Source organism: Vidua chalybeata, chromosome 2, assembly GCF_026979565.1.
Source record: "Vidua chalybeata isolate OUT-0048 chromosome 2, bVidCha1 merged haplotype, whole genome shotgun sequence".
Classification (NCBI taxonomy): Eukaryota; Metazoa; Chordata; class Aves; order Passeriformes; family Viduidae; genus Vidua; species Vidua chalybeata.
Window position 1 is genome coordinate 88,650,785 of NC_071531.1, and position 239,924 is coordinate 88,890,708.

The following is a 239,924-nucleotide window of genomic DNA, read 5'->3' on the forward strand; positions in this document are numbered from 1 at the left end:
ATGAAGTCAGCAAAATCCTATGACTTGTGGTATGAAGAGGTTCAACTAAAGGATGGCCCCATCTGGCCTTAATTTACACATTGTTGATATCAGAACATGTGCCTGGCTAAACCGGAACAGCCTGTGTGGATTCTCAGGCAGCAACACAGAAAAGGGAAAAACAGTTTGTATCTGTTTGAATTTTGGTTCTGCCTTCAGAGGTAAGATTAAGCAACTGAGAATCTATCTGCTCTGGCTGCCAGGTTTGCTGCATTGACATTAGTTCCAGCAAGCAAAGGTGTGGTGGATCCATCAGCTTCATGCATTGGCACAGAGTCCCTGCTGTTCACTGGGCTCTCTGAGAGGGCAGAGACACTTTCACAGAGAAACAGGTTGGATCAGACAGGAGAAATTACTAGCAATTACTAGAACAGGCTGTCCAGGGAAGCTGTGGATGCCCCATCCCTGGAAGTGTTCAATGCCAGGTTGGATGGGGCCCTGAGCAACCTGATCTAGTGAGAGCTGTGTCTGCCCATGGCAGGGGGGTGAAACTAGATGATCTTTAAGGTCCCTGCCAACCCAAACCATCCTATGATTCTATGAATGTTAGTTTTATCTTTCTTTCATTTGCAATACAACTATGGGACTGGCTTGCAATTTTGAAGTTATAAAATGTATAATGCAGATAAATACATGCATTTTTACATAAACAGAGCATTAAGGGAGCATGAACAAAGTCAGTGTCAAAAGGGCACATCCTCACTTATGAAGCAGGTAATGATATTAACTGAGAGGATTCTCAGAAAGGCATGAAGAGAAATGACTTGTACTTGAATAAAGGAATCATAGAGGAACAAAGCTGATTTGAAAGACAGACCACATTAAATTTACCCTTGTGTCCAAAATTATGCAAAATCTATTCTTTCTTTAAGTTTATTTGAACCCAAAATGGGATATAAGAAATGCTAAGACCAGTGCTAAAATTAACTCAAAATATATCCTTGCTTAATTTAAAAAAATTCTCAGAAGTATTTCCTCTTGCAGCAGGTGGCATGTTACTGTGAAAAAGAAAAGACGTGTAATCTCCTGGTGGCAGAACACACCTTGAGCTGAATTATATGTGCCTGAAAACCCTGTCATTGCAGTGAGAGCTGTAATGAAACAAAGCACAGGTTTTTGACTCCTGAAGAGAAATTAAATATCTCTTAAAGCTGAAGGGAAGAACAGTTTCATGAGTATTGTCTGATGTTCAGAAGGGGGGCCTATCCTTCCTTTGTCTTTATGAATCCATATTGGCAGTGGAATTATTCCAAGTGTGAAGTAGCGGTGGAAAGCAGTGAGATCCACGTGTGAGAAGACAGAATTAGCCTGTTTTAATCATGAATTAGCCTGAAGTAATCATGTACAAGACAAGTGAAAGATGAGAAAAAGAATTAATAACAATTATTATCTCCAAGGCACTGTGCTAACACTGACGTCTGTTCTTACAGCTAGAGGTTATGTTTCATGGCTTCTCCTGTAGTAAGGGAATTCCATCTCTAATTTGGTTTTTATTTGCTTCACAGACTTAATGGGAGCAGGCAATATTAACTACAAATAAATAATTAGATTTCATTTCTTCTGCCTGTCTGTTTTAGGTTGTTACTGAGCCTTAGCCTGGAGAAAAACCTCAAAATAAAATCTTCCTCTGAAGAGTATTCTGTTACTGAACTAAAACCAATGTGGGCAAATACTTTAAAATTCTTATGCCTAGGTTTAGGTAAAATACCCTGAGATTAACATAACAACCATAGAATAATGCTTGCACACCATTTTTCTGCTGTATTTATAGTGGATGAGTTGCTAAAACTCACAGAATAGCTGAGGATGGAAAAGACACGTGTAGATCACTTAGTTCATGCCCCTGCTCAGAGCAGGGTCACCTACAGCAGGTTGCTCAGGTCCATGGCCAGTCTGAGTTGCCTGCCAAGTTGCTTTCCAGCCAGCTGGCCACCGAGTTCATTCTTTGTCTGCTGTTAATAGAGAAACACAGTTCCACTCACCTGACTGGCACCTACAGCGCTTTAGAGTTTGGCTACATTTTTAATTTAGAGAGGATACATAATCATCTCTAGGTGTTGTAAATATTGCTCATGCAAATGCACATCTACTGCAGGAAAAGCAAGACTAGATTAAGTATTCAGACATCATCAATGCTGATCAGACAAAAAGGATAGATTTTCTTTAATGAAGAAATAATGTGTTGAAGTAGACTGAAGTTTATTTTAAATGAATACTTCATTAAGTGTGAAATGGAGATGTATTTATCAGCCTGCATAACAAATGATACAATGTAGAAGCAGACTGGCTTATTAAATGCATATTATTACTGGTTTTACAGTGAAGGAGATCACCAGAGAGAAGGATCAACAAAACAGAGGCAATGTTACTCATCCAGTCACACAGCCACAAAACTGGAAGCTCAATCCAAATCTCCCAAATTCCAACCTACTCATGTCTTTGAAGCTAGGCATTAAAAAAAAAAAAAAAAAAAAAAAAAAAAAAAAAAAAACAAAAAAACAACCCCAAGGATGGCTGGATTTCTGTTCTCTTCCAAGTTAGATACCTATTTAAATTTGCCACAGTTCATTTGTCTTGCTCCAAAGGCAGCAAGGATTTAGGATCCTAAAAAACTGGGGTCCATGACCCTAACAGAGCATTTTGAGATAGGAGCTCTTCTGAGACCACTGACCTGATACCTCTTCTGAAGCCATTACCTTCTGTGGAAAACTAAAGGAAAAATGAGAGCAGGTAAAATCACAGACCTCCCTTAAAATGGGAGGATTCATGTCTTGGAGGACCCTACCTCTCTCCAAAACAGGGGACAAGGAAGCCTTGATGACTTGCTTAAACCATATCACACCTTTTGAATGGCTAGATGGTAGCAGAGATGTATCCAACAGGATCTGTCCAATACAGAAGTCTATTCTCCTCATGATTGCCAGCCATTAATGTAATTCTGAACTGGATTTTCAGGCTCATATCTGCTGGAAAACAGTGTACAAAAGCTCTTAAAATGACAGATTTAAAAAATTAAGGTGTATTTAAAAAATTAAGGAGGAGGAATGGACATAGATGGTTTCTCATATCAATTTAAAGCAATAAAAGGAATGCCTTGATCACTCCTCTTTCAGACAAACTATTCTCCTATTTTGGAGAGTTTTTTTACTGGATCATAGAGATGACAGGAAAAATACCTTGAATGAATGCAATATAAACTTATTAGGAGCAGTAAATAAAGTATGATGTTTCACTAAAGTTTAATAAGTTACTGTAATTACAGATTACTCTATTTTAATAGCACTTTGCTCATATACAGCATGAAAGTCTGATCTTGAAGAAACAAATTAAATACCAGTTCCCAGAAGCCCCACCTCTGTATGCTACTCTTCTGAAAGCCTTTTTCTGTCATAGTCTCTGCATATCATCAGAAGAAACCATATAGGTCATCAAAACTTCATTAAAAATTCCTGCCTGCCATATTATAGCCTTGGTAAATATTGTTGAATTTAGTAAATTTTAATATGTGTGATTTGAACAACACAAGCACTGGTGTAAAGCTTGAAATATCTACCAGTTAAAACCATTTAAAACCTTATTAACTGACCAATATTATTGCCTTCTATGATTATTTGACTATGGGTCTTCTGTGATCTTCATGTTTGTCCAAAGGTGAGGTACTGCCATCTGCCAGTTCTTAAACAGCAAAAAATAAGCTAAGCATAAACCAAAAAAGTATTGCTCACAGCAAAACATCCATTGAGTCATGTTCCCTTATAGTTGTGATGAAGATACTTTTCAAAAGTATCAGTCAAATGTAACATATACCCTTGACCACCTTGGAAAACCTCAAGAGCGTGGATCTGCATCTTCTTCTATTACTAATGTTTTAACTCAGCTTTCAGCCCAAAGTGAAAAGAAGTTAACAGTGAATATCCTCAAAAAATCAAAGGCAGAATAGTTCACTGTTGTAAACAGAACAAAAATAAGCACATCTGTGCCAGCATGTATGCAAGCCAATGTCAGCTGGGGTTTGGTAGGATAAGAGCTAGGGCATGTGGAACAGTCTGGTGGGGAGATGGGAAAAGCGAACTGAGAAATGTACAGGGTCAGACAGCACAGCCTGAGCTCTGCTGCTGCAAACCCTGCCCGTGCCCTCTGAATGCCACAGGGCACTAGGAGGGACCAGAAAGAAGCAGTCATTCTGCCTGGCAAGGCAGAGCACAAAGAAAGGTCAGGATGAGTGGAGCTGGAGCTGGGCTCACCAGTGAGGCTGCAGCACCTGATCTCCAGCTGTTCTCCTGCGACACGGCACATCCCTGAGCCAAAACACTGAAACACATCTTGGAGGGACTAGGTCATGGGGAAAATCCTGGGCACTGCTTGACATTGTTAAGGAGGCCTGTATTAAGAGAATCATGAGAGGGTGGAAGAGACTAAAAGGTGAAAATAATTTATTTTAAATTGTGAAGTTGATTTTGAAATGCATAATTTGCTGTGCATAGTCTTTATCTGTCACATGAACATGTATATTGACACAATGAAACAAATCAGTCCAATTTAATTAATTACTTGATGCTTCATAGAAAACAGAATGATGAAATAGTCTTCTTATGCCCTGTCACTGGCCTATGCATTGAAGCATAAAGATTACTAGCTATTTTTTTTACTCATTCAGTTTGCTTGTGGTTGGCCTCATTTTCCGTATTATTCTTGATCTCTTGTTCCCTCTTGGCTCTTAAAAATTTCAAAGAAATAAACAAAATTCACTCTGTTTCAAAATCTAATCCATGTTTTGCCTTTCACTTCATTTCAAAACCATTGCTTATTGTTTGCCCTCCTTGGTGACTGAGAAAACTCAGCAAAGGGATGCTAGATTATCAGTGAGAGCTACTCATGTCTTTCTCTGCAAATTACAGATAACTACTTTATCTTTCTGATGACTGCAATCCAGCATCAGAAAAAATCCCCTGTTAATCGTCAAATGATATATAAAATGTTTCCAAAATGTGTGGCATCCCATAAGCATGCTTTTCCAGATATTTTAAGAGTTGGTTTAAATGAACACAATTAATGCCTCATTTCAGAGATATCTGATGTTGCCTCCTTTTCAGAAAGCAATGACCTCTTCCCTCTATAAACTAGGTGCTGTCTAAATTCAAAAGACAGACTTAAGATTACTGAGAACTTTAAAATAAAAATAAATTTTAAAAAACCCACACAACAAAATTTACCACTATAATTCTAATGTACTGAAGCAAATAATTTCTCTCCAGTGTTTCCTGGGTGTCACTTACTAACAGATCTGCTTGTAGGAGATCTGAAAAATACTCCTTAAAACAAGTAGTGTCATATGCTTTAGCACAAAGCAGCACCCAGCATCCTCTGGAAATTATTCTTCCCAGGAAAGCCTGCTGCTGTGCTGGGCTCTTCTGAAACAGCTTATCTATTTGCTGAGACCACCTAAGAATATGGATGGGGAATTGAAAATTTGATTCATAGCCTATTCAAATAAATAGCAATTCCAACTTATTCCTACAGGCTCTGCCTCAGGACATTTAGCAAACAGCTTTTAGTTATTAGCTTGGCTTGTAGCTAAATCATTTACTTGACAAAATTCCTACACACTGAATCTGTCTGCAGCCTGCACCTCACCTTGCAGGCCTTGGTCTTGCTGGGCATCACTTGTATATAACAGGAATGGAAATAATTTTCAGAGTACTTTGAATAAATTAACCTGCCACCAGAAATCTGGCTTTTCCTTTGCTCTTGTCAGTCTTTTTGATCCCATCTTAAAAGATCAGCTGTTGATACCATTGACAGCTTTATTATTACTAAGTGACAGCATGTGTCAGAAAATCAAAAGAAAGCACAGCAAGAATATGAAAAGGTTAAAAGCAATAGAGACAACATTACTGTTGCCATGGTACAGACCAGCATCTAGCAAAGCCACCAGGGCAGTAGCAGTGACAGCCAGTGCTCAGGCAGTTTCCTTGTCTCAGATAATTCCAATAAAGTGTCTGGAAAGAGGCAGTGATCATCCTGCAGAGTCCTAGTCTCAGTGAGGTCTCAGTGAGAACCACACCAACAGCTTATTCTGAAAAGTCAAAGCTGATGAGAAAGAAATGCCCCAATCCTCCCAAGGCTGCAGGGACAGACACTTAGTTATTTACCTCAAGGGCTGCCAGTCATATGTTTTGGCAGTGGCTCTGATAAGCCACCGAATAACATTTTATCACTTGCCAATTCTTGACCAGTTCATGGAGCACATTGAAATAATGAGCCATTAATCACATCAAAAGAAACAAACACACTTGGTATTTGCAACTCTGAAGCCCATGAAGTCCATGGGGGAAAAGCAAGTCAAAAGCAGTTTGTTTTCCTCTTTTGAGCTTCCCAACATTCTTTGTTTTGATTATTCTAAACATTTTGCCAGCTTTAAGCCATAAATATGGTAGAAAGCAAAAGAACTAGCTGATTTAATGTTGGTTGGTGGGAAATTAAACCTGGATAAAATGTTGTATTGTGTTATTCCCTATAAATACTTTTATTTCCTATTATTTTCACCTTTTGTCTATTTTTGGATACCCTCTCTTAGAAGTATTTCTTGCAATGGAGGGACATAGCAGAGTTACACATCTGCAATGACCTCAACAACTAAACAAGGAAGAAGGATTATAGGAAGAGGCAAATCTTTTTATGCTCATGACTGAGCCTCCCTGTACCCAAGACCATGGCAGAACACCAACCTTCCTGCAAACAAATCTGTACTCAGACTGACTCTCTTTGAAGAACTTCGAATACAGCTTCAACCAAAGCATTTGGCTCTAACACAGTAACAGTCTTTAAACTCATTCCTTTGGGAACAACACATATCAATGTTTTATGTACTCCAAGTGTAAGTTTTTTTTAAAAGCTTTTACCAGAACAAACACATCAGCTCACTGGCAGAAGCAGTCTAAGCAACTTCCCAATACTTTTGAAGGCACAAAGAGCAAACCCAGTCAGGTTCACAGCAGCTGTGTTCATTTAGACCCATTGCACGGGACCAGAAACACTGTTAGAGAAGAGGACCCTTGTATTTCTTCCTCCTCATCTTTGACCTCACCTATCTTTTCCTGCTATTCCTACCACACTGGTGTGTCATGAGGAGTCGCAACATTGAAGCAGATCAGTCAGAAAACCGACCTGCTGGGCAAGACATGGTCTCCAGTTTTAGAAATGCAGAAGTCAGAACAGCCCAATCCACCTGAAGACCATCTCCAGCCTCTGCCTGCCAAGGTGATGAAACACTGCTGGCAAGGCCAAAGAACATTAAACCCTCACAGAGCGCCCCACATTCTCAGCGTGGGGCAAGGGGTAACAGGACTTTTTAGCTTCCCACCTCAGTGCTGGGGGCAGTGTGTAGGACAGCCTTGTACATCTGCACATCACATGGCAGGGTGTACCAAATCTCTTCCATCAGCCTGCAGTTTGGTAGTGCACAGGTGTTCAGCCACTGCTGCCCTTTACTCTGTCATTCTCATATCTTCTCTTAATATTTTCCTAACACTTCAAATATTGGGCCAAAACAAATTCTATTTTGTAGGGAATGCGACTTCTATGATATAAAATGAAGTTATACATGGCAAAATGATGCAGAAATCAATAATTTGTCTGTAGTCTGTCCCCATATAAAATTTTCTCCCCACATTATTTATTTTTTTAATTTTATTTCTAATATTTTTGAAGAGTAAAAATCCCATGTAATGCAACTCAGAGAAGGTCCTAAAAAAGTACACATCCTTCATGTCTTCTTTGCAAATCCTGTCCCAGCTCCCACTGCTCTGCAATACTATCAGGAACACAAATGAGACTCTTGGTATCTACATTATTGCAAAGTCATTAATCTGCTTAGGGACCACATAAGTTCTGATTCCCACAGAGAAGGAAGGAAACTTTTGTAACAGGAGAAATTTAGAATCATCACATTTACAGAAGCATCACATGGAAATACACACAGAGCAGCTTTGACAGACAGCTCAGTGTGTTTCTTCCATATTCTCTTTAGTATTTTTCATAGGGTTTGCAATCAAATGAATGGAGAACTTATTTCTATTATGTTCTTAAATTGCTTCCACAGAGGAAGAGCCAGTTTTTAGAACCCAGGCCAAACTAAGAGAGTTATTTGGATTCAAATCCTTCCCCTCACAAGGATTTCTTAATCTTCAACTCAGGAAAGATTTTTCAACCTGCTTGCCATGATGCTACTATCAAAACTTCCCAACTTTGAAAATATCCCTTGGGGTTAGTCAGTTGGAGGCATCATGTGCTGAACGTTTCTCAGAATCTGTGAAATATGACCCCAGTGTTTGACTGAGTATTAGCAACCTACAGAAGGATGAAATGTTCTTTTCAATCTGAAGTGCAAACAAAACATATAAACATGTCGTTTTTCAAACAGTGGACAGTGGCTGCCCAGGAAGGTGAACTCCGTATTCCCGAAGATGTTCAAGTTGTCATCGTGGTGATCGGTCAAAGGTTAAATTCAATGATCCTGGAGGTCTTTTCCAACCTAAATGGTTCTGTGATTCTGTGAAATACAACTTGTAATATATCAAAAAGTTTGGTGAAACTTTGATTAGAGCACCAGGTCCAGGTTTGGGCACTGTACATGAAGAAATAGTCATCACTGGGAATCTAGGCAAGAGCAGGCTGGAATAAACTCCATACTTATGGGCACAGTGAGGCACTGGAAGAAGACAGCTGAGGAGACTGTGCAGTCTACAATCAGAGCTTTTAAGAAAATGTTGAATAATCAGAAAGCATCAATTATATAGACACAAATTAAGCCTGGCTGAGTGAGGAAAGACAAGCTAAACAGACTCTCAGGGTTGTTTGGGTTTGTTTTTTTTTTGGTTGCTCTAAATGCTTTGTTTTTATGACAATCCACATTCAGGTTAAGAGAAGTATTATATATATCTGAGAAGTATTATAATATATCTGCAGCATTTTACTTAGACAGGTTGCATAATGTAGGAAGGAAAAGCTATTTAAATCACCTTGCTTTTCTGTGCAAAGAAGCCAAGAAAATGGTAGATCTAACATTGCCAGGTCCTAATCCAAAGCAGTTTGTAATCGGTATCTTTAAGGGGTGTGTAAGAAAATTGTCTCCACAGCCAGCCTCACTTAGCTCCTTCTCTAATCCAGGTATTTCTGTTGAGAAGTAGGATGAAGGGGGTCATCTTCATCTTCTATCTTAACAATGTCTCTTTAAAGCTTTTTTACCATTTCATCTAAAGTAAGACTAATTCAGACAGCTCAGTGGTGGGTCTTCAGTTTCTTCCAGCTTCCTTTATGCATATGGACACAAATGCCACACTCTGTTCACAGAATAATTTCCATCTTCCTCATCAAATAAAAGCTATCTTTCTTTTCACTCTTAATTCTTTAATTAATAGATTTCTAAAAAAATTTAATTAATTAATAGATTTCTAAATATCAGTATCTAACTCCTCTGTACTAGACACACCATTACTACACCAGCTGACTTCTGTCTCAGGGGATTAAGGCACTCCTGCAAGCAGGAGACAAAGGGAAGCAATTGACTGGCCTAGGAGCACACATACTTCAAGCCACTAAGGGAAAAAGGTTGTTAGAAATTACAGACATTCATCTGCCCTGAGACAAATCAAGGATTAAATTTCCTAGAAGCTGTTCTCCCAGAAACGCTCTCAGAATCTGACCCAGCAATCAATTAAGCTAAAGAGCAAGCAAGCCAGCAACATGCAGCTGAGCCATCTCTCAGACTCAGTAATGACTCAATTCAAAATTATTTATGCCAAATACAAATAACATCAGCATATCCTCAGGAAAATCAAATCCCCATTAATCTGGGGAAAAGGATTCCAAGCAGGGTTTTTTTAATGACAAAGGTTTGCTAATACCAGAGAGAAAAATTTACAAACATTGCTCAAGATATTGTTTCTACTAGTGTGTAACAGAGGTCTTCTAAAATAAGTGGATCAAGCATTGATCTCACAGATTACAGGACTTAAACACCTACAGGAAAATGTCTTTTTGATGTCCAGAAATCCATCTTTACTGATCCTATTAATTTCGGATAGCATGCTTGGGTTTATTCTTTGCAATATGAGCAACAACTTCACCCATCCTGGGGAGCTACATGGCACCAATCTTTGACTGTTCAGAACCTTCCCAAGACCTTCTCCTAGGAAAGAGTCCACAATGGAAAATTCTATCTAGTCTTTTAGGCTGCTCACCTTATAAATCTCTTGCTTGGCAAAAATGGCAGCTCTGACTTCAACCTTGACTAGTGGGAAAGTTGGCAGGATGTTGCAGGTTTTTGGAGGTAGGGATGATGCCTCCTGCAGGCTGGATCCAGCCTCTAACTTCCTGGGGACCTCTGCTTCCTCTTGAACCCCTTCCTCACTGGGTGCCTCTGGGCCATCAATCCTTCCTCTGCAATGGTGTTCAGTGTGACTTCCCAGGGAAAGTGCCTTTTCCCTTGCAGTCCCTGACTTTACCCTGAGCATTGAGAAACTGCCCTGCAAATGCACTGCTGCCTCACAGCATCACCTCTTGTCACACCAACAAAAGACTTGAGCCTAACAGTTTAGCTAAACCATAACATTAAAAGTATCTCCATGTACTGACATTTTATGTCCTTCCCTAACTGATGTCAAAACTGATGGAATAGCCAATACTAAAATTAGAGTCAAACTAAGAAAAAAAAAAGTTGCAAATGTCAGACCAAATAAATTGTCTCAAAATAAAATAAAAAAAATTAAATAAAATTAAGCTACCTTCACCAGAAAACAGTCTCCATATTTCTGTTCTAGGCATTTCCAACAGAACTGAACTGAGAACTTATGATAGAGTTAAGCCATGCTTGGGTAACAGGAGATATAATAAATAACAGACATAGTAGCAGAAGCAATAATGTTTTTATACTGCCGTCTGGAAAAGCTTATTAGTATTTTTTCCATTTTGCAATTTTTCCCATAGCAGTGTTAAAGAATGACACATACTCTACCTGTAGGGTTTATGAGAAAGGAACTGCATGCTTTCTACATGAGAAGATATTCACAGTCTTTGCACCATCAAATCAGCAGTTTCCTAACTCCATATAACTTGTTGACCCAGCAAGTACGTGTTCTGGACAGCATACTTGCCAAATGCTGGTCACCGGGCTGTTAGTGCCCATTGTTTCCTGCCAAACAAAACTGAAGTATGTGCCTTTTTAATGAAATTTCATAGAAAGACATGTTAGAGCTTTCTAATAAAAAAAAAAAAAAAAAAAAAAGAGACTTTAGATGAAATCACAGCTCTTTATTCAAGCAGTATCACAATCAACTTGATAATGTTTCAGTTTTTCTATTACTAACAGCTGTGGATGCAGAGCAAACCCAAGCTTCATGCAATATGGTCTCTTTTGTCTAACATTTTATATGTAAATGGAGTCCAAAAGGCTTTACAGAAGTAAAAACTCAGCTACAGGGGGAAATAGCAGAGTCTGAGAGAAGTGAAAAAGAAGAGCACAGAACTGGAGACTGAAGAGGCAAATAGATACAGGTGTTCTTGGAGGCAGTCACTGCAGAGGACGACAGTCAGAAAGGCAAGGCTAGGGAAGAGCCTGTGCATAGAAGTGAAGGAAAAGGTTCATGGAAGTGTAGCAGGAACCCTAAATCTGACCTTACATCATAGCAATCACTTCTTGAAGGTATTTCACTGGGAATGAGGGCTGGCCTGAAGCTCTCAGCAGATCAAGCTAGCAGGACATCCTTGAGGACAAGGTTTCATATGAAGCAGACCAAAATTTAAGGGAAATAAAGCAATCAATCTAACATAAACGAATAGAGGCAGATAAACCATACACACATTTTTTCAGCAACAAAGAAATTAATTTTGAGTCTAGTACTAACTGCGGGTTCTGTTCTCTGCCATATGCTTAAACTAATTAGATGAGATACTAAGAGAAAAAAACAGTTTAAATTTACTATTGCTGCCATTAGAAACGCCTGACAAACTGCTAGTAAACAGGTATTTCAAAAACAGCAGAGCAACACTAAATAGCTATATTCAGCTATTGTGCAGTGTTACGTGTATTTTAAGCATAAAAGGATAATTCCTTAGCTAATCTTTATGATTTTGGTGCATTATGCAAAATATTGGCTATTATTAACTGCTGCACATTTATATAAAAGTTGTTCCTATCTTCCTTTTAACATGAAAGAAATTAGAGGAGTTTAGCATAGATGTTTGAATGTACCTGTGTTTAAAATCTCAAAAGAAGAAAGGAAAATTCTTATTTCAGAAAAGAGATTCCTTTAATTTATTGATACATTGTAAAGATACCTGCTTCCACTGCAAAGCAAATGTTCTAGGAAAAGCTCTTCCCATCTTCCCATATCTAATCCATAAAATTACTTGAATTGCAGCAACAATACAGATGCTACAGGGCTTTGGCCTTACATACATTTAGATTTCTGGATCTTAAAATTAATGCCTTCTGAGTATTCATAATGCAATTACTTAAACCAGATTACTTGATTAGAATGGCTTGTTAATATAAGAATCTTGCCGTTTAGATTTTGCTCTTAACTATCTCCCCTTTTTCCCTGGGTAATCATCATCACAGTAATGGCAACAATAAAGCCCCATATGTTTCTTTGTCTTACACGCTGCTGATTGAGGGAGCATGGTGTAAGTTAATGCAAAATGAGCTTCACAGCTCACTGTGCCAGATAAAGATGCCTACACAGAATTACATCAGAGCAGCCGTGGCCCCAAGAAGCCGAGCATCCTGGAAGGCTGACTGCAGAGATGGGGGCACAGTTCAGTGGGGGTTGAAAAATCAGCAGGGAGAAGGAAAGAACACAACACAGGCTCTGCCATGTGATTGCTTAATCATAACCACAGATACCTACATTTGTTAAGATGAAAGAAGCTAATGCTGTCTGATGGGGTATTAACGTTCAATGTGCAGGAAGCACATGCTGCAGATGTCCCAGCCAGAACAAAAGCCATGTTTTGAAAGCTGGCAGCCCCTCCAGTTGAAGTCATTCGTGTCTGTAACCCACCTCTTGTCTGCAGGCACATTTGCCACTGGTGCAGCTGTGCTGGTGCAGTTCTGTCAGGTGAGCATGGCTCACGTACAGCAGTACGGCAAGCTGGGTCTTCACCAAGACTTTGCACCAGGAAAGTCTGAACCCCAGGCGCAGTTCAGCTGCCAGAGGATGGAAAATCAGTACACATCCCTGACCTGCTGCTGTGGCTGCTGTAGTACAGACCACAATGAAGAGCAGACTGAGAGCAAAGTTTATGAGAAGATCTGGTGCCACATAATAGGAAGATCTTTGTAATAGTTTTTCCGGTCCAGAAAGGTAAGGATCTTTTCATGGCTCTATTTCAGCATTTCTGCAGCTATGCAAACAAAAAGTTATCTTTTTGTTCCACCCACAGACAACAGTGAGCCTTGTCTTATAGGAGCACAAGCTGTTCTCCCAGTTTTGCTTACTTTTTCCCACTTAACCTGAACACTTTTTGCAAGACAGGAGAGCACCTACATCCATCCTCTTGCTGTGCTCCTTGCAATGTAAGAAAACAGAAGGTGGCTGTTTTTTCTTTTAAAGGCTAATTGTGATGTGTCATGCCTTGACGCTGGATGCCCCTTGTGTTGCACACTGTAATTTTCCCCTTAGCAATATCAATTTAATCTAGACAGAAAAATCCTGTGCACGGCTGGCAATGGTCATGTGAGTGTATATACATGCTATGCTGTTCTGGATGCTTAAACAGCTACTCAGTATGTCCCCTGCTAATATGTACAAAGATGCCTTGAAAGCAAAAATACCTTTCTGGCACTGCCTTTGTGTTTAAATTTTTCTCATGAGTAATGATTAAAATTTGTGCCCATGAGAAACAGAGAGAAAATAAAGACGAGAGAAAGGGAGAAAGAATCACTACAATGCTAGATGAACTAAATTGCTACTGCCATTTCAAATACTTTATGAGGTTCAATGTGTATATGGGGAAATCACTGGCAAGCACATTTTCAGACTAAACACTACTTTTCATGAACTTCATTCATGCAAAGAGACAGTCAGTTTAAAATAAATTTGCCTTGGTTTCTTTAGAGGTGCTGAGCATTACTGTTTCACATTGACCTGAGTGTCTGCTATGGATGCTTCAGTTTTCTGAAAACCAGTCCCATACTGGCCATATAACATTTCTATTTGCATACAAATATGTGTGCCTCCATGTGTAGCATGTAATAAAATAGTTTTTTTCCAGTGTTCACAAAAAGAAAGGTAAAGAATGCCCCTGGAGTTCAAAGTATCATTGGTTTGATTCACATCTCAGTTGATTTGGGAGAAACTTTCTCTTCCAAAGAGAAGCTGGCCTCATTAACACTGATGTTAATCCTTGACAGCAGAAAGGAAGGACTGGTTCCTTAATTTAAAGCAGCTCTATTGATTGCATTCATAAAGAAGAAGGAATAGCTGGGATTTCTGCATAACCTTTTTCCTCCCTCTTCATACTAAAAAAAAAAAAATTAACAATTCTGTTGACCCCAGCAATGCAAAATTTGTGGGTTGGGGTAATGACTGTAACCATTCAGCCCATCTTCCTTCTGCAAAATCTACTATTGATTGCTAATGGTATTGATGGATTGATCTTGATTTTCTCCTTCCAAGTGAAACCTTTTATTTTGCCTCAAAAACAGTCCAGCATCTTGTTTAACTGTCCAAGGAATAGCTTTGGGGTGGAGGCTGCATTCCTTGCCAACACCAATTGCCTTGTGGAAAGCTTTCTGGCTTAGGAAGCACTGAATGCTTCAACACCCATCATAGCTTTTCCTCTCCTTTCTTAAAAGACGTTTAATCTGCATTTGGGCAGGTACTTTAAATGGAGTGGGAAGCCTTGCTGGGAAATGGGAGAAGACCTCCTTGTGAAAAATAACCTTAAAGCCCTTAAGAGCCTTTCCTGAAGGCTGCAGACGACAAACCACTAATTTTGGCATGACAGAGGGAAGTCAAGTCCAGCATTAGCAGACTTTTCTAGTACCCATCACAGCTGACCTCTCTCCACGATATATCCTCAAAGCATATTTGATGTTTCTGGAAGAATTATGTCTGACAGAAGAGTTGTGTCTTGAAAATTCAGGGTAGCTATTCATCAGAATAGATGTCAAAAGCTTTAGGCATGACCACTCAGCCAAAGCCTCCTTTCTGACAAAAAGATTTTCTTTATTGATGCAGATAAAGATGACAGGCTTCACTGATCATTGTTCAGTTTCATGCTGTTAATATTTACCTGTGTTTTACAAAATAATCCTGTGTTTGCAGCACTTCATAGTTTTGGAAAATTACAGATATTTGAATTTAAAGACTATTTTTTTCACTATTTCCTCATCTTAAAGGGAATAAAATCTATGATATTTTGAAGTGATTTGGTGAAGACTACAATGTGAACAGAAAACCTGGCACAAGGAAGCATCACTTCATTGTTTTGGCCCTCTATTACTGCTTAAACTTAGAGAGAGAGGATCCAGTATGGTATAAGTCAGATCTGTAGTAAAGCAAGATAGAAGAGAGGGTCACTGAATGGGTCAGATATTCTCATAAAAGTGCTTTAATTTCTAGGGCACCCCTTTGGCTGTCCAAGCCTTGTGACTTTTCTGTAGAAACCACTGATGTGTATGGACATTAGTAGTGCTTTCGTTGTCTTGTTTCTTTGAGCGTAAAACATTTATTTAAGGCAACAGAATACAAAATTTAAGAGTATTTTTTCCATACAAGTACATCACTGAAAAGGATGTCCAAGGTCACTTTGTTCTGCAGTAATATTCCATAAAGACCTTTATGAAGTGAATTTGTTTCACCTCAAAATTTGCTATTTATTTTGGTTCCACTGTTCTTGTTTCAGAGCCTCCTTTCCATGATGGCAAAAAATATTCTTCTCATTTCCCAAGTAACCATATTCTTTCAGCAGGATAAGAAGTAGGCTGGCAACTGAAGAGGTGGGGGGGTGTCTGTTAAACCTTGGTAAGGAGGTGGGCTAAGGCTTTCCATTCTCCTGAAAAGCATGGGAGGAAAACAATGAAAAACTCCCCACAAAGAGAGCCTTCCCCAGCATGCAGAAATTGGTGTTTCCCATCACCTTACCCACATCCAAAGTTTCCCACCAAACTATGACCAACCCTCCCAGCTGACCAACTTAAATTCCCAGAAAGATACTGGCCTATTGTCTGACTGAAAGCTTTCCCTTAAACCTTTTTAGTCCTACCTGCCACAGCCCCACAAGAACTGGCCAGCCCTTCCCAGCCTCTCCCTGATGCACCCACAAAACCCCAGAGCCACCTAGGAAGACTCCTGGTGCCCATCCTTTCCTGCTCTTTTATAGCATCTGCTCTTCCCTTACTGCAAAACTGAATTACTGCCTGAAGGCCCCTATTTCCAGCAAAATAATTTCATCTGTGTGACTGGGAATTTTCAAGACAAGACTTGGTTTTGTGCCAAAATTGTATACTGCTTAAATAATCCTATTTCTTCTCCAGTATTATGTTTCTCTTTCATGTCCTCCTCTTCTTTCTGCCACTTCCAGTTAAATTATGGAAAGCAATAATGTCCACTATCTAAATTCAGTTCAGTAGAAGAAACTAAGTTCTTTTTTATTTCTCTCAAAGAAGATCCCCTCTGTTTCTTCCATCATGCAAACAGCCCTTTTTAAACAGTGTCTACTCCTCTGCAATTAACTCCTCCTTGAGCATTCCCAGCTAAAGCAGAGAGTTACACTCCATGGGCACACTTGTTGGTGAGATTATATCCAGTGGAAATATCTTGCCTTGCTCATTGTTTGAACAAAATTGTCTGTTTCACAGCTGTAATACAGTTGTTCCTCACACTGATCCCCTGGTGGCTACTAATTTCATCCAGCTCTTAACAACAGATCTCTTTCTCTCTAGTTAGGTCTTTCTTAGTGTTGAATTCCTACATTACTGCACAAGATACTTTTCTATTACTTACACTTTGTACTGTTTCCCTTTGGGTTTTTTCCCCTGTTCTGTTACTGCACTTTTAAAGACTGTCCTCTTTTTCTTGTGTGGCATATCAAGGTCTGTTTGAAGCCAGTGCCTACCAGCTTGCCTTTTCGTGGCTTCCAGCCACTCTGACAGCCACCCCTCAGGGTCCTGCAGACCACAGACCTCCAGGTTTTGTGCACGGAGGTTGCTGCAGACTTGGAGGTGAGAGAAATGAGCAGATCTCTCTCTCGCACTTTCTTACTTGGCACTTTCACATTTCTAATTTAAATTCTATCATCTGTTCTCTGCTGAGTGAGAAAGGTGATTGCATTGACACAGACCATCTGTATACTGGAAGGTGTAAGAATGAAAAATGTTCTGCTGCCACTGTACAAAACAGTCCAAGGGAGTTGTGATTTAGGTATTACAGTAAAATATGTCTTTGGATAAGAATAATTTTGGAGTTTCTGTTACCTCACAGAAGCTCCCTTCAATTTTGTCTTAATACTGTGCAGCTACATTTTAAAAAAGGGTTTGGAATAATAGGTCTATTTCTCTCAACCCTAATAATAAACACAATAAAAACACTTTTTCAGCTTACAAATATTTCCCCTCTGAAATTACTGAAAGTCTCTTGCTGACATCAGCTCTGAGGAATTCTTTATGCTTGTTAGTTAGATTTACATCATTCACTATTTAAAGTGGAGAATTTAGCTAGCATTACACCATTATAACAAGCCAAAAACTTATAGGGTAATTATTTGCATGTTCAGTACCATATATTTAATTCCAGGAACTTTGCTCAGTCTGTATTTATTTGCATTCTGATTTACATCTTTACACTTACCTAAAGACTTTAGTTTTGTAAAGATGAACAAATAAAAAGAAAATGGTTGTTGTCAATGTTTTACTCAAATTACCTGAAAAGTTTATTTGAGAATAGGGTAGATGGTTGTGCAAGAGGACTGTAGACCTAGGATGAGGTCTAAGGTGGCATAGAGGTGAGAAATGTTCAAAAGGTGGAATGAACATCACCAGAAATTAAATGGAAAAACACAAAGGCTATAAAGAAAATGAGGCAGATGGAACTGAAATAAACTGGAGAGGACAGGGGAGCTTCTGTTCATCTCCTTCAGACACCTCACTCCAGAGTACAAAGCCCAAAGAGTGTCTCCCCTGCAGATGCCATTGAAGCCAGAAGTAATTAAACACGAGCACCACTGGCCCTGCAAGAGATTTGGGTGGGCACCAGTAACAATGCCTACAGCATGTCTGATTATAAAAAGATTTATTTCATGACACATCCATACAAAGCTTTCCTAACCACAAACTTTTGAAAAGAAGGAATGAAGAATACGCTAGAATGGCATAACATGTACATACACCATGATCCTTGTTTGGCTTCGTAAGGGTGAAGCCTAGAGATAAAAAAGGAAAACCACATGCTGGTAGAAGTTTTCAAAGATGATAAATACTCAAGCACATAGTGATTGAATGAAAGAACAAACCATTATTAAAAAATGTTGAGTGCTTATTGTTAAATGCCATCTTGAAAGGTGTCAGAAAAAAAATTATTTTCAAAATGGAAGAAAGAAGAATTTTTATTACTTGAGCAGCATGCCTGGGAAATTACTTGTTTGACTAAAGTAATGTGATATTACAGTATTTTGAGAAGAAGGACAAGTTCATTTTTGTAGTGAACTCACAATTCTTTCCAAAACTAATTCACTTTAATGTGATACACAACAAGAACTAGAATGACTTTACTATTTAATAAATTACCAGATCCCATATTCCATTGTTTAATATGGAAAGCTCCTGTCTGATAAGGATGGCATAATAGAAACTATATTGCTTTCTGCAATGTCATTTTTGAAAATACAGATGTAAGAGTATTAATGCGTTAAAATATGGTGCAGGATACAGCTAAAGATGAATGAGCCCATTTAGATATGATATTAAAATCCACTGAAAGATAATTTGGGCAAAGAAAAATACTTTTTACTTTGTTTATAGATGATAGAGTTCTGAGACAATATTGACAATTACAAATAATATCCCTATGACACTGTATGAAAAGAGTACCTAAGCTCCACAAACAACAAAATCATGTTTGTCGACTCCATGCCTGAAAATCATTTTATTATATCAAACCCCACATTTTTCCTTAAAAATGGTGAACCAAGTCCGAGATATTTGTGGACTTTTATGCCTATGGAAAAGTAACTGGGCATTCAAGTGGCACTTCACTGCCACACATGAAACAGTTCAGAGTAAAAAAAAAACACTTAAAAACAAAAATTATAAAAAATAACAAGTGACTGAAAATTTTAAAGAAAATATAAAGGAGAAATGTCTTACAAGCACTGAAAATCACTAGTTTAATATACTTCTGGAAAAGGGAGTTCATAGTATTCAGTGTTGTTGGCAAATAAAAGTATGAGACAACTTAGTCGTATGCATGTGTTTATTCAGATTTTGGAAAAGGTAACATGATGGCAAGCCTTCACTGGCCAGAATTATCCTTAACTGTGTTATCAACAGTAACCAATGGGCTTCAAGTGTTCTGCTATTTTTAATCTTGATCTCAAAATATTAAATTATTTCTAGATCATGAAAAAAAATGTGCAAAGTATGCTCGCACTTCAAGAGAAACTGTTTTCAAGGATTACATTTGAAAAGTTAAAATGTTTCTTGCTACTGAAGATGCTTTTATAAGAGAGAATTTTCCCAACAGTGCTGACAGTGATTCTGGAACATGTAGGTACTAAGCAATTTTTTTTCAATTCAATTATTTAATGAGAAGTTTAATCATATTTTTATTTAGAAAAAAAAAAAACCAAACAAACACAAAATGAGAAAAATATTAGAATGATCCAGTTAATGAACCCCAAAAAAACTGAATTTAAAGTATTACGAATACAGAAATGTATCAGTTTGTCTATTTAAAAATGTACAGGTGGAGGAGATGAATTATTAGCTGAGTTAATTTTGTAACAATTTTACAGGATTGATATGGGAGAACAATGAAAAACTGTTCATCATGAAACACCAAGTGGCAACATCAAAAATTAAATCCTAAGAGCCTAGAAGTTGTTAGAAATTTTATCACTGGCAACGTGACATTTTTTTGAATAAATATATTTCTCTGAGGAGCTGCTCTCATTTAATACAAGTAAATATCTTAGAGAGTAATAGTGTGACACCTGTAACTCCCAAAGCAGCCCCACTCAGGTACAGGATTATGTAGGTCCACAGAAGAAGAACATCTTTCATTTTTCATTTGTAGATAATGAAGTCAGTTTCATGGAACTGCTCATCGCTACATTGCAATCTATGGTTCCTTCATATTTATAGAAAGAATTTCTTCTGGTGATCTGAATTTACAGGTTCCTATACCTTCTGTAAAGCTACTCCCAAAATTTAAACAAGCTCTCAAATGAGTTTTGTTAGTTTTGTTTGAACTATTCCTATTATACCTGGTCATGAATCATTCTACAGTCCCAATTTGGATTTTAAAACAACTTTTTTATTCAGTTGCTAAATGAAGTGGGTGAAGCAGATGGCAGATTATATGAGGAAAATACTAAAATAGCAGGATGCAGAAGTGTTCACACTGGGATTGTGGAGGAAATTTGTCTCCAAATCCAGCAACCAAGTCAGAAGGCTCTACCCTATCACTGCCAAAACTTCCCGGTTGGATGGGTGGAACCACAAGCCCTCTTTGCTTTACCCTGTGCTTTGGTGCATACTCAGAGTAGCACAGTCCAAGAGTTCAGTATCTTCCTAAAACCTATTTCAGATGTGATATTAGGCCCCTCATGCTACCATTTCTACTTCAGTATAAACCCTGGTAGACAGAGTTGTAACTGGAAGGTCACAGAGGTGCAACTTTTGCAGGCATGTCAGAGCCCGAAACTGAGACACGCCTTGCCCCAGCTTCCTAGCAAGACTTCAAAATAGGCAAAGCTTTTCATGCAGATGTGAAAACAGGAAAGCATCTGCCTTGGTCCAAAGCTACAGAAAGTCCATGAGAAAGCCCCATAAAGCCCATGGATAGCCACTTGCTAATTTCAGTGAGATTTAGATCAAGTTTTTATTGCATTACTTATAGCTCTGGAATCTACAAGAGTAAAGAAGCCTTGAATACAAATCCTTAGGAAAGGAAATAGAAAGGGAACACCCTGTGATTTCTCATTCCAATTACAAATTTTGAAGCTAAGGCAAATAGTCAAAATAAACAAGTGTTTTCACAGCTGCTCATACTAGCTTAAAATATATAAAGCTGGAGTTATAAGTTATTTTCTTATTTTAGAAATGCATCATAACTTCCACCCCCTCATGTGTTTGCTCAGAGAGCCTGCTAAAAGAATTTGCTGAGAAGTGGAGTGCATTGCCATCTGCTAACAATCGAAAGAGACCCACTTTAAAAAAAAAAAAATCTTGTTTTCATATTGCTATCAATTTATCCTCATCCTCTGTCTTGATGCAACCAGTTTTCAGTTTCTGAACAAATCCTGAGGTCATGAATATCAGGCAAGAATATTTGGATTTGGCAGAGCTAGGTAAATGGTTGGACTAAATGGTTCTATGAAGTCAGGGAGGAAGAACACCAAGTGGACAACAAAATCTGCTTCCTTATAACTACATGATTGCATACACATTTTCTTACTTAAAGTACATTTTATAGCCTGCCAGTTGTCAGTGTTGCAAGTCTCAGTGTTCCTCCTGCTTCTGTTCAGAAGTGATCCTGTAACTTAGCAGCTCTTATTCTTCACGTCAAGTATTTCTTCACATCATGTGAGCATTTAGGATGACCCTTGACATACATGTCTCAGTTATTGCTTACTTCAGGGAAGTTTTGACTATTCTGGCTCTCAGAGGAAGGAAAGCTGTACTGCTCCCTCGTTGCCAAAGTTATTAAGATGCTGAGCTCTGCAGTTGCCTCTGCAGCATTTCTAAACAAGATTCCAGTGTGGAGCTACACTGAAAATGGGGATCTTTCTCATAGTGTGAATCTCACCCATCATGAACAGCATCCCAACTGTTCTGAGTACTCTTGATTGAATGGTTCTTCTGCTTATTGAGGAAAAGCCATGGGACTTCTGCTGCATAAAGAGGTGACTCCAGCAAGTGACACACAACCCAAGGCCACAATGAGTTTCCTTCAGGGAAGGAGATATTCCTGTACTTCTCAACTAAATAAAGGAAATAGGAAAGGTCTCCATTGTGTTTTGTTGAAGAAGAGTCAGAAGAGAAAATGGGAACAAAGCCAGACTCCTGGATATACAGATGAGGTAATGTATCTCCAAAACACCCATGCAAACCAACAAAGATGCCTCTTCTCAAGGCCAAAATTAAATATATCACCTTCTGCATCTTTTACAGGTATGTAATTCAGAAGAACTTAATCAAAGGCAGTATGTCCTATAAGCAGATGGTGTATTAGTAAAATGTGTGGTAATTACTGTTCCTACAAATTTATATTATGATATTACATTTTAATAAAGCCATATGTCAGGTGTCCTCTTCTTACCTCTACCTCAATTGACTTTCCTTCTATGGTGCAAAGGCAGTGAATTTTCCCAAATTAATTTTAACTGGAGGAGAGAGAGGAATACCTTTTTTATTTCTGTTTGTTTTCACTATAGTTCAGACATCAGAACTCCCTGTCACTCATCTGAGACAATCTGTGAAACCAGTCTGCTCAAAACTGACCTGCTTTTACTCCTTGCAAAAAAGGTAAGATTTTGCTTGCTTTGCCTCACAAATTGTAAAATTTGCCAGTGATAGGGCCTGAAAAATTTCATAAACTTAATTTCTGAACCATTTATCCACACATCTTATATTCTCACATTTTCCTCATTAAATGATTTCATCTGTAATCCAGAATATATGGAATAGTGCCAGAGGTCTGAAAGGTGAGGCAGGGAAAGACTCCTCAAATATTTCCATTTTGATATTTTAAGCTTAACATATGATGTTCAACTGCTGGGCTTCCAGTAAAAGCTCATAAGCAAAGAATGGGTGTTTCAGCCTTTCAAACTTGATTAGCCAGCTTAATATCATGTTCATGAATGAGCCTTAGAAAGAGAAAGCCTGAAATGCCAGTTTTGCCTGAAGATATTTCACTATGTACATCATAGTACATCACTATGTACATCACGTGATGTATTGGGATATGTTTGTGTTATTTTCAGTAATATTGTTCTTTACAGTATTCCTCTAGCTGAAAGCAAGAATGACAAGCCCAAAATTTCAAATGCTCCTGCTGATTTTGGACCCTATATTTTGGAAGTCATCTGGATGACCTTAGCAAAAACCAACACACTCAAAACTGAAGAGCAGGTTTTTTCATAAAATTGCAGGTCTAAAACAACAGAACTGATTGGACTGTAGTTGGCACAAGTAATTACTTGGACCAGAGTTTCTCTGCCAAAGGATTCACGGTCCCCTCACTTGGCTTCAGGGGTGATGGGGAGGGGCAAGAAAGCATTTAGATACAAAGTCTTAGAGATGCCAAGTCTTGTAGTGTGTCTTTGAACATGTGTCAGACTTTTGTTATGATCTGAATCAAAAAGGGGATAAAAAAAGAGCATGAAGCTGAAATGTTATGTATAATTATTTCTTTTTCAGAGATTGAGGTACGACAACATCCTGGGGTTGCTAGGCCAACAGATGTGAGATTCTTGTATCTAGAGGTCACAGGAATTTTTTGGCAAATTCAAGGTTTCTAAATCTTCTTTTCCTTTGAAGAGATCACTGAACAACTCTACTGATTTTAGTGTTGTTCTTAGCTTGCCCTGTTGTAAACAAGAAAAGAATGAAAAGCAGACATTTACACAAGCAACAATTCTTGTGATGATAGCTGCAATATTTTGTAGAGTTCGGGTACATAGAGAGAAGAAGTCAAATAACTGGAACTGAAACGTGGCAAGAAACAAAAACATCATAAATTTTCAAACACAATAATAAGAGCAAAAATATATCAGACACTCTGCAGAGACAATAGATGATGAAGCTACAAAAGAAAGACACAGAAGCATAATGAAACCACAGCCAAAAACTAAGTGTATTTTGTAACTGCACATGTTGGGGAAAGGGTGGGGCTGGGGACAGGATATGCTGGCACGCCTCAGAAAACTTTTTTATGGTAAGCATGTGGAAGATGTGTCTCAACCCAAGGTGTCAGTAGCAGTAGTTATGAAGTGAAGAAAAAGAGCAGCAACAACTGGATGGGACAAGACAATAGGAACTTGCAATTGCTAAAAGTACTCTCAAGGTAAAAAAGCCAAACCACTAAATCCTTTAAAGCTGCTTCATGTGCAGAAGAGTGGCAATGGTTTTCTACAAAGGTTTTCAAAAGAGATCTAAGGGACTCTAAGCAAATAACCTCAACATTTCAATGAGGAAATTGGTAGCAACCCTTCCCAGAAATAGAATTAGCAGGTACAAAGTGGGGAAGATCAACACAGTCTTTACAGCAATCAAGCATCAGAAGTCTGCTAGAATTCTCTGATTATACTTTAATAAACATGTGGAGAAAGAAGATGCATTTAATATAATATACTTTCATTTCCAAAACACATTTGGCAGGGCTTATTATGAGACACTTTATAGAAACAAGCTAAAATGGACAAGAGAAAAGGTCTTCGCATGGCTACGTGACTAGAAAACAAAGGGTCAGAATATATACTTTGTTTTTATGACTGGGAAGTTGCTATGAAGCCCTGCCTGGCGCTTCACCGTATCTTTAAAGGGATAGATAATATGCATAAGGGTTGTCAATGTTTGTTAAGAATATGAAGGTGTGCAAAGTAACACAGATGCCAGCTGACTGCAGAAATGCACAAGAGTTTTATCACTAAGTGATCAAGGGAGAAAATGAAAGATCAAGTTCAGTACAGGTAAACCTAAAATTACAGAAAAGAGGGAAATCATAACTGTCTAATTCCTAAGAAATATTTTTCTATGGTTAATGTAGCTCATGTCATTTCCCAGATGTTGTGTCACTGTAATTTCCAGCCGCTGTGTGTGGTGAAAACATCTGTTATAATTATAAACACCAACCCTAAAATGGCAGTCTGAAATCAAGCAAAATTACCTTTTGGATAAATGGAAATGACACTTTTGAAAATAAGACAGAGGCCTGTAGATGAAAATAGAGGAAGAACTTGAATTACTTTAGAAAATAATGAAGTAAGAGCAAGTTGTTTCCAGCATACTATGTACCAGAGCTGCAATCTGATCATTATATCCACTCAGTCCTCTGGAACACAGTATATTCTATGACTTCACAAATAATCAGGTCATGTCATTCTAACCATGTGATTTCTCCAAAATACTCTTTGAATGTTTCATAATGAACTGTATAATTTTCCCTTGTGTCTCTGAAATGGAAACTGAATACATTTTCCCTTTGCTACCAAATAGGCACACAAAAATCTGACTCTATATAGATTTACTGTACAGGCTGCCAGAACCCTGACTAGAGAAGATCCTCCTAACACCAGATCTTGATGAAGGACAGAGAGGACCACTAGAGCACCACAGAGCTGCTGCAGAGGCCAGTGCTTTCAGGTGATGTAACAGCAATTGACTCTCCCAAGGGAGAAAGGAGTTTGCTGATAGAGTGAAGAGAGCTTTCCAGCTTTTGTTTCCCAGGACACCTCAGGAAAATCTTCATATGATATGTGCTGAAGAAGCAGGCGATGCTACATACTGATTAGAAGATATCTGTGAGACATGTTGCTGCATGTAATTTGCACTAGAGAGGGGAAGTGGTTTATTCCCTGACAGTCATGCTAAGGAGGCCAACAGTAAGCATATAAAAAATCTAAATTGACAGCTTTTTTTCTTGATTTCATGATCTATTCCAGCTTTTAAACACATCTGTCTGTCCCCTTGAAAAGGCTGCCTCATGGAGGGAAGGCTGCCATCCTGCATCTCAGACCCTCCAGAATCCTTTGACAGACTTCATAAAGAACAGATATGACCAAAAAGCTGCTTGCCAGAGGCAGTCCCAAAGCCCTCTCAGAACTGCACTAGTGGGAAGATGGCTTTGTAGAAATGGTCTTTGTTTGAGAGGGAATTGGTAATTTTTTTCTTCAATCTGACTAGATGCCCCAAAAACCTTATTAGTTCCTTCTCCTCAAGACCACAATGACAGGAGTAATGTAATTTCCCATCCCTTTAAGGTTTTGACCTGAAGAATGCCCATACTGGGCTTTTTTTCTCACTGCAACACGGAAACCCAAGTGTGAATGTAAATGGACCCAGGATAGGGCATTTAGGGTTCCGTATTGTTACTGATGATGAGAGGAGCTGGACCGACCCTGGGAGTTCTGACTCCCGTGGTGTCCATTCCCAAAAATAACTCCTGGCCATCGAGGGCACACTGTACTTAGACCCCACAACACCTGCTGCCAGACCAAAGGCTAGGACCTCCCATTGGCCTGGGTGGGTGACACCGGGCCGTGCACTGTCCTTGCCTTCAACAGCATCTGGAAATGCAGCTCAGGTAGCAGAAGAAGAGGCAGGAGTGCAGCAATAGGGAAGAATGAGAACACCCTTTGTCCAGAGGAAAATAGCTCCTCTGGCTCCTCTTCCTTGTGTGCTGTCTGCATGTTTGTACATGTTCTTGGAGCAAAGGATGGTGCTGGTGTCTCTTTGCAACTCAGCAGCTGTGGACAACTTTTGCTGTCTGATGAGAAAGGGACAAAAAGACCTAAGCACACACACTGGCTGCAAGTACACACAGTAGAAGCTGAAAGAAGAAACTACTTCATCTAAATATGAACAGCACTGGCAAAGGCTATCCAAACATCCTGGTACTACTCTGGGCTCCAGCATGGCTCAGATATCCCACTGTGATCTCAGAGCAGGGGAGTATGTCATACATACATACATACAGACAGACAGACAGACAGACACACTGGATGAAGGTTGTGTACACAGGCTGAAGGGCAACTCTGGGTGTTTTGGATTTGTTGTTTAAAGTAAACAGCTCATGCTCACAGAATCACAGAATGGGTCAGGCTGGAAGGGACACTGGTAGGGTCATCTGGTCCAAGAAGGGTCTTCCCAGAGCACATGGCATAGGATTATGTCCAGACAGTTCTTTAATGTCTCCACAACCTCTCTGGGCAATCTGTTCCAGAGCTTGCTCACCCACACTTGACAAAGGTGTTGTCAAGTACACTCGGAGAGGAGAGCCAGACTCTATGGGCACTCGAGGAGTGGGACCGTGTGAGCACGTAAGTAATATGGTTTGTTGAAAACAGGCCTCTTGTTCATCACTTTGCTTTTTTTTACTTTTTTACAGCTTTATTTCCAAAAAAATACACATTTACAGTAATCTCAATTCTTAATCTCTCTTATAGGTAATTGAAACATGAAGCTGAAGTAATAGGTATTACTTGGAGAAATTCAGAGAAGACTCCACACCATCTGAAATCCCTTGTGCAGTTCTTTGTTCTTTACTTTGGACCTTTTTATTCTCATTACAGATTGGATTTCAGTCTTTAGAGGGTTGACAGGTAATACGTATTTTTAATATGTGTCCACGGCAACATTTATTTTGTTAAAATACTGTATATACCTCACACATTTGGCAAGAAATTGACAGTATGTAAACTAATTCCAGAAACAATAATTACACCTTTCCACATTGTCAACAGAGATCACTATCGACATCCCCAGCTAATTAGCCTCAGCTAATTACTCAGGCCACTCCTGAACTTAATGCTGGTCTAAAACTAACCTCTTCCAGGAAACATTTGAGTGCATGTAAAGCCTTGTACCACTAAAGAGGCACCACAATAAGTCTGTAGTGAAGTAAAGAATGAAGTGGCTATGAGACCAGAGGACTCTACCAAGGATCTCAGATCCACATTTCAAAAAGAACATCAAATTACTTTTAACAAAAGTAGTGGGCCTGCATTCAGCCTTCTCACATATTTATACAGTTGCAATAAAATCCATTTCAGTGCTTTACAGGTTAATATTTACCTTCTCGGGCTATTTCTATACCAGTTGGATTTGCAATGCCTCTAACAATGGCCTCATTCTCATCTAAATGAAGGATAAATTCCATGTGTTGATCATAGATTGTGTTTCCTTCATTTACTGCCTTCTTTTTTTGATTCTCCTGAATCCTTTCATGGCCTAATTCTCTCCTCCAGGTCAACCCTGCCACAGAAGGATTTTGTGCACAGTACATACAGTACTAATGCACCCCTAATGCCTCTAAGTACTGCTAAACACACGCCGTCTACCACGTTCAAGTATTACCTTTTTCCTAGAGAGCACTGTTCCCAGCAGCAGTGACTTCCTCACCAGGTGAACAGAGTCAATATTCTGCTTCTCGTTAGGAAGACTCAACACAAGGTAGCAGATCATTAGAGATCATTGGCAGAACAGTTCAACAAAAATAAATTAATTAATGTCCTGCTCTAAGTGGACATTGTTGCCAATGTGACTTCTAAATCTGGACAACTCTAGAAAATACTCTGCAATGATAATCCTTCATCTTCACTGGAAACTGGATCTCTTAATACATATATCCTATCTGTGTTAGTCTTCATGTGTGTTAGAATTCACTACCTTTGGTCTCTCAGACATCAGGCCAGGTAGAAAGGTGCTTAGCATCATCCTGAAAAATGTATTAGCCTTCTGGGATATCAGTAACGCTGTAGATATATAATTCCAGCCCATGCCTCCAAGATTAACATGTGTAAAAGAGTTCAGTCATCGAGAAGAGATGATTAAAGATCCTGGCTAATTCTATCTGCCTCACACCCATCACACCAGTCCCATTTCCTACACTTTATTAATGAGTCCACCATTGGAAAATCTGTTATCAATGTTCTTATTATGCAAAGGTCACAGACTGCATTAGCATTTGCAATACACCAGGCTTTTTCTAGAGGCTGTGCAAGTCAGTCACTTGCCAGACAAGCTACCATGTACAGAACCCATCATCTTTCTCACATTCACTCCTGCCCAGACTCAGAGCAGAGTCTATGAGAAATCAAGAAATTCATAACCATCAAGAAGTCAGTATTATCCATATTGTTCACATCCCTTCTGTAACATCAATTTTCTACAAAACATCTGTCTACAGAGATCTTAAAAGTAGCACAGCTGAAAGTATCTAGCTGTCAGCATGTTTCAACAGATTTCTATGTTTGTTTTCAGGATGTGATTTTGTGCCTGCCACCAAGTTCTCAAGCAAATGTCACTGCTGTTCCCAAAGCAGCAGAAACTCTACTCAGAGGACAAATAGGGAAGGAAAACACAACAACTTTTTTTTTTGTAGTTAACAAACTTTACAGAACTCTGAGGTCAAAGGATGATGACATTCAGATCTTGATAATGAATATGACATTTTCACAGTTACATTATCTTCTCTAAATGTCAGAACACTATACTTCAGTCACAATACATCAGTGCACTCACAGAGGATCTGGTCTTCCATTCCTTCACATCAGTTTTGTACCTGTTTGACTTAATTTACATTCACAGAATTGTAAAATTTTAAAAATGTTTAAAAGAGGAATACAGAACAAGGATGGAGCCAATAATGATTTCTGAAATTCTGCATAAGATATCTCAGACTTTGTAACAGTTGTAAAGTTTATTATACTTGAGGAAGAAATCAACTCAGCTGTTCTCTAATATTTCAGACAGTACAATATCTGGGGCTGTTCTCAGATGTAAAACAAAACTGACACTTTCCCTGGTGCCTCCATAAGTGACCCTGAAAATTTGAACTAGACTTGCAGAAGGACAGTTACAAACAGGTAAGCAGAAAATGAAAAGAGCAAACCAAAAAAAGGAATCAACCCCCAAATATTGATTCAGCTCCCTTCAGCGCAATCAATTCAGAAACTTTAGCTTTTTGCTCAAAATGCTTGCTTGAAAATATCAGGCAGCTGTGGGTACATGGACAGTTAGAGGAACTATATTGCTAAGACCATTTGTCATTACACTTCTTGGTACACATGCAAAACCTCTTAGTGAAGCTAACACAATCTCTGGCTCCTTATCTCTGTTTATCTTTGGCACATCACACTTTTAGATTCAGAGCCTGTAGTACAAGAACAAGGAATAAGAAGGGAGCACTTGAATATTAGATCTCTCTTGTTTCCCCCACGTATTGCCATGAAAATCTTCGTACACTCATAATGATATTTTTAAGTACTTTTTGAAAGGTATAACTAACTAAACAGATACATAACTTGGATAAATTGTGTCTGCAAACTTGAGTGGGAAAACAAATTTGTTTAATTTGGCAGATGAAAGCTTCAGAAAGCAGAGAAAATGGCATGAATGTGACAGAGTAACCAACTGAGTATGAGCTGAGAGTGATTTCATTTTAGTTGAGAGCAACTTAATTTTAGCTGAGAGCAAAAAGGCAACCTCACAGTGCATTAACAGACACTACACAGTCGAATTGGTGAAGTGGTAATAATTCAGTACATAGAATTTTTTCTGGTACTCATGTCAGACAAACATTCAGAAAGCTGTTCCAATTACAGTGGCACATCCAGATACAGCTTTGCTATCAAAGAATTAAAAGCAGTTTCTCTAGTGGAAGGCAAACAGAGCATGATCTGTCTCTAGATATCTAAACAGCAGGAGATATTTCTGAAAGTAGATTAATCTTCAAGTTAGCAAAGACATGATGAGATTCAATATCTAGATATGGAAACTAGAGACCTTGGCCTAAAAATAGGTGAAAACTGTTAACAAGGAATTAAAAACCTTTCTTATAAATGTGATTTATTTTCTTTTAAATGTACATTATTAAAAGCAAACCTAAATGCAGTTCTAAAGGTTATTAACACTCATAGCCATTAGCAACTAGCACAAAAGACAGTGAGGACTAGTAAAGAGCTTTTTTTTAAAAAAATAACTTCTATTCAATTCAGCACACTTAAATCATGTCCTACCATAACTGATAACAAAAGTTACAAGTAAAAATTATTGTAAGGACTTTCAAAACTATAGCATTAGAGCTAAATGTGTCGACCTAGAACATATTTGGGACCGCTTACCTTCCAGCTGACTACTCTCCCAAAGCCAGTGGATTCTTACCACTTAAAGAAAATCACACATTGCAAGTGTATTTCCCACATGCCACTGCTCAAACATGTTTTTTCTGTTGATGTTAATCACTAGCAGTAGAATATAAGTAGTCACATTATGTACAGAGAACGAGTAACAAGAAAATGTCTGTTTTCAGATGAGACAAATGGAGCAAAGTAGAAGAGGAAGAAACTCTAACCAAGTTAATCCTGGTCCAGTACAAAACTTTACCCATCCAACAGCTAGACACAGCTCAGCAGGATGCAAGAATATCAGGGTTCAGGCACACTGAGATCTCACTACCAGAACTGTAAAAGCTGGGAGCAGTAACATCTCCTTGCTTCCTTGAATAATGTGCATTTTTCTTGTACAGCGAGTTTTACCTGCTTAATTTAGTTCTGCTTGGAACAAATTGTAGTTCTGATAAATGATGCCTTATGTTAGCATAGAATCAAGATACAAGCATTATCTGTTCTTTATCTTGTAAAATATCATAATCTTTAACCTTCAAGTTCTTTTGTTTATAAATATTAAGTTACTCAGATCTGCAATCCAACAGGGATGGACACAGGAATAAAAATACAAAGACCAGATAAGTACAATATTTATTAAAATGTTTTAATATATATTTTCCAATATAGCTGTTACATCTTAATGGCATTATTTTGAAGTGTTTGGATCACTGCAAGTAAGTACCCTCATACAGTTCTAGCATTTTCTTCAGAAACCCCTTCTTCATCTCTTGTTAGTAAAAAGGAGACAGGAACATAAAATGCCTTCCAAGCACAGCTTTTAAAACATATTAAATTATAAAGTGAACAGCTCTGCATGAAGATTTTCTTTTTCCCATGCATTTTCTATTTCCCACACTTTTCATTTCTCTCATAGTTTTTAAGATATCTGTTCCAGCAGCCTGGGAGGAGCCCTCATTCACACTGACTGGCAAAACTGCAGATCCAGTTTAGTGTCTGACCATCACACAGCTAACAATAAACTCTTGACTATGTATAGTTGTGTATGTATTCAGTAAAACTCACTTGTTAGACTGTCTTCATTGTTGGTGCTGACACTCAACCTGCTGATTACCAAACTTACCACTTTGATCAAAGATTTAGTTTAAATTCTCAAGTGTATGGGGAACACTTTCAAGATGCTACATATTAAGACTGTAGGAGTAGTGAGACCACAGAAGTAGCTCACTGAGAAGGCTGCTATAAGATACCCAACCACAAACACACATCCAGTGCTCTTCACAAGTCTGCTGGGGACAGCTATAGCTAAACTGCTGGAGGCAAATCCCCTGCTGGCTTACAGACTGCAGTTCTGTACCAATAGGACAAGAATCTGCTCCCAATGGATTGTCTGTGCTAGAGGCTTGATCTGACAACATTTTGTGTATCTTTCTGCATTGCTCACATTTCTAAATGGCAGGTTTTAGTTCCTGACTGGCTGGTAGCCTCTGGCAGACTCAATATTTTGGGAACTTTTTCACCTTCATGCAGTAAGAAGTATGCTACTCCATTGGAAATTAATTTCTTTATGCTTCTATGGTTACTACTTAATGTGGCCAGCCTGATATTACAAGGATTTATACTGAATCTTTTATTTATTTACTTTTCTTCCAGAACCTTCTTTCCCATCCTTGTATTCATTTTTCACCATGAACAAAACAGTTTCAGAAGAGTTATGTAAGATGGAAAAAGGTATCAGAGAGATAAAAATATAGGGAATCTCTTAGTAGAACATGATAAAATAATCCAAAACTTTTGGGCAGTAATGGTGATATTCACCTTATCCAGTTCAAATTTGCATGCTTGCAAATGTCAAATTTCAATGTCAAATTAAAGGTAATTTTCATCTTCTTATTTTTTAATGAAAAATCCATGCTAAACATTATATTAGATGTTATTTGATTTTGCTAGCTGCCAAATTTTATGTGTATTTGTAAGTGGGAGAATAAATTTATGAAAATCAATCCACTTCTGTATCGGTTCCCTCTCCTGCAATGAGCTGAGTGCTGGAAGCCTTCTGCCACAGTGTACAGCAACACAACAGAGTTTAAACTGAGAGGAAAGGCTGTCAAAAAACAATCATTTCAAAAGATTCTGACTTTTGTTTCTCCACAGAGATGTAGTGAAATGCCTTTTCTTCACAGTTTTTAAAAATAAAGCTATTCAATAAAAAAAGTGGGTTAATTATCAATATTTGTCCTTACTAACATACTATACCTCCCTGTTTCTTCACAAAGGTCTTCTCCAGGGCCTTGTGCACAGTGATATTCTTGGGGTAGGCAGGGCACTGGTCTGAACTATAAGAGCATTCCCTGTAGCTCCTATGCAAGCCCTAGCAGCTCTGACAGCCAGTGCTAGAGTGTTGTTGGACCTGTGCATTCTCCCCCACCCCTCCAGCACAGCAGGCCAGCTCTCATGCTCAGCTGGGAAGGCTGTCCTGGTGGAGATGCTGAGAGATGCATCTTTTTGACCTTCTCCATATAGACACAGCAGACTCCAGCCCTCCCATATCTCTTAGGCTGAAAATATCCATCTGCTTGGACCCTGTCACACATGGGAAAGCTGTGTCCCTGCACGCTTGTCATCTTGTCATTTACAGATCAGCAGACTCACGGCGGGCCAGGGGAAGCAGAAAGGTGTGTGAAGGTAAGGCTGGTAATGCTCTGTGGCTCTGCAGGATGCTGGGTTATACCACCTCTGTGTCTGGTTTTGGCTGCTGTGCCTGTACCTCACCCCCTTGTCAGTGCAATGCAGGGGAAGATTTTCACAGGAAATATTCCTAATCCCAGTCTCTCTTGTTTTGTAGTTTATCCTAGTTAAACTTCTTTCTCCAAAGCTGTTTCCATGGACACTTTAGTTTCATTGAATGGACTATATTAATGTCGAAGTGCAGTCTTTGAAACACATGCTCCATCACAGGCCCTTGCACGTGAGTTCTCACACACGGGCCCTTCTGCCTTTCTCTCCATTGGCCCCAGTGTGAGCAGAATGAGCAGACCTGGGTGCAACAGGGAAGGCAGTGAACTACATTAGGCAGCACACCTGCAGCCCAGCTTGTGGCACCATAGACAGCCAGCTGTGACAATCATGTGGGGACAGGCAGGGAAACCTACCATTTGATACAGAGCAAAATTGCTTGAATTACATTGGTCCACAAGAGCTGTGGCTATAAAGCCATGCCCAAGCTAAAGGCCAAATGAGTAAATTTCCTTTCCATAGCTTCTTCCACATAATGCATGGAACTTACAAATAATCCAGCCTCTCTAACACAATTTCTCTGTCTTGTTCTATTTCACACTTTTGTTTCTTATTTTTCTAATTTTTTCCTAAAATTCAAGTAATTTTTAAAATTGCTTGAAAAGAGCTGGGATACTTCCTCATACGTTAAGTTAAAAGAAAACAATAATGTTCCAAACTAGAGAAGAGAAATGCAAGAAATTAAAGTCCCTAATGATAGCTAGTTTTAAAAAACAATATGGATTTCATCCAATATTACTCCAGCTAATCCTTAACCAGGTTCTTTCACACAAAAACAATCTTTACTTCAACTGGATCAGGACCAGTTACAAAGCTTTGTTATTTTTGGTAGTGATTGTAGTAACTGTAGCAGAAAAAAAAAACAGCTTTAGTAATTTAAATGGCATTTCAAGCATTTTTAAAAGCAGAGTTTATTTTTTACATTATTGAAAATTCATTAGTTATTCATTTAGTATTGCTTGAGGAAAGCTCTAAGAGTAGTCTTCTAAGACTGCAACTCAATATATGAATTAGATGGTGTTGTCCAAGTATAAACATACTCTAATACTAGACTTTGCACTCTATTCTTTTAAACTCACATGGCTTTACAGAAAGGCTTTCAAACATGTGAGATGGCACAATACATTTAGGTAGCCATAGATAAGTGTATATATAAAGATCTCTAGAAATCCACCTATTAACTTATTTTAGATGTAAGCCTTTATCATGGTTGCAGAGAGGTAAGTTCATCTAACATTATTTTCCCACAGTCCTAACTCCTCCTTTGCTGGACTATCTTCTTTAAAATACATGAAAGTAATCTGGAGTCAAAACTCCATCAAGAAAGTCTTGTTAGTGGTTCAGACAGGGTGGGCACTGAATGAAAATGGCTCCATTAGCAGCTGTGAGTTACACAAATGAGAGAAGCCTTTCAAAGACAGTGAAGGGAAAGAAGGAGCAGAGAGATCAAAGTGAAGAAAACACAGCAGCAGGCTAGATTTTCTCAGTGGTCTGCAACTGTAAACAAAAGGCACTGAATATTATAGCGATGTAAGTGTTCAGTTAGTACAGAGAGTCACACTCTCACTCCCATGCAACCTTCCTACCCGTATCACTGGCTAAGAACTTTGTGCTTTGGGGAATTCACTGGCCTGATTTTATAGTTCTGGCTGCATGAATTATGTTTTGCATCATCAAATTGTGGCATTCATTATCACAACATGCCACAGACATTATATGCATAAATAGATTTAAAATAATTAAACAAATCTATGCAGAAAGGATTTATCAATGACTATTAAACATTACTAATACTTGATCTACTGATTGCAGAAACTAAAAGGACAAACCAGAAAAAGGAGCAATGTGTACCTCTAATATTTCTCCATGCGCCACTATTTACCACTACTTGATAGAGTCCCAGATTCAGTAAGGTGAGAAGGGACTTGTGGAGATAATCTACTCCAACATATCTGCTCCAAGCAGGGTGAAGAAGTAGTTCTCAAGTGGGTTTTGAATATCTTCAAGAAAGGTGACTCTAAAGTCTCTGGGCAATCTTTTCCAGTGTTTGACCACCTTTTACAGATAGAAAGCTTTTTTTTTTTTAATGTTTAAACAGAATTCCCCACTTTTCCACTTGTGCCACTGCCTCTTGTTCTCTCACTGGATACCACTGAGAAAACTCTGGCTCCATCTTCTTTATTCCCTCCCATGAGGTACAAACACTGATTAGGACCCCTGAGTCTTCTCCAGGATAAAGAGTTTTAATTCTCTAAGCCTTTTCTTATAAGGAAGATGCTTCAAGTGCTTAATCATCTACATGGCCCTTTGTGTACTTGTTCTGGTTTGTGCATCATATTCTTACACTCCTCCTCCTTGTCTTCCTAGCTTGCTCTTCCCATGCAGCTATCCCACCATGTTGATCCCACCATGAGATTTAACCCTGCAGTCAGATGTAATGCATCCTTTTGGATGCAAAACTCCTTTTTGCTTCCCATGGAGCATGCAGCCACATAGAGGCACTCCAGAGAGGTATTTGGTCATGCTGATTTAGTGGCTTAGCTCAGTCTTCGGTCCGACCCTGTAAGGATGCTGGTGTGGATTAACCCAGATGCTCTCTCATTCTGCCCTGCAGGTGGAATAGGGGTCAGTTGGAGTCAATTGTCCTGGCTGTGCCCCGTCTCAACTCCTTGCACACCCCCAGCCCACTCACTGGTAGGGTGGGGTGAGGAACAGAAAAGACTTTGCCTCTGTGTAAGCCCTGCTCAGCAATAACAAAAACATCCCTGTGTTAGCAACACTGTGTCCAGCATAAATCACAAAACACAGCCTCATACCAGGTACTGTGAAGAAATTTAACTCTATCCCAGCCAAGATCAGCACAGCTACTCTTATAAACCAGCACTCTGCATTTTTGCCTTTTCCAGGTAAATGTTGCAGGTAGTTACCAAAAAATCATTGCCAATAGGTAGAGAACAAATGTTAAAAGGTCATGGTCCAATGCCTTACTCTCAACTAGGGTCAAATATTGCTCCAGAGAGTCTTTTTTTAATATATTAAGGTGCACAGTAGTTTCAAATATCAATTATCCCACTAAGTGTTTATCTCTCCTTAACATTTGAACTTCTCCATAGTATTTAACATTATTAGTCTTTGCTTCAGCTAAAGTACAAATTCTCACTATTACTCTCATTCCTTTAATTTTCTTTTCATTAGCTGTGCTTTCCTGTCCCCTGACAAGTCTGGCTGCTTTCCCTGGGACTCTATCCAACGAGGCCATCTTTTTCTTCATGTGCTTCCCCAAAAACGGACATAATAGAGCAGCGAGGCCTGCCAAACACAGAAAGTACATTAAGGATCCTTCAGATGTCACTTGCCCTGTTCATAGTAACATACCATTATGTACTCCCATTTACTCTGTGACTTCTAAACTACATGATTGTAAAAATCTTTCATAGAATATTTACAGGCCCAGTTTACATCTTACTTGAAGATGCCCACAATGCAATGTCTGATGGAAGAAAGTTGTACTAATGGTCTTGGAACAGAAAAACATCTCAAAAAGGTGTCACTCAGAAAACAGGTGGATCACACAGGAGATATGGCACAGGCAGGAGAGGACATGTTATTTCTACACAGCAAAACATTTCTCTTTCCCAAAAACCTATTGCACCATGAAGCACTCCACCCCAAAGAATTTCTGCCTTTCTCTGAAGTGAATCTAACAGTATCATCTTGCATGAACATAGTGTACAATACCTGTTTATCTTCTATGCCATTGTTGAAGATAAAGCCCACAAGATCCACCCCATAAATAAAATCTGTATCTCACAAATTAGAGCAAGCAATTTTTCATTATGAATAACCTATGTTTTTTCCGTGACTCGTTACTGACAGAATTTAGAGTTCCTCTGTTTCTTTCAAAGAGAAAATGTGTTCAGTCTACTTTCACTGGCCTGAACTCCCACTAATTCAGGGTAAGAGCAATGTGAAGCAGAGATCCTGTATCACTCATTCAGTAGTAGGCAGTTCCCAAATGGGAGAAGCCAAGGTGACTCTGGTTATATCAAAACAGGTTCACACTAGAAGATGGATGGAAGTTGCTCTCCTGACTCCAAGGGTTTCCAAGCACAAAGGCTGATAAAAGCCAAGGATGCAACAACATTTCCTGAACATTGTTTAAAAGGGTTTTCAAGTTGCGCTTTTTATTAAGTAGATTCAGTTTGTAAGATCAGAAGTCAAGATAAATATTTAAAATTATAGATAAATATATAACTCAATAGGAGTTGCTAAAAACTTCTGTTTCCATATGTATATGGGCATAGGAATTGTTTCATGAGCATGGTAATGCCACTGTCTTCTACCAGTCTTTAGGAAGTGTAATACTTCTGAAAGCCAGACATATCTAAGCTATTTTAAACACAGTAGATTAATTACATTCAATTAGGTCACCTTGTCTTTTAATGATCATTTTCACTTTCTCCTTTGATGCAGCACATAAGTAAAACTTTCCTTCTGAGCAGCAGCTCAGATGGGTATTAGAATTATAGTCAGAGCAAGCCTAAAAGACATAAATAAAGGGGAATAACAGATACATTTAGCTTCTGAAGATAATGATGAATATTACAAAGACATTCTACTATTCAGGCCTTGATTCTGGAACTGAGCAGTTCTGTTCCTTCTGATGACTAGGTAGGTGAGCAAGGTAAGATGTTTACAAATTGAGGTTATCTTGAAGGGAAATCCTTCTATGTAATTAGGTCCTCTGTTCCAATAACAGCTATTACAGATTGCCAAAGCCATGGTATTTATCAGACACCTGCAGATTTCTCTGTCGGGGAGGGGAGGGGAGGGGAGGGGAGGGGAGGGGAGGGGAGGGAAGGGAAGGGAAGGGAAGGGAAGGGAAGGGAAGGGAAGGGAAGGGAAGGGAAGGGAAGGGAAGGGAAGGGAAGGGAAGGGAAGGGAAGGGAAGGGAAGGGAAGGGAAGGGAAGGGAAGGGAAGGGAAGGGAAGGGAAGGGAAGGGAAGGGAAGGGAAGGGAAGGGAAGGGAAGGGAAGGGAAGGGAAGGGAAGGGAAGGGAAGGGAAGGGAAGGGAAGGGAAGGGAAGGGAAGGGAAGGGAAGGGAAGGGATTTTAAAGTATTACAGTTGATACTTTACCCTAGGGAGAGAACAGAAAGTGATACCCATCAGTCTTTAAATCCCCTTGTTTACTGTACCACTAGACTTTATGTAATGTTGTTTTTCTTCCTGAAATGGGTCTGCCAGTGACATGAAATGATCACAATGTAATATACTAAATGTTTTCATTGTGTGTAATTATTTATTTCCATGCCTTTTTGAAATCCTAGGCAGATTGCCGACTTGATGATCATGTTTTCCCCCAGAAAATACTTAACAGACGAGAGACAAAAGCCTTAGAAGGATCAGAAATAGAAATGTTTGCATAACCTGCCACTTGAATCATGAGAAAGCAAATGCTATATCTTATTAGAAAAAACACAAACAAGCTTTTCTTGTGCATGGCTTTTAATTAATTCTTTGCCATAAATCTTTATCAACTAATTAGAATAATAATCACAAAGAGAAAACACAATTACACAAAGAAACAAAGAAAATAAGGAAAAGCCAAGCTGGCTGAATTAATTTTTACTTTATCTTTGATAAACCTGGCAAAAAGTTAACATGTAATTTCAGATAATGTTATTAATTTAATTGAATGATTCTAGAATGGTGTTTCTATTAATCCAATTTACAGGAAATTGCAAATAAATTTACAGTATAGGCTTTTAGACTCAAAGGATAGAAATCAGTAATAGCATCACAATCCCATCTTTTTTTTTTTTTTAATAAAGCTATAATGTGAACATATGAAAAATGTTCTGTAAATTTTCATACCAGAAGGATAATTCTGAAATCTGCCATAAGGGTGGATAAAATTACATGACTTGTGGAGCATAAAGATGGTCTCTTTAATACCACAGCATGAAAAATGGTCTTTTATCTACTCTGCAAGAAGAAAGACACCCTAGAAGTGTGCTCCCTGTGGTCAGATTATTTTACCATTTGGGTTGAATTAATTTGACTTTGAAAAGTCAGTTGTGGATAGGCATAAAATGAAACCTTTGCTTTTCTTCCTGAAATTTCAGGTATGTTCAGCACCTTCTGCATACTCCTTCAAAATTTCTTTTGTAGTAACCAATTGCACTTTGGTTTTTTCTCAGTCATCCTTGAAAGCACCAATAACTTCCAAACCCAGGACATGGCTAATGTGCACAGACAGAATGCAAAAGAACTTGTACAGGTTGGAGAGAAGAGAAAACTCTTCCAGACACATTATTAAGTAGCTAAATCATCTGGGTGGAATTCATGTCAGTGACAGGTTGTAAGGCAGATGTCCCAGTCTCAGCTGGTCTCTCTAAGTTACCTCTGTGAAGTCATACTGACATTTTGCCAATTCATTTCTTCCCAGCCTTACCAAAATATCTATTGTAATGGAGAGCAACCTGTAATGGAGACCATTCTGTATATGCTTTGGAGCTCTTTTTGAAGCTTTTTTGAAGCTATTACCTTTAAGTAATACCACAGGAAGCCTGAAAATCACCATGCTGTTATTACCCTCGGGAACTCTTGCAACTTAGGGGGTTTAATCAGTCCTAGGAAGAGCTTCTATGGCTACATCAGCAAAACACAAAAAACAAGGTAAGCAAAACCGTGTAATATTTTCAGAAGATGATTTTGGGCAGGGATTAATACACTTTTTGTCAAGCTTTCTCTCTTTAAGTTCCTTCTTCCCACCTACACTTTCACAAACACCATATCTCTTTTCTACATTCTCAAGTAATCTCCCTCAAGCCCACATCAAGAAACTTCTGAAACAACCTGTCTTACCTAATGGCATTCCTCGACTGCAAACTCCATGCAGAACCACATCTGAGATGGATGGTTTTCAAAAGCACCTGGAAAAAAAACCCAACAAACCCACACACAAAACTGCACTTTCAAACCAGTGTGAAGGCCCTTTCCTGGACTCATCAGCAACTCCAGGAAAACAACTTGATTTGAATTTCTAAACATGTATCCAGAACTCTTAGACCTATAACCTGCTTGGAAGGACTGAAAACAACTGACCATGGATGAACTGACCAACTTTGCCTGGAATGTAACTGAGCAGTACTTTGTAAATACATGGAAACATACTCTGAAAATTTTCTAGCATTTCTGCTTATATTCTAGTATTTTCCATTTTTTAAATTGAAGTCTGCTTGAAAACTTTGGATTTATTCTTCTCCTCATTCCAGCCACTGCTCTACCACTCCAATCTGGCTGTGTATGTTGTTCGGTTTAGAACAGGTTTCACATTTTCCATTTAGAACTCCAGTGATTCCTGGAACATAGGCGAGTTACAGCGAAGAGCTTCCACGCATTGTTTCAGCCTGACAAGTGTGACTGAAAAAAATTGAGAAAATAGCATAGAAAGAAAATCCAGCAAAGTGTTTCCTTCACAGAAAACAGACACTGGAAAATACTCAAGTTCTTGATTAAGGATATGTCATAAATTTTCTCTGTATATTCTCTAAAATACTACAAACCTGAGACACATTATAAGTATTCACAAAAAAAGATCTTGTCTAAATGAAATAAGGTGCTAGAACAACTACCATAAGAAATGTAATCCTGGGCTTTAACTGCTCTTAATGATTCCCTGCTGCATTCCAACAGCAAGTGGTCAGTCTATATTGAAAGACTTATATCTTCATGTGAATAAACCTTTTTCCCATTCTCAACTCACAGTGTCATTTTTGCTAAAGTCAATGTATTAGCCAATATGTTAATTGGAATGTTTATCCAACCATGGAATACACTAAAGGTAAAAATGTATTTCAGTGATGATAACAAAGAGACGACATAACTACTTTATTACTGCTAATACAAATGTACAAATGCACTTGTTAAAAGTGCATTTAGACCATGTATAAAAAACTAATCACATGCCTGAAATAAGTATATGTGGTTTAAAATTTTATTGTATCTATACTTAATAACCTTATGCTATGACTGAATTTAGTTCTCCTAAATCACAGTACCACTCTGTAGTATTAACTTTTTGTATTAGAGCTTTATTAGATTCTTAGGCTTAGAATTTATTAGCATGGAAATACAAGCAAATTGGTGCATACAAAGAGAAAATTAAAGAAAAGTGGCCTTATCTCTGACTGTGGCCATAAGTGGGTGTTTAGGGCAAACACATAAAAATAGACCATTATGGAATGGTGCTTCCCTTAGTAAACTCTTTTGCTGTGAGCACTGAAGGACTAACAGAATTACAATCTATCATGTGTGCACCATCCTTTCTAACAGTTCTAATTCATGGATCATAAAATTGACTGATCATATCTTAATAAATTTAATGTTTCATTACGGATTGTTTTCAAAAGCAATTTTTGCTTAAGGTCTGTCATTTTATCATTTCATCAGGTGCCTTCTAGTTCTTGCATTATTGAGAAGGAATGAACAACCATGCCTGCCCAAGTTCTTACAGCATACTCTATCTTATACTCCATTCTTCAGCAACAGCTGAGGAGTTATAGCCCATGGAAGCTTTTTTCTACAGAAATCTCTGTGTATTTCTGATCTTCACAGTAATTCTTACCTTTAAATACAAAGGATAAAAGTGAACACTCCTGTGATTTGGAGTAATTTTTCCTCATGTATAATTATCAAGTTAAATTTTATGCTCAGCATCATATGAATGTACTAAAAGATAGCTTTTACATCAATTGAAGTTATTAACCACACACTTCAATTATTATTCCAGAAAAAAAATAACGAAAGATGAAGCAGACAGCTACACCAGCCAAAATAAACAAAAAAGACTTTCTGTTCCTGATAGCTTCTTATACTTTTAAAGGAAGTGAAATTTAAAACACATCTCTTCTTTTTTTTTTTTTTTTTTATTCTACAAAAGCTCTGGGCATATTCTCACATGCTCCATAAACAACAGCAATGCTTTACACTCTTTCAAACAGCAGATGTGGACCCCAAAAAATGAACAATACAAAGATAATTTCCAGGAACACTAGGTACAAGAGGCATCTAATCCTGTTTATCTCGGATCACAAACATATTGTTTCTTGGATTTTTAATATTATGCCTTGTGTAGATTGAAAAGTAAAACACTCACAGTCCTGAGAATGTGTTCCACTTGCTTAGCAGTCATTTTAAATTCAGATTCTCCATTCGTCATTGATTTCATTCCTTTTTTTTTATGCATGAGTAACACAAAAACCTTAAGAGACAGAGTACCTTCTAGTAAAATATTTTCTCTTTCAGAGAATAGCCAGAATTAATTTGATAGAATTAATTACAATGACAGGGATTGGAATGGATGTGCCACAGGGTGGTACATCTGTTCTTTCTAAACAACATCACTTGCATCAGTAAAGCAATAGAATTCAGAACCAATTGTATGTGGTATTTGTCATCTTAACAACCATCCAACTCCTTTGTCTATACTTTTGGAGGCACATCACAAAGAAACCAAAATAAAGGGGAAATGATGATCAACTAACTAACTAACTAACTAACTAACTAACTAACCAGCTCAAGGTGCAGCAAGGAGTTAGTGGTGGAATATGGTATTAAACCATCATTTCAGTGGTTTCAGTAGTCAAGCTCTTAGACCATCAGATAAAGCCTTAACCATAGAAATAATCCCTACTCTTCCCTCATCACTACCCATTTTCAGTGCATTATGAAGAATTCTAACTAGTAAATCCTCTAAAGGCCTTCTCAAGACATCAACAATTTTCTATGTGTTGATTATAAAAGACAAAAAAACTAATGGTTTTGTCTTATGGGGAGTCCAGTAAGGGACACCACACATGAGCAGCTTAGGGGGATGCTGAGAAATTTATACAGATGCATGTGGTAAATATTTGCAACAATCTGCTGTGAAGGGAATATCATTGCATATTTACACCTTGAATATCATTGCATATTTACACCTTGAACTGCTGAAGCCTTGTGTACAGGCACTGAAAAAATATTGCTGATCTTTTCACCTTCATTTTGCATAGGTGATTCCAGAAGATCTTCTAATAAATGTGTTTCTTAACAAGAAAACACAATTTGTTAGAGTACATTTTATCGTAAGACCAGATGGCATTTTTGCTGTGAAACGAAGTTTCTTAAAGATTTTACAAACAATAGAGAAAGTTTGGTTTGCCTAGAGACAGAATTTCATCTTCAATGAGTCTAACAATGGCTGATCTGCAGAAAGATTTGAACATCTTTTATACATACCTCTCCGTACAAACAAATTAAAGACCCCCAAAACAACTTCAGTGCCCACACAGAGGCTTCAGTCAGATCCCACAGGATACAACAATCTCTCTATTTGATATTCATTAGTGCAATGGGACCCAAATTTGTGCCTTGCTACAGACATACTGAGTTTCAGAGATGCAAAGCTGAGGTCAGAAAAAGACTTTTTGCTTGTTTAACAAGTCTTTATTTCCAGATGTCCCTACTTATACTGTGTGGTCAAGGTGCATTGTAGTCTTTTCAATAATAAATCAAAACTGGGAATACACACTCAAACCTCACTGCTGGCTGGACCTACAGAGATGGAGCTTCAACAGCCTCAGTTCTTACAAGCTATGAGACCCAGCAGCTGAGTAGAATGAACCAAGCTAGTTCACTATTCCATGTCTGGCTGCTTGATTCAAGCGCTAATAGTGTGGTAAAAATCACAGTAACATTTTAAATTAAACACTCTTATCCTTTGGAATTTTGTCATATTTTTACTATCAATACTGAAGACAGATTCAGCAGATTTCCTACACTGTGTTTCAGACAGAAAGTAAGATTCTCTAGAGAAAAGAAGCAGTGTGATTTCAGCACCAATGCCACGGAAGTACCTAGGACCAAACTGTCCACCATTACACTTACAGATTGTTAGTTTTAACCAATAGGGTGGATGAGAAGGATGTATCTGGCATACCCTGCAATTAATTTCACTCACAGAAAATTAGATAAAAAATAGCTACTGACCATAACCACCACTACTAAGTGGTTATTGGGTAGTGGTACTACTAAGCCCAAGTAAGAACAGCCACTGACAGCACTGTTAAGTGCAAGGCTCCAAGGCTCTTGAGGGATGAATTATGAGGGAACTAAATGGTTATTCAGCAATGACCAATACAACCAGCTCACTAATCCATCCAGTACGGTGCCAGAAACACTAGTGGTAACACTAGGAAAGGGTGAACACACAAATGGGACACGAAAAATGAAAGACCAACCCTTTTAGCAACAGCACAGGTTTAAATCAACACTAACTGGTCATAAAAAGTAATTTTAGGCACAGTGATAATAGCAATGAAGTAAATGAACATAAGTGAGTCATAATTCTTAAATTTTGAGTGACTGCTACCAGATACTAGAGCTGTAAAAATTAACTATTTGTCATCATATAAACATCACAGGAGAAAATACCAACTGTACTGTTAGAGCAGAAATTTTGCACATTGAGCAGTGGTTGAGGTGCAGCCTCACCAGTGCTGAGTGCAGGGGGACGGTCACTGCCCTGCTCCTGCTGGCCACACCAGTGCTGATCCAGGCCAGGATGCCATCGGCCTTCTTGGCTACCTGAGCATACACTGGATCACGTTCAGCTGCTCTCGACCAACACCCCCAGGTCCTTTTCTGCCGGGCAGCTTTCCAGACAGTCTTCCCCGAGCCTGTAGTGCTATATGGGGTCGTCGTGACCTAATACTTGTTTTCAAAGCGCATTTGACTATAACTTTAGAATATAACTGCAGAGTTAACCCCCAAGCCGTCAGTCTGTTCAGCAGCATCCTTCAATGGCAGCGCACTTCTCACCGCACCGCAGCCGAGGTGCCGCTGCCGCCGGCGGGCGAGCGAGCGCGGCCAGCGTTAGCCCATGCTGCCACCTCGTGGGGACCCACCCGGGACACACCGGCCCTCAACACCACCGCCTAAAACTAAGGAACAGCAATAGTGCCCTCTGTGCACAGGCACAAGGTGTTCCTTCCTGCCAGGAAAATTACCGCTTTTGTAGGAATGATTAACCGAACCGCTCGTTTTGTCTTCAGATTTTCAGAGTGGTGTGAGAGCAAAACTGAAGGGATGATGTGTATGTTCATTTATTCTCTCAGATACAGGCTGATAGAGCTATAAAACCCCACGATATATACATGATACATAACATAACCTGTATGCATGTCTTTATAAATCTCTGTAAGGACATGGAGAGCAGAATGGAAAGCTGTATTTTTTAAATTTTTTACACAATTAATAATAAGAAAACTATTACTTCGGAATGTGTTGCTATTGTTTGCTTAACTAAAATAAAAGCAAGAATGAGCTGTCTTCCCACCACAGAGCTAATTAGGCTTCTTATAGCTAGTTACAATGCTTTTCAGATAATCATGTTCTGCTGGTTTAAAATTGCATTCAGACCTCTAATCAAGGTAAGCCTTCCTATCATTTCCCTTTCTATGCTACATCCACAGCAGGTCTGCCATCACTGATCCTACATTTTACTCCTCAGCTGTTACTCATTATGATCTTAAGAAACTGTTTATGAGCTAGATTTTAAATGGGAATTAACACATAATAAGGAAAATGAAGACAAAATTTTGGGTGTGCAAGCCTGCCCTCACCTTGGAAGCAGAGGAAGCAATTTACAAATCTAAATAAATGTTGAGAAAACACCTGAGATTTTAGCTTCGTGGCACAAAGTGATGGGAGAATCTGAAAGACGTATTCACAGAGCAGGAGAAGAGGGTTTAGTTCTTATACATCACATAGAGAGAGATGATTAATTTCTTCCCATCTAAGGGAAATTATTTACAAGGGAAATCAGTTTGAGGATAACTTCTGGAAAGTTCCACCCCTCGCACACAGATCAGGCACATTCAAGTGTAGATTAAAAAAAAAAAAGAAAAAAGAAAAAAAAAAAAAAACAAAACAGAACAAAACAAAACACACACAAAAAAAATGCAAACTTGTTTGATTTGGGTGTTTTTCCAAAAAGTGGGTGAGGCCCTACTCCACAGAATTGCATAATTTTTGAACTTCACTGCTCCTTTCTTCATGCTTTCTTCCTCATTACTCCTGAAATTCTTCTCCCATCCTTTCAGCACACAGGACGGCAGTCTCTCCACCTTTGGCTCTTTTCCACACAAATACTGTTTGCCTTGGCCACACCAACTGCAGTACACCCTGTTATTAAGAAAACTTTGAGTAATGTTTGCGTTTTAGCATTCCCTGTGTCCATTATCAGTGGTATGTCCTTCTTGATAAGGAGGTAACCTTGATAAGCTTTTGGAAACCTTCCTCTGAGCACATCAAGCCCAAAACCTTAACAGGGCAATTCTAACAAGAAACTTATATTTTTAACACCTGGACATCAGCAGAGGAAAATCAATGTATCTATAATTTTAATACTTAACTGTATTGCACTAGATTAAACAGATAGCTGGAAAGTATCATGCTACATTTGTGACAGCCAAAACATGAGTGGTAAAACACTGCAAAACATCTCTTGCTTCTTCTGCAAGTAAAGGGAATGCATTTAGAATAAGGTAACCCCAAAGCATGAACATAAGGGCTTCTAATCCAGTGTTCTGGTTTTGGCTGGGGTAGTGTTAATTTCCTTAACAGTGACTGGTACGGGGCTGTGTTTCGGATTTGTGCTGAGCAGAACGCTGATAAAGTATAGATGGTTTTGTTATTGATGAGCAGGGCTTGCACAGAGCCAAGGCCTTTTCTGCTTTTGTAGGGTCAGTTTTCGAACTGACGTGCTGGTGAGGAAGCTGTAGGTGCATTAGAGGCTGGGAGGGGACACAGCCAGGACAGGTGACCCTGACTGACCAAAGGGACGTTCCAGACCATCTGACATCATGCTCAGTGCACAAAGAGGGGAAAGAAAGGAAGGCGGGATGTTTGGAATGATGGCTTTTGTCTTCCCAAGTTACCATTGTACGTGACGGGCCCCTGCTCTCCTGAGGATGGCTGAACACTGCCTGCCCATGGGAAGCCGTGAATTAATCCCTTGTTCTGCTTTGCCTACGCGCGTGGCGTGTGCTTTCTCTATTAAACCGCCTTAACGCCACGGGTTTTTTACGTTTCACTCTCCCGATTTTCTCCCCGATCCCGCTGCTGGGGTAGCGAGGGAGCAGCTGGCGGTGTGCAGCCCGGCCCGCAAGGAACACGCTCCCCCCACACCGGGGCCTCCGCCATTCCGCCATGCTGCCCACGGCGGGGGCGCCCGGCCGCGCGCGGCCGCTCCGCCCCCCGCGCCTGCCCGCGATTGGCTGCGGCCGCCTCGAGAGGCGCCCAGAGCCGGCCGCCATCTTGGCGCGCGAGGGGCTGGGTGCGGCGGCGCGGGGAGCGGGCTCCTCTCGGGCGGTGGCCAAAAACAACCAGCGGAGAAAGCGCGCAAGGTGCGGGGGGCGGTAGCAGTCCCCAAGGAGGGGAGTCGGGGTCTGTACGTGGGGTGGATTGCAGACAGGGAGTGAATGCGGAGATAACTGCAGCACGGAGAAATCATCCTTTGGGGATGGGCGCCCCGCGGGAGCGGGGAGAGCAGCAGGGAGCAGCAGTGCATGTTCTCCGTGGGGCTTCCCGGGGTGCCCAGCAGTGGGAGGTGGGTCCGGGCGGAGCAGCTGAGCAGTGCAGGGCGGGCTGCTGCTCTCTTGCATTTAGATTTGCTTTTCAAGGAAGAAGTACGTGTATGCTTCATATGATTTCTGTGTCTTATCACTTCTGTTTTGCTGTTCGCAAAATGGTGTGAACCTGTAGTGTTGACTCAAGTGATGAACTGGACTGTCTTGAAAATAATTTGTTGCTTTTTTTTTTTTTTTTTTTTTTTTTATGTCAGGCACCATGAGTGGAAGGGGCAAGTTCTCCTTGTTGGATGATAGTAATAAAGAGCTTCCCAGAAGTAGCATGAAAGGTGTGAGGTATGTGAATTTTGAGATGGTGGCTTTAATATTTTTAAGCTCTGACAGCGCAATTACCAGGAAATAGAATTGAGAAAATGTTGAAAGTAATGTTTGCGTTTTGCAGTGTTGTGAATCCGTTTTTCTGTATATGTATGTGAATAAAATACTCCGTTTGTGAAAAGTTTCAGTATTTGGAGTAGGCTCATGGAAAGAGACATTTTAAATGCAATTTAATATGTTGTCCGATACTGTAGCATACTGGTATGTATGTATTTTTTCCAAATGAGATCTGTTGATTTATTCAGTACTTTTTAAATAACTAGAATGAATGTGTTTAAAATTGATTACATAACAGTTCATTTGTGCTGGTTCTAGTTACCTGAAATACTGCATGCCTAGCAGCTGTAGTATGACCTTTATGTATGATGAATTCAGTGTCACAGAGCTAAAGTACTTCCCCAGTTAAGAGAAGGTAACAAATTTTTTGTGGTGTGTTTTGTTAACTGCAGCTTCTTCATAAAGTCATTTGGTAAAAGTGACTAAGCTAAGCTTCAGCTTAGCTCTGAAAGAGCTGGAAATCAGAAATAGTTTCTTACTGATGTTCCTGATGAACCTAAATCTTTACTTTTACCTTTGAAGGCAATGTCCTAAGCTACTGAAAGAGCATTTTACAGAGCCACATCAAAGAAATGGTGATTTGTGTCACATGTCAAAAGCTCTCAGTGCGCAAGGTAAGGCTTTGGGATCTTTTTATTTCCAGCAGTTTTATTGTGTGCACTACTCACTGTTAATTTTTATTTTATATGATCTGTTAAGGACAGTAGATGGGCTGCTAGATTTGATTAACACATTGTTTATTTGCTACTAATTGATTGTTAACAAGAACAGTCAATTCCTTTTGATTCTTCTCCAGCTCCTTTTCTTGATGAAGTGATTGTCAAGTTTGTTCTAAAAGAAATCTCGTTTTTCTGCATGAGTAACTTTTTTCCTAGAGTTGAAAAATTGTATGGGATGTGTAGTATTTATGGGACTTTATGAAGCAATTTTTTTTTCCTGTACTTAACTATGCTTTTTGAATGTGTGGGGTTTTTTGCCTTTTTTGCTTTCATATGGTTATGCTGTACTGAACCTAGTAACAATATATATAGCTAATGGTAACAGATGATACCCTAATCAGTACATGCAAATCAGTCTTTGTAATTCTCAGCTTTTATCTTTATCCATCTGGATTTCTATTTCTAGCTCTTAAAATCTCTTATTAAAAAAAAGTCAGGGTTCTAATTGTTGACTTGCTGAATACTATTTAGAAGACTACACCGGTGATGGTGTATTCCTATTGTCTTATGGATTAGGATGCCCTACAGGAGTGGGGTTTTCTGTGCTTGCTTTTACAGTGTTGCATGGTGATGGGAAGGATGAAGACACTGATTCGTTTTGTTTCTCTTCTCCAGACGTAAGTTGATGTAAAGCCTTCAGTTCAGTAGTCACTGTGGTGGTGTGAAGTAGCAATTTTACAGGAGCTTGTGAATTTTCATTGAGAGTGATTAAAGCAGGCTCAGGTCCCCTCTGAGCTCAGGGTCTGTGCTTTATGACCACCAACATCCCCAGCAAGTGCTTGCTAGCATTTGTCATGACAGTGTTGCTGTGTAGTATATTTCAGATGTCCAGAACCTGGGTTTTGGAAGAAGGTGTATTTTTACAATTCTCATTAGTGCCCCTTGTTGCCAGATCTGTTCCACCCTCTTGTGTGCAAACAGTGCGCAAGAAAGCGACTCATTAATATGAGTACTTTTTCTGTACGTAAAGATTTAAAAGATACTAAAAAAAAGCAACTTCACTTTGCCCAGTAGGGTGTAAGTTCTGAGGTTTTCTGTTTCCACATCTCAAAAAAATTCCTTGTGCTTGACTCCTGTGTGTTATGACATGTTAATGCCATTTTTAATCAAAATTTATATTTTGGACAAACATGAAATGCCTTTTTTTCCTCTTATGAAATTCAGATTTAGCATTTATTGCAAAATACAAATGAGTCAGATCTTTGGCATTTAAGACCTATGATTAAGCCTTATTTAAAAGGTACATTGTAGAATCTGGAATCCAGTATGCTAAAAGTTTTGCATAATAATGTGGAAAATACTAAGTGCAAACAGGATTCCTTTTACTAGGAACGCTTTTTATTTATCACAAAGGTGCACTGATGGCTACAGATGTTCTACTTTGGAGCTCTTTCTTAGACCTCCCCTTATTCAACAGCACTTACTTTCAAGCTTGGTCTAATTGAAATGGTGGGCAGGGGTGGATAATGAAGGTGAAAACAGGTTTATAGAATACCTTTTCCTGGGATTTGGCTGTAAGCCTGTGGTTGAACTTGTTTTCCTTTCCCCCTCTGAATTTAGAACAGAACAGACTTTAAATTTGGGCTGTGTGGCAGCAGCTCGGGAAGACAAGCAAGGTAAACCTTTATTAAATCTTTTCATGTCTTTAAATGCCAGCCTGGGGAAAGACTAGACCAAGTAAGTGATTCCAGACGTTTTCCTTGGGCTGATGTTTTTAATGTGTTCTTTAAACTTCACTAATGTGTTGTTGGTATGAGTGTCTGATACTGTGAGAACACATTGAGTACGAGTATCATTTCATTGAGAGGCAGCGAAAAACATTGATTTGGCTTGCAGATGTGTGAAACTGAAAGTTTTAAGTACTGTGGTAGATGGCTGATTAGGGTTCAGAGGAAGAGAGATCTGCTGAAATGCCAGGCTGTGGTAGAAGGACCCTGCCTCTTTCCCTCCAATACCTGCTGATCCCATTGCTCCTTCTGGTTCAATAACTAGTCACGACTATATGAAGATTAGATGCCAGCAATATTCTGTGGTATTGTCAAATCTAAAGTACATTCATTTATTTTCCCAGTCAGTGTGAACCTGAAGGAAGTCTTAAAGTGGGTGTCTTCCCCCCACAGTGTTACTGCTGTGGAGATTGATGTTCATGAAAATAAGGATAGTCCCATAAAACTCTTTCAGGTCTGTTGCATAAGGAACCTGTTCTGAAAGGAAGTTGTAGGAAACTTATCTTCTGAGTTTGGTGCGTCTAACACGCACTGCTAACCTTGCCCACAGTGAAAGATTTTATGTGTGGCTGTCAAGTCTCTGCAGCAGTGTTCTCCAGATGCTCTCACTATTGATCAGATGCAAAAAACTGAGCCCAGGAAGAGCAACGTGAGGTTTCCTGCCTGGAATAAGGCTGCTTTATACAGACTGCTTTTGTGGGAGTCATGTCAGCTGTTGCAGAAGAGCAGCTGGGGGTCATCATACAATAGAATTTAAGAGCTTTCCTAACAGGTTACCAGTAAAAGGTTTTGGTGTCATTGTTCATGTATTCTAAAGACTTTAACAGTAACAAATGAAAAATGAATCCTGGAATGTTCATAGTCATGCATTTACTCTCACTGAGGATAAGAATCATGACCAGCCACTAAGGTTTTGTTCAGCCTTGCCAAAATTGTCAAATGAAAAATAGCTACATTTAAGGGGATTATAGTAAAAAGGAGACTTTTTTTTTTTTTATGGCATATCTGCTATATGTGTGAATTCATCTGTAAGATAAATAGGTGTGTGTATATGTATTTAAATGATAGATTTTTCATGTAAAGTATTTGTAGGCGGTTTCATACTTTATTCAAATTGCATAGGTCTTTTCTTTACAGTTTTTTTGTTTGCAGCCCCTTCAATCACAATACCAAAGAGAAAAATGTTCAGTACCCATTTCCTTCCGATGGTGGGCTGAGTGATGGATCACCTCTAGCTTCATCATCTGACATGGTGTGTTAACGTGGAATTTCCTTATATTTTCACTTGGTTTGGTATATGCATAGTTAATAGTACACTTTGTAAAACAAAAAACCCTGCAGCCTTAACAGTTACGTGCTACTGTTCTGTCTTACCATAGAATGGATGTGCAGCTACAGTGTTCATAAAATAACTTGACAAAATGAGTGCAGCTCAGACCCCTCAAAGAGATCATAGCTGAAGACTGTTAGTTCTATCCAGCTACTGTGAAACAATGTATTTTGAATTTAGCTTTTCTTAAAAGATAACCCAGATTTCACAACATTTGAGTTGTGGAATTCTTTATTTGTTTTTAAATTTGGGGCATCAGCAAGGCTCATGTTCACATCCTTAAAACAGTAATTCAGGGCAATAAGTTTGGTGGACAAATGTACCTCTTTAAATATTCTATTAAATTTCCTAACCTCATCTTTCTGAATAGGTTTGTGAAGTTTTAGATCAGAAAATATAAGTTGAGTATATTTTGAAGTGGCTGTAAAGGAACTGTATATCCAGTGCCAGTCATGTTTTCTTCTATGGAGAAGACAGAGATTTCTCTGTCCTGTACACTGACCTTGCAAATGTCCAATGTGATTTCTTAGGTGGTTTTGTTACAGTGCCTCTTAAAGTATGAAAATGGTTTCCTTGTATCTGCAAACTGCTGGGAGCTAGCTACATTTTGGGGTTTTTTCCCCCAAGTGATATTCCTAAATATTTTACTTTTGTTCTAGGCTGCATTCCATTTTGTTCATGCTGCATTCCTGTTCTTTAATCTTCCATGTTTTCTTTTCTTTGTATTAGTAACTTTATTTTGCCTTTTTAAGGTACTGTTTTAATTTGGTTTTTGTACGTAAGTATGCAGTTAAATTGTTTTAAAAACAAATTTAGAATCTGTTTCAGAAATACTACAATGGAAATGTTCTCAGTGAAATTCAGGTGAGCCAAGTATTTTATGTCTGATGGCCATTATGCAGCTGCTCAGAGTCTTCACATAGCTCATCCACATCAAATGCCCTCTGTCAAAATGGCAAATAGTTGTAGACCATCTTGTCTTTTAGTTGTGCAAGCAACTTTTACGTTTGGCATACTTTTCCTCAGGAGAACAACACTGGGAAAGATATTGATGAAGCTTTGAGCATAGCTGTTAGTAATCTTGGCCTCTTCCATGATGCAAGCAAGGTGGGTGAAATTTAGTTAAATAAATAATGAAATAATCAATCCTCTCCTAGACTGAAGATTTTTGTTGTAGTAGTCACACATTAACACACTATTTAAATTTGCTTTTCTTGTGTTTGTTTTGTTACCTGTTTTGTCTTTCAGCTGTTCATGTTATTTTTGTGAGTACACAGCATTAAAGGCCAGGCTACCACTTGAAAAGTAGTCTGCAGAGGAGTAGACAAGCCTATGCATAATTTAAAGTTAATAGGTTAATTCATACATTTAACAGAAGCATATGCAAGCCAGTCTTCAAGTACTACGTTTGTATTTACTTGGATCAGGATAAAATTCAGCTTTTGTTTTTACTCTAGCAGCTACTCTAACTTTTTTATTCTAGTGTGCCTCTTTCTGTATTTAAAGGTGGAAAAGATGTTATGAGGGCAGCAGAAGTAAAAAATGCAACAGAATGTGCAGAAAAATGTAAATCAAGTAATATATTTATATGCACAGTATAAAACATAGGAAGAATCCTAAAATACCAGCTAATGCTGTTAATCGGTTTTATTAATTAACTTTTTAACTTTATCAATGATAATTAATTTATTTAAACTTTAGCTCTTCTTAAATGTGCTGTAGAAAAGCTTGCAGTTCTGTCTTCGCCATCTCTTTGCATTTTACTTGTAAGATACACAGTATAGAAGTATTTAATATTTTAAAAACTTAGTTCTGTTAAATGTGGGGGGAAGTGTCAGTGAGTCCTGTTCTTCATTCCCTTTCTAATGGCCAATCTTTCTGTTAAGCAAAACTATGTTGAATTCCTAATTCATACACTAATAGCATAGTGTAAAAACTACCCATTTCATCAGCTATAATGTAATAACCCATGGGTATTATATTATAATACCAAGACTGTGGTCTTGCAACAGGTTTTCAGAAAGACTGAAAATTGCCAAAGCAGTATTGCACTATTGAGATTTCTTTCCCTGTAGTCTCTTCATCGAATGTAACTGTAGTGACAAAACTGATGTTTAGCCAGAGGAAGAATTTTTTTTTTTTTAATTTTCCCTTTATGCTCATAAAGAGTTTTAAAAAACAGTGGAAATCTCAGCATGCTGTTATCTATGTATGGTGCAATGTTTGAATGTCGGGTAAGGAAAGTGAGATGTTGGGCCTAAGATCTGTCTGTTTCTTCATAGACCTAAAAGGTTCATTTGAGGATTCAAACAGTGCCAACTGATTCCAAGTTAGAGAAAACAGAGGGTTGTAATGAGCTATAAGTGGTTTAATGTAACTCTCTCTACTGGGGTATCCATCACTCTCTTACTCTCATTGCTCTTACACTGTCTGCTTCTGTTCTGAATTTTAAAAGTAGTATAGTATTGTGTGAATAATAAAATAATAATGAAATAATGCATGTTTATTCGTGCTGAACAAAATAGGTGCTGGAATACTTGGAGTTGAAAGTAAAGCATAAAAAAGACAAAGTTACAGAAGCGGCAGATAGAACACTTGATGAACTTATTACTCTTCTGTCAAGGTAGTAATCTAGTTTTGTAGTATGGCACGGGTGAGTTACTTTTACCACAAACCTCTTCCTAATTCAGGTGAAAGACTAAAAACGTGTTTAGAATTTTCTCATAGCACTATTTCATAGTACCTGTCTTTTATTTTTATCCTTTCATTGTGGCATCTTGGAGCTGGTTTGCATGGTTGGAAGACACTAACTTACGCTGCCTCTGCTCTTAGAAAAATAAAAACGACTACTCATGTTAATTTTCTGAAAAAGCTCAATTTTGAGGTTTTGTAATACTGTTATTAGTGGATGATAAATTCTAACAGCAGGGGTAGCAGGGTTTTTAAAATTTACTTCCTGCACATTTTCAAGCTGAGAGAAGCACAGGGACACTTCATTTCTGGATTTTCACAAATATTTATGTCTTCAGATTGAGGGGAGAGAGGTGTTACAGGTCAGGTTTCCATAAGAGCCTCTGAGGGGGGATGGTCTTCAATCTTACCTTAGTGGAATGAATTGTAAGATCCAACTGCTTATTTTTCAGTTGGATGTGTTTGGAAATATCAGGAGGCTGAAATGGAAGAGTACTCCTAATATTTAATAAGTGTCTTTTCAGTGTGTACTCTTTAACTTTCGTGGTTCCCCCAGTTTCAGCGTGCATTTCCCATGCCTCTACTTCGCACTGTTTGGGGAAGATGATCCTTGTGTGTGAGATGTGTGCACTTCGTATTGTGTGACTGGCAGCAGCTGCGTGTTACAGTTCAGATTTGAGTCTGTGCAGCTGAGTGCATATTCTGAAAAGTAATGTTTTTAACACAGGAAAAGGAAATCATTTGCAGAATTGAAGGAGAACATCAACAACTACTGTTCTAGTATTGCAAAAACTAAGGAAGTCATCGAAGAGAAGAAGAAGCAGTTGATTGGTGCCATTACGACAGCAAAGGAATTAAAATTTTCACATTCTCTAAGAAACTGTTGCGATCTTGCTCAGGTAGTAACATTCTTGCACTGTGAAATAATTTACTTTTAAGGAATATATTCAAATTTAGAATGAAAGTTTGTGGTCCCAGTTTGCTGACTTCAATACTGACATTTTTGGGGTATTATATTCTTACTCTGCCTCTTCACAGACACAGAATTTGTATTTGGTCTTAGTCACAAGTTACAGTCTGGTGACTGATGTGAAGCAAAAAAAGGTGGTTCTTTCCTTGAAGATTTTGGCAGGAAGTGGAGAGGGAGGATGAAACAGGAAATAGGGAGGATAGGAAAACTGGCACAGTGCTGATCAGTGAAAAGGTGATGTTTGCATCAGTTCGGTTTCTCAAATCTTTTCCATTCCAGAGCTCTCCAGTCTTCTCACTGAACTACTCCAGAATTCATAGCCACAGTCACTTGATTCTCTTGGTCCCAGGCCTTTACTTCTGTTCTTTCTGCCCATCATACCTGCTGTTCATAGAAACCCATGCTACCTCCCATGCTGTATCAGAGCAGAGGCCCATCCTGTGAAGTCTCCTGTCTCTGGCAACAGAGAGGAAAGATGCTTGGAGGAAGCATCCAAGAAACTGGGGAAGTTGAAGGTTAAGGATTTTAGTATCAATAGGATACATCAGACTCATTACACTGAATAAACATTACCTTATTCTGTCATAAGATTGTGGAACATCTTCTTTAATGTCATTGTAAAGCTTGTGGCAATGTGCATGGTTGTGTACATATGTGCATTATATGTACATGGGCATAGTTTGTGTCAGTGAGTTCCACCTTTTACTATTTAAAATGAGGTTTATATAAAATAGCTTCCTCTGTTATTTCAAAATTTGTCATTCAGTTATTTAATTTGGAGCCTTTGTAGTCCTTGTGTTGAGAAAAGGAATAAATAATTGATCTTGTCATTCTTTGAAGAAATGTGCTTTTCAGAATCATCTACCCTACCTCCATTTGTCACTTTCCAGCTGAAGAAATTGGGGCTTCTGACGCAGAAAAGAAGTCTAATACTTCCTTTTTTTCTGTCATTTACTTCCATCTTACCACTGTGATTTTTTGGGAACTGGCAGCCACCACTCTCCTCTCATAGGCCTGCCTTTTTACTTAGAGATCACTTTCTCATTAGATGTTGAAACAAAAGGAGTATCTGAGTCTTGCTTCTGTTTATATGCTTAGATTACAGATCCCAACCATTAAGTCTTAACGAGGCAAGAAGACCTATTTGACAATTGGCTGTTGGCTGAACTCTTGGGGTTTTTACAATAAAATTTAAGGTGTCATGCTATAGATAATAGATGTTTGTATAACTTCATGTTTAATGGAAGCTAAGATTGTACTTCTTAATTTCAGATTATTTATGACTTGAAGTTGCCAGTGCAGGCTGAGCTCTCAAGAGTGAAGAATTTAAAGGACAAAATACTTTCAAGGTAAATGACTGGAGTGGGAGATATACAGGGAGGTAAAAAGAGGCACGGGTTATCTTAATTACAAAAACTGTTCATGAGACAGTTAAACAGCAGAAGTTGAGCTTCTTCACTTGCAGTACAGAACAAAGGTGGTGGTGCTACTTTGGAGCATCTTGGGGCCCCTGTTATATTTCAGGATGTGGAACCACTCTGGGAATAGAGTGGTAAGGAATGTGATTCTGACTGGCACAGAGAAAATAAGCTTAGCAAGTTGATTATTTACATGCTAAATGCAAACAATTTTTGTAAGATCACAGAATCATTTAGGTTGGAAAAGACTATTAGGATCACTGAGTCCAACTATTAACTTAAAACTACCAACTCCACCTTTACCATGTGTTAAGTGTAGTGTCTGCATGTCTTAAATCACAAAGTCATAGAATGGTTTGGTTTGAGAGAGACCTTCAAAGGTTGTGTAGTCCAAGTGTCTTCCCGTGAGCAAAGGGATCCTCAGCTAGATCAGGTTGCTCAGAGCCCCATCCAGTCTGATCTTAAACCTTTCCAGGGATGGGGCACTTACCACTTCTCCAGGCCACTTGTTCTGCTGTTTCACCACTCCTACTGTAAGAAATTCCTTTTATCTACTCTGAATCAACATTCCCTTAGGTCATGGGGTAATATTTTTAAACTGTTGCAGGAGGTTCTAGCAGAAAATTTGTGCCTGTCTTTCTGGAATATGCTTTAAGGTCTCCCTGGTGCCTTGCCTTCTCCAGGCAGAACAGCCCCAGCTCTGTTAGCCATGCCTCCAGGGATGGTGACTCAGCCAATCCCTGGGTGCGTTGTTCCAACACTAGACAAAAGTTAGGACCCCTCCTGTCATGTTAATTGAGTTTTTGAGTTAAAATAGGAATAAAGCAATCTATAAAATCCTCTTTTTGAAAACTTAGGCCCTACCTGTCAAGTCACTATTTTGAATATACTGTCAGTGATGAATGGCAATTTCAGAGAAGCTTGTTTAAATGCACAGTGGTAAACTCTCCCAGCTTAAAACAAAGCTGAAACATAACAAAATCCTTTTTTTTTTTTTTGCATTGGAAAACTTTTTAAGAACTTCAGCTGAACAGAGGAGAAAGGAGACATGATGAAGGATAAATATAAAGGCGTGCATACCTTGTGCCACTCCAAAATTACACCCAAGGTGAAAAAATCACAAGTAGGAGGTGCATAGAAGTTGAGGCACATGCTGTAGATGTAAAATGTTGTAGAAGAGTGGATACGTTCCTGAAGGGGCAGTGGGAGAGAAGCCCAGACAGTTGTTCAATACTACTTACATTTCATTTTTTCATTAATTAGAACTGGATAGAAAAGCTAAGGCATTTAGTTAAGTGATATTCACAGTTCCATTAGTCTAAATGTAAAAGTGCTTAAAAGATTTTGCTGGTTTTCATTGGCAAAGAAAATAGTTAATAGTGTAACAATAAACAGAAGCATATATTTTGGACTTGAGTTACTGTTTTGTTCTTTACAAAGAAAAGAAAATTCTTTGTGCAGAATAATATATTGAACTAAACTGAGCACAGATGTGAAAACTGAGTGAATGTTGCAGTACTCTGTGCATGAGGGAGAAAGCATAGGACAAGAGCTTTTAAGTATGAACATGAAGATAAATGAGCAGCCAAATCTGGTTTCTGTAGGAAGAAATAAATTGGAGTAGGTAATTAATCACTTACTTTGCCCCTCCATGAATATTGTGCTGAAAAACACTGTAGTGCTCAAAGTGTCAAAGTGATTTAGGTATTTTTGTCACCTTCTATAATATCTGTTCTCTTCTCTTGAGATTGTTCCTAAACACTTATGAGATTACATCTTCATTAGAAAATTTGGGCGAGATTAAATGGGGAATGACAAGGAAGTAAGTATTTTTTAGTGAAAGAGAATAGGTACAGTAATTGACCTGCTCTAGTGGTAAAGTATTTATTGGAGATCAAATTAAAAAAACTGTAGGTGCTTATGGAATTCTAAGGGTTTATTGAAGCAAAGCAAGTCTTTACATGCTGGTATTTCAATCAGCTTTCTGGTCAGTCCAGTTTGTTTTTCAGTTCTGACATTTTGGTTTTACTTGTGTTTTGCCCTAGTATATTTTGGTGAATCACTTAAGTTATCCAGATTTTATTTACTCTGTGTACTTTTCACCTTCAGTTGGCACTTAATGATTTCACCATGGAACCAGTTAGGCTGGAAAAGGTCATTGAAGTCCCAACTGTACACCTAACACTACCAAGGCAACCATTAAACCATGTCCCTGGGTTCTGTGTGTGCTATGTTTGTAGTACCTGTAATAGAGCTGTTAATCATTTCAGCACATGAAAGTGCATGTAAGTGTAAATAGTTCTCTAATGAACAGCAAGTACTGAAATTGGTGGTATTTCCAGTTCACAGTCTAAATACTAATTGTGTCAAATGCCAAAAGAAATTTCTTAAGATTAACAAAGAAAACCCTTTTGTTTTTAAAATTATAATTGCTTTTATTTTATTAGAGGTTTTTGTTTGTTTGTTGTTTTTTCTTATTGGTTTGTTTATTTCTGTGGTCTTTAAGTAATACTTGAAAAAATTGAATGGAGTTGCTGTTAGGGCTGTTGTAGTTAACACTGAATATGCTAAAAAAAGCTTATTGCATACTGTAATATTAGAAAATCCTACATGAGAGACTGAGTAGTATCTGTTAGTACAAAAGCATCTGATATGCCTTTTGTTTTTGACACGAGCTATCTCATCACATTATGAACGTTTTTTTCCAATGGTTTGTATTGTGATCTCTGATCATCTAGGTGTGGGGCAGCTCTTGCACTAAACTGTGCCCAGGCATGTGTACAGTGTCTGTGACAATTCTTTCTAGGATTCAGAGTTATAGTAATGGTTTTTTGTTGTCTTGGTATTAAAAAATGTAATACAGTTTATTTCTAGCAGGTCTTATGAGGCGTTTTTTTAACATAGTGATGCATTCTTAATAAAAGCTCTGCTTTGACTCATGCTTTTCTGGAAACAGACTGAATTATGTTAAGTTGCTTCCAAGTAAAATTTTTCCCAAATACAGTGAAGATTATGGACAAGACACTCTTATCCTTGATGGCCAGGAAGAAATGCCTGATGTCGTAATAGAAGAAATACTTGAAGATGGCTTGGAAGGCAAGTCTTAATACTTCTTGCTTTCAATGTTCCATTGTTGAGTGTGATCCTATTTTTGAGTCTTGTATTATGCTATGTGTTTTCTTTAATGGTGTCTGTTTCAATTATTTTGGTGTTTTGTTGTTTGTTTGTTTTTTTGTTTTGTTTTGGTTTTTTGTTTTTTGTGTGTGTTTTTTTTGTTGTTGTTCTCCTGTTTAATTTATTGAAAACTTTATCACAAGTTCTCTCAAAGAGGGTCAGAAGCACTATCTGCTATATGATGGTTTGCTTTGACTTGTGGTTATTGCAGTCCCCTTGGAGTTTCTGTCATTGGCTCCTGGACAGTTACCTTAGCTTCTTGAATCTTCTCCCAGGCCATTGTCCTATGATATTTGGCAGGAACAATTAGGTTCCTCAGCTTGCCAGGTTTTCCCTGGATTGTACTAGTAAGAGTGTAGCTGACAAGTCCATGAAGGGATCCTTCCCCTCTGTTAGAAGACTGAATCTGGAGTACTGCGTTCAGCATTGGACCCTGCAATACTGAAAGTCACTGTCACACAGGAAGGAGCCCAGCAGAACCTGCCAGGCTGGTGTGCAGGAGGTGCTCAGGGTCTTAGAGATCTTTTCTGGCCTTAATAATTCCATGATTTTGTATGTAAGACAAGATAGCTGACTCATCACTCTTTGGAGATGGTGACCAGGGGTGATCCAAAAGAGGCTATGTTCCTATAGGGGAAATATTTCAAGTTGTTCAGACTTTTTGTTCAGATGCTATCTCTTACACTGGAAATGGCCAAGAGAAATCTTGCATCTGTTCTGGGTGCAGCATTTCCTAAACTTGGAAGCACGGTCCTGAATACCTGTTCAGATTGTTTCAGATGCCAGATCCTGTGTAGTCTTTCACCCATGATGTGTTGCAGTCCAGAGGTGGCAGTGCTCCAGGATGTTGCAAGTCTGTCTGGTTGGTGTGCCCTGATCAGTCATGCAGGTGATATTCAGTCTAGATGACGTTGTCCACCCTTTGCAAGAACCTTTTGTGGTATAAAATACTCTTGTAAGAATTGGTTTGTGGGGCTTCTAAAACCCTCTGACCCAGTAACAACCTTGACTTTTGTGTCCCTGATGGAGGGAGGTACCTGCAGTACAAAGGATTTGGATGCTTAGTCACAAGTCCTGTCTTACATAGGATCATCTCTTGGCTAGTTCCTTGATCTTCATGCACTAACACTGAGTAACTATAGCAAAGTGCTTAGCATACCTTTTCTTAAAGGTAGGGGTCTTAATATCTGATTTGCTTTCTATGTCTTTGTTAGAGGGAATAAAAACTCTGAATTACCCACTTAAATTCAGGCTACCACTTTGTGAGACAGCCTTTTGTTTTGGAGGATAGCATAAGGGAGGTAGTTCAAAAGAACAACTTCATCAGGAAACAAACATGGTAATAGTTCGAAACAAGTATGAACAGACTTGTCAGATTAAAATGTGTTTCTGGTAATATCATGATTAATGCAACATAAACTCAATCATATGCCTGATAATATCTGTTGGAGTCACTTGGAGGGTGTTTGATAATTTGTTCTGTCTTACTCAGGTTTGACAGAATTGGTGTTGGTAAGCCATGTTATAAATCCATGCCATTTCTATATTCGGAGATACTCACAGAAGAAAGAAGCATTTGCTTTGCAGACGAAATTGGAAAACTTCTGCTGTAGTAAGAGTTCCTATCTCTTGCCTTCAGACATTTTGGAACTAGGTAAATGGTTGATTTCTAAAGGTCAACACAGCTTAAAATACGACCTTGCAATATACCTTCCTTAGTATCGTACTCTTTCTTTTTTCTCTCCTCCCCCCCACTCCTTTGTGTAGTAAAGCAGTCCTTACAAAGTTCACTGACTGAATAGAAACCATTTTAGAAATCAAAATTAAAGACAATACATTCGTAAATCATTAAAATTATTTCCTAACCCACATGTTGATAATGTTACCCACTTCCATAATGTGTTCAGAAAACTGATGAAAAGTATATAATAACTTTATATGTCTGTGGGGGTTTTGCCATTTTACTCAGAACTATAGAAAGTTTACCAGAAATTACTTCTTGATACAAACTAAACACCTGCCAGCCTTAAAGACACTGTATAAATGAATGTGAGGGGCACTTCTGGTGGCTATGGAGACAAGATTTACTGTCTTTGTGTCTTTATTGTAGTAGTAGCACTTTTATTACCTGTGTGGAGGATGGGAAGAAGGGAGCATTATGCAGAACTGTAATAATAGTTTCATTGTGAAAGACTTTAAAATACTGAATTTAGTCCTTTTTTTGCTGTCCTGTATTTGCTTCCATGTAGGTGCTAGAACTTTCATTAAGAGTAAGGAAACTGGAATGTGGTGCCGTGGAACTATCACTGAACTAATTCCTGTAGCAAGTAAAAGTCGGAGTAAGAAGCCTTGTGGTGCAATAAGATACAAAGTGTGTGATGTTGCATTACTGAAAGTATTCCTGATTGATTTTGGAAGCTCTGTAGTTCTGATTTTCTCAGGGTATGTTTATGGAGAGAGGGGTTTTTGTCTGCAGTTGTTGTCTTTACTGTTGTTATTCAAGGTCTTTTCTGAGAAACAAGTCCTTCCCCACCTTCACGCAGGGAGATAACCAGATACCCAAATGGCTCTGGTATTCTCTTCATACATATTCCCCTCAGAAAAATGGCACTCTATTTAAGTGCACAGGTGGACAAGCCTGCATACATTGAAATATTTAACTGACACATGAATTGCAAAAGACAGCATGTAAGTACTAAATGCTTTAAACAAATGCATTTCACTGAGAATTTAAAATTCTGGTTTATTGACGTGACATTATGCCAATTACTGCAATAATAACTTACAATAAGAGTTTGGGATTTGGTTTTGAGGGGTTTTAGGCATAGGGTTTGGGGTTTTTTGCTTTTAAACTAGTGCTGCATTTATTCCCATTGGCATTAGATGTGATCCCACTGAAAGGCCTGATCCTGCTACTCTGCAAACTATTGAAACCCATGACATTTGTCTGTTTGTGAGGAAGCCTGATGAGCACATTGAGGCAGAGCTTGCAGCCATTCCTCCTTTAGCAGTACGGTGTTCACTGAAGGATGTTGTTCCCAAAAATGAAGTAAGTACAAACTGCTTGAAGTATTTCAGGGACTTCTTCATAAGATTTCTGTTCAAGAATTTAAATATGGTATTTTAAATTATCTTATTCCAGTATAAACAGAAGGAAACTCAAGAGTACATAGTGTATTTTTTTTAAGTTAAATTGTTTTGTAAAAAGACGTGTTGCATTGCTTTCATTGGAAAAGAAAGAAAAGCTTATTAGCAGTCTGTCTTAAAAAGCCTGTGAGACTACAAATGCGTATTTCAGGCTTAAATCTCACTGCTCATACTTTAGACATGTTCTTTTGTGAAGTTTAAAAAGTAATTACAAAATTGATCCTCTTATTTTGTGTCTGTCTGATAACTATGCAAGTAGTAACTTCCATCCAAACAAAAAATAAATGACTTCTTAAAAAATTATAAGAGAATCTCTTCAGGGATTGTACTTGTTACTTAATTTTTTTTTCCACTATTGTAAAGTGTTATTTATTCTCTTTCAGTAGAACCACAAATAAAGTGCTGTCAACCTTTATTCCATTACAAAAAAGGCATATCTATTGCAGTATTATTTTGTTCAGTATTGACTTTTTATTAGGCTTTATTTATTCTTGCTACATTCACATGGAAATTAACTAAGTGCAATGCAGCTGTGCATTTCTGACAGTATTAACGATTGGTCCATTTTGAGGGGTTTTTACCAGTCTGATGTTGACTGAAATAACTTTAAATAGGAAAGTTCTGGAACCATTTTCACAAGTGTAGATAAAACGCCTTCCTTATATGTGCTTTCAGTTTTTTTCTGTGCCTAAAAGGCACAGATTTGCAGTATCAAATGAGAAATGCATTAACTTGATCCCAGAGAAATAAATTCAGACAGGCTTTTTCAAGGTAGGTAAAATGTTACACAGGATGCTGTGGAGAGCAGCAGTGTGTAAATTGATCAAATCATATTGTACATTTGTGTAAAGACAAGAAGACAAACTTTCATTTCTGCTCTCTCAATTCATGGGAAAGTCATGAAATGAAACAGGTAAGATGATTCTGGTTAATGTATCAAAACAATCTGAGGGGATCTTCAAAACAAACATGATAGAAACTGCAATCCTTTGACCTGACTCAGTTTTATACAGTTTAATACACATACTAATCCATAATAAAAGAATTCCATTCAGTGCTGTCCTGGCTATGGGCTAGACAAGTTGGACCATGTTCAGTATTTAATCTGTTCAGATGTATCTGTGTTTTCTTCCTTGCATTTACTTTATCTTACTTTTAATTCCAGTTTGTATTTTTTGTTTTAATGTTCTCTGACATCCTCAGTTACTTTTTCTTTCTAATACAGGATGAAGGTTGGGGAAAGGAGGCAAAGACAAAATTTTTAGAAATGGTACATAATAAAGTTGTTTCAATGATGGTGTTTAGAGAAGAGGATGGTGTTCTCATTGTGGATCTGAGAAAACCTCCATTTAATGAAGTAAGCAGTAATACACCACTGTCTCTCAAGGATGCATTGGTTTTCTTAGATTTAGCAAGGTATGTGTCTTCCTTTGGTTCCTGCTCCTCTATGCCATAACTGATAATAATGGTTACCCAGTGAAGTTGACTAAGCTGGTTGCTTTTGCAATGTTCCATATATTAACGTGTGATGTATTAACCTTCAGCAGTCTGCTCATTTCCTTTTTGTCCTTCGCCAGTGAGTACCATGCTATACTCATTTGCACTAGTCAGGCTTCATTTAGATAGGGAACTTAATTTTAGAAAATGGCAAAATACATATTTTTGTACAAATTTTAAATAACAGGGGAGGCTCTCTAAATGAGAAGCCCTTGGTGTCTATCACAGACAGAAAACCACATAGAAATGAGCCTGTTTGATTTGGCTGGTAGGCAGTGGGAGAAGCATTACAGATAATTGGCTGCACCACCTGCAAGAAGGAGGTTTAAGTTACAAGTAATTTTTATAAGATCATTTTGTGTTTTTTTTTTTTAATGGGAAATTTGACGTTTGAATATAAAAGGGTCTGTTTGCAGTTCGTTTTGACTGACTTTATTCAGAATTTCACTTTGTTTACCTTAGGTTTAAATTACAACTTCCTAGTCAGTTGGAAAATTGCATGGTCTCGCAGTACAGTCCACCAAATATTCCACAGGAAGGAGAAGAGGTCTTTGTTGTGGTTTGTCACATTAATAGTCCAAGTGATTTCTATCTTCGCTTGGTAAGCTTAAAAATAAGGCCTGTTTAGATGAAACTATGAATAAACATTTTAATGTTGAGCTATTTGTACTCCACATGAAATAAGCTACAACTTCTATTAAGTTCTGTCACTTGTTACCAGTGGTAGGATTCCTAGAATTAGTAGGTGAGATTAATTCCAACAGTCATTGATTCAGCCTAGTTAAAATTCAGGAATTCTTAAAATCCCAAGAATTTTTATCAGTTATGTATCACGATTAATTCCTTTGTGGGTGTGCAGTATTTTACTGGTTAGAATTGATTGAACAGCTCTCTAATTCACTTTATGTATTCATGACCACTTTGATTTTGGAGGGAAGACTGGAAAGTACAGTACTAGGAAAAAAAAATATCCCTTAAAAGAGAAAAAATGCCATTAAAAAAAGAACATCAGCTCTGTATGGTTTGTTTTTATTTCAGAGAGAGAGTGTGGAATCTTTAGCTCTTCCAGAGAAAATTCAGGAGATATATAAACAAGAGAATGGTAAAAACTTTGAAATTTTCTGCCCAGTTGAAGGCCAAGCATGCATTGCAAAGCAGGAGGATGGGAATTGGTATAGAGCACAGATTATAGGTGAAGTATTGATTCTTTTGCTCTAATGCTAGGTTGCAAAATCAGATATGTTGGTAGGTCAGAGTCACATGCTGGATACGAGCAGTAACATCCAGCCAGTATTTTTACTGGGAATTATGGTGCTACCAGATAGCTTCATAAAGTCAGTAGTACTAATTAATATTATTTTGCTATTAATAGACTGGTTTATACACCTGTTCTTTCTAAACAGAGATGCAACATATTCCATTCTCTAGAGATTATTGAAATTCTATTATGTAATTATTTCAAGTAGTATTTGTCTTGCTTTTATGGTGAGAACCACAGCTTTGGCTGTTCCAGCCAGCCTGTGAGTGTATCTGGTGTTGGTTCATAATTCTCCATAGTAATTCCAAAGGGAGTGGGGGGTTGTGCTTGTGCCGAGTTTGTGTTGCCTCTGTGTGGGCAGTGTAGCATGTCTGCTTACATATTTACTTGGCATGTGTTCAGTGTGCCAGTGTCTCACAAAGTGGCCCAAAATGCCAGAGCTGTCATTTCAGGGACCTGAAAGAGCTGGTTCCTAAAGAATACTCTTATTGATTGGGGTATAAAAATTCAAAACAATTTATACTAGGTCATCATATGGCATGAATGTGGGGTCTGCTCTGAAATTCTGGTGCTTTAACCTGTATGAGATACTAATTTTTTGTTAAAATATCTTGGGTTGTTTTCCTTGGAGGGCTGCCAAGTTGTCAGGAAGTTCTGGTAAAATATGTTGACTACGGCAACATTGCTAACCTAACTCATAAAGACATACGCAGAGTGAAACAGGAGTTCCTGAGCTTTCCAGAAAAGGTAAATGCCTGGATTAAACACTCAAAATTAACAATATTTTGGTGAGCAGAAAGAGATAATTGTTCACCTTCTGAAATGCATTAAATAAAAAAAATGTTAAGGAACTTTGTTTTTGCCCACCATTATGAAGTGTCTCACTTAATGTTTTGGGTGCATAATGAAAACTCTTAAATTTGTTTGTCTTTCAGTTGTAAGTTAAATCTAATGTTGCCCTGCAGTATACATACTGCAGGAGAAATATATATACAATTTGTATATACGTGTGTATTTAATTCACTTAAATTTATTTCCATAATAAGCCAAATTAATTTTTGCGTTCTTTCCTTTTTAAGTGATAATCTCATAATAAGAGGATTTTTAAAATATATTTTTGTTTACATTTAAAATTTGGTGGTTTTCTAACTTGAGGAATGGTTGGAGTGTCCCCCTTTTGACAAGGAGGAAAACTGACTGGGAAAGAAAATGGCAAAGTATTTCTGTCAAATAAAAAAAAGCCAATAAATGGAAATTATTTTTTCTTTGCTATTCATTTGACAGTTTTGGTTACCAATCACAATTATGCTGAACTTTGAAAGTTCAAAATTTGATAGGGGTTTTTCTTAACTCTTGAAGGCGTCAGTAGGCTTTTTTGTCACTTCTGTGCAATAATCTTTACTTATCTCTGCCCCAGTTCTATGCCTTACCATAAAGGGAGAAAAAAATGTTTAGGCTCTTTGTATTTTGGCAAGAAGGTCTCTGAACGTGAGGTTCATGCTCAGCCATTGGGAAGGGAGGGATCATTTTGAACTAAATCAGATTGTGGTAATATGGAACCAGAAGCCAAGGTCGTGGTGTCTTGCATGAGTGCAAAGCCTGTGATTCAGTCATAATGAGATGATCTTGATCTGTATGTGATATTAATTGCCTAATCTTGAGTTACTCTTCAGGCAATCAGGTGTAGGCTGGCTTGCATTGAACCATTCAAAGGGGCACATGAGTGGAACAGAGAAGCCAAGGAAAGATTTGAAGAAATGACTGAAGATAAACTTATGTTGTGCTCAGTTATTGGTACGTTATCAGGGGTATATTAATTTCCATTTACATATTAAGTTGACTCAAATGTAGAAACAATCTCTCTGATATGTAAAATAGTATTTATTTGAAATGCTTCTATTCATACCTACTAGAGATAGCCTGGAGTGAGAGTATCTAAATTATCTCCTCTGATAGGAGGAGGCATAACAGATAAAACTTGCAACAAAAGTTCTGTTCATGTGTTGTCTTACAGACCATACCAGCATTACATGATATAAATATTCTGGTTATTCAGGTGGGCTTGTTTCCAAAAGTAGTACCTGTCTTTGATGTTTCCTGACTTTATTGGTAGCTGGGAGTGTGATTGCTGCTGCTCTAAAATACTGCCAGAAAAGAAAAATAATTTCAGATAACACACACATGCCTTAGTAGAATTTTTCTCAATACTGTATATTGTTCATGTGTAGCTACTTACTTTTTAGCCTTTGTGGAATGATGATTTGGAACCCATTTGATAAATGGAATTATGTGTAGCAGTTGGAGTTTTTGTACAAAAGCATTTTGTGATTATTGGTGTATTTTAAGTTAATTCTATGGATATGTGCAGAGCTAAGCATCCGCATATTGTTGATGTTCAGAATCAATTATTTTGTGCATCAAATGTAATTTTGGAGAATTCTGTCTTTTAGCACTATTTGTCATTTCTCTAAAACTATAGTCTTCATACTGTCATTGATTGCCACTAATTATGCTGATATTATTCATTCACAGAAATTTTAGATAATAACATCTTATCTATTGAACTCTTCAATGCCTCTGCTGATAATGGGAGAAAATTTAGTATTAACTGCCAGCTAGTTGAGGAAGACTTAGCATCCTACATACCTGGGTAAATACACATTGCATTACTTTTAAAATATTTTGAAATGCAGAATTTGGTGTTGGTGTGTCACCTCCAGTGGCTGGAATTACCACATCTGCAATCAATTAATTTTAAGATCACATCCATCAGCTGGTGTAATTTAGAGTAACTGCAGTTTGATAGTTAAATTCTCGAACTAAATATTGACTAATGTATTGAAGTTGTACCTCTGAAAAAAATTGAAATTAAGTGTTTGCATTGTACTTGTAGTGTCCCTAAGTGCTAAATCTTCCCAAAGTGTTTACTGTTAAGGTTCCCATTCCCTTGTAGTAAGAAAAAGAATTTGTCTTAAACCTGCACCTAAGGTGTCATCTCTTTGGGAGGTCTGTTACTAGAAAACATTAGGGTAACCAGCTATGACAGCAACAGAAGGATTGGGAAGACAGCAGAGTTGGGAAGTGTGGTGGGAGAGATGAGGCTGATAAGGCTATAACACTGCTGCATTTAATTTGCTGGCTTTTTACCAAGATAATCCATGGGCTGTATTAATGAAAATCTGTAGTTACTCTTTCATTAGTAATTTTTTGAATACTGATGGAAATATATCATTAAATAGGAAATATATCATTAAATAGGAAGTTTTCATTCCAAAAGGAAATTCCTGAATTCCTGTTACTAAATCTTAGTAACACTGTAATACTGTCACAGTCAGAATTTTTAGTAAGATTTTTATAAGTTATGCAGCCTGCACAGCTGAGGTTTTTTTCCCCTGTCACAAAGGTATTTTGTTGTGTCCCATCTGTATTTAGATGCCTGCTTCCAGCCTTCAGTCAAGGGGGTATAGTCCTTTACCCTAAGTTGTTGTGTAACACTGATCCCTTGAATAAGGTGGATTTTATGATCCCTTGCTCACTACCCCTTCTTCAGTTGGACTGGGGAGAAAATCAAAGAAATTCAAGCAAGAAAACTCGTGGGTCAAAATAAAGACAGAGAAATGACTTACCAAGTATTGTTGCAGGCAAAACAGACTTTACTTAGTTATTACTAATTAGCATAAACAATTACTAATTCTGGCATTGGTACACAGAAGAAGATTTATAGCGCCTACTCTCCCCCTTTCCCAGGGTCAAGTTTATTCCAAGCAACTCTCATTCCTCTCCTGCACTTGAGTTACACTCAGTCCATTCAGGGAGGCAGTGAATAGTGCAGGGAGTTGGGGTCAGGATACAGCAGTTTATCCATGCTGCTCCTTCCTTCTTTTCTTCCTGTGCTTTTGAATGGACCCCTCACAGGCCTTTGTCCCTTATTTTTTGGGGCAAGAGGCCCACTCCAGATCTTCTGTTCTTATGATCTTGGTGTTCCCTGTGCTATCTCTTCTGTTACCTGAATGTGCAAGGATACCTTCTGAAGGAGAATAAAAACGTTACTGTCATTAGTGTTTCAGAAGTAGCACTTATGAATGTTTTTGTCTAAGCTGCAGTTCACTTTTTTCATGTTGAATAATTCCTGTTATTTTGTTATTGAGCCTTTTTCACTTCATTTAAAATCTGTTTAAACTTTCCATTTCTAAGTATTTTGTGCTCTTTATAGGTACACTGAAAGAACTGAAGTAAAGCCTAATGAAATATGGGATGATCCTCTAGAAGAAATTTCTAAAACCTCAGAAGCTTTTATTCCTATAGACATGGAATCTGTGGGTGAAGGAGATTTCAGATCACTCTGTAACAAGGAGTTATATGGGAGAATTAGTCATGTTGTGTCTCCTAGTAAAATTTTTGTACAGTTGCTGGCATCAGAAAGTATACTGAAAAGGTACTGAAATTCAAAGAACTTTCCTTTAGTTAAAGTGTTCTTATTACATAGTGGTGAAGTATAGTTAGAACAAACTCTGATGAGAGTTGCATTTGATACTGTGTACTTCTTGAAGGCTGCTAACTTACTTGCCTTTGTTGAGGAAAGTATAGGAGCAGAAGAGAGGTTGGCACTATATTGTGAGTTATTAAATCGTTCTGATTCCAAATTAAATATATGATCTCACTCATATTTCAAATAAGTTTTATTGAGTAAGTATTGGAGCCTGATGAATGCAACACTGTCCAAAAAGATTAAATCTTCCTGCTCTTTCTTCTCTCCTTCCCATTTCCTCATTAGAAATCTGGTTAAATAAAGCCTGTATCCCAAGTCTTAGAACTGTAGTAGCAGGGTTGTTTTTTTTTTTTTTTTTCCAAAGTGTTTCCAGTACCCTGTTAGGAAGTTTGAGCACAATTTCTAGACACAGTGTATATCAGCCTGCCTTTGGTAGATATTTAGGTAACATTTATGTAGTCATGCCTACTCTCTGGAAATAGTTAAAAGAGTGTGTCATGGTTTAGTGCAAGTTGCTTATGTATTCATTTATCTTTTAATCTTCTTGGCTGTAACTGCCTAGAGTTCCATTTATGTAGTCATGACATTGAGGACCACACTCTCAAACTGTCAAGAGAAAACAGTGTCGTTTCCAAATAGTGCCATACAAAGCACTCAGGTTTGCTCAGATTAATTCCAGTGTCTAAGTTAACATTATAGGTTTACAGACTTTTAATGAGGATGCATGGTTTCTAACTCCCATTTCATTTCTAACATGTCATGAAGAAAAACTGCAACACTGCACATCTGTTAAAACAGTACAACTTCATTGTATGGTAGTTAAACAATGACTGAATAAGCCTTTTATTTACTGCATTACGTTTTATCACTAGAAAAGCAGTTTTTTTAATGTCAGTTTACAGGAGGAGATGGCTTCCATCTACAAAGAATCCCAGCCACAGTCTGTGAAGTGGGAGAGGGAAATGCTCTGTGCTGTTTACGTACGCGATGTGGAACAGTGGCAGAGAGGTCAGATCTGCAGGATTGTCTCTGAAACGAGTGCCGAGGTAAAGCTCTTATAACAGGGTTCATACTTTTATTTCTAAACTTGAAAGCATTCACTGATTAAAATAAGGTCAAATCTTTGTTTCTTTCTTCTGTGTTAATATTTTCTCACAGCCTTTTTCTTTTGTTGAGAGTTTAAGTAATGCTGTACATTGCTGCAAATCAGTTGACTGTCTTGTCAAAGCTCAGGTGCCTTTAGCAGGGAATCTGTTAGTGGAGGAAGGCTCATGAGGTTGATTTTCTCTTTATTTACACTGCGCTTTGGAACATGGCAGAGATTCCCAAGCTATAGTGTAACAATTGATTTTAGATTCCAGAAGGTGTGTGAAACTGAGGGTCACAGTAATTCAAACTTAATGATCCTTGTTAAAGGATGTGGAGCTAGTTGAACCAACACCACAGGAGCACATGTAGTCAGGCAGTTGCATGAACCCTAAACTGATGGTGATGCACTGTGCTGTGTAGCTATAACATTTTCCACACTAACTTCACACAGCACTGCTTGAAACATGTGTTTTGTTGTACCAATTTGAAAATAATGAGCACCAGAAAAAGCATTTTGTGACTAGATACTTACGTGTCTCCAAAGTAAGAATGGCTTTTTGATCATACAGGTAATCCAGGACTGGATTGCTGTTGATTTTTTTTTTTTCCACCATCATCAGGTTGTGCCCAGTGGTCTTTTTAGTAGGAAGCAGAAATGGGACTTTGTGTGCTTCAGGTTTGCATCATCTGCTTTCTGAGCCCAAGAGCCTTCAAACAGCTATTTAACCCATCAGAATAAAAAGCAAGGGGTGGAGGAGAGCTATTTCAGTGTTTCTTGGTTTACCAAAAAGTCAGTAAAGTTGTTTAGCCCTCTTTGAGCACATTTGTATGGTTTGTCCCTATGCTATGCTGTGATAGTTGGTTGAGTTGTGATGAATTATTTCAGTGCAGAAGGCATTTATTAAATCCCAGTAATGTTTGAAAATTTTTTTAACCTCCTCAGGGATGTTTTGAATTATCATTTCTTACAGATAACAGCAAGAGAGGGTTTTTTTTTCTGTTTTGTGATTTCTTGCCTGTAACAGGTACTACTTTATGATTCTGGAGCTGAAAAAACAGTGGAGGTCAGCTGTCTAAGAAAACTTGAGGAAAACATGAAGACCATCAGGACATTAGCAATAGAATGTTCACTGACAGAAATAAGGTAGCCTTTCCCTTCTATTGAGTGGCAGAATTAGAAACTAATAATGACATACCTTTGTTAGCCCTGATTATGTAAGATTTGGATGTGGTGTGCTTTTTGAATAAAGAAATGGGGTGATGGCTGTGATTTATTTAATAAATGGTTGTTTTTTCTAAGGGCTACACGTCTAGTAGTAAAGCAGAAACTGTGCTGTAGAAATAAATAATATTTATAGGTCGAGTTACAAAATAATGAACAGATTTATTTAATTGAATACTTTTTTCCCTTGGCTCAGAATTTGAGATTAATTGGATCTCATGAAACTGTACAGAAGGTCTCTTTTCTAGACTGTTATGACATGTGTCATAACTTCTAGAACTCATTATCCTCCTCATTTTGAAATTCTGGGCTTGTATCTTTTAATTTTTCCAGTTGTAGAGATCCAGAAATTTATAATGATTTCATGTTACTCTTGTCTGTAGTAGAGATTATTTTTTTTCTGTAACAATTTAGGCAGCGTAGAAAAAAAGCCAAGTTTTTAGTACAGGGAAGAGTTGGTGGTTATACTCAGGAGATGTCAGCTTCTTTTGTACCTAGAGATTATCATTTGTTCTGTGTTAGACCCACAGGTGGAAGCACACAGTGGACAGCAACAGTGTGTGAATGCTTGTCCTATTACCTAACTGGAGCACAAGTGAAACTAGTCATACAGGTTTGTAATAAAAAACAGTGGTATTTACAAAATTTCTGTCAGGCTGTCTGCTAATTTGGGTTTTTTTTCCTGAATATTTTACCTTTCAAAAAGTCGTTAATAGAACTTGATTGTATAGATGTTTGCTCTAGGGAAAAAGGTGTCTTTTCTTCTTTCTGCTTCATTTTTGTTATTCACTGGAGCATTAGAGCATTTGACTACCCAGTGTGGAGAGAACTTCATCTTTGATATATTTGGTTACTGAAGAATAGTAGGTGTATCTTTGGGATCACTGGTTGCTGACAGACTTTATAGACAGATAAGCAAGCTGCTCAGGTTCTTGATGAGAATTATTTCAGCAGCTACTATATTAGTTTTCAAGCCTCAGAGGCTGAAAGAATTAATCCAGTGCTGTATGAATATCATTAGCAATTTATCTCTTCCATGCTTTAAAAAAAAAGAATTATTAGAAGGGTTTGATTTGTTCAGTATCTGTTGGCAGCTGCCAGTGGAAATAAAAGCAGTGATGAGTGAAGTTATTTATGCATGGGTTTAAATGTCCTGCTGGAAAACAAGTGTTTGGCACTTGATTCTATTAAAAGAGCTGAGGGAAAAAGCAAGTTTTTACAATTTTTTTTAATGTCATGTGTAGCATAGAACAGTTGGTAAAATGATTGGAACTGTCATATGGATTAAATAAATTTGTGTCTTCTCATGTGTGCACCAGTTGTTCAAGGATGTCTGATTGACAGTCAGTACCAATAAAATGAGAAATATGCCTGTAGTTTAGAGGAAATGAGTATTTGTAGTATGTTGTCCAGCTCTCCCATTTTTTTCCAGGAAAATGATGTGGGTTGTGCATTGCCTGTGAAAATTCTTTGCAGAGATGAAACAGGAAAAATGACTGATACTTCTGAATACCTTATTGAACAGGGTTTGGCTCTTAGAAACAGAAGGTTTGGATATTTTTCTTTTATATTCTCTCAGACTCTGATGTTCATATTTGACCAAACTAATAAGTAAATCAAAAAATTTGGATTGTGTTCTACATTTCTAGCAACAGAAAACCATCTTCAGTGAACTTCTTTATAATGTTACATAATGAGTATAATGTTATTTATTGTATCCATGGCACATTTCAGTTCTCTAAGTTTGTAGATGAGATGCTTGACAGTATTTTGAGATACCTTTGCCACTTCTGTGTGTTACTTGTATTATTTTGTAGTTTTGCACTTTTGAAGTTCTTTGTCAGTTAATATATTGATACTTGATTGAATCTTCTAGAACTGGTAAGGCTGATGGGGCTTATTTAGTCTCCAAGGAACATCTTGAAGTACATTTCGACCAGGAGAACACACAGCTGGATGGTTGTAATTCCAAAATTTCATCTGCAAGAAACAGGATTGTTCCAGAGGAAAATGCCACTATTTCAGAGAGTGAACAAAAATCACTCAAAATACATGAGCCATTGCCTCGTTCAGAAATGGATGAAGTATATAAATCTCCCATTGTTCCTGAAGCAAAAATATTCCAGGCTGTAGTGAGTTGTATTGGAGGTGATGGAACTATTTACATAATACCAAAATCATTTGGTGAGTTTACATAGAAGAAAATACATTTATGAATCTGAGTGCCCTTAGGTATCAGAATGTATACTAGAACACCTATCTGGTACATGTTCACTGTTCTGAAAGATTCCTCTTGGGAGGTGATGTCCTTTGGTGTGAGGGGCAAGGATTCTTTCTGTCTGTAAATCAGCTTTTCTGTCCTCCCACCCTCTCAAGAAATCCAAAAACCCAAAACACTTCCATGGCCAGGTTACTTGCCTTTCTTCTCTAGGCTGAAATGGGTAAAGCAGCAATTTGTAATGTTTACTGATAAAGTAAATGTGGTAACTTACTTCAAAGTGATGAAGATACAGTCATAAAGATTCTTGGAAGTTAGCTTGGTTCTCAGATACTGCTGTATTTTTTTCCTTCAGTTTAAGCTCAGTACGCAGTTTCCTCAGGCTCTTTATTTGTATTGTGATACATTCTCTATCTCACAGTGTCTCCTGTTTGTATTGTTTGAAAGAGGTCCATTTCTTCTGACTGATGCAGTGTCACTCATCAGTTCCATGTTAGTATATTGTGCTTTAGAGAAATATTTACGTATGAGAGTATTAATACTATCTTTTTTGCTCCACAAGTGCATTTAACTGCTAGATTATGTAAAAATTTTTATAACTAAAACTTTGAAATTCAAAGTACAGTAACCCCACTTGCACAAGACTGTGTGTTCTTCCTGCAGTTCTTGCTGTACCATAGTTTGTACCCATAGCAGGAGGGCTTCTTCTGGACACCTCTTCTGTGTTGTTTCATGGTGTCCTACCACTGAAACAGTGGTTTAGGAGTTGTTGTCATGTTCATGCTTTGTTTTGCTCTGATATAGTGTTGCATTGATGTCACTTAAAAAATTTATAGACTCTTCTATAAGTTCTTCTGAGATTAGAATTCAGAATTTCTAATGGCTTCAGAACTGGAAATGCAGTTTACTGTTAGTAACTCTTCTGCATATACTAGATATTGAACATACATATTGTATCAGTGTTGGAAAATATATTTTAGAGCTGCATGTGTGCTTATTTATACATGTCATCTGCATCTGATGTGATTTAGTGATGGAAATATTTTGCATTAATATTAGAGACTATTTTTTTTTATTTCATCCCAAGAAACTGCACTAAACAAATTGATGGCTGAAATACAAAATACCTTCAAAGGCCTTGGTCTTCTGATACCCTACTGCTGGAAGAAGGGAGAAGCCTGTGTTGTAAGAGGATCAGATACTGTGTGGTATCGAGCTAAAATTGTAGAAGTCAGTGGCAGTACTCTCCAGGTAAGTTTGATTGTAAGGGGGGAGGGTGTATGTATATCTGCATGTGTATGTTTAAAAAAGGCACATAATCCAGTCCTCTAAAATAAATAATGGATTTAATATTTTTTCATTCAGCTGACCTGTGCAGTTGTTCATTCTGCTTAAAAGTGTGGATTACTGTCCTCATTTTTACATTTATTTTAAAGATCAAATCTGTCTACCTATTTCAGTTGTCACAATTTCTCCTGTAGTTTCCCTTGTAGTTATTAATTTTCTTAAGTAAAAAGCTGCTCTTGATCACCTGTAAGTAATCCCTTTTAGGTTTATTTATTGTTCTTACCATACGTAGAATGCTTTGAAAACTATTAGGTTTGGAGTCCCACACCTGCCCTACTCCCCACCCAAAAAGTATTGGCTGTCTATTTTGAATTCTTTCTGCTACACAACTATAGAGCCTTCTTCTCATTAACAGTTCATCTTACCTAAGCTCTTGAGTCTGCTCATGATTTTGAACGCAGATTTGCAAAATCTATTCTAGTTCACAATATTTTTCCTTTAGTTTTAAACTGATGTTGGTTATTCCACAAAAGGTAGGAATTCTTGCAAAAGAAGTTTATAAACTGAATTTCTAATCTGTCATACCATTTCTTTTAATCCTTTCTTGCTTTTCCACTTTGTCACATCACCTACTTACCATCAAATCATTATTTTTTTTCCTCCATAAAAGTAATGCTGTAAACGAACGCATTCCCTTACTAAACTTAAGTATTTCAAGAATTATTTCAGGAAATCTTTGCATTTCCTGTAGGTACAGTACATAGATCGTGGTTACATAGAGAGCATTCCTCAGTGTCACCTGTATCCAACTACATTTTACACTGGCATTCCTCCATTTTGCATCCCTTGTCAGCTCTACAAGACTCTGCCGGTGAGTAATGGCACATCTGTGTGTTGCTAGGTGGTTACTCCAGTCAGTACCCTGCTTAGTCAGGCTAAGAGTAGTTGCTGGTATCTTCTCTTGCCTGCAAGGATTCAGAGAAGAGATGATGAGGATTGTTTCAGCAGGTCCTTATCAGGACCCAACAGGTTTGCTTTATGAAGGGACCGTGCTTGAAAGGTAGCTGTCAGTGGAGTTAAACCTTTGTGAGACAGGACACTGTGGGGTTGGCAGGGGGATATTCTGAAATGATAATTCATTTTGCAATAGCAGCAACAAAAAGTAAGTCCTGGATTTCTTAATGCAGAATGGCCAGACAATCTGAAATTGTCAAGTCCTACTGTGTTTCTAACATTATGAACTTGGCTGTGTAGGAAACAATGTAAACTAATACAGGTGAATTGTTTTAGGGCTTTTTGTCAGTAAGTAATTAGTATGTAAATAACATCTTCACATACCATCACACCTTGCTTACTCTGAATGGTGTATTTAGTATAAGTGAAATACTGAAATTACTAGCTTACTTTTTTTGCTGGAAATAGTTAAACTGATAGTAAGGAAGGCTGCAGGGGTCGTGGGGGAGGGACAGGCAGCAGACCTGCCAGCAAAAGGTAGCATGCCTAGGTAGGAAACCTCCTGCAGCAGATGGTGAGAGGGCTGTGTAGCATCAGGGAGGCTGAGGAGGGGTTGGATAGCTGATTCCAAGTGCAGTCTGCAGTGGACCCACAGCCAAACAGCCAGAAACCTTCCCAGCAGCAAAGTAGAAGAGAGAGGGAGCAGTAATGCAGAATGGGAGCTTGCAATATCAAGGACCTGCAAGAAGAAGAGATTTTCCTCAGAGTGTGGGATGCTCTTGCAGCACTGCTTCATCACTCTGCGGGCTGATGAGGACAGAGCCATCACATGAGGAGAGAGGCCAGGGTGGAGGAGGGCAGCACCCTCTGCTCCCCGTGTAACCCCCAGTGCAGCTGACAAAAGGCACTGGGTGACAGGAGATAGGAGTGCCTGCTCCCTTCAGAGACTTCACAGGAACCCATGTGCTGACCCAACACTGTAGAGGGGGATGGCACTCCTGCCTGTTTGTATTGGGAGCATCACTGAGGCTGCCAGGCCTCTTACAGTCCTCTCACTGTTACCCATTGCCATGAGTTAGTTATCTACTCCTGGTGACACCAGTGATACCCCTCAGACTGCTCCTGGCTGTATCTGCAGGGGTTGCAGATCCCAAGAGTGTTTGTAAGGATCTGTGGCCTGCCGGTAGTTTTTTCATGACTCCTGTCTGGCAGGGGAAGGGGTTTGAAAGGTTCACTCCAGGCTGGTGAGTTAAGAAATCATTACAGGACTGCTGCCACAGCCAGTGGTTGGGCTGTTTGGATGGTGGCACTCACTTGGAGGTGCCTGGTCTGGTGGGCTCCTGTGGGGCCTGTCTCTCAGAGAAGAGGAAGAGCATCTTTTGGTCCATAGGCGTGCCAAGCCTGGAGAGGGATCGCAGGTCAGGAGAGCACCTGAAGAGCAGCACCTGTGGGAGCAAGTCCAGGGAAGGGCGATGAAGATCAGAGGGCTGGAGCACCTCCTATGATGATAGGCTGAGAGAGTTGGGGTTCTTTGTCCTGGAAAGAAGGCTCCAGGGAGATCTTCAACACCTTCTGGGATCTTCCAGTACCTAAAGGGGGCTACAAGAGAGCTGGAAGGGACTCCTTACAAGGTCATGGAGTGACAGGACAAGGGGAAATATCTTCAAAATAACAGAGGGCAGGTTTAGATTTGGTGCTAGGAAGAAAATCTTCACTACAAGGATAGCAAGACATGGGAACAGGCTGCCCAGGGATGATGTTCATGTCCCATTCCTAAAGTGTTCAAGGCCAGGTTGGAGGGGGCTTGGAGCAACCTTATCTAGTGGAAGGTGCCCCTGTCCCCACAGCAGGAGGTTGAAACTCGATCTTTAAGGTCCTTTCCAACCCAAACCAGTCCATGATTCTATGAAAGACAGGCTTGTAAGCATCCAGGTTGGAAAGCAAACAGATACAGCAGAGAATAGAAGTATTTAAGGTATTCTGTGTTTTGTTGAGTGTTATCTTAGTTTCTGTAATTTGTTGGATTATGCTTCGGACAATTTTGTACATGTACATTATTGTGTACATAGTATAGGTTAGATTTGGCAAGCAGCATCTCTTTCTAAGCCATTTCAGGATCTGAAAATTATGGATTGCGTTATCACATACATTTTAATGCACCAAATAGCAGATAATATTTAAATTATTGTTGATAAATCAAACTAATGATGTGTGTTTTCTAGTCAGATTTCTATTTTAATGGTAGTTGTGTATTTCCATCTATCCTAAGAATATTACTTGTTAGCATCTTAATGTGTTGGTTTCTTGCTTTTCTCCAAATAGATTGGAAATTTTTGGCAGCAGGAGGCAGTAGAATACCTTCAAGAACTTCTCAAAAATGAAGAGGTTGAAATCCACGTTAAGGTAGCCTAATTTATTCATGAATGTGGAATGAAGTGAAGTTTTTGTTGTCTTTGTCTTTTTAACTGGCATTAAGAATGGTACATGAGGGAGTATAGTAGTAAATGTATTTCTTAGACAAAAGAAAACCACAACTAAACTTACTTCTTCTGTGACTTTACCCTTACTATAGTTTTCAGGCCTTAAATACATCCATTAGAGTTAGTGCTCTTTTTTCACCCTGTTCATGTTGCATTATCTTTCTGACAAGTCACCTACCTATTGGCAGTGTAAATTTTTATAAATTCTATTTTAATTGATAAAATTCTGACATAGTTCAGTATGGATGTGCTTAAATTAATTTATTAAAATTATAGGGAAATACATTCTCTGTATTATCTGAAAACAAGCCATTTCAGACAGCTTAATGATAAATTGTGAAGCGGGAAGGGTTTAAGTGAGCAAACATGGGATAATATTTTAGTGTTAGGGTGAGCAATTGGTGCTTCCATATCAGAAAGAGAGATATTCCCATTTGTGTTACAACTGATGTTAATAGGCATCTTGGTCTTGTGTCTTTGACTGTTATACATATCAACAAGAGAGGTTTGAATTTCTTGGTCACCGTTTCTAAAACTTCAGTCCCAGTTTTACTATTACAGTCCTGTTTTGTCCTGTGTAAATAGGAATTACCAGATAACCCATGGGGCAAGTTGTCCATCAGCCTCTATTGTGGGGGGATGTCACTTTCGTCCTTCATGGCATACCAGAGGTACTGTGTTGCTGAAGATTGCCAGGACATACAAAAGCTGGTGAGACCTGTGTGTGTGTCCCTTTTGCTGTTGCTGTTCTAACATTGGAAAGACTTTTCAGTTGCTTGTTGTGACCTAGGATTTGTTAATTTTTTAATATATATGTGGTTTTGTGCTGTAAGCTGCAGTAGGACTGAGCACACAGATCTGCAGCACAGCGTGAGGAGCTACAATGTGCTGATAAGACTCTGTGGAATAGTGAATTGCCACGAATTTGTTCACGGATTCTGTAATGAAAAGAGATTTTTACACTTCTGTTTAAAGTCCAGCTAGTTTTTGTGTTCCTCTAGAACACTAGGAATAGGGTATTACTTTTATCACTTGAAGGGATTAGGTATTCCTCGAAATATATCCAAGGATGGAGTAAATTAAATCAAATATTTCATCATAAGCACAGTGATTTATAGGGGAGTTACCTAGGTTCTTTATTCCAAGAGTGTGGGACACTTACCTGATTGATCTTAAGGGGAGGATTGAAGGTTCCACCTAACTTCATTGTCTTAACACAAAAAACCCATACATAAGTAATTTCTCTGTATTTGTTTTCATTTTTTGTTCCTTGAAATCTTAGGATCGGGTTTATTTAAATTGCTAAGACTTCGTTATTGCATTTTTCTCTTAATTCTGCTTAAGTCTGCCAATGTACTTTTCGTTCCAACGAACATCTTTGCTTCAGAAAATAATGTTCCAGTACAGTCTGCTGCTGTCACTGCTGGTGCAAGGCTTGAGTTGTCTGCCACTGGGCTCATGATGCAGTTAGAAAAATCCCCCAGTGTATATTAAAACTGAGTAACCATGGAAAACCTAATTGTAAATCAATCTCTTGTTGCATTTTCATAAAGTCAGCACAACACACAGCTTTTAGCAAACTAAATATAGATTTGAAAATAAGATTTATACCTTTAACACAAAAATTAAATTTGGAAAACAAAAATAAAGCCATGTAAGAAGATGGCAAGCAAGAAGCATTCAGAAAACCTGAAATGCTTTCCTCAAGGAATAATAGCATTAAGCAGTTCCATTCCAGGAATAAGTGTCTCAGTAAGAAAACAGGCATCAGAAGTGTTCAGCTGTAGACCAAAAACGAAGCAAGGCATCCAGAACTCGAGCTGAATCTCAGGAACAGCAGAAGTGGGAAGCAAGCAGCTCTGAACACGTTCAAATATAATCAGCTCTGGTTTTAGTTGCAGAGACTAAGCAGCCATTCTCACAAGATAGCTGAAAGTGCATTATTTTTATGTAAGGTTTAACCATTACCTATTATTTTATTCTATAGTTTTGTAGCTCTATTTCACAGCTTCAAATCTGTGATTTGGGGTAAGTTAAGCTGATGAGGATTTCATTCTATTTTGTGAGCCTTGCAGCTGCTAACATAGTGGCTTATGCAGAGCTCACTGCACCCATTGCTGCAGTGTGTGTCTTTGAGATGCGCTTGTGTTGTGCTGCACTGATGAGCTTAGGAGCTGGTCTTTGTTACCTTATGACCAGCCTAGCTTAGGCATCAGCCTGAAAGATTCCTGGTAGGGCAGTAGGATGTTGGATGCATCAGAACCTCCAAGTGTGCTGAGCTTTACAGCAGTGACTCTTATTCCAGGGGTATGTGTCCAGGTATAGTCAGGTGGCTCCTGACTCGCAGTGCTCCTGATAGTTTTGCAGAAATCTGGCATTCAGTTTATGTGTATATATGAATTAGTCAGACATCCTTTCTTTACTTCTAGGAGTATGTACTTTGAATGGAAAAAATTCTTTTTTCCTAGTTAAGTTTGAGGAACATAATGATTTTTTGTAATGCATCCTCTGTCAGATACTGCAGGGGAAACAAAGGGTCATAATTTATTGTTTCATTTTCCAGTTACATATGTTGCTTCTACTTTTCTCTCTTTCTCGGTGCATAATGAAAAGTGTTCATCAAGTGAATGTGTGAAAATGTATTTTGGAGAAATTGTACATTTTGTTACACATCATGTTTTAATTACAAGAGATAATATGAGCTCTTTTCATGACCTATGATCTAGCTGAGCCATGTGCCATGTATCCTTCTAAAAATATAATTTAATGCACCAGGGTTTATTTCATGCTGAACCAAATGCAGAAATGACATGTAGAATTCAAATACATGGTTCTAAAAGATACGCTGGATAATGCCATGCTGCAAAGAAAAATATCTTACCTGTACATTGCAATGTTGGATTTTTTTTCATCAAGGACACACTGCTTATTGTTATTATACACCTTCTTAGGTAACTCCTTTGAACCAGAAGTCATACCTAAGTTCGTTTCTATTTTTTTTATTTAATATGATGCTCAGCTGAAGTCTGTCTTGGTCTAGGGGGAATTTGAAGGAGACCTTTTGCCTTCGTACCTGCTGCAACCACTGCCTGTTCCAGGAGAAACCTTTCCTGTCACAGTTACCCACTTGGTGTCCCCCAAGGAGGTGAGTGTGTTTGGTCAACATCTCACATGCTGTAGTCCCATCGAGCTGGTGAAAAGGAGATCACAGCTGGCAATCTTAGAGCATTTTAGAGGCTGCAAAATAGTCCTGAGCTATTGGTGCAGGGGGTTGTGTGGGGCAGCTCTCTGGATAAACACTTAGTTGAAATAATCTCATAGGTGGGGCCAGTGAAACACTAATAATTTCTCTAGAAAAATGAATTGAAAGAATTACACTACTGCAGTCTGGTACTTAGCTTTTTTAAGAATACAGGTAGTTGGAATTTAATGTGTCAGAACAACAGCAAATTTTGTGTAAGCCCACACAACTTCCTGGAGTTCTGCCCAATCTCCCACGCAAAAGGTAGAATGTCATGTGCATTGATGGAATAAAAGATTCCTATGTGGACTTTGAATGTTGAATGGTGAAATAGAGAAGAAAGGAGAGCAAGGAGATGCTGAACCTTTCAAAGATGGAATCTGGATTAAAAGTAATCTTCTAATAATGGTTGGAATTCCTCATTTCTAAATTAACTGCAAAAAATAGTAACATCAGAACCTTTTCTTTAAATAGGTTTATATTTGTCTTGATTCTTCTGAGAACCTTACAAAGTGCTCTGCCACAGAGAGATCTGCCAGCTGTGACTCAGAGAGCCTTAGAAAAGCCCTGAAGTGGTGCAATAAAATTGTAAAGACACTTCCTCATCTAACAGACTTCAAAAAAGGTACATTGTGGGTTTTTTTGCTGTTGTTTCATTCAGAAAGCCTGAGTTTCCTTTTGTGTTTTTATGTATCCTTAAATAAAAGTTTTGTAGAGTAAAAAGGAAGATCATACTATAATTACATAATACACTGTATTATGTACATTTTTACTTTTCATTAAATTGAGGCTTTTGTGTCATTCTCCTCCACTGGAAAATGATGGACAAAAGTCAAATTCCTGATGCCTGTTAAGAGTTATGAACTGACTTCAGATCCCATTTGGCAGTAATAAAACTTCACCCTAAAGGCACCTGTCACTGAACTGTGACAATTTTGTTAAATATTCAAAGAGAAAAGTTATGTACAGAAAATCATGTTATAAATGTTTAGAGGAGCACCACATCTAAGGAGCACCACTTTAATGTCCACAGCTGTTGGGCCTAAAACACAAGTATGGCTGTCTAAAACCTGGTGAAAAAAGTGTTTCTCACTCATACTTGATTCTGTCAACTCATAAAACTCTGGGTGAGGTTTTGGGCATTATCTGCCTCCTGTCTTCCAGATATGTCTATTTTCACTTGGAGATCAATCTGTTTACTCACTGGATTGTGCAGATGAGTCCAAGTTGAAAAGCTGGAGCATTAAACTGTTTGGATCACTATCTTTTAACCAAGCAATTTGCTGTTACCTCTCACCATTGCCATGTGAGGTAGAGAAATTTGACTTAAATTGCGTACAACTGATTGGATTGGAGTTCAGAGAGAATTAGAGGATGCATGGAACAAAATCATAGTACAGTTTTGATAAGGAAGAGGAGACTTAATCTTGGTCACAAAGTAAAGTGGATTTTCAGGGTCAGTTTGTACTGCACTGAGTACTGTGGGGTGTTATGTGATAGTTTTGTTTTTTTCTTTATTTTACAGAACTGCCTTGCCTTGCAGAGTATGTGGATGGTTTATGGTATAGAGCAAAGCTCCTCTCTATTACACAGCTTGTCCCTGTTCAGATTCTGGTTCAGTTTGTTGACTATGGTACTTACTTAGTTGCCCCAACAAGCAGGTAAATAAGTAAGAAATAACTGCATGTAAAATGTCTGTGTGTATTTATGTATACACTTAAATCTTATAAATAAGTACTTATAAATAAATGTTACATTTATTATTAATTTTTTCTAGAACTACATATATATTTTTCCCATCATTTACTATTGGATTTCAGAGAGAAAGTGTTTTGGCTGGTTAAATAATTTGTGTCTGCGGGGTATGGGATTTGTGTACCTGCTTCTCTGTTTCAGGTTGTTCTGAGAAGCCCATTAGGATAATATCAGATTTCTCCATACCTGTGAGTGGGCTCAGGTTAATCTGTTTCTGCACCTGAGAACCTTACTAAAAACAAGGGCTGAGCCCTCCAGGTGTACAAACAAATCCCAATCCTTTGTGACTGTTGTCTACACAGAAGACACCTGGGGAATAAACTTGGGGATAAGGGAGTGGGACACACCCTGCTCTGCCTGTGTGGAAAATGGAGGTTCAAATCCCTGTTCTGTGCAGTTCTGAGATGCTCTGGACTGCTTCTGTGCTGACACAGACATCAGCTGAGCATCTCAAACATGCCAGGCTTTTAGGGTTCCATAAGCCTGTTTGAATTTCTCATACATATACATTTATATATATATGGATAATGCATAGTACTACAGTGCATATATAGAACCTGTATATATATAGAGTACATACATACATACACACATATGTACTGCTTAATGACAATTGGCTTGCTCTCAAGCTTATTGTGGAATTACACTTCCTTGCTGAAGATGATGCAGAAATAGGGATTTGAACAGATTCTGTGCTTTACAGTCTGTTAGGGTCTTGGGAGACAGTCTCTTCTGTTTCAGAGTTGCATTTCTCTGCTTCCCATTTCCCTTGCTTTTGGGATAGAAAGATAAAGAATGGGGAGATAATAATGTAAACCCCAGGTACCTATTTCCAGTAATGTGTCTAGAGCACATTCAGGCATGAAGCATTTGGACCATAAAGTTTTGTGGAGCTACATTGTGATGATTCACACTTGGATTCCTGTGCTGCAGTCTTTGTTTGGCTCTTGACACTCCTCCCTGAGCAGGGTACTGGCGAGGGGTCTCTGATGCTGGGCTGCTTTCTGATAGCTCGTGTGCTAAGTCCTTCAGAGGGCCTAGCCCTGCCTGAGAATTGTTGGGTCTGATGTTGGCAAGTTCCTGTAGAGCAGGGACTCGAATCCTGGTTCCCTCACCATAAAAGTGCTGCATCAGCCACTCAGCCATCCTGATGTCCTTACTGGCCGGTGGATTGCTGTGGGTGAACACTTCTCATTTTGCTTTCAGATTGCGTCACATACCTTGTCATCTGCTGAAGTATCCAGTTCAAGCAGTACGAGTTCTGTTGGCTGGATTTAGACCTGCTTCAGATGACAAAAACATGGAAAGAATTCCTTATTCCCCAGAATGGAGCCTGAAAGCATTGTGGACCATGGTGGACTGTGTTGAAGGAAAGCGTCTCTCTGCTTCCATACTTGTAAGAAATGCCTTTTTTTTTTTTTTTTTTCCCCTGGTTCTTGCTGAGCCTAAAATTCTTACTAGCACTCTAATTTCTGTGTCTTTCTTTTACTATGAATCCTCATGGTTTAAAAGTGAAAACCATTTACCATGAAGGAAAGCTAAGAGAAAATGGTATGGTGTTCTTAAATTCTGCAATCACAAAGTTTCTGAGCATTCCTGTTATTTTAAAACCAGTTTACTTAAAAACAGAGGTATTCTTTTTATATTCACAGTTCCATTTACACAGTGAGTACAGTCAGTAAAATATTTCAGTATCTGCTTGAGATTTAAATCTGTAACTCTCAACACTGTAAACTTTCAGACTGTTTCACCAGAGGTTACCATTTCTTTGTATGGAGATGACAAAAATCTGGTTCATCTGAAGCTGATAGAAATGGGTCTTGCAGAGTTGGATCAGTGAACATGTAAGTACAGTGACCACGATTTCAGAAGATCTAGGCGAAGTATAAGCTGCCAGTAATGTGGACAACTTAAGTTTATTTCAGAAAAAATCCCTTCTGTCCACACATCCATTCTATTAGTAAAGTATTTAACATAAAACAAAAAGTTGTTAAAAATTAACTTCTTTACATAACTTTACTGAAACCCACAGTTTTAAGAATTTACAGGCACTGAAACAAAGAACCCTTGGTGGTATAACATAAAGAGCTTCTGCTGCCAGTAACTGAAAAAGGCAATTTGCAGATGTGGCAGTGTTCTCTGCCCAAACCATCAAAAGTAATCTTTATTTTCTGCTTTTAATGTGTGTCAGGTGCTGGTGGTTCTCAATGTTTGCTCAGGCAAACATCCATGATAACATACTGGTGTCCACATGTCTAGACAAACATGGAATAGTTTTAATGAAGAGCTTTATACTATGTGTATAAAGCTCTTCATTAGGGTTATGTGTTATCCATGGCGAATACCAGAGACTTAGACTTTCAGATTTCTTGGCCAACCTTATGTCATTTTTTCTTCCCATTTATTTATTCCCATTTACTTCCCATTTAATAAGCACTCGTCTAGCAGATGTGAACAGATGATATTCCTAACACTTCCTAATATTGGAATAGTAAAACTATGTATCCACATCTCAATCTTTTCTGGCCTTGGAGCCTTAAGTATTGTTCTGTGATACCCTTCTCACAGGAGTAGATGGAACTAATGCATAGTGGTGAAGAATTATATCAAAAGCTGATGCTGGGACACTTGTTCTAGTATCTTGTTAAAAGACTTGGAAGGGAAGATTATAGTTTCATTATCATGACATAGCTCTTTCTTGTGTTTCAGGTTTATTTGGTGACAGACATCTCCATCCAGCACCAGATAGGGAGCAAACAGCTGGGGCTGCATTACTTTCTTTGTTCTGGAACATGTTTGATTTGTTGCTGGTTTCTGTTTCCACTTTCAGGTGCTGTTACACCTTTCACTTCAGAGTTTGGGAATAAACAGTTTGGTCAGCATGCACCTGAAAGCTTGTTTTCCTTTACTGATGTAGTATGTGAGGTTTCTTCAGATGTCTCTTTATTGTACTAAATCCTTTACCTGTAAAGATCAGCCCCTCTCAACCTCTCCAGGCAGCCAGTTCCAGGGCTCAGTCACCTGCCCAGTAAAGCAGCCTCTTGCTGTTCAGAGGGAACCTGCTGTGCTTCAGTCCGTGCTCATACACACAGAGCCTTGCACACATCTCTTCTTCAAGCTTCCATGAAAGCAAGGGTCCAAAGCTGACCTCCATGCCCAGGCACAATGGGACAAGCAGTGGAAAGATCCTGTCATACTTCCAGTACATATTCTGGTACTAACCAAACATGTCCTACGTGCTGTTGCAAATACCCCAGAGAGCTCATGCTCATTTTCAAAATGTTTTCATTTAAAGAAGACCAAAACCCCACTGTTTATCACCTATCTTGAAAGCAACTCAGCCCTGAATTATGTAACAGCCACTGTTTTGAGCAGTTTGACCCAAAAGGCCAGGACCTGTCTCTCCACCCAGCCAGGGAACTGCTGGGTGTGAGCGAGGACAGTTCTCACTGCCACCCTCTGAGAAATAAAGGGCATAGACAGAGTAAGGACAGAGCTTGCCTTCACTGAGGAGAAAAAGGGGAGGGGGAAGAGGAGACAAGGAGAAGAAAGTATCTTCTACCATGTGAGAGAAGGAAACAAATTTTTCAGCATGCACAAGAATGGAGACGTAAAGCAGCCAGCCCAGCAGCAACCTTTTGATAGTAGGTACTGCAGAACTTTGAAAGACAAGTCAGCTTAAAAATACCTGTTAGGTGGGAAAACTGGATGAGATGACTTTTGTTAATTTTCTGGTGTTTCTGAGTAGCTTGGAGAAAGAACCTGTCCTGCAGTTTTACCTGTGAGTATAGAAGAGCAGTTTATAGAACAGACACTGCAGTCTGCTAATGCTGTTGCCTCCTAACTCCAAGATAAAGAAAGTAAGATGAAGGAAAAAGAATAGCCCAAGACTGCCATTCCTTTGGTCTTTCAAGTCAAGCAGTAAGTAAACTGATGTCCAAAACAAGGTGTGGTCTGCAGTTGTAGAAATGGGAAAAAAGAATTAGCAAAAGCTCTGATGTAGTAGCACCCACTGAAAAATAAATTTATTTAGAAAAGATTATAAATAATATATACACAACAAGCTTTAAGCTTTTTCACTTGTTTACAGAAATGTACATTATTTTTGCTCATGTGCTAACACTTCAGCAGTTTTGACATGGTCTACAACTTAGTGTCCATGATAATATTACCATCCTTGTCCTTTACTCTGACTCTCCCAGAGACATACTTGGTTTCCTGCTGTCCATTCACGTACACAGTCTTGACAGTCCCATCTGGATACTCCCGTCTCTTAAACTGTGGTGTGTGCAGTTCTCGCTGGCCATTATTGAACTCTATAGTTTTGGTTCCATCTCTGCATTAAAGGGAAAAAAAAATCCCAAGGATTATGCAATGGTGTAATATCAGTCTCAGAACCAGCATTGAATATGTAAGACTAAATGAAGGAAGACAGTATTTGTGGAGAAATCTGTTAAATATCTCAGCTGGCTCGTACTCAAAAACCTGTTTCTGCAAAACTGATAGGACTTTTTGATACTTGAGAGCCTCCACAGCACTTTATCTGCATCAAATTCATCACTGCTAAAGTCCAAGAGAAGTTTAAAACTTGTTATTTTGAGCACTATCAGTTATCTGCTGTCAGTCACACCTGCTTCCCACACCAGCCAGGTTCCTAGATTTTTTTTTCTAGAATTATGTACTATTATGTATTATTACTTCTATTAATAGAGAAGTCTCTTAGATTAGGGTATGAGACAATACACTGTCTTTATGCCTCTTCCATGCTACCAAAAAAACCGAAAAAAAAAAAAAAAAAAAAAACAAACCCAAAACTCAAGCAGTAACTATGTGTTCACAGTATAATCCATTGAAATGTAAACCTTCAGGAGATGTAGAAACACACCTGTCACCATATAGTGCCCCTGTCATTGAGCCCCAAGTGCTCCCATCCCCTGCCCAGCCCAGGGGACCCCAGAAGGAAAAGCTCACCGCTGCACACGAACAACGGTGCCATCAGGAAAGATACTTTCTTCTTGGCCATCTGTAAATAGACTCTTAATTGTCTGATCGGGGAAGGTTATTTCCTTCTTGCCATCAGGATAATGCTTCTCTGAAATGTATTTTAAGACAATATGCTTATTACATAAATACATACCTATATCTGGGCAATAATTCTGACAGTTGGGTTGGATGATTTCTTTACCTATTTGTCCATTTGAAAACTGCAAGACCTCTAAGCCATCAGAGTATGTAGTGTGAGTAGTCTTAGCATCAGCATAGTAATAAATCTGCAGACAACAGTTAAGATTTAGTGTAACTAATGAGAAGTTTTAAATGAGTGTATACATGCAGACAAATAAGCATTTATTGAAAAATGCAGATACAGGATACCTACCACTGTTTGATCAGGCATAATCTGTTTCACATCCCCATTGAAGAAGGTTATAGTTACGGTCTTCCCATCAGAGCCCACTTTTTTCGATGTTCCATTTGGGAAAAATATAAGGTGACAGCCATTTTTCAAAACCTTCTCAACCTAATGAAAACACGAGTGAGGTCAGTATTAAGCCCTCACACTCACATTCTCACTCATCTTTCCCAACAGCTGTCTTCCAGAATTTCCAAGTGCCAAGCTCTCATTTTACCTTTCCATCAGGATAAGCAGTTTCTCTCTGTATCTCTTCACTGCCTGTAAATGCAGGAGCAGGTGGTGGTGACACATATGCTTCATTAGGAGAAGTGTCCTGAGATGACAAGCAAAAACTCAAATCAAGCTTTGTCTTTATATACTTTTTTCCTAGGCTGACAGATATTTTAGGAAACAAGGAGCATCACAGAAGGAAGATGAATATGGGGAGGCCTAAACACAATTTGGGGTTTATGCAACTCCAAATATAATTCAAATGGTACAAGAGATGGAGACTGAGCAATCATTAGATATCTGTGGTCAGCTGTAGTCTGGACTAAAGTGGAATTCAGTGATGTGTTGTAACATGGTGCTCAATTTTCTTAAGAAATCCACATCATGGTATGAAACAGTCAAGTTCTCTAAAGCCTAAGTGTAACCTAAGCAATTAATTTAAGAATGAATTAAACTATTTCAAAGATCTTTGCACACTTGCCATACACGGAGCATATGAACATCCATCCTTCTTTAGCCCTCCCAAAAGGTAAAAAATTAAAAAGAGCAGGAGATTATTACTTTGTATTTTTCCTGAGCCAAAGAATAATGCAACTACTAGACAAAGGTAAAACACTCCTCATTGCCTGGTATGACAATAAAAACTGAAGAACACAAAAAGATGAGTCAACAGCCTCATCAGTCACCCTCCAGATACTCCTTAACTTTTCTATTTTAGGCTTTTTCTTCTCTGCTTTGAAAATCAAATCAAGACACAGGACTTACTACCATAAAAGTCTGAGAAGAATCTTCTAGTGCTGTCATTGCCTCAGAGTTGTTTCTCTCATTAGCAGGTCCTGATGCAAGTGTTCTAGAAAGTTTTCCTACTGAGATACATATAATAGTTAAATTGGACAGAGAAACTTAAGTGTGGTTTATGAGTTACAATTATATAGGAGGTCAAGCTGTACAGGACACCCACATTTCTTAACTGCAGTAGAAACTGAAAGCAGGTTATGTATTAAAAGGATAGGCACATGCCCTGATAATCCCTGACATTGTTTTGTGTGTCAGCAAGAAGCTAGAACTGAAGAATCATTACAATGGACATTTAATGCACTTTCTCTCCTATTTCATCTCTCTAGATTTACAAAGGATTTGCCCCTCCTAGAAATTTAGACAACATTATTAGTGATGCCTTATAATGAACAAAGGAAGATTAATATCAACTTTTAACAGGAATTGATCGGCATATTTTTCCATGTCCCCAAATTACCAAAACTACCTTCAATTCTGGCACATACTCCTGTAACAGATAACACGATGGTTGGATGAGCTGTCAGAGGTGTCAAAAAAGTATCCTGCAGTTACTTTCCATATGTGATTATCCCTTAGGAAGGCAGACACTAACTAACTGTGAACAAGGAACATCTGCCACAGCATTGCCCATATGATTACAGATCCTGCTAACAGAAGTTTCTGAAGAGACACAGCAGTTCTGATGCTATCAACACACTCCACTAGACATTAGGAAGAAATTCTTCACTGTCAGAGCAGTGAAGCACTGAACAGGTTGCCCAGAGAAGCTGAGGTTGCTCCTTTCCTGGAATGGTCCAAGGCCAAGTTGGATGGGGCCCTGAGCACCCTGGTCTAGTTGGAGGTGTCCCTGCCCGTGGCAAGGGGTTGGAAGTGGATGATCTTTGAGGTCCCTTCCAACCCAAACCATTTGGTGACTCTGATCTAACCAACATCTGCAGCTTGGAGAATGCCAGTGCTGAATGTCATTTTTGATTACAGAAAGCAGCTTCTGCAGTGCTCCAGACCATCAAGTATGACCAGAAGCAATTTTTACTCCAAAACTGGAGTGAAATGACAGCTTTCTCCAGAATCCCACCCTATGAGGTATTTATCCATATGCTCAAGCCCATGACAGCTCCCACTCTGTCTTCTTTTGAAGTGGTAATGCACTCCACAAAGCAAAACTTCACATTCATTTTATTTTAAAGACTTCAGAGAATTTTCTGCATAGACAACTGTTTTTACCTTTTGCTTGTGAATAACTTTTGCCATTTATCATGCTGCACTTCTGTGCTGGAAGAAGCGGAGATGCAGTTCGACTTTTTAGGCCTCTGTTTGGTAGACACTAAAAGAAAGGAAGTATTTGTGGTTTATGTGACATGTAATCATAATTGTTCATACAGAGTCAATAAAATTTATAGACCATATGACATGAAATTTACTGCAAGCTTTCTTCACAAACTATACAGTTTTGAGACTTGATCTTCAGAAGAAGGGCTTGTGTAATGTAGCCCAAGCTGCACTTTGGAGCTCTTCCTCCATCAGCTCCCTCGCTATCAACAACTCCAGAATGTTAATTTGATGCAAGCAATCCAGAATAATAGTTATAGTCTCAAAACTTGATATAACTGCTTTAGACAACTGTGAACTGCTTGTTTTGCCTGGTTGATCCCAAAGGGGCAGAGGTTCACAACTTAGACTCCATCGATTATTCTTCTTTCATACTTGCATAATTTTTTATTTCCAAGATGAGTTTCTCAGCAAAAGGGATGCTGCACATTGTGAGCATTGACATTTGCAGAGAATATGACATTAACAGAATTCTGTGTCTTTCACCACTAGCGTAGTCCCCACATCAGTAAATTAAAAGTAAACAGCTAAGCTGTAGCTATTAGAGTCCAAGTTTATAACAGAAAACTCACCAGTATTCACACAAAGGTATTTAATCACCAAGATTAATTACTTACAGATTCTGCTCTATTTAGACTCATCCCAGGATTTTCTATTTTTTTCTTGCTTCCAGCAGCTTCTACTTTCTTCCAGGCTTCTAGACGAAACTTCTCCATAATTTTGATTTCCTCTTTTAGCTCAAAATTCTCATTTACTAAAGCTTCTATTTGATCTTTCAGGCGTCGATGGGTAGTCGACCATTTTGCCTCTTTTCGTTTTAGATCTTCCTGTAACTCTGCAATCTGCTGTTTTAAAGCCTTAGAAAAATGCATGTTTTCATTTTTAATATAATAAAATATATTTTAGTTTCTAATAGAAATACAAACACAAGCAAAAAAAGGCATAAGTGGCAAAAAAGCCAAATCAGCTTAATAGCGCAGGGGTGAAAGGTAAGGAAGAGTTTTCTTTCCTGAAAGAGTGATTATTGACTTTAAACTACCAATTTTATAAGCTCTACTCCAATGACAGGAATTGTTTTTATTGCTTTCTTGGCATCCTTTACACTTCCTAGATTGGCCAGTACAAATACACTTGAGACAGAAACACAAAATCCTTAATGCTACCCTTGGAGGGCCCTTCAAAAATCTTGGCACAGGAAAACAGAGGGAAGACACAAACACACATGCAAATCTGCCTAGTTTAGCAAATGTCAATGCAGTTTTCTGAAGGGAAATTTGTAGGGAAGGAAGAGGGAAATCCCAGTGTGATGTTTAATATGGCTCGTATATGCATCTCATATACCATGCATCCTGACAATGAAGGAAGAAACAGATCTTGTTCCTTATATCACTGATAACCTAAAGATCTATAAGTGATAATAAAATGTAACTTTGAAAATTGTAGAAAATTACTACATAGACTGTAGAAGAGCTATAGACAGAATAAAACCCTTGTGGAGTTCTAGTTTGTGCTTTGATCTACTAGCACGAATAGAAACTTCCAACTTAGTATTTCAACTTTGGTAATTTTGTTTCAAAGCTGAAGATCATTCTATCAGCCACCAGCAGTTTTTAGTATGCAAATGTGACAAAAAGATTTGCTCATGAGGAGTTTTTGCCTTAAAACCATCAAACAGCATTGTAAAGACTCTAGTTCCGTTCCTCAATTAGAATAATTTAGATTGAAAAAAAAAAACTTTAAGATCATGGAGTCTAACTCTTAATCCAGCACTGCCAAGTTCACCACTAACCCACATCTGCTAGCAGTTCCCATCTTGAAATCACTTGTAATCTTTGAACTAAGTTAGAATTTAGTTCTTGACTGCCTTTGAGTGAACTTACATGTTCCTGCATGGACTAGAATAATAATATATTTTTATACCTGAATTTCATCCCGTTCTTTTTTATCTGGAATTGCTCTAGCTTCTGTGGTGTATTTTTCAAAAACTTTACGCTCCTTTTGCAATCTTTTAATTTCCTTTTTTTTATATTCTTCTATTTCAGCCAGTTCTTGGGCTTTCTTCTGTTCAAAGTCTGCAATTTCTTTCCTATAATTATGAAACAAAGTTGTTGTTTTAGCCCAAATTTCCTTTATATCAGGATTTTAGAGAAAGTGAAGACTCAGTGTCTTGTGATCACAGATTGCAATTCAGCATTCATTACCCCCAGGAAGACTTACTTATAAATGGTATTACTTATTTAAGGAGTAAGAAAGTCACACAGTGGGTGTTCGAAGTCCGACAATATGTATTTTTATATCTTCTAGTCACAAACATTATCCTGAATTTAGAAAAGTTTTGGCTAAAATCTTGCTACATTCTTCAGAACATTAGAACACTGTCCCCCAAAAGCACCAAAGAAAAGAATCTGCTTATAGGTGGTCAAAAATTAAATGTTAGCCAAAGACATAATGCTGTTCCCAAACAAAACAAAAGTGGCTGTGGTAGGAACAGATGTGCCCCATTTATGTCATCAGAGGTAATTATTCTCTTCTATATGCCACTTATAAATGCCCCTGTTCAAATTAAAATATTCTCAGTGTGTACACACAAATATCAAATCCAAAGCAAAAGCATTAAGACCAGTTCTGCAAGGCTAATTCAGGATTGTATTATCCTTTAGAACAAAAAGTATACATTCTCCAAAATATACCCTTTAGGGACATCATATTAATTGAGATGGGGTTCTTAACACTATTAAATTGTGTGTAATAATTACAGTTTAACATACCCATAGAGCAAGAACTTGTGTCTAGCCCTATCTCCACTTAACTAAAGCACGTGAATTGTTTACCTGTGCTGTTGGTAACTGGGCATTAGGAGAGTCTGCAACATACTATGCAATTGAACTCACCAAAACGTTTCGAGTAAAAATTACCTGATACTTGCCAGGGCGTGCTCTCTTTCTTCACGGAGTTTACTCAGAGTTGTGTTTTCAGCTCGGAATCTCTCAATTTCATTTTCCAACTCAGCAAGTCTCTCTCTCAGCAGCTGGGATGGAACAGTGTTTCCTGTCAAAAGACAGCCACATGCACATTATCCAAATGGCATTCATAAGACTGAAGTGAACAATTATCACACACCAGCTTAAAAATTAAAAAAAAAAAAAAAAAAAAGAAAAACCAAGTAAATACTATTTTAGAGACAGCAGTAATTTTGCAAAAAAACTTCTACTATCCAAATTACACAGAATTTTTGCTTTACAGTACTCTGCACTATTTACTCAAGTACCTCAAATATGGAGTAGGTCCATCACTTCTGTAGCACTTTTAAGTACTGAATGTATCTTTCATCTTGGTAGAACTAAAGCTATACTTGGAATTGGAATTTGAAGAGCTTCACATCAAACCAGATAAAATGAAGGTATAAGGGAGTATATATGGCCCATGTGTAGTTATATACCACATATATGTGCCAGGTGCATGTATACAGTATGATGGTATAGGGTATATCAAACAGGAAAGGTTGTAAGTTTTTTCAAGTTTTAGTCACTACGAAGTCTGTTCATACCCATCCCTGATGGGGAAACTGTTGCAGAGGCTGATAATAGAGAGGGGGTTTTGTGGGCTTTTTTCCCATCCCAGTTTGCTGTTCTGTCACTGCTTCAGAATCCCTGAGGTTTCAGAGTCCAAGTATGCAACAGACTAGAGAAAATAGTGATGTTGCTGTGTAGGTGGTTTCCTTGGTCACCCTTAAATACTCTGAAATGCTGTAAAAAAAACCTGAACCCTACCCCTCTTCCTGCAAACTTTTAGCAACCATCTTTAGACAAGCCTACAGAATCAATTCTCCAGAAAACAATAAGCAGAAGTAGCAGCTTTCATATGAATCACAGAATATCCTGAGTTGGAAGGGACCCAAAAGGATCATCACACCTGACTCCTGGCCTTGCACAGTACATCCCCAAGAGTCACACCATGTTCGTGAGTGCATTGTCCAAACACTTTTTGAACTCTGGTGTTGTGACCACTTCCCTGGGGAGCCTGTTCTCGTACCCAACCACTCTCTGGGGTGGTAAGGCAATATCCAGGTAATCGCCAACCTGAAGCTCCCCTAACACAACGTCAGGCCATTCCCTTGATTCAAAGGCATCTACTCTACAGCAGGTACCATAAAGTAAAGCACAACTTTACTGGTGCCCAGAGAACCTGCAGGGGTTCCATGTGCACGTCTGACTGGGGTTCATTTTACACAGGCTTTTATACTTCACAGTTCTGACATCCACCCTTGTTTGTTTGCTTATCTAAAGGCTGCAGTTTTAAGGGTTGGGGTCTTACATAACATGTGGTGTCTTTATCCTAGGGCTACAAACACAGTACATAGTTCCTATCTAACATATTCATCACATTCATCTAACTGCTGTCATGCTTTTCTATAACTGTGTTTATTGATTACTTTCTTCTAGTTTCTATCTATGAAAACAAACTTTATGACTTTGCATTTTCCTAGCCTTTTGTGACAGCCAACATGCCTTTCCTTTCTTACCACTGTAGCCTGCTAGGGCTAGGCCTCTGTTTGCAAAAGTGGTTACAGTCAGATACAGCAATTCCACTTTTGCTGATTCATACCTATGCTAAAGTGCTTATGTCACTTATGTCAATTGAGGCCTGTGTTTCAACAGGACCATCCCCATGTGCCTGACAGCATTGTCCAAATGTTCCTTGAACTCTGTCAGGCTGGTGCTGCGACCACTTCCCTGGGGAGCTGTTCCAGTGCCCAACCACCCTCTGGGTGAAGAACCTTTTTCTAATGTCCAAACTGAACCTCCCCTCACACAGGTTCAGGCCATTCCCTCAGGTCCTGTCACTACTCGCCACAGGGGAGAGATCAGTGCCTGCCCCTCCTCTTCCCCCCACAAGGAAGCTGCAGCCTGCAATGAGTTCTCCCCTCAGTCTCCTCTTCTCAAGGCTGAACACACCAAGTGACATCAGCCATTCCTCACAAGGCTTCCCCACCAGACCCTTCACCATCCCTGTGGCCCTCCTTTGGACACTCCCTCTAGTTTAATGTCTTTTTTATATGGTGGCACCCAGAACTGCCCCCAGCACTGGAGGTGAGGCCGCCCCAGTGCAGAGCAGAGCAGGACAATCCCCTCCCTTGCCCAGCTGGCCATGCTGTGCCTGATGCCCCCCAGGACAGGGTTGGCCCTCCTGGCTGCCAGGGCACTGCTGCCTCATGTCCAACTTGCCACAGACCAGGACCCCCAGGTCCCTTTGTGTGGCACTGCTCTCCAGCATCTCATTTCCCAGTCTGTCTGTACATCCAGGGTTGCCCCATCCCAGGTGCAGAATCCAGAACTTTCCCATGTTGAACTTCATCTAGTTGGTGATTGCCCAGCCCTCTCATTTGTCCAGGTCTCTGCACAGCCTCCCTGCCTTTGAGTGAGTCAACAGTTCCTCCCCATTTAGTATGGTTGGCAAACTTAGTATTCCTTCCAGTTCTGTGTCCAAGTCATTTATGAAGATGTTGAAAAGCACAAGACAGAGGATGGAGCCCTGTGGAACCCCAGTAGTGACAAGTCACCAGTCTGATGTCACCCCATTCCCTGTAACCCTTTGTGCCTGACCTGTGAGCCAGTTGCTCACCCATCACACAATGTGTTTATCCACATGTGAATGCTGGACATTTTGTTCAGAAGGGCACTGAGAGAGATGAAAGGCTTTACTGAAATCCAAAAAGATTACATCAACTCGCTTACCATAAAAACCTAAACAAAATCCTAAACATTCACTGGAACAGAGTCTGAAACCAAGATCACAACCTCAGTGACAAAAGATTTAAATATGAGGCTGTGCCATCATGCTTTCACTGAACAACTCCATTTTTAATGATAGCAGAAATGCAACAGGGGATTTTAGAGGCAGTTCTGCACAGACTGTAACCATATAGATGAAATCGAACTTGGGCAAAGCCAAAAAATGAATCCTCATTTCCCATATTCCACATGAACTCTGTAGATACTATACTACTCTCAGAAAACCCAGAAAATCTGCCACTCCCTTATATTCCATGAGAGGAAAAAGTTAACCTAGCAGTGAATAGCGTTACCCTACTGTGGTGTAAATCCACTGTGGTGGAAAGGAAGGTACCACTTCATTTTCAGCTTGCTCTTGACATTTTCCTCCATTCAGAAACAGTGATCAAGCAGCTTCAGATCAAGTTGTTTCAATGACCTGAAGCCTCCAGAGGGAAAAAAAAAAAAAACCCACCAATTAAATAAATAAAATTTTAAAAATAAGTTTTCACCAATCAGAGTCATTCTGCAAGCTGTGTACTTGTTAGATCTGGCATCAGACATGCAGCCAGAGATGTAGAGGGAGAATAGGGCCATTTCTCGCAGCAGAAGTCTGTACTTAAACCCTCTGGTGTAATTTCAGTTTGGAGCTTAAGCACTAGTAGGGAAGACTTGTACAATACGCCTTCCTCACCACTTCCTACCAGTTGCTGTTCTCTCACCTCCCAGCTCTGGTTTCACATTTGATTTGGTTTCATGCTCTGGATGGCAGCCTGCCTTCTGCTTTGGCTTCAGTGAAGGAAACAGTTTCCTCATCAGGTTTGATACAGGAGGTCCATTTGTATCACTGTCCACTGAAGACTCTTTGGACATTTCATCTTCTTTCTTTGAGGCAACTTTTCTCTTTATTGCTTTGTCTGGGACAGTTGTATTATTCTTAAAGGAAAAGTCCATCTGCAAAGGTGTTTTAATATATTTTTCAGGTAAATCAATGCTAACATAATTTTCATCAAGATCACTCCATGTTCTTTCATCATCAAACTCAAACTTATTCCTACTTATACAAGACATGCTTCTGTGTTCATCTGTAGCTTTTCTAACCTTTTGCTTTGACAGTGCACCACAATCTTTGTCTGACAACCCAAGGTCAGCACCTCCATTTTTGCTCTCTTTGCTGATGTCTGTAACAGAACTTCCACAATCAAAAAATTCTGGATCACTTTCTCTATGGTTCACAAGGGCTGTCTTAGCATCTTTGTTGTCATGCCTCAATGTGGCCCCAAATTCACTCTCAGAATCTGTAGCAGTATCACTGTTGCACTCACTCTTATCTTCATTTACAATCCAGTGATTACTTTTTAAAGCAGGAGCTGCTTTCATGGAAGAAGCTGAGAATATTACACCATCTGTTTCACTTAATGGATCCTTCATTCTAAAATCTGTTCCTGAATTTAAAGCTGTATGCATAACTGGGCTATCATTTATATTTTCCTGTGCCACGCAGTCTGCCCTTTTATTTCTCTCATTTTTAAGTTCGACAGCCAGCACCTTGACTTGCTGCTGCTTTGCCTTGATAGGAGTAGAAGACATCCTACGGCCTTTTGAAGTTTGCTGGTCTCGTTCCAAGATCCTTTGCACAAATGAGGAATTACTTGAGAAAGATATTTCATCTGCAGCTTGTTCTAGAAACAAAAATTCATCTAATTCTAGATTCTCTTTTTCTTTTTCTTTTTCCCAGTTCTCCAGTTTATTCTGAAATGAAAGTTCAAAAGACAGTTCTGAATTTTTTACAGGGTGACCTATGGGACATTTAGAATTAGAAAAGGCACTGGTCAGTTCCTGAGACAACTGAGACTTTTCAGCACCAGGTAATTTGTTTTTGGTTTTGCCAGTGTTAGACTTAGCAAATTCTACTCTGTTCTCTGTATTTTCTATTTTCTTGTTAATTTCTGATAGGTAAGAATCTCTCATCTGTCCATCATGATTTTTTCCTGATGGCATTCTTGTTTCTAATGGCAAAATATTTTCTCCATTGTGATTCCTGAGTACCACTGTCTTCTGAATAGGACAACGTTTTACTTTATTGGGGTGGTTGGTTTTTTTACATGGTGCAAAAGGATTTTCAGAAACCAGTTCTTTGCCAGGAAGCACAGTTTTCTTCTGTATTTGTAATTTGTCCACTTTAATAATATTTCTATCATCTAAAGTCCTTTGTTGAAGTTTTGAGGTGTTTTCTCCAAGTTTTGTCATTTTAGACTTGGCATTAGTGAATCTTGTTAAACCTTCCCCTCTTTTCAGGAAGGGTCTCTTGATCACTGGTTTTTGGACAGCTGATCCATTTGTCTCCTGAAAATGAGTAAAGAAAAGCAATCAATAAAATGTTAAAAAGCTCCTTACACAGTTTGAAGATTTCTTCAAATAAATCCCTGATATCAGTAGAAATTTACATGGTACACTTCTACTGGATTTCTGAAGACTTAAGCAAGTGAAATATTTGAGGCTTATTATTTTTCAGACTGTGAATGTTGCATTCAGTGTTAGCTTTCCTTGCCAGCATCTTCCTTGTACACTTTTAAAGCACCTATCACATCTCAGCACAATATATAAAAAAGAATGAAGGTTTTTAAAGTAATTATAAATAACCTGTAACTTCTGGTTTTGCTCCAGACGCTGTTCTTCTAGTTGTATCTGTTCTTCCAAGAATTCTTCAAAAGTTTGTTTCTTCTCACGTATTGCAGCTTTAATAGGTCTAGAGTAATTACAAAACAACTCTTATAATTCTGTATAAAATAACTATGTTTAACATCACTGGTAGTCAAAGACCAATGGTGTAATTGCATAAAAGATGACAAATTCTGAGGTGCTTTAGGCATTAAGTTAATCTGAGAAATGCATTTTAACACTACATGTTTATCCAATCCCTGCAATAGTTAATATACATATCTAAAAGACACTCTATGCAGGTTTTGTTGCTTTTTCTTTCACTGCTTTTCTTAATTACCCTTTCCTTCAGACAAATCACCAAACTTCCACTCATAATTTCTACAGTATCACCTTTCCACTCAGGAATGCTACTGAGATAATGTTCCCTGTCTCCCTCTTTGATATTCCTCCTCCTTCACAGGAGTGCTGGGTCTGACTGGCATGGAGTGAGCCTTTTTCATAGCTAACAGTACTTATAATATTTTAGCTATTACTGAATCCTGCTTGTACAGCATCAGGGCTTTCTCTGCTTTTTCATGCTGCTGCCCCCCCCCCAGGAAGCAGACTGGGGGTGGACAAGATCTACCTCAGGGGAGACACAGCCACATTTCATAGAATCACGTAATCACTGAATGGTTTGGGTTGGAAAGGACTTTAAAGATCATCTTGTTCCAACCTCCCAACAGTGAGCAGCAACACCTTCCACTCGGCCAGGTTGCTCAGAGCCCTGTCCAGCCTGGCCTTGGACATTTCAAACAATCATAACTCCCCATAATCAACCAAAAAGTCACAGCCTCACCCTCCCCCTTCACATTACTACTTTCAGAACATAACAGTGGATAGGAGGTTGTAATAAAACAAACTGGGAACAGCAATCACAACTGCTTATATACCCAGCTATACTGAAAGGTGCTTCTAAGCTGTCATTACCCCAGGCTGCACACACAGCTCTTCATCCAACATACAACATTTAATCTTTTACAGCACAAGCAATTCCAAGCAAGAGCCTCTCTTACCACACATCTCCACAGTACCTAGAAAAATCAAATCCTTTGTTAAGAAATGGCACAAATTCAGAGTTATCAGACCCTTTCATTCAGGACTCAGAATTCAACCAAACTTGTGCAATTTGATAAAAAATGCACAATCATAGTCTGAATTACCTTTCCTCTGTATTAGTCAACAATTGATCACCTCCACGGGAATTTTCAGAGACATCTGCGCTTCCCACACCTAAAGGATCAATGTGATTATCTTCACTCTCCATTAATAATCCCATCTTTTTTTCTGGACACCGCATGTTTTTTCCTGTGAAAGCAACAGAGTTGTTTTCTTTTTTCATCCCAACAACAAATCGGTTTTCAGCACATACTTTAAACAGCATTCAGGTCAGATGAAAACCAGAACGGAGCTTCATGGCCATGTGATCTGAATTCCTACATAAAACAGTTCTAAGATTTACCCAAATTAATTCTTATTTGAATTTGCACTTTCTTTTTAATGGAATAAGTAATTATGCATTTAAACATTTCCACAGACTTTAAATAATCCATTCTGATTGTTCACCTGCTTTGCTATTGTTAATGTATGGCTTCAAAACATAACTGAACAAATGTTGATGTCTGCTGTACTAGTGAGCTCTCTTATCAAGCTTCTTGTTTCTCACATATATATGCATAAATTGAGAAGAATTTGATTTTTGGCTCGTGCTGCTTTTAGCCAAACTCAAACGGACAACAAGAGGAACAGGAATTCTGAGGCCTGTAAGCTGTCAGTAAACAAACCAACATACCAAGTAAACTAACATCATAAAACCTTCAAAATAAGTAGCAGAAAATTACTCCCAGTGACAAGGAGAAAAAAAACACCACACATCATGTTATCTTCCTGTAAATGACTAAACAGTAATGTATTTGTCTTCCTTGTTTTTCAAACAATTTGGCCTTTTCAGAGGCACACACAGACCTTGCTTTTCACAGGCAGACACTTCTGAATAATTGGTCTTCAAAGATGAGGTGCATTCTCTGTTGTTCAGCTTTTGTAAAGAATTGTTGTCTTGTGTATGGGAAGAAACAACCAGAGCACGAGCTCTGTCTTCAAAGATACTCTGATATCCAGACGATGGCAACTGAGGTGAAGGTGCTAAGCCTGTGGAATACCCAGGTCTCTGCTTTTGACTTTCAGCCATTACAGTATAACCTTGAAAGAAGAAGGAACAAAATGGCTGTGTCATTCTGTTTATATCACAAAACTACTGCTCCACAGGAGAAAAGAAATGGCACTGAAGGGCAGGATTGATCACCCAGCCCCCATCCTTATGTCACTGACCAAGAATAAGTGATTAGGCAATCTTGATTTTCTTCTCCTACAATAAGCCCTAATTTAATCTTCTCAGGTAGGCAGAGTGAAAGACAATCATTTAAGTCAGGTTGGACTGGCACTGCCAAGAGCATAAAGTACCCCTCCTCAGCTCTTAAAGATTTTCCCAGGCAAGAGCTGTCCCCTCTCCTTGCACCCAGCAAACAAGACTGGAAAACTGATACAGGTTACAAGTCTCTGTTTTTAAATACAGATCAGCTCTCTATTCTGGTTCAGTTCATCACCTGAATGTGATATGTGTGAGCAGAAACAAGGACAACTCCATTTGGCTACACTGAAAGCTTAAAGCAATCAAAAGTACTGTGAGAAAAGCTAATCAGAAAGGAAAATTGTTTTACACTTTAATACATGTACTTTGAAGCAAGGGCCACCATCATAGCACATATTGATCAAGCCACAATTACAGCTGGCATTTTATAAAAATAGGACAGTATTCCTTCTTCAGTAGCACTCAACTTTCAGGCACTGAAGCAATGCAGCATTTATCTTTGACTAATCAAGTAATCTTAAAATGAACCCAGAAGACACTTTCAGATTTTAACTGGAAAATGAGATTAAATTTTTCAGTTTATACAAAGTACATCATGTGCTTTCTTTCTCCACTTACCAAGAGCTGCTGGCTGGCCAGATACCATGCTAAGTAGCTTCTGCTGCTCTTCCATTAACCTTTGAAGTTGTTCCATCTGTTGTTTCTTTAACTGCTCCTGTTTCTGCTGTTGCAATTCCTTCAGCTTTTCAAACAAATAAATAAATTTATTAGAGGATAGGTTTATTTAGAATTGTACCACAGAATTATTTTGTTATAGATTGTCAATTACTTCTAAGGACATTTAATAATTCCTCTTAAGATACCAATAAAGCAGCTAATATTTATTTAACCTCTGATTGTTACTACGGACAATATTTAAAAAGTGGGCAAGTATTCTCCTATCATGTAAAATACAGGCGAAAAATTTTATAACACCTGGTAATTCGTGGAATTCCACTCTGGAGACACATACACTCTCTCCCTCTCTCCACTCCAGTGAACAGACATAGGGATTTATGCTGATGTAGCTGCTGGCAGAGTGGACAAGGACTTCTTAGTCCTTAACTGCAAGATGTACTAAAGTGCTGCTGAAGACTTCCAGCCAACACAATTTGTATCCAGTATTTGGGAAGAGCTTTAAGTAAACAGCCACTTACAGTGGATTGACTGACACATTTGCATTTAAAAAAAAAAAAAAACATAAGTAACATAACAGCATTACAATTCCAGGCCTTTTTTTATCCTGATGTCTTGGATACTTTATCACATTAACATAAACACTAACATATCTCCTCATCTAAACAGAACCAGGTATGTCACACCTGCTTTGAGAACTAACAAAAGATGTTGCTATAGATACATGAACATTCAACTCCACTGTGTTGTGAATACCTGTAGTCAAGCACTACCACTGTAATGACCAGCACCCCATTTCCACAGCCTCAAGTGATGAAACACTGTAGAACTATGTGCACCTTTCCAGGAAAAATGATTTTAAGAACGATTTCATTTTAAACTGGAACTTGTGCCACCTGGAAACAACAGTAGTTACACTTTCAGAAAATGCACATCATGAGGAGGACACCAACTTTCATGTGAGCATAACTGGAAGTTAGGATTTACTCTTTAAGCTTGCTGTGGCCTATACATTAGTTGCAAGGGGTTTGCTTACTTGCAGGCATGACAAATCACATGCAGGAACAAAACAAATCTTACTGTAAGTATGTCAAGGAATTCTAGGTGTATTTATTACCTGTTCAAGCTTTTGTAAGAGTGGATCACTGTGGCTGGGTTTCTTCTGACCATCCACTTCACCATGGACTAAGTCTGGTTTAGAGCTTTCTATGTTTCCAGCTGCTGCTGGAAAAGGTGTTCCAGTGGTACATTGCTGAAGTGCCTGGGAGCTGGCAGACTCTTCACACAGAGAGTCATCACTTATAGAACAGCTGTCTGATAGATGCAGCACTTCTTCAGGTAAAGCTGTGATGTCTTCAGGTCCAGGTAACAAATTTTCTTTCTTAAAGTTCAAACCAGCAAAACTAGGACCTAGTAAGACTCCAGCACGGGTACTATTAAGCATCCAATGTGCACTGAAGTTTTGTTCACCACTCAGATTTTCAACAGTTGGCATCTTGCAAATTGTATTCCAATTTCTTTGCTGATCAGCATTAACACAATAATATTATGTTCTGTAGATTTAAAACAATAAAACTTTCAAAGTTCCAGGTAGCTGGTATGGACAGTTATCTATCTACTTCTAGCACCTAGAAATTAAGCAGATAAACAAAATCAGAAATTTACAATAACAGATTCCCAGAAAAAGAAAGTTACTCTCTTACAACCAACCTAATGTATTTATAAAAACAAATCATAGTCAATAGAAACAATTTGGATAATAAGTAACAAGCACTTTTGGTGCAGAAAATCAACATAATTCAACTCTTAATTGTATTATTTGAGGCAGCCAATGTAATCTCAAATACCATAAAGCTGTACGTAATATTTTCTTCAGTAGTACTGGGAGGGATTCAGAATTTTTTTAAACACTTGCAACAAAAGAAGTGATTTGATGAGCTGAGAGATGCCCACCACGTGACCTCCATATTAATGCAGTTTCAGATATGTCCATCTAAATACACTTTACTGTACATATTTCAACACAACACTTATCATTTTGACATCTTCCTTAGTTTCTCAAGGAAATGCCGCAACTACACTGCCTGTTATCTTCCTTCTCCCAGAAAAGCTTCTTTAAAATCCATCCAAAGAAAAGTTAAAATACAAATCCTACAAGTGCCATAAAACATGAATAAATTAACGTAGGAAGGAAGTGATTTCCTCATTTAAGAAGAAAAAGTGATTTCCTCACTTAGGAAGAAAAAGACAAAACTGCTGCTGGTGACAGTGCGGCAACAGGAGCGGGGCCGCTCAGCCGTGCTTCCTCAAAGTAATCCCAGGGCAAATAATTCTCTGCCTGTGCATGTGGTGTGTCAGGGGAAATACAGAGGAGAAAAGGGGCCAGGGCACCAAGGACAGACAACCACAGCAGCCCACGTTCAAGAGTCCTGCTAATCAGGAAATAACTTCTTAAAGCTTCCTCATTCCCAAGAGATCAGCCCATGCCAGCTCTCACTTCGTTTTCCCGCAGTCGAAATACTTATCCTTCCAACAAGAGTTTGAAACCGCGACTGGGAGAAACATTATAGAAATGTTTCGTATAGAAACGACTGCTTTCTGTTTCCCAGAGGGGTGCAGATTCCCGCAGTGGCAAATTGAAGTCTGCAAGGTCCACGGTCTGTTTTCCCCGTCCCCTTTGGGAGACCCTCTGGACGCCGCCTGCCAGTCTAAACCTTCCCAGGAAATTTACAGCAGCACCTTCGTGCCAATCGGAGCAGCCGGCAGGGATCAGGCTGATTCGTCCCGCGAAGGGAAGGAGGGACAAAGGGATCCCCATATAGGTCGACAGTGGGGAAATGAGCACAGCCCCGCTCCTCAGCCGAGCCGAAGCGTCGGGCCCAGCGCCCTCCTGCACTCACTGACACCCGACACCGCCCCCACAGAGCACGCCCCAAGCGCACCCCCAGCCCCGAAGCATCCGCTTCATGACAGCTCCGACCCGAGACCCCTCGCATAAGCGAGGCAGCTGCCCCGGCCCCGCTCCTCAGGCTGCCACCGCGCCCAGCTCCGACTGCCACAGCCTTCTCCTTCTATTACAAACCTGCCGCCATCGCACAGCCTCCCGGCGCCACAGGTGGGCACCGCCCCGCCGCCCCGCGTGCTGGGAGCTGTAGTTCGAGCGCCGCAGGGCCGCCTCGCAGCTGGCCGGATTGGGACTACAGCTCCCAAGAGCCTCCGCGGCGGGAAGGCGGTTGATGGGCATCCACAGCGGCGGCGGTGCCCCGGTTCGTGCCGGGGCTGTCCGGGCGGGAAGCGGCGGCGGGACCCGCTCTGGGGCCGAGGCCGGGGCCCTGGCTCGAGCTGGGGTTGTCCCGGCTCCTGAAGGGCCCCGCAGCTCGAGGTGCCTCCCGGGTGCTCCCGCTGGTGGCCCTTTGCAGAGCTCTCTTGGGGCAGCGTCGCTCTGTAGCTTGGGCGAGGCTGCGGACTCCAGTGTGCTTTACCTGCAGCTACTCACAGCCTTTTAAACAGCAGCGAGACGGGAGGAACGCAAAGATAAATGGGCGAAATGCACCCCCAGGCTTTCTGACATTTTGTGCTTTAGGCATGCTCTGTCTTACTGAGCGAAATAAGTGTTTTCCTCTAAACTCCAGAAAGCGATCGAGCGCCACGCTCCAGTCCTGGGGAGCCTCTCCGGCTGTGTCCTGGTGCAGCAGCTCTTGTGGCAGGTCCGACACCGAGCTTGGGCTGTATGAGCCCGGGGCAGCCTCTTCAGGTGCCTTTTAATTTTCGCTGATTCTTTCTGTAGTCCCACAGGGCTCTTTGTGCTATACTGCCACCATTTTTCCTGGTCTTCGGTTTAGCAATTTACAAATACAATGTCTACATGATTGTCCTCACACTCGAATCTTCGTTAACATTGATAAGCTAATGTGCTAGAATGTAGAATGATTTGTTCTTGTGCCTTTCCAAACCACAGCATCACATTCAGCCCCTTTGACATCTTTAGTAGGAAAATACTAGTAGAGGGGTTTGGGGTTTTTTTCCAGTTTACCTGCACATTTATGGTCTTACAGGACTGCGGATTAGTGATGGTCTTTGTTGGGTGATGGAAATTTATTTTTGACTCCTTTTATGTGCTAAAAATATAATCCATTACTGCCAGCAGTGTTGAATTTGCGGTTTGATCATGAACTACAAGCTTGAGTGCTTGGGTGAAATCCTTTTGAGGCTGTTGGGACTTTAAGGATCTCCACCAATATAAAATTGCAAGAATTAAAACAGGGAAAATAGTCAGCAGTTAGACATTGCACAGCTTCCTTATTAGATGCTGCAACAACACAGTATTCCAGTTATTAAAGTTTTTATTACCAGCCAATCAATCCTGAACACACAGATTAAATATAATAGTTTTAATTCAAATACAGAATCTGATTTTGAATTTTGTAAATTTTGCCATTCAAAACTAGTACAGCCAAACAATGCTAATTTTTTAAAGAAATTTCATTCTCTAGGGAAATAGGAGAAAAGGGCCTACAATCCAGTGATTGCATTAATCAATAATGAGAGAGATCAGGGAGAATCGCCCTCACTCAAGGGAGAGAAAAGCTGCTGAATACATGCTTTGAACAGGTTTTAACTCAAATTCATGATCTCTGTCAGGTATTTCAACATTCATGGACTCATAGAATACCCTGAGTTGGAAGGGACCTACAAGGGCTGTCAAGTCCAGCTCCTGGCCCTGCACAGTGATTCAAAGGCATCTACTGCTCAGCAGATACTGTAAAGTAAAGCACATTGTATTGGAGCCAAGAGAACCTGCAGGGGTTAACACCTCCATGTGCACGTCTGACTGGGGTTCATTTTACACAGGCTTTTATACTTCACAGGTCTGACATCCACCCTTATTTGTTTGCTTATCTAAAAGCTGCAGTTTTAAGGGTTGGGGTCTTACATAACATGTGGTTTCTTTATCCTAGGGCTACAAACACAGTACATAGTTCCTATCTAACATATTCATCACATTCATCTAACTGCTGTCATGCTTTTCTATAACTGTGTTTATTGATTACCTTCTTCTATTTTCTATCTATGAAAACAAACTTTATGACTTTGCATTTTCCTAGCCTTTTGTGACAGCCAACATGCCTTTCCTTTCTTACCACTGTAGCCTGCTAGGGCTAGGCCTCTGTTTGCAAAAGTGGTTACAGTCAGATACAGCAATTCCACTTCTGCTGATTCATACCTATGCTAAAGTGCTTATGTCACTTATGTCAATTGAGGCCTGTGTTTCAACAGGACCATCCCCATGTGCCTGACAGCATTGTCCAAATGTTCCTTGAACTCTGTCAGGCTGGTGCTGCGACCACTTCCCTGGGGAGCTGTTCCAGTGCCCAACCACCCTCTGGGTGAAGAACCTTTTTCTAATGTCCAACCTGAACCTCCCCTCACACAGGTTCAGGCCATTCCCTCAGGTCCTGTCACTGCTCACCACAGGGGAGAGATCAGTGCCTGCCCCTCCTCTTCCCCCCACAAGGAAGCTGCAGCCTGCAATGAGTTCTCCCCTCAGTCTCCTCTTCTCAAGGCTGAACACACCAAGTGACATCAGCCATTCCTCACAAGGCTTCCCCTCCAGACCCTTCACCATCCCTGTGGCCCTCCTTTGCACACTCCCTCTAGTTTAATGTCTTTTTTATATGGTGGCAGTCAAAACTGCACATGGGACTCAAGGTGAGGCCACACCAGCTCAAAGCAGAGCAGCACAATCCCCTCCCTCAGCCAGAGAACACTGTGAGAGATAGTTTTGAAAGCTTTACTGAAATCCAGAAAGGTTACATCAGCTGGCTTCCCTTGATCAACTAGGTGGGTTAACTTGTCATGAAAAGAAATTAAGTTTTCCAAGCAGGACTTTCTCCTCATGAACCCGGCTGTGACTGATGACTGCATTGTCCCATTTTGTGTGTGTGTGAGCAGAGAGTACTTTTATGCAAAAACCACTACTAATGCAAAAACAACCAGCCAAAAACAAGAGCCACAATACATTGTGTATATTGAGTATATATTGAGTATATATTGATCTCATATGTCCTTTGATGTGTTTTCTACCGGGCCTAAATGCACCTACTACCATTAGAGTTGCCAGTTCCATAAGGTGTGTAGTGTATACAGACATGGATAAAATTGCATCTCATAGTGTTGCTTTTCCAGGTTTTAATAAAAAACCCAAATGCTCTCTCTCCTTCACTAACTACTTATTTTTTAGCTAATAATTTATGTTATTCCACAATAGCTGGCCATCTGATTTCGCTTTTACTGCACTGCAAAACAATGCATTCATTGAAAATCAAATAGGTCAGAGAGTAAGAAAATAAACTTATTCCTTAAATGTAGTGTAGGTAACATGCTCTCAGTCTCAGCCTACACATTACCTCAGGGTAATGTGGTTTTTGGAGGGTTTGGTTTTTTTTTTTATCTGAAACCTTATCCTAATTATCTCGTCTCAACTTGGCCCTTGATAAATTAATCAAACCATAATCTTAATTCAGATTGTCAAGTGCTGATGTCAGTGCCATTTAAACATTTCCTCTGCATTGTCACTGTCTCTTGATTTATTCTCTGCACTAAAGCAGAATCTTTCTGCAGGGTGGATGCAAAGGTTTTATTGACCTTGTAAAGGCTTTGGCACAAGTTGACCCTTAATTTTAAAGCCAGAAGGACCTACTGGGTAATTAGGTTATTTAGGTATAGTCTAAATAAAATTTTCTAATAAATGTTTCTCCATTTGAACATGCATAAGACAGAAAAATGTGAATTAGGAAATGAACACCAGTACTTCAAATAGCATCTGCTTTCCTTTTTTTTTTTTTTTTTTTTTTTTTTTTTGCAGTCCTTAGTGTAGGTTTATTTATAGAAGGATAGAAGCTTAATCAGAATTTGGAGTCTATGTGGAGCTCTCATTAAGATAGAGAAAAGGCATTTTTGTTCCAAAGGGCCTCTCCAAGACAGAGGGAAATTTAACATCAGATGTTTTTGCAAAGCACAAGAACTGTGTTCCTTTCACATTACCTTTGAACAAGAAGTTTCTGATTTCTTCTGCCTCATCCTGCAAGCAAGGGGCCAAGTATTCTAGAGTGTCAGCTCTCTCCAGTTATCTCACAAATAAAATTACTTGGCCTTAGGTCACTGTGGAAAATTTACATCATCAAGTAGCCTTTTCAGAAATAGAAATAGAGTAAAAGTCTTTCCCAGTGACACTGATACAAACCCTCTGGATGAGATGTGGACACGGTGCACTGGGATCCAAACATTCCTTGGTGAAAAAATTTATGACTTGAATGTTTTGTTTTACAAGCATGTGTTCTTTTCGCTCTAGTTACTGTAGCATTAGCAGAGTGTCTGCATTAACTTGGCTTGGAGCAGTAATGCAGTTTTCAGCCAAATCAAGAGCTGCCTAAAGTTGATTAAGTTCTCAGAGTAGTTTTGAAGCATACCCTTTGAATGCCTTTCAGAGAAAATTAAACCTGTGCCCTGTGCTTCAAATAAGCTTAATAGGGGCATTGTTTTTGGCTTTGTTCTGTCTGAACTCACCCAGTCATAAGACCAGCTAGCTTGCACTTAAGACTTATTTACCACTGATGGGCTCTGAAACCCTAGAAAGCCCCATGACATGCTGAGGAGCTCATATGCTATATAAAGAGGTCAGTGCTCTGTGCAGTGTCCTCATTTACACAGCATTTATCATTCTTTTAAAATCAGCTTTTAAAATAACTTTACACTCATAAGTGTCCAGGAAAACAAATACACATTGATGATATGTTTTAATCACTTAAGCCAAATACTGACATTTTGTTGTCATAAATTCTACTCCTGTTTAAATGAAACTTTCCCAGTCTCTCATATCTTAGTGTAGTTTGTCACAAATGACATGTAGCTGATTTTCATTCCAGTTGTTTTACAGATGATTTAGATTGACACTGCTGAGAAGAGCAGCACTCCTACTTCCATCTGTCCCCTGCCTTAGCCTCACTTCTACTGCCATAGGTGAATTCTATCAGAAAACTGATCTGGATTAATACTGTCCTCTTGTGTCTAGGGATTTTGTTGTAGTTGAGGTGTGTGTTGTGTGTTTTCTGCATTGGGTTTAGTCTGGATCAGTTTTCCAAAGTTTCTTTTTAGATGTTGTGCAGTGGTTTGGTTTTTTTTTTTGTGGGTTTGTTTTTTTTTTTTGGGTTTTTTTTGGGTTTTTTTTTAATATTTTCTGATTATAAATCAGTGAGTGGAAACATGAAATACAATTTACATTCTTGGAAAATAGTTGTCTTACAATGGTTCTGTGTGAAAGGAGAACTGAAGACAAGGTTGTTCCAGTCCAAATTAAGGTAATTCCACATTACTAACAGCATGTATTAGCAGCAAGAGATTAAGAAAAGAGTTTGCGCTTAGTTCAAGCCATGATTTTACTGAAAATGTAGGTCACACTAAATTTTCCACATAATTAAACAAAATTAATAATACTGATTAAGATATATTCCAAGTGGGTTTGAATAGCATGCTGATAAAATGGGATTTGTTTTGAAACTCCCTGGAATTGAAACAATATGAGAGACTACTTAGGTGGATATTGGGAACAGAAGTTTTCTGAGCAAAAAAAAAATCTTTTCTCTTTTAACAGGACAGCAACGGCAATCTTTGCAAACTGTGTATTCTCTATTAAACCAAAATTCTTGCCTATTAAGGAGAAGAGCAAGTTGAAATAATCCATAAAAGAAAACAATAGAGTAGTTAATTTTGTGCTGAATAACCAAGTGCCATACTTATTTCTGAGATTTCAGAAGGAAAATACCAGGTGATGCAAGTGTTGTAGAGCTTTGTCTTCATGTAGAGAAACAAGAACTGTAGAGATTGTATCTTGATTCAATATTTAAATTAAAATATTCCATTTATATTTTTAATGCATGTGACGCTGTAGTAGTGAAATGTCATATAAAGAAATGAAGAGCAATATTCTCTCTCTCCACAAAAGAACCAGGGAGTTTTTTTCCCCCTGGCTAAAATTGCCGTGCTGTTGTTCTTCTCTCATTATTGGAGAGGGGAAACTCTGAATAAAAAACAAATCACTGAATTGGGTTTTAGTTATGTTATTGTTAATGTAAGAATTTGGGGTCTGCAGACTCTTATGTCCATGTACCTGATAATTCTATGAAAGGCCTGGATAGTTTACTAATTGAATCAGTAAAGAACATAAGCCCAAATTATGTAAGTTAATTCTTGTTACTCTGGGAGGGTCAATATGTAAAGACTGTTAGAATTAATTTTTTCCCAGTACTTCTGTACTTCAGCAAATCCATAGATTCATAAAGTTGTTTAGGTTGGAAGAGACCTTTGAGCTCATCAAGTCCAACCATCCTAACTCTGCCAAGTCTACCACTAAACCATGTCCCTAAGTGTCACATCTGCACATCATCTAAATACCAGGAGTGGTGACTCAACCACTTCCCATGCAGTCCATTCCAATCCTTGCTTCAGAGACTTTTATCTCAAATTTTGCTTTAGAGTCATAACGCTAAAACCATGCCGTACTTCCCTAGAGCAGATGACTTTTTTTTTATTTTATAGCAATTTACACAATTCCTAGGATCCCTTTCATGAGATAAATCAAATCATGTAAGAAGATAGTCACAGAAGGCAGAGCATGCAGCAGGTTTCAACCATCCTTCAGTCAGCCATTCTCTTGTAATGGAAAAATAGTTTTAATTTTAGTCCTTGTTGCTTTTTCAGGTGACATGTAATTAATGCACAGCTACTGCTGAAGGCCTTTGGATATTACAGCTGTTATTAAGAGCAACTGCCTATGCCCCGTTTTGTTAAGCCTATGGCTCATTTAATCCTGCTTTCCCAAGTACCTCAATTCTTTTACTTTGCTATTTAAACATGGAAGAGGATAATCTTCATTCATATTATTTGAGTTCCAATGAGCTAACAAACAACTATGACTTAAGAACAAGAAGAAAATCACTGTTTAAGGCAAGAATTTTGTTAATTTCTGCTATAACTGAAGGCAAAATTATGTTAAATTTGAAGAACTTTGCCAGTAGAATGTTCCCCAATTCTGGAATGACTTTGCTTAAATCTTACTACATGAAACTCACTTTTGATGCTCTTCCTTGATTTCTATATGGCAGAAGACTATTCCTTTGACTTTTAGATGTGCAAATAATACATATTTATATGGGTTCTGGTGAGTAAGGAGTACATTAGCAATATTGTATAAATGTACTGAGAAACCATAAAGACTACATTGCATAAATCACCAAAGACACGAGGAAACGCTATTTGTGGTAAATGCTTTTTATGACATGCAATTGTTTGGATATTAACATTCCTGATGTATTTCAGGTAGGTGAAATTTGGTAAGTATTTGGTAAATAATGTTCAGTCATTGGTAGCTTTTACAGGAACTGAACCACCGAGACATAAAAGATTCTGAATCTCAATGCATCTATCTGTAAGAATACAATAAAACAGTTTTCACTAGCTCTTCCCACTTATGATTAATTTACAAGAGAAATAGCATTTTTATTCAAGGGGGAAAAAAATCTCAGTAAAAAAAATTCACACAATAATCAAGAAGTGGGATGCTGTTCAGTTAGATTAACCTTTCATTTTGTCCCAAAGGCATTTGAGAGACAGAGACTAGTTCTTGGATCAATATTGAACTGCAGTAAGACATTGCTCTGCAGCCTCTTATGTCAATATTCTACTAGCTGTTGCCTGTAGTTCATGTAAATTAAAGAGCATTTTGCCTTTTTCCACTTGCCTTGAGAGGACAAAATAATAGAACATTCATTACTGTCGTTTCATCTGTAGGTTGCGCTTTATAACTAAGACTTCTACTGATTGTTTTAGGATCATGTGGTGCACTTAAATGTTTAGAAAGAAATTTATTATCTTCTTTATGTTATTTCATCAATACATTAAAGCTAGCAATGTGAATCAACACAATGTTGTTCTCTTTCAATCTAATTTATATTCCATTTTATTTCAGGGAGGTTATTTTACTGTCTCTAAACTCTGCTTGAGGTACTTTGCACGTAGCCCAGGATGAGGGCAGAATAATATCCAACTGTTAAATACTGTTTTCCTATTCTAACTGCAATAATATATTTCATGGAGATTGCACTAACAAGAGTTAAAGTTTTATTTAATGGAATTAAATGATCCATTTTCAGTATTTGTTGCTTTGTGCTCTTTCTGCAATTTTGCAATAGCTTTCAGTTTATCAGTCTCTTCATTTAAAGGTGAGCAAAGCAGAAGGTATTTTACTCCAAGTTAAAAATGCACCTAGGTGAGGGAATAGGTGATGAGGCACTATAAAAGATGCTGATGGAGTTCTATCAAGTTAGATGTCACAAACTGAAATAGAGTACATAGTTTCCAAAAAGTTGTTATCTAGAAAATTTGACCTGTGTCAGATAACCTTTCCATATTGCTTGTAAAAACTGTGCTACACACCAGTTCTGACCATACTAGATAAATTGACAGGATATTTTGCATAACTGGCAAAGTCACAGGCTGTAAGTTTAAAACAAATCAATTTATTGGAATCTTATTATTAGAGTAACACTCATGGGGGGAATTCAGTGCTTTCATCAGGAAGACCAGTGGCTCTCTAAATGGTGATAAGAGTTTCCATTGTAATAATTGTGAGAGCATCTTCAGCTGGATCAAAGGAGAATCAGGGAACTGTTATCATCATCCTTCAGCTGACCCTAACAAGTACTCCAGCATATACATAATAAATTTCTCTTGATTATCTTCAACTATATGCAAAAATATATCTGATCTGTTGTGCCTACATGCGTAGACTGTTCTGTGTACCCTTTCCTTTCCTGCATATGCCAGAACAGTTTCCAGAGGTTATTTAAAATTACCAATCCATGTACAGATTGGTCTCCTCCTTTGCCTACAGCATAAACTACTCAGGGAAGTTCCTTGGACTTCCTGATTGTCAGAGCAAGAATTAGCCAGCATATCTAGACAGGTAACACCTAACCTAAGCACAGCTGGTCTGCCTAGGGCAGTCTCCAAGGAACTCCCCCTCATCTTCTGTGTCAGTTCCTTCATTTTTAAACTGGGTAGGAGTTCAGTCAGTCAGGAGATCTGTTACTGTGCTGCAAGTCAGCCCATTGCCTCATGTTTGCAGAAACTAGCAGGGAAGTGCTCAGCCTGCTGGGGGGACTGGCAGCAGCTCTTGCCGAGCAGCACCCAAATAGGAAGCTAGAGCAGGTGGCCGTCACTGCTGGTGACACTAGCCACGGTCAGTCTTTTGGCCTCCTCATGGTGGCTCGTCTGCAGGTCCAGATCAAACCAGGAACTTGAGTCCATGAGGATCTGGGACAGAACCAGGGAGGTGCAAGGCTGGATGCAAACATATTGACAACATAGTTCAGCTGAGAGACCATGGGTAAGAGCCTAAGGTCAAAGGCACATGAGCAAAGGACAGGCAGGAATTTTCAGTCTTCTCACAGCAGTCTTTCAAGGCTCCACAGCTGTGCTGACAAGGCTGGCACTAAGCCCAAGCCACCAGGCCCTCTGGAGAGGTGACAGTCAGAATTCTAACAGCTACATCATTCTTGTAAGTACAGAGCAAACAGAAATTTCCCTCTTTTAATGCAATTATAATATAAAGTCCATAGATCCTGCCAGAGGATTTATTTTTGGCAAAGGATATCCAGAAGTCTTGCCTTGCTGACAATCAAATAAAACCATTTCAGTCTACAATTAGGCAATGACACAGAGTCATTGTCATTTTACATTTACAATGTCATTTACAGTATGCAAGTAAGAATTTTTTTTTTCTGTTTGTATATTGACATGCCCCTTGAGCTTCATAAATGCTTATCAGAACCCTTTTTTGAGTACTTGTTTGAAGCTAACATAATAAAAAGTAATTTGTCGTTTGTTTGCAGATGTTACCAAATTAGTGGTTACCATGTGACATCTGTGTAGCATCTGTTTAACAGATTTCCTACAGGCATAATTACCAGCAGCAGTTGCAGTCCTGCCACAGTGTGTTTCAAGAGAAGCAAAGGAAGTACTTCTACATAAATCATCAAATGGTCTTTAAATAATTCAAATGCAAGGCTCTAAACAAAGACCTTGTAAAGCTTAAAGAGCCATCCTGAACTTATGATCCCTTTGATAGACAGCCTACAGCGCAGCACTGCACAACACAGGTTTTCACCACAGAAACAGAGTGTTACTTTTGTGTTCTGAACCTCATGAATGAATGTGGGCCATTGATAGAGGATCAGTTTCAATCATTCTTCCCAAGTGCATATTTCAAAAAATAGCTTTTTAGTCTTTCATAAACTCTTTATTTAGCCTACGCATTAGCAAATGCAAATCTTTCAAATCTTGTAAAAATTGGTCTTCAGGACAGATTGGGAAATGCATTCCCTTTGGAAGGTGTTTATTTTATGGCAAGGATAATAGTCTTTGTAGCCCAGATAGAGTATGCTATTTACTGTCCTTTTCCATAACTCAGCCCTGAAAAAATAATCTATTTGTTAAGCTATTGTTAAGCTAGTAAAAATGCTATTTAGTATTCAGTTAAATATTTTTTTTTCTTTTAAAGGGGGATGCAATTCAATCTCTAAATGAAGACAAGTCCTGAAACAGAGTAGAAATAGTTTTTATTCTTAGAGATGTATAGTCAAACAAATACCTAAAGTTCTTAGGTCAGTGAAAGGTTTGGCTCTATTTTCAAGTCTGTTTTCTGTCTATGTGTAATCAAGTGACTGTTGTGGAGAAGCTTTCTACAGTAGCATACACATTCTGTCCTCTTTAAAAGACCTCCTTGGCTGAACTGTAATCAATGAGGAATACCTAGGATGATAAAAGTTTTCCGGAAATGTATTGGTGTTTTGGTTTTGGCTCTGGTTAGACAACCTAAGTTAGCTGTTACAAGTAAAATATCAGTCACTCCAGAAGAAGTTGCTATTCTAACCTGAAAATAAGCTAATAAAAGTTAGCCAAGCAGGCTAACTTGGTTTTTAGTGCATATTCCCTAAGAACGCATTCTGTCAAGTCACAAGTCTTTTCCAATCCTGCGACCTAATTCCACAATCTCTTCCCCTTCCACCTGCATCCTGCCCCACGCAGTCTCATCATGCTGGAGCTGTGGCTTCACCAAATCTATCACATGTCTCTGCACAAGAATCTGTATTCAAGAGGTTTCAGTGCCAAAGCAGCCTCACAAAAGCACATAATGGTTTTTGTACTATTATAGATATACTGCAGTGGTGACTTCTTTTGTAGGCAATAGCTTGACACCTCCAGCTCTGCCAGTGTATCAAATGACCTTTAGAAGGCCATGTTTTCCTCTTCCTCTGGAAGAGCTTTGATTAATGATTTAGAGATTAAAATTCTACAGCTCCTTATATATTTCTGGAAATGTCTATTTTTCAAGCACTGCTGAATATTATACCTTCATTTCTAAAGTATAAATAGAAGTTCTAATTGTGGCATGCTGATTGACATTTTGTAGTGAAAAGCAGGTATTACACTGAAAGTGTTGATGTTTTAATCACAATTTAAATATTGCACAAAAAATACTCATTTCAGGTAGTAATGTTACAGCCTTACACCAATTAAAACAGTAAATCAATTGAAACTGAATATATATTTCCTTTGGATGATAAAGCTGCTGTTTATGGATTTGAAGCTTTTATCAATGGAAAACTCATCACTGGAGAGATAAAATATTGTTGTACTTTGCTTTTGATGTAGTTCCTTCAATCTCAAGACCTGAAACCACTTAATTAGTAATGAAGATGTACAATGCTAATCTTAGTTTCTTAAATCTCTCACGTCTTTTTTTGTTGCCATTTAGCAGTATTTCACTGTAGTCATTAGTCATGTCATTTAAGAGAATATTGACTAAGTTTTCTGTCTATAGAGATTAAATGACTTCTTTTGGGAAAATCTTTCATAGGTTAAAGAAAAGAGTGGTGAATCAAAAGAATAGGTAATATCAAAAAGCTATCAGTCAGGGTGATGGAGCTTAGCAGATGGACCAAAATGCACCAGTGTGTTGAATATTGTGGCTTAGTGCCTACCAGAAAATTAACAATTGTCCTGTTACAGACTCCTTGCTGAGTCGTGTCTTTATTGGGAATAGAACTTATTTAGACCACACATTTGATACCATTCATCAGGTTTTGCCAGAAATGAAGGAATTATGAAAAGTTTGAGATTTTATATTGTTATTATCAATTCAATGCTTCATCAAAAACAAATAGTAGTTTCTGGTTTAGCTTTTAGTTTCAGTGCCTCTAAACACTAATTAGATTATTGTTTTGGAAAACATGGGTTTTAATGAGATCATTAAATCTTGTTTCTGGTTTTTGTTTTGGGGTTTTCTTACAATATTTTTGTAAAAAGTGTTGGAAGTTAATCTTCATGTTCTACAGCTGTGATCTAACCACCTATGTCACTGCACTGAGTTTTCAGAATGGCTGTAGCTCCTTTCATGTGCCAGCTTCTGTGTCACTGTGGCAACAGGACAAAGCATTGAATGAAAATATGCAGGTTTGTTAAAATACAGTCTTAAAATAACCTCTTGTTAAGAAGCAAAAGTTTCATGCCTGGAGGAATGTAGTTACACAAGAGACTTCAATAAGCTTACGATTGTTTTCCTTTCAATTTCTCCTCTTTTGTTAGAGGATAATTGTTTGGATTCATTCATGTCATAAAGCAACTAAACCATAAACTTAGGCTTGCTGTGATTGGTAGAAGGCCTTGTACATCCTCTGAGGATGTACTTGCTCCTGGAGGACTTGGAAAGTTGAGTTGTGTTGGCACATCTCCTTTTTGAGTTATCTGCTGTGTCTGTGCTGCTGTTTCTCCTTTGGCCTGCACATATTGACCTCTGTCTGCGAAATGGGAGGTGATTCTACAACATCATGTGGTATATGTGGTATCTTGGGTCTTTTTTGTATCTTGATTGTATTATTAAACCTATCAAATTGCTTTTTTAATGCTATTGTGGAAGTAAACTAAGAAGCAAGGTCTGCAAATTAAAGCTAAAAAAGAAAAAAAAAGACATGCAGTTTTACTAGTGAGGTTTTGAACAGTTAGCCAGGAAAAATGATGAACTCACCTTCTCTGAAATCCAGTCTGGCTAGCAGTTATGCTTTGCTTTAGAAAATAAATGTAATGTGTTATAGAGGAGATCATGCCAAATGACCTCTTGATCCTTTCTAGCCTTTTAAGCTATGAATACCCATAATGAATCAATGTGGTTATTCTTTGGGTAGCTTAGGAACAAAAATTTGTCTAACAAGTTTGGTATTCCCCACTTTGTTTAAAGAGTTAAAAAGGAAGGGTGCCATTCATGTTTTTTTTTTTTTTCCTCTTTATTTAGTGGATTTTCCATGGATATGGATATTGACATACCATCCAATTGACATACTATCCAAAAACATACACAGCTGTACAGACAGAGGTAAATTAATTTCACTGTAGCCATGCTTCTGCCTTGGAAGTTCTTTTGTGTATTTAAAATGGAAGTTTTATCCTAGAAAACACTTGTGTCTCATCTCTTCGACGTTACTGTTCATTCTGCAAGCAGCTTGGTTCTCTGTTCTTCTCAGCTGAAAATTTCTGTTGTGCTTGAAGCCTTTCTGGTTTATCTTCCTATTTAAAAACACACTGGGGAAAATGAATGATATTTTAAAGAACATAAAATGTAAATGGAAACTGTACCTTGTAGACTTTCTAAAACCTTTTTGGGAACAGGCCTTGGGAACTACCTCTATTAAATCTACTGTTGTCATTCTCTGTCGTTACAAAATAATTAATATTCACTATCTTGTTATTAAATAAATATTTAAGTGTTTTTTTTTTTTCCTCTTCTAGGACAAACTGCCAGGCTGTAATTAAATTTGTTAATGAGGCTTTGTTCTGAATATCTAGATTTCTCAAGTGTACCTACCTCAAAAGTGGGTAGAGAAGCATCCAACAAAACGAGAGATATAATGCATAACTTGTACTGTTCATGATGTAACAATGAATATGCTAAAACATCATAAACATGAACAGCTTAGTTTTGATGAGTATTTCACATCATGGAAGAGAATGCATTTTGATTTGTTTTCCTAAGCTGAGCATTCTCAGAACGCTTAATTAATTTTCTTTTCAGTCACACAGAATCTTTTGAAAATTTTTTATCCTTTGCCTTATACCAGTAAAATTTTCCAACACAGTATCCAATAATTTCTGTTAAATCACAATTTTTTCCCAACTGTTGTGCTGCTGTTTGTATTTCCTAGAAATGTGACTACAGTGTTTGATACAGATGTTGCTTTTGGAGCAGTGGATGTGAACAGGCAAGTCACAGCTGAGGCTGGAACTAAGTGGATTCTATTAGTCATGTAATTTCTACACTAATTAAATATAAACAAATTATTAAACCATTACATTTTTAGGACTGTATTTATAATTTACACAGAAGTATTTATAGAAACTGTCAGTATTTTGTTCTAAGACATCTGGCCTTCCTAGATCTTGCATTCTGCTATAGTTGTTGCTGCTGCAGTGATTTTTCTCCAAGGTATTTGAATATTTTTCACTAAAAAGTGAAAAAGACATAGGTGGCACTTCTAGCACTCTGAAGCACCCACAAACAGAATCCAGGAATGACTGTGTCACAGATAAGCTCTTTATCAGCCCTGAAAAATAATTAATAAAAGGTTAGGTAGGAAAGGAGATATCAATTCAACCCCTCTTACTTTCACTCACAGAAACTCCTTGCCTGAGAAATGCACTTAAAACTCAAGAGAATATCTTAAAATATGTGATTCCAGGTTATTACTGTCACACACATTTATGAAGTCCCTGACACTTTTAGTTATTTTGAGCTCCTTTTTATATATATTTTTTCCTTACATAAGATAAAATGTTGCAGAGGTAAAAGGTAAAAGGCAAAGTCTTCACATGACTAATCTGTCCATCCACTGTTGAAATTGATTAAAATAAGTAAGATGACAGATAATATTTCCTTTCCAACCACGATGTCTTTTCTTATTCTTCCTTTTCATCAGTGTTGCTTAGTTTAAATGTATGAGTTTTGGGATTTCTTTCTGATGACAGCAACTCCCTTAAGGAAAGGAGAAAGAAAGTGATTCCTATTTATGCAAACCTTTCCTTCCCTAGTGGGAACACTTTAGTTCTTCAGGCATTTCATTGTTCCATTTTTGAAAACCTTTGTTTTTTATAGCATCTCTGTTCTTATCAAGGACAGTATGCACTTCTGGTTCACATATTCTTTTTAATTCTAGTACTTCTCAAAAACTGATGGTGGCAGTGATGACTAAAAGATTATATCTGTGATTTTTTTAAGATTTAGAATCAGTGCTGTTTGCAGAAGAATAAATTGGATAAGAACATGAAATCACAAAATACCTTTTTCAGTTTTTCATGTGATACCTGGGATATAGGTAAAGGACAGAGAATTTTCACTTTTCAGGCATTAGAAGTAAATGACATATATATTTGTTAAAACTCTGAAATATAGCTATATTCTGCTCTTATTCCAAAATAAGAATAATGAAGATGTTTGGGTACACTTGTAATGAAATAGTATTTGTCCACTGCCCTGATGATTTTGCTTTTCTTCCTGTAAGTTTGCATGCTTCTGTTTCAACCACAGCTTGAAACAACATTTGAAAAGCAGTTGTCCAATAAAATTATTATTTTAATATATTGCTCAAATTCTATGGCAGGCTCAGCTCTACACCAAGGAAAGCCAATTGCTTTACATGTTTTGGATTTTTTTTTCAGAGAAAGAATGAATACAATTTGGCACAGACTAGTTCCTCTATTTCCTTTTTACCCAAGAGCCAGTTGTTACTTTCTTGTCATGGCTTAATTTTATGCACATTGTTATTATCAAACCAGCAAAACACACTGAACCATGAGCAGGAATGTGTGGCAGTTTGTAATACTTCTGTTCTGATATTCCAGTAGTAAATCTTAAGCTTGTGTTTCCATATTGTTGCTCCATGCTTAATATTTTAATGGTCTTAAAATCAGTCTTTACTCATGGATTTCACTGAATTTTCTTTCTTTTCAATGAACATCATACATGATTTGGCACTACTGAAGGGGTTTACTACAGTAAGTAAATCACTTTGGTTATATTCTCAAGAATGCTTTTTGTGTGGAATGATTATCAGTGCAAGCCTCTAACATGCAACTTTTTTTTTTTTTCCTTTAGGCCAGCTTTTAAGATTTTTCTGTAATTTAGTCTGTTTGAAGTAAATTTGCCCTAATAACAAGCACAGTCACATCTGACTATTATGTCCCCCTAAATATATATTTTGGAGTCTCATACTTCTCATTGCTTGCTCATAGCAGAAATTGCTTCCTTCCTTCTGGGAATCTGTAATTTATAACTGAAGGGTGCACTTAGACCAAAGAGCATTCAGTGAAAAGGAAAATGCTTTTGCCACCAAAGGATCAGATGTAGACTACTTAGGGCAGGAGGTTTTGGTTAGTGCTGTGTTTCGTCTGTGCCAGAAGTAGATTAGAACCTAAGCAGACACAAATTGCAAAATTCCCAACCACCCATTACCAAGGTTGGTGTGAAACCCAGGAGCATGTTTGACAAACCACTACTGTGAATTCTCTCCCTAGCAGTGGTTGCCTGGTGAAACAATTAACTGGCATTAGGCAAATGCTGGCTTAAAGGCCTTTGCAGAAAGTACCTTTATTGTTGTCAAGAAATCATTTGAACAGTAATGTTGCTTCCCTTTTCTTCTTCCTTCATTCGAAATGGAAAAGAAAAGCTACTGCCATTGATTGCTACCGTTCTTGTGCTACAGTTCATACGATGCACAAAGGAATTGAAAGGGATAGTTTTCAAAACACTAATGAAATTAGAAGATTCATCTAATTGAAGGTGTGCTTTTAAAAAAAGTCTTATCTATAAATCCTCCCAACAGACAAAGACTAGTATCATCGTGGAGATTCAATGGCTATATTAAAGAATATTATAACCAACATATAATAGATTCCTTGTGCCAAAAGGGGAAGGTATACACACTCCATACTTTACTGGGCATGTAGGAAAAGGATACAGAAACAGTCAGGAGAGCGCTGGAAATCTTCCTTCCTCTTTTGAGGAATTATATTGCTCATTCTACATCAGATAATATTTTATACATGCTGGATCATCATACTATAGAAAATTTTGTCTTTAAAATAATTATTATTAGAAGAAATTATTTTTTCCTGCTCCTTTGGTGGACTTATAAGATTTTATTATAATGAAACTTCATTTCTACTCACTGTAATGTAATAGGGCTTTTGTGTTAATGAAGAAAGCAATAGAATTGCTAAGAAGTCAATTTCCATCTATTTGCTATCAAGCTGAACTTGGGAAAGACTGGGATTCAAGAAGGTAATGGATATCAAGTTTATCTAACATGAAATATCCTTCTGCATAAAATATTCAATGATATCATTCTTCAAGATAATAACAGAGTTAGCTTTCCTTGAAGTTTTACATACAATGTTTAAGTTGAGGACATTTTATCTTATATTGTTGCTAAATAATAACGTTCACAGTCACACACTTTAAGGTATGGAAACAAAGTATCTTACAGTAATTAAGTGTTGTTTTTACATATGTCATATTTTACTTGCCTGTAACTGTTCAAAACACCTTAATATTTAATTTTTATGCTAATTTCTGTTTCATTGCACATTGTAAAGTACTTTTATAATATCTTTGTTTTAATTTCTGCTAAAATCTTATGTACTTAGATGGCACAATAAAGAAAGCATCATGTAGCAATTCAGTGAAGTATGGCAGATGTTTTGGCAGATACAAGAGTGTGATTAACAAGGAACTAATAAATATTTTTATAACATATCAGTGTTCTTAATTGGGTGGTTTTGGAATTCCTACAGTGTGACCCGAAATGCAAACAGCAGAATAGATATTTTTCTACTGCACTGCTTTTCTTACTGATCATTTTTATTTGTGAATACATAGCTCAGTTTTGTTAGGAGGAAAGTTCTCTCTTTCTTTCCTGTCCTTACTCTGTATTCTGATTTTATGCTGATTAATTTATTTTATTTTACACCAGACCAAACACTGTAGCCTAATAACAAAACCAGACTAACATTTATTTTAATTTAATGGGCTTTTCACAGGTGTTTGAACACAATACATCTTCTAAATTAAGGAGCTGCACAGAACAATGCTTTGGTACTTTGTGATCTGACAAAATGTAGTTGGAGACAGCACAATGGCTTGCATTGAGGGATGACTGGGTATGGAGCATATGCCACACTTGGTTGTCCATCCTTTGAAAATATTCAGAAGCAGGTGATTCAACAGAACCATAGGTAATGCCTGATACTGCCCTTGCAAATGAAGAATGCTCTCAGCAGTTATACCGAACTAAGAATTACTAAGGAAAGCTGCAGAACCTTTTTCATAGAGGTTTTCCTGAGAATTTAAGCAAACAGGCTAAGCGTGGAGTGGATACATTTGACCATGTAGAGGACCTTGTCAGGAGGGATATCCCAATGTCCTTCTGTTTCTAGGTTGCTCTGAATCCTTGTTCTCAAGATGGAAGACACTGGCTCTTTTTTAGTAAAAATAGAAAGGAAATAGTTGTACTACACTATGAGAAAAGCTAGGGTATGGGTTTCTTAAAAACTAGAAAGACTCCCTAATAGAGACAAACTAGCTTCCAAATCTGCTGTTCAGTCTTTGCATGGTCAATTGCTCCATTACTAGAGTAACTTTAGAAAGCTGGCAAAGTACTGGCAAAAATAGGAATTTTTTTTTTCTTCAGTACATCTGTCACTCTTGCAGCAATACATCCCACATGGGCATGTGTGTTTGGAAGATACACATTCACACTAAAACCCAAGCTTTGTTGAGTGATGTATATTCCCTAAGGATCTGTTTCTGAGATCCAATATACTAACACTCTGGCTCTATCAAAAGGCAGTGGAATAAGCAAATAGGACATGATTTATTTGCTTTTTCTTACAAGATTTCTTTTTCCTTCCTCCTACATGTTACATAAAAAAGCTATACTTGCCAAGTTCTTTAACATGCAAAATACTATGAAATTAAAAACAGTTCTTTTTCCTTAGTAAGAAACCCTATGAATGCCACAGCAGGATCTTGTCCTGAGATGTCCATGTATATCTTTCTTGTGCATTTCTCCAAAATCTCGTCCAGCTGAGGGCAAAGAATAGCTTTGATCCAACAAGTCCAAGTGGAAGATCCTGCATTTGGTTTGGGGCGATCCCAAGCATGGGAGAACAGCCTGCTGAGAAGGACTTGGTGGTGCTGGTGTATGAGAGGCTGGCCATGAGCTGTCAGTGTGCTCCCACAGCCCAGAAAGCCAAACGTGTCCTGGGCTGCATCCACTGGTGGGCAGCAGGGCCAGGGAGGGGATTCTGCCCCTCTGCTCTGCTCAGCCCCCACCTGCAGGGCTGCATCAGCTCTGGGGTCCCAGCACAGGGAGAACAGGGACCTGCTGGAGCGAGTACAGAGGAGGGACACCAGGATGATTAGAGGGAGAACCTCTCTTAAGATAGGCTGAGGGTCCGTTTTGTTCGTAGAACCTTCCAGTACCTAGAGGGGGATTACAAAAAAGAGGAAGAGTAACGGGCAGACAGTGATAGGGCGTGGGGGGATGCTCTTAAACTACAGAGAAGAGATTTAGATTAGATGTCAGGGAGGAATTCGTCCCTGTGAGGGCGGTGAGGCACTGACACAGGTTGCCCAGAGAAGCTGTGGCTGCCCCACGCCCGGAGGTGCCCAAGGCCGGGTCGGGGTTGCTCGGAGCACGCCGCTGCCGCGGGAGCTGTCCCTATCCTTGGGCGGAGCTGTCCCCGCCACGGGGACGTTGCACCGGGACTGTCCCGCCCAAGCCCCGCCCAGCGGCGGCCGCGCGGAAGGCACGCGGCCCCGTGCGCCACGGGCTGCGCGCGCGGCCATTGGCTGGAGCGGCCGCCCCGCCCCCCGCGCCCGGCCGCGGATGTCGCAGCCGCTGTGCGCCCTTGTCGTTTGAAACGCGGCCCAAGATGGCGGCGGCGGCCGGGAGCGGGGCCGAGGCGGCGGCGGCCAGGCTGGAGGGGGCACGGCGAGAGGAGGAGGCGGCGGCGGCCGCGGCGGCGGAGGATGAAGAGGACGGGAAAGGAGACGGCGGCAGGGCGGGCAAAGCGACGGGTGCTGCGGCAGGAGCCGGCGGGGAGGCTGGCGGCGGCGAGAGCGAAGAGGACGAGGAGGAGGAGGGGGAGGACGTGTTCGAGGTGGAAAAGATCCTTGACATGAAGAACGAGGGGGTGAGTGCGCGGGTCTCTTACACCGGCCGAGGAGCACGTGAAAAGATAATCCCGTTAGAGTTGCAATGTGAACCGCGCTGTGCACGGGTGTGCGAGGAGGCTTTTTGTGCCTTATTCCGGATTCAATCTCTTCAGCCAAAGATAAGCCTTTACTAAGTTGTTTGGTTTTGTCTGCGTTGTTAAACTGCTCCTGGCGCTGAACACTATTTTGATGTGAAATGTTTTAGCGCAGAGATGGACAGGGCTGAACGTAGCTGAGAACTTAGAGGCGTTTTCAAGGTATGTTGCCAAGGTCCACGTTCACAGACAAAACGGGGGAAGACTTCCTAAAATAAGAGCGTCTTCCCCTAATTAAAATAATAAGCTGTAGTGATCTTGCATTGTTTAAACTGAAATACCAGACCTTGATTTGTTTATTTGAAAGCAACTTAGACTGGTTGGAGTTCTTTAAAAATTTTCTTAAACCTCAAATAAAAAAAAATAATTGGCAGAGGGTTTTTAAAATTATTTTGTGCCTGAAAGATTTTTATTTTAACTAATTGATGATTTTTATTTTAGGCTTCAGTCAGGTACATGACATAAAATTCTGTCAATTCCATGTAAAAGATCAGTCTTGAAACCCTTAGGCTGGAGAGCCTTCAAAGCAATATTTTTTTCAATATTTGTGATGTTCCGACAGCACCTTAGCTGAAATATGTTTATGTCTTCAGATTATGTTATGCTTTCAGGGTAATAAGTATTTATAGCTTTGCCCGTATGAAGTGTTGGTCAACATAAGTCAGGCTTGAAAACAATAGGATTCGTTTTTTTTGTTTTTTTTTGCCTTTTCTTACCACCCACCCCCAAGGGATGGAACCTGAAATCTGTAGGTGGTCGTGATAGTGAGACATTGAAGAGTACTGGGATACATCAAGTACCATCTCTTAAAAATGTCATTGGCACATGCTGGTAACAGGGTGTCTCTTTTCCATCCCACTCCAAGCAGCCCGTTCTGCAGCACGTTCTGAGCTCTGTGTGCCTGAGTTTTGCAGGCTGGCTCAGCGCAGTGAGCTTCAGCGCGTGGATGTACCCGCACATGGTGCTTGTGGCTTGGTGGCATGAGCTCCAAACGCATCAGGTGCCCTCTCAGTTGCTCTGCTGCAGGGCCTGTGCTCCTGGGCTCCACAAGTGCAGGGCAAGGCAGGAACTCATACTGAGGTGTAACTTCCAGAATGGCTGGGAAGGGCCATGTGTCACCACAGAGCAAGTCAGCCACTGTGCAGCGTGGCATGAGGCAGGTCGGGGTGTTGTGTGTCACAGAACAGAAGTGTGACAGCTGGAGAGCCCTGCACAGAGATGCTCTTCCCACACACAGTACTGGTGTTGCTGGGCCTGGCAGTTATGGTAGGATGAGAGACAGCACTTCTGGATTGGGATTGGGCTGGGGAGTTAGACCTGTGGATAACTAAAACATTAACTTGACCTACTTAAAGAGGACAAGCAGTGAAAATTTGGAAATGTAGTCTCTCAGTATATCTATAAAGCTTTTCTTACTGCATCTCAGTTATACTAAAACAACAGGCTCTGGTGCAAACCTGGTGGTCCCCAGTGGAAATGGGAAATTTTAACTCTGCTGTTTAATGATATGGTGGTACCCTTTTCCATATGAATTGGTTCTAGCTCATGACTAGTTCTCACAGAAACTAGAGCAGTATAAAAATGCTTGGAATAATTCTGTTTTTTCTAAGTGATAACAGAGGGGGAAAAATATCAATACTGAGTGAAAGAGTGTTGATAGGTGAGTTGATAGGTGAGTAAGACCATGTCTCTTAAGTGTGAGAATCAATCTTCTGCCTTCACTTAAGCTGAATTTTATAAAACTATCCTCAGCTGCATTTTTCTGTCACTCTCCATGTATGGAATGTACAGCAGCCAAATGGTTTTGCATTTGCATTAGACTTTCTTTTATGCAGCTTTCTCAATTAATGAAAAAAGGACTTGTGGCTTATTTGGTACTTGAGTTACAAGGATGTTCCTAACTCTGCAGCTAGCAGAAGTCCTGCATCTGAAAGGGAATAACCGTGTGCCACCAGGCAGGTGAGAGTCCACCTGGCTAGGATGCAGATTTGCAAGAAAGGAGATGGGAGTCCCCACAGGCAAGTAAGGTGAACATGAGTCAGCAGTTTTTGCAGCAAAGAAGGACAGCAGCGTCCAGGAGTGTAGCCAGAAGATCAAGAGATGCTTCATTCTCTCTTCTCAGACTGCCGGGGAGCATCCCGAGTACTGTGTGAAGTTCTGAGCTCCCCAGGACAGAAAGACATGTACATACCAGAGAGAAGGGTAATGAAAACAGTCAGGAAGCTGAGAGCTTGATTTGCTTTGCTATAAGAAGAGAAGAATCAGGGGAGCTCAAAAATCAGGGAAAAAATGAGGGAAACCAAAACCAGGGAAAGGATGAGACAGAGGACACAAGCTGGAAGACAGGGAAATCTGCATAAATACACTGACTGGGCAGATATCTGAGCAGTCTGATGTAAGCAGTCCTGCTTTGAGAGGGCATTTTACTTGTTAGTTCTGGAGATCTTTTACAACATAACACACTCTGTGACTGTAATGAGGAAGTTACTGGTTGCTTGTTTTGTAAGTAACCCAACAGAAGAAAGAAAGGGGAGAGGGAAATATGATTTTGGAAACTTAACCATCTCTCTTGATTTAAGAATTAAGCTAAATTCTAAGAGAAATCTTAAACTAAGGTGTTTGAATATAGGCTATTTATTTATTTAGATGTCTGTGAAGCAAAATACAGAAGATTGTAAATAGAGTTGGTTAGTTGGTTGCTGAAGTTTAGTGGCATGTATATACACTTGGTCAAAGGTTAATTATGCTCAGGCAAAAATTTAAGCACAGACATTTAACAGTAAGTGTCAAATGGCAATTCTTCTGAAGCTTTCTTTCTCCAGGCTTGGTTAGCACTGTAATGTCTTTCAGAGCATTATCAGTGCATGCTTGAAAATGAGAGGTACTATTTTGCCTCTCCAAAGGTGCTTTCCTAAGTACATTTGCTAAAAAATTAATTTTTTAATGGTAAAGAACTTTGTACTTTAGTAGAAAAACTAGATAGAGACTACAAGGTGCAATTTTATCCCTCAGTGAAGTTCAATACTCTTGAAAAAATTGGTCTCAGATTTTTGTATGTAATCTACCAAAATCTTTGTAACTAACTCCACTGAGATGCAGACACTCAGATTTTTGTCTAGGTTTAACTTGATTTCATTGCTGAGGATTTTTTCCTAACTGTTGGTATTTCAGTTTATCAAAAATAGACTTGATTACAAATATAGCATAAGTTATAAATTCCAATATGAAATTTGGTGAATGGTGTTAATTCATTAGAAGTCTTAAGGGTTTATATCAAGTTTTTCAACAGAGAGAAAACAGTCACGCTTGAAATTTTTATGGAAGAAATATTAAAACTTGAAAAGAAATCATTTCATAAGTGTCAGAAAACCCATTTTGATAATCTGACTGCGAATTTATGATATGTACATTGTAGCTGTGGTTCTGAATAGATGTTAGATACTGGAAGTATTTTGAATAAAACTATTCCAACTACAGAAATACTGATTTTTATATACACAAAATTGTATATCCACTGACATCCTCAAGAATTGACTAGCTGATGCAATACTGTGCTATATTGTATTAAATGTTGTGGGTTTTTCTTACAGGGTAAAACTCTCTATAAAGTCCGGTGGAAAGGATACACCTCTGATGATGATACCTGGGAACCAGAGGCTCACTTGGAAGACTGCAAAGAAGTGCTTCTTGAATTCAGAAAAAAGATTGTGGATAATAAGCCTAAACCTGTTAAAAAAGACATACAGGTGTGTTTCAGCTTCCAGTATCTTACACTGGAGACATAATCCCTATCTAGACTACTAACGAGAGGAGGGGAGAAGAGAAGGCATTTGAAACATAGAATTAAGGAATCTCATCCAAAACGTTTTTGTTTCTTGTGAAACTTAATATTGTTGCTGTTCTGTGGTAGGGATTTTTTTTGTTGACAAGTTTGCTTGTAGATTGAATCCACCTAAACTTCAATTCCATTTCTAATGGAACTATGTAAGTGATGTACGGTCATTTTCGTTTGACAACATAAATAACCCCCTTTCCCTGCCCATATGCATATTGTCTTGTCACTGAAGGTGGGCACAATGTTCCAGTCACCCTCCTGCTTTCTGTAGGAGATCAATGACTTTTGGCAAGAGAGGAATACAGAAAGATTAGATGCCAGAGGGCAGAATATGTCTTTTTCTTTTCTTTTTTTAAAAGGCTCAGCTTGAAAAAGCACTGTTGTTACACTTAACAATCCTTTTTGAAAACTGGTACACTGCTTCTGGGAAACCTGTAGGTAAATCCTGCAAAATCAAATCAATTGTTTTTGATGTAAAATAGCTCAGATTAAGTTCTGTTCTGGAATGTGGTTGTTGGATGTGTAATTGGTTTACTTGAATTGTTTGTGTATTGATTCTCATCCAAGCAGTTCATAGTGTAATTTAAGTAAGTAAGCATGTTTGCAATTTGGCAATGAGGAATGATCTTGGCAGGGATCAAAAGATTGAAGTGCTTAAAAAATTATTTTTCCCAAGCACGACCACTACCATTTTTGTATACTTTGTACCAAAGTGATAGTTTATTGGGGAAGGAAAAAATTCTATTTTTTTTCCTTTACCTTTTAGAAACCACCTCTAAATGATGATATATTTGAAGCAGAGTCTGACAGCGACTGGCAGAGTGAAACAAAAGATGATGTTTCACCAAAGAAGAAAAAGAAGAAGTCAAAAGAGGGAGAGGATAAAAGTCCAGATGACCTGAAGAAGAAAAAATCTAAGTCTGCAAAACCCAAGGAAAAACCCAGAACAGAATGTGAAAATTCCTCAGATACTTTGGTTTTAGATTCAAAGCCAAAAAAAAGGACTTTAGAAACTAAGGAGGATTCAAAGGACCCAAAGAAGCAAAGGAAAGAAGATACTAAAGAAATCAAGAAAAAGAAAGGAGAAGATTTAAAAATAAAATCTAAAGAAGATTCTAAAGAAAATAAAAAATCACACAAGGAGAAGCATGGAGATGTTCAGTTGGACTCAGAATCGAGCACTGTGGATGATTCAATTTCTCAGGGAACTGATAATGAAAGTTCAAACATAAATTCTGAAAATAAAGATGAAAAGCAGAAGGTAATAAGTGGAGAAGAGAGATTGGAACAAGAAATTGATGAAAAAGATGCTATTACTGATAAATATCTTGATGGATCAGCAAGTAATGAAGATGACGGTATTGATACTAGGGCTAAAAGAAAGAAGAAAAAAATTCCTAAAGCAGAAGACTGTAGAGAAGAAGGTGGAAAAGTAGAAATTCAGGATACTCATTTAGAGAAGAGCATGCACAAAAAGCAAACAGGTCAAGAAAAAGTACCAGGAGAGTTGGAGAAAGTGTCACCTGCTCCTTCACCAGTGCAGAAGGGTTTGAAATTGAGTGCTGATGAAAGGGTGTGCAAACCCATGGATTCCCCTGGGGAGGTAAGCACAGTTAGGGTGGAGGCTGGGGGTAAAATCAGTCTGTATCTTCGAGGTACAGATACCTCAAACCATGACTGTTCGTGATGGCAAAGAGAAAAGTACAAACTGGAAAGGTACTGAGCTGCATGAACTTAAAGAACCACCCACTGCACAATGTGTAACAGAGACTGGGTAATTTCAGGATTCTGAACACTCTGAAGGGGGGGAATGCTTTAGGAAAGGAAAGCATAAATGTGAAAGGATACATTTCTCCCATTTACTATGTCTTAGAATGAAATTTCCTGTTCTTGCAAGGCATGCTGTTGTTTTTAGCTTTGTTCATGCCCACCTTCAAGAGTTTCCTCATTTGACTTTCTTCTATTTGTGTAGTAAGGCAGAACAGTGTTGAGCAACACTTGCTCTCTCAGACACCAGCCATTCCATCAGGGCTTACATGTGGTGGCACCTACCTGAGAACTGGAATGCTGAAATCACTTCTAAAGCCCAGGTCTCCCAGATAATTGTGTAGCAGGCTTGTCTTGTTAGAATTCCTGGAGTGCTTACAGCAAATGCTTAGTTTAATGACATGGTTTCATATTAAATAGAAATAGAAATGCTGTACCTGTTGTAAGAAATGAACTAAGCAAATACCAGGATGTTTATTGTTCCTTATTTAATACAGTAATGCTTTAAGAGAAGCAGAAATTGTAAAGGCAAAAGAAGAAAATTATGACAAAAATAAATATTTTTTGCAATGTTTCTGGGAATATAATTTCTTTCATCTGCTTCAGCCTGTTCTAATACAGTTTGCAGTTCATAAAACATTGTCTGCTAAGAGCAGCCATGTTCTGATTTAACAAGATTGCAGCCAAAACACATTGATACTTACTGGATATATCCCACTTCTGAGACGATAATTCCATGGTGTAAAGTTTCTTCTGCAGGTTCAGCAGTGGTTCTCTGCTTGTGATTGTTCTGTTTATGGAGTAGGTCACCTTAAATAAGTTATTTTGGGATAGAGAATTATGTGTCATAATCTCAGAGTAGAGCTAGACAAAAGAGTGTGTTTGCAGGATCTTAGTGTTGAAAGTTCTGGAAAACATGGAATTACTCTGAGGCATAGGCCAGTTTCAGAAGGCTATTTAATTAGTTGAAGTGATATGGTCCTTTATTACCCAAATGTTTTGCATACAGTTCAAGGCTATAATGTTTGTGAGAGAGAGACAAGAATAGGAAAAATCTTGGGAATTCTGTTCTATTTACCAATGGTATAAAAATCCTGTCACCTTGACCATGGATAAATCAACATCAGAGGACAGTGAGTTTGCTTGTGGCTCTTCAGCATTCTCAGTGAGTTGTTTCTATGCTTCTCTCACGGTCGTGCTCCAAGGAAAGTCACGCTCCAAGGTACCAGCAATGTATGGAAGGTGTTCTGCTCTTTGCTTCTCTTGAGTGTAGAAGGCTTAAACAGTGTTTTCTGTAACTGGCTAATTATTCTCTGGAGCAGCTGGGGACTTGCGTGGGTGGGTTTGGTGGAGAATTCTGCAGGGGGTTTTTTTGTTCACTAAATTGTTGGCCCAGAGAGATGATACCTTTCAAAGAAAGTCATCACGTATATTTCAGGTACCTGTCTTTCCTATGTAACTCTGCTTATAGAACACCAGTCATGTCAATTTATAACACAGTATTTTCTGTTTAGGGTCAGTTTGCATGGTGAACCATTCCTTCCATTTCATTTGCCTCCAAAAATAAATGGGTATGTTCTGCATCTGATCAGCATTAGAAATCTGGAATAGAATTCACGGTTACTGATTTTAACAGCCCCACTGTAGCAAATATCTGGTAGTCTCTTTAGAAAGTTATGGATTTCCTCTTAAATACCTAGCATCTGGCAGGATGAAGAGCTGCCTGTGTTAGCATTAATCACATCCATGATCAAAAGCCAAGTTTTGTGGAGGGAAGGGGGACGAAGAGGAAAGCAATTAAATGTCTCAGCTCTACTAATACATAATGATACACCAAATTAATCTGGTTTAATTAAGGTTTTTGCTGTGTCACATGGTAGCATATATTTAAATTTTTGTGAGGACTTCTTTTGGGGCAGTTTTTCAGAAAGATAGTGCTACTCCCTGTGCCAGGTTAGTGTCAGAGGCTGATAAAAAGCCATGCCAAGGAGCCTTGTCCAACCTACTCTGCAGTGAATTTGCTGAGTGGAGAGAGAAGATTACAGGAGGAGAAAGGCAAACTTTGGTAGAGAAAGCTGAATTCCATTTTGGCAAATTTGATTATATATCTACATCTACAATAACTGATATTAGATACGGTTAATAACTACTGTTACTGAGCTTGGACTTCTGCAGGGATATCATGAGTTTGGCTGGATTTTGCTGAGTGTCTGTTTTTCACAAATAACTGTTGCCATAATGTTCTGTCTGTGTAAATTGCAAGGCTTGGAACCTTTTGTGTCCAACTGTCAAGTTTTCTCGGTTGAGGTTCAACTCAATGATATCATAATGCTTCAAATACGGTGCTACAAAATTGTTAAATACTCTGAAATAATTACATTCTATTCAGGTGTACTATTTGGAACAAACAAAAAGTTCCTAATTTTGAATTGCCTTCAAAATGCTGGTTTTGTCATATCTGCAGCTCTTCCATAAAGCGACTTGAATGGCTGGGATGCAGTAAAAATATGAATTGAAGTTACTATGTTCAGGAAATAATACCTCTGCTGTTAGGAAAGAAGCCTTCACAGACTTAACTCCTGACTCACCTGTTTAATTCTTAGGAATGTCTACAAGTCTACAATTAATACTACTGAAACCCACTGTATACAGGTTTCAGTAGTATTAATTGTAAATATGCTTTATGTTTGGAGTGGTGAAAGGAGTTTATTTTCCATTTTTCCTCTACCACTAAAATTTGATCTTTGTTTTCAATTTTAGGAAAGAGAAGTAAAGAAAACTGAAATTAAAGAAAAATCTCAAAAAAAGGAGCCTGAAAAAGAAGAAAAAAACAGAAAAGAACAGAAGGTCCTAAAAAGTAAGTGCTAACTTCTTGAAACAGAGAAGAAATGACCCTTCAGGGCATTCTCTTCTTATTTCTACAAGGGTAGATATTGTGTCGTTTTGTAACACATGTGTGCACACACCCCCTAGAAACAAGGAATTCTGTTTTTATTTTAGGAAGCAAAAGTCTTGTGTTTAATGGCTTTGTTAATACATGCTTCATGAGAATGTTAATATATGCTTCATGTATGAAGCACAGAAGTATATAGAAGTCTCTTGACATTTTTGTAGACAAGTCAAGATTTTGCCCTATTTAATATTGACAACTGTGCTTCTCTGGCATGTAATAGTAACTTTTTTTTAGAGGAATTCATCCAACTATTGACTATTTTCAGAAGTGTTCTGATGACATTATGCATATATACTTTTTATAGTTAGAAAAATTAGTAGGGCTCCCATCAGACAAACAGCTTGCCTTCTGCTTTAGCCACAGAGACAGGTTATGTTATACAACCCTGGATGATTAAATACACAGCAAAAAATGTCTAGGTTCTGTTTCTGTTCCTAATAGTATAATTGATTATTACTGTTACTGCTCTTCATCTTGGAACAACTCTGGTTTACTTTTTTCAGGATAAATTCCTTCACTAGAGAAACACCTTTTTCTGAAAGTAGTGTAGATGCTTACAGTGCTTAAGAAAAGTAGTAAGAAGCAGAATGATTAATGATTGTTTCTGTGCAGCACTTGTCCTTTGTCTGGTCATCACAGATACTGAACTGTACTTCAGAAGTAGTAATTTATGCACAATTCTAAACTGCATTTCTTAAAAGGAAGATGGTACCATGTTGAAAGCAGTCAGAACTCAGACTTGGCAGGGTAGGTGGAGGTGGACTAGCTCTCCTGACTTTGGTCTTATGTTAAGCTTGCTCCTGTTCTCAAATACCTTACAGAAAGAGAACAAATCTTTTCTAAATTGATTCTAAATTGATGCTGGTCTTTTACTTAAATTTTGTTACATAATAGTATTTAGTGGCTCAAGTAGTCACTCTTGGTAACTGTCTCAATATTCTAGGCTTTAAGGTCATCAAAAGTGCATTTGAGTAATTTAATGTCGCTTCAGAAGAAAAAAAAAGTGAATATTATGAGAATAACTGCAAAAGAGAAGAATCTTTGTTAGAATAGAAATTCATAGAAGAATTAAAAGAGCAAAGTGTACAAGGAAAGGAGAAATATAAGAGATGAAGCAAACACATGGACTTGCATTCCTGCAGAATGTGACTGAGAAGTACTGGATGTGTGTCAAATGGAGAACACTGGTAGTTGAGATTTTCTCCATTCCTGCTTGCATTTCTAGTGCTCCAGTTCTTGTCTCTGCAGGGGGCTGAAAAGAAGTTCTCTTCTGAAACTCACTGGTATCTTTTCAGTGTGTTTCCATTGCTTCTGCTACTACAGTGATGGAGTGTTCACCTTCCCATAATCACTTTAGCCTTATTTATTACAACAAATTAGCAGTTTCTTTCAAGTAAAAGCTTTTAATGTTTGTTTCTAATGTAGCCTTTGCTGCTGAGAAACATTCCATACTGACTGCCAGGGTTTACTTGAATGAAAAGTAGCAGTAGTCGTTTGTTAAGCTGCTGATGATTGAAGCAAGGGCAAGCATTCATTAGCTTGAAAGTTTACAATTTGTTACTTATTTTACTTTTTTTTTTTTTTTTCCTTCCCCAAAATTAAATACATGATAGATGGCAAGCAGCAAGTCCTGAGTTTGGGTATGGACATGCAGTTAGAATGGCTGACACTAGAAGAATTCCAGAAGCATCTTGATGGAGAAGATGAGAATAATGTATCAACAGAACCAATATCAAGTGGTGAGTATTTTTCTGGCAAGAAGGGGTGTTTCTTAGCTGACATTTCAAAGGGAAATATCCTATAACAACATTGAATTTATTTTCTAGCTCTCCTGAGAGATGCTGTTAAAAGTGGAGACTACATGACAGTGAAAATGGCCCTTTCTTCAAATGAGGAATATAATTTGGATCAAGAGGTAATTTTTGTGCAGTAGAAGTATTGGAAGACAGTAGGAGGGAAGAAAACAAATTTTGACTTTTTGAAAAGCTTTTCCCTCTTATGCTGTAGCAGATTTCCATCTCACCTAAGTAAAAAAAGCACAAGGTATCAAAAAGGACTACAAACTTGGAAGTTTCAGTATTTGTTATTGATTTCTTCCAAGAAAAACTGAAGTTTGATAGAACCATCCCAGTAGCTTTCCAGCCAACTTGCCCAGTGTATTTAACTGACTAAATGTGGAACTTTGCATGCTATTAGGAACAATAACCATCAGTACAAGTGGCTAAACTGTGTAAAACATTGTACATGGGAAACAAAACTCTGAAAAGCTCCAAAAACCTGCAAGTTGTTTGACATACTGGGACCACTTCATAATTAGTGTTCTGACAGTTTGTCATCAGCTGTGTTCTTACTGGGTTTACTTTCAAGGATCTATTTTCCCATTGAATAGGACTGTAGTTCCATTTTTGAATTTTAAAATCTCCAATACTGGTATTTTTACTGGTGATCTTGTGTAGTTGTGTTATGTAGCATTTTGAGAACTTCACATTATGCTAAGACTTCTGAGGTGTTGTATTGAACTCCTGAGGCCAGCATGTGTTCTGTGAGTTGTAAGGTCTGGTGAAAAATGCAGGAATGAGCGAGGAGACTGGCTGGTCACGAAGACACTCTGATAAAATCAAAAAGTAATGTTGTGGGAGCAGCTGACTTGAGCCATAGTGGTTTTTCTCCATGGGTGCTGAAAAGTCTTGTGGTCTTCCCACCCTTTCCCACAGCCTTTCTTCCTGGTTCATTCTGGTTTTCCTGCTTCTTGTTCTGATCCTCAGAATGTTACGGATTTTGCAGATTATGGAGCTCAGAGTGTGAGACCTGCGGACCAGAGAAGTGGGAGGTGATAATTTGCTGGTATCTGGCAGCCATGTATGAGTGAATTCTTCTGCCAGGGAGGGAAATCTTTGTGAAACATGTTGATGTGCTTGAAATTTTTGTCTTGCAGCTTTGATTTATCTTGGAAGTATTTCTTTTTGTTGTTATTATTTTTTGTAATGGCAATGATTTTTTTTCCAGGACCCAAGTGGAATGACCCTGGTAATGCTTGCTGCTGCCGGAGGGCATGATGACCTTCTGCGGGTGCTAATCAGGAAAGGAGCTAAAGTTAATGGTAGACAGAAAAATGGAACAACTGCATTGATACATGCAGCTGAAAAGGTTGGCTTGGTTATTGTTCTGTTTGTGGTTCTGGGCTCTTTTACTTATGTTTAAAGGTGGTACACAATTTTTTACCTTTGGATGGTGCCTAAAAAGTAGTTAGCAAGATACAGCAGGGTGTCTAATAATAATTTCAGCAGCTGTGGTTATTGTAGTATAAATAAGTTCTGATCACAAACCCCGTCCTGAGCAGAGAATATCATAGGAGGAAAAGTGGAGGAAGAGGGTATCTCTGAATGTTTTTGTCTGAGAGCTGAAGTTCTTGTAGTAGAATTGCTTTTTATGATATCTGGCTACACAGGATCCAAACTAGAAACACTTGGAAAGAAAATCTCTGATTAAACAGGATTTGGTATTTTAAAGCAATTGGGCAATGGACACAGTGGCAAGCTCTTCCCAAGATAAGACCAGCTAAAGCAGTAAGTTAGAGCAAGTCAGGGTTTCATGGGTGAACTCTTCTGTTCAGGTGGGTCCATGTGCTTTCCCATGTACAGTAGATAGCAAGCCAGTAGGGAGCCTCTTTCCAGTTTGGTGGCAGATGCAAATACACTGCTTCCTTCCTGTGATGTTTATTATTGCAGGATTTAGAAAAAAAAGTAAGAATTGTAAATATTTAGGGCTATGCACTTGCCTAAGTCTGAAATGCTCTTTGTTAGCCATGGGAGCGAACAGTATTAATTGTGCCATGACTCATGTTTTGAATTCTATGGATGAATTTTAAGTAAATGACATTTTATATTCTGAAACAAAACCAGAGTATTTTTACTTACTTTTGTTATGGTTTTGGTTTGTTTTTTTCCCCAGAATTTTCTAACAACAGTAGCTATTCTTCTGGAAGCTGGAGCATACGTGAACATGCAGCAGAGCAGTGGTGAGACTGCCTTAATGAAGGTAAATTCTGTGTTTATCCTTACATAGTTCAATAGGAATACTTTTGTCAAACTAGTAAAACATAAAAACGTATTTGTAGAATTCATTTCAGGAACACATCCCTTATTTGAAATAAAAATAGCATTCTTAGTTACTCTAAGCAGAGTTCTGATCCATTTCTTTAATGTACTGTAATATCTAAACAAGAAACAGAGATGCCTTCAGCATGCAGTGCTAAATGTGGGTCATCATCTTCTTCTGTTGTTTGGCTCAAAGAAATGCAGATGTGGTCTTCCAGCTGAGATAATCAGATTGTCAGCAGGAAGAGAAAAATTCCAGAAAGAAAGACCTTTCACTTAGGTGTTGCTGTGATTGGCACTTGCTGTTTTATTGCAGGCCAGAAATAAAACAGCAGATTTACAGTCTGATTCCCAGTGCCTCTTCTGCCCCATTACTCCCCCAGTCACAAAGGAAATCCTGATTTTTTAAAACATTTCTTTTTTTGTAATTCTAATTAAAAATTTTAATACTCTTAAAATTCTAATACTCTTAAAACAGTCTGTGCTTTTAATATTTTTTCTTTATGTGGATGAATTTCACCAAAGTTCCCCTTTGGATGAAGTTGCTGTATTTATCTGTAGGCTGTTTGTATAGTTTGTTTGCCAAAGAGGTTACAGAAGCTTTCCTGCCCAGACAATGTGTTATTGTTTCTGTTCTGCCCTCTGTGAGGTTTAACAAGTGGGGATTTCACATTTTCTCTGAAGACAACAACTCACTTGTGGTTTCCTCAGCCACTTCAATCCAAAATCTCTTCATAATTTGGCTTCTTCCATGAACCTCAGTCTTGACCTTCTTTAAAGTTTTTATTAGTCTTTGATGCACAGCTATACAAACCAATTAGCAGCCTACAGTGACTTATTCCGGGCGTTTGTTTTGCGATGCAGATACAAAGAATAGGATCTTCATTTCCAGTAACTTACTGGGACAAAGCTAGCCCTCTGTGGATAACCTATCAATGTGTTTATCAAGTCACTCTTACTAGACCTTAGGAGTTTGATCATACTTTTTCTAGTAGACAAAAAAGATCTCAGCACTCGATTCCTTTATGTCAGGTGGTGTGAGATTTTTCTGATCTTTCTGGTTTGAGGAAGGCAGGTGGGTTGTTCTGTTTATGGCAGATGATGGATTGAAGGCACAGATAAAAGTTCAGAGCAGAGAGAAATGTCAGATGCTGTCTTCTGAAAGGTCTTACAGTGATAAAAATATTGTAACTCTTGTGTCTTTTCCTAATTTATCTGAGTGAAGTGTTTGAAAACAAGTGACCAAGAGCATGTGTTTGCTTTCTTCAAAGTAAGACTTTTTTTAGATTTTCCTGTGCTTTTGTGAAATTTATAGTTGATGTGCCCTGAAATTCTTGCTGTAACAGTGAACAGCCTTGAATATCTATGCAGAGGATAACAGTGGCTTTCTGACATAGCTATGTACCAGTCTGAGACAAATTCTGTAAATTTACTGCATACCAAAGTACCATTTTAAACTGAGATGCATAGAAAAACAGGCACTTGGAAATGTTACTTCTATAATTTCTAAATAGTTCTACAGAAACATATTTACTCAGGTAAACAATTGCAAGAAAATTTACTGTTGCTGAACTCCAGCAGATCAGATGTTTCCACAGAACTTCTGGGATTTGCTTTCTTTTTTTTTTTTTTTTTCCCTAATTATATCTGCTTGGTAATCCCAACTGTTGCTTCTTCTGTAGGACTGGGTCTGTAGTATTGCCCAGATAAAGATAAAATATTTATGGAGTGTGTTCCTGAGTTTCAAGCTGTGTTACCATTCACAGAGCGAATAATTAAAGTTCTGAATTGTAACTACTTTTGGATTTTAATTCACTTCTGCACTTCTGCTTACTCTCATGTATGCTCTGTTCTGATGGGTTTGTCATTGTTTTCTGTCCTTCCATCTTCTCCCTTCCCACCCAGGCTTGTAAAAGAGGGAATTCTGATATAGTGCGGCTCATGATTGAAAGTGGAGCTGACTGCAACATTTTGTCCAAGCATCAGAACAGTGCCATGCATTTTGCTAAACAGTGCAATAACGTACTGGTGTATGAGCAGCTCAAGAGCCACTTGGAAACGTGAGTAAAATGTACTTGGAAGTTTGTTCTGCTGAAGTTTGCAGTGCTAGGCATGGCATAATTCCGGTTTAAGTCAAGGAAAATGTCAGGAAAGAAAACCGATCTGATTTAGGCAGAAAGCTAACTAATGAATCATGTGAAATCAAAATAATGTGAGCTAGCAGAATTGGCATACACTTGATCAAACGCTGAGTAAAAACATGGAAAGGAGGAAAAGGTAATTCCTAGAAGAGAAAGATTCCTTTAACTTAAGATTCAGCAATCATGAAAACTTAGAAGTGTATAAGCACTGGAGCATTGAATGTAAGCTCTTACTAGGGCATGCCAAATAAAATACCTTGCTAGAAAGCATAGGAAAAATTCAAACAAAAGAACACCAAGCAGAAACACTATGAAAAGTTGGACCTTTAAATGTTAGCTATGAGCTGAAAGTGCCAGACATAAAGCTTTCATGCCAATAGATGATGGAAATCATCATCATTATCATGCAGCAGAATGACTGAATAGCAGTGCAGTGTATGTGACATGCAAAGTGTTGATGTCATATGGTCATGTAAAAATATACTGAGCTAAACTGAGACAAACATACAGAGAAGGAGCAAGCTCTTCAAATATCCATTTGGAGGAATAATGTAGTTAATGTATATGGGCAGAAAATTATAACCAGCAATCTCTAAACTTGGGGAAGACTCAGGGAGGGTCTTAGGGCTTCTGCAGCAGGTGAGGTTTTGTCATGAATCCATAGTTAGTGCTGAAAGAACACTGTCTCAGTGCAAGGTTTTTTTCTTGTTTCATGGTTATGTAGTCCTAGTGATTCATCTATGTAGTCTAAGACACTCTGTCAAGTAGTTTGTAATCCAAACTTACTCTCTTCCAGTGTATAGAAAGCCCTGGCTGGTTTTTGCCTCATATCTCTTGTGTTTCCCATCAGCTGACTTCTTAAGTCTGTCTTTACAGAAACTGCCTTGTAATGGTCAATGTGTATCAATCAAAAAACACCTGAAGTGACAAGGTAAAGGGGATGCAGTCAGGTTGTTTTTAGTGGTTCCCAGTGACTGGACAAGGGGCAATGGACACCAACTGGAACACAGGAGGCTACCTCTAAGCATCAGGAAATACATTTTTCCTTTTGAGGGTCATGCAGCACTGGCACAGGCTGCTCAGAGAGGTTGTCAGGTCTTTGGAAACTTTCTGAAGGTATCTGGACACCATGAGATTTCTCTTAGCCCACCTGTCAAGCCTGTTGGAGTCTCTTGTGGATGACAGAAATACACCAGAGGCTATCAGCCACTCCTCCCAGTTTTGTCTCATCTGCCAAAGTGCTGAGGACTTGCTGCACCACCTGCCAGGTCATTAATGAAGCTGTTGAACAGGACCAGACCCAGTATTGATCTCAGGGTGCACCAGCAGTGATTGGTTTCCAACTAGATTTTGTGCTACTGATTTTTGCTGAAGTAACATGTTTGGATCCAGTTTCATACCAGGAGGAAAGTATTGTGATGCCACTGTTTTTAGTGCCCTGTGAAGTTTGTCTGAGATACTGTAGATCACCGTATCAAACTTATGTCCTGAGCAGATGAACACTATAAGGAATATTTTTCTCTTGTAGAATGCTAAAAGGAAAAGTGCTAAAAGCATAAAAGCTAATAATTATTTTTCAGAAATTAGAAACCTGTTAAAGTGAGCAGGGGCAGCTGAAGTGGTTGAATGGAGTATGCTGATTCTTGCCTAGGGAAGCAAATCACCTTTTGAGGTGATTCTTAACTTGTTAATTAAGATTTTGAAGGCAACAGCAAGCATGCAGGATAGATCAGTGATCTGGTATCTGCTGTTCAATGTAGTGAGTCACTCATTTGCTATTTGATGCCTTTCCAGTTTGTTTCCTATTTGACATCTGCCACCTTCGGTTTTGGCTAATCTAAATAATGAGTTTTCAAAGATCTTGACCATGTGATTTTGCCAGTGAAGTTGCAGTTGAAATTAAATATTGATGATTGCAAAGTGGTGCCTAGGGGTATCACTGTGCTGATGTGAACTGTATAGGGAATATCACAGCTCTTGCTAATTTGGGAAGCTTTTAGACTCACTACCTGAAAATACCAGTTCAGTGCTTTTTGTCAGTCAGAAAGGAGGACAATATAGTAGTAGTGAAGCTGAAAATAAAATTATTAAAATGTCAAAATGCGAAATCAGGAAACAACAACAGAAAATAACCCAAGGCCATGAGACAGGTTCTGCAGGCCATCCTACTAAATGATCTAGTGATAGGTTTGAAGTGGAAAAATATTTTTGCACAGCAAAACTGAATCATGGATGTCATTTTTGCAGAATGTTGTGGTCACAAATACAGGGGATTTTAGAAGGATTAAGTAGATCTAAGGAGATGGGATTTGGCTGCAGTTTCTAGTTTTGAATGGCTCTTAATCAGATTGCTAGAAAATAGGACAGTGTATCAAAAAAGAACGACTGTTTAATTTCTCATATTTAATATGGCTTTGTCAAGCATCTGGAAAATAGGCTACATGGGCTTTGCAGCTTGCTTAGGCAGGGCAGTTCTTGTGGTTTCTTTCCAGTGAAACATTGAAGTTTTAGATTCTGCAGATGATAGTCTCAGTTAGCAGGGTGGGGAAGTGTGTTCTGAATGATAACTGAAAAAGCCATAAAGCTGCCAGAGGTAGGACCTCTGCTGTGCTAATGTGGTCTCTCTTTGAAGGCCAGGCTCCCACTCCATCTGCCTCCCTAACCCTCCAAAAAAAAACCAAACAAAACCCCACTTTACCTGCCTTTTAGTGGTAGAATGGCTACTTTTGCACTGTTTCATTCACAGTTTAACTAGGAACTGCATTTTTCTAGTAGTATTGCCAGTAATACAGGGATGTACTTTTTATTTTTACTTGCAGGCAGATTGATAATTAAGTTGGGCTGGGAAAGTAGGGATATCTGTTTAGCCACCAAGTATATATTGATGTTTCTGGGATATCTTTCTGTATATAAAGCCTTCAAAATATGTGGCTAGTAAGATCCTTTTTATTAATCTACTGCAGTGCATTTATATTAATGTTTTCTTTTTTTGGACCCAGTAGTTGAATTTCATGATCAGATTGCTAATGAAATATTTTATTAACTAAGTATTGAGATCTGTGGTTCATCTATGCATAAATGCTAGTGAGGAAGGCATTCACTCCTGAAAATCAGGAATCTAAAAAGGTGATCTGGAGTCTTTTTTTGCGTGTGTGTGTGTGTGTGTCAGCTCTCACCAAGCCTATGTCTGGTAAAATAATTCACTGGGTGAAGCACAGGCCTCATTTGTTTGGTCTTTCAGGCTCTCAAAAGTAGCAGAAGATACCATCAGGAATTATTTTGAAACTCGCCTTGCTTTGCTGGAGCCAGTGTTCCCAATTGCGTGTCATCGCCTCTGCGAAGGGCCAGACTTTTCTTTGGATTTTAACTATAAACCTCCACAAAATGTGCCAGAAGGTAGGGAGGGGTTTGTTGTTGTGGTGAGGGCATTGTTTAAAAAAGATAGAACAATATGTTTAAAGCATGTCTTAAATTATCTCCTATGCAAAATTATTTTTGTATGATTTTGCAGTACATCACATTAAGAACGCTCTGATTGTGGAACACAGGGAGAGCAATTATATTTTGATGTATTATGGGTAGGGTTTGTATTTTTTTTTTAAGACTTTTTAATTACCTCATACAGAGTGTCAACTTCTTTCTGGTCATGGGTTACATTAGCTCAGTGACAGGCATTGTACGAAATGAGTGGTTTTACCTTTAGCTTAGAATTAATGATTCAGGAAAATCTAGGCTTACTAGATTACTAGAGAAGATCTTGTAGTGGATCCTTTTGTTTTCATGGACAGTAGGTCACATGCTGAAGGCTTGGAATGTAGTCCCAGCAGTGCCCTGAGACAAATGCAGTCTAGAAATACTAGGAAAAGGAAGCAGCTGCAGTCAACTTTGTTTTGCCCACAAACCATTCCCAAGGTATTTGGGAATGTTTCAATATTCCTCCAGGAATTGAGATGCTATTCTCTGCTGCTTGGCTTAGCTAAGTCATTTTTGATGAGTACATCAGGGAAATATCTATTGATACTGATCTTTCTTAAAGTGATAAATCAGTGTGACTATTAGAATCCACTTAAACTGAGATTGAAAGTGGGTATGTCTGCTCAGTTTTCTGGTTGTTCAGAGTTGTTGGATAATTCTTCCAGTTCTTATAGATACCCTGTATTTTAGAATTAAGAAACTTAATGCAAGTTTATGTATTAAAATGAAGCATTTGTGGGTAGTTGAAGTTGCTGCTTGTTGAATTTCAGTGCAGTTCATAAAGATCTATAATGTCTGGTCTCAGTTGTCTGTTCCCTTGACTAGACCCAACCACACTAAATTCCGTAACACTCTTTGGGTAAACCTGAAACCACAGAAGTAAACTGTGCTAAGGATTGATGTTTCCATTTTGCATTCCTTTCTAATAGACACATAACCTTATTGCTGCAAAGGTCCAATGTACACAGTTCTAGATGATGGATCTAATTTCAAATTCACGTAACAGAATTGTCTTCCCTTTCAGGATCTGGAATTCTTCTCTTTGTTTTCCATGCAAATTTCTTTGGTAAAGAAGTTGTTGCTCGGCTCTGTGGACCATGCAGTGTACAAGCTGTGGTTTTAAACGACAAATTCCAACTTCCCATATTTTTGGTAAATCTTTTCATATAACTGATTTACTGTAAAACTACTTCATAAAGTCTTTATACAGCAGCCTGGGAAATCTCAGTGCCATAATTTGAATTTACAATATTGTGATGAAGCATACTTTTTATCATGATGATGTTTTTCTAAAATGAAACTTTGGATATGAAGAGAACTATAAACTTTTCTTGTACTAGGTTCCAGAAAAATTTATGACTTAAAAGTTCAGGACATAGTGCTGGACAACCTGGTTCTAGGTGGCCCTGCTTAAGCAGGGGGTTGGATTAGATGGCCTGGAGAGGTCTTCTCCAGCCTCCAACTTTCTGTGATTCTGGAACTGAGGCTTCTTCTCTAATTGACCAAGCCTCTCACATTTTTGACCCAAGTAAGTTCTTTAATATTTTCTTAACAACCTACCTCAAAGTATTAATAATTAATTTCTAGTTTGTTTTCTTTTAATCTATTTAATGAATCACTGCACAATTTTGAAGTCTTCTTGTTTTCCCAGTCATTGCATCAAAGGTTCATACACAATGTTCTTTCAAAAAAAGCATATTGAAAATGTTGTATTGTTAGTCCTCTTACACAGCTCTTTCAGCCATAACCTACCATTAACTTTGTCCATTTTCTTTTTCCTTGTAGGACAGTCACTTTATTTATTCCTTCAGCCCTACTGCAGGCCTTAACAAGCTTTTCATACGGTTGGCAGAAGTTCCTACTGCCAAGGTACAAAATGTTCTCAAAATTAAATGTGTGTGGTCATCTGTTGTACTCTTTCATAGTCTGAATGCTTCTAGCTCTATGTTGCAAATACAAAACTTAAGGATCTTCCTGTCTCTACATCCCAGTTTCCATCAGTTACAGTTACAGCCTGTGACATTGCCAGAACTTGGGAACATTGCTATGTGTTAGTTCTGTTATAATGAAACATATTTATGTTGCAGTCAGAATAATTCATACACTAGTTCCAGCTAAACATCTTCTCCATGTAGATTGTGAATTTCATGACTGAAAGATACATGGAGTGGCCACCTTTCTTTTGCATACAATGTTTTTGCTTGTGTGTTGGAAATATTTACTGGAGTATGCACTCTGCTTTTAAATAGTCTGTTGCATTTTACAGGTGGTTTGGGCAATATTCCCCACTACATGTTGCAAGATGAATCCTGTTCTGGTTCTGGTAGCATTTATTTTATCCTAGAAACATATAACGGTGTATTTTCCAGATCTTTAGATTTAAAAGTTGCACTGAAGTTATATTCTTAAATGTTTTATTGCACTTTCTTTTAATTTCTTTTTTAAGTGGAAAAAGGTGTATCCATATGGAAGTATATGTTTGTCTGGTTCAGATTTGGGGCTAACTTGTTCAAACACCACCTGATGCTGCAGTATTCTACTGGAGTCCTTTAACAAGCCATCCATCTTTCAGTAGAGCTATTATAAACTGATTTTAGTAAGGACTTTGTAATTCCTCTTTTTTCCTTTCTTAGTCAGTAGCAATTGTGTGCCTTTTCTTGTGCCATTCCTACATTAGGAGCGCTTAACACAGTGATCACCTGTGGCCAGCATTATTATGGAATCTTTTGTTTTCTTTCACAGGTAAAGCTGCTCATAGGAGCTTACAGAGTGCAGCTGCAGTGACCTCTGAGCATGCCAAGTGGACTGACACTTTTTTGGATATACTTCTGATTCCTCTGTTCAGAGACTGACAAAGCAGTTTGGAACTTTTTGGCATCACATTCTGAAGACTCAGTTCCCAGCTCGCCGCTTGTTGGCAGTCACAGGAAGTGTGTATTGGAGAGCAGTTGAATACGCTGCATTGGTGGGACGGGGTTGTCAGCTTTTTTTACTTTGTACAGATGTAGATGTAAGTATTTGTGCCAATACATATAACTCTGTTTTTCTTTAACTTGTGGAGTCCAGACTGCATATTTCAGCTTTTCCACAATGTGGAATGGTTCATATAAGAACTATTTAAGGTAATTACATGAAATGTCTTTTTTAAAGATCTTCATTTGTAAACTAAAGTTTTCTACTTACTCTAATGTTTCTATGCGAAATGCAGAACTGTCATCTTATTGGAGCCATGGGCAGAAATTACACTTTAAAATGACTGCATTACGTTTAACTTTTAAGTTGCTGAGGGCTGTGTTCTGGTTTAAAACTACTCCTGTTCCTGTCTCTCAATGAGACACCAGTTATGCTTAGAGTGCTCCCTTTAACAGAGTTCAGTCTGCAGGTGTGAACAAAGGCATCTGAACAGGCTCAATTCACAGAAGGGTCACAGTCAGGTTCCCAGTTAAATCTCTGCTTAAACCTGCTTTGGTATTAGAGAAGCAGTGGTAGTTTTGCAGACATCTTAACTTTTGAGGTCTTGGGTGACATCTGGAAAAACAGACACAAGCTGAAAATAGCAAACCAGAAAACTTGTAGCTACCTTCAGTGTCTAGGCAGTGCTTTTTGTAGACAAGAAGATACACAGAGAATTTCAGATGTCCTCAGCCTGACAGATGACAGAACATGTGTTTTCCTTTACTTCAGAAATTCAGTTCCTCAGTGCAAAAAGCTGCTATATTTTTCTTTTATTATTATTATATTATTATTTTATTTAAATGACCCATTTTATTGGATGACAGCAGTTTTGTAATGGTCCTGTGCTGTAAAATATAAAAGTAATACTTCTGCATGGAGTATAGAATATTTTCCTTTGTAAATTAACCAACATCTTGAAAGGTAGGAAAAACCAAACCAGATCGTGCCTTTGCTGTTCTAGTTGTAATGTGTAGTTTACATGCCACTGTGTGCCTGTATTATTAGCAAAACTATTGTCCATAAATTCTTGATGATTTTGACTGCTCACCATCAGAATGGTGCAGCTGTATGAAGTATCTTCTTAAAAACTGTGATTTTTTAATATAAAGTTCAGTTAACCATTTTTTAATTTTTGGTTCTTGAAGTTTTAAATCTTTCATATTTAAGCAATGCCAAATGAGTAACAAAGGACACAATTTTTGTGGAATGTCACATTAAGCTATATAAAACTAGAACAGCAGCATGACATAGAAATACTCATTTCTGTTTTGATTTGGAATAGTTGCTTATGTTTTTGCACAGTATTGATGAAATCTTAACAAATATGGGTTTTGAACAGACTTTTTACCTCCACCTCTCTGAAATATGTTAGATACCTCACTTTGCTAAGTGTGAACACCTGAGATGCATGAAAAGCACTGGCTGAGAATCAGGTATGTCACTGCCAACACTTGGGACTTTCACAGCTGAAATTTTAGTCACTGTGCATAACCCTGGATGATGCATAAGGAAAGGGGACACTCGTGTTTCCTTATGCTGGAGTGCCAGGTTTCATCTATGTGGCTGCCCCTTGCAGTCACTCTGGTGCAGCATGTGTGACAGTACAGTGTGTGTGGGACAAGCTCTGTACAGCACCTGCCAGTGGGAAATGCTGGAGCTACTCCAGGCGGGGATAAAAGGTGTTTTGAACAAATGTCCAAATAATAGAGATGTTATTTAGATACTGTTGTACAGTCTAACCTAAAAATGTCTAGTAATGCTCCAAGAGTTGATAGAGCAAGTAGTTTGTCAAAGGCTGTTGAGTTGGGGGGTTGTTTTTTATCTTGAGGCACTTGGGAGAGAGGGAGGAGTTCTACAGAACATGGGAATAAAATCTGGGTTTCATTATGCTTTTATTAGGGATGGATATTTTGCAGCCATCTTTTGTTTTTAGCTGGCAGTATGAATTCAGAATCCCTATTGAAGATGCATAAGAAGTGTATGAAAAGCTGTTTGAAGCTGGGTTTTGTCCGTTTTTATTGTATGGGTTTTGTCTGATTGCTGAAAAAGGTTTTGGTGGACAAAGGATGAAGAGAAAGCTACAATAAAAACCAATTATTTAGGCACTGTGGAGAAATACCTGTGAAGTACTTGCTCAGTTTCTTCTTGCTGCCACCAGCAAGGGCTGCAGCTGCAGTTCCCATGAACGGCAGTGGTAGCAGATGTTTCTGAAGGTTCAGGGTTCTTACCTTCACTGCTCCAGCACCAGTCCTGCTGTTGCCAGCTTCTTTCACAGGAGCTGAAGGTTGGTGGGTGATGCAGCTGACCACATCACAGGTCTTCTGTGCTTTCTGCACCCATTTGCAAAAACAAGATGTGTTTTGATCAGTCTGAATTTAAGAAAGTTCCAATATGGAGAGGAGACAGGGCAGCATTCTGCTGCCATTTTAGCCAGCCAGGGCTGCTCCAGGTGCACAGAAGCTGTCCCAAAATGTTCTGTTTCTCTGTCCCTGCTGTAGTTCTGTTACCACTACGTGCCTTTCCATATGGTACTGGAAAGCAGCTGCTGTAACATGTCTTTCCTTAAGTTAGTCTCTCAAAGTGGTGATTGCCCAGGATCATGGGAACAGTGATGACCCTGCAGGATCCATTCCTGTAGCAGTGTGTTTAGCTTTGCTGGAGCTTTGTCTTTTAAGAAGGCAAGAGAACTATAAAGGCCATGTGTTTCTAAGCTACTGCAGCATGGGCATGCAGTGCAAGCATGACACTTCAAAATTCCTGGTTTTCTGTGTCCCATGTAAACAAGGAAAATATTTTTCACTTTCTGAACATGTCTTAAAATGTTTGAGTGTGGGACAACAACAAGTTTGGAAAAAACTGCCTGAAAAAGACACTACACACTACAAATTTGAGCAGAACTGAGGCAGCAGGAAAAATTAAGCTTTAAAAGGGTCTCTCAAATCCCAGATATCTCAAATACAGCAGGCCAGCAGGAAGAGACCAGGCAGAAGATGGTTCTTTTTGATTTCAGGTCACCTGTTTTTCCACAGCAAAGTCTCACCTATCATGAATCTTTTTCCAGAATGTCTGTAATACTTCCTACATTCTCTAAAGTGTAAGGAACTCTGATCAGTTACTGGTGGCACTGGTGCAGCTATAGCAGAGGGGTCAGACCTTCCCATTGTCTCCCTCCGCTGCTGTGCCTCTTGCTCTTAAGGGAAGGCACAGCTCTGCTGCTGAGGCACCCAAACCATGAAGACATTGTCACATACCCAGGGAGATGAGGGCCTGTTCTGAAACACTGCAACTGTGTGGGCATGGGCCAGCAGAGCTTGAGGGAACAGGATTACCCATGTGGTGACATCTCAATCTTCAGCACAGACTCTCTCCCACTTCCTGATGAGGAGTTTTGTGCCCTGGAGCTGTTACTCTTGTATGGACTTCCCCTAGCCAAGAACAGAGAGATGAATTTGGGAAGAAAGCCCTATTAGGCCTGTTACAGCAGCTGCATGTCTTACACTGAATATAGCCCTCCAGTGGGGGAGGGGGTAAGATACTGTCCCAGCCCCTCCCCCCTGTAAAGGTTGTGCTGACAAAAGACTTTACAAGGTTGCGTGAGACAACCTGTATGGAAAAGTTTGCACAGGAGATTTAAAGGCTTTGGGCATTCCCTCACCTTTATAGATCTGTCAACTCTACTGTGTCAGTATCAGAGTGTTCTTTCAGTGAATAGCAGGGTTAAGATGCCTAAACCCACAAATGAACCTCCAGACCAGGTCCTTTGCATCTACCCTTCCTGAAACCAAATGATTACCAGGAAGCCCCCAATGGTTCCACAGTGCAGGCAGTCCAGGTAAGTACAGCCACACAGTGCTGCCTTGCACTATTTTTATTAGTGGTATGATGCAACACTTCCATGCACTGAAACAATGGTACAAAACTGCCACCGTACTGTGCACCGCTGCCATGAGCCTGGCTCCACCTCCTCTATGCACTTCTCTTACACAGCTGGATTATCAGGATCTCTTAACCACCTCCATCTCCTGTTCTCCAGCTGTAAAAACCCCCGTTGCCTGGCCCCATGGCTCTTGTGCTCCTCAGCCTTCTGATGGCCCAATGGCTTCCATGGGATTCGTTTCCACGTCTCCTTGTCTTCAAGAGCCCATTACTGGGCTGCAGTCTCAGAAGTGCTGAGCAGAGAGATTGCTCTTCTGGCCCCTGCTCAGCCATGATCTTTTAATGGAGCCCCCAGCATGGGGATGGACACCTTCATCTTCACTTGTCCCTCAGGACCCCAGATCAGCTTCCACAAAGCTGCTTCGCCATCAGTCTGTGCCCAGGATCTACAACTGCATCAGCTTAGTTCAGTTCCCACTGTAGGATTTAACTGCGTGAGGTTCCTGTCAAGCCTTCAATTCATGTCCACTGCCTTGCTAATTTCAGGAAATAAAAAATAAACATCCTGTTACTCATTTAATTTGAAACAGCTTTACAATCGCTATATTGAAATTTTTTAAAAACCCTTGTAGTATGTAACAGGCCAGTGTTCAAATCACATCACATAAAATTAATTTTTCATTCTTCATGTTTTCTCATCTTTTTATTGAGCTACATTACGACAGCAGGCATTTGTAGCATAACTTCCTACTCAACAGCACAGACAGCTTACTGCAGCTGTAATCTCCCCTATGATTAACATTTCCTTCCAGTTCTTTTCAGCTGTCACTGGCTCATACAATTTTTCTCTAGGTAATTAATACTTTTGTAGTCTTCTAAACTACCGCAGCATAAACACAATCCACATTACTGCTTTTTCTTTAAACCCTACCACTTACCTATTTTTTGTCATATAAAGTCCAACAGCAATCATTTAAACCAAGGAGCAGTCATTTAATATATCATTTACTCTTATTAATCTTGTAGAACGTACAAACTTAATAATTTTAGTGACACCGACTTCCCGTAACACTGCTATTTCTAGGAAGAAAATCTGCTTTGAGTGCAGTTTAGATGAAAAGGGTATCAGTACCTCAGTTACACATCAAAGTAGGCCAACATCAGCTTTACTATGAAATGCTGGACTGGAACCACCTTCTGTGCCAAAGGCTGAAGACATTAACATCAAAAAAGCTGTAACTTGTCTCCTCATGTAGGAAGAGGACTTGGAGCTCACAAGCAGATGTATTCACATTCTTCTCATGTCTTTTCCAAGCTGAGGTATTGGTAGGGGACACACCACCTCCAGGCTGGGTTCTTTTTTATCATTTCAAACAGCCCTTTTCCCTCAGGTCTCACAGATCTGGCCTGTCTGCAAGCAGAGAGGAAACAGCTTAACTGAGAATGATCAGTTTGTCCTCCTCCTACCTTCAGCCAGGTGTGAGAGATGTAGTTACTGTTTTATTAAGTAACGCATTATTTGTTTGCCCAAGAGCACAGAGAGATAAAAGGGAAAAAAAACCATTCATGGATTAAGCACAAAAATAGTACTTACAAACTGAAAACTGAGTGCAAAATTTACCTACAGGAGTTCTAACAAGTGACAACATGATTATATTCTCACCTGGATGGTCCTTGTAACTCCAAGGTGCAGAGCAGCATTTTGCACATCATCACAATGTAACAGCCTCAGTTCTGAGGATGGGCAGCCATCAGCAGCTTCCATTGAAACCTAATACATTCAATGGAGAGGAACATTTCCAAGAAGTAAGTATGATTCAGGCTGAGGAGTTAAAAGACACTTGAGTGATAACTTCCTCGCAAGTGTGCTTTTGTCATCAAAGTAGAGCCCTTAAGAAGACTCAGATGGCAAATAACAGAGCAACACATCAGCAAATACAGCTGGATCAAGAGCTGAGAAATGCCAGCAATTTTTCAGACAGCTCTGCCCCTGCAAGGCAGCTGGAGCTCCCTCTGTTCAGGAAGCTCAGGAGCAGGCAGCCTGGCACAATACTTAACACAATTTCATTAGGCCATTACACTTTGTCAGCCAGGTTCACTCTGCAGTCTGAGTCCAAACACAGGTGAGGAATGGGGGAAGAGGAAGAAAGGTACATTTACCACTTCATTGAGACAAGGAGTTGTTATTTAGCCAGTAAAAGGGACACTTGTATCTCCAAGGAACCTTGACCATCCTTTTTTCCCTTCACAGGAAGGAAACTGTAAACTGACAGAAAAATTCTGAGATGCCTGGGAAACCTGCCAAACACAGAGGTTCCCAAATGGCTGTCATGCACAGCAGCACTCTCATATGCAGTGACAAGCAAGACTGAATTCCAGTGGCTACATGGTCAAGACAAAATGTCCTCTAGATTAAAAAAAAAAAAAAAAACCAAACAAAAAAAACCCCCCCAAAAAAAACCAAAACAAAAAAAAAAAACCCACAATTTAATCAAACTCTGAAAAAACAGGCATTTTCTGTTTTTTCTGTTTTACTACTACTTTTCTGAGAAAGAGCTTTAGCTGCTTGTCTTTTTTAGATTTTGTGAGTAAATGGTTGTAGCTTGCTTACTACTTCAGTAGTCTGGTTTATATTGTGAATAATTGTGTGACAATTTTTATACTGTGATTTTACTACAACTGGAAACTAATGTGACGCCTTAGTAAACAGCAAAAGCAGAACCACAAAAAGAGGTGTGCAACAACTTTCCCACCTCATCAGTGCCCCTCCCAGTACCAAGAACATGACAGGGTCCAGGTTACGGAACACAAACTGGACAAGTCACACGTGCTGAGCTTGATAGGATGCTCCCATGAGTGCTGAAGGAGCTGGCTGCTGGCCTTGCAAGGCCACACTGCATTGCTGACAGTGTGGCAACTGGGAGAGGTGTGCAAGGACCAGGGGAAAGCAAAAGTCACTCCGGTCTTCAAGAAGGGCAAGAAAGAGGATGTGGGGAACTACAAGCCCTCAGAAGGTGATGGAGCAACTACTCCAAAAACCATTTCCAGACCAAGAAGGGCAAGAAGGTAAGTGGCAGCAGTCAGTATGTATTTACAATGAGGTCATTTGCAAATTCTTAAGACTCTCAACTGGAGAGACTCTCTGGTGAGGTGACCAGTTCAGTGGACATGGGGAGAGCAGTGGATATTGTCTGACTTGGCTTAGGAAATCTTTCGACACTGCCATAGTATTTCCAGTTACCATTTTGATCCTGTCATGATACTGACAGACTACTGATAGTTTCAGTAAGTGGACCATGAGGTGGACTAAAAACTGTCTGAAGAGACAGGCTTAGAAGGTTGTTGGTGGCATGAAGTCCTCTTGGATGTGACTGGCTAGCAGAGTATCCCTGTACTGAGGCCAGTCCTTTTCAGGATGTTCATTTCTGCCCTGGTTGATGGGACAACATGTCCTCAGCAAGTCTGCAGGTAACACAAAGCTGAGAGGAATGGCTGCAAAGGCCATAGTGTCATGCCACCATCCAGTGATCCCTCGACAGGCTGGAGAAATGGGCTTACAGGATCTCATGAAATTCAACAGAAGGAAATGCCAAATCCTGCACCTGGGGAGAAATAATCCCAGACATCAGGACAGGCTGGAGGCCAGCTGGCTGGAGCGCCCCTTTGCAGGTAAGGACATGGTGGCCCTGGTGAACACCAAGTCCAAGAACCACCCTGAGCAAAGAGCGCAACCTGGCCACAAAGGCTTCCAAATGGCATCCTGCTTTACAAAGAAAGTTGCCAGCACATGGAAAAAGATGATCATCTGGTCTGAACCCCTGCCATGGACAGGGACACCTTTTACATGTGATTACAAAACAGATAAATTGTTCTGGGCCTTCATATTTCCAGTTCTCTTATTTACTGTTAACACAACTACAGAGACAGCTCTGAGTCCTTTTGCTAAGCCAAACAAACACAAAAGAATTAACACAAGCTTCTCTTGCTTTACCAGTAGAATTTACACATCTTGGTCAAATCCCACCAGTGTTTAAATTTATTTTTACTTTATAAAAATAATTGGTATTTTGGAATTACCAGAACTATTGAACTTAGCTGCACAGAACTCCCTTTAAAACCTTGCTATCTGTCAGCCCCATTAAGATGCTGTCCACAGTCAGGGCAGATGGCACTACACACCTGCGTGCACACAAATCAAACTCTGCCCCAGGCTTCCCAGAGTGCATGGACACTGCCTTCCATACCAGAGCCCTCTGATTAATGCCAAAGACTGTTCAGTATCAGTAACTACTGTGTTGGTTGTACAAACAATCAGGAGTCTGAGTGCAATGTATCAATAACATCCAGCAGCTCAGACATGGCATCATATTAATGTGGCACTATGGGGTTTGGATGGCTGGCCAGAGCTTGAGCTGACTGCTAGAGGCTGTGTGCATATGCTTGAAGTCCTTTAAAAACATAACACATGGGCAGGAATTATGGCAGGAATTACATTATCTGAAATCAAGTATTAATTGAAGTGCAGAAGCACAACTACATCAAATCACAAATCTGAACAAAAAGTGGGGTACTGATTTCAGTAACTGCTGGATAAAGTCATATACCTTAATATACGTACCTTGTACTAAAACCTGGTTTAGGACTCCCTTTTGTCTGCATAAGATAGCAAAAGGATTCTGCACAAGCCAGTCATCTGCATTTTTAAGATTTTAATAGTAACCTAAAAAAATAAAGAGACAGTAAATAACTGACATTCCAAGCAAAACGGAATACACAGTAGCTTCTCTTTTCAAAAACCCATTATATATGGGGCAATAAACCATAATAAAACTTCCCAAACTTCCCAGAAAAAAATCCATTTATTCTCTACCCATTCTTACTACTTAGTTGTTTCTCCACGTGTTTTATTTAAATTTTTACTACCTCAGCAGTTAAGCAACAGCTGTTCCAAGAACATTAAAAAGTTCCTAGATTTTCATATTTCTATTTGGAGTAGATTAACTGCAGTTCTTCTCCAAAGAGCCCCAAGTCATTTATCTTTGGAGGTTTTCTAAAATGTATGTATTTCATGTGACAGAAGACATTCTAGACATTTTAAGCCTGCCAAGGCACATGGCGAAAATGGCATTTCATCCTTCTAATGTCAGTGCCAGTAAAATGAGCGGGATCCCTGCACACAACACTGAGTGGCACTTGAGAACTAACAGCTCTCACTGCAGTCTCTTCCTCTTTCTGCAGTGTGTTGTTGTACAGACATTATTAATTAGGGGCAAAGTTATCTATCAAAATAATATGCCTGAACTGAGCTGGAATAAAAAACCATCTCACAACAGAACTGCAAAAAAGTATCATTAAAATACAGTTTAATACTGCAAGCATTAGAAATTGATGCAAAAGTTTAGGACTTCCGTAATTTTACAACTTCTGCAATCAATTGGTTTGTATTTGCAGTAAGTGGTATCCATCTTGCACAGTGTCTTCTCATAGGGTACACATGCAAAACAACTATCCAAAGTGTTTAAAATTCAACAGCTCCATGCTTCAGGCTTCAAAACAGCTTTCACCTGTAGACACATTCCCTCCTCCCAGAATTAAAATCACCTCTTCTCCATAAATGCCTCAGACTTGAAGTAAGATATGAGCACTGTGATGTTTGACAGGCTTAGCATAATCCCTTACTCAGGCACAGAAACGTGCTGCAGAGCCTGAGAGCCCTAATGAAATGTCTACAGAGAAGACTGCCTGGAAAGGTCCTCATTACAACAGCACAAAGTGAAGAACTCCCCATACTCTCAAGTAAAGACTTGTTAAAATTATTTTCCAACACCTTGAGGTCTGGTTTTGATGATCATAAAACTTAGCACACCCTGCAAAGTATTTATTACAGAAAGAATTCCTTCGGAAAGCCACATGCGGCTTGCACCTTTCAGGCTAGCTTCACTTTAGGAGCAGTCCCAAAAAGCAACTCAAGAAGTGACATACGTATAAATTACAACACACAACCACAAACACAATAAAGGTAACATTTACCTTATCAGACACAGCTGAAAACAGGCTGAGACTTGCAGCTCAAAATAAATACCATTTTAAAGTTGGCATGATTTAATGGCAGAGTCCTATTAAATCAATTCTCCCATTTGGTTGCTTTTTATCTCCCCTCCCACTTCACTATCAGATTTCAAAAGTTCAGTTATCTATTCTGTACCAGACATTCAGCAAGATAGATACTTTCTTCCTAAAGCACAAATGAGAGAGCACAGCCCACTAACCCTTTCTAACTAGAGCTGTAACTTTGCAAGTGTTGATACTAACAATCATTTAGCGAGTCAAATGCAGTAATAGCTGTACTGATGAGCTGCCAGTCATAGGGAGCTGGCTGGAACTGTCATCTGGACAAGTGTTAGCATCCTGAGACATTACCTCTAGGTATGTACCCATCTAACAGGAAGGCTAAAATTACACACTGCACAGTTTTCAGTCTGTATTTTATTATGAACAAAACCCAATAATTACTTTATCTCTTCTTTCCCCCCATCAAGAAAGCTAAAGCACCAAGGCCTAATACAGTCTCTCCAGTTTCTGTAACTGACAATGAATATTACTTTCTCTTTCCTGGCCACCCAGATTTACTGAAGAGAAAGCAGTGAGCCATATTCTTGGCAAACAGTAGATACTAGTGACAAAGTTGTAGCCAAATAAGTATCATCTATTTTTAATGACAGGCTCTAAAACCACCCAGTAAGACTGGTGGGAGTGTTAAAATGTGTGTAGTTTTTACTAGGAATGTGCCTCTGCATGATTTATTCACAATTTTCCCTCTTCTAAGATGATTCAACCTCTCTACCCTATATAAACCTATAAAAACTCTACTGTTTATGATTAGCAGTAATTACTTTGTTAGAGCTGAATGCATCCAAGCAGCCAGCGATTAAAAAAGTGATTTCTAAGAGTGAGCTGGAACACAAGAGAAAGTTGTTTTCAAAGTAAGAGACTGAATTTTCATTCATATGATAAAGCTCTTCTTTAAATTAAAGCTCAAAGTGGATACGGTAAACAAAATGAATCTGAACTAGTCTAAAAGGCTAACAGCATGATAAATATGCCTGTTCTGGAGGAGAGGCATCACACACAAACTGAGCGATACTGTGCATATATTGTGCCATTATGAAGGAAAACTGAAAACCAACTCCTAAGTGCACCTATCTCAAGTAATGTATACTCAGCTTAGCAGGATATCTCCAGCAGAGATGGGCTGTACAGGACAAGCTCCAGGCTGCCAGTGCTAATTCAGAGCAGGAACAGCTGTGACACTACAACACTGAAGGACACTGCACATTTACCTTGCACACGGATGCGTGGCAGCTTCACTGGCTTGACTGACAGAACAGGTTCTGTGGTTTGGTTAAGAGGTTTTTGGTTTTCATTTTTCTAATTAATAGGATTTTTGGTGGGTACTGTAACTGTAAGTTTCCCCCTTTATTTTAGGTCTACTTTAAAAATTACCTAGCAACACACAAGAGCAGCACAGGTAAATTTTGATTTCCACTGAAGTGACCATATGGCTTTTTGCACCAGCAGGCACAGGTATGATTTTGAGAGTAGCAGAACCACTATCCAGCACACAGAAAGAAGAACTCCAATGACGAGCTGTTCTCAGGAAAACACACAATCCCTTGTGGCCATTTATTAGGGGTTTCCAAAGGGAACCCAAGATGATCCGCAGAGCTGTGTTCATGTTTGCATTTGTTCAGGCTTACCTATCAAAAGGTAAGAGATAACAATGTTGGCTGCTGACATACTAACAGAAGATACAGTGCTAGACATTCTTAAATGGTCAGGCCATCTTATCGTCCCCATTCTTCTCTTAGTTTTAACTTTAGTCTGGCCAAACCTGCTCATCTTAATTATGAGTACTCCCTGCTGAGGACAATAAAACCATCAGAGACTAAATCAATTGTTACCTGGCATCACTGTACAGCTGCCAGGGATTATAGGAGACAAACTGCCAACACAATTTTTCCCAATCTTGTGTTTGTCAAATTCTCTTAATAAGTGCGTATACTTGCAGAGAAGTAGAAGCAAGCAAGCATTTAAGGGGAAAAATATTTACCAAATTAGAGCTCAAAAGAAGAATTAAGTTTCTAGAAACAAAAGGGAAAATACTACTTGAGCTACACCAACAAGGCATTCAATTTCCTTTGTAAGATCATTAAAAATATTTAACACCAATTTCACAACTTTCAAGTCACAAGGTGTAGGGTACCTGAAGTTAGCATCTTACACAGAATGAGGAATGCAAATGCAGTAATATTCCTCTTCTGGGATCAGATTTCAAAAAAGAACAAATGGTGGCAGTTACTAGTGGCCAGGCAATGAACACATGCCAGTGACAATCTGCTATCAAGGGACATTTGTTTCTGTTTTGCTTGGATTGCAGATCTTCACCATAAAGAAATGAGATGATTTCTTCAGTATTTAGGGAGTGATGAGCATGTCTGAAAGTATTCAAACAGAAGACACAAAAGTTTTCATCTGTACAGCTTCAGCAAGGTCTGAATTCAAAGATACTAAAATTTGTAAGCACTTTGTAAAAGTAATAAAAATTGTTCATTTGCAAGTCATTACATTCCTAGATGCAAGACACAAACATTATATTTTTTGCAAAATTTTGTGCATTGTGAGACAGTAGCCCAAGTCATTACAATGATCTGTATGTAACAACAACTAAATCCTGTATTTTTTAATACAGCCCCCTCCCCTCTATGACACTCCCATTTCAAGTTGAGGAACCTGCAGCACCAGAATAGCTGGCTCATCAGTGATTTTCGTAATTACCCACTTAAAAAATGTTGTCACTGAAGCAGCAGAAGTATCTTTCAATGTTCAGATTTTTACTTTCAATGACTGTGTTCATGCTGAGCAACTTGGAAAAATATCCAAGTAACGGTGTTATTTTCTCCATTCAGAACTCATGTGACAGGTTACACAGATGTGAAGTTCTGAGCATTTTGTGATACTTTATCATGAACAGCTAAAAAGTACAAACTGTTGAAGGAAGAAGAGAATAACCTTTAACCCTCATCATCTCTTTCACGTAGAAATAATGATGTATAGATGTTACTTCACAAAGAAAACTTAAGAAACCTGACAGATGAAAAGCATCTGAAAATGCTGCACTTAGAAGTGGAAGCTACAGTTAAAATTTCACAGTTATGCCAGATTCTGGAAACTCTGAGGTCACCTATCACAGACACAGATTTAGAAAAGTCTGCTGTAAACCAGGTATCGTTAAACCAGCACAGCTAGCACAGAGTTAAGTAGGATCAGTACAGCTCTACTACTTTAACAGAAGTCAGGATACCATTGTGCTACACACAATGTAAACAAATATACTCTTATACAGGGAATTAATAGAACCCCTAAGATTTTAGGGATGTTTAAATAGGCATACTTCTATTAAGACTCATTTTTTTTCAAAAAAAATTAAAATTGTTTTAAAGTAGCAAAAATGTGCATATGCAAAGCCTAAGAGACAGGTTTTTTTTGTATCTTAGTTTTAAGACTGCAGAAAATCAGCATAAGCTTTGTATTACTGAAAAATTCTTATAATAGTGATGACCTCACTAGTTTGAGGACATCTTGTATCTTCCAAAATCTAAGAGGGTATCTAGTTTCACACGAAACTTCCTATACTGTGCATAGTCCAATTTTCTCTAGTTAAAAAAAAAACCCAACAGTATTCCTATGGAATTGTGAAACTCACTAAAACACAGCTTCTGAAGTGTTTGCAATTCTGCTTTACAGAATTTCACACAATGCTCCCCATTCCCTCCTGTAAGGTTCCTTACCTGTCATTTTGCAGCAGGTGCCAAGTTAGGCCAGTGTCCTAACCTCCTCTTCCAAAATAATGACAGCAGAACTGATTATCTTTGTGGGGCTAAAATCTCTGAAGCAGTAAGACTGTGCTGCGGTAAGGGCAGGGCAAGACATGGTCACACAGTCTTCATTAACAACAACTCATTCACTCCATGAGCTTTCATCTTTGACATGCTTCATTTGAAAATGTAAAATTTAACAATACTACCCAGTACATACATCTACATTGAAATGAAACCTAGTAAGGAAGTATTCAAATACCTAAGCATGTAATAGGGTTTAACTGTTAATTCATTCCTGTAATGTTTAATAAAATCAAAGTTTTGCTTAGACAACAGAATCATGGACATGTTAATGTCAGAAGGGATCTCTAGAGATCATCTGGTCCAACTTCTCAGCTCAGGCAGGACCACCTAGAGCCACTGCTCAGGACCACATCCAGATGGCTTGTGGCATCACCAAGAATGGAGACTCCACAACCTCTATGGGCAGCTTGTGCCAGTGCTTGGTCACCCCTCACAGTAAAAATGTTTCCTGATGCTCAGAAGTAACCCCCTGTGTTTCTGTGTGTACTCTGGTCCTGTCAAAAGATTTGTGAGTCTTAGTGCAATCAAGGAATTTCCTTCCTGTACTAACTCTACTGGGTGACAACTTCCATCTCAGATTACTCTATAACAAATGCAGAATACCAACTTCCAGCTTCCACCATAATAAAATCGTATTTGGTAGAAAACAGAAAATCTTACATTAGATTTGAAATACACAGGAAATGGAATCTGTATTTCAAGACAAAGACAACAATCAGCATTATAAACTGCAGGGTATCCTGCAAATGTTCTACCCCTTATTGGTATACTGACATAGACTTACCTGTTTCTGAAAAAACCCACAAAGCAATGTTGAATAAAGGAACTATTTCTCTATTTGCTGCTCTTGTACTGTCTGGCAAGCTGGGACTCAAACTCAGCTCTTTGTCCTTTCCTTGCACAACTGGACATATTGCTGATGCCGCACTATCAGGATATATTTCAGCTTTATAGTACCATAGAATGCTGTAAATTTTATGTACAGCATTCCTAATTTTAGTAGAAGTCACTACTATCTGCAAGATAAAGCTATTCTTCCTACCCAAAATGAAATAGCTTTCTAAATTAATATCAAACATTTTAAAAAAGCTTTGAGCTCAGCTGTCATATGTAGAGCAAAGCAAACGCCTACTAACATGTGGCAAAGAAGACTGAAAAGCACTTTAGAAATAATTTCAAGTCTGAATAACAGATCAGGCATCTTAGTGAGTGTTAGGAATAGTATTAATCATTCCACCATAAAGTCACTCCAGTTGGTTACCATTTTCTTCAACTGAGAGCAAAGTAAAGGCCTCAATGATGACACTCCTTTGCACAGGACTAGGCCAAGAGCACAGTGTGAGAAGTGAGGAACTCCCTTTTGATATCATCTTATATACAAAGGCAGTAACTTGGCATCATATTCAAACTAAATATTTTTAATCAAAGAGACTGATTGTTGGTACTGTTTTTCATCATAGCTCATTCAGATTTCAAGATGCCAGCTTGCACTATAATTCTCACATTAAAAATACTGATTTATAAACAAGCTATCAAAATTATCTCAGGTGCCAAGTCTGTAAATATCAACACATTAATGAGAAAATGGTTACACACACACAGTCTAAAAGGTCTTCAGTTACCTAATTGTCACTTTTGATGTACACAAGTAAAAAACATCCATTCTAATACACTACAAACATTACTTGCAACGTCTTGAATAAGAAACTCCACTTAAGCAAGCAGCAGCTTCTCCAAAGAAGTCTGCATTTCAAACGGAAGTTCTATATCCTGATGCATCCATTTCTTTGAACGATTAACAGAACATGTACTTGTTACCAGAGTCTTTCACACTGCTTTTTACAGACCACCTTCAGAGCAGCTTGCTTTCCTATTCTGCTCGGTCTTGTTCTGGTCTTCTCATAACTTTACTTCCATCTTATTTAACAACTTACACATTTACTTGCATCTTATTTAACAACTTGCACACTTACTTTTTGGATTCTGCAAAATCTTGCATCTGATCAGCACCTGACTGATGAGTATGCCCTGACAGGGTACATTTATGCATAAAGTTTGAAGGACTCTAGTTTACACCCATGCTATGAAAGCTAAAATAAATGCAGATGTCCAAACAGTTTAAAGATGAACCTCAGAAAACAGAGGTAGAACAAAATCCAAGTACCTTTATTACAAACTTAGGGAATCAGAACCATCCAAGAAACAAATTTTCTGTAACACCTGGAATTATTAAAGGAATTTGTCTCATTGACAGTACAGATGTAACTGTGTATTTTCTTACAAATATAAGTTTATATTTTCTTAAGTCTCTACTCAAACTTGCTCAGATCAATACCTCATTGAGAACACAACTTTCATTAATGAAAAATAGTATTTGGAAGTGCACTGTAATGACCAACAGGTATAAACTAAGCCAACTGCAGCTGATTTAATTGCTGATTTAAGCACCCCATGACGGCACCGCTCTCAACCCACAACTGCAGTGGCTGTCACTACCCAAGAGAATTTGCTAAGCAGAAAAGATGACTTTGAAAAGCATCTGTGCAACCATAAATGAACTTCATTAACTGAGGCACATGAAGCAACTGCTGAAACAACCAAAGGCACTACCATATTCCAAGTCCTGGGAAGGCTGTGACAATCATGCAGCTGTACATATACCAGCTCATCAGACAAACTTACCTAAGATGCTGACTCTTCAGCCATTCAAATTCATCACTGTAGCAAGATAACTATGTTCTTCATAAACTTAAATCCTGATAATCCTATTCTTGGTTTGTCACAATCAAGGTAAAGATGACATTTTCCTGCCATAAAAGCAGGACCAGATTTGGCATCCCCTGTTTCTAAGCAGGAGCTCTCTAAACTCATGACAGAAGTCCCCTACTGGAAGCACTGGTACTTAAGTTACACATATTTGAACTTCAGTCCTTTCCCAGGAAATTTTGTCCTGTATATTTAGCCTTTCCCTGCATCTCATTAATTTCACCTCTATTCCTTTAAGGTTACATAGTCAAAAAGTAAAAATACGAGAAAATATACCTAACTTCCCAATAACATGACTCATCTTAATAAAACGCAGGCTTTTGGAATTATTTGTTCCATTAAAGCATGTATTTTATTTGAATGTTTACACTGAACTAGTTTTGTTTATAGCAGAACTGTGAAACAACATTTAAGAATTTTAAAAGTTTATAAGAGTTGTATTTGGGGATTTTAATTCTATGGTAGTTCCCAAATTATTAAAAGCTGCAAAGTGGAAGATGAGATAAAGCCACATTTTCCTGCTTTTCCACAATAATATCTCCCTCGTCTGTAAATCCATGAAGAACATTAATCTACTTTTACTTTTCTGTATTAGTATTTGCACACATCTGTGAGTTCAGGAAGGGTAACTATCTATTAAATTCTCATGTACGCTCTGTCACTTCATTATTGCTTAACTACACAAAGGAGAAACAATGAAATTAAATTAATCCAGAACAAAATTTTTTGCCCCCCTTACAAAGAGACATAAATCCTTTTTAAAGGCACAACAGGTTAAGAATACATACATGATATACACTAACAAAACACATATGAAGAGGTATGTAACAACTTATCAAATCATAGAAGTTAACTAGTTTTTACTGTGCATCTGACATCTTTCCATTCCTTTAAACCATTTCCATCAAGTTTAGTGTTAGAACCCCCAAATAAAGTTTCATACAGCTCATATCTTCCATATCATAAGGAAAACATAAAGCCTTTTACAACAAAAGAAAACCTAGAGTACAGAAAAGGAAACAAAATGCTAAAATGAATTGATTAGGATAACCAGAGCAGGCCAGTAACAAGCATCAAATACGAATGATTTGGCCCAGTCCTACAGTCAATATGTCACCTTACATCCTCATGTCACTTCTAAAACTTGGCAGAAGCTTGCACAATTTCCAATATAATTGTAGTGTAAGGTTCAAGTTAAGACACCAAGTCTTCAGTGTCAAATCAGTAAATGATTTAGAGCTCAAGTAAGACCTCTAGTAAAGTAATTTAAACATTCTTTAAAGATACACCATTTGGCTTCCTTCATATGGAACAGTTTTAAATATACAAGACAATTTTTTAAAAACCAGTAGATTTTTAAGCAATCATATAAGAAAATTCTACAATACACAAGACCTCAAAACCAAGCAACATACAATAATCAATCCTTTACCCTCCTCTGTATATCTAGATGAACACTTTCAAACCTGTGAGTATTTCTGTGATTACCGCAACAATAAGGCTGAAATGCAAGTGCAGCATCACAGTTCTGGGCACCGAGTTTTAAGACATTGTTATGCTCAATATGTATCAGCTTTTATCCAACCAGGCTTAAAGGCACAACAACATATCATCGGTTTCTACCAACACTTGAATTACCCTATTTCTGATATTTATACTACATGCCATGATCTCCAGTAAAGTAAATGTGCCTAAACGAACCAATTCTATTTTTACAATGTAGCAATGAACTAATACTTGTAATTGATGAAATATGAGTGATGATATATCTTTTTAAATATTTGTAACAAATGGGCCCCATGTAAAGAGTAAAAAATGCATGCCCAGGAACATAATGCAACTGAAAACAAGAGTATGATTTCTCCACAAATCTGTGCTTCCTCCACCTCCACTGCACCCCCAGGGGACTGGCTAATTCAGTATTTAAAAACTATGAAACTCAAATTATTTTTCTTTGTTTAATACAACTTGAGGACTTAAAGAGTACTATTCAGAGCAAACATCGAGACATTTGTGTTTATTTTAATGTCTTGTAAACACACTGAGGATTAAAACCAGACAGAAATTAAATGTTTGGTTTTTAACCTTGAATAATGATCCTGAAGTGTGCTGTAAGCAGGAAAAAGTCTAGAATAATCATGTAGAAAGTATACCAAGTGATTTTATTCTCCTGAGTCAGCTGTCATTTTAGAAACTCTAAGAAGCATCCAGGACTTCCATTTACTTTCCTAATAACTACTTTTTCATTACTTGCTACTTTTTCCCCACATAAAGTAGAAAAAGTGTATTTTGCTCAAAACATCCAGAGTAAACACAAGACAGAAAACAAGCTTATCAATGAAAAACTCTCCTAAAAAAGTTACATAATATTAAACAAATGCTATGGTACCTCCCCATCTACAAACAGTTGTATTCATCAGTGTGAATAATATATGAAACTACACAAGTGTGATGGAAGAAAAATGTCAAACATGCATTAAGTGGTATTACAAAAACTACACAAAGTACAACATGGCAATAACAAACTGACACATAGCCTAAAATAATTTTAGAAGTACAGCCATCCTTGCTGCCAAGTTGACAATTTTCACTTTTAAACCAGCATTTCAATAGATGACAATTCTTCCATACATTTTCTTTCAAAACGCTTGAACATTCAGTTTTTGAATTGCAGTAATTGCACTCTTCATACACTAAGGCAAAAACTTTATTTGTATGATTTGGCACAACTCTGGTTCTGAAAATGTCAAATGTGGAATTGGTACTGGTACAATGCTGTAAGTTCTAGAAACACAATGTTCCACACTGAAACAAAACTGAAGGTGAACTACTGCTTCATTATTACAGGTGTGTCTTCTGGAAAAAGCTTTTTATTTGAAGTTGATTAAAACTGCAGCTGTGGCTTACCTTTCACATGCTCTTTCCCTTAAAAGCAGAACATAATATATGGAACAACACAGTGCTATCACGTCAAAGAATGAAGAATGTTAGCATTTTAAAAGACAGTATTTCCCATCTTTGTAATGGTAGTTTATATATTTTCTTCCAACAAAAAGTACATGTGAATAGTCTTGCTTCTTTTTAAAGCAACTGTGTATATCATCTCTCCTGGAGAAATCACGAAGAACACTATTTCCCATTTTTTTACTGGCTTGCATGTAACCTTCTTGGTAACTGCAGAAAGTGAACAGACAGATCAAGCTCACATAAAATTGGCTCAACATTTTAGTGGACATTTTTTTCTTCACTGCTTGAAATACTCGCCCTCTTGGCCCAACTATCACCAAGAATGTAAACCATAACCATGTTATTCAGACATCTAAAGCCCTCAACACGCTTCTTACCCATTTGTTTTAGGCTATGTATTTCTTCCAAAGTCACTTAATGAGAACACTTATTAAACTACCATCTGCAGATTACTCTATGTATGCACAGCTATGAAGAGACTTGTTCTACTGCCCCTTCTTGCTCTTCTTTCCTTCCACACTGAAATGAGCAGAATTGATAATTCTCACAGAGTCTCCTTTACCTCTCTTTACCTGGGTCTCCTGCTCACTGCCTGGGGACACAGAGGAAGCAGGACCAAGCAGCAAGGAGGGAAAAAGGCTATTCATATCTGCAGTAAGGTATGTACTGGATTCTTTTAAATATGCTCACAAATATTTTAAATTCCCATTAGCAAATATTTAAAACATTTGTAAGCAGCCTGGAAGATCAATTCAGCTAGCAGTTCAAAGACTGCATTCTACAGTACTGCAATAGCTGGCTTATGCAGTGTTTTTTCATGCCATTTTACTCTATATAGAAATATTGAAAACTTAGTAACAATAAATAAATCTAGTAGAATAAATCCTTTTATAATAAATAATGAACAGTAATGGAACTTTTTTTTTTTAAAAAGCAATACTTTAAAATGACCAGAACATCAAGAGCTAACAGATGCAAAAAGAATTACAGTAAACCCTTTTAGTTTTTTACATATTTTTAGATTTATTTTCTCTTTCACCTTGCTTAAGTATACCTTTTTATTTAAAGTGGGAAAACACATTTTGCTTGGGGTTGGGTTGTACACTGAGGTATTTAGGGTTTGGGGATTTCTTTGGGAGAGGTGTTTTGTTGGAGATTTTTTCCTTCTTTCTTTATCTTTAACTGATAATGAGTTTCCCTGTCACACACACACAAAAATTATTACAGTGAATTAAGGCAAAAAATCAACGAAAATACCTTAATCCCATCCCAGTACTACTAACAGATATGTACGATTTCATTTTCATTTACCATGGTCTTCTGTTTGGTGCTTCTCTGTCTATGATGCACTCAGGTTTAAGACTGGATTCTCACTGGTTTGATGAGAGGCTAGCAACCTTAAAATCATCTGTTACATACTTACATGGTGTGTGTATGCTGTATACAGTTGCTGTATTCAGCCACAAAATGAAGTCTTACACATCAATTAAAAAAAAAAAAAAAAAACAACCACACAGAAGAGATATATCCAACTGCAGTGATCCCACCCTACAACCCAAGAATTTCAAAATATTTTTAGAACATTAATTCATTTCAGTTTTTCTGCTATTCCTTGGCCACCTACACAAAACTAAATTCAGTTCAAAAAATCCAATATATGAATGTAACTGGTATTTCCATCTCTTCTACTACAAATTAGTTGGTTTGTGGTTTTCATGTAGAACAAGACTTTAAGTTATATTTATTTTAATATAAAATTAAACCACACTTTTCTCACTTTTATTACGTTACTTTATTCCCTCTCTCCCATTTTTTTTGTTCAATTTACATACAGGATGCTCCACACTTATTCCTGTTCAAGGATCTACGCAGTTTTTACTTAAAGTCAAGAACAGTATCTTTATTCTCACTGCAATTCTTTAAATTCAAGCACTTAATGTCCCGCATACAATTAGCATGTAAATTCAATCAAATTATACTTTACTCTACAGAAATTGAGACATAAAAGCACACTAGTAAATCTAGGAACAATGGAAGCTCTAGACAAATCATTTACCTAAACAAATGGAGAAACCTTATCCACATGTGTATGTAATAACACAGTCCAATCCTTTTGAATCTCATACCTGTTATTATGAGCATTTTATTCTCCACTCAAGCGACCACATATAAATCACTTGGCTTTTTACCCACATTTACAAAGTTGCTTTTTTTTCTTTCAATGTGACTTGTGTGTATAATAATCATTACATTAGAGCAGAGGGTCTTTTTAATAGTTTTACCTGTAAGTATGCTGTGCTTATCTCTGAATGGTTTTCTGAATAGCTCCTTTAATTAGGAAAAAAGGGCTGCTGTTCCAAACAGAAGAAACTTCTCGCACTGCTTTTTAAAGTGAGGCTAAGATCATTAATAAGGATGCCTCCACATTTCAATTATATTAACTTTCATAGTATCTTAAGGAAGTTCAAGATGGAAAAGACCTATTAAAATCTATCCCACTGAAAATTAAAACATTGAGGGTTTGTTTCCATGCATTTAAAAGCACAAAAAGTACTGTTTTCATGAAAATTTCATGTTCAGTTTATTTATTCTACAAGTAACATTTTAGACAATTTTATAACTAGCTGCAGTATTTCATGAATTACTGTGAAAATACACCTGAAATGCCTACAGCTATGATTTTTAAAATACTTTATGGGAAGGCACCCAAAACTATCAACAAAACACACTAAACTGATGAGATTGCTGAAAGTACTTTACAGTATATCTAGGAATGTAAAAAAAGGTAACATAAAAACAATCCAATGGGAAAAATTGTATTTGACATTAGGTATTCCAAATTTTTATTCAATCCTTTTATTGTTACTAAGTTCTTACATTTCAGTAAGTGAATTTTTAAGAAAGCAAATGCTTTCAGGTTACTACAGTTCAACATTTGCCACCAAACTAGCACTGAGTAGCCAATAATCTAAAGTACTGGATTTGCATTTCTCATAGGCCACACCCATTCCCTCCTTACCACTGATGAGTCAGGAAAGTTTGGATTGATATTCCCTCATGCTAGGAGTGAGTTAACAGCCCATGGAAAGCACCAAACTTCAAGATGAGCATCTTAATAACAGCACAGTGCTGTTACTTATGTTAATAACTATTATGTTATTATGTTAATAATTTGAGGGCTCCTGAGAAGACAATTAGATTGCATTGGAAGTATGTGCTCTCTGAAGTCTCCCATTCCTGGTCACAAGCACATGCTAACATAAGATGCTGCATGCAGACTCTAAAACAACCCATGGATATGCAACTCTTCCAAGTCTCGGGAATGGGATTTAGAACCCCTTCACATCTATGGTCCAACATAAACTGGCTCTAGTTGCTACCCTGCCTTCTGTGCCATTTTAGTAGTTCAATTACACTTTAATTTGATTTAGGAAGGGAAAAATAATGATCCAACTTCTTATAAAAATAGATAAATTAGGAAGTATGCAAAAAAATTTGTTTCTGCAACATACTTAAGTAAAATGAACTTCATGCCACCAGAGCACACCAGTTAATTGCTAAACATCTCACCTCCAAGCATATTTTCTCCCTCCAAAAAGGCTTATAGGGTTTTGGTTTTCATTTGAGAATCTACCTTTAGATTGGTTATTTCAGCATTTTTGAGCCAAGTTATCTCAAATTAGATTGCAACTGTTTAGCAAGACATAGTTCATAAATGTCACGTGTTTGTGTTTAGTACCTGTCAAAGTATTTGTAATTACAAATTATTCTATATCTGAAATCAAAAGTGGAAAAGAGGGAAATGAATGTGGTGAATATGGCAGCATATTTTATATCAGAATGCTCCTCAAAGAATGCATATTATAAAATCCTACTGGTTTATGCTTAAAATTAAATTAAGTATTTAGTTCATACTATCTTCTTGCCATTCTCTTTTAAATTTTGTTCTATTAAAAATCTCCAGCTTATTATATCTTTATGTACAACTGCATAAAAAACTGTGGACAACAAATAAAACAACTGCCCGCCAGGAATTTTCTTTCTAGGTAATCCACAGTAGTTCACAATTTTCTTAGGAAATAAATACAGTAAAGTATATTAGAATCGCCACAAAGTTTCCCAAGGTATCAACGTGCTTTATCTAATGAGCACATTGGTCAGAACTTAAATGGAATAGTAAAGCTTTGTGTTATCTTTAAGTACCGAAATTGTATCTCACAGGAAAATTAGGCATTTTAGGAATATGAAACTCCAGGAATAATGTAAAAGCTCAGTAAGTACATTACAAAAGTAAGTGCACTGTAGTTGGTAGACTGACATATATTCCAAGCCTACTTGTTTCAGCATAGCATACAGCAGAGTGCCAGGACTTCACTGTGCTTTCCAGTCAAACAGTGCAAATGTAGTTAAAAATTTGAGTACATGTATACACAGTAAAAATGATAAACTGCTTCACCAGGTGAGGATCAAGAAAAATGAATCACTTTAGCAGAAGGGCAGAACCTGCAGGCAAAAACACTGGTTGGCCACATCTACACATTTTTAAGAAACAATTTGGGACCATTCATTTTTTAACAAAATTAGGTGTTTATTGTATAGCTAGATCAGTTACTACCACACTTGGCAAATTGAGAAGCACTGCCTTTAGAGTTGAGCCAAGCAGCCCAAAGAAAACTTTTAAGAGCTGAACTTAGCAGTATGTCATCAGCTACAAAAGGCATTCTTCATTAACTCCTTACAATCTGCCCAAAAATATATTTCAGTATTTATTTGTTAGGACTTGGTTCACGGACATTTAAAAATAGATTAAATGATTTTCTGCAGTAAGGACAGCTGACAAATCTACGGCTACTATGCAGCAGAGCCATCCAAGTCAGAGGATTACAGGAAGGGCAGGTCACAACTGCCCAATCACTAATATTAAATAAAATCTATAATAACTTTCAAATACATGCATACCTCCACTTGCTACCAAAATACAGTGAAACAAACATGCACTTAAAATAGCATGAAGCTGGCATGGAAAGTATGAACGACTTCTGTAGATTTAGTATATGTAATGTTCTTCTGAAACACACTCAGATACTACAAGGAGGAGAGTTTACATAGCTAAATAAATATACAGGAGCTAGCTAAAAGGCCTGAACAACACAGCCTATTCCTTTGAAGAAAATGAACCAACCTTTTGAATCTAGTTTAATTTGTATTTAAAACATGTTCCCTGTACAGCTTTACAGTTAAGATCTGCCAATTTACACCATTACGTCCTCAATCCCCTAAAAAAAGTCATGTACAAGGGCAGAAAATGTTAGGAAAAAAGTAACCTCATATTTGGACACCTTACTAGATACCAATGTAAACTGCATTTTCAACTGCATAAAGGACACTAGAGCAGAGAGCTTAACTAGTTGCTATATGCAAGCACTAGTTTATAGCAGTGAAAACACAGTAATTTTCCCAAATCTTGAGGTTTAGGACCAGTGTGTAAAGGAAAACCATTTGCAGTTTGGTTGAATTTTACTTTAAGAATGAGTGCTATAATGTGATACATATATCAAGGGGAAAGAGTATTCCAGACTAAAGGTAACTCAGTATTGTATTAAGTGGCATGTATTAAGTCAAGCAAAAAATGGCAACATTAAAGACAATCTAAAGGAAAATGCTTAGCAGGTAGAGATGTGAGAGAAGTGAGGACCTACATACTTAGATACACTAAGGTAACTCCAGGATTGTATGAAAACAGTATCTTAAGCCATGTAACACGGGCAATTTAAGTAACAGTGTAATTCCAAAATGACAGCGATATAGCAAGTTTCTTGTTAACCATTTGCTCAGAATTCAATCCACCAAGCTAATCACTGTCACATTAACAAGTAACACACAAGCCCTCTCTGCTGCTTGCATCCCATGCTGAGCTATGTATATACCATCTGGATGTTTTTAGGGCACCAGGTTATTTCAAATCAGTTTTAAATCAATATAGCATCACAATTCATGCAGATAAAATTTAGTTATATCTACCTCTGAAAATGTATGTGAACTGATAAAAAAGAACAGCACTATTTTACAACTATTTTGCACAGGAAAAAGAGTAGTGGTAGCCAACCAATATCCCTACTTATTTGTCATTACAGGAATAGAACCAATAGGTCTTTTCCATCATCTTCCAAGACTGACAAAACAAAACCATAAAAAGCTTCCTGATAACTTTACTACCAGTTTTATCTTAAAACTCAATCAGCAAATCTACCCTGAGTTGTGCTGTAAATGGGCATTTTCCAAATTCCTTGTTCTGTAAACCTTTCTGAAGAATACTCACGTGCAATCCTTCTAAATGCGTATTACTTAACTATAAGTGAACGCTTATTTTCGCTGGAAAACATGTATTTGCTTCCTAATTAAACAGTTACTAATTGAAAACAGACATGTTTTTATTCAAACCAACCACTAGGGAAAATGTATACTTAATAATGATGTGCAAACACAGAGGAAAGCTTTCAACCAGCGTGCAGAAATGTCTCCTTCCTTGCAATGGGAGATACTTTAACCATCAGCAGAACACACAGATGTCACAACCAATTTTCTCCTCTATAAATATGGTTTAGGTAAATTCACTCACACTGTTGTGAATATAGCATACATAGAGATTCCTTTCCAAAGTTGTTTTTTTCCCTCCCCACGTTAAATTTTCTAATAATTTGTCTGACAGATAACCTCTGTTGATAAGCCTACTGTGACTAAGTTTGCAATGATGGATTGAGATGGAAGGACACAGCATCTTGGAGAACACTTTGTATAAAATTTTATGCTCTTTGAAAGTCAAAACAAAAGCAGTTGTGTTTTAAGATTTTCATAGTATGTACTGCATCATGCAGTTCAGCTAAACACTATTAAGAATGGAACTTTCCTGACACATAGTAGAAACTACATAAAAATTAAAATGATGCCACTTATAATTAAACATAAAATTATTCTTACTCAGTATTAGTAATAACATTCCCAAAATCCTTTCGTGATTTTTATTGTAATCAGATAACTGCACGTTTTACAGCATAGTCACACATTGCATTTTGCTAGAGTCACAAACACATTGCCTTACATAATGATCCGCATCATTTCTGCTCTATACTACAAAGCCTATGACTGAATACAAAAAAAGTTTTACAAAAGAAACTGATTTAAAGACTACAATAACAATAGAACCGTTTCCAGATAACAGCTAAAATTGTAAAGGCATATCACTGTATAATTTTACTGGAATTTCTAAAACAGTAAGGAATGAATTAAGATTTAGTATCTGCGACGCTTGTTAGGTCCTTCAAAGCTGCCCCCTGGGTTTCCTCTACCAAAGCCACCAGGTCCACCACTCACGGCACCTACACCACTCATTGGAGGCTGAGGAGTTTCAGAGCCCGTTCTACTAACCAGAGGTGAACCCATCTGGGATGGGCCTCCTTGAGGGAATCTCTCATTATGCTACCACAAGTCCATTTGGAACATGCCAAATGTGAGTTACAACAAAAACCACAAGTGATGTTGTCATGGAGTTCAGCAGATAGTCCAGCAGAATCAGGATCACACATAGAAGGAAGAAAGGAGCAATTCAATTAGTTATTATGGAAAAAGAGCTGGAAATTAAAGAGTGCTAATGTTATGCTCCAACTTTGTAAAGTAAATTAAAAATCAAAAACAATACTTAAGACTGACTCTGATGCTGAATGTAAATTAATCCTTATAGGCACATCTGAAGTAATACATATTCCTATGTAACAGAGGAGACAGCAAACAGTTTTATATCTGAGCCCTACTGTGCCTTACATAAAAACTACAAAGCTTCTCCCTTAAATAAATTAGAAAAACATTGTCAAACTAGGAGGGGAGGAAATCAGCTTTTGTATTTCTAGAAACTGCATTTATTCTTTTAATAGCCTTAAGACTTCTATACCCACATACCTACAGATATTTCAAGGCCATGCTACCTCCAGTTAGCTTTTTGTATGACTTAAGAGATCTTTAAAATACTTTCAAGAACTTAAGAGATCTTTCATTAAGGCTTTTCAAATTCTGAAATTCTGTCCAAACAAAACTGCATTAGTGAGAAAATTCATATTTTTGGACTATTCCTAGTTTATACAAAACTCTGTATGTAACTAAGGCTCATTCTCAAATATCAGTATGAGACAAAAATCCAATCAATAGTCCATATTTACTTTCCTTAGCTCTATGCTTAATATTAATAAGGGTATATATCCTTATACAGATTTATTTGCTTCGTTTCTAAGCAAAAAAAAACATCCATCTGAGCACTTACAGTTCAGTATTTATGCAAGTGCTTAAAAACAGAACCCCACATGGAGAAATTTAAACTCAACATAAACCATTAAAAGCATAGATACATGGTACAATCAGATGTGGAAATAACTCATCATTCACCAGTTAAGGACAGTTATGCTTTCAGAAGAAATTCCTTCTGTACAGAGATCTACATCAAATCCCCAAGTACTCAGAATTCAGTAACGACATTTAAGACCAACACTTTATTTATATGCCTGAATCAGAAAAGAATGCTTCTGAAAGCTTAACTCCAGTAACAGCAGTAGAGCTCAGCAGCTCTGGAGTCTGCTAATTCATATATATATATATATGAATTAGCAGAACTAAAACCCCAGCATTTTATCTTTTATATAAAGTACATGCAACCTAGATCATGGCTGTACATATGTGCATTATTTCAAGTGTAACATTGTATAAGAGAAACGTTACTTCAAGAGCTGCATAAAGATCTACTACTCAGCTAAAGCACCTTTAAATCTGTAGCACTGGGTAAAAACTGTTTTAAATTTATCTTAATGCATGCCAGCTTGTTAGCAATGGATATGAACTTCAGCAATAAGCTATCACATACTCCTGACCCCTTTTACCATTTGACTTTTGGACAAAAAGTCAAGTCCTCTTTCCAATAAGGACCCTCTTTCCAGCTAACAAGAAAACTGCTGTAATTAACTACCTACATTAGTTAAGTCGGGGAAGCTACCTTTAAAATGTTATGTTCAAAGACAATCCAGGTTTCAAAAGACTGCAGTGAAACAAAAGGGAGATTGCTACAACTTTCCCTTCAAGACTTCAGACAAACATCCAATTAAAAACATTAAATTTGTAATTTATAAAGCATACTCTTCGTTTCCCTCAGTGGAAAATAACTGTTACAGTGTTCTAGTAGACAGCCTTCAAAGGATCTTTAAAGAGTCTTTCTAACAACAGCAATAATACAATAAGGCTATGCCTTTCTGTAGGGGCCTGACCTCCCAAGTTAAAAACCTTCAAAGACCAAAACGAAGAAAAAATTAAAATCTAATTTATCCCTCAGAAGCATGCATTGGAAAATGAAAGGAAAAATATTCTTTTTAAAACATGCATTTTGAAGTGTCAGTATATTTCCTACATTTCCATACCTGGAATGACTTTTTGTAGAAAAACAACAGTTTTAAGTTAGATACTGTGATTTATGATACTACGTTCTTTTCCACACACCTCTTTCTCAGTGTCTATATAATCACAAGAGAAGGTTCTCAAGGCGACCTGTAACACAGTGGTCTCCAGCAAAAATTTCCAAATCCTGTATTTTGTAAATAGCATCCTCCCTACTTTGTGAGCAATGACACAACTGATAAAAAGAGTTGGCTCCTATGATGTGAAATAAAACCTCTCCTTTTTATCTGGTAAAGACCAGACCCACAGTGTATTTTGTGCAAAATTGAAATTTCCTTTTCTTCTATGGAACAAAGGATTTTGTTCTAGCTTCATTATACAGATGGCTCAATCACAGACACACACTGTTGAGAAGGTGTATTTTAAAACACACGGCTACAAAATGCTTCTGTGTTCCAATAAAACTGTAACCGAGTAACTGTTAATACTACATATTCCTTTATATCACACCACCACTAATCTAGTAACAGAACAGTACTGAAAAAATATGTAAAAGTCAGATTTCAAATTATATAGTTGTTTCTCTACATAAGACATTACAGCTAGGAAAAGTGACTGGCTATGAGAATAAAGCAAGAATGGCTAACACTTTAACTGCATCCCAATGGCCTATTTGCTCTTGATTAAAAATGCCAGACATAAAAGACATTCCCTATGACCCATGGCAATTGGGCAATATTATTTTTCCTGTATTGATATAATAGTTATCAATAGCTGTTGGCTACTGATTTTCTAGGTGGTACTATTACTGTCAATCTCATGCGTTTAACAATGTTAGAAAAGAAATACAAAGAACACTAAAGTTGCTTTAAAAATTAAATAGTTTACACAAAGGTATCTTCACACTTTGCATCTTCCAACATTTAACTGTTCATCAAAACCCCCAACAAGCTAATTCACAGAATTTAGTTTTACTAAAGAAAAGAACAGCAAAAGTCTAGATTTACAGATTTTCATTCCTAAGGGAAGTAGGATTTTCACAGTAATATCAAAAAAATATTTCTTTTTCGGGTTGTAAATTATTTGCATGAAAAGGTTTGTTTTATCAATTACTTTTAACAGATCCAAAACATGGAACACATTCTTATTCAGCGTGAAAATACCTTTGGTAAGAAAAATGGGCCATGAGACATGACAGCTATTCAAAGGAATTAAATTTGTGATACATTACCACTGTTCCATTATCTGGCATCATTGATGTTCCCATATTTGCAGCTCCTTCTGGTCCCATGGAAGGACCAGGACCCATTGCAGGGCCAGGTAAAGTTCCTCTGTTGTTCATATTCATACCCATCATTGGAGGAGGGCCTTGGTTACCAGCAGGTGCTGGGCTAAACGCATCTATGCAAAACAATCTATACTTAGAGCTGTCCTATCTTAATTTTACAAGAACAAACAAACAATTTACAATATTCAAAAAGCCAAATGTACAAGACTTCAAATACTTGAAAAAATATTCTTTGAGACTGTACATTTACCTCAATCATCTGCTTTTAAACAGATTTTAAATAATCTCTATTATTCTGCATTACATAATTTGCCTCATGTATTTGAAAATCCCAATCTTTACAGCTAAATATAGCTGTACAGCTTCTGTGCAGGAACCAAAACATTCATATTGCATCTATATGGAGTATGCACATCACAAATTTGCAAAAATCTCAAGTGATTTTACAGATATTGGCAGCTAAAAGGCAACTTGGCACTTTAGGGATCTTTGCAGATGAAATGTACATTTGCAAGAAGTCTTCTACCAGTAGTATGTTAATTGATATAGTGTACAGTAGATTAGTCTATGGTCTAACAGCAACAACAGAGATGGTACTCAACTTCACAATAAATTATTTGCAATATAGAATAAATAAAATCTTACATTTAGTTACAATTTCTTACAGTATAAGTACCAGAAAACTAAGTAGTTTTGTTAGAACTAGAAATGACAGAACAATCTCCTCCAAATGTCTGAATCAAAGAGGTAGAAGAAAATCTTGAAACATATTCTGAGGAGATAATTTAGCTGTAATATTACACTAAGAGGCATCACTCTGCCAGTACTCAATAACGCACTGAACACATAGGTAAAAATGCCCTCATAGTAGTTTTGTGTGTTTCTTTGAAAAAACAGTCTGATTATCTACCCCACACCTTACTACTATGAAATATCAACTTCAAGGCTGGTAGTGATGCATTCCTCCCATTCCCCACAAAAATCCATTCTCTGCAGCCCAAAGTATGCATCCAAATTTGATAATGGAAGAAAGCATACCTCTGTCATTTAGTGTACACTTTAAGTATATACTTTTATAATATAAAGAAATCTGATATGTTGCTAGACTAATAAGCCTGTTGTTTATATTTTAAAGATAAACCCTCTCACTTCTCACCACAACTGCACATTTTAAATAATGAATATATAAATACACATCATTCAAAGGAGGCCACTTCACACAGATACAGTACTGTGACTATCAGCAGGCATGCACAATTACACCTCCATTATTTGCCTTGAGAACACCACGTCACAGCAGCCAGTGAAACCATGGCATTCAAGATATTGCTGCTAAAATTGAAGACCTGGTTTTGATCATATATACATTAGGCCAATCACAAACTCCTTAGCAAAAACAATGCATGCTACATAGTAGCACATGAGAAGTGCTAAACAGCTTTACTACAAGTGACAGAAATTCCATAATTTTGAAAAGCAGAAGTCTTTGAGCTTAGTAATGAAGCAACTCCTAGACCTCTCCCTATAACATTAAGTCAAAGCAAAGGTACACTCATGTTGGATGTTTCTTACCTATCCATACACATGGTCAGTTCATGTACCAGGTAGAAGACTGGGCTACAATTCAAGAAAATTACAGTAGCATATGCTCTAAAATGGTTTTTAACTGTCGCCCATTCAGTTAGATACAGGAGGAAAAGAAGTCTAAGCTGCCAGTATAAGGAGAAACCTTTATTCTCAGAGTCTAGAGGCACTCTGCAGGACTATCATGACATAACAGCACTTAGTGCATGTAGTAGTGTCATTAACTAAATGCTTAATTACTTGCTATTGGTTTGCTTATCAGCCTAATTAAACTGAGCCAGGTACTCACTGTCTTACGGGAACTGTCACTTATCTGTCAACTGCCACAAAGTTCTCATGCTCCATTATCATACAAATGTACCAGGGTAGCAGATAGCAACTCATACTATCAAACCTCTAGAATTCTGATGCTGTTTCAGGCAGAGTCACATCTGAAAGGAGCAAAACTACAGAGTATAATGCAAGGAGAGAGTGAGGCCCTGCATACTTTCATCAGCAAGAGGTCACTACAATAGATTAGCTGTAACTCAGAGGTCTCCAAAATCCTTCTATCTCCAAAGCAGACTCTAAGAGCTAACCACTTGATTGTCCTTTCTTTTTGGTGGGGCACTGATGTGAGGAGTTCATTTACAGGACCATGTTCAGCAACAGATGGAAAGCAGTCATTAGTGTTCATGCTACAATGCAGACACTAAAAAAAAGTCTTTCTGCAAACTGAAGGGCTGAAAAAGTCCACTCTAAATGTCTGAAATGCATCAACAAAAAAGTCAATAATCTTCATCAATGCAGAGACAGTTCCCCAAAAAAGCCCCTTTTTTTCCATTTTTAATCTTATAGTCTACACTTAGTACTAAAGATCCAATTAAATGCTCTGATGAGGTATACATACTTCTCTCAGAACTTGTTTGTCACAGAAAGCTGTAAAAATGAGCAGTTCTGCACATGTCAGCACTTACGAAATCCGTCACAGAGGTACTCTGCTTTCTAAGAAAATTATCATTCAGGTATTTCAGTTACTGGAAATATTCCAGCTCTCTCTGTCCCACATTATAAAAAGACACAAATGGCACAGGTAAAGGTAAATTAAAAATAAAGTTACAATTCCAACAGAAATTTTAAGAAAGGATGTTACTGTCAACAACTAAAGTTCTACTATTTAAAGGTCTACTGTAGGGTTTTGGGGTCAATTGTTTCAGTTGTACTAATGGCGTTAATACACTGTAAAAAAACCAAAATCTCTATAATGCATGAACGTAAAATCCAGCTTCTGCAGAAATAAATGCTATACTTATTTGCTATGGATATTTTAAAGTAGCAGTTCAGTGTTGTTGTAACTTTTTTTGGGGATTACAAAATTTAAAATCAAGTTGTAACATAAAACTCAGAAAGCAAAACCAATAACATCACTGTTAAGAACTGCAATAAATAAAAATTTTAAATGTCCATGCAGAAAGTGTATTCTGTGGATCTGGACAACCGACACAGTATCTATATTTACGAAGTCTTCAAATTAAATGAAATTTTCAAGTATGATGCAAGCATATGCAAAAGTACAACTATAAAATAAGGAAATTAAGCCTCAATTTATGCTTCAGTTTGTAGATAATTTCACGGTGTCCTTCTTCAGAATCATTTGTAAATAATTTTCATCATCCCTGAAAGCACAAGCCTATTTCTATTTTTCAGCTATAAATGTGTCTCAATAAATGCAAGGAAATTGTGAATAATGTGTTTCAAAATCTGAAGCAGATTTCTTACTCTATAAATTCACATTACTCAAAAGGTCAAGTGAAATGACTGAGTTTTGTATGCACTTTCAATTTTAAAATATATGGGAAAATAGTTTTATTATTTTTCTTTTGATTACCACCTTAATTTATTTTAAACTACCATTAGGAAGTTTCCAATAGATTAACAGTTCACACAGTTTAGTTAGATTTGGTGGTTTTGAAGAAATATTTTAAGTTTCAGTCTTGTTTAAAAGCAGATATTCTGGGTAAGTAAGATTCCAAACTGTTTCAGTTTGCACAGATGGAGCAAGCACTAATTATTATACTTTTCTATTACACAGTACCAGTTTTTAGTAGTAGATTACATAGTAAGAGACTCGGAGGAAATTGGTAGACCTATTCATTTACCACACCAAGTACATGAAGAACTTGCCAATTTTAACCTCTACATCATTTCACTGCATGCAATTACAGTCATAATTTCTTCAAATAGCTAAGTCCCTCCAAAATAATGCCAAATATTTTTTTAATATAAAATTCTTCTTTTGTAGCAGACAACTCCCAGAGCATCACTTGTCCCTGATTTTTGTTTCTCTAAACTTGCACGTCATTTTTTTGTCATGTATAGTCAAAGCAGTAAAATAAAGATACAGGGTGGGGGAAAGCTACTTGAAAGCAAGATATATGTTGGGGTTTTTTTATTTCCTAATATTGCTTACTCCTTTTTTACCAGTTGTCACTATTTAGTAATGCTTGAGTAATATGTACAGTCCCAAAGAAAAAAAAAATGTACATTAGAGAAGCCTTTTTCCTTCAGATCCCTACCTCCCATGTTTATTGCTCCACGAGGACCCATATCACCCATTCTCATTTCCTGTTCTCTCTGAAAGTAAACATAGTTTTCATGGTCAACCTATCATTCTTAGAACTTAAAACATTCCTATTTACTCCATGAAAATAAAAATGTTAAAGTTTCAAAAGTTTCCATTGATTAAAACAGTGCAAGGAAAGACATTAATTACACTCCTGGTTTTTATAGCATCAAAGGGATGAATAAGTTCAATGTAACAATGCTGTATATTTTTGCATAATAAAGATTAAATATCCCAAGTTTCATTTATCAGCAGTCTAAAACTCCCAAATAGTTATGTGATCAACCACAAATGAATTCATCTTTATGGAGTGTTTTTAATAAATAAATGTGTTTCTATTTTACCTGTAAACAAACAGGTCTTATTACAATACTTGCCTAAAGGCCAAGTGGTTCAGTAATACTCAACCTGATTTCCTGACTCAAAAATACTTGTGTTGATTGAAAACCAAGCTCTGATGTATTATATCACAGTATATAAATTCAACCTACCAATTAATCATTGTTCAAATAGTTTTGACTTAACTTGATGGAGGTATATTTTTTTAATGAACTATACTTTGCTATTGACGTTAGTTCAGATACTGACCATCCTTTTAAAACCAGCATAAAACTGTAGTGTCACCAGAAGCTGTAACATGCATTCACGCTAAACAGACAACACATCAAATTGATCCAGATTCAACTGATAGTCAGTCACCCAACAGCAAAAGATTTCTTACATTACTAAACAAGAATCCCGGCCTGCTGTGAAACAATACTCAAAGGATACCCAGAGAGGCAAAAAAATCATCACTTATGGGAAAACAAAATACTCTATCAGAGACAATTCCAAAGGACTTTTTGATTACTGTTTACATCAAAAAGATTAAATAGAAACAGATTCACAGTTCAAAACAAAACCTAATGAAGTTTATTTTAAAAATTCTCCTTAATTTTCTACACGAATATTAACAAGTATTCTGCTCTTGAGAAAACAAATACACATGTGCTAAAAATAAGAAAATTCAAAAATTTACCTCACTGTGAAAAACCATTCCACTTATGATTTAATCATCCACTTATGATTCCACTTATGATTTAGGTCTAAGTTCAGATGCACTTTGAAAAGAAATCCACATACTAGGCAACTAAATCAGTCTATAAGCAACTTTTACATGGAAACAATAATAAATCAAAATACATTAATCTCATTTGTACAGGTTCACAAAAGTCTGGTTTGGTCAATCATATTTGGGATGCCAAATATGAGTCTTCTATCTTCAGCCACTTGAAGCAGCAGACACCACTATTTGACAGAACAGAACCAACAGTTTTACCAAAATATCCTACTATAGGAAATTGCCATGAGATATATCATAAAGAGCTCTCAACTCAACAACTTTGTTTGTAATAACTCATATTAACCTATAAAAACTACTTAACATAAGAAGAGTACACACTGTTTTCAAAAGAATATGGCTTAATCTGGAGCAGAAAAATAAGGTCTGGTAACTAAAAGACACAGGCAGGTTTTAAGAAGTCCAGCTAAAAAGGCCATTAAAAAAAGCACTAAGGAGGATCTCTTCTTCTGACCTAGAACCCACATTAAAAATTTATTAGAGAAAATGCAGCTACTCTGACAGGCCTTTCACAGTAACATCAATTGACATTTTAAGTAAAATCAGCAGCCCCACGGGGATGAACCATATCCATAAACTTGACATGAGTTAGTCACAAATCAGCATACAACCATGTTGATTATTAGTCTGCTTGTACACCTCAGCCTTGACATCAGGAAGCAGAAGGGATAGTGGTATATGATCCCTACTGTCAGTCCCTAGCCCAAAAGGATAGGGAAACACTGTGGCTATCAGTTTACACTAGTCAGATTCTGTGCACAGGTGCATGCCTACATGCTTTGTGTGAAAAGCGGACATGCCATGAACAGTTGTGAGAAACTTTTTCATTGCAAAGCAAAGCACCAGACTTTACAGTAGGCACAAACCTTCCTTGATTCATCTAAGGTTCAACTGCAAGTGGGCTGGTATTTGTTTTTTTAATGTGACAAGTGCCATAAGGCAAGGCTAAGTACTATACTGGCTAGGTTAAGTACAGAGCTGTAAAGCTGGACTAGTTACTAGAACTTTACTTGTTTTCTTTGTAAAGGACAGAAGCATATGCAAGCTCTGATGTAGACTTTCTATAAAAAACACACTAGCCTTCCTCCTAGCAATCAACCATTTTTCCCTCTCTTGAAATGCTACCAGTCTTCAGTTAACTGAAGTACAGCAAAGATGGGTAGAACCTACTTTTGTTTAGTCTAGTTTAACATTTGTAAGAAAAAAACATTATGTAATTATTTGCCATTTTTTAGCTTTAACTTCAGTGTTGAATTATTACAGTATAAAAACCATTTCAGGTATAGAATCAAGACCCATAAATGTGCCTTAAGGTCTCTGCTGCCTATTACTTTATCAACACGTCTGCAAGATTAAGATGCTGCTGCTGCTTATAATTATTCCTACTGTCGCATGTACTAAACATATCATGTTGACTTTTCAGCACAGGAAAATGCTTCTGTACTTGTAACACAGAATTAGCAACTTTACACTTCCTGTCAGAGAAAATACTCAATTTCAAACATTAACCTCCAGTATATATCATATATGCCATTAGATGTTTCAGGTATTCAAAAATTCTATCTGGAGGAGTCCTGGGTAGTAACAAAAATTCAGTCCTGTCACACACAAATCAGGTCCTAGACAGCTCTTTACTATGTGAGCATACACATGCTACTATAGGTAAGCTAGATCAACTAGTCCATGGGTTTTGCCCAAAACATAACAGAAAGGAATACCAACAGGCAGTTTGACACAATAGCTGAACCACTGCTGGCTGGTAATTCCAGCCCACCTGAGAAGTTTATTTTCAGATACTCAAGCCTTTTGCAGAGCTTAACAATGATAGTGTTACCTTCTCAAAGCTTCTTTTCCTCACTATATGACTTCCCATTCTTCTGTTCAGTAGCAGCCTGCTTCAGCCCCTTCCCCAAAGCCACCCGTAACTACCCACAACAGGGAGTTAAAACTGAGCAGCACAAGAATAGGGCTAAACTCTTAAAAGAGAAATACGTAGCATGATTAGGAGCCTCTGAAGTCACCCATACCTGGGAAAACGATCTTAACAGGAAGAGAACAAGAAAAATGGATGATATGCTATTACAGGGCGAAAAGAAAGCCATAAGACAAAGAATGTGCAGGAAAGCATAATAAGTTAAACTTCGTAAAAATCAGAAAAAAACATTATCAAAAAGACAAAGTCAGCAAACAAAAAATGTCCAATTGTAAAAGCACTGTTTACACAACTCAAACCTTTCCAAACTATTTGTTGCCAGGATTCTTGTAAAATGCTTCAGAACTCACTAAAGCAGACAGACAACCTTCAAAAAGGTCCAATGCACATGAGTAATCTTTTAGAAAAATTGCTATGATGGCAACTATAGGATTATACTTACTAATTACAGACAGAAGCCTTAAAAATTGTATTTCTCACAATGCCAACTAATTTTAATGTCAAATGTAAAAAGTAGATCTACACCAAAATAATGAATACACTCAGTTTTCAAAATATGTACTTAACATTTAATATAGTATAGATTCTCCCCTTTTTACCAAGTACTTGAAAGCAGTTTTCCAAAGTATTTGAGATGTATCATGTGCTATGTTCTTACACCTCTTATCACCACTGATACATCAGTCTAAATATACAGAGAACAACCAAGATGATTCTTCTGAGATTGTTAAATATATTACATTATTTTTAAATGTTCTACAAAACCATGAAAGTAAATTGTTTGAAAAACACCTAAGAATTTATACAGGTCACACTGCAAGTAAAAATACAAATAGTCATAAACCTGACTTTTTAAACTGACAAACCAGTGCTACTTTTTTTCCTTAAAAACAGCCCTTGCAATTGCAGCAACCCAGCAAAAATTAATCTTGTCTCCAAGTGATGCAATATTCACAGTAACAAAACTTAAAAATGATGGCATGAACAGAATATGGCATGGAAAATTTTAGAACAGCAAAAAAGCAAGATATCTCAGAAACGTTATGATGGCAGACCATACAGTTTTCAATGGTTTGTGGCCAAAAGAACATGCAACTATTTACTTACCTTTCATAGTATAGCAACCACAATAATGTCAAGACATGGCATCCAAAAAATGCCTTCGCAATAAAAGAACACTTTCCCCATAAACTTGAAAATTAACAGTTTAATTAGCACTTTATCTAGGTTGTGTATGTAGAGCAAAATGTAATTAACAGTGCTGCTGATTCTTACTTTTTTCATTAACATGAAAACTGAACTTTATTCTCTAACAGACTATATATTTGTCAAAACAGGTATGACATTTCTGTACCTCTTACGAGAATTGATTACTCCCTTCTACTGTGGTTTATTTCATTAAGTTCCTTCTAGAAAAGAAAAATTATTTCCAAAGACCTCTTAATGAGGCATAAGGCCCTTAAACCTTACTTGAATTGTAACTTAGTGAAAGACATCTATATTTTAATGACATAAATCATACAAGTTATTAAAGCTGCTAGTTAGCAGAATTAGCAGTTAGTTAGAAGTAGAATCTTGATACTTTTGATTATGCATTATTCGTTTTTTCCTCAGAATAGTCCGATCTTACTCCAATGACAAGTGCACTGGAAGTTAAGTGGCAGTAAGAAGTTAAAGTAATAAAAGGTTTCTCTTCCATTCACCCCTTCTTGTCACCCTTCCCTGTATGGTTTGTTCCTCAATTAAGATCTCCATGTAAGATCCAAAAGTTACAATATCCCCACACAGTTCATATACAATAGCAGTAAGTAATTTCACATGAAAAACATTGATCTTTTAAAATCCAAGATTTGTATGTGCTCTTGAGCACTGAAGTCTAAATTCAGAGCTGATCCCTACTCTGAGCTGGGCATCATCCTAGATGATTCCAAAAATGTCTTCCAGCCTAAACTACTCAAAACTCTAGGAACTGAGTGATAGCACTCACTCAAGAGTCTAAAAAAATATAAACTCTCTTACTTCACACAAATCTACACAAATACATTAAACTAGATAACAACTATAGTAAACGTAGCTATGAAACATACAGCATGCAGTAAACTATAGAGTCCTGTTTTTAAATAGCAATCCCAATGAAAAGAATTTTCTTTAGGTTTAATAGCTGTCTCCAGGACTCAATCTTTGAAAAATCATACTAAGAAGGCTATTAAGCTCTAACACTAAAAACCCTCAACATTAAAAAAGTATCACATAGGTAAAATCAGGAATACATGTTGCATGAAATAAAGACAGACATATTCCAAAAAATGCTACAAATTGGAAAAATGCTCCTAATGGTAGCAAAAACTACAATTACAGAAAAAAATTATTACTATTCCAGCATATTTCTTAAGTATTCCTGTCATTTCAGTAAGATTGCATAGGAAGTATTAATTTTATTTGAAGAGGGGAATTTCTTCCAAAACTTACAGCAAAAGTATAGGGATGTATTTGTGAAAAACCTCTATGCACTACATCTTTGTTCTCTTCTTTTAGTTCTGAAACAAAAAGTCTTCAACTCCTGTGGGATCTCATTTTCCTTCTGCATCAGTTGCTAAGGAAAGTCCTCAGACAAAAAACACCAATTAAAACTCCTCAAATGTATTTAGCAATGTAAATTGAAGTCATTATTTAAAAATACTTTTACAGTAAACTGTTAAACCACTGTGAACCTCCCACAGGTTTTGGTTTTGTCATTCTCTTACAGCTGGATGCAAAACCCAATCTGAACTGAAGTTAGCTCCCTTTCAATACATCAATCCTCACATGACATTTAATTCAGGTCTAAACTGACAGTTTTGGAGAAGAAAGCAGTTTAATTGCACTAACATAATTCTCAATAGCAACACCTTTAGGGGATACATCACTAACCAGCAACATTTAATAGTCCTAAAGATTAAAGAAAATGCTAATTCTAAAGGTTAAAGACAATACTATTTAATACACACCAAAGTAACAGCTTTGTTTTACACAAGAACTCAAACCTTCAGAATATATTACAGCTCAAAATTCAAATTACAGTCTAACTTGTTAACAAGTGAAGAAAGAAAATAGTCTAAAAGGAGCTAAGATATACCATGGAACCTATTATGTTGATTATAGAACTTGGTTCCATATTGCAATTTATATCTTCTCTGCTTCATTATTTTGTCTTGTACTTACTTGCTCCTTCACTGAATTTTAATATTGCATTTAAGCCACTGCATCAATATAATTTGTGAGATTTTCTCCCACCTCCCTTATTTCCATTTGTTAAAATACAGTAAAACATTGTATATACAAGATCCATAAAACTGACAAAAATTTATTTCATTTTCTCATAACCTGAGATAAAAGTTATTCATCATCCAAAAAAAAAAGGCACACAGAAAGCAAAATCAGGCTCTAAACAACCTGCATACATATACAGCAGCTAGGAACAAAATCAAAATATTTTAATTCCATGCCTCCAATCATCATTACATCAGCTGTTCACGTAAAGAAAAATCCTACCATATCCCTTCACTGTATATGAAGCACTCTCTGAGGATGTAACTGCAAAGAAGGATACTTTTCCAAATGCCTTTGTTGTTGATGATTTGAGAGAAAACAAGCACAGAAATATTCTGGCAAATTTTCCCCTTGATATAACAACTAAGCCTCACAAGAGAGGTAAAAATCTGCTTCTCAAATATTTTAAGCTAAAATTCAGAAATAATTTTCACAAGACAAAGAGAAGATAACCACCTTCAAAAGATTTGGAAATCCTTTGAAAAATGAGAGCCCATTATATCAATTCCCTTAATAGCAACTTTTTCAATTCTGCCAATTAACCTGGTTCTACTGTAGTTAGGAGCCACCTTAGATTCATGGAACCAAAATATTTAAAAAATTCTCCCATTTCTGTTAGCTTCCTTTTTTCAGTAACAGTTAAAAAAAATTAAAAATATAAATTAAATACAGATCAACAGCTGAACATAATACAAATATTTTTTCAAAGGCACTTTACTGTTTACTTACCCACTACAGTACTTTTTAGAAGAAATATACAGCATATCACCAAGTTCACGACTGAGACATGTAACAATTACACTACATTCACAATATATTCACATCTTCAGAGGCACATTAGAGAATTTCATCTTAGAATGATTCTGGTTTTATACAAGCTGAAGAAATGTCAAAAGAGTGGATAAGTATCAAAACAGACAACCTGGCAGGCTGCAAATGATTTAAGATGCACTCCACTATTTACCATGGGCAGGGGTGGACTCGAAGGGCTGCTTAACTGGTAGCAAAAACTAGGCTAACTCTACCCTCATGCAGAAATGCACTAAAATACTAAACTGAAAATCAGGTGTTATGGAACAATGCTGCATTTTAGATTTCCCAAATTGTTACGTTTTCCCTGTACAAAACCCAAATCTCTACAAATATTTAAAAGAGTGAACACTAGATGGAGTCAAAAAAAGTTTTCCCCAAATGCAAGATTCAATGATAAAATGTAGTGAAAGTCATCAATGTTTACTTAGAAGAGAAATAAATCAGCCAAGAATACCCTTTATATTTAAGTGAAAATCTACTTCTTAGTTGAAGTGTCAACTATAAGACTGCAAAATCAACTTAAAGCACCACTAATTATAGCCACAGTGCACTAAATATGACCCTTTGCCAGACTTCTCTATTATATATTTTTCCTCACCAACTAGGTATTACATATGCCAAATAAATTGTAACAAAAAAGCCAGTCCAACTGTAGTTGTTAACTCATAATTAATTTGAGTTACAAAGTAAATAGAATATGCAAGAATATTTGTTAAAAGGAAGCTGAAAGCCAAAGTCTTTCAATCCTACCAAGAGGTCCCGTAGGAGAAACTTCCAGCACCCATATAGTGTCTTTTATAGATGTTATGGATGGCGCTTACAACCAGAATAGTTCAATGTCTAAAATTTCTCCAATTAACTTATGGCCTGTACACACATACAGCACACTAAAACATAAGAAAATATAAACAGAGAAACATCAGTGAAACTTTCTGCAGGAAGCCAAGCTCCACAGTTATTTTACACAACTTGTAGGCCATTTCCTGTAAAACTGGAGCAACATGAGGCAGACTCGAGTGAGGAAGATGCTTGTCATTTGAACAAAGTCCTGACTGATGAAAATACATTCTATCAGAAAATTCAAGTATTTCCATCAAAAAATGTAACAAACTGGTCATCTGAATAAATCCAAACAGATTGTGAAACACTGCTTTCTAGCTAAATACCCTAATCCAAGTCCACACACCCTTAAGCTACACTGTCTGGTTTCATCAAAACCATCCAACAAAAACTACTATTTTATTTACATACAATAGACCCAAAGGTCAGAATTATGACAGGGACTCAGTGGAGAGCACCCTATCAATAGGGACAAACATGAATAGCTGGTTCTTATTTAAACTCAGAATCTCCCCTATAGTTAAAACGAATGTTTAATAATTCAGAAATGGTGGGGGAAACAAACAGGAAGACTCTAAGTAAATAACATTTCAAAAGTATTATAAAATCCAGAAGCATGTAGGAAGAGAAAGCCTGAAGAACCTAATTTCAACATCATATTGTCTTTTTCTTAGAACAGATAACTACCAGCTATCCTATCACAAGCAGATAACCCAAACTGCATTTGGGACCTGTAGTAAGAGCTTCATGTCATGTACAGAACAAAACTGATACAAACACTCTTTCATCCTACACAGTTCTAAGCCTAAATTAACGAGCCACTAGCCACTGCAGGAAATCATATCAGTGACAATGTTTTAGTAGGGCCTGTGACAGGACACAGGGTGATAGTTTTAAACTAATAGTGGGTATTCCAATTAGGTGAAAGGAAGAAATTTTTTACAATGATGGCAAAGAAATACTGGAACAAGTTGCCCAGACAGGTGGTGGATGCCCCATCCCTGGAAACATTAAGGACTGGATGGGGCGCTGAGCAACCTCAAGTAGCTTAAGATGTCCCTGCTCATTGCAGGAGGCAATAAACTAGATGGCCTTTAATGGCCCCTTCCAACCATGCTATGATTTTAAGATTATGTTCAGGCAGAAACATCTTTGAATAGCAAACCACAGATATATTTAATTGACTCTTTAGGCTTCAGTTTCTACTGGACTCCCCATCTGAACAGTTACAAAACAGCTCTACTGAAACTCATCTTCTTACCAAAACATACTATATATTAAAAGTGCTAACTAATTGGAAAGTAATACCCAATCTTTGCTTAATTATAATGTACTTGATGGAAGACAGAAGTATCAGATTTAAACTCCATTTTCCTCATGGAAGATTTAATAACCCAAAACAAGCACTACCTCCAGTAATAAGATAAAACTACTTTGACAAGGAGGTTTGTGAAATATTCACAAGAAAAATAATAAATATTTTAATTTTAAAAATAACATCTTGGTATCAATAGATATGCAACAGCACTATGTTAATTTATATTTATTTCTATTTCTATCAGTTTACTGCATTATCACTATTAACATTTTCTGTTCTGTGAGAGCTACTGAAGCAAAATGCTAGAGGCTAATCAAAAGGTCACATTTAAGAAGAAAAACTTCTTGGAAAGCGCTGGCTTGAGAGACAGAAACCAGGTCACTAAACAGGCTTCCTTCACACTATACAACAGACCCATTAACAGATTTACTCACATGCAAAAATACTATTTCTACAGGAATCTCACTTATTGCTTCTTGGGTGTTTCATTCTTTCCTTAAACACAGATCCCTTGAGAAAAGACAAGCTGTTCTAAGCAGAGGAACTTATTTTGGTTGCAAGTCTCAGTGCCACCAAGCAAGATCTCAGGATTTAGAGAGGTGGATGAGTCCAAAATAGGTACACCAAGCAGACAACTGAAACTGAAAGTTAGTTTCTTCTTAGTCTGGGTAAATACGTGTACAAACTCCAAGTCAAACTTAACTCCAGTAGCTGAGGAAGAAAAAATGAAAATTATTAAGGCAAACATTAATTTTAGCTTCTTCAAATATATACGGCATTTATCAAACACACCAATAAAGAATTTTTTAAGTTATATATAATTTCTAAATAGTCTTGCTTGTCAGAATATGAAAAACTGAAGAACTCTATTTGAGCAATTTAAGTTGAATAAGAAGATTTCATTTAAATTGTGAGCAGCAACAATTTTCAGAAATAATAGTAAAATATAGAAAATAGACATATAAAATCTGTTCTTGATTAGATTTTTTCATTTTTATCCATAAAACAGCAAAAGTTAAGTATGCAAATGGAGTATTCTATAAACAAGCACAGATGCATTTGAGGTCCTTCTATCAATAATTAAATAAAAATGGCATCTGCTGCAGCTGAGGCCTCATGAAACACTGAGATGGACAACAACTGATGTCATTTTGCCGTTACGTAAGCAGCACCTGGAAAGTGTTATTTTAGCTTCTTGATCATCATTACTAAGAGAAAGTAAGGTTAAAAACAAAACCAGATAATCTAAAGAATATGGACAGAAAATTCTCTATCAATTACTGTAGAAAAGAACAAATTTGGGAAGCTTAAAAGCAGTACCACAACACCTAAATTCATATTGGAGATTATCACACATGTGACAGCACACTGAAGTATAAAAATTACTTGTGAATAGTCACTTGATCTATTTGCGAGTTCACATAAAGCACATTAGTATTTTCCAAAGCACTTTGTGCAAACGTTAGAAGATGACTGCAACAGAGCAAAAGATTAGTCTCCTAAATATAATACAAAAATATTACATTGCTTAAATACTCACAGTTCACACATACAGAAATATAGTTATAAATGAAATATATGATTGTAACAATTACTTTCTGTTACTGAAAAATTACTTTAAGTAGGATCCTTGGCATACATAAAAACATGACCTAGAAAATCAATTATGAACCATCCTAAAATAGTAATGAAATACTTACAGCCAAAAGAACTCATTCCACAAACACCTTCATTTAATGTATATAAGCACATATATGTTATATATAATATGTTACAAAAAGAGAAGCTGAAGATCTGCATTAATTTTCATGCAACGTCTTTTCATACTAAAAGCAAATATAACAGTTAGTTTTTTCTACCTGACAATGTAATTAAAAGCTGAAAATAATTTAATTAGTTGCTGAAAATAATATAAATTGAATAATTTAAGGCTTGTTAAGGAAGTACTATTCTTGCCCAAAGCAACAAATTTAGTATCTGAAACACCAAGGAACAGAAGAAATGCATGATTTAAGAATCTGTCTACTGATGTGTAACACTTATGAAAAAATAAACATAATTTACTGCTACTGCCAAAACTAGGACTGCCCACAAAAACACAAACTGTGTATTTATAGAATGCTTGCTCAAAGGCCTATCCTTTGTTGATTTATGCATAGGAAGAAACTTGATCGCTTTAGTAAAACCACTGCCAAGAAAAGAATTTTGTCAGGTTGGTGTGTTTATGATTTGTCTTTTCCAAGCCAGTTTTACCTTAAAAAGCCTTTAAGGTGTCACACATGAACTATGTATGCCAGAATTGCATTCCAATTCATCTCGTCCAATCATACTCTACAGAAAAGCTTTTATAAAGCAGCAAGAAACTGAGATTTTTTTCATACAAACTCACAAACTTCACCACTGTTAGCTTCATTAAGTATACAAGGCTGTCAGGATAAAATAACCAACATTAATTGTTAGGAAACTTATCAAATTTGAAAAGATTCTTAGAAATGTTTCATTAATTTATTATTGGGCATCTGTCTTAGTTTAGTTTTGAGTTAGATAAGAAACAATTTATCATTCAGTAAAAATTCTAACTGCTTACATTACTGGAGCTTTTGAGCACAATGCTATGAGAAGACAGGATCAAAATAGAGTTCTATTAACTTAAACAGGCAAGAAGGGCAAAAATCTAGTCCTGAATTACTGAAGTTCAAGGAAATCTAACTGACAGTCTTGTTTAAACATGCCTAATGCTTAACTTGCAAGTGAACTTAGAAGTGAGGGATAAGACATGCCTCAATAGGGCTCCAAACAGTAAGAAATTGAAAACTACATTTATAAACTGCTCCAAAGGACCAAACTCTTAGAACAAAAACTATGTTGTGATGGCATCCCTGAAGTTATAAACGTCACTGCTGTTTTGCAATGTGCTTTTTTACTTTCTTGTTCTCAGCTTTTGATCCAAGTCCACTACAATCCCTGCTGCTGAAGCATCTCTACTGCTTTAGCAGCTGACACTTTATGCTGGTAATTACTCGACATACTTGAGAGCAGTGCTTCTGCAAGAAAACCTAAAGGAAAGCAAAACAACATCTAGAAATAATTCCTGAAAAGACTATGAGATTCAAAAGAAAAGTATTTAATATACAAAGTCTTACATGAAAAAAACATGAAAAAAGCATTCAGAAATTGAAACTGATGAATTCTCAGGAAACAGCCCCTTACACATTCAAAAAGGGGTTTTCCTTGAAGGGAAGTGGGCAAGGATGTCCAAAAATCCCACTCCCTCTCTAAACTACCAGTTAGGAGAGAGGTAAGTTTAAGGCTGGTATTGCAGCTATTGTTTCACTAAGTACAATACCCACGCAACACTATTTCACAGTGTTACTACAAAAATAAATCCGTCCACACAAAAGGAGGACTACAACTCCTACATATTTTTGGTCTCTGTTTTAGACACATAGAAACTATTTTAATACACTAAATCCAAACCATTAAGTTGCTGACACAAATAAAAGCAGGTCTTGGAATAGGAATTATTTTGTAGAACGCCTCTGATTGAGATTCAACAATGTAAATCAAAGCAAGCCATCCATAACTGCATAATAACCACTGCATGTTTGAGTAATTAATGTATTAGTGGCACTCAGAAGTATTTTCTATTTAAAAAAATATTTCTGCTTTTGCAAAATAAATCACCATCATCAAGTTCCTCTTTCAGCTGGAAGAATGTATGCAAAATAAAAATTAGCAAAAGACTACTGGAAAATTAGTTTCCCAATTAAGCTACTGTGAAATCAGAATGCATATAAATTATTGAGCTATAACAACACATTGCAACTAACTCACTTTTAGAAAGGAAGGGCAAAACCCTAAACAATATGAAAGTGTTTATTCATAATTTATTTAGTAGAGATCACACAACTAGATTAAGAAATTGTTTAGGCATCATCAGGCTGCCCATTAGATTAACAATCAATGCAATCAAATTTCTAATGTTCATCATCACCAGCAACAATAATGCTTCAGGAAAAGAAATCCTCTCACAGAAAAGATTTTTATCATCTGTAACAAAATCAAGTAACTGCTAGCTCCATTAAACTTGATTACAAGATGTTTTTCAAAAGTAGTTATATTTTTTAAAAATCCCAAGTTTAATGAGTTAGGGAAAAGATACAGATAGAAACTTTCAATGGGAAAGCCTAATACGGCAGTCTTACATGAGAGGGTCCAATTGTGGTTGCTATTGCACTTACCATTTATCTTCCTGTTTTAAGACTGACCAGTAAAAAGTGATAGGGTATAAGTGAAGGAAGCTTACTTTTCAAAGCTTTTAAGAAACAAAAACAATGATTAGAAACAATTATTATTGTCCTTCTAAATACATTTTTGGCAGAAGACTTTAATATGTTGTAAGTATAATGCCAGAAGAGTTTATCAAGACTTGATATGGTAAAAAAGTATCCAACAGTATCAAAAAATGCAATTCTCACCAAGAGTCAACTTTCAACCTCTGAAAATAGAGAATAACTTTCTCAGTATATGTACAGTGGTAATCTGAGAGTAGAAGTAAGTGCAAGATGGAATCTGTTCACAGTAAATGAGTATTAGTAAAAACAAATAAAAACTAATTAGTTGTACAAGATATTCTAAGTTGAAATCAGATATCATGTGTCATTTTGCAATCTCCAGAACAGCCTTACTGTTTTGCTCTGCTGCAAAATGCAAAGGCTTTTTCAATTCCCATTCACACTATATAACTACAGTTCTCTAAAAACATCTTAAAACAAGCATTTATAAAATGATAGGCATGCTTAGTCACACAGCTACCCTGATTAGAAACTGTTGCTAAAGAAAGTAAACACATCACTCGCCATTTTGTTTCAATTTTTCCTCTTTGAAGATTTAAAGAGCATTAAAAGTAAAACCTAAGTCAAGACATAACCAGAATACTAAAGACTAGTCTTGAGACTACATATTTTCATGTATCATTGTATATGCCACTTCAATTTCATATGATGTTTAAAAAACAACACCGGTACTATATAGTCCTTTATATAAAAGTTAAAATGTTTTTGGTAGGGCTGTTACTGCAAAACTACATCTATATATTCTTGCAGCGTATTAACTAGGTCCAGATGAACACAATTTCAGTAATGCATCAGAGTGGGAAAGCTACACTCTTCCAAAGCAGTCTTCCACCTTTCACCTCCAAAAAATTTGATGTATAAAAGTAATAAAAATTATGCATAGTGACTGAAATGCTTTCCATTTGAACCACTCTTCTTCCTTTCTCATCCTACGTTTTTGCCAAGTCCAGCACAACAACTTTAACAGTTTCTATTCATATAGGGTTTGGAATTTAAAATGTAGATAAGCAACAAGGATGGCCAAACTGTGGTAAGCAATTTAAGCACAAAAACTAAATACTCTTACCTCAAAGACAGATGTAAGAATAAACCAGTAAAGGCTGTGGTGGCCAACATTATCTAGTTTTTCCCCACTCCAAGCTACAGAATACAGGCCACAACTTCCTAACGGCAATGGAATCTGAGGGAGCTACAGCCATCCCAGGGCTTTGGGTTGGCTCCCCAGCTTGCTATTACTGCAGCTCTCTGCAGCAAGAAGCACGGGTCTCACAGAGGAGCCAGGAGGTTTTGACAAGCAACTTAAAGGGTCAGAAAGTCAGGCAACCCCAAAAGATGCTACATTAAATGATATGAAATTTCACATTTGGCACTACAGAAGTCATCACTAAGTGCTATTTCTAAATATGAAATTTTATGAGACGACTGTAACATGCTATTTCCCTAATTATGTTTAATAATATTTGGAACACACTAAAGGACAGTATGAATTCTGAATTCTTGTTCTTCATTTCCCTGAAGAAAAGATGTTCTGAAAGCAGTTTTCTTTTAGAGTGAGAACATATGGAAATAAATTACCATCTGCTTTTGGATGTGAGTCCCTCAAAACACAGTGAGCAAAAACAAATTACACCTCTTAATAAAATCAAAGGAACTATTTTGCTTCCTCCCCATCTTTACTAAAAACACTAAGGGGCAGACGAGGGGAAAAATGTCCTGCTGAGAACATAAAATCATTTATTTTCTAACATCTCTCAGGATGTCTCAGAACATACATAATAAATTCTTTGCAACCCTACAGAAAATTTCATGGTATAGAATGTAAACCAGAGGTTTTCCTTTCACAGGAATAGCTGAGAAACCAGCAGTTCATTTCTGATTGATGTGTGAAGTTGCACCTGTGAAGGAGAGCAAAATCCCCTCCTGCACACTACAGTTGTGTTAATAATGTAAAAGAGCATTGTGTGAATTGCTTATTCATTATTTCCTCACTAGGAATAGCTGCACTAGTAAAAGGTATCCTACTCAAGAGAAAATTAAGCATTTGCAACATAGTTTGCATTCACGGAACTGATCTGGTCAGTAGAAAAAAAGTCATACCCTTTGACCAAGAAAATTTAGAATATGATTCCTCTGATAGCACCATTTTGTTAGTCCTGCAGGATGCGTCTTCAGAGGCAGAGCATACCTAAATTACTAATATTAAAAATGTACAGATTATAGTGAGGACAAATTTTCCCTCACCTTCATAATCTTTCAGTCTCCTTTAGTAATGATTTGGATGTTCTCCTCATTTTACACAAGGTCAAAAGGGAGAGTGATTTTAGGCTCCATATGAAATTAATATTGCCCTTTTTGTTTCTGAAAACTTTCTTAGTAAGTTAAGCATAAACCAAAACCAGTAATTCAAACAAGCTTAGCAGCATGAACTGGTTTAAAATTTAAACCTTCAGTCCGAGTAAGGCACACCAGGATGGGTGATTCTAATCACCTCCCACTTAGAAAAACTATTTTACTGAAACATTTCAATTCCCAAGTAAAAAAAATTAGTATCTGAACACCTTCACTTAACAGAAGCCTTACATCACCAGCTTGTAGGAAAAGTAAGAGTGATGTCATCATACAAAAGAGTAACTACACTACTGAGTATGTAGCAATTCACTCACAGGGGAACAATGAAAATAGTGAAGTGAAAACAGCCAACACGAAGACGGCAGTTCAATAACTAGTATAAAAATAATGTAATGAAAAAATTGTTTTGCAATTTGGACTTTCACCATAGAATTGTACTTACATTGTCCATGAAATTTGGCTTAAATCCTCCTTCCTGCTGTCGTCGTAATTCCTCCTGTTCCCTCTGGCGCAGCATTTCTTCTTCACGACGTCTGTGCTCTTCTTCATGTCTAGGATATTTTTCAAAATTATGTCAACTAAGTCTCTTGACCTGATCAGGCCAAGATCAGGCTGCACTCAGCCTCAGAGGTAAGATCAAGCATATAAACAAAAGTGGTCATGATTTATTTTTTATATAGTGCAAGGCACTAATCTGCTCAACTTGATGAGTTTGAGTACTTTTGAAGTTTTGGTTTGTTTGTCGTTTACTGGAATACAAGTAATTTCAAAACCGATACAATTCTATACCTACTCTTCCAGCTATATATCAGTAAACAGGTTAAAATATACCAGTTTTTAAGAAACCACTATGGATTAAAACATTTCAATAGTGCCAAAAGACACAATTTTAATTCTGAGATGTGTTTGTGCTGCTCCCTTTATCTTATTGACCTTTATTGTGATATTTAACAAAAAGTATAAATCAATATGATGAGACTATGTCTATTTTCTTAAACTTTAGAAGAGGCATTAAAACAATTATTTGCATGAATCAAATCCTAAAAGAAAAATTGTTTTCAACATACTAGAATATCAAGTGAAAAAAATTCCAAAATTCCATGTCAGACTATAAGATTGCAATGCTATGATTCTACATGCAGATCACCTGCCCATAAAATTTAGAAGCATGTTTCTGTCTATTACAGCAATGCTTCAGTCATGTTAAAATAAATATGAAAAAAAAAAATAGGCTAAGACATTTCTATACTATTTAGAAATCTCAGAAATTTACAACAAAATTAGCAGACCTGAAATAAGTGAAAAAAAAAAATCAAGCAACACTCAAAATCAATCTTTTATATTGCATTATATTATCAGAAACATCACACATTATGCTTTTGAGAAGCAAGTTTAGCTAACATCTAAATTCATGCAGGCCTACAGTGGCCACACCTCTGTACAGTAGAAGACAAAATACCTCAATTGTATCTGCTTGCGTTTTTGAAGTTCTTGGTTTCGAAGTTCTTCCAAACGCCTCAATTCTTCCTGACGACGCATGAGATCTAGCAGGATTAAAAGTGCATTTAAATATAACAGCTGCCAATCAATCATTTGGCAACACAAAAATTGTTATTATTGTCAGATTACAGTTCTAACATTCAAGTTTTTAAAGCAAATTTTCAATGCATTTAACTCATCTGTTTCCATAAAGCTAAGTATAGCACTTGAAAAAATCACTGGATCCGTGGCTTACAAACATAGAAAGGTACAAAATGGGCAAAGCCCCCAAAGAAGGTTACAAAACAGAAGTTTCAAGCTCTCAAAGCAAAGGGAAAAAACTCTCTCAATCCCTTAAATCATATCCTGGTTTTACATCTAGGATACAGCATCAATTTTCTCACAACGCTGTACACTGCTGAAGTCACACTACTAAGAAAACCACTACAATATTTATGGACTTTCATGCTCTCCACTACCTGCTGCAGACCCCTATATGGCACACATCAGAGAAAGAGAAGTCATATGAACTTCAGGTGCATGAAGTCTGAACCTCCATAAAGATCTGTCATGACTGCTTACTGCAACTTGCAAATGTCTTCTAACCTCACAAAAAAGGTACAGCCATAGCCTCCTATGAAGCACTTAAAATGCCCTTAAAAAGCAGGGTATAACTCACAGTAATTACTTTTGCTGACCAGTCACATTATTGATTTCTACCTGGAAATTTATGCTTTCTTCAATTAATAATAATTTTACCATTTGTTAAAAAGTAGGTTTTTTTATTGTTTAACTACATAGGATATTGGCAACATGATACTACCACAAGCAACATTTTCCCATACCATCCATTAAATGCCTTTTATGCTTTAGTTCAACTGTTCTGCACATTTTCTCTACGCATTTCTCCACTATACTAATTAAAATATCTTTTTAGTTATGCAAATCAGTTTCATCAAACTTGTACACAACACTGTCCACTGTGGGATAAGTTGTTTCCTTTTCAGTTCTTTGTTCTTCCAAATTTATACAGCATTCCCTATTTCTTGTGCACACAGGACCAGGATATCCTAATTTCTCTCTACCGCTATCATTTTCTGTCCTTTGTTCTTAAGGTGTAGCACTCTACTTTTCTCATTGTTCTCCTCATTTTTCTCCATAGCATAGTTTATTGCCTTTCTGGAAATTGTTAGTATGTTAAAAGTACAACATAGCAAATTATGATTCAGTATAATTTGACAACTGCCATATCTTGGCAGAAAGCCTTACTAAGCCAGATGAAAACACAGATATAGAGGTTCAAACTCCACACAAGGGCCATTCATATTAAAAGACCTGTAATGATGGTAATTCTTGATTGACAGACCCTTTCTCTGAACAGAAAAAATCTGCACTAAAGCAGCTGTGGGGAAAAAAAGAAAACAGAGAGCATTATTATTAGCCTCTCCACTTTCTTGTGCTTATAAAAGGGCAAGGGCTTTGTTTTACCTTCAACCTCCTACATAGCAGACAGCAGAAGGTGAAGGTGCTCTCTCACCTCAGAAGTTAATCCTACAAGCTGGAATACCAACTCCACAAAGACTTTTAAGCAGTTTTAGCTGCTGATTTTTCATGTTCTAAAGATGAAAAACAAATGCCAAGCTTCCATATAATTGATACAAAATTAAGCTCTGTTTAAATTCAGTCACCTTTTCCAGTATTTTCATAATCTATTTAACCATAATTATGAGAGAATATTTACAAATGTTTGATGCATACCAGCAGTACATACATCAGAAATACCATGCAATTTACTTACACATAGAAACATGTATTCTGCTTTACAAATTACTTCTGACTCAGTCTGTCAAAATATGACACTTCAAAGTGAAAAATTACACATACCAAAAGAATTAAATCTACCTTCAGAATTACTATCACAGCACAAAAACCTGAGTACTCAAATCAATGTGTTCTAGATTTCCAGTCCTACTAGCTCTCACAGAGCAGTTTTAAGACAACCTTCACCTGCTAGAGTACATGGACCAGTAAGCTCATCCTTCATCCTGTCTTCTTTTTAACTCCTACACAACTAAAACATGACATTGTACATGTTATTTCGTATTTCATAATGACTTCAATACATCTTTAAATTTGACTTCATGCACCAGGGATACAGAAGTATTAATTCTAGGTTCTGGTGGCTTAGAAACTTCATTGCATCTTTCTACACAATCCTGTGATGCAATTAATATAATCAATATTCTTGGCATGGCATGAACTTAGACCCACACTGTTCAGAGCAATAAGAGGAAGCTAATCTTTGAAAATAAATACAAGTGAAATTACCACCTTATTTTCATGCATAATGAAGCTGAAGAATTGAGAAGATTAAAACAGAAGGAATACTTACTAATCTCTAGAGCTCTGAAAATCAAGTATTGGCAGGTAACTAAGAAGAAATCTAACTGTCTTAAGAAAATTCTGAGTTATCTGGTACCAAAGAGGTACTCTGCTAACCAAACTGTGAGGGGGAAAAGCCCTCCTCATACACTAAAAAAACCATATTTTCTCACTAGAATAGTAGCACCACATGCTTTCATGTTTTAGTGGCTCTTTAATGGCAGGAATAATTCTATCTTTTTTCATATAAAACTGGCATTAAACAAATATTCAAAAAGCAGAATATCTTTTCCTTCATGTTGTCCTTAAAAAAAACCCTACTATCCAAAAACACACTGAACTTGATGTTTTCCATTAAGTGCTTTTCTATCTTAAAGAAGAGGCCACCGTAATCTTGTCTCAGTTTAACCCATAATTAAGACGTGAATTTAAGAGAAAGTAATCTCTAATCTTGCCCTCAAGTACAGGCAAGAGGTGAATAAATTCAAAGGAAATTAAAGAGCATGAGTTTTGGAACTGGACTATTAGCATTGTTAAATATTAACAATTAGATAAGTCAACAGTAGATTTAGCCAACTTGTAACTTAAGCACCAAACCATCTTTACAAATCTCAGTCACGAATACACACAAAATTACAATGTGTGTCTAACTGGCGAGGGAGGGCTGTACTGTGTATTGTCAGCAGCATTCTTGGATCATATTAACATGCACATTCCTCACCTCTAATATACACCTGTGCTTACAAGGAAACTTAATGCTTCAACAGTTTTTCTTGGAAAATTAACCAAGAAACAGTTGTCATTTCAGGTGCTGCAGCAACTATTTGGCATTTCAAAGCAGTTTTCTATGCTATTACAATCTGTATAAGACCTTACGCCTTTCATTTATTATATAGGTACGCTTTTATGTTATTATCTTCTGCATAAGACCTTCTACTGCACAAGACCTTATAAAAACAGCATGGCTCCACACTGGGAGCACATGTGCCTATTCAGGAAAAACAGGCCAAGTAAACTTTTTACTAAAGCTAAATTTAGGAAGTGAAGTAAACAGACTTAGACAATCACCTCTTTATCAGATTCTTAATTAATTTCTGCAAATCACCAAGAAATATGTGCACAGAGAAGTATTCCTTCCTTTTTCTCAGTTAAATGCACTTAATTAAATGGTGACCAGCAAAATGTCCAGGTATACAGCTCAATATGCTATACAAAAACAAAAATTGTGACAAAACAATTCAATACTGGTAGATGATCTGGTTTTACCTTGCCTCATCAGCATTAGCTGATGCTCGTGTCTAGCTGCTTCCATTTCTGCCTCAAGTTTCTCTTTGGCTTCTCTAATGTTCCTATCAACCTGTTCACGCTGCTGCTTTTCCATCTCATCAAGAGCTTTCCACCGTGAAGCATACTCAAACTCAAATGTTCCAGGCTGAGCAAAGCGTGGAGGCTGTTCTCTTTCCCTAATAAAAATTTTACAGTAAAAATGTACAGAGGGACATGTTTAGATCAACAGCTGTAACGGCCAGAGAACATACACACAATCACTTCAAGTGTAGATCTAGCTTTTTATCAACCTGTCAGATGAATATATTCTAAACCAGACAAAGCTAAAATCAGACATTACGATAAATAAAGACAATTTTCCAAAAACTGCCCAAATAAAAATTCAATTTATTTAAGATAAAAATTTGTATTGACATCAATACAAAATACTAAGCTGCAACACTAGATTAAGTGTTCAGCCTTCTAAATCAGTCAATTCACTAAACCAATTATTTAAATAAGTGTCAATGCCTGCTAGACAGCCCAGAATATTAGCCAGAATCTGTAACCATTAAAATGAGCCCGCATTTCCCATTCTAACACTAATATTGTATCTAACAGTTACAGATTGTTAAGAAGTAGTATTCTACAGTCTTATAAAAATAAACATTTTAGATTCAAGCAACATGAATGGCAAATGATAATATTAAAAATTAGTATTTTCAGATTAGGGGACTTCTATCTCATTATTCACTTTCTCACATCATGCTCAAAATTTTACCTCAACAGTGGAAGCTGCAAAGATTTACACACCAGGGAGGCTGCCAACAGTTAAGGGGCTATTCAGAGAACATAAAGATCTGTGGGCATTCAAAATTTCTATAGGATTAGACCACACCCCTAATCCATATATGACTACAGTTTGCTGGCAACAAGCTCCTACTGACTGCAATGTAGGCCAAGAATCTCTCTACTACACTAAATGTACAGAATGTTAGACTAAAAAGCCAAATCTGAATTTTACAATGATTAGGAAATTTGGGAAGGTCCTGTTTAATCCTTTGACACAAAACAGCACAACATACAAAAAGCACTACTTCCTGCTACACAAACTCAAAATAAAACTCAGTGTGTATTTACAAAGATAACTAAATACGTAAATAATGTTTTATTAAAAAAGGCTAACCACAACTTACTTGTGGTACTGTTGTGTTTTTTGCATTAGCTTCTCAGGGAGTCCATCCTCATCATCAAATTGCTCCATTGGTTCTACAACAACAGGTCGAGGTGTTCTGGAAAACATTTTCAATTTAATAACTGAATCATTAAAGAAGTAGTTACAACTTATTTTAGCATTTTGAATAAACACTCCAGAAAGCTAACATATAATTCCTGTGTCTTGTCTTAAATCACAGAATTCCAATGAATCCCAATCTTAAGAACTACCTTGAGAAAATAATTGTTTTTATGCCGAAATCCAGCTATTCTGCCTAGAAACCACAACTTACTTGATATAGTTCTGCTTGCTTTTTTAAAATAGCAAAAACACCTACCAATAATTACAAAATATCTAGGAAGGAACTACCTTTCTGTTTTTGTCAGAAGCACCACAGAGGCCATGATCGTACTGGGAAAGCAACAAACCCAAAACAGAGCAGCACAACCTATTCATATTTCTACTGATTTGTACAACTTAGTTCTGCAAGTTACTCTACAACTGAAAACAGCTTGATAATTTGGTATTAATATTACAGCGATAATTAGAAAAACATTTCTGTTTAAGTTATTTAAAATCCCTTATTTGAACAACCACATACGCACAAATCAGAATCCTAATTGAAAAGCTGAAAACAGCTTCCTTGATATGTAGTAACCAGAGGTAAGTATGAGCCAAAGAGAGCAGTGTAAAAACTCTGAATTGCATAAAAAGCTCTTTGCATCAGTCTTGGGAGCAGAGTTTACAAAACACAGAGCACTAGAGACATTATTTTCAAAACACCAGCACTTGTTTATTGTGTTCCATGCCTTTATTTCACTTTGCAGATCTTCCCCTACTGCCCCAGTCTCTCACCAGGAAAAAAAAAAAAAACCACCAACCAAAACCAAACCAAACCGACGACCCCCAATATATTTTACTCTGTGCACCAAGTTCACACTGAAAAGATTAAGTCCAGAATCAAAGGCCACAACTCAGCAACTGTTTTTTCTGATGCCATCTGCAAGGCAATTGCTGACAGTTCTGCTATTTAAATGCAACTGAACCGGTGCTAACAAGTTATGATGTAAAACAACAATGTTAAAACACTAATGTTTTGAATGTCTAGTTTTGATACATTTAAAAACAGGAACTGGAAGATATTCTGATTAAGATGAGAGTTTTCAGTTAAAAGGTAAAACGTTAGACTCTGAAGCAAAACATCAAAGTAGATGGCAGCAGATTCATGCTAATTATCTGTGCATTAGGGAACATGTCACCTAAGCAAGTAAGCGATCAAGTGCTTTTTATTCACTCAGGCCATGGTTAGATGGTCATTTCAATACAACTGATCGATCCAGCTGGCAAAACAAGAATACCCTCCCCTCATATCCCAGCTTCTTTTTCCCTGCCACATCTCTCATGCCAAGAATAGCACTAATGTAACACTGAACTACATTACTTCCCTTGTTTGGCTCACCAGGCTTCTATTCCGTTACTAATGCAAAAAAAACCCAGGGAATAAGAACAAATTGCTGGCACCTCCAAGTAACAGTAAAGATGTATTCACATTAAATTTACTATGTAACCATCAAAGCAGTTCAGTAGCACACAAGATTTGGAGTTCCAGACCCCTTACTCACCTGCCAACTCCTCCTGGCAACATTTTCTCCTGCCTTATTCTCTGCTGGACCTGACATTAGCAAGCACCTTCCTGAGCTTGGACAGACTGCAATGGCCCCCCATAGAAATGAATAATTTTCTGTTGTTCTAGCAAGCACAAGTGGCTCATGGAAGTGTCATGAAGTTCAAGAATAGCACAGCCAGGGCAGGAAAAGAGCTGTGAAACCACAGCCTTACTTTCCCAATGAGAATCACGGAAATAAAAAGAAATCATAAATATGTATCATTTCACACCGTTTTTAAGAAAGAGTTTAAAAATGGCACTTGTGACTGTGTAAAGTACAGCAATTAACAACTCTCTTTGGCAAGTACAGAAATAGGAGATGCAAGAGAAGAGCTGCTATTTGCAAGCTTGGTTGTCCTTGAAATAGATTGTTTTCTAAACATCAAGAGTATAAACCTCTTCAGAATCTCAGTCTTCATTTTAAAACAGTGAGACAATCCTGGCCTTACAAGCCACAGATAATTTTTGGGATATAAACACTTTCTTTAGTCTACAGAAACATCAGCAATGTGATGCACTGATTTGTTAAGAAACAAAGGAATATTATTTTGTTACTGGGATCAGGAAGAGTGCAATCAATTAAAATAAAGTCTCAACAGAAAATGCCTTACTATATAGTGAAGGAAAAGTAATATTGTATATGAACAAGAAAAAAAATCCAGAATTTTGCTCTCAGACTTTCACGTGGTAATAAGAAATCTTATAAACAGTTAGCAGAGAAAGACGGTTTTCGTTTAAAAATAAATCAAGAGTATTTGTGGTATTCATGCAAAACACTTAAATTTCTACCCTCATTGGCTTTCAGAATTTGAAAACAAAATAAGAACTAGGGAATACCATGAATGCAATTTTTGCTCACATCGGGAAGATATACTCACAAAATCAAACAAAAACCTGTGAACTTACGTTGTAAGCAAGAATGCCCCATCACTGCATCTTTCTAGAGCTTTCCGTGCTGGAGGTTTTGCTGCAAACTCTACAAAGCCCTTCCCCGTAGCTCTGCCGCGATCATCTACTACAACAACCGCTCTTTCCACGGGCCCGAATTGCGAGAATGCTTGCTCCAGCAGCTCGTTGGAAACCACAGGCGACAGATTCTTCACTGTTAAGGCAGCTCCATGGGTAGCAAATCGAATTCGAAGTGGTCTGCTCTTCAAAATAGTACCATCAAGTTCTGCCTTTGCTATTTCAGCCAGGGTCCTAGATTCCTTTATAAAGATATGAAATATTTTATATATTTTATTTTCAAAGACAGTAAGTATCACTTTTGTGTGCCCTCCCTGAAAAGTAGAAAAGTTATTTTCCTTCACTTGAGCATATTGGCACCAATATCATTCAACTTGTTTCCCCCCAATCAAAAAAACAAAACACACCAACAACAACAAAAAATCCCAACAAGGCCTCTGTCCTCTAACTGAAAAAAAAAAAAGCATTTGTTACCCCTTATGGTTTGTTCTAAAACCAACACAGGAGTAAATTTTTTTTTGTTGCACATTAGAGGATTTAACAAATTCTCATGATGATGCTGCTGCTCTATTAAGGTTTTGAGTAGAGCTGGAAAGTTGATGCTTTTGACGTTTACCTACTCAAATGTTTATATTCTGCATCGCTAGCTCACAGCAGCAGGGAACGATATTCAAACATTACACTACAGGATCTAAGGTATTTTGGGTTGGGGTTTTGTTTTGCTTTCAAATAAGTGAAAATATCGCACTTACTCTCAATGGATGTCCAACTCAACATTCATCAACAAATTATGAAATTACCTGCTTTGCTCATCTAGTCATTTGTCTCACATTAATGGGCTTTCTGCACCCACATCCATAAGACAGTGTAAATCAACAACTACCTTTTTTTCTCACTTCAAAAATATTTACCACGTTTGATACCTGCAATCCCTGACATTTAAGAAAATTCTTTACATATTTCTTCACAGTTCAACTGGCTAGGCAAGCTATTAAAATATATATATATAGCTATTCCCTAAACGTAATGAGAAAGGGAAGTTCACATAAAAACTTTAATTCCTATTACACACAAAAACGAGTAACGAGATGTACGTATATCTCACTTCCTCCATAAAATTGCTATTTGAGGCCGGGGAATTCTCAGGGTACAAGATGCATGGCAGAATGCCGCAAGTATTTTAGGAGAAAAAAAAAACCTAACCAGTAAAATATATGGGAAAATAGTGACTAGATACCTAAAGCACTCTAAAACTAATCCCAGAATGATAAAAATCTGTGCATTTTAAACAGAGCAATCGTGAAAACTAATCTCGCATACTAAACTACCATTTAAATACAGTATCATAAACTTTTCGAATAATTCGGTTTTTTCTGCATACTTAACTCGAGCACGTTTAATCAAATACTGTATTACCCTAAAAATCTCGTCTTATCTGGGCACAAGTAATTTAAACAACCCGCGGTCCGCAACCTTTTCAATTCCGTGATTTTATGTTCCGTGTTACGATGTGCAAGCAGATGTATTTCGAAGCAATCCTGTCCATTCTTTAAAATTAACTGTATTAAGTGCCATGGGGCGAGGCGGGGACCGAAACGCCAGGGGCTGGGAGGACTACTCTGAATGCAGAGGTCTGGCATGGATGTGTAAAGGCGAACAAGGGAGGGGAAAAAGGGAAGAAGAGGCGGGAGGGACCAGTGCTAGCAGAGAGGAGGAAGAGAGGCAGATGGTGCCTTTTTTTACACCCGCCGAAATGGAGGGGAAGGGGGCAGGGGGCAAGAGACCGAAGCCTCCCGCTTTCAGAGACAGCCCCAGGGTGACGGGGCAGGCCCAGGGGCCCGCCCGGATCCTCACCAGGCGGATGAAGCCGAAGCCACGGTCCCGATTGATGAAGACCTCGCTGGGCTCCCCGTAGCGCTCGAAAAGGCGCTTGAAATCCTCCTCGGTGATATCAGTAGGCAGATTCCCCACGAACAGCCGGCAACGCTGCGTGTAGCTCTTCTCGCCAGGTTTGAGAAAGCTCTTGATATCGATAGTGAACCCAACCTCCTGTTCCTCATCTCCGCCACCTTCTTTGCTCGGCACCAGAGCCATGGCCGCCGCCGCCTCATTCTCCGCTTCTAGGCCGCGCAATCCTTTCAGGTTGCCGCCGCCGCCGCCCCCCACCATGCCCAGCGGCACCGCTGGGGAGCTGTTTTCGATCCGCACTTGCTTCAAGTTCCTATTCGCGGCCATATCCACTCCTTCCTCGCGGGTTCTCCCTCGGGGGACGCGGATCCCTGCTCAGCAGCCGTGCCTCCGACCCTCAGCCAATTCAAAATGGCGCCGCCGCCACCCCCGGCGAGTTGTGCCGTCCCCGCGGGAAGCCCCGCCCCGGCCCCGCTCCCCCTCACGGCCGCGCCGCCGCCGCCGCTCCCCTTCAGCTCCGGCACACGGCCGCACCTGCCCCGGGCCCGCGGTGATCCGTCTTTCCCCAGCTAGAGACAGATGTGCGTCCGCGGCTGCGCTGCCGCGTCGTGTTAGAGCAGTGGTGTTCTCAGCCCGTGCCCAGAGAGAGGAGCCCCTCGCTGGGGTCTCTCCAGGGAAAGGCAGCTGGGCGGGATGCCCGGGGGCGTCTGGTCGCTGCGAGAGAGGGAGGCAGGCGTGACACAAGAGACGCTGAGGCGGCGGCGGCGGGGACAGCCGGGGGAGTCACAAAACCACAGAATCAATCAGGTTGGAAAACACCTCTTGAGGTCATCGAATCTCCAACCTGTGGCTGAACGCAGCTATGTCAACCAGACCACGGCACTGAGTGCCACGTCGTCTTTCCTTAAACACCTCCAGGGAAAGTAATTCCACCACCACGCTGGGCAGCCCATTCCAATGTCTAATTACCCTTTCTGTGATGAGATTTTTCTTGATGTCCAACCTAAAGCTGCCCTGATGCAGCTCGAGGCTATGTCCTCTTGTTCTATGAGCTGTTGCCTGGGAGAAGAGGCCAACTCCAACTTGGCTGCACCCTCCTTTCAGGCAGCTGTAGAGAGTGATGAGGTCCCCCTGAGCCTCCTTTGCTCCAGGCTGAACACCCCCAGCTCCCTCAGCTGCTCCTCACAGGACTTGTGCTCCAGACATTTCTCCAGCTCCACTGCCCTTCTCTGGACTAGTTCCAGCTTATCAGCATAATTCCTGAACTGAGAGGCCCAAAACTTGACACAGCACTCGAGGTGCCACCTCACGAGTGCTGAGTACAGGGGGATGGTCACTGCCCTGGTCCTGCTGGCCACACCAGTGCTGATCCAGGCCAGGAGGGGCTGTCCAGGCACTGCTGTGCAGCATGGGAGGACCTTTGAACAGACAGGGCACAAAAAGCATTCACCGAGGCAGATGTGGGAGACAAATCTGAGTGAAGAGAGGCCTTGTTACGCTACTTCCAGGACAACTTCTTACAGAGCAACAGTTTTCGTTATAAAGGGGGTGACTTTCTTCTGAGAGGTGTGAAGTCGAGTATTTCCTTCCTCGGGCACACCTTCTTGTAGCAAAGACTGTGGATGTCCCTCATCTGCAGCACCAGACTGTGGTTTGCTCTCCTGCCAGATTTGTAGCTGCTTGGCTTGGTTCATGTGCTTCGACCAGTAGTACAACTGGAGCATGGTTTCTCAGAATTATTTATTTCATTAATTTAAGTCCAGACCATCTTATGAGGTCAGTAGTTACTTCAGCTAGTGTGTGGCATACACTGCTGTTTGGAAAAAGCAATATCAAGCATGATATTCAAGATCTACAACATGCATGAATGTGTTGCTTGGGGGTTACTTTGTCTATTGTGGAATATTTTAAGTTCCTTTGTCTTGTTGTAGCACTTGAGGTACAACAATGATCTGTCCCTTTCTTCCTATCTCTGAGCTTATTCAAGGAGCTTGAGAAGACACAATTTCCCAGCTTTATCAATCCACCTCTTTCTGAAGCAGACTTGTGGGTGTAGGGCATCAAGCTAAATGCAGATTTTAACCTCTGAAATTCAGAAAATACAGATGATAGAGGAAGGATATCTACTCATAGAAAAGGCAGGAAGTCAGGCAGCATAGGTACATGATGGAGGCATTAGAGTAGCAGTATGGGATCCCTAAAGCCTAATCATCTTGACTGTCCAAAGAAAAATTCTTTGAAGCATATTTAGGATTCAATAACAAGTGTTAAGACGTAAGTGTTTAAAAAAGGAAGCAACTTACACCAAACCAATAATTTTATAAATAAAGCATGAAAAAGGGAGTGAAATATATGTTAGAAATGATGTAACTATACACTGTAGATGTGTACTTATCAGTAGATGGGAAAAAGGAGATGCAAGATAGTCTGGCTGTTAAGGTTTTACCAATGTGGTGTAATAAAATTGTCATGGTTTTCAAACAGAGATTTCCAAATCAGGTTAGTAGTAAAATCTGCAACCATTTAAATTGTAACCACAATTTCCTGTGTACTATAAAATTGTAAATAGGAAGAGAAAGGAGTGTTTACAAATTCCGTACTATTCTTACTTTTCCTTAACTATAGCAATATCTCATTAAAAAAATATACCTCAGTAAAATAGAGCAACAAAATTCCACCTTTCAGAAACTAGGAAATATATCTGAAAAAATATATATACTTAATGTGCTCATGGATACATACATTCTCTTGATTAGTCCGATTCACAGCATAACCATAATGCTTGCACTTGTTTTAGCTTTTTTGAGACAGAGCTATTTGCACATGCCCTGTGGTCAAGCATTTAAAGGTAACATACAAAAAGAACCTTATATCTGCTGTGTTCAGTCACTTCCTCGCCTTCATTTACACATCACTTCACAATAATTTACTCATTCATCAGAAGAGCCCCAGACAGTTTATCTCCCCAAGTGCCTAGAGTCTTGGTGGCTTGGTGACTTCTACACCTTGCCACTGACAGCAGTTAACCAAAAAATATTTTGAAAGGAGAAAAAAAGGGTCTCTTAATGCTCATGTCCCAATGTTTTCCTTTAGCTATAAACAGCCACTGAAATCTTTGTGGCTTACTAAATCAAATTCATATCATTGAAAGAGGTATCCTAGGCTGTTCCAGCCACTCTCCCTTAGTCTGGTATTGTTATATTTAATATTTAGAATGTAGTTGAACTACATGAAAGTGAATTCAGAAGAGTGGGGGAGAAACAGTTACAATCACATGGTAATTGACATTGATTCTTGTCATTCTTGAAGGGTTTTATGGAAGCCTGAATTTACTCAACTTGGCATTCAAAAGGCCACAACAGACAGCCCTGATTTTGACTAACAAAATTTAGTTTGACTTGGATTTTATTTTAAGAGCTTAAAACAGTCATGACTTCACTTCATGAAAGGAAATGAAATCTCAAGATTTCAATGAAAATAATTTCGCAAAGATTCAACCCATTTCATTGTACTTCCTTTCTTTCCATTCCATTCAATTGTTTTTACATAATTTCAGAATTTTTGGTTTTTTTTCAATTTCATTTCATGTCATCATATTTTCTTTCCTGTCTTTTAATTTCCCTTCATTCCTTGATTTCTCATTTAATTTCTTTTCATGAAATGATAATCCTTCATTTCATGAAAGGGAATGAAACCTCAAGATTTCAAGCAATACCATTTAATGAAGTTTTGGCTCATTTCACTGCACTTCATTTCATTGTATTCTATTTAATTGTTTTCATTTAATTTCAGAATTTTCTTCTTTTTTCACACAAACCTTTTAACAAGCTTGGGGCTGCAGCTGAGGTGCCCATCACCATGCACGGCCCTAAAAGTTGTTGAGGCAGAAATGTTGTGCTCTGCCATGATCCTCTTGGCATGTGTTTTCCATCCCCAGTGTTCCTGGAGCTGGAGGATCTTTTCCTCTCTCCACCCTAACTCTAAGCCTGATGGCCCAGGCTGGAGCTGAGATGCCCATCACCATGGGTGGTCCAGATTGAAAAGATGAAAGAGCAACAATGGTGGGGCCAGTGCTGGAACAGGCTTGGCAGGACTTCTCCAGCTCCCGTGTTCCTGAAGCTGTGAGCTCTTTTACTCTCTCAACCCTAACCCTGACAGCAGCCCTAACCCTAATGGCAGCTTGGCACTGTGGCAGAGGTCCTCATCTCCACAGGTGGCACAGACTAAAAAGTGTTGAGTCAGCAATGTTGCCACCCTGCCCTGATGCCCTTGCACTGCCTTTTTGAGTGTCTGTCCCAGGAGCTGTAGGCTCTGCAGCTCTCTGAGCCCTAACCTGAGCCTAGCTCGTCGCTGCTGCTGAGATCCATAGACTGTGGCTGGACCGGATTCAAAAAGTGAGAAGAGAGCAATCTTGGTACCCTGATGTGATGAAAGTCCTTCATTTCATGAAAAGAAATCTCAAGATTTCAATGACAAATTATTTTGTGAAGTTTCAGCTCATTCCTGTCATTCCAATTCCATTTAATTGTTTTCACTTCATTTAGGAATTTTAGGGTTTTGCAATTTCATTTAATGTCATTATATTTCCTTTCCTGTCTTTTAATTTAATTTGATTTAATTTCATTTCTGTCTTTACATGTACTGCCAGACTCTCTTTTCTTACTCAGGTATTGTTTTGGATTATCATCTCACCGGTAGTTTTGTATTTAAATTTACTACCATAAGTACAATATTCTGCATATATATGAGTATCTATAGTACAATCACTATTGAGAAGAACATCTATTAGCAAAAAAAAAAAAAAAAAAAAGAAAAAAAAAAGAAAAAGAAAAAGAAAAAAAAAGGGGAGCAGAATTGTGAAAATCAGCAGTATTTTTCATATTTTTCATTTTGTCTGCTACAGAGCAGGCTATGTTTGGTGTATGCTGAAGTGCTCATCAAGAGATTTGGCTGTATTTCCAAAATACACATCATCCAGCCATGTGCCATATTAGACAGTCAGAAGGAACTGTCCTAGCCTTTCATTTTCTGTGTCATAGCATCACTTTCTTACCAAATATCAGCATCCTGCTGAATACCAGGAATGCACCAGACTTCTAAAAGGAAACCACGAGAGCTTTTTATGCTGCAATCTTGAAAATGCTACGCATCTTGATCTGCAAATAAAAATCTGACACTACTTCAATGTGACTGCTCAGATGCCAGCACTCCAGTGATGACAGTGGTGATAGTGCTGAAACTGACTTCTCAAAAGGCAACTGTAGCTTAGTGCTCAAAACATTTCTGGACTCTAAGGTTTATTTCCTTTTACTTCCTAAAATCTGCATTGAGTCACAGAATCAGTACTTGCAATTCAAGCTGCAGTGGTAGGCCATGACAGAATGTATTAGGGAGCTCTAGAACTGAGAGGCAAATTAGGGCATGGAACAGGATGCTCTGTTCAAGAGGAGAAAGGAAACAGGGGAAAACACAAAATTCTGCACTGAAAAAGTAGGGAATGAGATAGGCAGATAGGTTGACAGCCTGAGGCTGGGATCCTACTCAGAATTGCAAGGCCAGGGAACTGATGCAAATCTCTGTACATGACCTGACACAGGTGGGACCTTCATCTCTTGCCATTAGAGACAGCGTTTGCCTTCAGTATTGCTCATGGCAATCAATATCTGGGCAAATTAACTTTAGGCAGATATTGGTCTCCACTACCGAGCTTTTCTTACCAAGTCCAGTTGGCTAGGAGCATTAAAAACTGTCATAGCTGTGCCAGCAAGCCTGATGTGGTAAACATAAGGGAGTGGAGGAGGAGGGGCTTAATGCAATCTGAAACAGCGATTCATTCTTTGTGATTGCCTGGGGATGACCGCAGGACGCCACTAATGGAGTACGAGGAGAGGTTACGGGAGCATGTCGTTGCAGTGCCATCTGGTGACAAATACTGGAATTATCACTTTAATGGAATAATTCAAGTGGAAATAAACATGACAAACCTACAATAATGCCATCTCTGTGGTCCCAGATGGACAGCACATTTGGATTTTCTATTTTTAAAGTTGATGGGAAGGCTGCCTTTTTCTGTTTTATTTTCTTAACACTAGCAGAATTCGGCAACATTCTTTCATTGTTTTTACATGGATTGAAGTGTACATGAATCACATGTATAAAATCTGTACAACCTAACCTAATATGGTTAATAGTCACCTAAATTCATGCCACATCAATAGCTATTTTAATGTGAATGAAGACCTGTATTTTGGAATTATCCATGTTTGAATAGTCACTATTATTCTTTGAAACAACATTGGTCTCAAGGAAACAAGGATTGAAAATATATGAAAATATATGTGTTTTTGAAGGTCTTTGTCAGATGGACATATAGGCTCAACAAATGTTACCTGAGCTTACCAAAGCTACTTTCCCCACTAATAAAATCAATGCATACAGTGCACTCCTTTTTGAATATTTTTCAGCATATTGTCTTTACCTCTTCTGTAGATGAGTGACAGTAAAGTACTAAGGCAAGCAGGAATTTAGAGATTTAAGGAAGCATTTCCCAAATATATTCAGCCCTTAATTTATATCTAAATAACCATTTGGTATCCTGTCAGCACATCAGGCTGTAGGGCTTCACTTGGGGATCCAGTAGAATATGGTAGATGGCCAATGGTTGGGGGTTTTGTTCTCTTTTATTCCAAATAATTTCTTTTACAATCTGTAGCAAAATGTATTTCTTGCATTTGATTATTTGTATACTCTGCAATTAAGCTAATGTATTCTGTAAATTTTCTTACATTCTTCTTATTTGTTCACTATTTTTTTTTCTTTTGGTTTTCCTTTCAAATTGGGGCATAAGGATATTTCTCTGTGAATTGATTTACTCTTCCACGGTGCCACTGGGACTGAAAATGTTCTGTAATCTGAACAGTGACTGTGATCTGGAAAGGTATAAAACATTTCTCTGTGGTCTTTACTTTTGCTTTCCAGTTCCAGGATTGAATTTTGTATTTGTCAAGGGAAGAAATTTAAACTGAATTAGGAATTCGTGAATTCAATTTTCAGGAGTTTATCTAATACTTTTACCTAAACCTCTTTGATTTCACTCATATCTGTCAATCACTCTTACAGCTAGAGAATAAATAGTATTTATAATCTTTGAAAATTTTTTACAGCTCAAAATATTTTACCATCCTGAAAACTCAAAAACTTGAAAATTTTACCTAACAAAAAATTAGGAAATAATGAAAAAATAAATTGGAATATTGTTTGGACACTTTTTTGAATAGTTAAATTTGATTTTTTTTTAAGGTGTAATGTGGTTTGTCTGTAGTGTAGCACACAGAAATTCAGGAACTGCCATATTAGAGAAACCTCACAGCCTGTCTTATTAATCATACTATTTTTGACAGTTGATGCCAAATGTTTAAGGGAAAAATGTTGATCTGTCTAGGAAGTAAATGTAGGAAGCAGATGTGCAGTTTTACTGTTAAAAAAAATCAACAAAAATAATGCAAGATATATAATCTCTAAATTGATACATTAAAATTGATACCAGAAAATTAAGTCTAACTTCACATTATGTAACAAGGCATTTAGCTGGTTTTAACTTGCTAATAGTTGCTATTCAGTATTTGTAAATTCAGGTGCATGCGTAAAATTATACCACACATAGATCAGATTTTAAACATTTTTACTTTTTTTTTTTCTCCCCAAAGCTCTGAGAATCTAATTTTTGTGAGTGTGGCCATGCCCAGCAGCTCCACTTATGCTGCTCTGTAGAGTCTCTGCTCCATTCTTTCATCTGACATTTTTTACTGACAGTGTCTTGTTTCTTACTGCAGCATTTTTTTGACATATTATTCTGCTGCTTTTACAGTCACATGTGAATGAGATGGGGAACTAATCCAGCTGAAAAAATAAAGGGAGAGGGAGAAGAGGAGCAAGTGAAAAGTTGTTTAAGCAAGCATTGGCGGTTAATAAGTGTGGTATTACCATTCCAGCCTCATCTCAAAGAGCACCTGACAGAGGCTTCCTGGTACCTGTTAGGAAAGAAGCACTCCTTGAAGTACTAGCTCCCTCCATGTCTGGAATTTGGAGGTATCAACCTTCATGAGCATGACAAAGTGTCTGTCCCTGTAAAATCCTCACCTAAGGCATTTCATAAGATGCTGCTACAGCTTAAAGGTTTTCTATCCCTATGCCAGCCATCTTTCAGGCAAGTGTTGCCAGCTATCCAGTACACTGTTCATTAAAGTGGACTTGAGCTGAAATGCTAGGTTGGAGTAAATGAGACCTGACCATGTATTTCTTGCTCCCAGCTCATCTTTAGATTAAGGTAAAGTTACCTTGTCAAGGGAATAGCTCAGCTACCAAGCAGGTAGTTGATGAATGCCACACACTGAATCATGATAGTAAAATTAACAAAAAAATTTGAGCAAAAAACTTTAAATATAGACTCACTTTTTTGCCCAAAGTTGTAGTCCAAAGTTGTATGGTATAGTCCATTTTATCTCTTTTCAGACCAAAATAAAGAAAGCCACAGCTCCCCAGTTAATCTCTCAAGCAAGAGAGATTAGTAAATGCAAGGTCAGTTTAGCTCATTCAGCAAACAAATACAGAAAACTGCTATACATGCCTGAAGGTCAGGCAGCCTTGCAGTAATAGCGTGATCTCAGAGAAAACCTCTTGCACTTAAAAACAAACCTCCTGCAGCCAGCCAGCTTCTATTCCTGTTGGAATCCCATTTAAGCCTAGTAGCAGGGAACTGCTCCCTTGAGTGCTTCCTGGCACCGGTGACTGAGTAGTTACAGACTGGAATAAGGTGCTCCCACAGGTCCTGGTGGTGCTTCTCACACTGTGTGACAGTTCCTGCAAGCCATTGGTTAAATCTGTAGCATAGCAAGATTGCTTTGTTGCCCAGCAATAAAGAAATTTGTTAGAAATTGTACTCTCCCATAGAGAAATTTAATACAACCATACATCTTATCGGCTTCTAGATGAGACACGTATATGAGATCCTTTTTGATTTGGGTTGTGGTGGTTTGTTTTTTGTTTGGGTTTGGTTTTGGTTTGGGGTTTTTTTGGGGTGTTTGTTTGTTTTGTTTTGTTTTGTTTTGTTTTGTTTTGTTTTGTCTTCCTGGTATATTTTTTCCTAATATTAATGACTGTAAAGGGAATTTAAGAAGGGTTTCACTTTGAATGTCAGACCAAAGGCAGATACTTGATGTGAACACGTTTAACACATTTAACACTGTGATGCAGTGCAAATTTATTTAAGTCAGTATTTTCCAAAGCAGGTGACAAAAGCTAGAGGCTAAAATCAGTAGAAGCCTTAAGTGCTTACAACACATTTCCTATGACAGAAATGTGAGCAGGACAAATCCCCAAAGCAAGTGATGTTCATTAGATGTTCCAATTCTGAGAAAAACTGGGACACTGTGGTAATTTTTTTTATAAGGCAAAGGACCAAATGTACTCCTTGTAGGAACAGGACTAGAAAGTCAAATCCAACCTTAAAGCCAGATACCCATACAACAACTCTGCAAATCTGCTCACATGATCACCTGGCGCTCACAGAGGCATCCTGCATGCAACCTACTTTGCCATGTACAATGTACAAAGCAGACCATGAGCAAACCCAGCAGCCTACAGTGTTTGCACAGTGGGACCCACGTGCCTGAGCCTAGCTAGGCTAGGGATGAGTGCCTCTGTTAGTACATATGGGAAATGGCATGACATTTGAAAAAACTATGATGATGCAGAAGCACCTGGAATCCAGGGTCCTGGAATGTCCTAAGTCCTGTGTCCAGTTCCTCTGGACATAATCAAACCTGGAACTATAAGGTCACAAAAGCTCACTAATTCAACTTTTTGCAGATTAACTTACTTTGTGGATACTCAATGGAGATCTGCAACCAGAATACTTGAGATAGTTTTTCTCAAACTAGCCCAATCATGACACACTATGCTGAGTGTGATGAATGCAGAACACAGTGAGGAGAGCATCCTCTGACATGTGCACACACTTTCAAAGACACATCAGGTTTCAGTGAAGCCCTAAAATAGAGAGGCCAGTCTGGGGAAGAGAGAATAGACTGGCTGGAGTCCAACTGTGAAGGGATCTCTGAGACTGTGTATAGAAAATAGACCTGGTGAGAGAAGTTTGCTTATAATATCTCAATAACCTGAGATTTTGCCTGAGCTCACTGTGTCAAAAAATGTATTCTTTCTCAGTATTTCTCATGTCTCAAAAAAAAAAAAAAAAAATTAAAAATCACCTCCTCAGGTTTATTTTTACTTTTACTTTCTTATTTAACCAAGTGGGATCTTTATATGATTTGGTCCTGAACTAGGCTACCTAAACTTGTCTGGTGGCCACACTTACACAAGGTACTACCATGCATATCAGTGGAATGTAAATGGATTTGCACTGGAAAGAATTTGAGCACAGGTAAAATTGGCCATACAGACAGCTGCAAGACTGAATATCAAAAGTTGAGACCTGGAGTGCTGTTAATCAATTTTGGGCCATCAATGTATATTGTTTCAGGAACTAAACTGATTAGCTTTGATTAGCTTTGGTTTGGTAAGCAATTGACTGCCTAGAGAATAGAGTCACTGTTTTCAATTAAGAACAGAAAAAGAACAAGGAATATTATGTTTAAATTAAGATAAGATAATGCAAAGGAGATTTTCTGCTATAGTAAAAGAAAAGACCTGATATTAGGGACACACAATTAAGCATTTGGTGAGTGCAACCATCACTTTATTACACTGAAGAATAAAAACCTTTCCAAGCTGCATTGTCATACAGGTAATGTAAGGAAGCAACGGATCCGGATATAGATCAACAATAGGAACAAAAAGGAAAATAGCTGGAGAATGGTGACATCCAGCTCACCCATCAAGACAAATAAGGCCAAATCTAGAACACAGATGATAGAAAACCAAATGCAACATAATCTGTGAGGAACTAGGATGTGCCAACCTGCAGAGCAAGTGCACTGGCAAGATGAAAGCCTTCATTCAACAGCAATATCACCATCACTGCTTCATCCTTCTGCTGTTTGTGGACATGCCTGAGACAGAGTGCTTGGATGATGGGGAGATAGCTGGTCAAAATACCAAAATACACTGAGGGCTGAAGCTATTATCTCTGGCATGTGTTGTACACTAGTATCCTCCACACCATTCACGTCAGTGTATGTTCTCATGAAAGACAGAAGGATGAACAGTGTTAAAAGGAAAAAATGCTTCCATCAGCACAAAAAATTGGCTGTATTTGAGTGAGTAGCAGATTGAGCTGGGAGAAGGAGCTGGGTTACACAAACAGAAAGAGATCTAGCCGCACTTGCAGTAAGTGGCCAGGTTGAAGTGGAAATTCCTTTCCAAGTGTGTGAAACACACATACTTTTTCTTATGTATATGGCAAGTCTCTCATTTATTCTATATCCCTATAGCCTCACATATAATTGCATCTCTCTTATCCTAATCTCAAATCTTTTAGCAAATATGCTTCCATAGGTTGCCTTTTAAAATGCTTTTTTAGCACCAATAATCAAACTCCTTGCTTAATTACTTTATTTTCCGCTATAATTGGAGGCTTAGCAGAGGCATAAGTACATAAAGTCACCTGTGAGGAACTTATTGAATAACTGATCCCTTCCACAATGCCAGCATGTCCTGGTCTTCCTGAGAGTCCAGGCTCATTTGTTTTGATCTGCCGTTTCCCAGGTCCGTGCTGCTTTTCCCAATGAACTGAGCTCACCACCCTACCACAGGGGCAGGCCCAGCCCACCCAAGGGCCACAAAACTGTCAAAATAGAGTCCTGGGGGCAACAGTAGCTTAATTCCCTTTGAGAACTATGGGAATTGGTGTCATTTTTAAGGAGAGTGCTGGTACACTGTGGCTTTGCCCTCTGCAGAGGGCGTGTCTTCGCCTCTGGGAGTACTGGGAAATGGCCATTGACGGAGCACAGCCCCGTATGTGACGCTGGAAGAATGCAGCGCTGGAGGTCCCAGTGGTTTTCAACAGTGCCTGAGCCTGAATGATCCACCTCCTTTCCATATTACAAAAAAAGTTAGGAGTCTAAGGCTACACATTGTATAAATAACTTTCAACACAATCAGTTTTAACTTGTCAGCTAGTAATTTATTTACACAATCCTGTAACTGATTTGTACTCAATAAGATAATATACTCAGAAGTATATTATCTTTTTGATATATATATAGTAAAGAGGTTCAGTCTACACTGATCCATCTGTTCACAGCTGGAAATGTCAGGGCTGAGAATGGTCTCCCAAGACAGAACCCCTTCTGCCAACAGGACTGAGCATCACTTACCTGAATGGCAGCTTGGCCAGGATTCCCCCAAAACACTTATCCAACGGGCAATGCATTTGAAATACAATAATGTCATTTTACTCATTCTTTTTCAATTTATTCTTTCTTCCAGGTCACATTCACCATATCTTCAATAGAGGTGTTGTAGTCATCCTTGCCCATCCTTGTTGCCTTGTGATAACTGGTATCTCAGTGGTTGTATGTTGCTCTGAAAAATTGGTGGTGGACATGGCATTCTGGCATTCTAGGTTCTGGCTAGAAACTGATACTGTTTAGTAAGATAGCAGTTGTCAGAATGTAGGCTGAAAAATGCTGGGTATAATTTAAAACTTTTTTGCCAGATTTCACAGTTTATTCTTAGCAAAAACTGTTTCTTGCCAAGTGAACTTTTAGAAGACCATACTGTGCAAAATGGGTGAAAAATGCACATAAATCTGTGAACATAGACTGCAGTCTGTCCAGAGAGTGTGAATGTTTAACCTAGAGAAGAGTTGCCTGTGAGAAGAACTGTATTTACTGTTATAAAATATTCTTTGTGTATTTCAGAATCACTCCAGGGAAACCTATCCCAGCTTCTTCAGATGCAAATAATTTTGAAAGCGTGATAAAAGTTTTGGTTAATCAAGAAATATATATCCCATATTCTTGTATGAATATGCTACTTCTTCCAACATATGTTTGAGGATCAGAGGAATAAATAGAGCAGAGAGGAAAACAGCACATTGTAGAAGTGTGGGAAAAGCCTGTATTATGCAAAGAAATGCAGGAAGGCCATCAAAGACAACTCTTATTCTTTCTCTAAACTTGTGGAAAGCCATAGAAACTTGCTCTCTGGGGTAGCTTAAATGAATGGTGAATGGCATAGAGAGATCAAGCTTGAATGAAGTCTCAGTGAAAAAATGTCTTCAAAAATTACAGAGGCCTTCTGGATATGCAGAGTTATTTGATGTAGAATGACAGGAATTACAGTAAAAAGTGGTTTGGAGATCATCACTAGACAGTCAGCTACTTGTGCTGCACAGTGAAATAATGATGAAGGAAGAACATTCATCAACCTGTTTTTTCTTGGAGGCTGGAGCTGCTGCTGCTGCTTTTATAGGAGTATGTGTCCTGCCTTTGCATTTGTCCCAGTTCAGCAGGTTTAAAGATCTGTATGGAACTGGTCACAAAACTATCTATCTACCTACAAAGACACAGTGGTCAATGTACCTAGTATCCCAAATACCAGGCGTTCTAGACAATGTATTTTTTAAAGTTCCACATTCCTTCGTAGTTACACAATTACAAATCTATTTCTACTCACCTTCCAGATACTGACTGGGAGAAACTGTAAAGTAAAAAGTAACTGTGGTCACTTACTTGATTGTTAAGTGGCAAAATATTGCATCTTCATTTACTCAGCTGAAGCTGGGGCATGTCTTCTAATATTGTGATCATTTCACTAGAATACACTGTTTTTTTACTGTAGTTAAATATGCAATTTAATTGGTTCAATCTCCTACTGTTGTATAACTCTTTTCAGAACAATTAAGCTTTTATCAAAATTCCCTGTATTTTTTATTTTAGTTAATTTGTTTGACTCGAAAAGTTGGGTAGACTAGTTCTAATTCCAGGTGATGGAGAAAAAACCCTAATGTTGTGCAGAACTGACATATGGTTTAAAATTGCTTCAACACAAAATATTCAAGTTATATAGCCACAATAATGTGATAGCCAAATACCTTGTAGTATCTAGATCCACTAGTTCAGAAGGATCTATTTCTATCTTATCTTCTACCCTTAAAAGTCCTGGGAAAAATAATGAAAGGGATACCTGGTTCCAAATTTGTGCATAGTGGATCACCTTTCAGTTCAGATTTAATATAGATCAAGCATGAACAAAGCACTGCATTTCCATCACACTACCATAGCACTTGATACAACCTCTTTTATAATGCTATAATTTTTCATACTATCTATAGGAGGCCAAAGTATGCTTGATCCAGTAAGAAGTCAAAAGTAGCTTGATAATACCTGATCCAGTCTCAAATCCTCTAGGACAGAGTCCACCTTCATATTTTTTACACACACTTGAAGTTTTGGAGTAAGTTTGTATGAGCTCAGGACTTTGCATTACCTGGCTTCAATGCTTATGATCTAATATTGTGGTCCTCAAAGTGGAGAATCACAGCAAGGTACCACGAGAATTACAAGGGTGTGTTAATGCCAGAGATGCATCACCTCCTGTCTAGGGAGAATGGGGAGAAGAGAGCAAGGTTGTCCGAAGATAACTAAAGATTAATTACCTTGATAAAAACTACACCCCTGAGAGGAACCAACCTTGACATGCTGTTATCAGATTGCCTCTATGTAGTGAACAGCTGGAGCATGTGCAGAAATGCATTGGTCAAGGTGACCAATGAACAAGTTTTGTGCAACTTTTTCTTTGCTGTCACTTGTATAAAAGCCTGCAAACACTCCAAAGAGAGGTACTAACTTCAGGAAGCCTAGCACCTCTTCTCGTGTAGAATGTCTTTAAAGGTCAGAAGTTGGGTCTGGGCTCTCTGCATCCATTGACAATCAAGCAGAGGAAGCACGTCTTCAGAAATCACCTAATGCATTTAATTTGCATGGTTTGGTTGGGTTTGCTTGGGTTTGCTTTTAATTAGAGCACCTGAGTAACAATTCCAGCTCCACTGTATAAAGACTGAGAAAGATTAAAGAAACCAGAATCTTTCTGAGCTGGTGCACTGGGAAAATTACTTAAATAGGGACAGTTTCAAGTAAATTTTCCTTCTCAAAATAGAACATGGTACATGGAAAGTTCATTATGTAATCTTAGGGTGCAAGAGAAGTTTTTGGTGTGTGGTAACTGATTGTTACTTGCATTATGGCTCCTTAAAAACTGTTGGTTTTCTAATGGAAATATAAATTAGTATCTTCTATCCATATTTATTTTTCTAAATGCAAAGTTTCATTTTTGGCAAGAGTAATTAAGAGCTGCCTGTAAGTTCATTAGGAACTATCAGGTGTCACGTTTGAAAATCAGTTGGTTATTCAATGTCTATCTTAGAATCTCATTCTTAGCCTAACAACATGAGAGAAAATCTACCTGATCTGAATAAAGCATTTCAGAGTTTTTCTGGGATACTGAGAGCTAACTTTATCTAGGGTAGGATTAAAGCATAGATACTATATCCTAGGGACTGCTGTATACCTCCTGCAAAAATGTTCTTTAAAAAACCTCGGACTTGTATTTAAAACTTAAAAAGCAAATGTCCAGTCATGTGGCTCTGAAGGAAATACTGCAATCATAAATTATGTGTGACTGACTGAGGGTGTGTAATCTCTAAGCCTAAACAAGAAATGTGAATTGTGAGAGGAAACAACCACTTAGTGAAAGAACTATGTGGACAAAAGAATTCACAGATGACTTCTTCCATACTAAGGCACATGAACAGCTTGGCTATAGAGGAGTGCTATCTATGTATATCTCTTCCAGCTTCTGCTCCGAGGGGAAATGGAGATTCCTCTAGTCAGTTCTTTGTTCCTGAGTGGAATCACCCCCTGAGGTGTGTCTGGGAGTAGATAACAGAGGGTGCTCAGGCACGTGTGTGACTCTTGGGCGTGACCTGTTGAGGCCAGCAGTTAGACTTCAATGATCCTTGTGTGTCCCTTCCAATTCAGGATATTCGGATGATTCTGTGATACTGTTCTTGCCAGGATAGTGGAGAAGGCTGCTCCTGCCACCACTACTCCAGCAGAGAGCCCACAGCAAAGCTGGAATCCCCTGTCATGATATACCTGAGTCCATAGACTGCTTCAAGGGCTAGGAGATGATGCTGCACACAATTATGGATGGTGCACTGGGATTAGTCACACAGGTCTTTTAAACTGAGAACATGCTGACCCCCATTATAGCATTGAATCAGAGGGAATCCTCTGAGTTTTTGCAGGATAAAAATTTACAGGATGGTGAGGATATCGTAAAATAAACTGAACCCCTGACAGTTCATGCTTAGTATAAGCAGTCATGAAGCTTAAGTCTTCACTTGATGTCTAGAAGATGAACACACCCTTTTCTCACTTCTCCACTCAAATACAACTGTGTCTAAAGACCTTTAAATCCTATCACATGATTCAAATGATCATAAAATTGGAGTTAGAGATTGTATTATTTTTCAGGGAACTAGAATGGTGTAAAAATCTGTTCTTATATCACATAGATAATGAAGTAAGCAAAAACTTATCTTTGCTATGATCTGCATTTGGTAGAGGGACATCTTATGCTGAAGATCTCTGGACAAAGAATAAAGGAAATATGGGTGTTACCACTGTGGGAACTAGGACAGGCCAGCAAACCAAAAGTTGTAACTAATTGTGGTCATGTAGACAAGTGGTTAAGAGCCACTATTTGATAATAAAGTAGATTATTAATTATGCTTGTTATTTGTTGGGAAAATAAGACAATGGGACACAGACTGTCCAGGCTGTGAAAAATTTTTCATGCAGCAGGAGAAAGCGCCTTAAAGGAATCTTCTACATGATACTTTTAACCAACTGAGGAACTGGTTGAAAATGTGAAGTTAGGGGGACACCTAGGAAGGAGGGAATACAAAATAAGAAATCCAGATTTTTTGGAAGTTAAAGCAGTCAGAAACTGGGGGCAAGATACCTCAATAATGTATGTACAGAAATGTGAACTGTTTTGTTGTGTAGGAGAGACAATAAATGTACAGAGATCAACCTGGTTAAACAATGAATTCTTAAACAACAAGGAAACACAGAGAAAGTGCAAAACAGGTCAAATTATCAAAGAAGAAATAAATATATATATAGCATATATATAAAGGTACAAAAATCAGAAAGGCCAAGGCCCACAAAAAATATTTTAATACATTTGCAATTCGATGCTAAGAAAATAATTAGCCCACTGATCAATACACAAGGAAGTTGTTAACAGACCTGATAGTTTTATGCCTTTTCTTTTGCATCAGCTTTTACCATCAAGGTCAGCTGCAAGCAGATGGTAGCACAAGACCCATAGCTAAAGGATTAAGTATTCAGCCAAGAATAAGCACGAGCAGACTAGAAAATACTTTGAAATTGAACCCTTAAACTGTTTGAACTTCAGAAACCTCTGTCTAGGATATGAGTGAAGTAGTTAGTAGCTAGCTTTGACAAATAATAAAAAGTATCAAGAGATTAGAAATGGGAAAGCATTTAAAATGGGGAAAGATAAATCACAAAATGATAAACCAATCAGTCTTTTCCTGTAAAAATGCTGGAACAAACGACTTGTGAGAATCAGAAAGAACAGAAGTTATAGCCAGCATAAAACAAATCATAGCAAGCTAGTTTAATTGTTCTCTGTATCAGATTAATTGGTTTTACAGATGAAGAACTGGTTGATGTTTTGTATACTGACTTAAGTAATGGGTTTGATATTCCTGTATGTGAAGACTAATAAATAACCTGGAGAAAGATGCCCTGGATGAAATTACTGTAATGCAAAACTGTACTAATAGAGACTTTATTGACTGTTTGGACAGCATATTAACTGGAGTCCTGCAAGGTCAATGCTCAGTATGATTCCCTGTTTCAAAAGGTATTTGAGTAGTTAAATAGAAATTCAACTTTGCACAAAAATGGGAGAGATTTTAGCTGTGTTTAGTCAGAATTAGCATTCAAAAAATTAAATCAGAGAAATCATCTGAAGGGAAAAAAACAGGGAAAAGATGCTACCTTCAGGCAAAATAATAAAATATAGGATGGAGAACAATAAAGTGCTTAGGTGACTGTGCTGCTAAGAAGGATGTGGGACTCCTGGTGTATTGCCAACATATAGTGGTGTTACAAACACCCCAGCAATAGTGGAGTGGATGGACAGTAATACAGTCTACTTGACACAGGAAATAGACACATATATATGACTCTGAAGACTCATCTAATGCAATGTCATGTTCAATTTAAGGCTCTGAACAAAGTCATCTATTAACTAGCACAAGTCCAGAAAAAACCAAAAGAATGACAAGGGTTGTAGAAAGTAAGGACTGGAAGAAATTAGGTATATAGTGTGTTTATATTTGTTCTGAAAAAGCAATAAGTATTCAAATTGGATGTTAGAAAAAACTTTTGAATGTTTCAGGTGTTAAAGTGTTGGAATAAAACTCATGAGTCTGTAGAGGTTGTTTAAAACCAAGCTAACTAAAATTTTAAAGAGCAATTTGGGGATGATAAAGATAGAATTCATTTTGCTTTGGGCCAAAGCAATGGGCTACATGACGTTGAGAGATCTCTTTCAGCCTTAAGATTCCATGTCTTCTTCCCAACCTAATTAGTTCTATGAGATTTCAGCTTAGTGAAGCAGAGGATGGGATCACTCTCTGTCCTAATTACTCCACCTTTCCAAATGCTTCCATAATATCCTTTGGTTTTTTGTTTTGGTTTGGTTGTTTGTTTTGTAGGAGTTTTGGTTTTTTGTTTGTTTGTTTTGTTGGGGTTGTTATTGTTTGTTGGTTTTGGTTTTTTGTGGGTTTTTTTTGTTTGTTTGTTTGCTTGGTTTTTTTGTAACATGAAAGCTCTGATGTTTTTAGCTGTAACTATTCAGTCATAATATTTATTTTCAGTATCCTTCTGCACATTAAGGATTAGAACATCCCGGTGAGGTCTTAAATTAAGTCCTACAAAGGGTAGTGCCAGAGTGCCTTTCTACAGACAGATTATTGTGCTGGTAACTAGCTTGAGCTAGCTAGCTTAATACCATGCAGGAATGGAGCACAGATTGCTTTCTTAAACAGCTGAATGAATCGTTTCACTAACCCATTTATGGCAGAAGGGTAAGAGGCTGATGTGTCACTTTGATACCATTTCCTCAAAAAGCAGCTGGAACTATTCATATGTGAACTGAGCCACTGCAACTTGTCTGTTCAGGGAATTACTCTTTGTGGGCCTTATTACTTTCACAATTTACAGTTCATTGCATAGAATACTTAAAGTTTATTTTAGACCTTTTGCACCTAAAGACACAGCACAGTAGTTGAAATGGAATTAATTATTCATTCTCTGATCAGTATCTGGAAAGTGCCAGAATATTTGTCTGAAGTTCTAAACAGAGCTGGTATGGCACATTGTCACATGCTGACCCCTTCTGATCACTCAGTGTGCACAGACTGCTGCAGAGTAATTACCCATTCCCAAAGGTGCCAGACAGTTCTTGCTGATGTCATTCTCCTTGACTTTATCATTTCTATTTGCAGAAGATAATACATTACTTCTGTAATGACTGTCATTTTTACTACTCACAGTGGAAAGTTTGCTAGGAATAACTGTTTTGGTACTTTACACTATCTTTTGTATATTCTATACTGTAATTTTAAGCAAATAAAGATGGAGTAATTGGTTCACTTCCACTTAAGCAAGTCATTTTTCTCAAGCCGGCACTATTACACTTTTGATTTCATGTTGCATCTCTTTGTTTCCACAGGATTCACAGGATTCCGTTTGCCCCATGCACAACAGATGAGCCACTTCTAGTTGTGTATCTTGATAATCTCGCCTGCCATCGCTGATAAAAATGTGAGAAGTCCACTACTCTGCTGGTCATTACTTTTTATCTCTCTATCATCAAATCTTTGAAAACATTTGTTTCTCTAGTGGGACACTTGCCATTTCAGGTATCCCTTTTTTCAATTACAAAGAAGGGTGGAACCCTGTTGAACCCCTCCCAAGCTGCTCACCCACTCTCACATTCGCACCCCTGCTGAGGTGCACTCTTTCTGTCACGTGGTGGATAAAAGAGCTCATCTGGATGCAACTGTCGATCAACAAAGGAGCTGTCTCCAACAATGGAAATTAAAATCTGTAGATGTTACCTCTGATGAAGTAAGTTGCTGTCCATACCCATACTGGTGACACTTTTCCAGTTCTCAGAACATCTTGTCCATGTACATATGGACTTGTTCTACACAGATAAAGAGTTAAAATATGAAAGCGTTCAATATCGTCCTAAGATATTTAAAAATATTACTTTTCTTGTCTCTAGAGGAGGATGACAAGTTATGTGCAAATATGTACTATGATATTAAAGGATCATTTCAGATTATAAAAATGTAATGACAACCGAAAATTTTGGTCTGTTGAGATCAACTCACTTCTCTGTTGCTTAACGTTTCATTTGAATGCAGCTATTTTGACCCAGTGTTAGGCAATGGAGCTGCTCCAACGACTACAATTGCCAGAAACAAACTTTAGCAAATCATACTATATAGTCAAAATGTCTAAAAGCAGTTATGGAATTAACCTTTTAAGTGGTATTCACAGAATCATAAAATAGGTAAGGTTGAAAGGGACTGCAGTGGGTCATCTGATGCAAACTCTGTGCTCAGGCAGGGTCATCCTAGAGCACATAGCACAGGGTTTTTCTTGAATATCTGCAGTGAGGGAGACTCCACAACCACTCTGGGCAATCTGTTCCAGGGCTTGGCCACCTGCACAAAGTGTAGGTGAACTGTAAAAAAGTTCTTCCTCATATTCAAGTGGAAATATTGCCACAAGTCCACAGTAGAATTTCTACTTTGTTTGGTTTTAAACTCTTTACTCCGTTCCCTCTAAAATCATGCTCAGCTGCAAAGTACATTGTGGAGCTGAGAGGTGCTGTTGCTCACTTGTGCCACTGAGAAATCCAAGTAACATTGTAGTGTTCCGGCTCACATCCTTTTGTATCCTCCAGTCAGATTGCTCTGGGAGTTACTTCCTGGGCTAACAGCCCTGTAGCTAATCACATCAAGTCCTGACAAGTGGACAAGTTAGAAGCTGATCCCAGAGCTTTGTCTCTGTTTTTGCAGGAGATCCACCCCATACAGTTAATGAGCACTGTAATTCTTTGCTGCTCTTTGCATTTAAGTTGTAATCGTGCTCCTGGCTTTTGTTCTTAACACTTACTGGTATTCTTGACATCTGCTTTCTGCTCCGGTATTGTTTCCCTGCCACTCCGTTAGTGGCACTTGTTTTTGACCAATTCACGCCGTCCTCTGCATGCACTAGAACTTCCTTTGGTTCTTTTTAGCTTTGTTAGTGGACATACACTTGACTGACTACTTAATGTGTTAAATCCTTTGACAGTTCTGTCTTCCTGAGTTCAGTGTCTTTACTTACAGTGAAAACCTGTGGGTTTTGCTGTGGCCTGTTTGCATGTTCTACTGCTTGTTAAGAAATAGTATGTAGAAATATTTTCAAATATATATATATATATATATATATAAAATTTTAAGTGCTTTAATTTAAAAATTCTACATTCAGTATCCATTGACTTTGGCTAGACTAATCTTGGAATAAAGCTTGTCAACAGCTAGTAAAGAAAAGACATCGAGTATTTTAGGGAAAGAAGGTTAATCTCAAGAGAGTATTATTAACCTTGCATATAAAATGAGTACTGTCCAAGCACTTAACTTTTATGTTTCTTTCTCTATAATGCAAAATACACTGGATTAACAATATTCCATTCCTGCATTTAAAAATCCTGGGCTATGCAGAAAATTTCATAGTGATTTTTTCAAAAAAGGTTAGCTAATTCCCTTTTTCCTCTGGAGTATTTTTGTAAATTATGAACATGGTTGAATATTTCACAATCATTATTATCAAACAGTATGTAATTCCTTCATTTCATTGCAAAGAGTAATCATGGTTCCCTGGGCCACTGCTAAAGAAAACTGCTACAAGAAAACCACTACCTCAGCTGGTATATGACTGGGAATATTCAGTACATCAGCTTCTAAGTGACAATTGGAAAGTGAAAACACTAAAACAGGAAAATGCTGTAGTTTCTCTCTATTTTTTTACATGAATCACATGTAGTCTGAAATTTAAAAGTCATCAATGCCTGAGAAACACCTGCTTTAGAGTTTTTAGAACTGAAGGAATTGGGAGGGGTAGGAATTCTGTGAAGCTTCTGAACCCACCTCTGAATCAGTGAAAGAAAGAAAATTAAAGCACTTTGAAATTCCATTCCATACAGCAAGAAATGTTTATTACAAAAGTGCACACCTTACAATAAACAAATAAAGGTTTTGACATGAATTTCATTTCTGTTATACAAATTCCTGTTTACCTCTCTACTTCTAGCTCTAGTAAAATAGTTTCATTTTAATTCTGAAAGCATGACATTGGATTTATACGTTTACTGTGATTATGATATTCACAGCAGTGACAAACTTGATACAGAACTGCAGTGAAATCTTAATGCATCCATTAATCCACACAAAAATGTCTGAATCAGATTATTTTGTCTAGCAAATATAGACATTGACAACAAGGTAATTATTAATTTAAAATATCTATCTGAACTTGCATCTAGGTAACTGTAAAGTAAGTTAAGCCCTTTGCTGTTTGCTGTTGGAGGAAAATTAGAATTAAGAAATGCAACCCAATTCGGGAGAAATAACTGGTCAACAGTTATTAACTGATCTTTATAAGTAAATCATAAGTTTTTTCCTGCTATCTTTCTCTTAGAATTTAATAATTCTTGAAAAGCTCTCCATAATTAGCAATTGCTACAAACAACAAGACCAGCAACAGAAAGCCGCTTAGAGGAAAATACAATACCTCTGTTTAGACAGTGGGTTTCCCAATAACCTTGGGTGTTGATTTGTTTCCTCCTGACGAAAAACAGGTAACACTGTCAGTTATTTCTTGACACAATCCCATTTATTTCCAAAGAAATAAAAATATACATATTCTGAGGAATATACAAAAAAATTAGTTTTTCTTTTATAGCAGAAGAACGAGAAAGTGATTGTAGCTCTTCTTTAGCAGTTCTACATTCTGAATTTTTCAGCTGTTCCTTGATGTGCATTCTACTTATGATAATCACATCTAAGTAAACAGTAACATGATACTCATCAGTGTTCCTCTGAAGAACTGATTAGACCTCATGTATTTTAAGTCTTACAGGACATTTTTCCATTTGTCTTCTTAATTCTTAATTCTAGCTAAACTGCCTGGGCCATATTATTGAAAAAAAAAAAAAAGGATATCCAGGTTGACTTTACTGACAGAAGGACAGGAAGGGCTGTTGTCTCTCCTCTGCTGATTGATTCCAGAATAGACCTTCGGGTGCCTGAACAACATAGAATGAAAGACTTTCTCAGAATTATTTCCCATGTGAGTTATAGTACAACTTTTAGGGGAAAAAATTATTAAAACATTTGTAGTGATGAAGAATCCATATCAAGCCTTGATAAGTAGTTCCTGTGCAGGAACTACTTTCCTGTGTCTTTTTTGTTGTTGTTGTTCTATCTTAGCTCCACATTTAAACAAGGAGCAAGGTGCTCTGGTTCTACCAAACATAAGTTTCCCATGGGAGAAATGTTAAGTAAAGTTAGGATTCATACAAAGCTAAAATCACCTGAGCTTCTCAGTACAATGGTTTCTGTACTACAGATTGGCTTCATGACATCCAAAAGTTGGGTGTTTACAATTAATAAACCAACTATTCTAAACAGTCAGTGGTCACTTCAGTACTAGTCCACAACTTTGGCAACTACAGCTGTAATATAACTTCCCTACAACCTCTTAATATATTATTCTTTATGCATTTAAGGCCCTCTTGCCTACAAAAATGTGCTGAAGAATCATATTTCACTGTGACCCAGTTAACCCTGGCCAGAACAGAGCACCTGGACTCTAAAGATGGTAAAATTTCTTCCCAGCTGATGAGTTTGCATGTAGAAATATTCAAATGTCTGTTTGTTCCTTGCACTCTCTTACTAAATGATTGTATCATTTTGAGAGTGACATGTACTTACAGAATAGCAGCATTAACAAAGTGGCTTACAGTCAAAACCAGGGAAAACCTCCAATTGCATTTTATAAATGTCTTACTGGATCACATGTGCTGCTTCTGTATACAGTGGAAAGTGACTTCTCATCTCATATTTGGGTCCCTACAAAAGTTAAAGCAAGAGTTTCTGTAAATTATGCCATCATAAATTTTGCTGCTATTATCAGTAGCCCATCAGGTACAGAGTAAAGAAAATCCTGAAACTCATTTCTTTCCCATTCCCAGATTGTATGAAACACATGATTACATTAATTTCTGATTCCCTAGTCATCTCCTGATGAATAGCTCTTCATAATAGGGATTTTCCACTAATTATCTCCAGCCATTTTACATTGTGTGTGCTGAAGAGCGTCTTTGTAGAACAGTTTCCAGCCTAGGATCTTTCCTCATAGGTGTGTTCACAGTTTTACTTGTTCCACACTTTTACTTCTGTTTTACCAATGTAATTAGAGAGTGAGCCTCATACTCAATTTTTTCAATCAGTAAAATGTATCTGTTGCCACTTTTCCACTACATTAAAGATCTCTACACTGCAGAGAGTTAAAATCTGTGTCATTTGACATTGTTATAAAGGGATTTCTCAGAAATGATATTTTAAGTTCAGATGAAACTTTCTCCTGTAGGTTACATGGTTTTAAGCTTCCTCTTCTATGTACTACATCAAAGTTCTACCTCCTCCTGAGACTGAGGAAAGACTGTCTCACAGTGCCAATCTCTTCTCTCTGGTGACCAGTGATAGAAATGAAGGGAACAGCATGAAGCTGTGTCAGGGGAGGTTTGAGTTGGACATTAGGAAAAGGTTCTTCACCCAGAGGATGGTTGGGCAGTGGAACAGGCTCCCCAGGGAAGTGGTCACAGCACCAAGCCCGACACAGTTCAAGAATTGCTTGAACAATTCTCCCAGGCACATGGTGTGATCCTTGGGGTTGTCCTGTGCACAGTTATTGCAGTAAGTATATGAAATTTGGCAGAAAATAAACCCCCTTGCATTCTGAGTAGTCCTTAGACATCAGAAAGGCTTGGTGTGGCTGAGCTTAATTTCTGATTTATGACCAATTAGAGTGTGGTTTTAATATGTAAATAAGGGGATAAACTGAGTTTGCAGTTTGACTGAAGGTACAAACAAAATTTATTTAGTTGAAACATAGACAGCACAGAAGTGTGGTACATCAGTGTGCTCCTCCACACGGCTGAGGCAGCAGTGGTGGCCATTTGACCTTCACCAGGTCTTTACTCCCATCATTGTCTCCTCAGAGGAACAGATCTAAACCAGGGCTTGTTGTGCACAGTGAAGGGGCAGTGAGGCTGAGGGCTGGCACAGAGACATGGGTGCTTCTGCACTTCACTGAGACAACACAGGGCTCTGGGGTCTCTGCTTCAGCCCAGGCAACATGCAGTTGTTAAGCCTTGCTCAAGCCCAGGCACAAAATGAGGAAGTGGCCTAGCTTGTGGTTTTGCTGAATCAGCCTCATCAATTCTCCACTGTCTCACAGCATCTCTCTATTTTGATATAACCAGCTAGTCAGTCCATTTTCCACAATGGCCAGAAGTTGGACTCAATGATTCTTCTGGGACCCTTCCAACTCAAGATATTCTATTATTCTATTCCATGATTCTATGATTCCTTGTCTAGAAATGAAATTGTATCTAATTGAGTAGAAAAACAAGCCACTTATCTCAGTGAGTAAACTGTTCTCCAGCAGAACAGTGACTTTGGGCTGGGTAGGTTGTTTTGATAATATGATCAAGGTTAGGCATCCTGAAATCTCAAATCTTTAAAATGTGACATAATGTTAACCAAAAGCCATGGGGCAGAGCTCAGAGAAACCCACAAAAATGTCCTGTTTGTTCCAAAAGAAACCTTGAAACCAATGTATTTAACAACTATGATCCACGGTAATATATGCAACCTGTTTTCTACCTCTCTCCCTCTTGATTTCTGTTCACTGACCTATATTTGCAAAAGTGGTAAGATGGAGGCTGAGAGAATATTTGGGACATATCACTGTACTGCTGTCTTCTGCTGTTCTCTAGATGTCCACCACTGGCCACTGTGACAGATGGGATCTTGGGCTAAACAAACCTTTGGTTTGACTGCTTTTATGTTTTTATGTTCCTGTAAGTTTGAAAAATCTCTGTTTGTACAAGTTAGCTTGTAATTGATAAATTCTCGATTACATACACACTGACATGCTCCAGCAGTCTGAGGTCCAAATTCTGACATTATTCCTGAATAGCTTGCTACAATGCCAAGAACTGAGAGTAAGGAAGTGGTGCTGTAATACATAAATGTGAAAAGATATGCTCAAAGGGACTGAATGATTACTGACATAAGGAAAGAATGGGAACTGGAACAACACTTCAAAGCAATAGGGGACTAGGATATAAGCCTCAAATGTGCCAGGATGTGCATCTTCAAACTGGAAGTTAAGATGTGAGAAAATGGAAGACTGAGACATAGGCTGCAGGGCAGGTAGTGGTGCAGAAGAAAAGGGAATGTATAGTCCTTTTGAACATAGCTCAGGGTCCAGGATTCCTGAATTAGTTGGTAAAGAGACTACCTAACATTTTAGCCAAATGATCGAGCTACACAGAATTCAGGGATTATATTTTTCTCCTGCTTTCATTTGCTATTGGCTTATGTCACCAGAATTTGTTCTATAGACTTGTGAGTTTTGAACTTTTTGTATGAGCCCCAGGGATATAAATTTGCTTTAACAAGACAGAATTTCTGATGGTTGTTTTTCTAGATAAGTTAACTCCTAAAAGTAATTTGGGAAGTTTTAAGAATACAGACATTAAAATATACAAAAAATAGAGAGCACTTGAACTCAGGTTACTTGTGAAACTTAATTCAAACTCCTAGAAGATACAGTCTTTTATCTGTGAGAGATGACATGTTTGAACCACAGGCCATTCCTTACTTATTTCAGAACACAAGATATCTAGTGTTCAGAGTAGGGAGAAGACATGAAGTAGCCTGCTGATTGTATAACTCTTTGAATTTACCTTTTCTAGTACAAAAGCTACATAGTACAGTGACTGAGGCACCTGGTTTCATGAAGAAAAAGTGTGTTCTTTGGGCAGAAGAATGTCTCCTGAACAACTGGATTATCTCATTGTCTTGTTTCAATGGATACTGTGTGAGGCTGAATCTCATTTAACTCAGTTTTGGGACAGGTGATGAGAAATAGGTATTTTTCACTTTCTGGGCACCCAGCCTCATGCTGTGAAGACTTCTCAACTGCAAACAAAGTTGATGTCAGATGGATTGCCAAATAAAGTGTAGAAATAAATTCTGTATCATTGACAAATGTAACCATCCAATACAGGCAGCCAAATAACACATATTTTTGATACTAACTGTACAGTCTCTGTGTATAACATGGGGATAAATGCATTAATGTTTGTGAAACTGTCATGTGCTAGTGATAAATGTCAAAAGAACTGTGGAATCATAAAATATCCTGAGTTGGCAGGGATCCATGAGGATCATAAAGTTCAACTCCTGACTGCACACAGGAAAACTTAAATCATATATATGAGAGTTTTGTTCAAACCCTTCTTGAACACCTACAGGCTTGGAGCACTTCCTTGGAGAGCTTGACCACCCTCTCAGTGAAGAAATTTTTAGTATCCAATCTGAATTTATTCCAATGCAGCTTGAAGGTGGGATCACAGGGTGAGGATTTTTGAGTCGGAATCACCATAAGCTGACGAAGTTGGACGAAGAACTGCCTGTTGAGCTGAACATAGGCAGTGGGACACAAGGATTGGAGACAGCAGCTCCAGAGAGCAGAGAGTATGGAAGGCAGTTCTTAAAAGCCATGTCACAAATTCATTGTGATTTTCACAGCTGGCCTTTTAGAACTGAAGTTAAATGGGGATGTAGGGAATATTGCACTTCCTAATCTGCAGGCATTAGACTTTGCAAAGTTTCTATTACTTCAATTACTTTTTCATGTATAACACACTTATTTATGATGAGCAAGAATGGTTTAGAACTAAATGAAGAAAAGTTTGTGAAAGAAATTATAGTTTTAGAGTAAGAGCAAGAGATTAAATGGAAGGTACCTTAAGAGACACTAGAAAGCTGGAAGAAAATGATGGACTTTTGAAAGATCATAAAAATAAAAAGACCACAACAGATTCAGCTCTGGGGGTGATGATGCACTTGTGAGAGATCTGAAATTGAGGATAAAGCACTGTTAGTGTTTATGTGAAAAAGAGGCAGCACCATGATGACAGATGTTTAAAGAGCAAGAATTCTGGGTTTTGGGTCACAAGTCAAAGTCCAAGTCTGTAGTCTTTTTAAAGGAATAAATGGTTGGGTCAGTCAGGAGTCTTATGAAAGTGTCATCACAAAATCTTCTCTTTGTAGGAAGTAGGGCTGGAGTCTTCCCACTTGCAAGGCTCTGCGCAGGACATATTCTGAGTCTCGTGGCAAGGAAGGGACTCTGCTGTTTAGAATATTCACCCATCCACCTTACAGTTTAACAAAGCCATTGTGGAAAGATGCTCTAGTAAATGCCACGACTGTGTGACTGTGTCCTGCCCTAACTAATTTTTCCAAATGGCCTTTTAGAATATAAAAGAGCAGTGCATTAATCCAACCTGACGGTCCTGTTGACTATGGCACAGTCCTCATCCAACAGGAAAGGACAAGTTGCCTAAAAAAGCAACTTTGTTCATTGTTCAGACACTAAATGAAATGGAAGAAAAATAGCTTTGCTTTGAAAATGAGAAAGTTCACAAAAAATTACTTTTTTTTCCAG

At 38.0% G+C, this 239,924-nt stretch overlaps 4 protein-coding genes across 11 annotated transcripts; 2 read left to right on the top strand and 2 right to left on the bottom strand.

Moving 5' to 3' along the window:
* Positions 1 to 48,265: 48,265 nt before the first annotated feature.
* Positions 48,266 to 88,524, top strand: RNF17 (ring finger protein 17). 2 transcript variants are annotated; one of them, XM_053936547.1, is made up of 36 exons: positions 48,266 to 48,354; positions 48,792 to 48,873; positions 49,495 to 49,586; positions 50,250 to 50,308; positions 51,252 to 51,307; positions 52,556 to 52,670; positions 53,775 to 53,855; positions 55,274 to 55,371; positions 56,167 to 56,338; positions 57,682 to 57,758; positions 60,832 to 60,923; positions 62,494 to 62,655; positions 63,251 to 63,443; positions 63,885 to 64,050; positions 65,374 to 65,564; positions 66,108 to 66,246; positions 66,684 to 66,837; positions 67,535 to 67,650; positions 68,577 to 68,697; positions 69,436 to 69,553; positions 71,117 to 71,338; positions 72,288 to 72,438; positions 73,507 to 73,625; positions 74,226 to 74,316; positions 75,136 to 75,251; positions 75,580 to 75,887; positions 77,009 to 77,172; positions 77,960 to 78,079; positions 80,485 to 80,565; positions 81,228 to 81,353; positions 83,683 to 83,787; positions 84,358 to 84,508; positions 85,409 to 85,544; positions 86,845 to 87,034; positions 87,380 to 87,482; positions 88,348 to 88,524. In XM_053936547.1, exons 2-35 carry the CDS (start codon positions 48,797 to 48,799, stop codon positions 87,476 to 87,478), a joined length of 4,458 nt encoding a protein of 1,485 aa, XP_053792522.1. In that variant the 5' UTR covers positions 48,266 to 48,354; positions 48,792 to 48,796; the 3' UTR covers positions 87,479 to 87,482; positions 88,348 to 88,524. The 2 variants fall into 2 exon arrangements, with proteins under 2 accessions (XP_053792522.1, XP_053792523.1); XM_053936548.1 differs by having other exon boundaries at positions 52,571 to 52,670.
* A 1,112-nt stretch (positions 88,525 to 89,636) lies between these two features.
* Positions 89,637 to 106,475, bottom strand: CENPJ (centromere protein J). 3 transcript variants are annotated; one of them, XM_053936606.1, is made up of 16 exons: positions 106,023 to 106,475; positions 104,849 to 104,972; positions 103,828 to 104,061; positions 103,026 to 103,170; positions 101,803 to 101,908; positions 99,882 to 101,505; positions 96,304 to 96,436; positions 95,309 to 95,474; positions 94,006 to 94,245; positions 93,284 to 93,383; positions 92,030 to 92,124; positions 91,266 to 91,364; positions 91,016 to 91,156; positions 90,824 to 90,908; positions 90,610 to 90,730; positions 89,637 to 89,974 (listed from the first exon to the last, which is right to left on the bottom strand). In XM_053936606.1, the coding sequence occupies exons 1-16, from the start codon at positions 106,398 to 106,400 to the stop codon at positions 89,782 to 89,784; spliced, it is 3,984 nt and encodes a 1,327-aa protein (XP_053792581.1). In that variant the 5' UTR covers positions 106,401 to 106,475; the 3' UTR covers positions 89,637 to 89,781. The 3 variants fall into 3 exon arrangements, with proteins under 3 accessions (XP_053792581.1, XP_053792580.1, XP_053792579.1); XM_053936605.1 differs by having other exon boundaries at positions 92,030 to 92,127; XM_053936604.1 differs by having other exon boundaries at positions 92,027 to 92,127.
* Positions 106,476 to 127,947: 21,472 nt separating this feature from the next.
* MPHOSPH8 (M-phase phosphoprotein 8) lies at positions 127,948 to 149,699 on the top strand. The gene is made up of 13 exons (XM_053935741.1): positions 127,948 to 128,263; positions 131,971 to 132,126; positions 132,982 to 133,818; positions 136,743 to 136,839; positions 138,549 to 138,674; positions 138,762 to 138,850; positions 139,942 to 140,082; positions 140,887 to 140,973; positions 142,938 to 143,092; positions 146,415 to 146,569; positions 147,672 to 147,799; positions 148,433 to 148,516; positions 149,390 to 149,699. Exons 1-13 carry the CDS (start codon positions 128,003 to 128,005, stop codon positions 149,429 to 149,431), a joined length of 2,358 nt encoding a protein of 785 aa, XP_053791716.1. The 5' UTR covers positions 127,948 to 128,002; the 3' UTR covers positions 149,432 to 149,699.
* Positions 149,700 to 153,758: 4,059 nt separating this feature from the next.
* PSPC1 (paraspeckle component 1) lies at positions 153,759 to 211,385 on the bottom strand. 5 transcript variants are annotated; one of them, XR_008429423.1, is made up of 12 exons: positions 210,943 to 211,385; positions 209,029 to 209,330; positions 206,437 to 206,532; positions 205,241 to 205,437; positions 201,573 to 201,657; positions 200,556 to 200,664; positions 184,030 to 184,087; positions 179,834 to 180,003; positions 158,097 to 158,198; positions 155,142 to 155,249; positions 154,611 to 154,889; positions 153,759 to 154,014 (listed from the first exon to the last, which is right to left on the bottom strand). XR_008429423.1 is itself a non-coding variant. In XM_053935743.1 (9 exons), the coding sequence occupies exons 1-9, from the start codon at positions 211,321 to 211,323 to the stop codon at positions 176,464 to 176,466; spliced, it is 1,584 nt and encodes a 527-aa protein (XP_053791718.1). In that variant the 5' UTR covers positions 211,324 to 211,385; the 3' UTR covers positions 170,627 to 176,463. The 5 variants fall into 5 exon arrangements, 1 of the variants encoding a protein (XP_053791718.1); XR_008429424.1 differs by lacking the exon at positions 153,759 to 154,014 and having other exon boundaries at positions 154,468 to 154,889; XR_008429426.1 differs by lacking the exons at positions 179,834 to 180,003; positions 184,030 to 184,087.
* Between the last annotated feature and the right edge of the window lie 28,539 nt (positions 211,386 to 239,924).

Coding starts and splice junctions, on each gene's coding strand:
- CENPJ (XM_053936604.1), bottom strand. CDS start 106,400: ATGCCAACTGTTGAAAATCTGAGTGGTGAACAAAACTTCAGTGCACAT. Junction 103,171..103,827: donor GTCTGCCTGTGAAAAGCAAG/GTCTGTGTGTGC, acceptor TTGCTTTCACAG/GAAAAAACATGCGGTGTCCA. Junction 101,506..101,802: donor AGCAAAACCAGAAGTTACAG/GTTATTTATAAT, acceptor ACTCATTTTCAG/GAGACAAATGGATCAGCTGT.
- RNF17 (XM_053936547.1), top strand. CDS start 48,797: ATGAGTGGAAGGGGCAAGTTCTCCTTGTTGGATGATAGTAATAAAGAG. Junction 57,759..60,831: donor AAGGACAAAATACTTTCAAG/GTAAATGACTGG, acceptor TCCCAAATACAG/TGAAGATTATGGACAAGACA. Junction 67,651..68,576: donor TCCTGAGCTTTCCAGAAAAG/GTAAATGCCTGG, acceptor GTTACTCTTCAG/GCAATCAGGTGTAGGCTGGC.
- MPHOSPH8 (XM_053935741.1), top strand. CDS start 128,003: ATGGCGGCGGCGGCCGGGAGCGGGGCCGAGGCGGCGGCGGCCAGGCTG. Junction 128,264..131,970: donor TTGACATGAAGAACGAGGGG/GTGAGTGCGCGG, acceptor TTTTTCTTACAG/GGTAAAACTCTCTATAAAGT. Junction 132,127..132,981: donor CTGTTAAAAAAGACATACAG/GTGTGTTTCAGC, acceptor TTTACCTTTTAG/AAACCACCTCTAAATGATGA.
- PSPC1 (XM_053935743.1), bottom strand. CDS start 211,323: ATGGCCGCGAATAGGAACTTGAAGCAAGTGCGGATCGAAAACAGCTCC. Junction 201,658..205,240: donor GCTAATGCTGATGAGGCAAG/GTAAAACCAGAT, acceptor TAATCCTGCTAG/ATCTCATGCGTCGTCAGGAA. Junction 200,665..201,572: donor CGCAAGCAGATACAATTGAG/GTATTTTGTCTT, acceptor AAAATATCCTAG/ACATGAAGAAGAGCACAGAC.